Consider the following 288,358-nt stretch of genomic DNA (forward strand, 5'->3'; position numbering starts at 1 on the left):
AGATAATTAACAATATTAATATACACAATGTACAATTTGATACGTTATTGTATGAAATGTAAATATTATACTAAAGCAAACTGCTTGCTCTGTTTCAGATTCTTTATTCTGGTATATACCCCAGGTATAAAATGGTACAATATATGAGAAAAACACAAATTCAGAAAAAAGTAATTAACAGTCAAGGCAAGACAGAATTCATTACATGATTAATTTTAACAAAATGGTGGATCAACAGAACTCAACAATCTGATACATGTAGTATACAAAAATATGTTGAGTAATATATTACCTAATGTTAGTTGTTCCAAGCATGTAATTAAAAAAAAAAATACTCCATATGAAGAATAATTAGCTGTTTAAAAGAGTAAGTTAGATCTTAATTTACTTGATGGGTATCTGTTATTCATCATTAGCTAGAAAAAGTATGTCAGAGGGCAATTTTATTAAACATACATGCTCTGACTTTGTAATGTGTATACGTAAACACATATATACATACATATGTACGTACATACATATTATATAATACATATAAGCATGTAATTTAGTTCTGATTTGCTATATAAAATTAACTTTTCAAATTAAAAATTTAATTTCTAAATAAATCTAATATGTAGAAAGATGAAACATGTTGTAGTTTTAAATAGATGAGATGGTGATTTTTGTTGGCCTTCACATCCCTGCAGAGAATTTTTTTAATGGTCTCTAAGGAAAGATAATGATGCAGTACCCCTGAGTGAGTATCTCGAGAGAGCACAAGATTATAGTTTTTAAATGATAATGTGTTTGAATTGAATTGTGGACCAATAATGAGTTTACACCATTTCATTCTTTGTCCTTGCTTCAATCTCTGTTTTGAAAAGGAAGTATAAGACTGTTAACAGCTGATATTGTCAGAGCAAATAATGGTAATATAGACATCTTTTCGGAGGGATTTTGACAGAATGTGTACCATGGAAACAATCTCTCAGCAACAAAATCCAAATTGGGAAATAATCCCCAGGTCTACTTACCCTTTTTACGTATACTTTTGTGGTTTTCTTTAAGCTATTTTAATTTCCCCCATTAAAGAAACTCCAGGGATAAAAATCTATTACATTAATGCTGTATTCTATTTGAATTAGAAAATCAAACTGCAGAATCATGGCTTTGAATGTTCCCTTAGAAATAATCAAGAGTAGCACATTCATTTGAGTTACGAGGAAACAAGATCCAGGATGCCAGTGTGCATTTCCCAAGGCCAAGTAGCTAATGACTGGCAGAGCCTCCAGGGAAATACAACTCTCTATTCCTTTTCAGGGACTATTGTACTTAAACTGTAACATACAGAATATGAATTGAAGGAGTCATCCATATAATTAGGAATGAAGTATATTTTATACAACATGTATTATTTTTTTTAAAAAAGGCTTGAGTATACAGTATAAAATACTTCATTTATGAAACTTTCCCATTAATACTATGCTTAAAATTCATATTGATTAGAATTGTGATACTTAATTTAATAATTTTTAATGTGTATTGAGTTTTAAATATTACACTATATGTTATTTCTTGTAAAACACAACAGAATAATTATGTATAAGAAAAGCATTAGGTTGTCCTCAATTGTAAAAGAAACTTGCTTCAAATTAGACCAAGAAAATTTGAAAATTGAGTAATGATTTATGAACAATCATTGGAAGAATAAGTGTTTCCTCTATAGATAGATATATCATTAACCTAAATATATTTTGTTATTTGATTTTAATTTGCTTTATTTTTTTATATAGCATTTATATTCTTACATGAGCACCTGCCATCTGTTCAAACAAACAAAAAGTTTGCAGAATTCTCTTTTAGCTTGTGCAATTCTTAACAATTGATTTCAGAATTGCTTCTGGCACCTTGCTTCTGTAAAGAAGAAGAAAAAAAAAACAGCATGTTTTTGTTAGTTTAAAACCAGAATGTTTCTAATAAGTCTATAATGGCTCTGTCTTTGGGAAGTTATTATATATTCTCTGGAGCACTATTTCTCTACATAAGTGTGTCTGTATTTTTTTTAAATAAATTGATTTATTTTTATTTTATTTATTATATTTGTCTGTTGCGTCTTTCTTGCTGTGCATGGGCTTTCTCTGGTTGCGGTGAGTGGGGGCTACTATTCTCTGTGGTGCGCGGGCTTCTTATTGCAGTGGCTTCTCTTGTTGTGGAGCACAAGCTCTAGGTGCGCGGGCTTCTGTAGTTGTGGCTCTCGGGCTCTAGAGTGCAGACTCAGTAGTTGTAGTGCACGGGCTTAGTTGCTGCACGGCATGTGGGATCTTCCCGGACCAGGGCTCGAATCCCTGTTCCCTGCCTTGGCAGGCGGACTCTTAACCACTGCACCACCAGGGAAGCCCTGTGTATTTTTACTTAGCTATCCTCTCGGCAGTATTTAATAAGGACATTCTCTGAGCTCATTTTGAAGTGGACATTAGTGAAGTAATTGTGAGCAAAGCACACAGGCTCTGCTGAACCTTGTGGAGTCTCTAATGGGATAGACAGTAATCAAGCAAATAATCACAAAATATACAAATACATGTAAAATACCACAGCTCTGATGAAACAGTACATGTTGTAACATTGAATAAATATAAAATAAATAAATAACTTTGAAATGGTGTAAGAGGAGGAGTTGAATGTTTCCGATAGACCAGAGAAATCTTCTCTGGAGATGTGATTTTTAAGTCAAATTGGAAGGAAGAGTACAGTTTCGCAAAGTGGAATGATGTGTGAGGCAAAGTTAACAGTGTCCCAGGCAGTGGAGACAACAGCTGAAAGTGTCTTTGAACAGAAGCATGTCACATTTGCAGAAATGTAAAAAAAGGACAAAATGGCTGGTATTCAGAGAGAAGGGGGGGTGTATCTGAGGCAAAACTGGAGAGGCATATAGGAGCCAGACCTTCTGTGTCATGTTAAAGAGTTTGAGAACAATGGGAATGCTCTGATTTTTGTTTTTAGTTTTAATTTTAAGGATATGGAGGGAAATAAATAAGATGCAAACTTTGTAAAACTGTTCCTGAATACAGAATAAATAAAATGGTTTGAAAGAGGCCATGATATTTGGAGGCAAATTAAAAGGCTATTGCTGAAATCCTGGAGTGATCTGGCAGTATCTTGGAGAGACAAGGTAGTTTTGCATGTGGAAAGAAGTAGACACATTTAAACAGTGTATAGGAGAAGAAAAATTGACAGAAATGTGATGATGGATTAGATAAGGAAGACTGCAGGAGAGTGTTATATTGTGGTTTCTGGCTTGTATTACTGGGTGGAATCAGTTGTCATTTACTAAGATAGGGAATGCTGGAAGATAATCATTTTTGAGCATAGAAAGATCATGACTTCATTTTGATCTTGTTGAGTTTAACTTGCCTTTGAGTCAGCCAGGGAGTGATTCAAGAAGGCATGTGGACTGTAGGTCTACAGCTAAGAGTATTTTGTGATAGAGTTTTATATATGGAAGCAGACCTGGCTAGAAGTAATTTTTTTAAAGTAATTTTGGCTGACAATGTAGAACAGTTATTAAAACTGTGTTCATCCCAACCCAATTTAATGCAATCATACCCTAAAATCCACTCTCAAATATGACTGTTATGCAAATGAATAATATCTCCTCTATTTTTAAATTAGTGCTGATCTTTAAACTACTATTTAGGAACATTTAAATTTCAAGTAAATTTCAAGTAAAAATTACAATCTAATAGACACAAAACAAATAGTGGTATCTGAATGGAATACTCCTATATACTTACAGATTCAAGTGTAGGCCAAAATAAAGTCCCTCACCCAAGACAATGTGATTGGATTGATTTGCTTTACTAGTGAAGATTTAGGCTTCAGAAGCACCAAAGACATTTTAAGTACTCCAAGTAGATTACTGAAGGCACTTCTGCTGAAACCCTAGATTTCTGAGACTGTGTAAATAGTGCAATTTGGAATATTCCTTATTTATCATGCTGTGGGAATTGTCTGATATTTAAGCTTATGATGAGGGCTTCAAATTGTATCTCTTAATTAAGACTTCATCAGTGTATAAAGTATCATTTGTTCCTTCGATAAAACATATAGTAAGAGAATAGTATGTGAAGAGCACTGGGCATACCTTGAACTGTAAGATAAGAGTTCTTACCTTTGAGCCACTTAGTCTATCAGAGTGAGACCATGATAAACTAAAATGCCAGAGACTGTTACAGAAGGAGAACAAAATTCAGAGTCAAGTAGTAACCCAGAAGAAAGAGTAGTCAATTCTACCTGGGGTCAGTTCTACACTACTGCGGGTTGGAGTCTTAAAAGGGTAAAAGGGAGTAAGTGCTCTTATTCTGGATAGAATTTATTTAAGTACAATTGACAGTAGAGATGTACTCTCTTAGATACCTATGTCACACCTTCTCTTTCTCCTTTAAGAAGAAAGGAAAGGACTTCCTTTCCTTTCATTTAAGACTTCCTTTTCTTGCCTTGTTCTAAGATAAGTTTAGCTCTTTTCCACTGAGAAAATGGAAGAATTGAGAAGAAAATTTCTACCTGGATCTACAACCAAATCTATCAAATCTATCTGAATCTGTTCTTTGTCTTCTTCCTATCACAGTGGATCACTGTTTTGATTCTTTCCTAAGGCAAAAATATCCACTTGTGCTTTTTATCCCTTACCTTCTTTACCATCACTTCAGAAATTATCCCTGCTTTCTACTTCCTCTACCAGCATGTTTTTTTTTTTCTGTTGAATCATTTTCATCAACATATACCTGGCTTTAATATCTCCCAACTTCAAGACTCTCCTTTGACTCTGAACCCCTTCCAATTAGCATAAACTTTGTTGGCTTGTCACTTAGAGGAAATAATTTAAATTTGAATTTTTAAATCCTCTGGTCTAGTCCTCCCTTTCTCCTTCAAAAACAGTTCAGTCATGATTCATTTCCCATGACTCCATTGACATAGCTCTTCTTGGAATCACAAATAGACCCTGGATGGCAAATCCGATGGACAGTTTGAAAACATCTTTCTCAACCATCAGCGGCATTTGACAAACTGATCTTTATCTAGATAACCTTATTCAGTCTCTAAACTTTTTAAATGTTCTGTACATTGATGAGCTGCAAATTCATATCCCCAGCCCAGAGTCTACTCCTTAACTTCATAAAAGTATGTCCTAAGTTCTTGTACTTAGATGCCTAAAAAGTACTACAAACTTAATGTGTAAAAAATGGAACTCTTGGTAATTTCCCATTAAACCAACACCTTCTACAGTACTCCAGTCTAATGAAAATAGACCCTTTTTCTTCTGCTTGCCCAGGTTGAATCTGGGGAATCATCCTTGAGCTTTCTTCATCATATTTCATACCAACACATCAATATTGATTGTTCCACTGAAACGTACACCTTGTCTGACCACTTCTCACCACCTCCACTGCAGCCATCCTTGTCTATGACACCAAATTTGATCCTTTTAAAATATTTCACATCATATGGCTCAAAATTCTCCAGTGTTTCCCAATCCTACTCAGACTAAAATCTAAATTCCATATAATGACCCTCTTCTAGGACCATTACCTGAGCCATTGCTATGCCTATAATGTTATCTCTTACCTCTTTCCCTCTTTCTCAATTTCATTTTGACACATTGGATTTCTTGTTCCAAAGATCATGCCAAGCAAATTCCTGTCTTGATGACTTTGTGTTTTTTTCTCTCTGCCTGGGAAATATTCCTCTGGGAATATCGAGCACTTTTTTTCTCCCATTTTTGCCTAGTGTCTGTCTGCTCAAATATTACCACATCAGGGAGCATTTTACTAATACCCTTATATAAAATAATAAATACTTAACTAAAAAATACTTGTCTTGCTTAATCTACTTTATGTTCTTCATAGATTTAATCAGCTCTCTATTATACTGTTTAATGCCTATATATTTGTTTCTGTCTATTCTTCACTAAAATAGAAGTTGCATCCACTAGAATATGACTACAGTGAAGTTTTCTATTTTATTCACAGCTGTATTAATGATGCAGAAATCTGAGGGTAGCACATATTAATCCCACACTATTTTCTAAATAAACGATTGATTGAATAAACGAATGAATAAATGAAAGGAATAATGTGAATACATTTCAGAGGTTACAGAAAACCCAAGTGTGTCTAGACATATGCAAACATTAAAATATTTCAGAATATAATTAGAATTTGTGTAGGAAAAAATTAACATGGCTAATCATTGTTTTTCCAAATAAACAATAACTATTTTTCTATATTCATTTATAAAACCTTAGAACTCAGTTTTATTCAGGGTTTCCTGATATAAATAAATAGTTTTTAGTGTCTATCATGTGTTTGACATCACAGTAAGTAACTGGTATACAAAAATAAATGAAGAATAGATATCATTGACTAGGGAGAACAACCATCATACAGTTTCTACATAGGAAAATAAGTGCTATGATTGGAGAGAGTAGTTTTAAAGTACACTTAGCAGTCTTTTCACGTGGTCTTTATTGTAGGCTTTGAAGATTTAGCCATTAGATAAACTATTTAACACACTAGCTGGGCAGGTACACCAGTTAAAAAAATAAACTTATTAAAGTTTTTGATGCCTATAAAGACCTCCAAGAAGTTTTAAGACTGCCTCAATTGTCTTGTTTCTTCAAGTGGCACAGATCACAAATCTTTAAACACATTTTTCTAAGGATAAGCCTACATCTTTAATTTTATCACCATACACTCAGTACAAGAGCCTTTTGTTTAATGCTTGTGACTATATTTATCTAAAAACTGTGAAGAGCACCACTGAAGGCTGATGGGTAGAGACATCTGCTAATGCAGATCTAAAATTTTGCTGGATCATTTCAATCTACATGTGGTGGACCATAAAAAGTTAAATGTGAGAGCACTCATTCTGTTTCCTACTTTCCCTGACTCCAGTGTCTTCTTTGATCTTGCTCAGCAGCTATAATTGGGACACTTTAGAGTGACCTAACCAGGAGTTTCATTGGCAGGTGAGTAATTTTGTTTCCTGAGATTCTGATCATCCTTTTGGTATTTTTTTTTTTTTTTTTTTTGCGTTACTTGGGCCTCTCACTGTTGTGGCCTCTCCCGTTGCGGAGCACAGGCTCTGGACGCGTAGGCTCAGCGGCCATGTCTCACGGGCCCAGCCGCTCCGCGGCATGTGGGATCCTCCCGGACCGGGGCACGAACCCGTATCCCCTGCATCGGCAGGCGGACCCTCAAGCGCTGCGCCACCAGGGAAGCCCAGGATCATATTTTTTTAAATCCAAATATATTGAACGGATTCCTAAGAATACAAAATGTTCCTACTGTGCAAAGAGTGGTAAAGTAACCATCCTCCAAAATAGAGTTATAAAGGGATTATACTACACAATGGAATCTCTATTTTGCATTGATATTATTATTACATGAAGTGAGATGGAATGACAAGAAGAGAGTCACAATAAGTGACAGAAGCAAAATCTTCAAAGAGAAAAATAAAAGTGTGAAAAAGAAACAGCAAAGGACAGAGTTTATAAATTTTCTCAATAAGTAAAATGAAAGTTTAATGAAATTAATCCTTTTTACACATTGGATCATTTTAGAGAAATCTCTTGCTTACAGAGTACACTGAAACAGGTAAAAGTCAATAGAGGGAAAGAAGACAATTTGAATGAAGATGGCTCAGAAAGAAGTAAGAAATTTCTAAAAATCCATCCCAAAGTAGAGAGTTTTACAAACTACCTAGTGAATACCTTGACACAAAATTGAATACACTTTTGCTATGATAGGTGTTTTTTTATTTATGTGAAATATATAGTATTTAATGTAATGACTTAATAAATTTAAATATACATTTAATCATAAACTAAGTTCTTTGTGCCACATTCTATATTGGATAAATAATACAGTATGTTTTGATTGACTTAAAATGAGGACATGTCAGATGAGGTAAGCTGAGTAAATAACTTTGTATTATTTTTCTTCTTGTCCATAGTTGTCATGGAATAAACCCTTTATGATGAATAACAGCCTAGTTTAGTTTTGTACAATTTTTCAGCCCTGGAATTGTTGATTAATTAAATTAATATGCTTTTTTCCTATTTTTCTGTAATTGTGAGTTAGTATTTTTAAATAATTATTTTATGTTCACAGATTGTCAGGGAGCCATCTGGAAAGATCAAAGTGGAGTTTTATTGTAAACTTTATCCAAGTGTTTTATTGTAAACTTGATCCAAGATTACAGTGTTAGTTGATATATCATATAGTTCTAAGAATTCAGAAGAAGAAAATAAGAATTTCAGATGATAATATTAAGAGAAATATTACAGGTTCCCACATTCACTTCTGAGGAGGGTAATTGCCTTAAATGATATTATGAAAAATGTTTATGGGCTTATGCAAAAAGGCTAATTTTACATGAGGTTGGAAATAATTCTACTGAGTTGACCTATGCAGTAACTTCTGCATGCTTTGGGGAAGACTTTTCTTTCAGCAGACTTGAAGAATTCTTTTGTCTTCTTGAATGAATACACTGGAACTTTTACTTCAATGAATAGCCATAAAAATCCTGTGAACCTCAAAGAGTTATACTTTTGGCCCTCATTCTTTCACTCTGAAATGTAATGGGCCAATCATTTTACCATGGGCTTCCGATAAACTCACCACATGGGAAAAGGGTAAATTTATTCCAATCAGATCTAGGAAAAATACAACTATGTCTTTTAGTGTTCAGAAGTAAGCACATATCTCCTAGATGTTGGAAAACAATCTTGCCCTTACCATAACCTCTATATATTTTTTCTTCCTGCTGTATGGTCTGACAGCAAAGTTGAAATTGAGTCAATCCACAATCATCCGCGTAACCATTAAGCTTGATCATTTAAAATTGTTGTGTTTGATGGTATATGTCTAAAGAGAGAACAAATTGGATAAGCATAGTCTATTTTTTCTGTATCACTTTGAGAATGTTACAATAATTACTAGCACTTGAAAAAATGTATTAAGACTACTCTCTCATATGGCTTACATGAAATGCTATATTCAATGGTATTTAAATAGATATATTTAAAGAAAGTTATAGTTTTAAATTTCTTGGTGGATCACTGGATTAAATGTTGAATGACTCGTCCATTCTCAGCATCAAAATCTGGACCCTATAATACGCTAGTGTAGTGTGAGAATCTTCTTTGAATATGCAGGTAATGCTCCCTACATTTGACCACAGACTCTTTATTCATAGTGCATCTTGCAAGACAAATATTCCATGAAATATACTTTGAGATGTTCTAGAGTCAGCTATTTCAAAGCCTCTTCATTTTTTCCAAATTTCCCATTTCAAAACTTCTGTCTGTTACTCAGTAGAAAACAGAAGCCAATAATTAGAAACCCACTCAAGTTTCTATGAGAGATGCAGCAGAATTGCTTATATTTGCATCAATTTGTTTAATTTTCTCCTACCGGAAGAAACACTTCCAACTATTCTGAGTTCCATTGATTCTCATATTCTCAGAATTCTCTTCCATCTCACTTCTTTCCTATGTCTTCAACCTCTCCAGTTTTACTTACTTTTACTCTTGTTCTCTAAGTGTTTACTCTTCTCTAAGATGTTAAAGTGGAAATTCTATCAGAGACACAGTGATATGATTAATGCTGTGATATCAGTCCCCAATACAAATTGACAAATAGTCAAAATTGTTGCCCTAGACCCTAGCATGAGTCTGGAATCTCTTGGATAGAATCCTTATGCTAAACCTGAAGTAGTAAAATTACAAAGAAAAATTAATAGCAATGATTTTTCTGGAGACATTTGGGGTGCTTTGTCTAGAGGGAAGGACTTCAGTGGGACGAGTAGAAGAGACTGAGAGGTATCACTGAAGTTTGCAAGACACAGAAATCTGGTGTTTGTTCAGAGAACAGCTGTTATTTTGGCTACTGATTAATTAAAATAATTTATCTTTCTTCCTCGGACTATATATAGATGACGGTTGCCAACTTCCCTTACATGTGGCTGTATGTTTACATTCTGGGCACTGCAGTGTGGAAAGGAGTTAGATACAATACTTCCAAGCCTTCCCCCAAAGACCCTGCTCTCTCTCTCTCTCTCTCTCTCCTCTCCCTCCTCTCTCTCTCCTCTCTCTCCTCTCTCTCCTCTCTCTCCTCTCTCTCCTCTCTCTCCCCTCTCTCCCCTCTCTCCCCTCTCTCCCCTCTCTCCCCTCTCTCCCCTCTCTCCCCTCTCTCCCCTCTCTCCCCTCTCTCCCCTCTCTCCCCTCTCTCCCCTCTCTCCCCTCTCTCCCCTCTCTCCCCTCTCTCCCCTCTCTCCCCTCTCTCCCCTCTCTCCCCTCTCTCCCCTCTCTCCCCTCTCTCCCCTCTCTCCCCTCTCTCCCCTCTCTCCCCTCTCTCCCCTCTCTCCCCTCTCTCCCCTCTCTCCCCTCTCTCCCCTCTCCCCTCTCTCTCTCCAAATACAAAGGCTGATAGAATTGCAAAATGGAAGAGCCTAGTTTATTTCTTGAATGGCTGTGTGGAAAATCACCTTCAGTATAACCACTTTGAACTACTGGATGAGCATAAAACAAACGTCACTTATATTGAATTAAGCCATTGGGACATGAAGACTGTTTCTTCCTTATTGGTTAATAGAAGTAATTTTTGCCTAAGAAATTTGGAGGGCTTAAGATTTATACCAATGTGATACTTTGCAAGAGCTGTATTGGGGAAGCACACTGCTACATCTGGAAAACAAATAATTGTAGACAAAGTTCCAAGTATATGTGCATGTTTGTTTACGAGTACCAGATGTGGACCGCACAGAGAAAGAACTGAGCTATTTTATAGCAGCCTTCTTACCTCCCCTTCTTAATTTTTTGTGATCCAAACCTGGAAAGATCAGGAATATTAGCTACCCAGTGAGGGAGAAAATGTCAAGAGATATGATGGAACTAAACTCCAAAACAAAGAATTAATCCACAACCTTCTGGCTTGGCTAGGTAAGAGTATTTGACATTAAAATGAGTTCACAATTTTCGATAATTGTGAAGAGCTGAACATTCCAAAAACCTATAAACACCATATTTTCAACATTTAATAACTTTTGGCAATTTTTTGCAAGCTAGAAATGGATCTCTTTATCATATAAAAGTCTGAGCTAGTATTTTGGCTCTGCTTCATCTATTTCTTTCATCACTCTCCCTAGTAATTTACCCTTATACATGTATTTCCAACTTCCCTGCATTAAAGGCAGTGGAAGAGGCAAAGTTTACAACTACAGTGGTTGAACACATGAATCCTGCTCACATTTAGTATCAGTGATATGGCCATACTTGCTGCAAGGGACACTGAGGTATGATATTTATTGTGCATGACCATTTGCTAATGCGAAAGTATTACTACTTTGGAGGAAGACAGTAATAGATATTAGACAAAACCCAGCAATTTCTACCATATTTTACTAAATTAATTTTAAAGAAGCAATTGCATTTGTATTATATCCCATGGGGCACCTTTCTTTAATATACTAGTAACATGTACCAAAAAAAAAAAAAAAAGAAAACCTGAAAAGAAACCAACTAAATAAATAGAATAAAAGACCCCTCTTTTATCAATTCCCCAAAGTTTAGGTGGAATCTTCTGCCTTTGTCTTTTTTTCTTAATCTCTCATCCTTTAATTCACAGTAACATGGTTCTGCTGACACTATTTTACTGATAACACACTCATAAAAATAAAACAAAACAAAATCTCTTGTTTCCAGCTCTTGTTCCTTATAATCTTCCTGTGTTACAGCTGTTGTGTATAGCTGTCAAAGTGACAAAGATAAAATGAACATAAGCCAGCCACTTGTTGACTGGTTGGTGTGTGTGCGCACATGTGTGAGTATGTGACGAGTAGGATACTAAAGCTGGATTTCCAGATAGAATTTACTAAGTATGGGGCATTTCATATAAATGGCATGAGGATTCCAGTGCTGCTAAGGATAATATTTAGTAAATGTCTGAAAACCTAAAATGGCTCCTATTCTCTATTTGGAGGACAGCAAATAGATAAGCTAAATTAAATTTTTTCTTCCAAATACATGAGTTATTTGGTACTGTTAATTGTACCCTTTTCTAATGAGAAGACTTGAGTTAAATTATTTAATAATCATCTTTTTTTTGGTCATGGTAAAGTTAGGTTGTAACAGAGAGATACAACAAAAATTTAGTTACTTAAAAAGGATAGGAATTTCTTTCTCTTTCGTGTTATAAATCAAGGTCAGTGTTACAGTCAGCTGATAGCTGTGCTCCACACAGGCATGGCTCTGTTCTCTTATGATCTCCAGCTCACGAATTCTGGCTTATATTTGAGGCTTGTGTATCTTCCTATTGTAAACTATAATATTTAACTTATTCAAGAACTTTTTCCATCTTTAGACTCCATTATCCTTAAGGGAGCAGATTTTTGGGTTGACTAAAATAAGCAGTTTAGAAGCTATGATAGCCCTCTGATAAACTACTCCTGGATTATTATATAGTGGTTACATCTGCAGGATTTAGAGGCAGACTTACTGGGGAATATTTTGAACTTTGTTATTTATTAACTGTGAGAACTTAAGCGAATTATCTAATCTGTGTCTATTTACTTATATCAGAAATGCATGATTGGGATTGACATATATACACTCATGTGTAAAATAGATAACTAATAAGAACTTGCTGTATAAAAAAATAAATAAAATTCAAAAATAAAAAAACAGTCCTACCTCAATGATAGATTGAATCAATTAATAGATTTAAAAAGCTGAGAATAGCAAAACCATAGTCAATGTTCAATAAGTAATATTGAATACTGTCAACTAAAATAATAAGCAGTTTTAGGTAGGGTAAGGTGTTGTCTCTTTTGTTTACTATTTTGTCTCCAGTGTCCCAAAAGCCTGGTATGGAGTAAGCACTAAAATGTTTCTTGGGTTAATAAATTTTAAGGTATTTAACTAAAATATTTTACATCATTTATATATTTGTTAACACAAAGAATTCAAAACTCAAAATATGTTTTAATGTAATTGATATATTTATCCCAAATAGTTTCATTCGTGTAACCAACAAATATATGTAATCTAATTCCAGATTGTTGGCATGTGCTATGTGCTAAGGATAAGTGAATAAGTAGGATTTGATCTCTTATTCTGGAGCTGCCACACTGGTGCAGTAGATGGCCGTAGAAAAATAAAAGTGAGAAATGTAGCTAGTGCATTTAAAGCTTATATTAAAGGAATCTAATTTATTAAATTTTTAAAAACAAAGGGAAATATATACATCTCACCTGGGATATTAATTGGGTTAACTTTTGAACTTCATGAATGTCCCTTATTTTACTGTCAGTTACTATATTTTAAGACAGTCTGTTATCAAGAAATAGGAATTATTTATTTTAGATATATAAGATCATTCTCTTTTCTGCTGAAACAGTGCTAAGATGAGTAAAGTACAATAACCCACTAAATGAAAAGAATATTTTCTGAGAATTTTTTAACTTCAGACTTTAGGAATCCAGTAATCTTCACATCTTTGCAGATATATTAATATCAAGAAGTTATTGCTTTAACACTAAGATCTAATACTTCCAAATGACGTTTTTGATTTTGGTGTAGTTTTTTTTTGGAGTATGGAATAATTGCATAATCATAGTTTGACCTTTAGAGTGTTTTATAATAATAGATTTCTATACATGTAGGTTAATCAAAGCTATGATTAGTCAGAATGTTATTACCACTAATATAGAAGTTTGTAATGCCATCCCAGACATGTAGAATTGGATATAAATTAAATTGACAAATTTCTTATCAAAACTGAAATCATAAAATTAATATGGATTGACTATTCTGGTAATACTGTCTTTCAAAAATAATTTGAAGTCACTTACTCTTCAGATTATCATTTGATTTATAACTGATAACGACAGTTTCTTTTAAAGTCTCTGAAGCAAATCACAGTCCCGTAATATCATGTTCAGGTTGATAGGAGATACTGTCTGCCTTGGGTTATAAGTATACTCACCAGGGTTGGGGACTTTGGAAAGAGTTGACATGTACAGTTATTCATTCAGCTTGTTCAGAATCCCCTTAGGAGATTCGTAGGAGACAGGTTTAGGCCAATTGAGTGATCAGCTGACTGAACAGCTACTAGGTAAGTATTAAACAAGCTTTAGTACAAAGCACTATGCTAGAGTTTTCTTCCAGGTGTTAGGGGAGAATTGTTATGGAATCCCCAGGGGTGGAATGAGTGTGACTGTCTCTTCTAATTGGACTGAGCATGTTTATAGGGGTAGCTCCTGGCTGAGTCTGCTCAATGTTTGTGGGAAATGATAGGGATATAGTGCTTATACCTCTAGATATTCGGGTTCCTTTTGAAAAACCTGTTTTAACTTCTGCTAATTAATTTCAGTGGTGCTTTTTAGCTCTAGGTTTCCAGGGCTGTCAACATTACTTATTTAGCCAGTGAAGATACTATAAAATCTTTTGACAGCAATGCAGGGAAGTGCACAAAATCATATATTCTGGAGCCAGAGTGTCTTTTGTTTGAATCCTCAGTCTTCTTCCTTTTAGCTATGTGATTCTGGTAAAATATCTCTCTGTGCTTTGGTTTCCACAACTGAGGAATAGGGACAGTAATAATACAAATCTCATAGTTTTTTTCTTTTTCTTTTGTTTTTTTTTCGGTACGCGGGCCTCTCACTGTTGTGGCCTCTCCCGTTGCGGAGCACAGGCTCCGGACGCGCAGGCTCAGCGGCCATGGCTCACGGGCCCAGCCGCTCCGTGGCATGTGGGACCTTCCCGGACCGGGGCACGAACCCGTGTCCCCTGCATCGGCAGGCAGATTCTCAATCACTGCGCCACCAGGGAAGCCCTTCATAGTATTTTTAAGAGTAATAAGTGCATACATAGACATAAAGCACTTCACTTAGCAAAATGCCTGGCACATAAGTTCATTCGGGTAGCATTAGTTTTAGGTTTGTAATGTATGTTAGATGGGACTTACACTAAGATCTCATAATAGACATTTTTTATTGTCTCTCCAGATAAATTTTCCAAGCTTCTCTGATCTGCTGTGTTGACCTGCTCTGTGCTGCAGGATGCTAAAATCTAACAGTGTGTGACTACATCACTGGGCTTCCATGTCTTTTAGCTTCCTATAGCATTTAGCCAATGGAAAACACCAGAAGTAGCTAAGAAGAGAGAGATGTCAAAAGATTGATGCCCCTCTCCCCTTCCTTTGAGTGTGGTATTAGATAGATTTCTTGATACAGATCCTGATTAGGAACCTTATTCCAAATTTTATTCCTGTCACATTGCTTTTCTCCGTATTCTTTTTGGAATTGGTGGAAAGTCTTCTCATTGTCATGGGTCACTGGGTGCTTCACTCTTGTTGGTTCTCTTAATTCTGTTCACTCTTTCATATATAATCCCTTTCTTCAGTTAAACACATGGAACATGTTGGATATGACATCTTTCTTTTTTGATAAATATGAGGACAAAAATATGTCATTCAATACTTCTCTGAAGCTCACTAAGAGATTCCTGAAATGTCTTTGCTCTGCAATCACCAAGCACCTACTCTTCATCTAATTTTATGTGCTTAAGATTACAGGGAAGCAGAGGGATAACATGAGACGTCAGATTTACGAAGGATCTTGTTCATGGAAAACTGACATTTTAACTTGCCTCCTCAGTGTGCCGGGTAGGAAATGATTCTTCCTTAGTGCTTCTGCTATTTTTTTCTATATAATAAGCCTCCCTAAAACTTAGTGCTGTAAAACAAAAGCACTTTCATTTAGGTCACCATTCAATGGGTTGGCAATTTGGACTAGGCTCAGGTGTGTGGTCCTTCTCATATTGGCCTGGATATTATTTTCTGGACTTGATCACAATTCTGGGCATTATCTGGAATAGCTAGATGCTCTCTTCATATGAGTATGATCTCTTATCCTCCAGAAGGCTATCCAGGCTTGTTCAAGAGAGGGAGGAGTAGGTCTCAGGGAATGGGCAGAGCTGCAAGTCCTCCCTCTTGAGGTATAGGCTTGGAACTTGTACAAATCACTTCTCCCACATTCTGTTAGATTAAAACAAGTTGAAATGCCAGTCCAGATTCAAGGTATTGGGAAATAGATTACTGTTGTGGTTTGAGGAGTTGTAAAGAGAATCTATGTCCAGTTTTTCAGTCTACCATAGTCCTACCTCCCAAAGTCAGGTGAAGTGTTACTCCAAGAGAATCAAGCATAATTCACATAAGCAGATCAAGGATATCTGTTAAAAATAAAATCTGGCCTTTTCTTCTTAATTAGATGCTTTCTAAGCTCCTGAATAGGTGATTTGCTCTAGTGCTGTCATCAAAGCAGGATAGAGAAAATGGACCAGAATACCTTTTAGGGAAAATCCAACAAGTATCTCCTGATTTTGAATGGTGAGCAAAATTCTGGAGGCTCTTTTCACTACTGCTTATATTCTTAAAACTATGATACTGAAATAGCCCATGATGGTGGGGTGAGAACAAAGTAGGAATAACTGCCTGTGGAAAAGATGGAAACTGTCTCTCAATTTCTCAGTCCTGCCCCCTTCTCCACTTTCTCCATGACCCTTAAGAGTATCTTAGAACTTTTGAAATTCCATATGAAGGACTACAGAAAACACAGAGAATTTGCCTGAAGTAAAATGACTAATGATCCCTAGAAAACAAGAAAATTTAAATTTGGAAGTGGGAAGACAGCGGTCAAGTCAGTAAATAGTACTGTACAGAATTGCCTAATGGCAAGGAGGTAACTTTTTTACAGATACTGTTAGAATTTGATGGTAAAAATTTTTATGTTGTCTTGAGTTTTTTAATTCCTTTAGGTGTGCTATCAAAATTTTAATATTTAAAATTGTGTTATTAGCACAAAAATTTGACCATCATTGTCCTAATGGGAATATACTTTTGTATCAGACATTAAGCTACAGAGGTTCAAACCCTATTGTCATTTGTGCTCAATTTCTAGCACGGTGCCTGGGTCTAAAACACATGTATACAACAAAGTGATTAAATGTTGTGTCCATGCAAAAGTCTACAGCTTAGTATAGAACAGATTTTAGTGTAATGACCTTAACAATAATTTTTGTAATGCTTATGTTTGTAAGCATTTGTTTTTATTTTCCCTATGAAAATTGAAACTACCTATGAGACGCTAATCAGAATATAATAAAATGCATGTTCTGAGGTATATTGGTAAGTTTACACTTGATTCTTTTCCCATTTGAAATTTTATACTTTCTCCAAGGAAGTAAGTTTTCTAAGAATTTTTATCCAGATTTTGATTGCAGAATTTATTTTGCCCCTTTGTACTTGACAGAGTCATAATATACTCATATGCATGTTCCTATTCATTATAAACAGTTTCAGAGCTGAAGATTTCTCCTTTGACAATGTATATTACTGAGTAAGCTAAGGATGGTGGACACTTGACAAATCCTAAAATGGAAATGGTAAAAAACATAATTTAAATAAGATAAGCAAGATAAACCAGGGGAAGATTTATGGCCTTTCTTCTTATTTACTGTCTCCCTGGCCACTTATTTTTCTCCTGTCAATATACATTGATAGGCTTATATTAGTAAAGGACATTTGTCTAGAAAGATGATGAATGCTATAAGAGAACATGAAAACTTTCATATGAGCATATTATTGCTTAAATCATTGTCATCTTTGTTCTCAGTGGATTAGAACTTAACTCATTTTTCTATGATTGATTTTATTTTATTTGGGATTTAATTTTAAGTTAAAATTTAATGAGGTAATTTCCTTTCCCTCATAATTGAATAATAAGGATAAACTTTCTCCCCTTTTTCTCAGAACAGTATTCTCCTTTTAGAAAAATTCTGAAAATGCAACTACCTTTTGAGATTTGAACATGTTTTTTAGCTTGGGGTTTTTCTTTTTGTTCACTTATATTTCACTGCCTTTCCTCTTGGACCCTCATATGAATCTGTAAAAAGAGATTTTCCCTCAGAGATGAGTAGAATTTCCTCTTAATCTTAAATTCACATCTTTGATCCCAATTCACAAAGGTGTTTTTACTGCATATGCAGAAATGTATCAGCAGTAGATGCCCCAAATTGTTAAGTACACATTTGGTTTTCTTCTGAAATATTATTTTATTCATAGGCTTCTGTTGCCTGGTGGCATACATATTTATTCTTAAAAGGAAGGTGAATATAGTATTTAGAGAATAAATAGAACATTTTTTGTTAAGCTGCTGAAAATAACAAATCATGCTAATTAATTAATCTGTCATATATGAACTGACAGCAAGCAGTTTAACTCTATTAGTTTCAACTGAATTAAAGTCAGTTTTTAAATAAAAATTTTTAGGAATTCAGATCACTCTTCCACTTAACATCGATTTGCATTTAAATATCTTTTAACATTGTTTCTAAATTATTTGTCATTCAGTGAGCAAAACTGATGGTTATTGCATTAAAGTTTTAATGAATAAAGGTTGAGAATATTTAATATAGTTTCATGATAATATGTATGAGAGTAGATTATTAATGAAAAATGCAGAATATATCTTTCATTATAGCTGGAAGGTTAAGGAATTAATTTTACAGACCATGAAATAGAAATAACTTCCCCACTATTTTATTAACCAATGCTCAGATAAGTATAATCAACTCGCCTGTTCAGAGCATGTCTCTTCTCTTATTTCGTGACACTAGATCGATATTTCCATCAGTCCATTAGGTTAATATAATTCAATAAATAATACCCAAGTAAGAACCAGATCATATTACATGATTATTTCTTGATAGGATGCCTTATTTCATTAAGCAAACACATCAACAGTTGTGAAACTGGAACAAGTGTGAATCTGTTAGCTCCATTTTTTATAAGTTATGTAGTTTATTAGCATGATGGCATCAATACAGGAAAACAAGGGGATATTTAGAATACTCTAAGCTTCACAGATAGTTTTTCTCTATTGTTTGGATACTTGTAATTCAAAGTATGTTTTTTCCCTATAAATGTTAAAATCGAGTATAAAAACACACTCAGATAACATATGAACTGTCCTCTACATTTTCAAAATATTATATAGATGCCAACAATGACTAGGAATCAGCATATGAACCTGTTTAGCACAGTATTATTTTAGTTTTACCCTTGGCAATGTTTCAAATTTTTCATCATTGAAAAGTTGTCTCAGTGCTTCAGAAATATTTGGATTTAGACAAATTTAAGATCATGCTAGGGAATGGGTGTGTGTGAGGCAGACGGGAGGGCCATCAAAATGCTACCTTGGGGCTTCCCTGGTGGCGCAGTGGTTGAGAATCCGCCTGCCAATGCAGGGGACACGGTTTCGTGCCCCGGTCCGGGAAGATCCCACATGCCGCGGAGTGGCTGGGCCCGTGAGCCAGGCCGCTGAGCCTGCGCGTCCGGAGCCTGTGCTCCACAACGGGAGAGGCCACAACAGTGAGAGGCCCGCCTACCACCCACCCACACACACACACACACACACAAAAAAGCTACCTTGGCTTACCTGTGATTTGATTTAATTGAATACACATGGCAAATAAATAAATATATTTTATTCGGTGACCAGAGAAAGAGGTAATGGGACTACTGTCACCATTGCCCATTTCCCTTCTTTCATCCTTGTAAGAGATGCCCAAGTTCCAGATTGTCCTCTTTAGAACTAATATGGCTAATGACAGGTGTAATGTACAATAACCCTTGTTGGAATTAGATTTAATTGCTGCTAGGCCCCATATTCATTTGCTTGCTCCACAGACTAACTCAAAGAGGTCTTTCAAAAGTTTCAAAGTATCGTGTGGAAATTCAGAATGTAAGGTCTCACTTCTGACCTCAAATCCCTGCTCTTTCATTGTGCTTTCTCTGCCCAATCCTGTGCAAGGAAACCACAAGCTTCCCACTGTTACCCACCTTCAAGGTATGAATACCTATTGTTGTTAGTTTTAACAGAAGATTCAAAATAAACTCAACTCTATTTTAGCTTTTAAAGAAATATAGACATTGAATTCTATACAAATTTCCATATTACTTATTTTTCAAGGCAAAGTAATAATATACATAATTCTATGGGAATTTCTCCAATCACAGGTAATTTTCCCACCTAAGGAAAAATAGCCAACAGAAATATTGTTCATTTTGTTGCATCTTAGTTTTGCTGTCAGTGATATTGTTTGGACACTATCCTAACATTTTACTATGTTTAAATAATAAAAAATATGTATTGACTCAGATTCTTTTCTATAATTTCGAGATTATTATATGTGTTGTTATTTAATAGTAAGCATTTCAATGATGGAAGTTTCCATTGCTCCATCCAGCCTATACTTGATGTTCATGCCATTAAAGAATGGTAATGAAGCACTCAGTCCCTGGCTAACTATAAGACCACAATAAATCTTTGTTGTATGTGCTCCCCTGAACGGCTTGTTTTATACTATAGCAGAGTATACACTTTTTAATACTTTGTTTTAATATATTGTAGTTCTGTTAGACTTTGCTATTTATTATTAGATATTAGATGGCTTCAGTTTCAGATATTATTATGATCCAAAACTTATTTCTGTAATCAGACGCCTCATGTGTTGCAGGTAGAACTTTTCAAAACCTTTGAAAGACCACTTTGAATATATATGTGTATATATATATATATATATATATAAATATATATATTTACATATATATGCACGCATACATATAATGGAATATTACTCAACCATAAAAGGAATGAAATCTTGCCATTTGCAACAAATGAATGGACCTAGAGGGTACTAAGCTAAGTCCGCGGTCCGCAACCTTTTTGGCACCAGGGACCAGTTTCGTGGAAGAAAATTTTTCCCCAGACCAGTGGTGGGGTCGGGGGGCGGGTTCTGATGCAAGAGATGGGGAGAGATAGGGAGCGGCAGGTGAAGCTTGCCTGCCACTCACCTCCTGCTCTGCAGCCAGGTTCCTAACAGGCCGCGGACTGGTACCAGTCCACGGCCCGTGGGTTGGGGACCCACGGGCTAAGTGAAAGGTCAGCCAGAGAAAGACAAATACTGTATAATTTCACTTTTATCTGGAATCTAAGAAAACAAACGAATAACTATAACTTAACAGAAACAGATCACAGATACAGAGAACAAAGAGGTCATTGCTGGAGGGGAGGGGTTTGTGGGGGGAAGGAAAGACTTAGTGGAGGGAGATTGAGGTACAAATTTCCAGTTGCAAACTAAATGAGTCATGAGTATGAAATCTACAGTGTGGGGAGTATAGTCAATAATTATGTAATTTCTTTTTATGGGGATAGACAGTAACTAGACTTATCAAGGTGATCATTCTGAAATGTTAATCACTGTGTTGTGTTATAGGAACTAACATAGTGTTGCAGGTCAAGTTATACTTCAAAAACAAAGCAACAGATAAACTCATAGAAAAAGAGATCAGATTGGAGTCACCAGAGGCGGGAGGTAGGGGGATGGGGAATAGGATGAAGGTAGTCAAAAGGTACACACTTCCAGTTATAAGATAGAAAAGTACTAGTGATATAATATACAACATGATAAATATAATTAACACTGCTGTACATTATTCATGAAAGGTAAGAGAGTAAATTTTGAGTCCTCACCACAGGGAAAAATTTTTTTTTCTATTTCTTTAATTCTGTATATGAGATGACAGATGTTCACTAAATTTATTCTGGTAATCCTTTCATGATGTATGTAAGTCAAATCATTATTCTATACATCTTAAACTCATATAGTGCTATATATCAATTATATCAATAAAATTGGAAGAAAAAAATATAATGGACTATAATATTAGACACAAATAAGCAATGCCATCACTAGGTAGATATATAGACCAAATTATTTTAAATGTGATGGAGAGAAGGAGCAAGGAAAGCAAACTGACATGGCATATGGGAATCAGGACTTAACTCTGAAGGAGAGATCCAGGGAAAGCCCAGGTTCATCAGGGGAGGAGGTACCTGGATACACTTGGCATACAAGGTAATTAATGTCTCAGTTGAGTGGTTTAGTGACTGAAGGAAAGATTTCTTCAAGGAGTGAAATTGGTTCCCTACATTTTTGTGCTTCTAAATTTCTAGAGAGAAAATTTAGACAATTGACACAGAGTTTGGAGTTAAACCAGCAATAAGGACACACAGAAAATCAAGCCAAAAATAGCAGGGAAACCATAAACCATAGCATATATCATTTTGGTTACACTGAAATAAATTATAGTGAAAATACAAGCCACATATTTGTGAAAGATGCTTATAATATACATCACTTAAAAATTATTGCTATCAAAATTATATAATTATGTGTTTAGAAACAATAAGAAAATAAAAATATCTTAAAGAAAACTGTTCCAGACATGAATTGGCAATTTGTGAAATTAACTGAGTGACACATAAACATAAGAAAAAAATGCTTAATTTCACTAGTAAATTCTTCAAGAAAATCTAGAGGAAATAATTTATAAGTAAAATATCTTGAATTTAAAGTGCTGACAATAATATGGTGATTTTTATGCATGTTATTAACCCTAAGTTAGCTAACAATATCCCATCAAACAACAGCAACAGACTGCAAATCAGATAATGTTGATGCATTGCTATTTTGAATGTATAGATTTAAATAATGGGTGTTTCTATTTCATATAAATTATCGTCAAATAATATTTATTCTGTAAAAGTAAGCACATATTATTACTGAAATTTAAACATATTTAAGTAAGAAAATGTTTTCTTAGACTTGGTCAGTTACCTTCACCCTTACTCTACTATCCAAGTAACAGAAAATTGTGGGCTGAGAACAGTTTAATGATTAGAAGATTGTAAAAATAATTAAAACAGCAGAAGCAAAAGATTTATTTTATTCCTCCTTTGTGTTGGCTTCTATTTTGATTCTCACATTTGGAACTGATGGCCTGAAATCTAGTAAATCTCACTACTATATTCTTTGAGAAGCAAAGATCATTGAGTGTAATTTTAGTTCAGTGTGAAGCTTTAAATAAAAACTGGAAAAATTATTCATGCTTTTTTTGTAATTTTGAAAAGGTCTTTTCAAATAGTAACTTAATAATGATCAACCAAAATTCAATAAACAGTAGTTTGATTTAAAATCTAGGCTATGGGGACGGCTTAAAGATGGCGGAAGAGTAAGACGCGGAGATCTCCTTCCTCCTCACAGAGACATCAGAAATACATCTACACGTGGAGCTTCTCCTGTAGAGCACCCACCGAATGCTGGCAGAGGACCTCGGACCTCCAAAAAGGCAAGAAACTCCCCACATATCTGGGTAGGGCAAAAGAAAAAAGAATAAACAGGGACAAAAGAATAGGGACGGGACCTACGCCAGTGGGAGGGAGCCGAGAAGGAGGAAAGTCTCCCACACACTAGAGGCCCCTTCGCGGGCGGAGACTGCGGGCGCCGGAGGGGGAAGCTCCGGAGCCGCGGAGGACAGCTCAGCCACAGGGTGCGGAGGGCAAAGCGGAGAGATTCCCGCAGAGGATCGGTGCCGACCGGCGCTCACCAGCCCGAGAGGCTTGTCTGCTCGCCCGCCTGGGCGGGCGGGGCCGGGAGCTGAGGCTCGGGCTTCAGTCGGATCCCAGGGAAAGGTCTGGAGTTGGCAGAGTGAAGACAGCTTGAAGGGGGCTAGTGTGCCACGGCTGGCCGGGAGGGAGTTCGGGAGAAGTCTGGAGCTGCCGAAGAGGCAAGAGACCTTTTCCTCCCTCTTTGCTGCCTGGGCGCGAGGAGAGGGGATTAAGTGCGCCGCTTAAAGGAGCCCTAGAACCGGGCGCGGAGCTGCCGAAGAGACAAGAGACTTTTTCTTGCCTCTTTGCTTCCTCGGGTGTGAGGTGAGGGGATTAAGAGCACCGCGTAGAGGAGCTCCAGAAACGGGCGCGAGCCGCGGCTGTCGGCACGGACAGTAGAGACGGGTGTCGGACGCTAAGGTTGCTGCTGCCACCACCAAGAGGCCTGTGTGTGAGCACAGGTCACTCTCCACACCGGCCCTCCCGGGAGCCCGTGCAGTCCGCCACTGCCGGGGTCCTGGGATCCAGGGACAGCTTCCCCGGGAGAACGCACGGCGCGCCTTGGGCCTGTGCAGCGTCACGTTGGCCTCTGACGTCGCGGACTCGCCCCGCCCCCGTGCCACTCCCTCCCCCCAGCCTGAGTGAGCTGGAGCCCCCGAATCAACTGCTCCTTTAACATCGTCCTGTCTGAGCGAAGGGCAGTCGCCCTCGGACAACCTACACGCAGAGGCGGGACCAAGTCCAAAGCTGAACCCCAGGAGCTGTGCGAACAGAGAGGAGAGGGGGAGATCTCTCCCAACAGCCTCAGAAGCGGCGGATTAAAGCTCCACAATCAACTTGAAGTGCCCTGCATCTGTTGAAAACCTGAATAGACAACGAATCATCCCAAGTTGAGGAGGTGGACTTGGGGAGCAAGATATACTATTATTTTCCCCTTTTTTTTTTCTTTTTGTGGGTGTGTATGTGTGTGCTGCTGTGTGAGATTTTGTCTGTATAGCTTTGCTTGCACCATTTGTCCTAGGGTTAGACCGACCCATTTTTCTGTTTTTGTTTGTTTGTTTGTTTGTTTTTGTTTTTTTTGTTTTTTTTTTGTTTTTTAAAAGGAAATTTTTCTTCTTAATAATTATTTTTTATTTTAATAACTATACTTTATACTACTCTGTCTTCTCCCTTTCTTTCTTCCTTTCTTCCCTCCTTCCCTCCTTTCTTCCTTCCTTCCCCCTTCTTTCCTCCCTTCCTCTCTTCCTTCCTCCCTTTCTTCCTCTGCACCTTCCGTCCTTGCTTTCTTGCTTCCTTCCTTCATTTCTTCCTTCCTTTCTTCCTTCCTTCCCTCCCTCCCTCCTTCCTTCCTTTTCTTTCCTCTCTATTTATTCTACCTTTTATTTTGAGCCGTGTGGATTAAAGGTTCTTGGCGCCCCAGCCAGGCACCAGGGCGGTGTCCCTGAGGTGGGAGAACCAACCTCAAGACACTAGTCCACAAGAGACCTCCGAGCTCCACGTAATATCAGACGGCGAAAATCTCCCAGAGACCTCATACTCAACACCAAGACCCAGCTTCACTCAAGGACCAGCAAAGAACAGTGCTGGACACCCTATCCCCAACAAAGAGCAAGACAGGTCTACAGCCCCATCCATTAGCAGAGAGACTGCCTAAAATCATAATAAGGTTACCAACATCCCCAAACACACCACCAGACGAGGACCTGCCCACCAGAAGGACAAGATCCAGCCTCATCCACCAGAACAGAGGCACTAGTCCCCCCAACCAGGGAATCTACTCAACCCACTGAACCAACCTTAGCCACTGGGGACAGCCACCAAAAACAACAGGAACTACGAACCTGCAGCGTGCAAAAAGGAGACCTCAAACACAGTAAGATAAGCGAAATGAGAAGACAGAAAAACACACAACAGATGAAGGAGCAAGATAAAAACACACCAGACCTAACAGATGAAGAGGTAATAGCCAATCTACCTGAAAGAGAATTTAGAATAATGATGGTGAAGATGATGCAAAATCTTGGAAATAGAATAGACAATTTGCAAGAAACAGTTAACAGGGACCTAGAAGAAATAAAGAGGAAGCAAGCAACGATGAGCAACACAATAAATGAAATTAAAAATACTCTAGATGGGATCAATAGCAGAATAACTGAGGCAGAAGGACGGATAAGTGACCTGGAAGATAAAATAGTGGAAATAACTACTGCAGAGCAGAAGAAAGAAAAAAGAATGAAAAGAACTGAGGACAGTCTCAGAGACCTCTGGGACAACATTAAACGCACCAACATTCGAATTATAGGGGTCCCAGAAGAAGAAGAGAAAAAGAAAGGGACTGAGAAAATATTTGAAGAGATTATAGTTGAAAACTTCCCTAATATAGGAAAGGAAATAGTCAATCAAGTCCAGGAAGCACAGAGAGTTCCATACAGGATAAACCCAAAGAGAAACACGCCACGACACATAATAATCAAACTGTCAAAAATTAAATACAAAGAAAACATATTAAAAGCAGCAAGGGAAAAACAACAAATAACACACAAGGGAATCCCCATAAGATTAACATCTGATCTTTCAGCAGAAACTCTACAAGCCAGAAGGGAGTGGCAGGACATATTTAAAGTGATGAAGGAAAAAAACCTACAACCAAGATTACTCTACCCAGCAAGGATCTCATTCAGATTTGATGGAGAAATTAAAACCTTTACAGACAAGCAAAAACTGAGAGAGTTCAGCACCACCAAACCAGCTCTACAACAAATCCTAAAGGAACTTCTCTAGGCAAGAAACACAAGAGAAGGAAAAGACCTACAAGAACAACCCGAAACAAGTAAATGGTAATAGGAACATACATATCGATAATTACCTTAAATGTAAATGGATTAAATGCTCCCACCAAAAGACACAGACTGGCTGAATGGATACAAAAACAAGACCCATATATATGCTGTCTACAAGAGACCCACTTCAGACCTAGGGACACATACAGACTGAAAGTAAGGGGATGGAAAAAGATATTCCATGCAAATGGAAATCAGAAGAAAGCTGGAGTAGCAATTCTCATATCAGACAAAATAGACTTTAAAATAAAGACTATTACAAGAGACAAAGAAGGACACTACATAATGCTCAAGGGATCGATCCATGAAGAAGATATAACAATTGTAAATATTTATGCACCCAACATAGGAGCACCTCAATACATAAGGCAAATACTAACAGCCTTAAAAGGGGAAATCGACAGCAACACAATTATAATGGGGGACTTTAACACCCCACTTTCACCAATGGACAGATCATCCAAAATGAAAATAAATAAGGAAACACAAGCTTTAAATGATACATTACACAAGATGGACTTAATTGATATTTATAGGACATTCCATCCAAAAACAACAGAATACACATTTTTCTCAAGTGCTCATGGAACATTCTCCAGGATTGATCATATATTGGGTCACAAATCTAGCCTTGGCAAATTTAAGAAAATTGAAATCGTATCAAGTATCTTTTCCGACCACAACGCTATGAGACTAAATATCAATTATAGGAAAAGATCTGTAAAAAATACAAACACATGGAGGCTAAACAATACACTACTTAATAACGAAGTGATCACTGAAGAAATCAAAGAGGAAATCAAAAAATACTTAGAAACAAATGACAATGGAGACACAACGACCCAAAACCTATGGGATACAGCAAAAGCAGTTCTAAGAGGCAAGTTTATAGCAATACAATCATACCTTAAGAAACAGGAAACATCTCGAATAAACAACCTAACTTTGCACTTAAAGCAATTAGAGAAAGAAGAACAAAAAACCCCCAAATTTAGCAGAAGGAAAGAAATCATAAAGATCAGATCAGAAATAAATGAAAAAGAAGTGAAGGAAACAATAGCAAAGATCAATAAAACTAAAAGCTGGTTCTTTGAGAAGATAAATAAAATTGATAAACCATTAGCCAGACTCATCAAGAATAAAAGGGAGAAGACTCAAATCAATAGAATTAGAAATGAAAAAGGAGATATAACAACTGACACTGCAGAAATACAAAAGATTATTAGAGATTACTACAAGCAACTGTATGCCAATAAAATGGACAACCTGGAAGAAATGGACAAATTCTTAGAAATGCACAACCTGCCGAGACTGAACCAGGAAGAAATAGAAAATATGAACAGACCAATCACAAGCACTGAAATTGAAACTGTGATTAAAAATCTTCCAGCAAACAAAAGTCCAGGACCAGATGGCTTCACAGGCGAATTCTATCAAACGTTTAGAGAAGAGCTAACACCTATCCTTCTCAAACTCTTCCAACAGATAGCAGAGGGAGGAACACTCCCAAACTCATTCTATGAGGCCAACATCACCCTGATACCAAAACCAGACAAAGACGTCACAAAGAAAGAGAACTACAGGCCAATATCACTGATGAACATAGATGCAAAAATCCTCAACAAAATATTAGCAAACAGAATCCAACAGCACATTAAAAGGATCATACACCATGATCAAGTGGGGTTTATCCCAGGAATGCAAGGATTCTTCAATATACGCAAATCAATCAATGTGATACACCATATCAACAAACTGAAGGAGAAAAACCATATGATCATCTCAATAGATGCAGAGAAAGCTTTTGACAAAATTCAACACTCATTTATGATAAAAACCTTGCAGAAAGTGGGCATAGAGGGAACTTTCCTCAACATAATAAAGGCCATATATGACAAACCCACAGCTAGCATCGTTCTCAATGGTGAAAAACTGCAACCATTTCCACTAAGATCAGGAACAAGACAAGGTTGCCCACTCTCACCACTCTTATTCAACATAGTTTTGGAAGTTCTAGCCACAGCAATCAGAGAAGAAAAAGAAATAAAAGGAATCCAAATAGGAAAAGAAGAAGTAAAGCTGTCACTGTTTGCAGATGACATGATACTATACATAGAGAATCCTAAGGATGCCACCAGAAAACTACTAGAGCTAATCAATGAATTTGGTAAAGTTGCAGGATACAAAATTAATGCACAGAAATCTCTGGCATTCTTATACACTAATGATGAAAAATCTGAGAGTGAAATTAAGAAAACGCTCCCATTTACCATTGCAACAAAAAGAATAAAATATCTAGGAATAAATCTACCTAAGGAGACAAAAGACTTGTATGCAGAAAACTATAAGACACTGATGAAAGAAATTAAAGATGATACAAATAGGTGGAGAAATATACCATGTTCTTGGATTGGAAGAATCAACATTGTGAAAATGACTATACTACCCAAAGCAATCTACCGATTCAATGCAATCCCTATCAAATTACCATTGGCATTTTTTACAGAACTAGAACAAAAAATTTCACAATTTGTATGGAAACACAAAAGACCCCGAATAGCCAAAGCAATCTTGAGAACGAAAAATGGAGCTGGAGGAATTAGGCTCCCTGACTTCAGACTCTACTACAAGGCTACAGTAATCAAGACAATATGGTACTGGCACAAAAACAGAAATATAGATCAATGGAACAGGATAGAGAGCCCAGAGATAAACCCACACACATATGGTCACCTTATCTTTGACAAAGGAGGGAAGGATATACAGTGGAGAAAAGACAGCCTCTTCAATAAGTGGTGCTGGGAAAACTGGACAGCTACATGTAAAAGTATGAAATTAGAACACTCCCTAACACCACACACAAAAATAAACTCAAAATGGGTTAAAGACCTAAATGTAAGGCCAGACACTATCAAACTCTTAGAGGAAAACATAGGCAGAACACTATACGACATAAATCACAGCAAGATCCTTTTTGACCCATCTCCTAGAGAAATGGAAATAAAAACACAAATAAACAAATGGGACCTAATGAAACTTAAAAGCTTTTGCACAGCAAAGGATACCATAAACAAGACCAAAAGACAACCCTCAGAATGGGAGAAAATATTTGCAAATGAAGCAACTGACAAAGGATTAATTTCCAAAATTTATAAGCAACTCATGCAGCTCAATAACAAAAAAACAAACAACCCAATCCAAAAATGGGCAGAAGAACTAAATAGACATTTCTCCAAAGAAGATATACAGATTGCTAACAAACACATGAAAGAATGCTCAACCTCATTAATCATTAGAGAAATGCAAATCAAAACTACCATGAGATATCATCTCACACCGGTCAGATTGGCCATCATCAAAAACTCTAGAAACAATAAATGCTGGAGAGGGTGTGGAGAAAAGGGAACCCTCTTGCACTGCTGGTGGGAATGTAAATTGATACAGCCGCTATGGAGAACAGTATGGAGGTTCCTTAAAAAACTACAAATAGAACTACCATACGACCCAGCAATCCCACTACTGGGAATATACCCTGAGAAAACTATAATTCAGAAAGACTCATGTACCAAAATGTTCATTGCAGCTCTATTTACAATAGCCAGGACATGGAAGCAACCTAAGTGTCCATCAACAGATGAATGGATAAAGAAGATGTGGCACATATATACAATGGAATATTACTCAGCCATAAAAAGAAATGAAACTGAGTTATTTATAATGAGGTGGATGGACCTGGAGTCTGTCATACAGAGTGAAGTAAGTCAGAAGGAGAAAAACAAATACCGTATGCTAACACATATATATGGACTCTAAGGGAAAAAAATGTCATGAAGAGGTTAGTGGTAGGACGGGAATAAAACACAGACTTACTCGAGCATGGACTTGAGGATATGGGGAGGGGGAGGGGTGGGCTGTGACGAAGTGGGGGAGTGGCAGGGACATATATACACTATCAAATGTAAATTAGATAGCTGGTGGGAAGCTGCTGCATAGCACAGGGAGATCACCTCTGTGCTTTGTGACCGCCTGGGGGGGTGGGATAGGGAGGGTGGGAGAGAGGGTGATGCAAGAGGGAGGAGATGTGGGAGCATGTGTGTATGTATAACTGATTTAGTTTGTTGTAGAGGGAAAACTAACACACTATTGTAAAACAATTATACTCCAATAAAGATGTTTAAAAAATAAATAAAAAAAAAAAAAAAAAAAAAAAAAAAAAAAAAAAAAAAAAAAAATAAAATCTAGGCTATAATCAATATCATGTTGAAGGCATGCACACTTACAAATTTGAGTATAATTATTTTTGTTTACATTTGTTTTTTAATCTCCTATGTATTCATAATATTTTACCAAATTAATTATTATATCTAAATATTATGCATTCCATTCCCCAGTTGTAAAATATTTGCTGCTTTTCAACAAGGTATGAGGCACTAATGTAGACACATGGGATATTTTAGTTAATATAACGTATGAAGAGATTATAATATCTGAAAATTGTCAACCAAAGGTACCAGTCGTTGCTGGAGGAAGTTATCAAGAGGATGTGACTGCTGGTTAACCTGCACACTGGACCCGGGCAATTGGAGGCTCCGCACCCACTCTCCGCCCTTGGGAAGCACCTTCTGCCCACCATTCCCACACCAAGGAGTTGTTTTAAAGACACAGCCTCGAGAGAGTAAGGTAAGTTGAGACCATCTGGATTGAATATGTGACTGGACCCAGGTAAGGCTTCTGTATAAACCTTTAAGATTTTGGTGGGAGATTGCAGAGATCTACTTGTCTTAAGGCCACAAAGGCAGGTCTCACATGTAAGATTCCTTGGTTATTAAAACTGCCACATATTAATCTGGAGCAGCCTGCCTCTTTCTTTGTTCTCGCCTTGTCCTATGTGTACAGGGTCCAGTTTACGAACCAAAAAGAATTCTAGTAGAAGTGGGCAGACAACAATTAGATGACCAACAAATTGTGTATAATGTTGGATGGTGATATTTGCTGAGAAAATATTTATTTTAAAATAAATGTGGAAAGGAGAAATGGGTTTGGAGGACTGCCATTTTAAATAGATTGTTTAATATAGTCCTCATCTAGAACGTGGCATCTGACCCAGGACTTACAGAAAGTTACACAGTTAATTTCATGGATATCTGGGGAAAGATTGTTCCAAGGAGAATGATCAGTCAGTTCAAAGGGGAAAATGTTAGCATCTTTAAGGAACAACAAGAAACCCAGAATAACTGAAGTGACATGAGTTACGGATATAGAGGCAAATAAGATTAAAGGGATAATATGATTGGGATCTAGTAGATCATTTGGGAGGACTGACTCTCATTTTGAAGAACAGTTGATAAGTTTTGAGTCGAGAAATGAGACGCTCACCCTTATATAATTAAAACAAAATAAACAAAAGAAAAAAGAAATGCAACCCGCTCTGTATTTGGTGTTCAAATAGATGGTAGGGGCAAAGGCCAGTAAGAAAGAACACTTAGAAGCATATTGCAGTTATCCAGGTAATACTTTTAGACCAGGATTGTAGCAGGAGACAGGATGAAAAGTCATTGTATATCAGAAAAATTTGAAGGTACAGTCAACAGGATTTTCTAAAATATTGGATATGAATGAGAGGAATGAAGGATGCCTGTAAGGTTTTTGGCCTGGGCAAGTAAAGGATTGATTTGTCATCAACCTACATAAAACAGGTGGAGAATAGGATAAATTATGGATGAAAATTAAAAGTTAAAATCTGGACATACCCCACTTAATTAAACATGCAAGTGGAAATTTAGAATAGTCGTGTGTATGTTTGGATTTTAAGAAAGGGGTAAAGATGGGAGGTCTAAATTTCAAAATTTTCAGTTTATGTCTGTAATTATTGCTATATCTATATCAAGATACAGATATAGATATGTATAGTAACTGAAAGAATAAGTAAGATCATCAAGGGCCAGGATTTAAATGGAGAAAAAAACAGATTAGATCCTGGATTACTCCAAAATACAAAGTTAGGAAGAGGAAAAGGAACCAGGAAAGGAGACTGAGTAAAATAAAAGAAAAACCAAAAGAATGAAGAATCCTGGAAGCCAATTGTGGTGCTTTAGCCAGGGTAAAAGGAATAATCAACTGAGGTTAGTTCAACCACTGGCTAAGGCAAGATGTTGTTACTTTTTTTTTTTCTTATTTGTTGGCTTGTTTTTGTTGTTAATGCTGTTTAGTTTTCTTTACCAAGTTTGGTTTTTAAGTCTTTGGAATCTATTTCATATGTCTGAGAGCAGGATTGAATGTAACAACATTCAGATTGTGTGTTAAAGTTCTAATAATGTAGGTAGCTCCCTCTCAATGAAAAATATTCAGATATGAATATAGACAGGTATTATATTTTCTGAAAATTATTGAACATTCAAAATAAAACAATGATTGTTTTAATTATATTTGGAACAGTGGTTACTCAAATGGGTTTAATTTAATTCTATCTCAAGTGTAAGCAGTCAAAGCTCATTGTTATTTTGTTTAAAAAGTAAGCACACATTAAGTATTAATTTTCCTCAGATGTTACCAACTCCACAGTCCAAGAGAATCAAGTGATTGAAACTAACATTATCGAGTGTATTGTGTGCATTTAGTGAAATAAAATTAACCAAACCCAATAGGGTAAATATTTTCAAGTCTGTTTTTCTGGAGAAGTTAGGTAATTTTTTTACTTGCCAGTAAGGAAATGATAAAATCTCATCTGACTCTTAAATGCATTTTTCCACTGAAGCAATTTCAAGCATTACTGGAAAATTATGGGAAGTATCAGTATTACACAGATCTGGTAATTTATTTGATCAAATCTGACCCTCCGATTTATAGCAGAAACAATCATGTACCTGTTAAGTATGAAATCTGTTGACTCTGCCCTTATGAAGACTCCAGTAGTACATCATTGATTTCCAGATGAAGGAAGGGAGTAACTCTGAAAGTAAATTCAGTATTTAATTGCTAAAAAATGGTAGTCAAATTAACAATTCTTCATAATTGAGCTTAAAAACTTAATATGCGGGCTTCCCTGGTGGCGCAGTGGTTGAGAGTCCGCCTGCCGATGCAGGGGACACGGGTTCGTGCCCCGATCCAGGAAGATCCCACATGCCGCGGAGCGGCTGGGCCCGTGAGCCATGGCCGCTGAGCCTGCGTGTCCGGAGCCTGTGCTCCGCGATGTGAGAGGCCACAACAGTGAGAGGCCCGCGTACCACAAAAAAAAAAAAAAAAAAAAAAAAAAAAAAAAACTTAATATGCCTTATCTGGTATCAATATGATTTTCCCATAACAATTATAGGTCTACAACTGAAGCTTGGTTTGTTGTGGTGCTCTTAGTATTTATGGCATGGTGAACTCAGGCAGGCAATGCAACTACCAATTCCCCCATTTCTGGTTTGACATAATCTCTTCTTTTATAAATAGTTGTTACTCATATAGTAATTATGGGCCTTCTTAGAATGTGTTTACTTATTGTCACTTATCTCTCTGGTGATTATAGAACAAATGATTATGAGAGGCATTAATAGGCATCTAATTCATTTTTTCTTACTACCTTAAGCCATTCTATATAATCCTCCTCAAATATTTGATTAAGGCAGAAAGATTTCTAGCAGTGGAGAAACTAATTACTTCTTAAGGTAAAAACTAATACTTTCTGAGCTAAAACTAAAAATTTTCTGTTTTCTGGGCAATTCCAATGATAGGAAATTTTCATTTCTTTTTAAAATACCCAGTATGTTTTTGTTTTCTTAGCATTAAATTAAACCTTTAATATGTGTTAGCTACTGGTGGTGATGTTATTGAAATAGTCTTGGTCTTTAAATATTTTACAACATAGTAACAGAATGCATAAGTGCCTATTTATAAGTTAATAAATAGTTGCTATTTTAAAAGGCTTGCTAACAAGACTAGTCAAAGCCAAATTTCTATATAAATTCCACCTAGAAATTACCCTGGGCAAGATATTTGTTCCTCAAAGGAGCAGTAATACAGGAGAAAAAGAGGATAATTCATGACATAGAAAATGGATATCATGTAATCTCCCTGTGAAGTTTCTATGTTTCAGTTTAGGTTTTATTCTCCAGGCTAATCCAGGGCAAGTTTTCTACACTGCAGTCTTTCAAAATTTGCAAATGATTACTATGCACAATTATCCCTCTCTGTTCATATTTCCTATGTCTTAGGGTGTCTATATTCTGTTTTCTGGACAATCCCAATCATTAATAAAACTTTACATTCCTTAAGGTTCCTTATCTCCAGTCTACCTGCCACTAGTTTTTTCAAGATTTCTTCAAATACAGTGGCTTCCAACATCCTCAACAAAATTATCAATTAAAAAAACTCTACTAATTTGGTAATATACATTTTAAATGTTACCCATATTATATTCCATCAGTTATCTAATTATAAAGAAAAAGAAAAGTTGGAACTATCATTTCTCATTCTGAAACTATACTATTGATGAAGGAAGAGTGGTTTAGATTTTTTTCTTCATCTACACATTACTGACACATAGTTCATTTACACTCAATAAAATTTACTGGTTGATCCCATAGGAAAGAATTGTACAAAAAAATTAAAGTTAATTGTTCACAAGTATATTTATAATATTTTATATTGTAAATGTGTCTCACATCCTTATCGATGGGTAGACATCAGTGATTCAGTAAACACTTGTCCATAGTCGAGTGGTTGCAGAAGAAACTCACAACTTGTACCAAAGCTCACTATAGTCCTACCACATTCTATTTCCAAATTACATGCAATAATTTAGCTGCTTTTTCCCTGAGTAAATCATGTTTTACCCTTAAAGATGTTTAAAAAATGTTATAAGTGAGATCAGAACTGCTTCTAGGAATTAAATAAAGTGAAATTTATTTTTATAAATACTATTTTATTTCATAAAAATACAAAAATATAAATATACATTTATAAAAATATGAATGAATTAACAGAAAGACATTCTTCAACTAAATAAATATGGCAGTAATAGTCATTCCTATTTCTTTAGAGATATATTTTTTCATATTAATTTACAAAGCAGTTGCACAATGTTTCATTTAATAGTAAAGGTGACTGTAAGTCAGTTAAGAAAACATTATTTATAAAGTTCTTATATCTAAGCAAAGGCACAAAAAGCCTTTTATGTACTTTTTATTGATTATTGATGTGATATACTTTCCTTCAGAGATTGTTAGTCAAAGAGGGTGAACTGGTTATTATTACTTTTTAAAATCTATGTCATTCGTGTTCATTCACAGAAACTTACTGTTTAAGCAAACTCTTACTAAGACAACACCTAAGTATTGTTTGTAATTTTGACTTTTTAAAAATTTTCCTCCAAGGAAGAGAATGCAGGCCACTCCATCTAGTAACAAAGAGAGTACTTCCACTGTTGTCCATGAAGTCATAGCATACTCTTAATCTCGGTCACTGTCATCACCCCCATACATATCAGCAAGTTTTTTAAAACGAGGCCCCCAGTCGCTGAGGTAACCATAATCTTGGTTACAGTCTACTGTGGGAGATTCCAAAGAACTGAGTGATTCTGCTATGGAATCATTCCCTTCATAGGCGTACGTTGCCAGTGAATCATAAGGAGGTGCACTTGGGTCTGAGTCATTTTCTTTTAATCTTCGATGGATAAAATCTTGCACATCAATATTTTCCCACAGAGGTACAGTCCTCCTTATCTGAAAAATTGTTTCAGGCATTATATCCCTTCTAAATTTACTATCTTCTCTTGCTTCTGGATTCCTTAATGTGCCAATGTCAAAAGCTTGGGTATCTTCTTCCCCGCCGCCTTCGTCATTGTAGGTCACAATGTTGTCCCGGACATCGTCTTTTGAAATTATCAAAGGTTCCTTTTTTCTTTGCCTCTTCAATGCAGCAAACAGCACAACTAAAACTATTAACAAAAAAAAAAAAAACAAATACAACAACAACAAGAAGGAAAAAACAAAGAGAAAATTGTGAGATTTCTTGATTCTGGTTTAAATTAATATAGCGCACTTTTGTATTTGTGACCTTGGTGTGGTGTAAGTAGTGTTAAGTTCATTTGGATATAAAGAGTAACTATTCTACACAAATACAGGATGTTTTGGGCCAGTGACTGGATGTACTATATTGATAAAGAAACAGATATTACAGTGCCATTTATTTACTTTCAAGACTCAATCTCCTTTGGGGCTCTGGCATTGAAAATCTTCAGTTATGGCGAATGCATTTAGCCTACTATAAGTATGTAATACCTCATTCTTCCCCAATGCATGTTTGTTTCAAAATACTAAAATTCTAAAGCTACAATCATTATTATCCCAAGAGAAATTCAGTACCAATTTAATATTAAGGACTCAAGGGAATATAGGCAAAGTATTGCTCACATATATGCATATGTCATGTGTATATGCATGTATAATATATGTTATGTGTATATATATCATACATATGTACACACACACACACATATATATATATATGCTACTAATCTCATATGTTCCCATATGTCACATCTGTTTAGTTAATTTCTTTTATTGACCTGGTTTTGAAAGCCTGCTTAAAATCTGAAATATAACTCTATATAAGCTACAATATAAAATTAAAACTCAAACTCATCCTTACCTTGTTCTCATCTTACAGATATTACCTTGTTTCTGAGGACTTCCTTGATATATAGTTGCATTCAAACATTGGGGCTGAAATGTTAATTGTGCTCCCTGTATATGCTGTATTATTATTTACATGCTTATGTTATCAAGTTAACTATGAACTTCCCCACATATGACATACTTCCTTATTTCTTGTTATACTACTGGAATTTAAAATTTTATGCATATATTTGACAATGAACATTTGAAAGATAAATACATTTTGAAATTAAAAGTTACATTTAAAACATAAGAAAGATCACATGATTTCCAACAAAATATGTTTCCATAGAAAATGAACCAAGTACATAATTTTATACATAAGGAATTTAAGAATTAAATAAAGAATATTTTCCAAAAGCATACTTATACATTGCTGGGGAGAAACAAAAACCAGGTTTTCCTTACTTTATGGAAGTTAAATGTTTTGTCAATACTACTGATGTCTTACTGAAAAATAAAAACATGTTGCCTCAGAAACCTACTATTCATTTTCTCAGTCTTTGTTTTGAGATTATTACACAAACTCATTTCCATTGAGACTGCACTTCACTATGGCCCTTGAGGCCCCTGTAACTATACTTAAGGCCCATACAATGCTATTGTCATATTGGCCAATACACTTTCCTTAGCTCTTACTAATTGGTGAGAAGAAAACAAAAGATTCATTAGAAGTATCTTCACTAACCTCTACAGATCAGGCTTTGCGTACTGAGCTATATTCAGAATCATGTTGAAGACATTTTAAAAAACTTTTCATTAATAATGAGACATATCTATACTCTCTTCTGTTGAAGGATGATCATAAATTAAATCCAACATAGACCTGGAATCCACAAGTCTAGTGAATCATGCAGTAGAAAAACAGGGTTCTTTCTAAGTTTAATACTGAATGAATTAATTTATAAATTCTCTATGCATAGAAGAAAAGCCATATAGTCAAATAGTTTTAAGGGTTTCTTTTTTGTTGTTGTTTTTAAGGGTTTCTTAACTAATATAATGTTTACGAACTTTCACAAATGGTCCTCAGAATCTGCTCTGAGGGTTTTCTGCTTTGTCAGGCCAAAATTATCTGCTTCTTTTCCCTCGACTGAGGTTTTTAATCTGGTGTATGTGAATGAAATTCAAAGAGACTAAGGTAAGGAGTAGAAAAAAATGCTATATTCTGTAATATAGAAAGTTATATTTTCACTATAACTTGAATTGAACATTTTTTTCTATTATGGATATCAGCATAAACTGTAGTGATAGTAACAGTATGTGTGACTTTTGAACCAAAAGAAATCACAGATACTTTATATTATAGTTAGGATGTATTACAAATAATCATTAGACTTGTTCTAGAACAAAGCATATATGACAATAATTAAACACGTTTGCTTTTTTGTTTTTTTGTTTAATTTGGATCAATGTATTTCCTTTTGTGTTTCATGTCTTATTTTTATAAATTTAAATTATTATTCTAAATAGGTCCATAGCTTCATCTTCACTATGAAAGGTGTCCAAGGAACCAAAAAGATTAAAAAGCCCTGCCCTAGGTTTTACCCGCTACTTTGCTTTGCCTTGTAACATGGATATAAACTATGAATTACATTTCTTCAAACTGTAGCAGGATAGGTCTGAAATATTATTGTCCATGCTATATCACCATTTTGCAAAAAGCAGACTCTTCTAACTCAGAGGTATAGTAACTATGTCCAGCCATTAGTATAAAGATGTGAAATAACAGCAAGGATGCTTAAAGAACTTTTATAATGAAACCTCATGAGTTAGAACCCATTTTAACTAAAATAAGAGAAAATCATTCCACATTTAGTCAATAAATTGAGAAGGTAAAATACAAGAATTGTGTGCCTTCTATATTTCCCAGGGCAGAAAGATGGCAGACTTTTCAGAATAAAAGACACCTTCTAGGATTTCTGCGTAGATAAAAATATTATCCAATTTAGTTGGATAATATTATAATATCTAAACGTATTTTGGGGGGTGGATTATGTTCCCTCTTGTATGCATGCATGTCTTTATGTGTTAGTATGTGTTACATTAATATTGAAATTAAAAAATCAAATTTGAAATATACATATTTCCATATTGTCCTAAATTAGGAAAGTAGAACTATTTGAGCAAGTAAAGCAATATGATATCAGTAGCACTTAGCTAAAAGGAAAGCCAACATTTAATCTCCGTGAGGATACAAAAATATTTTATGGAGGAGTTGAACTTTCTAGCAGCAGGTAGAGATGTGGACTGCTGCTGCTGCTGATGGTAGTAGTATGTTAAGCTCTAAGCCGTCCTACAAAAATGTTTATCTAAATAGTTGGATCTTCATAACTGAGACAAATGTTTTCCCCCACTTGCATCAGTTCCTCACTGAAGTCCTGTAAGAATATCTGGCCAAAGGGATTTTATCCAGATAGCCTGAGAGGATTTGCAGTGAAAAGGAGCCAGCACATACGAGCATTGGGACATAAATTTGGCTAGCTCTCCTGCCCTGAGCATTCATTTTGGATGAATATTTGATGGAAACAAGTTTTGGGGGAATGTGTTACAGTGGAACAACTGTTTAATTGAATTAAATCATTGTCCTGTTAGGGCATGCTCAAAGAAAGCATTTGCACTGGAAACATGACTTTATTTAGAAAATATTGCTCTAGTAGGTATGACCCCAATGCCATCGTGATATCTTGAGAAATGAACTTAAAGTTTAATTTGGTATGTTGTGCCTACATTTAACAAATTTTATGGAAAAAAAAAGTTTATCTTACGGTGACAAGTTAAATGCACTGGCCAATTCCATTTATGATATACATAACTTAGTATTTGTTAGGAATATTATTTGTAAAGTAGTCTTTTGTTTTGAGGATAATGCTTAGAAAGGTGGATTCTGAAATAGAATAATCTGGGTTTTAATGCTAGTTAAAACACTTTCTGAAAGAGTGACCTTGTGTAAGTTATCTAACCTTTCTGTAGAAGAATAAAAGTATTTACCTTATAGGGTTGATATGAAAATTAAATCAATTATTAAATGAAATATCCTTAGAAATGGGACGATCTTAGTTAACACTAAACACTATAAATATAAAACATATTTTAAAATATACATATGTATCACTAGCTATTATATCCTTGTTTTCGGTCTCCTTAAAGCTAGAACTATCCACAGTCAAAAACTCAATTGTTTTTCAGTTGGAAGAACAATTTTAATAACAAGTTAAATTTTTCAGCCTTTAGCTCTAAAGAAGAGTGCTTTTCAGTGTGCAGTCACTGGGTAATGAGGGAGAGAATTCCTTGAGTTGAATGAGCATGTCTCAGGGGCATATCTTTCAGGGGCATAGTTTACCAAGTAGTATGACGACACAGAGAAGGATAGCGATGAGAGCTCCCGTGCTCAGGCCAGCAGAGAGGACCAAGGCCTCGGCATTGCAGGACTGCATGTTACCTTGATTATCACAGGCACACACACGAATGGTGAGTGTGCCAGTGCTGCTTTGGATTGGATAATCATTGTCAAAGATTAAAATTGGCAGCAGATACGTGCTCATTTTGTTGCGGCTATACCCATCTTTTCGAGTCATGATTCCTGCTGTATTATCTGAAAAAACAAAAAGACCAGTTTTAAAATTTTGCCTCTTGAGGTTTCATAATATCTGTCTTCAAAAATATTCTGTACCTTTATTATCTACAATGGTGAAGTTTGGATTGAGGGGAAATTCTGGCACTGGTTCAAAGAAGAATTTGTGGCCTCGGGGAGGATCATCTTTGTCCATGACACTGACAGTCTGAATCAACTAAAACCAAAGAAAAATTAATAGAGCACACAAAGCAACTCTTGTTATTACAGGACATTTTAAATCAGTGTTTGAGCTTTAAATATATCACTGAAATTAAATACTGAAATTTAACAAAAATTTCCATTTTCAGAACATTTTGCCAAGATTTTTTTTGTAGTTCTGTCTAATGTAACTTATTTAATGAAAAATGAAAAATGCCCATCAAGTATCAGTTTGCAGAGCACCTCTATGGATCATTATCTGATTCCTGGCCACTTTAGTATCCAAGAAAAGAAAAGAAAAATTTGATCACGCCAATCTTTTGTCTTTTAACATTGTTAATATATACTACCAGCCCATTTTATTATGAATTGGTTACCAAGTATGTTGCCTCCACGAGATAATGATTGTTTCAAAGGGAAAGGGCATAACAGATGTGTTTTTTTAAAAAAAAAAAAAAGTGCTTAGCACAACCACTCCTGGAGATTAAGGAAACTATAAATATAGTTTTGGGAATATGAGCAATATTCCATATAATAGCAGAAAGGAGAAGATTTTAAAGCTATGGGGCACCATAATTACAATCATATTGCATACTTTATTCAAATTGTTTGCTTTTTTTTTTTTTTTTTTTTTTTTTTTGCGATGCGCGGGCCTCTCACTGTTGCGGCCTCTCCCGTTGCGGAGCATAGGCTCCGGACGTGCAGGCTCAGCGGCCATGGCTCACGGGCCCAGCCGCTCCGCGGCACGTGGGATCTTCCCAGACCGGGGCACGAACCCGCGTCCCCTGAATTGGCAGGCGGACTCTAAACCACTGCGCCACCAGGGAAGCTCTCCTCCTCTTTTTAATGGTATTTGCAAAATTTGGAAGAATATACAAATAAATGCTTCTAACGTTTTTTAAAATCATTGCTGAACTTGAGAAATTATAGCACCTTTCAGCTGTGCTCCCTGTAGGTCAGAGGTGTACCATAGTGTGAAGATGGAGCAGCAAATGACAGGTTGGGCAGAAAAATTCCATTGAGCATTTTATTGTGGATAAAACACAAAGCTACACATCAGGGTGCCTGTTTTCCAGTCCTGGGTCTGCCATCTGTGTGATTTGTATTTACAGTCATTTAATTACCATTACTTTCAGACTTCTGTTCTACAAAAACAAATAGTGTCACCACTTCAAGGTATAATAGTCCAACATTCTGTGATGAAGAATTATTAGAATTTTACAGTAGTTTAATGTATCCATTGTTTTGTTATTGTGTACCTTCTATGGCCATACCAACCTGCATACTCACTAGTTAATACTTTTTCCTCTTTGATATTAACTATAATTTTGTTCATTTTATTGACAGTGACATATGTAACCATATGTTTCTTTATACAATACTTCTGAAAGTGCATAATTATTAATATAAACTTGATATGATTTTTCTCCTTATAAGATTGACACATGACATAGAAAAATTTATATAAGATCTAATATTTGTGCTCAAACTTCTGTTCCAGAATGGCAATAATGTAACTAATATTTAGTAATATTTTAATCATAAACATCATTGATCCTTTCATTGTATGACTGAGTTCTTGAAATGATTAGATGAGCCATTGTTTAAACATATTTTAAGAGAATATATCAGTAGCTTGACATCTATATTATGTTTTATTTTTAACCTTGTTAATATTAACAGGAAAATTGTTTTCCACCGATTATATAAACAATGACATAGACATGTTAATAGCAGTAGTATATATTAAAATAATTTTAATTAGTTAATGACAATTATACTTTATCATTTCAAGTATTAATTTTGTAATATGTAAATAACTCACATGAAACAATAAAAAAGCATGCTAATAGATAAATAAGTAAAGACTATCTACAGGCTCTTATCAGTTGACTTGTGTCCCTTCAAATTATATGTTTAAGACCTAATCCCCAGTACCTGTGTTGTGACTTTATTTGGAATAGGCTCTTTGCAGGTGTAATCAAGTTAAGATGAGGTCATACAGAATTAGTGTGGACCCTAATCCAGTGAATGGAGTTCTCACAAAAAGAGGGAAATATGGAGACAAATAGAGATACAGAAATAATATCATATAACAGTGGAGACAGAGATTGGAGTAATTTGCGTCCACAAACCAAGGAACGCTAAGAATCACCAGCAAACACAGAGGCTAGGAAGTGGCAAGGAAGGATCCTCCCCTAAAGCCTTCTGAGAGAGCATGAACCTGCTGACACATTGATTCTGGACTTCTAGCCTCCAGAACTGTGTCAAAGAATACATTTATGTTGTTTCAAGCGATCTAGTTTGTGTAAATTTGTCATGGTAGCTTTGGGAAACTAACATAGCTATCAAATGTTCAGCCTCAATAATTTTGGAGGAATCCATGTTAAAATTATTATGAGATTTTACATATTGGTAGATAGTATTTAAAATCTAGTGTTGCCCATTAAATGAGCAATTATCCATATTTGGTGGAAGTTATTACTAGGTATATAACATATTCTCAGCACTATTTGGAAGCACTGATGAGTATTTATAGATAAAATTTATTTCTTCTTTGAGGATTTCATCAAAGAAAAATGATTCCAGGTAGTATACAACTACACATGTATTATAATGCTCACTGTAGTGCTGCCTGCTAGAGTAACATTTTGTTGGTAAACAAAATTTCCATTAATAAATGGGTAGTTGAATAAGCTAACTAACGTGTAGCTATGCTCTGAAAAGTAAGCAGCAAATTAAAATCATTCATTGAACTGAAAATATGCCCATTACTTGTTATGAAGTGAAAAAAGGAAAACAATTTTTAATCCAAATAACTGTGTAATGATTATTTGCTGGTGAAAAGAAAATAAAAACTTCATTTGTATTTCTGCGTATGTAAGTGGAATGTGGTATGTACCTCTTTCTTAGTCTGCTTGAGCTGCCATAACAAAACACCATATACTGAATGGCTTAAATAGCAGAAATTTATTTTCTCACAATTCTGGAGGTTGGAAGTCTGAGATCAGGGTATCAGCATAGTGGGATTCTAGTGAGAGGTCTCTTCCTGGCTTTCAGACAGCTGCCTTCTTGCTACATCTTCACATGGCCTTTCCTTTGATCGTGTGTATGACAATAGAGGGTGATCTCTCTGGTGTCTCTTCTTTAACAGACACTAATACTGTCAGATCAGAGCCCCACTTTATGACCTCATTTAACCTTGATTCCTTCCTTAGAGACCCCATCTTCAGATGATACAGCCACCCTAGGGGATAGGGCTTCAACATATGAATTTTGAGGGGGCAGAAATATTCAATTCATTATAATCTCTACCGGAATAGAAGAGACTATATTTCACTTTATTTTCTTTATTAAAAGGACATGATAGAATTATATATGATTCTTACCATCTACCTACTCTTTCCTCAAGGAACTATCTAAATAACTCGTTAAAATTTCTTTCAATAACATTTATGCAGTTAGTATTTGTAAAATACAGTATTTGTATTTGTAAAATACTGTATTCGTGTAAAAAATGAACAATATTCTGCATTTTCTTTAAATTACTTTAGAGATACCTGAAATATTACTTTATATGAGGACTTTGTAACTCTTGTACACTCTTTTTGATCTCACTAATATTAAAGTCGAAAAATCACAAACAAAATATAACTCGTCTCAAACCAAAATGTCCTGATTGAGCAACTCAAAGTAGCAAAATGTAATTAACAAGACAATTATTATGATTTCCTTTATATTAACACAGCAATTTTATTTTCATACTTCATTTTATTTAATAATGTATGTTCATTCTATTTGTGATTATAGCTCAGTATCAGTATGATTATGAATCCAGGTAGGAAATTTTTATATATGTGATATTCATTATGTAACTAGTCTATAAATTAAAGCATATATTATAATTTTTCCTATTATATTATGGATTATAAAATATTTTAAAAATCATCTTTTTAAGATTATTGTGATTTTTTTGGTAAGGAGAGATAAACAAGTGACAAGGAAAGCTGACAACAGTTTGCATGAAAAAAAAATGCAAGTAAATTAATGCAGTGTCATCTGCCTTTGTGAAGAGAAAATATTTTTTAAGTTTATAATAACTTACCTGCCCAGGTTTTGCATTTTCACAGACAAATGTTTCATAGTACATGGCAAATTCTGGAGCATGGTCATTTATATCTAGAATTCTGATGAAAACAGGAATGCGGCTACTTTGTTTTGAGTTATCTGCAATGAGAACATGTGTAAGATTTCAGTCTCATTTACAGAGTAGTAGTGATATTGTTTGCCCCATTTGTAACTTAGCAACAGATCATTTCTGGGGTGTTCACTTCTTGATTGAATTGCTGATGGATATATCAGCTTTCTTACACGGTTCAGATGAAGAGCATGATAGAAAGAGGAGAATATAATTGAGAGTGAATATTATTTGTAAGAGATAATTTTCTTAGACTGATTAATTATTTTTATGAGGTTAGATTATATTTTTATCCTACAGTAAAATGTAAAAGAAAATCAAGTTTAAAATAAAATGAATATGATAATAATTAAAGTAATTTAAACATCCAACACACTCTAAATCATTTCTCTCAGCTCTTGCTGAGCGAATTCATTCAGCAAGAGTGGAAATTCATTCCACTCAAGTAAAAGAGTCTACTTAATGCTATTATTTTACTACTTTGGTGAAAAACGGTGTGTTCGGGTGGATGTATTTCCAACTTACTTATCTCTGTGGCTGTAATGGTGATGTTATGCCAAGGGGTTGACTCCCGGTCAAGAGGCTTCAAAGTGAAAATAGAACCATTTTCTGAGTGAATACTGAAAATCCGGTCCATATCCGAATGCCGATCAACAGAGTATCTAGCAGAAAAGAGACTCATAATTCCAGGCATTGTTTTAAAATTATTAATTCATCTACCATTTCTTAAAGTTATAGGCAGTTCACACGATGGACTGATAAATATGACAAGTAAAATACCGATAATTTTCTTGAATTTTCATTTAATGTAATTGTCATTTAGATAATTTGATGTAGTTGGCTGTTTTCATTATTACTATTCTATGATTATGTGTACTTCAGAGTCCTTAGTTATACTCATGAATCCTTGTGGCAGCTTTTAAGTGAGTTTTTAATTGTCACTTGATTAATTTATCCTATCATAGACCTATTGCAGTGCTTGAGACGTATTAAAGTCATATTAAAGTTGATAGAGTCAATTGCATTGGATAAACTGAAATTATGTTGAAAATAACACATAAAAACATGTGTCCACAGAGTCCTTATAAGTGAATATGCAGAGGCTGTTGTAAAATACATGGCTCTTGAATGGTTCTCTATTCAAAGGTCATTTCAGCTGACAGTCTCTCCCTTTAGCCTTTTCCAAATAAAAACTGAAATGACAAAGAACCACAGATGTACTAGCTTGCATTTTTGCATGTTTGAGATTTCTGCTGCTGAGTGTTTAATTGAGCCATGTAGGAATCTAAGTGTGTCTCAAACACACAAGATCCCCACATGGGGATCTTGGAAAAAAACAGATTCTGATTCAGTAAGTCTAGTGTGGGAACTGTTATTCTGCATTTCTAAAAAACTCTTAGGTGAATCCCATGTTGTAAAGTCCATAGATAAGTCTTTGTATAGCAAGGTTAAGACCATGGGATAAACTGGTTAGAATAAGGACAGCCAAAGGAGCAACAATGACAGAGAACTAACAGACTAATCAGCATCTGGTGGCATCCTCATTTTTCTAGGTCTCTATTAAAGACACTTAGCAAATGAACTCCCTTTTAATCTGGTGAATTAGGGAATTAACAACTCCCATTATAAATCCAAAATATATCCACGATCAGGCACCGACTTAGACAAAAAATAGACATTTAGGTTTCTAAACATTGTGAAACATTGGCAATTTTAAAAAATTAGATAAAAATACATTTATCTAAATTCGATGATTTCTTTGGGTTATTTTAATAAAGAACATGTGACTTAGTCCATTATTATAAGGACTGTGCTTAACTTAAGGGATCCATTAGTAAACTCACATTTCAAAAATGTTAACAATATAGTATATGATGAGCTTACCTAATTTACTTTCTGCTAAATTTTGTAAAATTATTGTTTCAAACTCACAAATACTGCTTCAAAGTGAGTATTTGGGCATGTGGAAAATATACATATTATATGTATATATATTAGATTTCATCTCAAAGATAAAATAGCTAAAATCTTGGCATAGTTGGTCTCAGATTCCCAAAATATGAAACCAGGACAGTCACCTTGTTATCCTTTGGAAGTGTTGTGCAGTGTACAATAGAGCTACATGGAAATGGTAGTATTCCCTTATTTTTGCAATAATTATGATTGTAAATTGGGGGATTTTTTTAAAAAAAACTCATGTGACATATGGTCACTGCCCAAGAGTAACTATCCTTCTGCAGTGGGAAATCCTAAGTAAATAGATAAAAATTTTAAACCTAAATGTAAAAATAATTATATAAAAATGCATAGTAGTGTATATATTTCCTAGAAGCAAAAGTTATGTTGAGTTTTGGTTTTTTTTTTTTTTTTTTTTTGCGGTACGCAGGCCTCTCACTGTGTGGCCTCTCCCGTTGCGGAGCACAGGCTCCGGACACGCAGGCTCAGCGGCCATGCCTCACGGGCCCAGCCGCTCCGCGGCATGTGGGATCTTCCCGGACCAGGGCACGAACCCGTGTCCCCTGCATCGGCAGGCGGACTCTCAACAACTGCGCCACCAGGGAAGCCCGTTATGTTGAGTTTTAACTAAGCATTCATTGTCAGACAAGGATCTGAGATAGTTATTTTTTTAAATACTCATTAATGTACTAAGACCAAGAATAAAAGTCATATGAAATATTCTCTTTTTAATTTTTATTGCTTAAATAGTGCTAAGACAAAAGATAATAGAGTGTTTCCTATGTCTAGGTTTCAGTCCTCCTACAGTTTAGTTCCTAATGTGGTCTGAGAAACATTGGAACATTTAAATATTAAACATTGAAACATTTAAAAAATGTTTTTTTTCCTAAAGTACTTACACCAAATTCTGCTTATGAATACAAATAATCCTAAAAGGAACACAAAGAAAGAAAATAAAAGAGCATAACCACATCTATGTGTTGAATGAATCTCAATTCATAATATTCACCTGTATATATTTATCTCCATTGTTGGAAAGGTCAATAGTTAACCATTATCTGTGTATCGCTGAATAGATTTTGGATTCCTTCCTATCACTTGCATCAAACATCAGAAGTAAAATAAAAATCGCTTTTTACCCATTTCTACATGCCCTAGAGATTAGCATGGAGATTTCTATGATTGAGTAATAGTTAACAATTCTAACATTATACAAATCTAGCTTTGACTCACATTCAGCTTATGTGGGATCAAAATAGGTCTTTGTTTCTGGCTGCCCTACTCTTAGGTTCAACCTTGAAAAGCAGTGTTTTCAAGTTAAGAATTCATGGAGGAGAGTCACTTCAATGATTTATAAATAGTTCACTTTAACATTAACACTGCAAACTTCCAGATCTGTATTTATAAATTTGCCCCACTGCAAATGATGTCTTGCAGTTTTTCAAAGCCTAGAGATAATTTTCATTTACTTAGCAGCCATTGCTCTATTTTCAACACAGGATAGGATGTTCTGGTTTACCTATTAATAATAAGTACACTGGATTACAACAAATGACCAAAAAAAGGCTGATAAACACATAACGCGAGACAAAACGGTCTCTGTGTCCCAGCAGATGGCTTATTAAAACAATGCTTTATTGATCTCGTTATATTTGAATTTAGAACAGTAAGTTTTTAAAAAGATGATTGGCATAATTTTTTGAATGAACACCTTTTGCAGAAACAGGAGCCAATCACATAGCAAAAATAACAAGGTAAAAAGATTACAAGTGAGCTGACACTTGGAAGCTGAACTCTGGTTCTAGTTTGTTTGTTTGTTTGTTTTTTAAGCTCTACTATTAAGAATCAAACACATAGAAGATCCCTATATTTTCACCTACTACAAAAAAACATGTAAATTAAATTAGACCAGAACAAATCAGTAATATGTAGGAATACATCAAAGATAGTATTCCTTTTCCTTTCCTGAATTCCAGGTACATCTTCCACTAAGTCAATAAAATGAGGATATGAGTTTGTTCATTCCTTTCCAGCTACTGCTTTCCAGAAATGTGTTTTCTAGCTACAAACTATGAAACCTTCCTTGAGAATGGCTATACTGCTTGAACAAATAGTTCAAAGTTTATTTTTTTCCAAATATTATTGACATATTAAAATCAAGCAAATATTAAAGAAGTACTGTTACATATGAAGGCACTTATTCCAGTTTATGGTGGAATCATGTACATTTTATGGTGACATAACTAAATTTCTCACCAGCAAGTTTGTTTTGTATTTACTTCTCTATTTGACTGCGGTAGAACTGATTTCTTCTAAAATTCGTTGAACCTTTAAATATGTTGAGCATAAAATTGGTGTGAAATGAGACAACATGTTCTTTCAGAACCTGTAAAGCTATAATCAACCCTATAACTTAGGAGATCCATGATTACTAATGAGGTGAAGCGGAGCTGACAACAGTTGCTAATTGTAACCATAATCTTATGTTGCAAGTGGCAGATGTATTTCAGAAAATATGTTTGATGAACAGATTTACTGGTGGGTGAGAATTACTTCCCAAACTTTCCCTGGAAAATGTTCCATCATGTTTATCATAGCCTATTTCTGCTCTGGGGATCAGTCATCCTTCTAAATGCTATCAGAGCAAACGGAAAGAGTTAAATATTATAATTTCTCTTTGTTGAATTATTGCTACTTTTTCACACTATAATTGAATATCTAAAGCTTTTTTTGCATACATTGTTATGCTAACAGGAATCAGCCTAATGTTATATTTTCAGGCATGGCCTTATATTTTGTCAGACTTGACAGTATAGTTTTAGGAACATAATTTCAGATTCATTTCTTCTCCAAATATTTTTCATCCCTTTGTCATAATTCTTGAGATTTTACAAGTAAAACTACTGCTCACTGTTTTTTTCAAGACTTGAGTACCCTATAAAAAGTAAATATTTCTGGAAGAGCTATGGACTTAAAATGGTATCAGCCACTTTTATATACCATAAAGCAAGGTTGCAAGTTTTGCTATCAGTCTCTGATCAAGAAATTTTTCTCCTAAAATTGTATCATGAGGAAATTATCAGATGCATATCTCCAAACAATCTAAATTTTCATCAGTGATGGATTACCTACATGATAGTATGTTATCTATACAATAGAAGTTTATCAAGAACTGTAATGACATTAGCACATATTCACAATTTGTAAAATACATAAACCCATATATATTATATAAGCTCTACTTAATTAAAAAATAGGAGATTGATAAACTGTTTAAAAGATGAAATATGTGGGGCTTCCCTGGTGGCGCAGTGGTTGAGTCCACCTGCCGATGCAGGGGACGTGGGTTCATGCCCCAGTCTGGGGGGGTGCCACATGCCACGGAGCAGCTGGGCCTGTGAGCCATGGCTGCTGAGCCTGTGCTTCCGGAGCCTGTGCTCCGCAACGGGAGAGGCCACAGCAGTGAGAGGCCCGCATACCGAAAAAAAAAAAAAAAAAGTTGAAATACTTGATGGAAGTAGAATAAATAGCACTGGAGTATCTACTGAGGAGAGAATTATAGATGTCTTATTTGCTACAAAATTACCTATGCAATCCATTTTTTCTAAAATGAATGGCTACAACTATATTATCAAAAACATGTTCAAAATGATATTTTGAATGTCCTCTTCAAATATAAAATGACAGGGGCTGGATTTACCACACACACACACACACACACACACACACACCCTGCCAAAACCCACTAAAATCCAAATAAAATATATGAAACAATTATTTTTGGAGCGTTAGATACCAGGAGACAGAGAGGGTAATTCCTGAGAAAAGAGGAAGAAATGATGTGATCCTCAAAACTGGCTGCTGCCTGGGAGGGTTTCTAAACAATAATGCAGGAAGTGGGAGCCCAGATGGAGCCTGTCAATCCCTTGAATTCAGGAGATAATGCTGAAAGTCCAGGGAGACCAAGGTGGGTAGAATTTGCTGGGCAGAGGACTTCATAGGATAGAGCTTCACAGAGAGAGAGCCACAGAAATATGAAGAGGATCCTGCTCAACTCTTCAGCTGAGTGCTAATCAGAACATGCATGAGAGCAGATAAAATGAAGCCATAGATGTAACCAATTATAAGGGCCAGAGGGAGCAAAATTGAACTGGCAAGTGTCTGGAAATAGTCTACTTCCCATCAGCCAAAGTAGAAAACTCATAACTCATGGGGCTTTGGTAGAATCTCAGAAATGTCTTACTTGATTTATGGGGCAAACTTAGATCTAGACAAAGAGCTGCTAAAGCAAGGGCCAAAAGATTTAAGCTGTTTCAAGTAACTTAGCCACACATCTGAACACAGCTCAATAATATTTATAGAAATGCAAAGCTATCACACAGTTAACACAGCATAAACACAGTATTTGTCATGCAGTCAAAAATCACAGGTAAGCAAAAATGGGAATTGTGACTGCAAAGAAAAATCTGTCAATTGAAACTAACCCAGAAATGACACAGTTGACAGAATTAGCTGACAGTGATATTTAAAAGGTTATTTAAAATGCATTCTATATATTTAACTAGAGCAAAGGTTAAGGAAATAATATAGATAGATAAATAGATATAGATATGTCTTTCATAGAACTTCTAGAGGAGAAACTACAGTCTGTGAGTTGAAAATTATACTCTGATGGAATTAAAGCAGGTTAGATATTACAGGAAACAAAATAGTAAACTTGTAAATGAAGATGAATGGGAAATATTTAAAATTATTAAGGTGGGGGGATTAAAAAATAGAGCACCAGTGAGCTGTGTTACACTTTCAAGACACCTAACATAATTAAAATTAAATGATCTGAAAGAGAGGAGGGTAGGGTAAAATTATTGAAGAAACAGTGGTTGAAGAGTTTTCCAAGTTTGAGAAAAGTCATAAACTCACAGATCCAAGAAGCTTAATAAACTTCAAGTACAAAATATATGAAGCATGTTATAGAAAATCACATCATAATCAAATTGCTTAAAACCAGTGACAAAATTTAAATGCATCCTAAGGAACAACTAAGTTACAAAGAGAAAAATAAACATAAAGGCAGTGAAAACTCTTTACTATAGAGCTAGAAAAGAAAAAAAAAAAAAACTACCCTCAATCTAAATTCTATACCCAGGGCTTCCCTGGTGGTGCAGTGGTTGAGAGTCCGCCTGCCGATGCAGGGGATATGGGTTCGTGCCCTGGTCCGGGAAGATCCCACATACTGAGGAACGGCTGGGCCCGTGAGCCATGGCTGCTGGGCCTCCGCATCCGGAGCCTGTGCTCCACAATGGGAGAGGCCACAACAGTGAGAGGTCGCGTACTGGAAAAAACCAAAACAAAACAACAACAACAACAACAACAACAAAATTTATACCCAGCAAAAAAAAAAAAAGAAAAAGAGTGATAACATAAAAAAAGGAAATAAAAAGGAATGCAAAATAAAATACAGTATTAATCCAAAGAAAGCAGAAAATAAGAAAGATGAAACAAAGGAAAGATTGAGCAATAAGAAAACAAATAGTAAGATGATAAATTAAACTTAATAATATTAGTAATCACATTAAATATACATGGTCTAAGCATCACAATTAAAAGGAACAGAATGTTACATTGTGCAATAAAGCAAAACAGCTATGTGATTCTATAAGGAACATATTTTAAATACAAAAGCAGAAATAGACTAACAGCATCATACTTAATAATGAAAAGCTAATTTCTTCATATGACAAGGAGGAAGGAAAGGACTTCTCTTCTTATCACTTCTATTTAGCATTGTCCTGGAGGTTCTTGCCAGAGCAATAAAGCAACAAAAAATATAAAATATGTTCTTGATATGTAGACATAAAACCACAAAACAATGGCTGAAGAAACCCTCCATGAGTGGAGAAATGCACATTGTATATGGATTAATATGTTCAATATCATTAAGTTATCAGTTCTGCCTACATTGATCAAAGGACTCAACACAATCCCAATGAAAATTTCAGGAGACTCTTTTACAGCACTTGATATATGAAAATGTAAAGGGCCTAGAATTACCAAGCAACTTCATGTAGAAAAAAAAAAGTTAAATGACGAATACTACCTAATTTAAAGACTTTTTTTATAAAGCTATACAACAGTGTGCCATTTTTGTCAACATAGATAAATATATAATTGGAATAGAAGAGAGAGACCAGAGTTAGTTTCATACTTATATAAACAGTTGAGTTTTGACAAATGTACAAAGTTTATTCAGTGAAAAGTATAATCTTTTCAACCAATGGTGCAGGAAACATTGCATTTCCAATGTAAACATCCATATACAAAAAGAAAAAAATCTTTGATCCATAACTCACACCATATAAAAATTAACTTAAAATGAATCATAGATATAAATATGACTAAAAGCAATAAATCTACATGAAAAAAAATAGAATGAGAATTTTGAGATTAGGCAGATGCTTCCTATATAAGACACTTAAAGCTTCATCCATAAATTTAAAAGTTAATAAACTGGATTTTATTAAAATTGAGAATTTTTGCTTTTTGAAAGTCACTTTAAGGGAATGGATACACAATCCACTGACTTGGGGAGAATATATTTGCAAATAATATATCTGATAAAGGACTTGTATCCAATGTGTGTGTGTGTGTGTGTGTATGTATGTATGTATGTGTGTGTGTCTTCAAATCAATAACAGAGATATAACCCAGTAAAATTTAGGCAAATTTTGAATAAACACTTCATCAAAAAACATATATTGGTGACATGTAAACATATGAAAAAAATGTTCAACATCATTAGCCATAAAGATAATGGAGATATTAATATACATCTATTAGAATGGCTAAAATTAAAATAGTTGACAGTGCCAAGCGTTGGTGAGGATGTAGAGAAATTGGAACCATCACACATGCTGATAAGAATGTAAAATTGTATAACCACTTTAAAAGTTAAACATATAACCACCACATGTTCCAATCATAATCCTCCTAGATATTTACTCTAGAAAAGTGAATGCATGTAACTATACAAATACTGATACACAAATATCTGTAGATGTACTTATATACAAATGTGTATAAATGTATTATAATATCCAAGTATTTGAAACAACTCAAAATATCAATGAATAAGTGAACAGATAAGTAAATTGTGGTATTTCCACACTTTGGAATACTATTCAGCAATTAGAAAATTAAACTATTAATGCACACAACGATATGGAAAATCTCAAGATAGTTATGCTAAATGAAAGAAGTTGGACAGAAGAGAATAAATACTGTCTGATTTCATTTGTATAAAGTCAAGAAAATCCAAACAGATTTGATCTATATTGCCATAAAGTAGTTCAGTGTTTGCCTGGGAACAGGGTTTTGTTCCAGGATGTTTGGGAGGGAAGTATTACAAAGGGGAATTAGGAAACTCTGGGGGAAGGTTTTGGGGATATTTTAATAGGTGTACTAATATGCTCCACCCACCAGTGGGCTGGCACTTGCCCTAGGGCCAGCCTCATCAACCAGTGGGCAGGCACAAGCCCCAGAACTCCCTGGGCCATCCCTACCCCCAGAAGGCTGGCACCAACTCTGGGGCCCCTGGTCCATGAAACCAGAGACTCCAAGACCCAGCTCTGCCACTAGTGCCCAGAACTAGCCACAGTACCCAACATGACCCACTCGTGGGCAGACACCAGTTCAGGGATCCCCCGGGACCTGGCCCTGTCCAACAACAGGCTGACATTAAATTCAGGACCCCTGGCCCCACAATCACCATGGTCACCAACTCTGCCCACCTGTGGACCAGTAATAGCCCTGGCATATCTGGGGCCCCAGAGTCAGCTACCATGTCAACCTGCCCCTTGAGACCCAGCAGCCTGCAGCCTCCACACAAGGCAGGGCCTGGTAACCAACTAGACCTGTGGCCAGCCACTCCTACCAGACCATCTGCAATACTCAATTTGCCTCAACAGAAGAACCATGCAGGCCACATGAGGGCATCCGTAGAGGATATAGCTCTGGTGACCAGAGGGGAGTGCACTGCTGGGGCACATGGGATATCTACTACAAAAGGTCACTTCCAGGGTCAGGAAATGTAACCAACCTACCAAATACATAGAAATAAAAACAGCAAATTAGACAAAATGAGGTGACAGACCAATACGTTCCAAATGAAGGAACAAGTTAATACCCCACAAAAAGGAGTCAGTGAAGTGGAGAGAAGCGATCAACACAATAAAGAGTTCAAGGTAATAATCATAAAAATGTTCAAAGAACTTGGGAGAAGATTGGACGAACAAAGTGACAAGTTAGAAGATTTTAACAGAGTTAAGAAAATATAAAGAAGAACCAAAATACATGAAGAATACAGTAACTGAAATAAAAAATAGACCAGAATGAATCAACAGATTAGATGATACGGAAGAACAGATCAGCAAGCTAGAGGAAGACAGAGTGGTGGAAATCACTGAAGCTGAACAGCAAAAAGTAAAAAAGTAAATAAAGGAGGACAATTTAAGAGACCTCTAGTACAACATTAAGCATACTAAGATTCACATTTTGGGGTCCAGAAGGAGGAGAGAAAGGGGCAGAGAACATATTTGAAGACATTGTAGCAGAAAACTTCCCTGAGAAAGGAAACAGGCATTCAGGCCAAGAAGCAGAGTCCAAAACAAGATCAACCCAAAGAGGACCACACCAAGATATATTGTAACTAAATTACAAAAGTTAAAGGGAGAATATTAAAAGCAGCAAGGGAAAAGCCACAAATTATGTACAAGGGAATTCCCATGAGGCTATCAGTCAGCTTTTCAGCAGTTACTACACAGGCCAGAAGGGAGTGACACAGTATATTTAAAGCGATGAAAAGGGAAAAACCTACAAGCAATAATACTCTCCCAGGCAAGGTTTCATTCAGATTTGATGGAGATATCAAAAGTTTTACAAGCAAAAACTAAAGAGTTCAGCACCACCAAACCAAATTTAAAGAAAAAGGATTTCTCTGAGTAAAAAAGAAAAGCAGAACTAGAAATAGAAAATTACAAAAGGAAAAATCTCATTTGTAAAGACACGTATACAGTAAAGATGGTAAATCACTGATGTATGAAACTAGTAGGAAGGTTAAAAGACCAAAGCAGTAAAATCATCTATATATACAATAAATAAGGGATACACAGAACAAAAAGATGTAAAATATGTCAAAACAGTAAATGTGGAGTGGGGCTGGGGAGTAAAAATGCAGGGTTGTTAAAATCTGTTTGAGTTTAAGAGATCTGAAACTTAAAATAATCATATGTATGTGGATGGCTATATATAAACCTCATGGTAACAACAGCCTCACGGTAACTCTCAACAAATGAAAGTTCAGGACCAGATGTCTTCACAGATGAATTCTACCAAACATTTATAGAAGAGTTGATACCTATCCTTCTCAAATTATTCAAAACATTTAAAGAAGAATGAATAATTCTGAACTCATACCAAGAGGCCAGCATCATCCTGATACCACTCAAACATCTATAGCAGATACATACATGCAAATGAGAAAGGAATCCAAGCAAAACACTAAAGGCAGCCATCAAATCAAAAGGGAGAAGAGAAAAAGAAGAAGGAACAAAAAAGAACTATAAAACTACCCCTAAACATTTAACGAAATGGCAATAGGTACTTACCTATCAACAATTACTTTAAATGTAAATGGACTAAGTGAAAAAAACATAATGACTCAAAACCTTTGGGATACAGCAAAAACAGGTCTAAGAGGGAAGTTTATAGCAACAAAAGCCTATCTCAGGAAACAAGAAAAACCTCAAAGAAACAACCTAACTTTACATATAAAGGAACTAGGAAAAGAAGAAAGAAAAAAATCGAAAGTTAGTAGAAGGAAAGCAGTTATAAAGATAAGAGCAGAAATAAATGAAATAGAGACCAAAAAAAAAAAAACAAAAAAAAAACAAACCAAAAAGCACAATAGGAAAGATTAATAAAACTAGGAGCTGATTCTTGGTAAAGATAAACAAAATTGTTAAACTTGTAGCCAGACTCATTAAGAAGAAAGAGAGAGGGCCCACATTAACAAAATCAGAAATGAAAAAAGAAGTTACAACCTACACCACAGAAATACAAAGGATCATAAAAGATTACTATGAACAATGATACACCAAGAAAATGGACAACCTAGAAGAAATGGACAAATTCTTAGAAATGTGCAACCTCCCAAGATTGAACCAGGAAGAAATAGAAAATTATTATTACCAGTAATAAAATTGAATCAGTAATTTTTTAAAAAATACCAACAAACAGAAATCCAGGACCAGATATTTTCCCAGATGAATGCTACCAAACATTTATAGAAGAGTTAACACCAATCCCTCAAACTATATTCCAAAAAATTAAAAAGGAATGAATGCTTCCAAACTCATACTAAGAGGTCAGCATCATCCTGATACTAAAACCAGATGAAGATAACACAAAAAAATTATAAGCCTATACCACTGATGAATGTAGATGCAAGAATCCATAACAAAATGTTAGCAAAATGAATTCGACAATACATTAAAAGATTCATACTCCATGATCAAATGGGGTTTATCCCAGGGAAGAAAGGATGGTTCAATATTTGCAAATCAATGTGATATACCACATTAACAAATTGAAGAATACAAATCATATGATCTTTTAATAGATGCAGAAAAAGCTTTTGACAAAATTCAGCATTCATTTATGTAAGATAAAAACTCTCCACAAAGTGGGTATAGATGGAATATACCTCAACATAATAAAGGCCATATATTACAAGCCCACAGCTAAAATCATACTCAGTGTTTAAAAGCTGAAAGAGTTTCTCTAAAATCAGTAACAAGACCTGGATACACACTTTCACCACTTTTATTCAACATGGTTTTGGAAGTCCTAGCCACCGCAGTCAGACAAGAAAAAGAAAAAGTCATCCAAATTAGAAAGAAAGAATAAAAACTGTCACTGTTTTCAGATGACATGATACTACACTTAGAAAATCCTAAAGATGCCACCAAAAACATACTAGAACTCATCAATAATTTGGTAAAGTTGGAAGATACAACATTATTGATAATATACAGAAATCTGTATTTCTAGACACTAAAAATGAACTATCAGAAAGAGAAATTAAGAAAACAATACCATTTACAATCACATCAAAAAGAATAAAATACATAGGAATAAATCTAACTAAAGAGGTTAAGGACCTGTACTTGCTAAACTATGCAACACTGATGAAAGAAATTGAAGAATACACAAACAGATGAAAAGATATACCATGTTCATGGATTATAAGAATCAGTTTTGTGTATAATGTATATAAAATATCCATATTCCCTAAGGTAACCTACAGAATCAGTGCAATCCCTATCAAAATACCAAAGTCATTTCTCACAGAACTAGAACAAATAATTCTAAAATTTGTATGAAACACAAAAGACCCTGAATAGCCAAAACATTCTTGAGAAAGAGGAACGAAGCTGGAGGTATCATGAGCTCTGATTTCAAACTCTACTACAAAGCTACAGTAATCAAAACATCATGGTACTCAAACAGCATGGTACTAAAACAGACACATAAATCATAGGACCAGAATAGAGAGCCTGGAAGTGAACCTGCACTTACATGGGCAATTAATCTACCACAAAGGAGGCAAGAATATACAATGGAGAAGAGACAGTCTCTTCAATGAGTGGTTGTGGGAAAACTGGACAGATACATGTAGGAGAATCAAACTGGACTACTTTTTCACACCATGCATAAAAATAAATTTAAAATGGATTAAAGACTTAAATGTAAGAACTGCAACCATAAAAGTTCTTAAAGAATGGGCAATAAGCTCTTTGACATTGGTCTTAGTAATATTTTTTGGATATATCTACTCAGGCAAGGGAAACAAAAGCAAAAATAAATAAATGGGACTTAATCAAACTAAAAAGTTTTTGCCCAGTGAAAGAAACAATCAACAAAATGAAATGTCTGCCTACTGAATGGGAGAAGATATTTTCAAATGATAGATCCAATAAGTGGTTAATAGCCAAAATAGATCCAATAAGTGGTTAATAGCCAAAATATACAAAAACCAAACAACCTGTTTAAAAAATGGGCAGAGGTTCTGAATAGACGTGTTTTCAAAAACATATAGATGGTGAACAGGCACTTGAAAAGATGCTCAACATCACTCATCATCAGAGAAATGCAAATCAAAACCACAATGAGATATCACCTCACAACTGTCATAATGCTATTATCAAAAGACAAACAAAAAAGGTTGACAGGATGTGCACAAAAGGGAACCCTCATGCACTGTTGGAACATAAATTGGTGCAGCCGATATGGAAAACAGTATGGAGATTCATCAAAACTATTAAAACCAAACTACCATATGATCCAGCAATTCCACCTGAGTATTTATCCAAAGAAAAAGAAAACACTCATTAGAAAAGATATATGCACCCCTATGTTTATTGCAGCATTATTTACAATATCCAAGATATGGAAGCAACCTAAGTGCCCAGTGATAAATGAATGGATAAAGAAGATGTGGTATATATGCATATATACACAATAGAATATTACTTAGCCATCAGAAGAATGAAATTATGCCATTTGTGAGAGCATGGATGGATCTAGAGTAAATAAGGCAGACAGAGAAAGACACATACTGTATGATTTTGCTTGTATGTGAAATCTAAAAAGCAAAACAAATGATCAAACATAAAACAGAAACAGTTATAGATAAAGAGAACAGATAATTTCCAGAGGGGAAGGTATAGGGGAGGAAAGAAATAGGTGAGGGAGATTAAGAGGTACAAACTTCTACTTGGCAAATAAATGAGCCATAGGTATGAAATGTATAGTGTGGGGAATACAGTTAATAACTATGTAATACTTTTGTAAAGTGGCAGATGGCAGCTAGACTTACCATGGTGATCATTTTGAAATGTATAGACATTTTGAATTACTGTGTTGCACAACAGGAAAAAACATAGTGTTGTAAGACAATTATACTTCAAAAACAAACTCATAAAGAAAGATCATATTTGTGGTTACCAGGGTAGGTGGAGGGAGAATTGGATGAAGGCAGCCAAAAGGTACAAATTTTCAGTTATATGTAAGTACTAGTGATATTGATATAATATACAACATGATAAATATAATTAACACTGCTGTATGTTATATATAGAAGTTGTTAAAGAGTAAATCCTAAGTGTTCTCTTCAGAAGGAAAAAAAAATTCTGTTTCTTTAACTTTGTATCTATATGAGATGATAGATTCTCACTAAACTTATTGTGGTAATCATTTCATGATGTATGCACATCAAATCATTATGCTGTATACCTTAAACTTTTACAATGCTATATGTCAATTATATCTCAATAAAACTGGAAGGAAAAAAAAGAAATTTCCTATTGTGGGAAATGGAAAAAATGAAAAACTAGACCAAATTCTGAGGGACGAAAGCCATATTTTGCTTTTTGTATAATTTTGTCCTTGAGGCTTTGCTTTGAACCACTGAGGTCAGTCAAAGCAGTTTATGAATGTGAAGCAATATTATCTCTAATTAATAATTAGGTCAGTAAGAAAGCATAATATATCTGCTAAAGAATTGACTGTGCATTCAGATCATCATTAGTTTGAACCTCAGTCTGCTAATTATTTGTTCAGTGTCCTTAATAAAGTTCCTTAAACTCTTTGCATCTCAATTTATGTTTTTTTAAAATGTAGGTGTACGTGTCAATTCCAAACTGCCAATCTATCCCTCCCCCTCCCCCTTCCGCCCTGTTTAACCATAAGTTCGTTCTCTAAGTCTGTGAGCCTGACTACTGTATTCAGATAATCAACTAGGACCTACTGTACAGCACAGGGAACTCGGCTGAGTGTTCTGTAATAACCAAAATGGGAAAATAATTTGAAAAAATAATAGATACATAAATATATCTAACTGAGTCACTTTGCTGTGCAACTGAAACTAACACAACATTGTTAATCAACTTTGCTCCAATATAAAATAAAAAATGTTTAAATGTAGGTGATAACAGTTGTACTCACCTTATAATGTTGTGATGAGATTTAAATGATCTAATAAATATAAAGCTCTTTGGATAGTTTCCAGCTCATAGCAAGGGCTCAATAAATGATAACAATTATTTTTTAGAGGAAAAGGATAGGCAAAATATTTGTCTCATGTCATGAATCTGGTGCCACAATTGAAGTCGAAAAGACATTGACTACTATTTTTTGAAAATTGCAAAATCTATCAAGAACAGATACTTACTGAGCATTTAAATCTATTGGTATGGACAGTCCCTTATCCATTTTTAATACAAGTGGTGATTTATTTCTATTTCAATATTGCAAAGAACACAGAAACACTTTAAACTTCTTTTTGTTACTTACAAAAATAAATGCACATATAAGAGATGCCAAAACCAATCAGCCACACTCAATTTCAGTAAAAAATAAATAAACATTTTGGATATAAAAATGTTGGAACATATGTGTAGACCACTGGAAAACTAGATTACTTATTCATTTCATTTTAGGAGTTTGTTTTATATAATATGAAAATTTTAAATTAATTTCATATATGCTGATACAGAAGTGTCAGTTAAATCTTTTATGCATTGGTATCATTATAAGTCATGTTTTAAAATTAATTAACAATATACAAAATATATAATTTGAGCCTGAACATTTATTTAAAAGAGAAAGTTAAGTGAATTCTATTCTAATTAACCTAAAACTAACCAAATATTTCAAGCTAAACTCTGAGTACTAACTACAGATTAAAATTTCACAAACTTTATTTTAAAAATATATTAATTGACCAACAAATTAAATATAAATTAGGGTATATTTAGTGCAACAAACGTTGCTTTGTAAATTAACATGAATAGTTACTACATCTTAAACTAAATTTAATACTTATATAATTACTTAGTATTGTGCTCACTGATTTTCTGTGTATGATGGTATGACATGAATTCCAGGAAATCTGGGCATTCCCAATAAATATTTAACCATTTATTTTCCTCAATTAAAAATTAAATTTGATAAAAAAATTTATTGAAATATAGTTTATTTACTACAATATTATGTTTTAGGTATACAGCAAAATGATTCAGTTATATATACACATAAATATATATATTCTTTTTTTTATATTCCCTTCCATTACAGGTTATTACAAGATATTTAGTACAGTTCCATGTGCTATACAGTCGGTCCTTGTTGGATAAAAAATTAAATTTTAAACAAAGCATAATTTTAGGCATTTTACTAGCCACACATTAACAGACAATATATTATTTGTCTGTCTCTTTTGTCTTCATCGACATACCTACCCATCTTCATCCACCCATCCTATTCATCCATTTATGTCACAACTATATTTATATTCTCCTTAAGCATAGTTTCTGGCATATTTGAAAATTTTTAAATGGTTAATACAATATTCAAATTTGGGGAAAGTATTACACTATTCTGTACTATACTGTACCAATTTTTAATGGTTTTACTGTTCTCAAATATCATTACTCATTTTACCAATTATCTGTCTTATTAATAGAATATAATTGATATTTTGCTTCTCAAAAATTTTGATGTAAAATGTGCCTAGGGACTATTTTCAAAAGACATTTTTCATCAATTTTCAAGGTATCTCTTAAGCTTTTCTAGAAGAACTTCTTTGCTAGTGTATTTGTTTAGGTATCTTATTATTCAAACTATGATTTATCTAAGAAGGGCAATGAGACAAGAATTACATCAATAACTAAGGGATTAGAATCATGGACACTGGAGCCAGACAGCCTGAACCTCAAACCCAGATTTGCCAATGACTAATTATTGGACAACTTATTTAAATGTTTGGTACCTTATCATCTACAGAAAAATATAATAATAGGAGCTACCTTGTAATATATGATAAGAGTCAAATGAAATAATATATCCAGAGCACTTAGAAGACAGCCCAGCTAAAAGTCTGTGCTGTGGAAGTGTTTGGTTGTATTACTGTACTTGATCATACATGGTACATTTTTTTTTCACACAGCTTATAAATAGTGAGGTTATCATTTTTCTTGAAACTTAAGTTTTCTCAGAATACTTACTTTATTAAATTGTTCATGGCATCTGGGTCATATGCTGTAACCTGTCCAATGATGCTGCCTTCCTTTACATCTTCATCTACTTCTATCAAGTAAAAAATTTTACTGAACACAGGAGGCTCATCCGTATCTTCCACAGATATTTTGACCACAGCTGTGTCTTTGAAAGGTCCCAGGTACAGGAATCGTGGATCAGGGTGAGTGTTACTTGCATCCACTTTTAAAGTGTACAGCATTTTATTTTCATAATCTAAATTCTGAAGTTAAACAAAATAAGAAAAATTAGTATAATATAGCAGACATAAAAATGGAAGACAATTTCAAAATTTAATAACCACCTCTCTTAATAGTCCCAGTAATTCTGGTTAAATAACTTTCCCAATTATTGCTTCATGGGTATAACAAATAAATTAGGAAATTTTTTTATTGCCTTATACATTTATAAGGAGTAATTCAATATAATAGTATACACATTAAGCTTGATTCACACTTAGTAATGCATTTTACATTTTGGTAGTAGGTAAATGAAGTATTATCTAGTAAATACATAGGCTATTTATTACTATATTATTACTATTAAAGTTATAAAAATTTAAAATCAGAAACATAAAATTGAGATTTAAGAAACCATTCACATAAATTGCTTCCTTAAGTCCTACAGTTCTAAAACTTTTAAAAAGAAAATAAATTATTAATCTGAACACTGTGGAAACAAAGACGTGAATGAAAGCAGGGAAATTAGGGTGATATAAAGTAATCAATATTTAGCTTGATTATTCAGTGTAATGCTTTATAATATTCTCCTCCACTGCTTTAAAAATCAAGCATCTTCAGGCTTCATCTATTTTAATAAACCATCACACTTAACAATTTAAATATTTTAAACAGTGAATGAAATAATACCATGGAGAAATAGAAAACAAAGACTTTTGAGAGTATCTAATCCTTGTTTGATTGTTGTCTACTATAAGCACAAGCTGTTGAGGTTTTATATCAGTTTTTAAGTTTCAGTGATAAAGATGCTTAACTTATTTGAAGTAAAATTGCAACTATTCCCACTTATATGAAGGATAGAAGCATGTAAAGGATGGGAAAAATAAATCCTAGGCTTTTCTTCCTTGAAAAGCAAAAATAAACTATAAAGCACTCAATGAGGAAATGAAGACAGCAAGAAGAAACCTGTTTGACAGTTATAATCCCTTCCTGTGTATCCTTGTCAGTGACGACATCAAACATGTCTGCTCCATCTCCTTCAGCAATGCTGTATTCCATCTCAGCATTTTCCCCCACATCAGGGTCATTGGCTTTTATCCTTCCAAGATGAGTTCCAAGAGGTACAGATTCAGGAGAATAAAATTGATACGTACCTGAAAATTAAATCAAAGCTGTTTCATCTTTAGATAACAAAAATCTTTCATTTCTTCTGCCTTTTTTACTTAAATAAATTAATTTCAATTTAGGAGAGTTTTTCATCATATTGAATTGTAAGCCGTCAAAAATTACAGATTTATTAAGTTATAAAAATAATTTATAAAGGCAGAGTACTCTCATTTTGTAAATGAGAAATATATGTTCCAGAAAGATTAAGTGAATGTCTCAAGGTTATTTAGATAAGAGATGGTAGTCCTGATATTAGAATCCAGAACTTTTGACTTAAGAGGGCAAGGAAAACAATTATTTACTACTTATCTGAAGCATTCAACATTGTCATGACACATTTTTACTTATACTAAATGATTTAGAACATGCATTTATTCTTATATTCTAAATCAGGGATAGAAAAAAATAAATCCATACACAGCAAGTTCTTTCTTTTTTTTTTTGCTTGTTAATGTCTTTAAGTGGGATATGAACATGTCTGTCTCCTGCAGTTTCAGCCATTACATTGTCCTGTTCATGAAAACATTTTAGTTTGTGAAGATTTATTTAAGAGATAATAGGAAAATCTCACAAAAAATGTTAATGAAAGTTAGAAATGTTTTTAAACATTTAATATGTGTTGAAATCTATATAAGGCCAAAGGCCCTCTGTGTTAATTTATTTAATCCTAACATGAATCCTTATAGAACAAAGGCAGGTGTATTATCCTCAGATAAGGCTCAAGGAAATCATCCTTTAAAGCTGGGAAAAGCAGAAGGCAAAACTAAGTCCCTGACTTCAAAGTCTGTTCTCTTTCCAGTTTGCTTGGTGGTTAAGAAGACGGACTTCTAAATCCAACTGCCCTGGATTTGAATTTTCATCACTAGGAAAGTTAGTTAAATTCTCTAACCCTTAATTTACACATCTATAAAGTAGAGATGATGATAGCTATTAACTCATAGGTTTGTTATGAAGATTCCATGAAATGACGTCTTTAACATGCTTAGCCCAGTTCTTAGTTCAAGAACATTTTTACTATTACTATTAGAGTTCCATACCTTCCGCTGAGATTATAATAGACCATAAAATGATAGAGTGGCAAGTCATTTGAGAATTCATCACATCATACTCTTTCAGTTTATGTTTAAGGAACCTGAATGCAAAGTTTAGATTTATGTTAATTAGTCATATTCTCAGCAAAGTTTATTTTTTAATATCATTTGTATATGTCCACCATCTAGAGCTGTATCATCAAGTATTTCAAATTTGATTAGCTTGAAAAACATGCTTTACTGTATTGGAATCAATGTTATACATTGAAATTTCAGGGCCCTTAACAGAACATTTCAAGATAGGACTTCTTATAATTTTGTTTGCTGCAACATAGAAATATTTTCAGCAGAGAATGAGTCTGTTTTTGTAGGACCTCATGGCTTACAACAAATCCATGGTTTAACATAGAAATCGTGACAACTGAAAGGCTATTAACTGATTTAATCTTCACAAGTAGGTAACAGATACCAGCAAACTCTAACATATCTCAGATGCCATCACAACCAAGGTTATTTCATGAGACTATGGGCCAATAAGAAAGAAAAATGTGGCCAATTAAACTAACTTGCATTGATTTTAATATAGTATCTGATTTCAGAGATGTTAAAACATCAACAAACCTGTGTTTTAGAATTGATTAAATAAGGGATTATAATTCTTACATACAAACAATAGAACTGAGGCAAGACAAGTGATAGACATGGGATTTGCAGCCTGGTGGTCAGACTTGAGGGTCCACGCTCATAACCAGGAAATAGATAAGAAAAAGAACTAGATGATCATAGGAAATGTTGGGAAAGGTAGTCCGGAAAATTTTATAACTCTTCAAGAGGTAGAAGAAGATAATTAAAGTTGCCAAAAATAACCTCATTTCCTTGTTTTCTCCATTACCTACTCAATGATGAAATGACCCCAGTCACTGTTAATTAATTTGTGGGAAATCATGATATTCAGTGGGAGGAGGGGTTGTGGATTCATCTTTATCCATAAACTAGTAGTGAAACTACTAGTAAAAGTATTAAACTGTTCATAGTGTGTTTGACAAACTTTCCACATGGTATCACTGAAACCTCTCTTACTCTGGGGAAATCGAGGAGGATTGTTGTTGACGTCTGTCAGAGTGATGTTCACTGTGGTGGTTCCAGAAAGGCCTCCCATCTGGCCACCCATGTCTTTGGCTTGTATAACCACTTGATACTGCTCTCTATTTTCTCTGCTCATGTCTGGTAATGCAGTTTTTATTACGCCTTTTGGAAAAAATAGACAAATATTGTGCAATTCAATCACTGTGTTTTAAAATTAAGCCATGCAAGATCCATTTTACAGACATTAATCAGAACAAACAGATGATAAGATGGCAGTGTACCTAGATAAGTCTTTCAGTCCATACATAATCAATTTAACATAATTCACAGAACAGAAGAAAATTCTTCCATGGGCTATTGTTCAGGAAAAAAATTTTTGCTAGATCAATTTAATTATCCTTTTGACTAGAAAAACTAACTTTAGTCAAAAGTCTCTAGGTGAATAAGCTTAATTTTGATGATTGTCACATTTTTTTTGGTTTTGAGTATTTCCTAAGACACGTAATGTGTTGAATCTCTGTGAAATTTTGTATTTAATGTTATAAATTTAAACTCAATAAATACCAGTCTAAAGGGCTAAGGATTCAAATCTTTTTAAATAATAGGAATTCTGCTGTATCCATGGAATAACTATCAATATAAGGAATAAATAAAAACATGATACTTAACAGATTTTTAAATATAGAAAAATCTATAAATGTGCATCTCGATGTATTGCGTAATGAGAAAGAGACCAAGTATTAGGTGTTGTTACCTGATTCTGGGTCCACTGAAAAATATGGCTGTCCTTGCAATATGCTATAGACCACTTTGGCACTGTTTCCGTAGTTGGCGTCATCTGCATCTGTTGCAGTCACTTGTATAACAGATGTACCTACATGCATCCACACCCAAACACAGACACTTAAGTACTTAGAAATTTGAAGCTATCTTTATGAAACCATATTACTGGGAATGTGGTGTGTTAGACCATGGTACATGTTTCAAGAAATTTGTTTAAATTATGCTGCTAAAAAAAAATCACTTTCATTTTTTTAAAATTTAAATATTCCTTAATAATATTGTTACTATTATTGAGCTATCTAAAAAAGTCAAAAGCAAAATTTATCATAAAGATTAATATGCACTAATTGGTTGAAAATACTGTGACAGAAAACAATTTTTCACTGAATACAGTGCACATACAATTTTCAATTAATACATTTATTGCTAACTGGAAATGTGAATTCAAAGATAAATCCAACATTGAAAGCACTCCTGCTGCTTTTTATTCTGATAAATTAACTAAATATTGTAAATTGAAAATAAAGAGGCCCTGTTTTTACCAAGACACAAAAGAAAAAATTGCCAAAATTTTTGGTATGCAAGATATATATGATTATTGTGTCTGTGCCTCTCTTTATAATGTTGTTAACATAGTCATATGTAATTATACCTATTGATATGCTATGTATTATTTGCTACACATATGTAAATCAGCAGATATACCCCTCCAGAATTAAGAAAGTGTATAATTGTCTCACATGCAATACTATAATTTACCAATACTCTCAGTTTAATTTTATTTTACAAAAATTAAATTATTTTCTCTTAACTTTGTCACATATAATTATGTTTTAAAAGATAAAAGAGCTTTAAAGGAGCTAGTTTTAGGAGCTAAAGGTAATGTAATATATTGATGGACCTTTCTTACATTTTCTAGAACTCTATAAAGATTCAAGGCATGATTCTAAAACTACCATAAACTAAAGCCTACCATGTATTCCTTGAGCAAAATGAGTTTGTAGGACATTTTCTAGTATATTACACACAATTTTTCAAAATGTTGACTCTGATACTTACATAGATTTTAAAATTCTTTAGAAAAAGTGAGTTCCACATTGGCTCTGTAACCTACTTTAATATCCAGCATACATTACACACGCATAGCTTGTCTAATTGAGTTGTAGTGAATGTTTCTCAAAATGTAAATATATTTGCTTATGCAGATTCTAGAAATTAATATATTGAACATTAAGATTAAACTAACAGCTTTATTTTCCATCAGTATATTTGAATATATGAATTTAGGAAGTATTTTTATGTTTTCTCAAAATTAATTAGCGTAAGATGAGAACTTGAGCTCTTCCTCTTGAAGCCTCTGTTTCCTCAGCTGCAATGGAATTGATATGTCCTGTGAGAGGACACAGTACAATTTACTCAGTCAGTCCCAGGTGTACTCTTTTAGCATTTCAAAAACATCCACTCATGTCCTAGTTAGACCAAGGCAGAAATCATAAAGAGATTTCCATCCCACAATAATGTTCAAATGTTCAACTAGAGTGGTTTTCAGATTTATATTTATTTTTATATAATCCTATGTGAACATATGTTAGATTAATAATTGTTTTCATACTTGAGGGTTATTTGAAATATAAATTATTAAGCATAACCAAGATGCTAAATGCAAGTAGTTAATTCATTGATTTCATGACATTTCTTTTGCTACCAGACTCATTTTTCTTTGGCTGTGGTTATCATTTCATAATGGGCACAGGTAAAAACACACCTTTATACTTTTTTGACACTTTTAATAATATTTTTGTTGTTAAATTTGGTTTTGATCATTTGCTTTTTATGATGGGTATATGATCTTCTGCCTGAAAATACTCGACCTAAAAATAATAAAGACATTAAAGAATGGAAATCAATCCTATAATGTGGCTAAAATGCTACAAACACCCATATAAAATACTGTTCCCCCTCTCAGAATCATGGTAATAATTAGAATGTTGTTAAACACTAATAAACACTGGTAGCGTATCACTGATCCGTTATTTATAATAGCAAAATGAGAAAAAGATATGTAGTGTGTTGAACTCTAGGGAATGGATAGATTTTTGTTTTCTTTTTCCATAAATATAAGGGCATTTTACAGTTCATACTATTTAGTAATAAAATTAGATAGAAAGTGGTTTATGTGTTTTGTAATATTTAATATTTATATTTTATTTAATATAAAATATAATTTTATAAATATTTGCTTATAAAGATAGAATAAAAGGAAATACACCGCTTTGGTATTTATATCCCTCTAAATTTTCTGAGCTATACTTTATTCTCAAATAATTTAAAATAAGTATTTACTTTTTTATTAAACAAATATTAAGTAAAGTATAGTGAAACCTGAATGACAAATTTATGTCATTTGTTATATGTAGGTTTTGTGTGATGTAAATTTTCCAAAGGAAAGGGCTATATCTGCTTTTGTTCAACATTTTATCTCTAAAGCCCAGCAGAGTTTCTAGTTCAGAGTCATAACAAGATCTAACATTTACAAATTGCTTAGCGTAGACTAGGCAGAGTTCTCAGCAGTTGATTTGTATGATTTTATCCTCATGATAAACATGGGATGCAGGCCTTGGAGCATATAGAGGTTGCTCATGATTACACAGCTAGTAGGTGATAGGATGGTATTCAATCTTGCCAGTATGAAGAAGCTTAATTCTAAATACTGTATTAAATGGCCTGCCTAGACATATGATTAAACACATATTTGAATCTACAGGCAGTGTACCTCTAAGAAGGGCCTAGTTTAGGACATGAAGCATTCGGTGATGAGTTACTTGTATGATCTGTGAAAAACTACAGATAGATTCCTTGTTGGGCGGACAGTGTGGGAGGGGAACTGGATCAGTTTTTGAGGGACCTAGCCAGTCAATGAGAATCCTCCAAAATTGCAGAATAGGAATTTGCCTTGAGGGAGATGGATGCATGCAAATATAGAAAAATAATAGATAATCTTTAATCAAAGTATAATGACCACAAAAAATGGAAAACATAAAACGTAGGAATCTGCTACAAATACCTAATTCAAAGTGTATCTCATTTTCTTTCACTATATATCCTCATGTATCATCCAGATTAAGTGTTCTGATCAGAATATGCTAATGTGTTTCACATTTAAAGAGTTAATTGGAGTCATTTGATTTTAACTGCCAGTAAAAGGGATGGGGAGGCACATGTCTGAACCAAAATGAAATATGGCATATTTGATAGAAAGAAGCAGAAGCAGAGGGAAAAAGCAAGGAGAGGATTTGGTGAGAGAGAAAAAGAAAAGACATATATATTAAGACAAAAATAATCATGTATGGGGGACAGTATAAAGGAGAACATTGGACTACAATGTTGGAAAGAGGGATAAAATGAGAATAAAGAATTTTTATATTTTATTCCATTAGACTTCATTTACCCTCCAAGTTAATAATAGTAGTTTTTCAAGTGTTTGATTTAAATTAAAATCACTAATATAATGAAAATAAGATTAGAATTCAATAATTGTGCATTACTTCATTTAGAGAGGAGGCATTCTTTATTATGTGATTATGCACAAGCTTTAGCTGTTAATATATGGGTTACACATAGCCTGACAAAGTTCCTAAGTATCACCCTTTACATTTCTCTGTAAATGGTTATTTATATCGGTAAAAGCAGAGAAAATTACATTTATAAAACTATAATAAGTTTATTTTCCTTTAAATCAGGTAGAGTTACAAAACAATAATACATTTTCAGGATATAAATACATATACTTTTTATTTAGACATATATTTTATGTGTATACATATATATATATACACACATGTATATAAAATCTTATTGTAAAATGCAGTTTCCTCTTTCCTTACACTTATTTGGATTTACTTTTATTGAGAAATTTGAATTAAAATAAGAAAAATTCTACACTCAAGGAGTCACTAAGAATCTAATAAAATTAGAAGTTTTCCAAACTACATTTTGCATAATAACCATAACTATTTTACAGTGGAGAAAAATAGTAAGGTATTAAAATTATCCAGCTATCTCTGCATTTTATTAACGTTTTTTCTTTTTAAATCTAGTATAGTAACAAGTCATCTCTGTATGGTTTTGAGCAAGCCAGTTTAACTCTTTGGGGCTCATTTTTACTTATTTATTAAAAGAGGTAATGAAACCAAGTATAGTATCTTCCACATATACATATAGTATTGGGTTGGCCAAAAAGTTCATTCCGTTTTAAGTAAAAATAAAAGACACATTTTTCATTTTCACTAAGAACTTTATTGAACAATGTATTCACTAACCAAATGAACTTTTTGGCCAACCCAGTATTTATAATATGTGCATTTCTGTTTAAAAATAGATATGCGTACAAAGTGTATGAGTGGGCTAAGGAGGGATCAATTAGTGCAGTAATGTCAATATTAGTAATAAAGAATAATAACTATCCTCTATATATAGGATCAAGATTTACCTGTAGTTCTTAAATATCTGTTTATTAGTACCAAAATCTGCAGCTGGAGCCATATAGCTGCCTCCTATATACTTTTCTTGGTTTTTTTGTAATTGTAGACATGCAGGAAATGTAATTGGTATTGACCCAAGTTCTCATATTTAAGGTCTACAGTAATCAGAAATGGTACTGCCCACAATTGAAAGCTTATATAAATGAAATACATATTGCCTTACATAAAGGGCTTTTTGGATAAGATAATCTGCAAGCCTTCTCCTATGTATAAACTTATATATTCTATATTTTAATATAGGTATTGAACAAGTAAAAGGTTTTTAAAAAATAAAATAGAAAAGTATTTAGTCCAGTTCTGATCTTATTACACACTTGATAAATATTAAAAGAATCTAGATTATATTAGTATTTCAGATAAATACTAATGTAATCAGATATAGTCAGAGAAAGACTATATTTGAATTAGGTAGATAAATTATAAGACTATACTGAGTGGAAGATAATATCCCATTAAACAACCCAAAATAATATAGGAGAAAATACAAGTTATTTGAGGTTAAATATAAACAGTCTCTGATAAATATTCTGTTCTTAAAAATGAGGTAATGCTTTGAAAATTTAAAAAGTTATTCAAATTTAAATCAATTATCCAAATTTATCATATTCAACTATCTCTGTCATCTTAATTATACTTTTTACTCTTACAGTATGTCAAATCTTTTTGGAGAAGGATAAGTGAAAGTTTGTGTACTATTAAGTGTTAAAATATCTAGCAAAATAACATACATACAAGAAAAAAAATATGTTTTACAATGATTAAAAGGTGTTAATTGGAAAACCAAACTATAGAATTCTCAAGAATAGGAAGCTGCAATGGAGAGCATAATTTTAGATGTATCTTTATCTCAAATATAAGCCCACAAAGAGATATGATGTATATCTACATTAGCCCACTGGTAGCCCACTGGTTGACCTATATGGACCAATCCAGTACTTTCCATGGAACTGTACCAGGCTAACACATATTTAAAAATATTAAAGAAAACCCAAGCACTCATATTTCATCCTAGGCTTTAAGATTTCATAGGAGTCTTGTCTAATTTGATAAGTGCTTTTCATATTATTGGAATGAATACCTGAAAAGGCAGAAGAACTGAACTTTTCTCAGACAGATGAGATTTCATCTGAGTTTAGGGGAAATAACTTCTTTACAAATTTTTGGTTATTCTAGAAAATAACCAAAAATAGCCATTCTAGCTAGATGGCACACATAGTTAAGAAATATTTAATATCAGTCAGTAAAGGTGGATATGTTTGTTTTTCTTCTTTAAGAAATTATTTTCGACTTACCCATGTATTACAATAATGTCAAAGTTATATACTTATAACTGATTTTGAAATAATATTCAACTAAATATCAATTTTTCAAAATCAGTTACATGTTTTGGATATTGTAGTAAGTTTATATCACTTATTTTTTTAGAAATATGATTTAAGCGTCAACTCTTATTATCTCATTAACAAATCTACACTTGATCTTAGCCAAAAGGCCGAGAAGCGATCTCATTAACAAATCTAAACCTTTCGTATAATTATAGCTAAATGTAGTTACATACACAGATAAAAACATTGCATGATAACAAATGACATTTAAAATTATGGGCAGCCTTAAAAAATGAAATGATTACTTTCAGTTTTCAGGATAAACCGTTGCTGGATGGAACATAGCTAAAATAACATTAAAAAGACTTGGAATATTGTTGTTATGCTACCAGGTTATTTGATCTTAATTCAGTTACTTAATCTTTCTGAATCCAGGGTTCCTAATTAACAGAATGGGGGTTTAAAGTTCTATTTCCGATGCCTACCACATCAAGTAGTTTCAATGATCAAATGAGGTGATCAAAAGAAATTTGTCAAATGCAAGCATTCATTGTTTTTATGCAAAATAATGCAAACAAAACTGTCTAAAACTACTGACACTGTTTGATATTCCTTTCATTTCAGGCCAAAATACATTAAATTTGACTGCCATTTGAATGGCATTTGAGTAAAGGTAAAGACGTTTGTTGAAATGCAAAGGAATAATCGTTCTCAGTAATCAGATGTCAGTTACAAAATAGCAGGAAACATTAAGAAACATAAAACCGAAAATCATTAGAAGTGAGATAGCTAACACTAAATAGTAGTTTCAGTTATAGTTCTTATCTTGAAAGAGATCACATCTCGTAACTGTATGTCCATAATAACTACCTTAGCAAAAAATAAAATAAAATAAAAAACTTAGTTTACATGGATTAACATATACCTACCGACTCCAGACATTTCAGGAACACTGGCAATGTACAAGTCTTTTGTGAATTTTGGTTCATTGTCATTGATATCATGGATTTTAATTATAAATTCAGATTCAGGCTCCACCTGCCGCCCGGTCTTTCTGTCTATAGCCTTGGCACGAAGAACGTACAGGGACTTTTCTTCTCTGTCTAATTTCTTTGCCGCATGAATATCTCCTGTGTTTTCATCGATTACGAACAGACTGCCAGCCCCATCTCCTGTTAATATGTATTTTAAATTTCCATCTCCTTTATCTTGGTCAGTGTGAAGCTTCAGAGAGGTAGAAAAGAAGAGTTCTATAAATACATGCATTGTTATTACAGGAAAAATAATTTTGGCAAATATTAATTTATCTCTACATGATATCACTGAAACAATGATTGCAATGGTTATCTTAATTTTCACTGTGGAGAGATTAAACATTTTAGTTTTATCATTCTCAAAAAATTTTAACACATATTTATATGAGACTACATTTAAAATAAAATAAAATATATATATATATATATATTTCTCAAAACACAGTGTTTACAAGACAGTTTTGAATAGAATGCTACCAAGATTTAAATGTCTAGTACATTAACAAGAAAAAAATCCATTGGTCTAATAAATCTTATGTGTAAAATACTAATGTACTCGATTATATCTAAAATCATTAAACTCAAAGAGGTGATGTGAGGAATTTCTGACCTTATGATGATAAGTTTAGGATATATACCATCATTTTAAATGATTTTACCTCCCTTCAGTACAATATCGCTTTCAGATGCACAGGCTCTGTCATCAGAGACCAACCAGAGACAGAATATTAATCTCATAGATTATTCTCTACATGACTTTGGGAGAGTACTCTTTCAACCAGGATGTTCGCACTTTTTGGAAATTGATTGATGTATTTTATAGACATTTGAAATTTCAAGTGATATAAAACACATAGGGCTTTTCCATTGGTCATATAAATAATTTGATGAAAATATTAGGATTTTTTTCATAAATTATCTTCCTGCTGTTCATTCCCATCTTAAAAGTAAACTTCTTAGTATAGAAGATTTTTCACTGAGTATTTAAAACAGACAAACGGATCATGTATTTACAGAAATTTTGAGTTGGAAAAAATCCTAATGTTTTTGCAAATCTAACACTATTCTGAAACTTTGAGTTTTTACTAGCCTATGCCTGCTCTGTTGTCTTCCATCATATACTTCACAATTTCCAATACATTCTCACTCCATCTATTTCTTTAGTGTCCCATTCCATCTTTGAACAGTTTGACTATTTGAATCTATTTTTTATGGTAGCCAAAATTACAGACTTGAGATTCATACTTTACTCCTCCTTTACCCAATGTTAAAATAACCATATGCAGCCTTTTCTTCTCTGAAATATATCCCCCACCCATCCATCCATCTCCATCTCTATGGCTGCCACCTGGGTTTTGTTCATCATATCTGTACCACTGCAACAATCTTCTAATTGATGCCTACCTCCCTCTTGTTCTACTCCAAACAATTTTCCATACTAAAGAAGCTGATATTTCTACATTACAAATCGAGTCATATTACTTCTCGGGTTAAAAATCTTCAACCAGGTACAGTGCATAAGAACCATGAATCTAAAGTCTTATAAACCAGGCTTGGTGTCATGCAAATTTCTGTTACATTGGGCAAATTGTGTGTGTGTGTGTGTGTGTGTGTGTGTGTTTAATCTAAGCCACTTCTATTAAAAGGGGATAATATTCTTTTTTAAAAGAATCATTACTTTTATTGTTATTCTATTTCCTTGGACTCTACAGCCTTATTTATGCATTATCCGTATCTTATTCTCATCTCCAGATGTGTTTTCTGTCACCTTCATCCACTTTGCTATACACTCTGTACATACCAATTGTTTTGTTTTGCCTGTTTTGTTTTCTTCATTTCTCAGAAGGCCTGTTCCAGATTTCATACCTGATGTTTACAGATGTTTCTCTCACCCTTTAACACCCTTTGTCTTCTCTGTATTTTCCCCTAACTAAATATTTATCAAATCTCATTAAAAATTTTTTTTCTTAAGGCTGCTTTCCCTAACCCTCTAGACTAGAATAAATATGCCTGCTCTGTAATTATAAAGCACATTTCACTTTCCTGTCATGATAACCCATTTGGTAAAATTGTTTGTTGTGTCCACTAAACTGTAAAATCCAAAAGAGAAAGACTGATATATATATATATATAAAATTTCTGTGGCCTCAACACATATTTCTTAAAAACTAAATATTTCCTCTTTTTTTAACAATATGTTTTTACATATATAAAACAGGTTTAGTTGTCAGTGATTATTAGAAAAATCAGATTATAAATAACATAAAACTTGCCTTTTTTAAACTAAAATTACATCTTAGAAATCTCTGTATGTAAATAAAATTATTTTAATGATTGCATTTTTCAAATAGTTTTTTCAAGCTACTTTATAATAAATATTTTTGTACATTTATCTTTGTATTGCTAGTACTTTTATTCTAAGAGGAGAAAAAGAAGATACTTTTAATGAAAGGAAATAATTAGGAAAAGATGAAAAAGATAGATGTATAGATAGATAATTTATTATTAGAAGCTTTATTTAATTTGGCAAAAAATGTTGAGACAACTAAAATGTTCACCTTATTAATGTGGTTAGAATGTGTACAATGCTATTATTTATAGTCATTAAATTTATGGTCTACATATATACTGTTGGATATAAATCATTTAAATGAGATATTATGTTAAATACAATCTATAGAGTATAATTTCAACTTTTTATATCTATTTTTCATAAAAATACTCTTAACATATACATAATATTGCAAGCAGTTGTATAATTTTAAAATGTTTCCCTTTGTTTTTAAGTTGTACATGTTTTATACATTTTTATGAATAAATAAATTTTATGCATTAATTTCTCCATAAAATAAAGGAAAACTAAATAAAACTAGTCTGGAGAAATATAGGAAATAAACCGTACTATGTCTCCCACAGCGTGTACTCTAGTGTTCTCACATTAATACACAGGAAAAGAAACATGAGAGATTAGTCAGTTATCAATATTGTCAAATATATTGTCAGACTGAAACAAAGATAATCCGGGGATAATGCTGCAATTTACTGAAAATTGTGGAATATTAAATGTGGTGGGGTAAGGACTGTGTATTGTCAGGGATCCCTAATCCATGCTTATATTATGGAAATTATTAATAAGTAGCCAAAATAAAAGGCAGGAACGATTTTATACTGTTATAGAATTTCTGTGGAAATTTACATATGTATACACAAATGAAAATTAGTTTTAAATTTTCTATATCCCTCCCCACTATCTTTCCATATACTTAACATAATAACACTATAATAAATATTGTTATATCTTTATTTTTTGCATTTAATAAAGATTTAACATTCTATTGTGATTATTAATATGTGCAGGAAACTGAATCTGTGTCTATCACACTAAATTATATATGATTCTACATGTTGGATTCAAACACCTATAGAAACAATTTACTTCTCAGAGATTTTCTACTCATTCAAAATATGTTGAAGTCTACAGAAGTATTTAGTCAAACATAATAATAATCTGAGTAACTGTACTTTCCTCTGAATGGTTTTATATTCAATATTTAAAATTTCAAGGAAAATTCAGTATAATATGGTGTTTGGACTGAGGATGATGTCCAAAGGGAAATTAAAATATTTATGGAATTACAAGACTTTCAGAATAAGTATGTTTTCTGAATATATTAAATTTTAGTTACTAAATAAATCTTTGCAACAAACAGTAATATTATTTTAGTCATTTATATATTGAAATCATTGTAATTTAGATTTATTATTCTATTTCTGTTTTAAACCCTGTCCCAGTATTTCGTATATATTCCTTATTCTGTTAGTTTAAAATGCCATTTTAAAAGTATTATTTTACACAAAATCAAGCACATTTTAAAGCATTGTCTTTAAATCACAATTTCATTTTAAGAACAAAAGCTCCCAATAGTTATTTTCTGGTGCAATATAACAAAAATGAAAGCTATTATCTTAAAGTACTAAATTTCTCTATTATGTACATTATTAATTTTGAATTATACATTTAGAATTGATAGAAATTGATAGTAAAACCTATTATACAATAACTTAAATATATAAACAAAAGTCTTAAAAATAAACCCCAAATTCAACATTTTGTAGGATCATAAAAAAATAGAAATCTTGAAAATATTGTTTATCTATTATAGAACAAAGCCCACGTAAAATCCCTTAATAAATAAGAGTACCAAAAAGTAATTATTTTCCTCAGACATCAATAAACCATATAGTCTTCGCTTCCTGGTCATAACTTAGTTTCCTCTTCTGAACTTGAATAAATACACTGAAAGCAAAATAAATCATGGATAAATATTTTAAATGCTAACTATTATTTTCCAACATTACATTTTTAGTTTTGCTCTGCTATAATTTTTTTGTTTTTAGAAATTTTGAAAAAGTAAATATGTACATGCAAAATAGGCTAAAAGTTTAAACTGTGATGGTTAATTTTATATGTCAATTTAACTGGACCACAGAATGTCCAAATATTTGGTTAAATGTTATTCTGAATGTGTCTATGGGGATACTTCTGGAAGAGATTCACAACTCAATTTGTAGACTGTGTAAAGTAGATTGTCCTTTCCTAAAGTGGGTGGGCCTCATCTAATCCTTTAAAGGCCAGAATACAAAAAGACTGAAAACGGGAGAATTCACTCTTTCTGCCTGCTGTCTGTGATTCAGACTGGAAGTTACACCACTGACTCTGCAGTTCGCAAGCATTTGGACTTGGACTTGAACTATTCCATCAGCATTCTGGGTCTCCAGCTTGCCAACTGCAGATCTTAGGACTTTCCAGGCTCCATAATCATGGGAGCCAATTCTTTACATATGTATGTTTGTATAATCATATAAATGTAAATTTGTATATAATAATGTAATGGATATGTATTTATATATTTTTCCAGAGAAACAATTAATTTTGTGTGTATTTATTATATACATAATGTATATATAAATAAATATATATATATTATAATTTATAAAAATAAAATCTGTATTATTCTGGGTTTTCCAGAGAAAGAAAACCAGTAGTCTTTAGGAAGATTGGAATGTTAGAGTAGCTTTGTCGTTTAAGATCTAATCACCCACACGGAGAGGGTCCAGAAGACATCTTTCACCACTATGGTGAGAAACAAATAGTGAGAGAGCCCAGGCATCCTTGAAGAGCTTTGTGATCACTCTTTTCTGTAGGCCAGATCTTATAGTGGGAACTGCTATCAATGAATTGGGAAACTTATATGCAATGGGAGTAATTGGATCCCAGAGTGACAGAGGCAAAGTTCAGCACTCACCTGCCAAAAGATAGGTGGCAGGATTATCATATTGTACAGCAGAGTCAAAGCAGCAGTCAGAATAGTCTGACTCACACAGACCTATGGCATTGGCTAATTGATTACAGTGTTCCTAGAAGTAGATAGGAAGGCTACTAAATTCATACTTAACCCATAAAAGCAGAAAAGTTCAAGGTCAAGAGAGCAAAACATCAACATAAATCATAAAAACAGAGTCAATCAGTTCACAGGCCTGAGCCAGTTTACAGACTCAGCATCTCTTGAATAAAGAGGATGCCAAGTCCTCTTGAGGAAGGACCCCAGTTACACACTGAAAATTTGTACTCTTAGTCTTTTTCCCAGCCTTCCCCAAAAAGCCTATGCCTTTTACCAGGATAACTGTGCAGTGAGGAAAAGAAAATAATTGTGGTATTGCTGGACACTGACTCTGAACTAATATTGATTCCAGGAGATCTAAAATAGCAATGTGATCTGCCTACTCAAGTAGAGGCATATGAAAGTCAGGTGATGGATGGAGTTTTACCTGAGGTTCATCTCATACTGGGCTCAATGGGTCCCTAAACCCATCCTGTGGTAAATAATAAATTGTCACTTCTGGCCCATCCTACAACCAAAAAGGAGGCACAATGGCTAGTGGGCCTCTTTGGACTTTGGAGGCAGCATACTCCTCATTTGGGTGTTTTATCCCTATCCATTTAACAAGTCACCTGAAAAGCTTCTGACTTTGAGTTGGACTCAGAACTTGAGAAGTCTCTGCAACAAGTCTGGACTGGTATGCGAGCTACTCTATCACTTTGACCATATAATCCAACAGATCCAGAGGTGCTTAAAGTGTCAGTGGCAGATATAGAGATGCTGGTTGGAGCCTGTGACAGGCTCCTATAGGTGAATTGCAGTGCAGACCCTCCTAATTTTGGGGCAAAGCCTTGATATCCTCTGTGAATAACTAATCTCCTTTTGAGAAATACCTCTTGGCCTACAAACTGATTGCTTAACCGTGGGTACCAAGTTACCATGCAACCCAAGATGCTCATCATGAACCGCATGTTATCTGACCTATCAAGCCATAAAGTTGAGTGTTCACGACAGCATTCCGCCATCAAATGGAACTGGTACTTACGTGATCAGGCCTGGACATGCCCTGAAAACACAAGTTAAGTTACAGGAAATAGTGGCACAAATGCCCATGGTCCCCACTCCTGCTACACTGCCCTCTCTCCCCAGTCTGCACCTGTAGCCTCATGAGGAGTTTCTTCTTCAGGAGACGGAAGAAGAAAAGTCTTGGGTCTGGTTTAAAAAGAGTTCTGCATGATTTTCAGGCATCACTCAAAACTGGACTACAATACTACCGTCCCTTTCTGGGACATCCTTGAAGGGCACTGCTGAAGAGAAATCCTCTCAGTGGACAGAACTTTTAAGCAGTGCATGTATATATACGTGTGTGTGTGTACATAAATATATAAATATGTTAACATATATATAACCTATTCAACATGTTATATGTGTTCTCTTTCTCTGAAGAACTCAGACTAAAGTTTGCAGAATCAAAGTAAATTCATCTCTAACCAATCTTCCTTTAAAAATTAGAAATAAGGGTCTTTTGTTTGCTTATTTGAATTTTTGTTTAAAGTTGTTAATTGCAAAAGTATGCCATATTGCCCAACTCTTATTATGAACAATCATGACACATCCTTAAAATTATATTTGGAATTTTCTAACATCTTGCTCAATTTTTAATGAGGAAGGCCATAGAGCTGTTGCTGACAGTTGCTAAAAATAACCATTAATAACAATTATAATATATTTCTGATGTTTTAGTAATGTTAAAATGCATTTCCAAAATATTTGGAAATATATTCTGTGTCAGTCTTAACAGTATATTTTGTTTGTTTCAGATAAAACAATTTATTATCTTTAAGTTTACTTATATTAGGTATGGGCTTCATGACTGCTATATTAATATCGAGTTTTATGATAAATAAAACCTAAATAGAAGGCCACTAATATGCAATATATTTACACCATAAACATTTCCAGTTTGGGCTAACCTGGGTTAGCTGGGCTTACCCTCTCATTGTAAGCAACTACAAATCTGGACAAAATATATGAAGCCAATGTTTTCAGGAACTGAACAGCAGAGGGGCAGCAACAAGATGAACTATAAATTCACTCTAGCCTAGCATTCTGCCTGTGAAGAGTTTTCCTGCAGGGAAGTGGAGCCCATACAGAGATTAGTGATTCTGCTGGGCAGAGAAAACAGAGATCGGAATTCAGGGTTGCTATTGTGGAATTAATTTGCTGGAGAGGGTACAAAAAGGAGAGAACCAGAGAACCACAGAGGAGCCCAATTAAGGTAGCTGTGTAAGATTTCTGCTAAAATTTACAGTAAAATCATGTACTGTATACATGTACAGGGAGGCAGGCCCAGCATAGGACACTTCTGGGGATCTAAGATTTTAACAGAATTTTAGCCATTGCAAAGAATGCGAAGAGGTAGGAGTTTTGAAACAACCAGAATAGTTCGTCTTAAGTGAATATCCTGGGTGTTAAGACTTGAGAAAAGCCACGCCTTAGGAAAAAAGGACTGTATTCTATGAGTAAAAACTACATCCTAAGAAAAAAGACTAACATAGACCCGTTCAAACAGTTTCCAGAATCAAGGCTTAACAGGACATTGTATCATCTACAATCCCCAGAATATATTAATATAAATTAATTACTAAAGTACCAGGAGAATAATATTATGTGTGTGTGTGGGGGGGTGGGTGTGTGTGTGTGAGAGAGAGAGAGAGAGAGAGAGAGAACCAATTAATATACATGTTGTTACAAAAGGGAAGAAAAAGTATTGCAGAGAATAATTTTTTAAAGAGATAATGGTGATCATTCTCCAAGTTAGTGAAGGGCATCAGGCCATATATCCAATTTCACTGAATTTCAATCAAAATAATTACAAAAAATGTAAATCTGGGCATATCATAGTCAAATCGATGAAAACTATGATTTAGAGAAAATATTCATATTTCTTAATTTTTTCTGATTTCCTCTGTCTAGAAGTGTACTAATAATTTTCAAAAATTTTAATGTTTTCTAGTTATTTTTTGATCAACTTTAAATCTGATTCTATTGTGAACAAGGAGATCTTTAAAGCATCCGAGGAATAAACATATTCAGGGAAAAAATATAAAAATGAAGACAGCAGAATTCACGTTAGAAGTAATAAAACCCAGAATTGTTCAGTAAAATAACCTTCAAAAATGAAGAAATAATAATATTTTGAGAAAAAAATGCAGAGAGAATCCACTGTAATAGGACTTTCATTTCAAAAAATACTAAATGAATATCTTTAGTCTGCATAGAAATAATCCTAGATTGAATCCTTGACATAAGGAAAGAAATGAGGAGCCATGGAAAGGGCAAAACAGTTGCTAAATATATGAGACTTAAAAAATATTCCTTAAAGACGATTGACTGTTTAAATCTAGGATAATATCAATATATTATGAGGTTTATACAACACAGTAAAAGTAAATTGTATAGCAATCATCGCCAAGTGTGTAAAAGGTAAATGGATTGTACTTTTTGCAAAGTTATAACATTTTGCAATTATGGCATCATATTCCAGTTGGACTTCAGTAAATTAAGGATGGATATTTATCTTTATCTTTATAATCCTTCCATAATCCTTAGCACAGCTGGTAAATATTACAAGAAGATAAAGCTGAAAAGATCATAGTAAAAGGAAAATGGAATACTAATTAGGGGAGACAGAAAGATGGGGAAATTGAAACACTGTTCCATAAAGAAAGGCAAGAAATAAAAAAAGGATTAAAAAAAGAATAAGTAGAACAAATGTAATACAAGTAAATAGTCCAGTACATATTAATGGACTAAAACCTCAAGTAATAAAAAGATTTTGAGAATACACTAAAAAATAATTGATTACAAGAGCCATGATTTAAATATAGCCAAGAACACAAATACATCTGAAGTAAAGAAATAAAAAACATAGGGAATAATAATTGTAAGGAAGCATGTGGGGCTATATTAATATCAGACAAAATAAACTTTGAGAAATGATAAAGAGGAATGTTTTATAAAGATAAAAGGGGCATTATGTCAGAAAGATATAACAATTATTGATATTATTGTGGATGGAACAATAATAATTTTTTAAAATACATGAAGCACATTTCATAAAACTAAAAGAAGTAGTAGCCAAGTCCAAATCACAGTTGAATTTTATTATGGAGATGATTAGCTTTTATTTCTTGTAAGAAACTAATACATTAGATATATAACTGAAATTATGAGATTTTAGAGTAGATTACAGTGAGTCATTATACTATCCACATGTGATTAAAACAGCAAATTAACAATTTAGGTACAAAAAACAGATAGGTTCACTTAATACTGTATGTGCATATTAATAATGTTTTTAGAATATTTTTGATTTACAGGAAATATACAAAGATACTACAGTTAGTTCCCACACACCTCACACCCAGTTTCTCTTTTATTAACCTCTTACGTTATTATAGCATATTTCCTACAATTAATGAGCCAATGTTGACAAATATTATTATTAAGTAAAGTCTATTTTATTTGGAGTCCTTTAATTTTAACCTAATATCTTTTATCTGTTCCACATTACGTTTAGTCCTCATATTCCTTAGGCTTGTCTATACTGTGATGGTTTCTCAGACTCTCTGTGTTTTTTATTACCTCCAAAGTTATGAGGTGTGCATGTCATGTATTTAGTAGTATGTCCTTCTAATAGGATTTATCTGATACTCTTTCTCAAGATTATACCAGGATTATGTGTTTTGGGAAGAAAGACCACAGGGGTAAAGTGCCATTTCATTACATCATATCAAGGGTATTTATTTTCAACATGATGTATTACTGTTGATGCTAACTTAGTTGATTTAGTGTTTGCCCAGTGTCTCCACTATAATGTTACTCTGTTTCCTCCCTTCCCTTAGTATATTCTTGTAAGGAAGTCACTGTGTTCTACCAACATTTAAGGAGTGAAGAGTTATGCTTCATCTCCTTGAAGGAGGAGTATCTTCCTAAATTATTTGGATTTGCTCTACGTGGAAGATTTGTTTATTCTCTTCCATTTACTTATTTATGATTATGTATTAATATCAGTATGGTCTCTTTGGATTTTTATTTTATTGCTCCAATGTTTCTATCTTTGCCCTTTGGGAACCCTCACAGTCAGTTCTTGTGTCCTTTTGACACACCCACATCTTCACTGTATTTGTGTGTGTGCATTTTCTCAATTTCTAGCAATACAAGATATTCCAGGACCATCTTGTATATTTCCTTTCCCAGTCCTAGAATCAGCCATTTCTTCAGGAAGCCGTGGTTCCTTTTACTGAAGAATGGCATTAGAAACCAAGATCTGGATGCTAGGTTGCTACAGGGAATTCCTACTGGAGTATTGCTTTTGGAACCACTCAGCAGTTCACTGATAGAACAATGAAATTATATGTGGGTGAATACTAATCCATGTATATACATATATCTATATGAAAGTAGCTGTATCAATATAAAGTTCATTCTATATTTATACTTGGATATTTTAATATACTAATTTTAATAATTATAGAACAAAAAGACAAAAACTAGTAAAGTTATAAAATATTTGGACAGTGCTATTAACCAAATCAATCCCAATAATATTTCTATAGCACGAAAACTAACATCTGCACAACACACATTTTTTTCAGTTACACATGAAACATTCACCACAATGTGCTCTGTACTAAATTGGGCTGGGATTGACCAAAAATCTGGCCCACAGCCTGTTTACCTGTGATCTGTATTACGTCTTTCCTCTCCCTTCCCCAAAATACATATTTAACATTTTATATCATATATCATATATGGAGTCAAAGGAAACTCTATCAAAATTCCAGGAAGTATTTTTTTTTTTTTTTTTTTTTTTTTTTTTTTTTTTGCGGTATGCGGGCCTCTCACTGTTGTGGCCTCTCCCGTTGCGGAGCACAGGCTCCGGACGCGCAGGCTCAGTCCAGGAAGTATTTTTAATAATACATTACAACCTAAAATTAAAATTAACATGAAAATACAAATGGCCTAGAGTAGCCTAGACAATCTCGAAGAAAAACAAAGTAAGAGAACTTATATTCTATATTCCAAAACTTATTGTATGCCTACAATAATGAAGCCAGTGAGGTATTAGAAACACAAACAAGGACAAACAGAAAATCTAGAAATAAACTCACAGGTAAACAGTCACTTGAGTTTAGAAAAAAGTGCCAATGCAATTTCGTTTTGAAAGAATTCTTAGTAAATCCTGCTGAAGCAACTTGGTATCAGTATTTCAAAAATGAAGAAACTTCATCCATACCTCACATCATTCACAAAAATTAATTTGAGATGTATTACCGACTTAAATGTGATAGCAGGAACAACAAAAAGCATTTTGGAAAGAAAATGACTTCATGATACAAAGATAGGCAAATATTTCTTATACAAAACCAGTAAGCACTAACAATAAAGAAAATGAAACAATATTTTTGATTTAATGAAAATTAAAATATACTCATCAAACGACAAGGAATTTTGATGTTATATGGTTTGGTGCATACACATTAAGTTCTGTTTTGCCTCTTTGGAGAACAGACCTTTTTATCATTATGTATTGTTCCTATTTATTCCTGATAAGTGTTCTTGATCTGATATTGGCTGTGACTGAAATTAATGTAGATCCTTCAACATTCGATTACTCCTAGCTTGGAATATCTTTATCTCTTCACTTTTAATCTTCCTGTATCTTTATATTTAAAGTGAGTCCATTTTAGACAACATCTAGTGAAGTTTTGTATTATTTATCCATTCTCTATCTATCATTGGTGTATTTAAACCATTCACACTTAAAGGCTTTATTGATATACTTGGTTTTATAGCTACCATATTTGTAATTATTTTTATTCATCTCCCTGGTTCTTTGTTTCTTTTCTTATTTGTTTAATCTTTTTCTGCCTTTTCTGGTTTTATTAAACATTTTCTAGATTACATTTTCTCTCTACTCTTGGCAAATAAATTATAATTCTTTAAAAATGAGACATAAAAGAAATTTAAATTCATATTACTAAGTGAAAGAAGCTAGTCTGAAAAGACTACACACTGTATGATTTAAATATATTCTATATTCTGGAAAAGGCAAAACTTTAGAGATAAAAATACATCAATGATGCCAGGGCCTTGGGGGGAGTAAAGGAAAGATGAATAGAGGGAGCACATGGGATTTTTAGGGCCCACTATTCTGTATGACACAGTAATGGTGGATCCAATACATTATCCACTTCATTATCCACTTTTCAAAACCCATAGGACTGTATGACACAAAGAGTAAACTCTAATGTAAACTATGAACTTTAGTTAATTACAATGTTACAATATTACATCAATTTTAACAAATGTATGGCACTATTGCATGTTGTTAATAATAGGGAAAGCTATATGAAGCTATATGGAGTCAGTAATAGAGGAAGCTATATGGAGAGGGAACTCTTCTTTTGGATCCATTTTGTGGTAAATATAAAACTGCTTTAAAAAATAAAGGCTGTTAATTAAAAACAAAACAAAAAAGGCAAAATCACAGAAAAGTCAACATAAAGAAAGTGAAAATCAAGCCATAGACTGGAATAAAATATTTGCAGAGTACACATATTAGGACAGGCCTCATCTCTATAAATATGAAAATATGACAAATCAATAAACAAAAGAAAAAGAATCCAACCAATACAAGATGGGTAAAAGAACAACAGGCATTTCCTAGAAGTAGATACTTGAATAGTCAATAAACATAAAAATGTTCTCAACAATGCTATTCTTTATCAAAATGCTTCAACCTTGAAAGCTCAATGGGAAATACTACACATCTTCCAGAATACCTGAAATTGAAAACTAAATTGACAAAGATAGGCTGTGCAAAACACTGTCCAGTTTGAAAGGTAACTTATTTTACAGATCTGATACACTATTTTGCAGTTTTTAATAAAATCAATTATGTACTGCTTGTCCGAAGACCAACTATAAGCACTCCTTAGTATGTACCCATATCTGACAATGCACAAACACCTGTTTAAAAATTTTATATTGTATTATTCATATTAATTTTTATTGTATCAAATTGTTCATATAAATTTTATATAAAATAATTAATAGAATTGATAAACAAATTATGTATACCCATACAATTAAACACTACTCAGCATTATAAAACAAAATGCTGATGCATTCAGCAACATGTATGCATTTCAAATACAGTACAGTGACTTAAAAAAATCAAACATACAAATGACCATCCTGTATGATTTTATTTATGTAAAGGTCAAAAACAAGCAAAACTTTTAAGAGGATAATAAATCACAATATCAGTATATCGATTGGAAAGGTCAAAATGGCACTTTCAGAAATGATGGAGACTCTGTACCTTGTTTTGAGAAGTGGTCACAAATGTGTGTGTATGTGTGTGTGTGAGCACATACAAACATATATGACATCATCAAGCTCTTAAGAATAGTTGAATAGTTTATTGTTGTATGTAAATTGTGACTTATAGTCACTATAAAATGATGTTCTTTGAACAACATTAAAAACAGATGACAGCTCAGAAAGGCAATGGAATGCTAGGGCAGTGCCCTAGTTAGATTTATAGAGCTAGCTATTTGGGTTAATGAAATGAAAGGACATGTTGGGGCTCAGCCAATCACTGATGGGTTGAGAGATAACAAATTCTCCTAGCACCCTGCAAAATATTTTATGTGTCCAGAAGTTCATCCAATATCAACAGAAAAGGAATTGCTTGAAAATGGCTGTGGCTAAAGTTCCTAAGAACTAGGACGTGACATAGCTCATAACACATGACCTCTACTGGTAGCCCTAAGGATTACAAATATGTGTCATCCAGGCCTGACACCAATTCTTATTTCAGTTTTGCTAATCACGTAGTAGATGTACACCAAAAAATACTTGGAGAGGTTTAGAACGGCAATTTTCTGTCAGTGTGGCCTACATGGGTATAATTCTTCTATTCAAGTTACACATTTTTTTACACTGTTATTACCATACTGAAAGAATCAGGGAAACAAATTTTATGAACATATCACAACACATTACATGTAGAGAACTGCTCTATTCAATAGACAATAGAAACACTTGTTATTAAAAATGTGTGGCTAAAAAGACTGGTTTGTCTTAATCATTTAAATGAATATGTCCTAAGTTTGAGTATGAGAGGAAGTAATGTGAGATCCTCAGTGGAATTGTTTATAGAATCTAGAGGTAGGAATTGAGGAGTGGAGGAATGCAATTATGAAACACTCCATCTTTCCATCTAAGAACATTTTTCTTCAATTATTCCTTCTCCAGTGATGCCAGACCCATTTAAAAATGTTGTATATCTAAAGAATGCCTAAGGCTTGATTTAGATGTCATTAAATTTACTTGTGCGTATTTCTAAAGGTATTTGGGGATGAGTCATAATATCAATCCTTGTGGCCTAATTATGCCTACCTATAAATGTGGTTCCATTACCAAGCAGCAGGGCTTGTCCTATATTCTCTCCCTTTCAAATCCCTCATCTGCCTAGAGATATGGGTGGGAGAAGTCGAGTATTAATAAGGCTGCTTTTATTACCAGCTCTATGTGTACATAAACCTGCTAAGCTTAAAAGTCGTTCTTGGGTGGGAAAAAAAGTCATAAATAGAAATGGGAGACATAACAAATGAAAAAGATAATCATAAAAGGATTTAAATACTAGGGAGGGTGCAACTATGCAACTATTGCAACTATGCAATTTCCAAATGAGCATTTCAGCACAAGAGAGTAATACTCTTAGTTATTCCCCTCATATCTAATGATGACCGATGGCAAGTAAAGGGAGAAACCAGGACTTGTTATCCCCACAGAAGAAATATTGAACTCCTGCTCATTATTCCATGGCAACAACATATGTGGTGGCTTGATAAGCACCAGCCCCATTGTTTCAAATATACTGTGGGTATGTTAGGAGCTTGTCTGGAGATTCTCAGTAGGATTGAAATAATATTCCTAGAATGTTGTCAAGATGATGAAAAAGTCTTTACACAAATAAAGACGTTAGAAAAGCTATTTTCCAGGAGACTAGGAATGGCTGGAAATCGGTCTTACAAGAAAACAAAGCTCTAATTATATGGATTAACTTAATAATAACTTTAGCAGAGCTGTCAACAATGGTGACAGAGGGCTCATTCATTACAAGCATAGGGAATCAGATATAATCCCTGATGGCTTTAAAGGTCAGTAACTCTGTGTCTTAGAGAGCCAAGCAAAGGAAGTTCAATTGCATGAATACCATATTAAACTTAAAGGAATAGTGGATCATTGCAAAGAAGTGTGGCTTTTATCATTGTTTTCTAATGGACTGAATATCATAAATTTAAAAATTACAACGATTCAATTCATTGGGTTTGAATAAATAGAGGAGCAAAACTGTGTCATCCCTACTGGGTATATATAGATGGACTGTGTAACACACTAACACCTGGTCTCCAGTGTCCTAAACATTTTTCTATTATCACTGGAATATTTTATGTTCACAAACCAAGTGAAACCCAGAATTCACAGTATAATGTTCTTCAGTTACCATCTCAGTCAGTCAAAAAGTATGGTACATAGGGATATTACTACATTAATCTCTCTGACAAAGCTACACAATGAACAGATGCTTTGAAAATTGATTTATAGAATTAAATTAAAACCAGACTTCTGTAAATGATAATTCATCAGGATGAGAAAATATTTTATGATCTGAATTGAAGCCACCACTTGATGAAAGCCCTCTGAAAACTGTCCAGAAAATGAAGTAAAATTGGCCTTATGAAAATTAAACATTCAGTAAATGCTTACATTAACACATATAAAAAGTTCACATGATTTTGGTCACTGAAGGAATAAGAGAAATTGCACTGACAAAAGAATACTAAAACAACTCTGAAGACATATCATCATGTACAACAAGCTTTGCAAAGGAAATTCCTATTAGTTTATGACTAAAAAGTCCAGTTCATTGTCATCATGTTAGTAAGATTAAACTTTGTAGAAAATATAACACAAAATATAAGACAGAAAATGAAAATGTGTCTATGAAGCATACAATATGGAATACTGACTGAGGACAGAGGATAAAGTAGGAAATAGTTCACCTATAAAATGTTTTCTTCGCATTACTGAAGAGACACTCCTTAGGTTGAAAGAAGACAGGTGAACATGATCTAATCTCATTGCAAATATGCTAAGAATAGCTGTCCTAAAAAAAAACTAATGGTATTTAGTAGAAGGAGAATACTTACCTTCAAAATGCTTTAGTAGACTATATATACCTTGTTTAGGGTTGCCTTTGGTAATTAAATCAAGAATATGTGATTAATGAGGCATGCTCTCTGGAAAATATCATGTAAGTTATGAGTATAAAATGGAGATGCTTCATAACCTAAATACACCGTGTTTTATAAAGTGACTGCCCTTCTTACTTAGACCTATTCTTTAGATGTGGGCTTGAGATGCACCAAGTAGGGATCTGGGAAGCTACACTAAATACCCTGCACCTCTCCCTCCGTCCTATTTTTCCATAGATTGTATGTGTCCTTGAAACCATTAGTAAAGCTTACTGCTGGGCAATAATCTCTGATCTATGTGAGTCTGATCTGACAATTCTCTATCATTTGTCTTAGCTCGGAAGGAAAGGACAATCATTTTTCATTTCTTAATCAGTGACACCACAATGCTATTCTCACAGATTCCACTTTTATTGATTCAAATGTGCCTACAAAACTTCCATCTTCAACACATAGGTCCAGTACAAAAAAAAAAAAAACACACACAAGAAAACAATTCTCCTTAGGAATTTTCTGTGCTAAAACTAATGTTCATGGAATTAATCCAAAGTGTTTCCTTTCCTTAAGGAACAAACAGTTTAAGAAAGAATAGTCAAAGTTGAACAGTGAGGCTGTTTTCAAAACAGTAAAGGAAACTAAAATAAATATGTAATTAGGAAGCATGTTATATAATTAATATTCTATGTGCTATCAGCATAAAACAGACTGCCTGCGGTGGATTCTTCACACCAACTTCAGTGTAACGTCAGTGTTTATAGAAGCTACACATTTCCTCATTTTTATTGGAAAACAAAGTTCATATTTAGTAATATATCATTCTTCCTTTAAAAACCTAATGAGACAGTAATTTGACATACACAGACATTACATAACTGATTAAATTATTACAGAGTGAAATTGAAATTTTGACTATCATTCTATTAAATTTTTCTCTATTATACTTCAAGAATATTTTTTAAAATAAAACTTATGCACTAGTGCACTGCAAGTGTGCTCATAAAGCATTTTCTCCTAGACTTTTCCATGGATACTGCCTTAAAGAATTTATTATTATACAATAAGAAGAGCCCTTATCCCTGTCTTCTATTTATACTTTCTCTCTAAGTAGTTCACCTATTCAGATGTCTACATACACATTTTTTGTGAATGATATCACATGTGACATCTCCATGCTAATTTTTCCACTGTCTTTTCAAATCTAACATTTAAATGCCTGCCTTTCATACCCATCAGTGTGTCAAATAAGCCATTTAAAACTTTATATAGTCCCCAAAGAATTCTCTGTTTCTAAGTCATCCACTCCTCATCCCCTCACCTTGCCTTTTCCAGTAGACTCCATTGTGGTCAGTAGTGCTACCCATTGTCCAACTGATCACATCAAAAGTATTTCCTCTCTGTTTCTCATCCCCTTTATCCAGTCTATCTGCAAGTAGTCCTATCATCACATTTTTTCTGTTAACATCTTAGTTCCAGCCACCACTATTGATCGCCTATAAGTAATCAGTGGACTCCTAATCAGTCTCCTTGAATCTGTCACTTTTAGAAACCATGTTCCACACAACAACGAGACTGATTCTTTCCAAAATAGGATCAATTTATGTAAAAGTCTCTTGGTTAAAACACATCCATGGCTTTTCATCTTTTCATTGTGCTAAAACACACACACACACACACACACACACACACACACACACACACACACACAAAGGCAAAAGCTTACCATGGCTTCCAAGAATCCACATGGCCTTGACTCTTTCTACCTCTCCAGATTTATCTAGGCATTATTTTCCTCCTTGCTCACTAAACTAAAACTGTATTAGCTTGCTGTATTCACCATGGATCTCAATATAATTGAGCACAATCCCTTCCATTGAGAGTGACAGATGAATTACTGTGTCCAAGGTCATGCTAGCATTTTATTGCAGAAATGTATTTAAATCAAGATTTCCTGACTCCTCATCATTGTTCACGCCTTTTTATAAATATGTAAATTCCAATTAACAACAACACTTTCCACAGCTTCCTTCATTTCTGATTAATTATCAATGAACATTAATTCTCTACCTAACTAGATTTCTAGAAATTTAGAGCGTTTTCTTTTTGGTAACCACCCAATTTTTCCCATTCTTGAAAAACTAAATCACCACTCTTTGCATCTTAAAAACCCACCTCCTGAGGTGAAGGTAGAAAAATACAATGATAATTTAGAAAAAAATGACAATTTTCAAATTATAATAACTTTGACAAAGCTTCATAAAATCAAATGCTGACTGTGTTATGTATGTCATTATAAACTTCAATTTAAATAACAACTTAAAATGGACTGTTAGAATATTATCATAACAAGCTGTTAAACAGTCACTGTAAACTAAGACCAAACATCACTAGCCTATCATTCCACAATTATTCTGTTCCTTTTTAGCTGTTGGCTCTCTTTACACACATTAGCTTCCACTCTCTGGAATGTCTTCTCCCCACTTCCTTGAAGCATTAACTTCTGACTGTTCTTCAAGGCTCAGGTTAAATGTTACACTATTGAGAAGCCCATAGTTATACCCTGTATTAGTTTCTGTTGCTGCTGTAACAATTTATCACAATCTTAAATTAATGGCCTAAAGTGACACAAATTAACTATCTTCCAGTCCTTACAGTTCTCTAGGTCAGAAGTCTGACAGGTCTAACTAGGCTAAAATCAAGATTTCATCAGGGGTGCTTTCCTTTCTGGAAGCTCTAAGGGAGAATCCACTTTCTTGCCTTTTTAAGTTTCTAAGGACTGCCTGATTCCTTAGCTCATAAACCTCTTCCTCCACCTTCAAAACCAGCAATAGCAAGTCAAATGATTTTCACATGGTATCTCTCTGAACTTTCTTTTGTGGTTGCATCTCTCTCTCTCTCTCTCTCTCTCTCTCTCTCTCTCTCTCTCTCTCTCTCTCTCTCTTTCTCTCCCTCTGGCCATAAGAGGGATTAGCTGATTAGCACCCTCAATTTTCTTTTGTCATATAATGTACCAAAGTCACAGATTCTGGGTATTAGAATATAGGTGTATTTGGGACCATCATTCTGCTTATCAGATACTTTCAGGTACAGTTTCTTACACTAATTGTTCTACAGTTAGCAGATATGCTAGTTATATACCATACACTAAGCTAAACTGAGCATCAGTATAATGTAGTGGTTTAAAGTATGTTTCTTAGAGGCAGACTGACTGGATCCAAATCCTAGGTCTGCAAATTGGTATTACGTGACCTGAGCAAGTGATTTAACCTTTTTGTATCTCCATAAAATCATCCTAATAATAGCAATCATTGTTAGAATTGAGGAATAAATTCGTTAAAATATATAAAAAACTTAGAAAAATTCCTAGACCATGGTTAGTGCTCAGTGAACATTAGACATAATCATTAGCATAATTCAATGAAGTTGTCCTTTCATGTGCTTTTTTCACTTATCTGAAGATATTTAATTACCTTTCTATCCTTAGTACTTAGCTTTTAATATTTCCTTAAAATATTATAGTGGGATTAATTGAATAATTTCTGTACATCTGATTTTTTAATTTCATTAACTTGTTCCTTCAAATATGTCCATTTATTTAGTTGAATTTTAATATTGCATTATTTATATTTAGTGGATTTTAATATCACATATCAAATATTAAATAAACGTCTCTTTGAAATTTGTAATCAGGTTTGGTGGTGGCAAATTTGATGCACAACAGTAGGCATGCTGCAGATTCCATGCTATACAACTTTATACTTTCTTTAAATTAATGAATACATTCTGACACTTCTCTTATTTTAAATAAATTACCCTTATTTTATATGTGAATTCTATTTAAAGCTTACCTCAAAGTCATTGAGACTTCTAATTTAAAAAGACAGGTTAAGGAAACAAATTTAGTTTTCTGTTCTTTCTCACAAGCCAAATGAAATATGAAAAAAAATACTCAAGTGAATGAATTTAGAATAATGTTGAGAACAAAGATGAATACACTAATTCTAGCCAATTCCTGGAGTGGAGCAAATAGGTGGGATTTACTAACACATGATTCTGAGAAAAGAGACACAAAACTCAGAGAGCAACAACAAAGAATACTCTAGAGAGGAATGGAGAAGTTTGTTTATTTTTTACATACTAAATCCTGAGATTAACAGAAAAGGAAAGTGAAAATGAGAGGAAAGATGAACATTGAAGAAGTTAATCCAAGAATGGTTTAAGCAATCGCATCATTGGTTGATTGATTTTTGTTACCCTTTTCCCCTAACCAACATGGGGGAAAGAGGCAGTTTACCTTCAGATTGAAACAAGAGATCTAAACAAGAGATTGAAACAAGGCTCTCTAAAAAATCAGAAATCTTTCTTACACTAGTCTCTCTTGTTTATCTAAGGAAAGAATGTCCTCCTTGTTTGCCTGCATGATTCCCATATGTGCCTACTGAGATAAAGTCTGTTATTCTGTAGAGATCTCTCGTATGCATGAAGGGAAAGGTCACCTACAAATTATGGAATAGGGGGTATAATAATAGACATAGATATGAACAGACAAAAATGCTTATGATTCATTTGAAGAAAACTGGTGATTTGAAGGTAAGTAAATTAAAATTAAAAAACTGCACCCAGAAGATAACATATCAGTACAGCAAAGACAAATTTACTTTAAAAAAATTCTAAATTGTATGTTTATTATATCCAGGAAGAACTTACATTCACCCTAGTAAAATATTTCACTCTAAAAGAAGGGCAATTAGAAATCCAGAAGGAATCTATGTAATAAGAACCTATGCAAAAATATTAATAAGAGTGACTGGTCAAAAGTAAGGATAAAAATAACATGGTGTTAAAAATTAAGATAGATCAATGACCTAAGTTTAAGAGCTAAAAAATACAAAAATATAAAAGAAAACATAAAGGTAAATCTCCATGACCTTGGATTTGTCAGTGGATTCTTACATATGACACCAAACTTACAAGCAACAAAAGAAGACTTAGATAAATTGGATGTCATAGAAATAACAAAAACAAACAAAAACTGTTGTGTATCAAAAGACATTATCAGGAAAGTAAAAAAGTAACCTACATAATGGGAGGAAATATTTTCAAAACATATATCTGATAAGTGTCCAGTATCTAGAATACATAAAGAATTCTTACAACTTAACACCAAAAGACAATACAATTAAAAAAATGGTTAAAGTGGGGCTTCCCTGGTGGCGCAGTGGTTTAGAATCCACCTGCCGATGCAGGGGACGCGGGTTCGTGCCCCGGTCCGGGAAGATCCCACATGCCGCGGAGCGGCTGGGCCCGTGAGCCATGGCCGCTGCGCCTACGCGTCCGGAGCCTGTGCCCCGCAACGGGAGAGGCCACAATGGTGAGAGGCCCGTGTACCACAAAAAAAAAAAAAAAAAAAAAAAAAAAAATGGTTAAAGGACTTGAATAGTTTTTTCCCAAAGATGATATACAAAAGATCAACAAAACATGAAAAGGTTTTTGTGACATCATAAGTGAAAAATATAATTATCATATGCCCCAGCATTTTCACTCCTAATTGTATACCCTCCAAAATTGAAAACATGTATTGAAACAAATACTTGTACCTGAATGTTCATAGCAGCACTATTAACAGTAGCAAAAAAGTGGAATCAGAGATCCATTACTGGATGAATGGATAAACAAAATGTGGTATATTCATATAATGAATATTACTCAACTATAAAAAAACAAAGGATAGATATGTGCTACAGTGTGTATGAACATCAGAAATATTATGCTGTTAAAAAAGCTAGAAATAAAAGATGATATTGTATAGATTCCATTTATATGAAATATCCAAAATAGGTAAATACTTAAAGATAGAAAAAAGGTTAGTAGTTGACAGGGCTGGAGGTAGGGGGACTGGGTAATGATTGCTTAGTGAATATAGGGTTTATATGAGGGATGATAAAATGTTTTGGAACTAGGAGTGATGGTTGCACACTGAAAATGTATGAAATTCCATTGAATTATATACTTCAAAATGATTAATTTTATATTAGTAATATTTCCAAAAAAGTTTAAAAAATGATAAAGTGATGAAACATAAGAATTTGGATTCTTTTACTTTTGGATTTCTTTCTCTCCTGTTATCATGAAGTTTTACAACACTACATAAAGAGAAGGCGTCCTAGATGCTTCCAATGAGGAGATCAGCAGCCCAGGAATATTCTCATGAACAGCTTTGGACATTAAAAGACAAAGAAATGATCAATGCTACTTATGTTCATGTTGAAGTAATTTTGAAAATTAATTCTATACTCAGTAAAGTTATTAGTTAAACGTGAGAATGAAATCAAGACAATTCATTCATGGACACAGAGTTTACCTTCCATATGCCATTATCAAACAACTGAAGAGTTTAGACATCACTTTAGAATTTCCAATTAATAATATTTTTATGGCACTGGAGGCTTTCTGTTGAGAATAGTATTCATACATTTTTTCAACGTAAAAAGACAATCGGTTACCTCAAAAAAAAATTCTCTGTAAAATATCAATAGTTCATTTAAGAAACAAACAAAGGAGTAGCATGATTTTAATGACTAGTAGATATCGAGGAGAAAATTCATATGATCTTGAAGCTTTGCGTATTTTCATTTGTCATTTAAGTGACATTAATTTTCAAACATACATTATAGCTCCCAGTTGTAAACTGGGGTATCATTTGGCATATTCTGACCTTTTGAAATTTTAGATAGAACTGCACTAACCCCTTTTAATGTCCTACTAAAATGCAGAGTCCTCTCCATTTAGCTGAACAATGATCAAGGATGCCTATATTCTATCACTTTGACTCTTCTTCTCCTGTTTTTTTCCAGATCATCCCTTTTATATTTTTTAAGTAAAGAAAATGAGAAAAAAAAATTAATCGACTTAATTTCTATCCAGGCCAATCAGTCAACCAACCAACATAACTACTAATGGATCCATACATAATTTTAATTTTGTTGTAGATTTTATTTATTATATGAAAACCCTAGCACAGCATCACCTTGACCACTATACAGAAGTTTAGCACTATCTGTTCATTATCTTAGAGCCCTTTCTTCTATCAAATGCGTGGTGTTATTACTAACTTTTATTGACCTTTCATCAAAGCAGTTAGCCTTCTGTCACCAGTAGTCTCCTTACCTCTGTCCTCTTCCGTTGTACTACCCACCAGTAGGAGCAAAAAGCCCTAGACTTTCTCATTTTACTATTTTCTGTGTTGGGTTTGATTTTGCTCTAAAGATCTCACTGTCTATCTAATCTGTTTAGCAATTTTTTTCTAAATAAGAATTATTTTCTTAATATAAATAACCCTCCTAAAAACTAAGACAATATATTTTCCTACAAAAAAAAAATCTATCCTCTTTCAACAAGTTAATCTGCAGTGATTTCATGAGGATATAAAAGTTAAAAAACTACCCATGTTACTATTATTTACAAATACAGTTACTATGATATATATGAGTACTGAATAATAATTGATCAGAACTCACTAAATCATATTAAAATTGATCATTTAGAACTACTGGTAATGATATAATCTTCAATCTACAGCATTTAGACTTTTGTCCTTTTAAAGGAATAGTGTTTCTTTTGTCTAGAGGAAAATGTAGAGCATAAAACAGTATCCAAATAATTTACATTCCTTTGTAGTATAGCAGATAATCGAGCTTCTGGCTCCAGTCCACTTTGGGGTGCTCCCTCCTAGACTGCTTTTAAATCTATTTTGGATAAGCCATTTAGGCCTTAGACTCTCTCAAAATATATAGAGAAAATAAGGCTAAGTACAAAGAATGTCAATTCTATCTTTCCTTGTTTGTGGTGACAGCAACTGTTTATTGCTGACATTTGAGCCCAACAAGAGCATTACAGATTAATACTTTATAGCTTGCTACAAAGATGTGAAATGAGCACCAAAACAATCATCAGTCAATCAATCAATAGCCACCATTAGCCTTCTTCTAAAAGTTCCTGGAATAGAAAAACCCAGGAGCTTTTACTTCATTATTATAGATACTATTCTAGAGTGATGGGCACAAATGCAAGTTGGCCTTAACCATATATCATATGAACATTAGTGCAGATTGGTAATTATTCCTTTTAAAACTAATACAGTATTTCACTGGACACTGTGAAGTGTTCCCCAGAGATCACTGGAATACATACATACATATATATATATATATTTATATATATTTCAGGCACTTTTTTAGGCGTTAGGAATATAACAATGAAATACATGAGTGAAAATGCCTGCTGAATGGAGTTTACATTCTGTAGAGAGAAATGGTGAAACAGTGAAAGGTACTCACACTATCTTTTTGAAATTACACCCAGCCGTTTAAACCTCTATTGTTATTTCTTATAGTCTTCTTTTACTTTTTCATTAGATGCAAATTATAGACCCTACTGTGTACAGCAACTATGCAATACATTATATCTGCAGAGGTAAAAAACATAAACATTAACTTAATGGATTTACATTTTAGTGGAATGTGAAACATCCAAACAAAGGAAATAAAAAATGGTGTTATTAAAGTATATATAGAAATATGTTCAGAGAAGAGGAAACCCAGAGAAGATTTGAGGGTAACTTTTCTGGAATTGGTGATATATGAGGTAAATTTTGAAAGATGAATAGGTGTTATATCCAGTTGATGGCAAACAAAAGAGGTGAGAGATGGTTCAGGACACTTTAAAAAGAACAAACCATTTATAAAATGCTGGAGGTATAAGAAGCATAATCCGATCTAAAGACAATAATGATTTTGGTATGGTTAGGCAGTCTAACCTTTGGTAGGGGAAGAGCCTAGAATTTAAAGAGAATGATGGGGCCAAGTCTAAACAGGATCTCATGCCAGGCAAAGTTGAATTTAAGTGTTAGTACTTTTCCTTACTATGAGAGCAATATGTGACAATGATAAAGAATTAAGATATCCTACAAACATATAAAGCAAAGTGTATATAAAGATCCCATCTGTCTTACCTCATTGACCTGAAATACAGTCCAATATATCAGAGGTATAAATATGCAATATTAACTGGTGTTGTCTGTCCTAAAATTTGGTGTCCTGTACTTTTCTTTTTCTTTCCTTTTTTCTTTTTCTTTTTTTTTTACTAAATAATTTTCCTCAGAGAGCTTCTCATATCATTTTAAGTAGTTTCCTATACTCATTTTTCTCTGTGAAGGTATTGTTCATTCTTATTTAAGCAATTTTCAGTGAATGGATGTTTAAATCATTTTTGTTGTTGTTATTGGTTATAATATACAGTGATATATTGAATAATAAATACTCACGTACATATATCTTCAGATATTTCTGAACTTGTATCTAATGGGTACATTTCTAGTGGGAGAGTCACAGTATCAACTATTAATTTATTTTATCTTTTGTCATTTTTGTATACTTATAGCTAAAATAAATACACTTCAAAATCCCTTGCTAAGTCTCAGACTTTTTCATTTTTACAAGGCTCACTGAAAAAGAACTACATTTAATAATTGTTTGGATATTATTTTTGTTATTGTGAGTGGAGAATCTGTTCTTATGTTAATTGGCCAGAAAAAAGATTTTCAGGATGATTATCATTTTAAATTTTGGAAATAACATTGTGATAAATAAGAGCATGGAAGTAAGCAAAAGCAGAGATTCCAATCAAGTGGGTTGTTAAAAAAAAAATTTAGCTTTTTCTCTTGGGTGTATGCTCCTGATCCCCATGCCACTGGGCTATAAGATTTTTCTAAACATTCATTGTAAACCTTAGATGTCATATAGCATAGTGCCTAGAACTAACAATACATAGTTGTAGCATTTAATTATACTGTATTAATACTTTAAAATTCAGAATTTCCTTTGCCTGATATATATGCTTATTATTTCTTTTAATTCCCTTTTTCTTGTTTTATTGCTAACTGACATCAACAATTCTAGATTTTTTTATTTTTCTTCTACTGATGGGTGGGTTAAAAATTTATATATCTATGTGAAGTTATATATATATCTTTTTCAAAGTAAGTCATGGGTCTAAAACTTTCTTCATAACAAAACCAATTTTAAGTTCTTGAGCATTTTTTTTTTTTTTTTTTTTTTTTTTGTGGTACGTGGGCCTCTCACTGTTGTGGTCTCTCCCGTTGCGGAGCACAGGCTCCGGACACGCAGGCCTAGTGGCCATGGCTCACGGGCTTAGTTGCTCCGCGGCATGTGGGATCTTCCCGGACCAGGGCACGAACCCGTGTCTCCTGCATTGGCAGGCGGACTCTCAACCACTGCGCCACCAGGGAAGCCCTTGAGCATTTTTAATGACACTTTGAATTTTTAAATTAAAATGAATGTTTAAAATATAGTAGTAAATCCAGAATTCTAATATTTTGAGAGATGTCAGGTTTTTGTTTTCATGGAAATGTCACAAAATTAAATAGTCATTGACTTTTTCTTTATACATATAATTGAAATTATATAGTTACTGACCTTAAGTTACTCTTCTGTGTAATCAATTAAACTTTTTCAGGTAGCCAGGTGAGTGACTATAAAGCACATTATTTTACTGTGAAGAATAATTTTTATAGATTTATTTAAAGTTTTTCTAACAAATTACCTAACCTTAAAAATATATGAGAAAAAACAAACTCACTACATCAATATATATACATATACATGATGTACTTGGTTCCACATGTCATATAAATGATCTTCCCAATATTGTGTTGCTTGGATATTTATGACTAAGCTTCACTTTTCAAGTTATGTCATATTTACTTGGCTAGTTAGCTAAAATAAATGTAGAAAATAACTAAATCATTACAATCCAAAGTAGTATGACAGAATAATTGAGTATACCTTGTAGGTTTTTCATTAGTAATCTTCATTTCTCTGCCTTCACTGAATTTTTCCATATATTTACATAGACTAGATCTTATTTATTTGAGAAAGAACTCACTTTGCAAATTTGACCTTGTCTTGTATACTAGTATACTTATAAATAAGATATTTCTCATAAATGTTGCAAGTCCTACAGTAATTCAAATGTCTACTGTGAATACAGTAAGAACAATCCTGGGATCTTCACATATAATTCAAACTGAATACCAACATAAACTTTCATTTCCTCTAACTTTTCTAATCCATAGTGAGGAAAAGAATGTTAGCAGTAAAAAGCTCAAAAAGGCTTCTGACACAGAAGAGGCCATTCGTATCACAATTCACACATTTCAGCTACCTTTTATTCTATGAAATTCCTTGTAACATAAATGCAAACTCTGCTTCTTTTCAGCTTTATGCAAAGCTAAAAAAGGGAGCCTCTATTTCTAGCTTTGACCAAAAGTCAGAAAAGACAGTGTGTACTGTATGATTCCAGCATTGTTCACCATTAAAATGGTCAAGATGAAGCACATATTACCAGGAGTGAAATGACATGAGAGAAAATTAGGATTCCTTCATCAGTCATATTGTATCTCATAGAATACAAAAGAAGGTTATAGCCTTGAACACATCATTTTAAAAAGTCAATTTTTATACTCTGGGGAGTGCTAACTACGGCAATGTATTATCACTCTCACTATTTTATTCCAACTTTAGAGAAATAACTGTTTAGTAGGAACAACTTTACATAGTATTATCCATTGTGATCTCAATGCACAAAATTCATTAAATATAAAAACCTGCAAGTCAAAAAGAAGGGAGTTTAGAGTGAATCATTATCATGCATCATATTATTTGTATATGTTGCTAAAATCAACTACATGGTTGAAATGTACTTTAACAACAGTATTTGTCTTAGAATATTTGCTTGCAAAGTTTAATCTCCTTACAAAGAAAGCAATCAATTCTTATTGCTCTGATGTGTGTGTGTACGTATGCCTGCACTGTACTAGGGGCATTGAATTTGAAAATGACTTTGTTTTTGTTTTAATTCACAGCATGCATACAACTGCATACACACACACACACAGATACAACTGTGTGATAAAAACATTTAAACACCCTATAAAATATATAGTAACATCACAGAGAAAACAGCAACTGCTGCCTGGCAGATGAGTAAATGAATCATAAAGAGTGATATTAAATGTAGACTTTTTAAATTGAACAAGATTTAATAGAGAATTGATTGGAGAGGATAAATAAACTGTGGAGAGATGGGGGTCAAATGGCACTTTAAATATAGTGTGATTATGCTGTGAATAATAGTGAATATTCAACTGTTAACAGGTTTAAAAGAATTGTAATCTCAACATTTGAACATTTTCCCTAAGCAAGAGCCATTTAAAATGTTTGGAGTGGATAACACTGTGATACATAATTTAGAAAAAGTACTCTGATAGGGTACAGAAAAGTAATTTGTAAGCAGAAAAAAAAATCAAGGGTAATATAGCTAGTTAGGAATTCAATACTATGAGAAAGCTGACAAGAGACATTGAGAAACTGATGACAGACAGAAGCAACAGATATGTCACCACACTTATGAATTTGGAAGATAAATCAATAGAACAAGATAAATCAATAGAACAAGATCAGTCACAGAAGAGGAATAAAAAGAGATGACATCAAAGATAAACTCAGGACATTGCTGTTTCTCCAAACTATTTTGTATACCTTTTCTACTGGATGCTTTTCAGCATCCATGTAAGGAAAAATATCAAAAAAAAATTCTTATGAGGACTCGCAGAATATGGCCAAACATTTTAAAATGTCTTCTGGGACTGTGCTTCAGATGCAGGTTGCAGGTAGGAGGAAAAAACTGAGGAGTGAGAACACTGAATCTTATTCTTAGGATTGCTAACTGCAGCAACATAATAGTAAGTTTATATTTTTATGCTGAACAGTCATCAAAAGGAAGACACTGGGACTCACCAAAAAAGATACCCCACAGAAAAAGACAAAGGAGAAATTGCAGTGAGACTGTAGGAGGGGCACAGTCACAATAAAATCAAATCGTATAACCACTGGGTGGGTGACTCACAAACTGGAGAACAATTATACCACAGAAGTCCACCCACTGGAGTGAAGGTTCTGAGCCCCACATCAGGCTTCCCAACCTGGCGGGTCCAGCAACAGTAGGAGGAATTCTCAGAGAATCAGACTTTGAAGGCTAGGAGGATTTGATTGCAGGACTTCCACAGGACTGGGGGAAACAGAGACTCCACTCATGGAGGGCACACAAAAGAGTGTGCACATCAGGACCCAGAGGGAAGGAGCAGTAACCCCACTGGAAACTGAACCAGACCTACCTGCTAGTGTTGGAAGGTCTCCTGCAGAGGCATGGGGTGGCCGTGGCTCACCGTGGGAACAAGGAGACTGGCAGCAGCAGATCTGGGAAGTACTCCATGGCGTTAGCCCTCCCGGAGTCCGCCATTAGCCCTACCAAAGGGCCTGAAGGCTCCAGTAAGGGGTTGCCTCAAGGGAAACAACCAACAGGGAGGGAACTCAACCCCACCCATCAGCAGACAAGCAGATTAAAATTTTACTGAGCTCTTCCCAGCAGAGCAACACCCAGCTCTACCCACAACCAGTCTCTCCCATCAGGAAGCTTGAGCAAGCCTCTAAGATAGTCTCATCCACCAGAGGGTAGAGAGGTGAAGCAAGAAGAACTACAGTCCTGCAGCCTATGGAAGAAAAACCACATTCACAAAAAGACAGACAAAATTAAAAGGAAGAGGACAATGTACCAGATGAAGGAACAAGATAAAACCCCAGAAAAACAACTAAGCCAAGTTGAGATAGGCAACCATCCACAAAAAGAATTCAGAATAATGATTGTGAAGATGACCCGGGACCTCAGAAAAAGAATGTAGGCAAAGATCAAGAGGATGCAAGAAATGTTTAAAAAAGAACTAGAAGAATTAAAGAACAAAAAAACACAGATGAACAATACAATAACTGACATGAAAAATACACTAGAAGGAATCAATAGCAGAACAACTGAGGCAGAAGAACAGATAAGTGACCTGCAAGATAGTATGGTGGACTTCACTGCTGCAGAACAGAATAAAGAAAAAAGAATGAAAAGAAATGAAGACAGCATAAGAGACCTTTGGGACAACATTAAACACACCAACATTCACATTATAGGTGTCCCAGAAGGAGAAGATAGAAAGGACCCAAGATATGCTAGAAGAGAGTACAGTTGAATACTTCCCTAACATGGGAGAGGAAATAGCCACCCAACTCCAGGAAGAGCAGAGTCCAATGCAGGATAAACCCAAGGAGAAACATGCCGAGACATAGTAATCAAATTGACAAAAATGAAAGATGAAGAAAAATTATTAAAAGCAACAAGGGAAAAATGACAAGGGAACTCCCATAAGGTTAACAGCTGATTTCTCAGCAGAAACTCTACAAGCCAGAAGGGAGTGGAACGATACCTAAAGTGATGAAAGGGAAGAATCTACAACCAAGATTACTCTACCTGGCAATGATCTCGTTCAGATTTGACAGAGATATCAAAGCTTTACAGACAAGCAAAAGCTAAAAGAATTCAGCCCCAACAAACGAGCTGTACAACAAATGCTAAAGCAACTTTTCTAGGTAGGATACACAAGAGAAGGAAAAGATCTACAAAAACAAACCCAAAACAGCTAAGAAAATGGTAACAGTAACATACATATCAATAATTACCTTAAATGTGAATGGATTAAATGTTCCAACCAAAAGACAGAGGTTCACTAAATGGATACAAAAACAAGACCCATATATATGCTGTCTACAATAGACCCACTTCAGACCTAGGGACACACACAGACTGAAGGTGAGGGAATGGAAAAAAATATTCCATGTAAATGGAAATCAAAAGAAAGCTGGGATAGCAATACTCAATCAGATAAAATAGACTTTAAATAAAGAATGTTACAAGGGACAAGGAAGGACACTACGTAATGATCTAGGGATCAATCCAAGAAGAAGATATAACAATTATAAATATATATGCACCCAACATAGGAACACCTCAATACATAAGGCAAATGCTAACAGCTATAAAAGGAAGTCAACAGTAACACAGTAACAGTGGGGGACTTTAACACCTCATTTACACCAATGGACAGATCATCCAGACAGAAAATTAATAAGGAAACACAAGCTTTAAATGACACAGTAGAACAGATAGATTGAATTGATATTTATAGGACAGTCCATCTGAAAACAGCAGATTACACTTCGTTTACAAGTGCACACAGAATATTCTGCAGGGTAGATCACATATTGGGTCACATATTAAGCCTCTGTAAATTTAAGAAAATTGAAATCATATCGAGCATCTTTTCCAATCAAAATCCTATGAGATTAGAAATCAATTACAAGGAAAAAAATGTAAAAACCACAAACACCTGGAGGCTAAAGAGTACATTAATAAATAATCAAGACATCACTTAAGAAATCAAAAAATAAGTAGAGACAAATGACAATGAAAACATGATGATACAAAACCTATGGGATGCAGAAAAAGCAGTTCTAAGAGTGAAGTTTATAGCAATACAATCCTACCTCAAGAAACAGGAAACATCTCAAATAAACAATCTAACCTTACACCGAAAGGAACTAGAGAAAGAAGAAAAAACAAAACCCAAAGTTGGTAGAAGAAAAGAAATCATAAAGATCAGAGCAGAAATAAATGAAATAGAAACAAACAATAGCAAAGATCAATAAAACTAAAAGCTGCTTCCTTGAGAAGATAAAAAAGATTGATAAACCTTTAGTCAGACTCATCTAGAAAAAGAGGGAGAGGACTCAAATCAATAAAATTAGAAATGAAAAATGAAAAGTTACAATGGACACTGCAGAAATACAAAGCGTCATAAGAGACTAGTACAAGCAACTCTATGCCAATAAATTGGACAACCTGGAAGAAATGGACAAACTCTTAGAAAGGTATAACTTTCCAAGACTGAACCAGGAAGAAAGAAAATATGAACAGAGAAATCACAAGTAATGAAATTGAAACTGTGATTAAAAATCTTCCAGCAGGGCTTCCCTGGTGGCGCAGCGGTTGAGAGTCCACTTGCCAATGTGGGGGACATGGGTTTGTGCCCTGGTCCAGAAAGATCCCACATGCTGCGGAGCGGCTAGGCCCATGAGCCATGGCCGCTGGGCCTGCGCATCTGAAGCCTGTGCTCTGCAACGGGAGAGGCCACAACAGTGAGAGGCCCACATACTGAAAAAAAAAAAAAAAAGTTTCCAGCAAACAGAAGTCCAGGACCTGATGGGTTCACAGGTGAATTCTATCAAACATTTAGAGAAGAGCTAACACCCATCCTTCTTAAACTCTTCCAAAACATTGAAGGGGAAGGAAAACTCCCAAACTCATTCCACGAGGCCACCATCACCCTGATACCAAAACCGGACATAGATATTACAAAAAAATTACAGACCAATATCACTGAAAAACATAGATGCAAAAATTCTGAACAAAATACTAACAAACAGAATCCAACAACACATTAAAAGGATCATACACCATGATCAAGTGGGATTTATCCCAGGGATGCAAGCATTCTTCAACATATGCAAATCAATCAATGTGATACACCATATTAACAGACTGAAGAATAAAAACCATATGATCATCTTAATAGATGCAGAAAAAGCCTTTGAAAAAATTTAGCACCCATTTATGATAAAAACTCTCCAGAAAGTGGGCATAGAGGGACCATACCTCAACATATGAAAGGCCATGTACTACAAATGCACAGCAAACATCATTCTCAATGGTGAAAAACTGAAAGCATTCCTCTAAGATCAGGAATAAGACAAAGATGTCCACTCTCGCCACTATTTTTCAACATAGTTTTGGAAATCCTAGCCACAACAGAGTAGAAAAATAAATAAAATGAGTACAAATTGGAAAAGAAGTAAAACTGTCACTGCAGATTACATGGTGCTATACATACATAATCCTAAAGATGCCACCAGAAAACTACTAGAGCTAATCAGTGAATTTGGTAAAGTTGCAGGATACAAAATTAATGCACAGAAATCTCTTGCATTCCTATACACTAACAAGAAAATATCAGAAAGAGAAATTAAGGAAACAATCCCATTCACAACTGCAAAAAAAGAATAAAATACCTAGGAATAAAACTACCTAAGGAGGTAAAAGACCTGTACTCCGAAAACTATAAGACACTGATGAAAGAAATCAAAAGTAACACAGCAGATGGAGGGATATACCAAGTTCTTGGATTAGAAGACTCAATACTATCAAAATGACTATACTATCCAAAGCAATCTACAGATTAAATGCAATCCCTATCAAATTACCAGTAACATTTTTTACAGAAGTAGTACAAAAAATCTTATAATTTGTATGAGACACAAAAGACCCCAAATAGCCAAAGCAAAATTGAGGGAAAAAAACAGAGCTGGAAGAATCAGACTCCCTGACTTCAGACTATAGTACAAAGCTACAGTAATCAAGACAATATGGTACTGGCACTAACACAGAAATATAGATCAATGGAACAGTATAGAAAGTCCAGAGATAAACCCACTCACCTATTGTCAACTAATCTATGGCAAAGGAGGCAAGGATATACAATGGAGAAAAGACAGTCTCTTCAGTAAGTGGTGCTGGGAAAACTGGACAGCTATATGTAAAAAATGACATTAGAACACTCCCTAACACTGTATACAAATATAAACTCAAAATGGATTAACCTAAATGTAAGACTGGACACTGTAAAACTCTTAGAGGAAAACATAGGAAGAACACTCTTTGTCATAAATCACAGTAAGATCCTTTTTGACCCACCTCCTAGAGAAATGGAAATAAAAACAAAAATAAACAAATGGGACCTAATGAAACTTAAAAGCTTTTGCACAGTAAAGGAAGCCATAAAAAAGACGAAAAGACAACCCTCAGAATGGGAGAAAATATTTGCAAACTAAGCAACTGACAAAGGGTTAATCTCCAAAATATACAAGCAGCTCATGCAGCTCAATATCAAAAAACAAACAACCCAATCCAAAAATGGGCCAAAGACCTAAATAGGCATTTCTCCATGAAGATATACAGGTTGCCAACAAACACATGATAGGATGCTCAACATCACTAATCATTAGAGAAAGGCAAATCAAAACTACAATAAGGTATCACCTCACACCAGTCAGAATGGCCATCATCAAAAAATCTACAAACAGTAAATGCTGGAGGAGGTGTGGAGAAAAGGGAACTGTCTTGCACTGTTAGTGGGAAAGTAAATTGATACAGCCACCATGGAGAACAGTATGGAGACTCCTTAAAAAACTAAAAATAGGGCTTCCCTGGTGGCGCAGTGGTTGAGAATCCGCCTGCCGATGCAGGAGACACGGGTTCGTGCCCTGGTCCGGGAAGATCCCACATGCCGCGGAGCAACTAAGCCCGTGAGCCATGGCCGCTGAGCCTGTGCGTCCGGAGCCTGTGCTCCGCAACGGGAGAGGCCACAACAGTGAGAGGCCCGCATGCTGCAAAAAAAAAAAAAAAAAAAAAAACTAAAAATAGAACTACCATATTACCCAGCAATCCCACTACTGGCCATATACCTTGAGAAAACCATAATTCAAAAAGAGTCAAGTCACACAATGTTCATTGCAGCTCTATTTACAATAGCCAGGACATGGAAGCAACCTAGGTGTGTCCATCGACAGATGAATGGATGAAGCAGATGTGGCACATATATACAGTGGAATATTACTTAGCCATAAAAAGAAATGAAATTGAGTTATTTGTAGTTGGGTGGATGGACCTAGAGTATGTCATACAGAGTGAAGTAAGTCAGAAAGAGAAAAACAAATACCGTCTGCTAGCACATATATATGGAATCTTAAAAAAAAAAAAAAAAAGTTTCTGATGTACCTAGTGGCAGAACAGGAATAAAGACACTGATGTAGAGAATGGTCTTGAGGACACAGGGAGGGGGAAAGGTAAGCTGGGATGAAGTGAGAGAGTAATTTTGACATATATACACTACCAAATGTAAAATAGATAGCTAGTAGAAAGCAGCTACATAGCACAGGGAGATCAGCTCCGTGCTTTGTGACCACCTAGAGGGGTGGGATAGGGAGGGTGAGAGGGAGATGCAAGAGGGAGGGGTTATGGGGATATACGTATACATACATATAGCTGATTCACTTTGTTATACAGCAGAAGCTAATGCAACATTGTAAAGCACTTATACTACAATAAAGATGTTAAAAATTTTTTTAAAAATATTTTTAATTAAAAAACAGTTTATATTTTTATCTATCATTGAAGTGATACCTAATAATGAGATGGGGCTTTAAGATTACTTACTCGATGTGCTTTCCATATTAGTTCTATACTATGACTTCAGTTAATGGCCTAAGAAATTGGAAAACCTAAGTTACTAAGTTCAGTGTAGCCTGTGGAAAGTCCTGCTAGATATCTGTTTACATAATTACATCACTTGCTTTTGTAGTTTAGCTTGCAGTCATTTTTATGGCCTCTGTTTTAGTTTGTATTCTTTACTTCAAAGTTTCCTTGAAGATTAGCAGTGCAAATCATATTAACTATTGATATACATTTGAGACTGAGTTTAAATTTATCACAAACGTGTAACTGTAAAACAATATCCAATTTCAATTCCTTCCACGACCAAGGCTTTTCAAGAAATTCTAACAACACCAACAGCAAGAAGTTTCACTGATTTGAGTGTGTGTCTCTCTACTGTAATATATCCTCAGAAACGTGTTAATAAATATTTCTTTGTATGGACTTTCATTTTTGTACTGTTATTTCATTTTCTGCTTTAATATCATGAATGAATTTAAGGTTAAAACAGTGTTTATAATGCATCTTTACTTTTTAAAAATCTCATTAAAAATTAACAGTAACATATTGTTTATAATATTTAATGTGGCTCAATTTTCCCAACTTATTTTGCATAATATATTTTAAGACAATTTTTCCATTTTCTGCTCCATTTTGTTAAAATCACGTCTTGATGTTTAAAAAAGCCATCTTTAATGAGCAAAATAATGATTTTTGTACTTAAGAAAATGAATAAGTAAAACATCATATGTGATATTTCTTTCCTTTTTCAAAACTCCATTAAAGCAGTTCAGTGAGTTTGGAAGCCATCCGCCTGTTCATTTTCAGATCTATCTTGTGCTTAATCAGTGCAGTGATTATAATAGTGATGATAACATCACACTCCTGTGCTCAAAAACCTAGATTACTTTCAACATTGAATTGAGTGCTAATAAATGCCAGACACTGAACTAGGGGGGAAAATCTATATTTTCAAAGAATAAGCCAGTCTGAATGGATATAATGGAAATATTTTTACAAAATGCTCTTTATGTTTATTTTATATAACCCTGTTATGTACATAGTAGAAGAGTAGATAGTTCAAAAGAGGCAGGCTAATTAGCGACACCTGACTTCTGCCCTCATACTCTCACTGATGTACTGGTGGGTTGAGTGGTGGTGTTCAAACTGCTGCCCTGGAAAGAAGGGACATCTATCATTGTTCTCAGTGGACATTTGAGATAGGAATGGAAAAGCAGAAATGTGACTCTAAAATAGGCTTGCTGGTCCAGACAAGAAGTGAATAGAAAACATTTACAAATGGCCACAGCAAATTTCCATTTGAAGGTCTGAGTTCTTTGCCAGGAAGAAAACAGTGTGCTATCATGTTTCTTAACATGCCAGAGAACCTTAAAATAACAAGGATCATGTTGTTTAGAGTAACATATCACAGTAAGGACTAATTCACACTACCACTTATGATATAAAATACTCTGAAAGTCCTACCTAATATAATAAACCATGAAACAGAAATAATAAGTATACCTTGGGGGAAAAATAGAACTTATTTTGACTTAGCACATTTGAAACATTTTTAAATCTTACAATATTATAATAAGCCTTACTGGTTCATGAAATGTGCATAGTCACATCATGATGTGTTTTCTCCAAAGCAATCTTGATATTTAGGTTTTTATCCTCACAGGTAATTTCACTGGACAAATATATCCACTGAGAATAATTATGAAAGCATGACCCAAACAAAGGATATACAGACAGACAAAACTGCTTGATGACACAAAACACCAGTCAAAAGTGGTGGTGTTGCGAAGCCTACGAGCTTGAGTTAAATTTTTTTGGCCTGATATCATTACCAGACTTGTCCTCTAAGGGTACTTTCCAGACACAGTTAGGAACATATAATTAGAGCCCAAGCTGGAATAAGCTGTATTACTGGGCTGAGGAGACACTGATTGGAGTTTGGGTTTGCCAGGGTAGATAGAAACTGGAGAGCACAATCTTAGGGAGGAGAGGGTCACAGAGAATGGAACCCTCAAGTCTCCGTTAACATCTCCAAGTTGATGTCTAAACTTCACATGCACAATATCCGACTCCAAGAAACTTAGTAGAACATGTCAGCAAGAAGGCTAAGGAGTTGTGGATTTCATCAGCAGGAAACAGAAATTAGAGTTCAATCTTGCCAAGTTATTGTGGGTTTGCAACTACTCCTGTAGAGCTCAGAAAGAGACAAGTCCTAGAAGTAATGACAAAACTGAAATGGTTCAGCCACAATATAAAATCTGTATAAAGAAAAAAGTGATAAAACAAAATGGGTGAGATGTTGATAATTAGTAAATCTTGCTGAATGCTGTATAGTTCTTTGTACAATTTGAACAACCCTCAGAATGTTTGAAATTAATTCAAAATAAAGTTAAAAGAAATATACGGGGATATTGATTATGATGACATTTAATCTTTAGATTATTTTTTAATCTTCTAATCCCTAAGCATATTTCTCCATTTTGGTCTCCTTTAACGTTTCTAGCATTCATAGTTCAACTTGAACTCATGAGAGTTCCAGCTTGTTCATATCACATTCACTTGGGATTTTCTGTCTTTTTACTCTTGGTCATTCTGGTGTTTGAGTGGTTTAAATCTACATGTCCATGCTGTTTATTAATTTTGTAGAACTAGCCACAAAAATAAAATGATTGTACATTTTAAAATTTGGTGCAAAAAGATCTGCTGGTCTAAGAAGGCCAGTGAATACCAAGCAGGATTAGTAGAACACATTTAGGTATCAAAGTAAGATACTTGCTAAGACAAACTGTTGAGAGCCAATGATATAGGCAGAACTTTAAAAGCAACCAGAGACAAATACTAATTATATACAGAGCAACAATGGTAAGAATAATGACTGACTTATTAAAAGTAATAGAATCCACAATGCAATGTAACAAAAATTTAAAGTGCTGAAAGGAAAAAAAAAATGTCAAATCAGTATATATTTCTATAACCAATTAAAATATTTTTCAAAATTAAAAGTCAAATAGTGATATTTTCAGATTAAAAAGAGCTAAGAAAATTTGCTTCCAGCAAACTCACACTACAGGTAATGCTAAAGGAAGTCTTCAGTTTGAAGGGAAATGATAGCATACGAAATTAAGATCTACATGAAAGAATGAAAAGCATGACTGGAAGTGGTAATCATGTAATATAACATAATATTTTTTTTAAATTTTTTGCTTTTAAATAAATAATAAAATGCCTAAATAATAAACATTAGCAATGTATGATGCACTTTATAATATATATAGAAGGAAAATATATGACAAAAATAGAATGAAGTCTTACAGGCAAGAGAAATTATATTGTTGAAAGATTATTGTAACAATTGTAAACATGTTATAAACAATTATAAAATATATAATGTTAATTCAGTTCACAGTATAATAGGTTAAGGATGAATTATAAAGGACATAAATTCAGATATTTAAAAATATGCAATTAACAAAAAAGATGGTAGGGAAGCAGAAACAAAGGTATGAAAATAAATGGGGCAAAATAAAATAAGAAAATGGCAGACTCGAATCCAAGTATATCAATAATTGCATTTTATATTAATGGACTTAACATTCCAATTAAATGTTAAAGATTATCAGACTGCATAAAAAAGCATAAACCAACTCTGAGCTGTTTACAAGAGCTGCATTTTTACTGTAATTACACAGAAAGACAAAACAAAAGGATGGAAAAAGATAAACAACACAAACATACGTGAGTTGGCATGGATAAATTTGGATCAGGCAAAGTAAACTTCAAGCAAGTAGTATTATCAAAGATAAAGGTGATGTTTCGGGATTCTCTGGTGGCGCAGTGGTTGGGAGTCTGCCTCCCGATGCAGAGGACACGGGTTCGTGCCCCGCTCCGGGAGGATCCCACAAGCTGCGGAGCGGCTGGGCCCGTGAGCCATGGCAGCTGAGCCTGCGCGTCCGGAGCCTGTGCTCCGCAACGGGAGAGGCCACAACAGTGAGAGGCCCGCATACCGTAAAAAAAAAAAAAAAAGTGATGTTTCATAATAATGAAACATCAATTAATCAGAAACATAAAAGATAATTGGCCATGCACCTAATACTTGCATAGAAATAAATGAAAAAATTGACAAACGTAAGAAGAGAACTTTTTAAATGGAACTGTTTAATATTCTTCTAACAGTAAGAATTGGAAAAAGGTGATACACAAATTGTAATGACAGAGAACTGAACAATACCATCATCATTTTTACCTGTAACTAAGCAATACACATTTTTTTCAAGTATTAAGGCACATTTACAAAAATAGTTTTTAAAATGAAATTTTTTTCTAAAACCAATAACACACAATAGCAACAAATCTTGATTGTATTCATAGAGGAAAAATGGAATATACACTGGGGGAGAATGTAATTTTAATTTTTTTTTAAAACTTTTGTTGTTAGAAGGTACTGAGGGAGTTGAAACTTTCACAAAATAACAACACACAAACATATCACTTCCGACTGTAGGAGACGGCCTCTTTCCCCTTAGATTTGCCAAGTTACTTATTCATTAAGCTTGAACCCTTGTTTTTGCCTCTAATTTTTAATGTATAGTTCTAACTATGATGATTTATAGCAATCACATCACTAGGAAATTCTGGCTGAGAAATAGAATATTTACTGAGGAAATTCCACTAACTATAAATTTAATAGCATATCTAGAGTGACCACAATTACTTTATGATTTAAATCAGTGTAAAGAAGGCTGGACAATTTTTAGAATAGCTTTCTAACACCTTTCTCATGAACACCACCATCATAGCTATAAGACCCTTAATGTGAGTTATTAGGATTTATTGTGGACAAATTACAAAATGTTTGCACGAGGGAAGTTTGAATAGTTGTGATTATCTGGTAAAAATGTCTGTGTTCACTGGAATAGAGAAATATGGCAGTTCCTAAATTAACGAATAAACAAACATTATTAATTTAGAGAAGGATTCCAGTTTAGGTGAAAGTTTAGGTATTAGGAATTCAGTCCAGTGGATAAGAAAAACAATGTGTCATCTTTCCCCTAAATTGAAACTTCTATTGGGTCTTTCTCCTAGCAGGCCAGCAATAATAGCATTTTGCTTATTGTAGATAGAGAATTTCCTATCTACAATAAGCTATTTCCATCTATTTCAAAGATAAGGACCAGTTCATCTTATTGACTTCTATTTTTAGGGCTCAGCATAGTGTCCCACATTGTAGGTGTTCAGTTTTTCAAGCTAATTCAACAGTAATGCACAGGGTTAACATCCACATTAAAATACAGTGATAAATTTACAAATAAATATTCAACATACAAATATCCTATGTTGTTGAAAGAGAAATTGTATAAATTTTCTGAAATGCAATTGACTAATATACATCCAGAACCTTAAACTCATTCATATCTTTGATTCTGAAAAATTCACTTTCAATAATTTATCCTAAATAAAGATAATTTTTTTGAATTTTTAAATTCCATTTTATTTATTTTTTTATACAGCAGGTTCTTATTAGTTATCCATTTTATACATATTAGTGTATATATGTCAATCCCAATCTCCCAATTCATCCTAAAGATAATTTAAAACACACTAAAAATTATCAGGTACAAAATTTTTATCACAGAGAGATGTGAGTCTGTGTGTGTGTGAGTCTGTGTGTGTGTGTGTGTGTGTGTGTGTGCATGCACACATGCACATATAAAACCAGACAGTCTAAATGGAACATTTGGAAATTTTTTAAATGATTATGATTATGTATATGACATAATATGATATGGCTAATATTGACATTTTAACAATATCCAAAAGCACAACACTGAATGAGAAAGGCAAAATAAAATATTCATAAACAATAGGAAATCAAGAATATTAAGAAAATATAACTAGTAAATAAGTAGAAATATGTAAACAATTTACCTTGTGGTGGTATGCTTATAATTATCTTTGATTTTTAAAATTAATTTTTAATTTTCTAGACCTGTTTTTTTGTAGGTAGCACAAATTCCTTTTATTATAATGATAATGATAATTATTACTACTAATAATAATTAAAGATGCTTGTGCTTAAATACTTTCCCCTATCGCTCTCCCTGTCCCCGCCTGAAGAATCTACTACTTCTGTTTCTTTCTTTTTTTCTTTTGTTTTCTTCTTTTTTTAACACTGATGAGTATGTAAGGGTGCATTTGATCCTCTGAAAGTTTGGAAGTAGAGGAAGAGAATGTTGGAGTATTAGAAACAGTTCAAAAGCAGCGAAATCGGTGGAAGATATCAGGAAAAATCACACATATAATTGGCAATCATACTAATAAACATTTTCTACCACATTCTAATATTTTTTGAATTTTTTTAACTTATATTCCAGAAAACATATGCTCACTAATATATTTTAAATGAAAAATTTTCAAGAAGTAGTTGTAATTCCTAATTCCATCAGAACTTATTTAACTTTTAATTCTAAATACCTGTGGTAGTTAATTTTGGAGTGAAATGATTCTAAACTGTATGTGCTGTTTTGAGGTCCTAGAGCAAAATGGGAGCGGCTTGGTTACAATTAGGGCCCTCGAGTATAACAGAAATATAGAAAGTGTATCAACTTTGGTGTAACATGTGTCAGGAACAGGAAATATATTTCTTTAAATTTTGCTCTTTCTGTGCTTTATAGTGTCGATCTCTCAGGACCCAGATTAATAAATACTCAGTAAAGATCTATTGAGATATCAACTGAATATTAATTTTGAGTAAATATATCAAATATTTTGAGAAAGTAAGAAAAAAACCCTTAAATCTAACACTAATTCAAATCCCAAATGTCACAGATTCTAGGAGATAAATTACTAGACCAAGATAATTAAAATTGTGCCATAAATAAGGTTTTGATCGATGATTTCATAACTTTGACAGGAAATTCTAGCTGGGGAGAATGAAGATGGGCTTTATGTAGGAGGATGTACTTGATGTAGGACTTAAAGCAAAGAGAAGAGATGAAATTATGGAAAAGGATGTTAGATACTCTGTGGAAAAGGGCCTGTGAGCATGATCAGATAGAGGTCAAGTATTTGGAAAAGGAAAGCTTTCACTTTTTTAGGAGCCAAGGCTACCTAATTACGGGAACATAGAACATAGGCAGGAATACACAATGATACTGAACACTGAAATCTACCTAAGTAAATTTAGGTTATTTTTCTATATACATTTTGTTCAAGAGATTGATATCATTCAAGAAACAGTGCATAATATATTTTTGAGAATTAAAAATTAAATAAAGTCAAGCAAAAAGACTATATTTAGTGTTTTGATGCAATGGTGCAGAGATGTGGTATTACAGTACTGGCCGTGAGGGGATCAGCAGTAAGAATGAAATGATAGCACTCTATTGTAAAAGTAGATTTTGTAGAATTCAGTATGAAATAAGCTTTTGTAGACTGTCCTGAGCACCTAGCCTTAATGCTTAATATTTTTCTCATATGTTCTTAGTTTTAAACAATGAAACTGTAAAGAGCCTTTTGGGATACAATGTGCCCATAAATCAGCAGCGGCTGGTACATGTACTGCACCATAAGTAATGACATTCTAAAACCTTTATAAAGATCATTTATTTAGATTTTGAAAAACACTATAATGTGCTATAAAAATTTATTAAATATCCTTCAGGAAATTTCAGACTTTATTTCTGTCTCTGTAAAATTAAACTGCCGTACTCTAAAAGCCTAAGAGAAAATCGCCTATCCAAGAACATCATTTTATATATGCTTGGGGAAAATATCCATATTTAGTGCACACATTAACATATGAAAATGCAAGAGAGAGAGTCATCCCACTGTTTGATACTCAATCAAATATAAACCAGACTCCTAACGATTTGGCAGCTGGTGTTTCTGTTTCTCATCATTTTAGTTAACACCTACACCAGTACTATCCAGTTGTAACCAAGAGTTTCATGAATGTTAGAATTCTCTTCCAGTTCAGAATTCTATGATTATACTTTGGATAATTTCATCTATGGAATAGTAAACGTTTTGGAATTATAACTATGAAAAGAGAGCTAATTCTGTAAAAAAGATACCTTGTTGAATTTAGATGGTGACTATTTGTAGGCAGTTCAACAATTGCACTTAGCAAATCAAGTACAAATACATATCTCTGGGACCTCCCTCACGGTCCAGTGGTTAAGATTCTGTGCTTCCAAAGCAGGGGGCGTGGGTTTGATCCCTGGTCAGGGAACTAAGATCCCACATGCCGCGTGGAATGGCCAAATAATTTTTTTAAAAAATACATATCTTTTAACTAAAATGTATTGGTCAATTAAGTTGATATTTCAGAATTATTGTGTGAATACTGTTTCCTTTAGAAATAATAAATACTATCTCTGTAAATTTATCTCTTCATGCAATAAATATGTTTTAACAACCAGATATTAAAATACTTAAATCTGCTCAGTTCTCAATAATTATAGACATGTGAGCAATTGATTATTAATCCATGATAGCTATGGATTGTTCAAGATCTAGATCTAATGTGTAAAAAAATTAATTGCATATGAAGTTTCTCTAACAATAGTAGGAGACTTTGCTATGCTTCTTGTTAAATTTAATTCTTCTCTTGAGCAGTGTTACTATTCTGCCCAAGTAATTCAGTCACATGTGTCTGTTCAAATTACTGTGAAACTACATGGCAATTGTTATTACTTTGTAATCTCCCTGAGTAAGAACCGAGGGTGTCCCTTATTATAGAAACAGAATTTGTAAACTTCAGTTTGCATTATTGTGAAAACAAAAGTTGCTCTTAATTTCAACACTTCTGACTTTTCTCTCTTATATTGAAACATCTGAAATGACATAAAATATTCTACAGTATTTCCTTATAAAAAATCCTCATAATTCATCCTCTTGGTCCTTTGGTGCACCCTGACACTGAAAGCAAATTGATCATCCCAGATTTGTGCTCCACCCACAGTGAATGTGTACAAGAGAGTTTAACACAGATTCACATCCCATGCTGTGTGTAAAGACATCTCAGCATGTTTGGGCATTTCATAGTAGTGGTCTAACTTCATCCCATTAGACTAACGTTTGTGTAGATGTGTGCCTGTGTGTGCACATGTGTATTTGTGTTTCTTTTATCTTGTCATATGCAATCCCACCACTTTGGATTTATCCACGTGCAATTTTTAATTTTGTTACTATCACTTCCTACCTACACCTACAGACCCAGCTCCCTCCACAATCATAGAAAATATCAGAAATTTGGAGTTAAGAAATCTTAATGACATTTTATTTTAACTTTTTTGATTAATTATTCATCAGCAGAGACCAATACATTTTAGTAACTTTTGGTATATTGCGGTTGCATTTTGCTTTGATTCATATAACACACTGAGTTATTATTTACCCATAACTTTAAATTTTAAAGAAAGTTTTTTTAATCGTTTAGATGCACACGCATAATATTAAATCATACCGAGCTGATTAATAAGGAATTAAGTCCACGAATTAGTTATTTTACTTTGAGGCTTACTATGGATACTGACCTAAACTAACTACCTGAATAAATCACATTCCCCACACTATCCTACCGAAAGAATTTACAACATGATGCCTTCTGCACATCGCCATTTGTCAAATATTTTAAAATAATCATTAGTGATGTGGAAAGCTGCTGTAAAAAATAACTATCACTTTCAGCTTCTAGACTTATATAAAAATTCTTACCTTGCCTACATATTGTGTGTCTGTACCTGTGTACTCTTCCAACAAGAAGAATTGATTCCACATCCAGCCACGCTTGGTGCGATGTAGCGTTTTACCATCATCTTGTGTCAGACCCACTATTCTTTCACTTGGTAAATCACTGTCAGCTTTTTCTTGAAATGGGATAGCATCAATTGTATGAAACATATAGGTCCAGATGAATAGTGGTAGGCAATGATAAGTCCTCATTATCTGTGGCTTCAGCAGGAAATCAAATTCAGTGTACTGTCTGTTTCCCCTGAAAAGCAGCAGGAGAAAAATGGTTTATTAGGTTGTGTTTCATTTTCACATAACCTGTAAACTATAAAACTTTTCTGAATATTATTTAAATGTTATAAATAATATATCATTAATACATTATTTTTCCATGTTACATCAGTGAACTGTCATTAAAAACTCATATCATACAGATAAATAGGGAGACATATATAATACAAATAAATAGAAATTTAACAGCTGATTTTACTACCACTGTATTACAGCATGTAAATACATTAGTAATTTAAATATTCATTATTTTGAAAAGATAAGCTCCATAATACACCAAAGAATATCAAGTGTTCCTAAAGTCCTCAAGACTAATAAAAGTAGAATATTTATTAATATGTACATATACATGAATAAGAACACTGTTTTCTGTTCACAATCTACCAACTTTTGCAAGCTGTTCTCCTCCACCTCTTCCTCTTCTTCTCCTCCTTATTCTGATGTTGCCTTGAGGTGTTGAGATGTTGAGATGTTGCCTCAAGGCAAATTGAATGATACCAAATATACTTTGGATTGTGTCTAGCATTACCTAGCACTGTACCATGTTGATCCTTTACAATCAATAACATTTTTTCCCAAAAGTCAGTTGAGTAAGTCACTCAAATTTATTTGACACTGAGGATAACATGCTCTCCTCATGTTCAGGAACATTTTACCTGATAATTAAAAACAACATCACATATATTTCCTAAAATAATTTTTTAAAAAAGAGCACACAAAATTGGTATTGCAAAATTAGATATGAGGTCTTACCTATGGGATAATTGATCCAGAATTTTGAAATAAACAATGTTTTTCTATTGAGATAGTAAGTTGATTCTTCTTGAAGTAAAAATAATTCATTTGGTATTTCAAAATTTTTATTAGTAAATTTGTTTAATTAGTAAGGGATTTAATCTAGAAGATGTGAGATATTGCTGCTAATGATAATGATTTGATAAGCAATAAAAACCCATCTCCAACTAGTGTAGGCAAAAAAAAAAGAAAGAATTCATTGGATTATAATATCAGGTTGTGGAAAGGAAAGAATGAAAGGAGTAAAGAAGCAACTGGGCATTTCCTGCTTATGAAAACTAGAATTAGAGGCTTGTGTTCTTGAGCTCTCTCTCTCTCTTTTCTCGCTGGCTTTGACCTAATCCTTCTCAACCTGATGAAATATACAAATATATGAAGTTCAGATTTAACATCATCTGATCCAGAAAGCAACTGATAGTCTTTTCTATCTTGAGTTTTAAAAATTCTGGAAATGGACTCTAATTTACATGGCTTAGGCCAGATTTCCAATGCTGGACCATATATCTGTGTATTCAGTTGCAGTTATCAAGTCATAAAGGTCAAATATAAGCATCTAGCTTGGCTTTATCCCTTATTATCTGAGGCTTTTGGAGATTTACCCACATCACTATGTTTCAACTACTTCTTGTATAAAAAGAGAATAATCAGTACCTGATTCACAAGGCATTGTTATTCATTTTACTTGAACTTTTATCACAAAGTCATAGTTATTTGTAATACAAAATTTTATTTAATTTTTACAGCAGCATATACCTATGAGAAAACTGAGGTGTGAGGAATTTAAGTAATTTGACAAAGATCATACAGATAGTAAGTGTTGGAGCTAGTTTTTAGATCCACAGCTTTAAACAATATTTTTTACATAAGATAATACGTGTAGCTTATAGTAAGTTAGCATAGTGCTAGCATACAAATTCTCAACATGTTAGTGTTTTCATTAGCAACATCATCATTGCCATTATCAGCCATGTTTGCTTCCAATATAGTCATATATATGTATTAATCTATCACCAACATAGCAGAGTAAAGAATGGATGCTTGCTATTGGTACAGAGCTATTAGCTTGTCCAGCTATATGTACCCTAGTTTCCATACCTATTATTTAAAAAAATGTTCTTACTTAACAAAATACACATATGTGGCCACAAATCTCTCATTCAGAATGAGAGAAATCAAAGTCACGTTAATGTATTTTACTCTGAAATCTTGGGCAATGACAATTATTCTTGATGGGGGAAATTTTCACATATTGAGGTATGAGCAAGTTATTCTGGCTTATACATTGTTTAACTTGAACTTTATGCTAACTAAAAGAGCATATCCATGGCTTATTGAGCATTCACTGTACATCTCCTTTAACCATTTAAGAAAAGAGTGCATTTAAAAACCAAAATGGAGTAATTGTTGTTCAGTCATCCAAAATGGAGATGGGTGGCCATTGAGGACATGGTTTTAGACACTCTCCTGCATCACTGAGAACTTGAATTTCCTAAACTGTATCAGACTCAAGGACACCACCCGCATTCTCGAAATAACATCTAGCAGCTGCAACATTATGATCTCAAGGTCTCCCCTTGAAATTATGCAACCATTTTGGACCCCCACCAATCCTTGCTTAACAAGGATTGTTCTTCTTCCTAGCTCCAATCCTAATTCTTGATAAACAGCTTATGTAACTTTTTAATGTATAAAGGTTTTTGCCCTTGTAAGCCTCCTTTATTTCGTAGTCTGGCGGAACACGATTCAAGTTCTTGAATCTATGTCTTTCGGGCTAAAGTCCTCAGCTTGGGCCAAATAAAACTTTTTTTTTATTCTTACTATAGATTGTTTATTGATTTTTCCATCAACATCCTTATTTTAGATTGTTTATTGATTATTTCCATCAACTTTATGTGGCTATTACCAATCCTGTAAACTACTGGAAACTGGTAAATTTAACCACAACCTGTAAAACTCTGAAATAAATGTCAGAACACTACAATGTCAAATAATGCTTACAAAAAGTGTAATGGAAAAGTAATATCTAATGCCCAGTAGATTAGAATATGCCTGCATTTTATTGATCAGGGATGGTGCAGTAGAAAATGAGCAGCCAGAGAATCTCAAGAATAGCTGTTAATTCACTTTGGTGAAATACAACAAATTCCTTAGTTGACTACACTGGGTAACCTGGTTTCTTCCACTGGGAAATTTCCTTTGGCCATCATCCTAGCTGATGACACTGGCAAGAGAAATTGAAGAGCATTCTTCATTTCCTGTGGCCTGTTCTATGATGCCCACTTTGGGTAGAATGTAAGCCTTTAAGCAGAAAAGTTCAGCTGTATATTAGAGGGAACCAGAGACTTAGGCAGAAGCCAGGATCCCATAGGCCACTATAAGCTATAGTAAGAAATTTGTTTTCATTTCCAGTGCAAGCAATGGAAGACTTTAACATGCCATGTTTAGAAAAGATCAATCTGGCTACAGATTAGAAAACAGGTTAGAGGATAGGAAAAGCTTTGGTTAAGGGGGAGACAGTGAAAGTCATTACTCTAGGGGAGAAAGAGATGATGATGGCTCATAGAGAAGTTTGAAGTGGACACTGTTACTCTACTCAGGTTTCCTTTGATTCTTTAATATGGGCAACACACACACACACGCACACACACACACTGCATGCACTACAATTTTTGTATGCTTTGTTTCTAATGGCCTGCACCTGCAACTCTTTGAAGGACTTCCCTTGGCTACTGGAGCCACTTTGCTCACAGGCACAGGGAGCCTAAATGCCTGCAAGTTTACAGTTGTCTCCCATGGAATCCCTGAGCCATTGTCTAACAGGTACAGAAGTATTAAAACCAACATGTTATTTGCATCCCAGAGCTCCCCTAAAGAATCATGGTGGCCTTCCCTGGTGGCGCAGTGATTGAGAATCCTCCTGCCAATGCAGGGAACATGGGTTCGATCCCTGGTTTGGGAAGATCCCACATGCTGTGGAGCAACTAAGCCCGTGCGCCACAACTACTGAGCCTGCGCTCTAGAGCCCACGAGCCACAACTACTGAAGCCCACACACCTAGAGCCCATGCTCCTCAACAAGAGAAGCCACCACAATGAGAAGCCCGTGCACGTCTACGAAGAGTAGCCCCTGCTCTCCGCAACTAGAGAAAGCCCGCATGCAGCAACGAAGACTCAATGCAGCCAAAAATAAAATAAATAAGTAAATAAATTTATAAAAAATAAAGAAAAAAGAATCATGCTGAGGCTGGAACTGACTGAAATTATACTCTAACTTGGATTCTTCTTCCTGTCTTGCTTTCCCACTCTCCCTCACTTCCTGACCTAGAAGCAATCTGTTAACCTATCACTTGCACCCATATCCTTGCCTCAAGGTCTGTTTCTGAGGAACCAGACCTAAGACCAGAGTAAGATCTTCATAGTCAGTATTCAGAAAAGAAAATATACTTTCTCATGTATTGATTATAAAGGATTAAATAAAGGAGAGATAAAATATAACTCCTAGATTATTAGTTTGTGAACTAGGTAGATGATTGAGTTATTTTTGAGTGTCATTTATATCAGGAGAAAAGAAGATCTATTAGAAAAATAAAGAATCATTTTTCTTCTTGTTTTTGGTCAAAATGAAGTCATTTTTATACTGCCACTACTAACATTTCAGATAATTAATAATAGAAAGCAAAGTGATCCAATGGTCTCCTGATTTTATGTAATTTAATTTATATATTTATGGTAACCTTTTAAAATAGATCATTTTATAATCCCTCATATCCCTCATATTATTATAAGGAAACGGAGGCACAGAGAGGTTAAATGACTGCATAAGTTCATATAAATAACAAAAGAAAGATTGAAAATTAAATCTAGGCACTCCCTTGCACTTGGACTCTACTGCTCTAGAAATAGCCTACTAACATCTGTGATGCTGGCAACCAACATTTATTCTAACTTGCCTTCTGTGTTGTAGGCACTGTGCTAAGTCTTTTTTCAGACACCGTTTCTTTAACACTCCTTGTAACAATATTATAAGGAACATATGACCATATTAGAAAGAGGGGTAAACTGGGGTTAAAGTAACGTGCTAAAATCACAGAATGGCAGGCACCTGTGGGAAAGTGGGAGGCATCCAGGATTTGAATTCTGTCAGACTGATGTCAATGCTCCTGATATTAATTGTACTGCTGTTAAGTAATATTGCTCCATATTCAGCGACCTGGAAGCCTCCTTCAGGAGCTTTACGCGCTTGCCCAAGGTTTTTGCCTTACTTATACTCTGACCTTGAACAATCAATCTTACCTGGCTCATCCATAGTCAACTCCTTCTCATTATTTTCAGTTTCTGTATCCTATTTTGCTTTCTTGCAAAGTCTTCCATAACAACATTTTCAAAAAGAGCTTACCCAGCTTCAGTGTCTACTGTTCTTTCATACCATCCATTTATTTCCTTCATATAATTTACAATGATTTTAATTATACCTTTCATTTAGTGGATTATGTTTGTTGACTGTTTCCTTTAGTTATAATGTAACTTATATGGTGGTGAGATATTTTGTAAATCACTGTGTCCTACATGAAACAATTATAGACGTGCCATAGGTAATTAACAACGTATTTGTAAAATTAATTGATTAGTTGATTCATGCCTAAAATGGATAATCCTAATTTGAGCCTGGGATCACATATGAGATTGACAATATTCAATTGCAAAAGCAAGCTGTTAGAGATATGGAAAGAGTTTAACTGGGAGGAAATGTGCCTTTTAAAAGAGTTCTCGTGTTTTTTCTAACAAATGAAATACAGTCTTCAGTGAAGTAAGAGTAATAATCATAAAAGTTCGCATAACATGGGATTAAGTATGAACTTCACAAAGTGATTGGTATAAATTATAGAGTGTTTGAAGAGTGAAGCCCTTTTATTAAATACCTTCATTTTCCTCATAATTCTAGGCATAATTCTTTCACCTTTAGGAAAAATTAGTGTACCCCTCCCAGGCCAATTTAACACCTATACATTCCTCAGCTCTTAGACAAAAGTGCACATTATAAAGCATTTTTGTTGCATTTGTTTTTAAAGTTAGCAAGCTCTTATCCCATAGGGTTTATTACAAATTCTTCATATCCTTTATTTTTTCAATAACAACAAGCTGATTACTAAATTTTTCTATGGTTAGTTATCTCTATCAGCCTTAAATGCTCTGCATTTTAATCACATTTTTTGTTGATAAATAAATACCATCAGATGTATTATGAAGTATAATATTTTAAGTTTGGTTTAATTTTGATTTTGTAATCAGGGAATTCACTTGAATCTTGTTAACTTTAAAAACTGAAAATTATTTTATTATTATTCCCTTGTTCTCTTAATTATATTTCAATTGCATTTGTGAAAAATGGCTGTTGGCTATTTGTGAACCAAGAAAAAAAATGTAAATTATTGTAATTAAATAGGATGTTCAGCATATAAAATCCACATCCAAAATTGAATTATATCATTATTTCTTATCGCTCTAGTTTAAACTCAGGTAAAGTATTTTCATTATCCCAATCATGTTTTTCAGGCAAAGTTTCTCAGATAAAATGTACATACAAAACAAGTGTATGTGATTGATTTTAGTATATTATCATTTTAAGATTTGTAGTCAACAAAGTACTTCCACATACATTAACGTATTTATCAAAAAAAAAAAAACAAACTTCTGGGCTGTAGGCATATTTTCTGAATCCTTTTCCAGATGAAATATATAAGGTTTGAAGAGATAAAGAAAACTCTTTGTGATCACACAGTTATTTTGTGGATTTGGCAAAAGGCATACATATGTTGTTTGATCTTTCCAACACACTATTGTATTTTTTTATACTATTTGGTGAGCTAAGTCTGAAATTTCAGCTAGTTAAATGACACATATACAAATAATCAATTCTGTGAATATGAACAGACACTAAAATTACAAGTCTTTTAAGTCTTGTCATCAAGGAACTATTTAGGGATATATGTTTTAACATATCTATTTTTCATAGTAATTGATAATTCTTACATTTATTATATAAATATATGTGTATATATATGAAGTTGATCATTTTTGTTACATTTATTTAATTTATATATGTTTGCTAAGATAATTTACTGATTTTTTTGGAAGAATTTCATGTCCAATTATTGCCACATTATAATTTGGGATTTTTATCTTTATCTAACTAAATGTGATAAAACTATTTCAAGAAAAATAGGCATTAATGGAATAAATATGAGCTGCCAGCTTTCTATAGGCATGCTTAATAGTTTCCACCACTAAACTAAACTTTAAAAATTTATCTTAAGGTCTTCTCTAGAAATCTGAGAGTATAAACTGGTATCAGAAGAAAAGCTCTACAACAGGTTTTTCCAATATCCTACCAAAATAACAGTAATAACATTATGCGTAACAGAATATAAATATATACATATAAGATTATAGAATATAAAGACATGTAAACAACTTACTGCCAGCATCTGAGAAAAATAAACACTGTAAGAAAAGTGGAGCTAGATTAAACAGTAAATAGTGGTGGATGATTCTCTATGATTTATGGAAAACATATCACTTTCAAACAAAAGGAGATAGGCAAGCAGGTTTTTTCCCAGTATCAGGCCCCTGAATGGGAATCAAGGGGTCAAAACTTACATATGACCCTCTATTCCAAAGATGTCCCCTTTGTAGTTGGCCACGATACTACTATATCTATTGAATTAAGGTACCCCCTATAATACAACAGGACAAATAAAAAATGGGACACATTGGGGGTATTATTTTGGACATATTTTAATTTGGAGATATGCCTTATAAGTGAATCACCTTAGTTAGGGTCAGCAATGGAAAAACTTTTAGGAGAGAGCTATGTTCACAATTTCTTTAAGAAGGTTGTCTATCAAGGCATTATTGATGTAGAGAACAAGTGGAATTTAATATTATCACAAATGGGGATATTTTTAGTCTGTGTGTTCTTAAACCCTGGAAACTGGACAAAAAGTTTTTCAAGTTGGTGTGGCAAAATGACATAATATGCAGCATGAAATTGGGCTATAATAAAACTAAGGGGACTGCACACCGTTTTATTAGCATAAGCACATGCAATAACACTTTCATCTGAGGGAAAAAACAAAAAACAAAGCACAACAGAGAGTCTATGAAGATGTAGGAAATCAGATAAAGAGAAGGCTTTCCACAGGAAAAAATAAGCTAGTATAGAAGTTAAAATTTCCCAGTCTCAACACTTCTTTCAGTCTGTGAGCCACTTCTTTTTCTCTTCCTGCGCCTTAAATTTCTGCTCTTACTTTTTAAATTCACCAATAAAGAGTGAGAAACCCTAGGCCCCCACTCTCGACCCCAATAAAAATAGAACCCCAGACCCATGCACCTAGCTATCGCTCGCTAGCTCTATCTCTCACTCTCTCTCTCTCTCTGTCTCCAGCTCCTCCTCCCCAAGACCTACATGTGTGCTTCTAGGTGTGCCATGTGCTTTCCAGGAGTTGTGAGTAATAAACCTTCGGGGTTTTTTTCCCAAGACTTTTCTGATGGTTATTGCTGAGGGTGTTTTGCAATCATAAGAAACACAAGGGCTCGTCTAGCCACGACATTGCTTATCAGTAGGCTCATACTAGCACAAAATGTAGGTCAATGGGTAAACAAATTGTGGTATACCTATATAATATTATTCAGCGATAAAAAGAAATGAGCTATCAAGTCACACACACAAAAAAACAAGGAAGCTAAAATGCATAGTGCTAAGTGAAAAACTAAAATGCATATTTCAAGTTTGATAAAGCTAGATACTGAATGATTCAAACACTGACAATCTGGAAAAGGCAAAAGTATAGAGACAATAGAAAGATCAGTGGTTGCAGTGGTTTGAGAGGAAGATAGTAGGGGTGGATAGGTGAACAAAGGTGAACTTTAAAGCAGTGAATTCTGTATGGTACAGGCATATGTCCTGGTTACAGGACATTACACATTTGCCAAAACCGATAGAGCGTTACAGTACAGAATAAACTTTAATATATGCACATTAAAAGAAAAAATCATTTAGGAATTGGGGACTGGAGAGATGAGGTCCAAGAAGGAATGCAGACTACTACAAGATAATCTAACTTTAAAATTGTATGACACAACCTGAGTGAGAGGAGTGGGGGGGAAAGGTACTGCCCTAAATAACTCTGGAAATGTGTCAAGTTTCTAAGACTGAATGGAAAGAAATTACATATATGCACTGCATTCTAGTTAATAAAGTTGTTTCTTCTGAGGGTATAGGTTAACAATTATGCTGTTCTACATTTATACTGAAATTGAATAATTAAGTAAATGGATGGCAGATATTGGGAGTTACATTTCTTACTGTTGTTGTGAGAATTTACAGATAAGGAAGGGGAGGAAGACAGCCTGATCCATGTGGCAATGGATTAGAGTTGGAGAAATCAATGAAAACTCATGTACTTTAATATAATTACAGATGGCTATATATTGAAATATTTATAGATATGTGTATACGTACAAGGTAGTCTACACACGTGTATTCCTTGCTCTATTAGCTGAGATGGCCTAGCCGCAATGCCAACCAGTACCAGTGAACTCACCTAGCATCCAGATCTTTGTTTCTAATACCATTTTCTAATTAAAGGAACCAGGGCTCCTTGGAGAAATGTCTGATTCTAAGACTAGAGCAGGAAATATACAAGATGAGGCAGTAGCATCTTATAGTGCCGGAAGCAGTGAAGCAGTGCTTAACACACACACACACAGACTCCTAAAACACTACACCATCCCTTTAACCCTGCCCACACTCTCCATTAAGTCCTTCCCAATCATTCAGTATGTCATCTGTTTCCTGAAAATATCCTGACAGAAACACTGGGGAAAAGGTAAAAATGAACTAAATGTCTAAGACTAGGAAAAAGGTAAATAAATCATGCAATTTACATGTCATATGAGGACATATCATGAAGTCAACAAAAAAATCCATGTAGGAATTCTTTCACCAGATATATATAAAGTGCCTACTCTTTTTCTAGACATTTTTCTAGGTGAACAGAATAGCAGTTTCTTTAAGGAGTTTATATTCTAGGAATATGTTCTACATGTATAATAAGAGAGTGTTTATGCCACATCCCTGAATAGGTTACTGACATTATAAGTCATTTATTGAAAAATATTTAATCTATCAGGAAAATGAAAGAAAAATTTATATTTCAAATTTTTAATCAGTGGAGAAAGGTGTAAATGGATTTTCTACCTGTGGTTTCATGTCAGCTTTCAGTGTCAAAAATGAGCATCAGAGCCTGTCAGATGCAAGTTGATGAATGTCCCACATGCATCAGCCTACACTGTTTCTTGTTTAACAGAGAGCACATAGTGCTAAAAATTGTCCATATTTAAAACTGTATTTGATTTGACATAGCTTTTTTCCTGAGTTAGCTCTAGAAAGCAGTAGTTCAGACCAAACTGTTGGCCAGCTTATGTCTTAGGGTGGAGCAGGAAAGAATGGGAACAAGTGGGTGGGTTGTAGGATGTTCTTGGCAGTACCAAGGGGAGGAGAGTAAATTGAATAGCTATGAAAGATCAAATTACAAAACAAATATGCAAGCATTTATAATAATTACCACAGTACAGATGACAAGTTAATATTATTATCAAAAATCAAGAGAGTATTATGGATTTTAAACAAGAATTTTAACTTTTGTTTCATGAACCTGTCAGTCTGATGACAGAATAATATTTTTAATGCATGAACTAAGAAATAAGATTTAAAAAAATAAGATGTATAGTATTAAAAAGGAAATCAATTTTATTAAAATGTAGCTATCAAATTATTTTTAGAAACTGGTTGTTATAAAATAATACCTATGCTTCTTAAGTAAAGCAATAAATAACAAGACCTAGTAGCAGATCTGATTAGTTCCAAAATTGCGAAGAAAAACTGAGCAAACAAGATATTTAGTATGATATTTTATTTCTGCTAATGATAAAGTCACAGATAGCTCTAATACTTCTGTAGATGGATACCCATAAACATAAGTTGGGGATATGTTAAACTTCAATTAGAGATTAGTACAGATATTAATGTAATGTTTCTCAGTTCAAATTTATGGACTCCATGTTTCAACATAAAAGGGACTTAAAATTTGAAAAAAAAATATGTATTGACATTGTAGATGTAGGCAGAGGAGTGGAATGGACGGTAAATATGGAGAGAGGGATAGGGGTTAATATCCTGACTGTGTCACTGTTTTAATGAGCTTAGGTTAGTTTATTAACTAGACTTTATTTTCATCATATCTAGAATGGGAATTATAAGCTTACCTTAACAGAAGATATAATAATTAAATAAAATCATGTGCATAAAAAGAATTTGAAATATAGTAGATCCATGACACATAATTAAAGTCTTCCTTTCCTTCAAACTAACCTATTGATTAGGTCATTATATAATTATATTCTATTAATGTGCAATAAAACATTATGCATTTGCCTAGAAAACTATAATGAGTTTTGAGAGGGTTGTAAACTATTACATTAACCATTTTACAGGCATAAACACAGCCATGGTTTACCCAAGTGCTAATCTGGAATCTGTAGTAGTAGTAGACTCTATTGTGTTCCACGCTGATCTCATTTACCATGTCAATCTACTTACCAGCCAGCTGCTCTGAGGTTTGCCTGCTAAGTGCCTATAGCCTCTCCCTTCTTCTGAGAATTTTTCTGGACTGATGAGAAGCACTAAACTAGGGAGTTTTCTTCCTCTTTCTCTCTCCTGATTCATTCCCTATTTACAGTTTCCTCCTGAGAAGCACGTTTTCAATCAATCACCTGTACTCAAATCCAAGTCTCAGACTGATTCTAGGGAACTACCTAAGATTATCTATATGGTCCAAATGAGCATTTGGTCTGTTAGAAGGGAGCCATTCACCTATTCTTCAAATATTTGTCTGATGCCTACTATTGCCAGGCATATAGCACACTTTAGGTGCTTGGGATACAACAAAACATGCAGAAAGAGAAACACTATCCAATAAATACAATAAATATGAAAAACATATAGTAGAAAGTATTCAGTGCTATTGGAAAAAAAACTTAAAGCAATACAGTGAGATATGAATATAGGGGCTGGGTAGGGGAAGGGAAGTGAAATCCCAGGTTTATCTCACTGAGAAAGCGTTGAGTAAATACTTGAAGAAAGGGGAGCCATCCAATTAGATATGTGGGGGATGTTCTTTCAGTCATAGTAAAAGCTAGATCAAGGGTCCTACAGCAATAGAGTGCCTGGTTTGTTTCAGCTGTGTCTATCTGATAGAAGTAAGTGAGGGAGAGAGTATAGGAGAAGCAGGACAAAGCAACTGAAGGAGTGGCGGGTAGAGAGGGTTCTTGTAGCCCAGAGAGGAAAGTGTATGAAGGATGAGGTAGTGACATCAAGCCAAGTGATCAAAACTATGGGGACTGGAAGTTGACTATTGGATTGAAACCATAACCTTCACTATGTAATTAATATACTGCAATGCTTTTATGAACAAATATAGACTGTCTTTTACCTGGATTATTCAAGTGGTCTGTAAATGTTCAGAAAATCAATTGGTCTAGCTTTTAATTCCTGGAAGATGCCACAATCTCTCTTAGTGATGAATACATTTGCAAATGTTCTAATATCTGTCATGATTTCATTTTTCTGTAGAGTCAGCCTTGAAAACTGTTCAAATATTAAGATTTGGATTCTTATAGGTCACTGTTTGAGGCATGATCTCTGGCTCCCAGATGCCTGGTTTCAAGTCCTAGCTAGGTGACCCTGAACGTGTTATTTAATCATTGGTTCCCTGGTTGCCTTGATGTGCCTGTTGTATTATTGTTGCTTTTTTTAGTGTTTTGAGTTAAACTGGTTGATACACATAAACTAAATGGAATAGTGCCTGACTATACTAGTTTGAATGGGTTAGTTAATACAATGATAACATTATATTAAAACAATAATGTATATTTCTCACACACACAGCAAGTTTATCATAGGTCAGCTAGTGAAGGTTGTTCTACCTCATCCTTATCAGAATTTCAGGCTGAGGGAGACATGCTCCAATCTCTGCTTCTACCTTTGCCAAGGCAGGAAAAAAAATAACTTTGACATTTGGTCAATTCCATTAACTTTTCATTGACCAAATCAGGTTGCTTTGTCTAACTTCAAAGGTATTGGTGAAGTACCTTCCTACAAAACACTCAGAAATATTCGATAAATAACAAGGATGATCATTATAATTAAAGCCCTAACTACCAAATATAAGGCTGATTCTTCCTCCTGGATAAAAATATACCAAAATAGGGCTTCCCTGGTGGCGCAGTGGTTGAGAGTCCGCCTGCCGATGCAGGGGACACGGGTTCGTGCCCCGGTCTGGGAAGATCCCACATACCGCAGAGCGGCTGGGCCCGTGAGCCATGGCCGCTGAGCCTGTGCATCCCGAGCCTGCGCTCTGCAAAGGGAGAGGCCACAACAGTGAGAGGCCCGTGTACCACAAAAAAAAAAAAAAAAAAACCAAAATACAACTCACAGGTCACATGCAGACGTCATCAAGTTCAAATTGAGGGACTGTACAAGGGGGATAGCATGCAGTAGTCTGTACATCAAGTCCAGATGAAGCTTCACATGACCTGAGACTTATGAACTAAAATAGTATATCCCACACATGCAACAAATAGGTTGAGACAGGGGCAATATAAACATAATGCTTTTCTTCTGAAATCCATGGCAATTTTGAAATCATGTTTGCATATCCTACTATCCTGGCAGTGGAGAATTAGGACATAATTAGACCTTATTCTTCAAGACTGGTTCCTGAGAGGGTCTCCCTTGCCCACTGTTCTTTGTAGCTCTTCACCTTCTGGAATTCTTTCATATTCATTGATCTCACTGACCACAGCTGAAGAAGGCAGTGTGACTCCTTGACAGTTGAAAAAAAATCTTAGCCAGTTTACTGGCCATGGAAATTGATAGCCCAACGATCATTTTAACAATGAGACCCAAGTTTTTTGGTCTGGGCTCGTGGTTTTTTGGCAATACTATTAAAAACCAAATCCTCTTTTTCTGTTTGGCTCTTTTCAGTTTCATGTGTCAAGAGACACTCACTCCATAGAATATTTTCTACTTATACATACTTAGATTTTCTATACTTATTTATTTTCTTACCACTGCTCCACAGGTCTTGCTATGTTAACTTGATTTTAGGTTCCTTAGTCTTATCGGGCTTTACAGGACAAACCACAGCCTTAGTGTCTTTAACATGAGAAATTTGTCCAAGTAAAAGGATTTATTGGGAACACTTAACTGGGTCCTGAATTATTTGCTGTAGGGTCAGACCGCACAAGATGCCTGTTCACTTGCTCTCTGTACGTCCCTTGCTAGACCAGTGCCTGCTTCACCTATATCATACTCACATTACTGAACTTCATACATATTAGCTCCAGGCCCCAGCTAATGATTGTTCTAGCTTTAGATCATAACATCTCTACTTTGATAGCTTGTCAAAGGGGCAGTGAGGGGCATCCCTCTCTGCTGGTTTCCCTGGTAACCCATGAGCCAACCTGCCCTCAATTCCCCCTGTAACTGGCAATCTCCCCTTCCCACCCTGGAGCAAAGACTGCCACCAGGTCCTTCCCGCCTTCTGCAACATGTGGTGAGGTGTCCTCCAGGAACTTGCTTCAGACATGTAAGATCCCTCATCCATTAAACCATTGATGTCTCTGTTGCTGACTCTGGGCTCTTTCTTTGGTGTTGAAGCTGGGCATGTACAGGTCTTGTAGGCCTGCAGGGTGCAGCCCAACACTTGCTGATATAATCCATTCAGAAGTTTAAAAATAGAAGTGATGGCCTTTCTCTTGATTTGCTTTTTGCTAAAGTTTTAATCAGGCATTTTCACACCAAATATTGTTTCTCTTTTATGAAAAAGCATCAAAAAAGTTGCCTCTTCCTCTCACCCTGCTGGTACCCCATTCATGCCATCTCCTTTTCCTTATATTCCTGCTAACAAACTGGCAATAGCTCTCTGAATTTCTCTTTTTTTTTTATAGTACTTCGATGACACAGCCATAGTGACAAGTACACCCTACTGCTAGTCTGTTTTTCCACATTTTCCCCTATAGCTACAAGCTCATTGGTCCCAGAATCTGCCTTCCAAGTTATCACAGGTGAGAGTTTTACCAAATATTATACCCCTGTATGAAATGAATTTCCATCTTTTGAGATTCTGACAAGGCTTTCTTGACTGCTGGATGGCCAGGCCTTAAGTCAATGCTACAAATTTTATGGATTTTGTTGTTGTTGTTAGGGCAGCATATGACTTCTAGTAGATATTTATGCACCAGTCACATTGTTCTATGGTAACATAAAACTCTCAAATTCTCAGTGGCTTTGGAAACAAATGCTTATTCTTGCTCAGGGTATATAATCACTGTGGTTTTCCTGGGAGGCTGTGATAAATCTTATCACCTGGAACCCAAGGCAAGTTAAGTCCCATCTCTGTTCTCCCAGAATTGCCAAGAGAAGACAGAAGGAACATGGAGCACCTCAGGCTGGCCCTTACGCTATCCACAAAGAAGAGACATACTCATTTGCACTCATATTTCAATGTGCAAAGCACATCCCATGGTTATGTCTAAATTCAGATGTTGGGAAGAAGGATAAACAGTCTTATGATATATTTGGAAGAAAGAAATCCAGAAATATTCAGTCAACAGTTTGGATGATTGCTTAATTAGTATATGAGAGTACTTGTTACGTGTTGAATTGTGTCCCCCAAAAGATATATTGAACTCCTCACCCCTGGTACATGTGAATGTGAGTTTATTTGGAAATAGGGTCTGTGAAGATGTAATCAGGTTAAGATGAAGTCATTCTGAATTAGTGTGGGCCTTAATCTGATATTACTGGGTTATAAGAAGAAAAGAAACAAATGTAGAGTGAAGACAGCCATGTGAAGGCGGGTGTCCAGACTGGAGTTATGCTGCCACAAATTAACCTCCCAGAAGCTGGAAGAGTCTATGGAGAGAGTAGCAACCTGCCAACACCTTGATTTCAGACAGCTAGCCTCCATAACTGTAAGATAATAAATTTCAGTTGTTTTATGCCACCCAGTTTACTATACTTTGTTATAGCAGCCCTAGGAAACTAATACAGTGTTAATTAAATATCAATATTTATTACCAATTTGTAATATTTTCTTGACTGTACCTGGTAAACGTAAGAGATTCTTTTTCATGCTTCAGCATCATTGACTACATAATATTTAGGTCAGGGAGTTAACATGAAGCATTTTATTTTATTTATTTATTTATTTTTTGTGGTACACGGGCTTCTCACTGTTGTGGCCTCTCCCATTGCGGAGCAAAGGCTCAGCGGCCATGGCTCACGGGCCCAGCCGCTCCGCGGCATGTGGGATCTTCCCGGACTGGGACACGAACCCGTGTCCCCCGCACTGGCAGGCGGACTCTCAACCACTGCGCCACCAGGGAAGCCCAACATGAAGCATTTTTAAGACCACAAACTTGGAAATGTTTCAGAAAACTGTGCTCTCTACTAGTTGTATAACTTTGGGCAAGACATTAATCTCTCTCTATTTCTTAGTTTCTTAATTTGTAAAACTTACAATAATAATAATACTCATGAGCTTGTTGCTAATTCTCATAAAAGGCTTAGAAAAATGCTCAATTAAGGTTAGCTAACTTTAAATTACTTATGACTCTCTCTTTTCCAGACTATTATTCAAAATCAGAATAAGCGCTTTTTTTGTCTTTATATTAAATCATCTTGCACAGAGCAGATTAGAAATATGTGTTGGGCTTCCCTGGTGGCGCAGTGGTTGAGAATCCGCCTGCCGATGCAGGGGACACGGGTTCGTGCCCCGGTCCGGGAGGATCCCACATGCCGCGGAGCGGCTGGGCCCGTGAGCCATGGCCGCTGAGCCTGCGCGTCCGGAGCCTGTGCTCCGCAACGGGAGAGGCCACAACAGTGAGAGGCCCACATATCAAAAAAAAAAAAAAAAAAAAAAAAAAAAGAAATATGTGTTGAGGGACTAAATAACTTAATAGACTTAAATACTTAATATTTAGTATATTGAATTACATAGTATATATCTTAATTTCTTTTAGAATTCAAGCTGAAAATATAATGTGATATGGAAGAAAACTGCATGAGGTACTCTGATATCATTAAAATATAAAATCATATATAAAGCATGAACATTTGCATTTAATGAATTTTTATTAAAAATCTATTATTACTTTAAAACATATATACTTGCTCCTTTTTGCAGTCTATACAGATGAAAATACCAGCAAAATTTCATTTGTATTCTTGAAATTTACTGTGAAATAAATCTCTATCAGATCAATAATAAAGATTTCTTGGCGCTGATGCCAATTTAAATGTTACTATAGCAATCACCATGGTAATGCTTTCAATTAGTGTTCACAGTCACAGCATAATGTGAGTCTAGTGTACCATTTGGCAATTTCATAATGGATCTACAGATTATTTAATTTTACCAGTCAAATAAAATCTAAACTGGCCCAAAACATGAAAAAAGCATCAACCATGAACTATCCTTAGTTTTAAATTTCAAATAATCTCTATCTAAACTTTACAAATAGTCTAGTATAAGAATATATTAGCATGGTTACCTTTGCAAATCACCTATTCAAACACAACACAATTACAAAGAAATTGCTTCATATCTCATTAACAGATATTAAAAATCTAGTGTTTATTTCATCTAGAAAGTTCATCTGCAAATAAGCTCACATATGATAGATAAGTCATTATTATTAAATCTTATGGAGGGAAGGAAAATGGAGATGATAATGTCATTTATTATTGTTATATCTAGCATTTAGGAAGCACATCTTACAGACCAAGCACTGTTCTAAGTGTCTTGCAGTTTTGGTAATCATCTGTTCTGTTCACAAACAGCACCCCTCTTCCAGCCCACTGGAATTGTGCTTCACTGCCGTCTTGAAGTTCCCTATAGCAATTTAGCCCTTGAAGTTTTGAGTGGATGTGATCTGTGTTCTTTGGGGGAAGAAGATTTACAAACTGCTAAATAATCCTGCCACTATCTTTTTTTCCCTTTGCCATACCAAGTATCAAGTCTTCCCAAAGACCCAAAATGAACAGCACAAGAAGCTCACTGATACCCCCACTAGGCTCCCGTAATGAATATATAGGGGGAGAGGAAATTAAACTTTTTGTTTGTTTTAAGCTCCCTGAACACCCTAGTCCTTTAGGACTGATGTATCTACCTTAAATCACATAACAGTGTCAACATCCTCTTGATGAAGTGCTATATTATTCCCATTTTATATACAAAAAAATGAAATTTTAGAGTGCTTAAATAAATTGCCCAAGATAAACATCCATTAGGTGATAAAGGAAAAAATAAAAATCAGTTCTGAGAGCTGACAGCTGGTACCTGGCCTGGCAACTAAGAGCTATGTTATTGTTTCTTCTGCTGAGCACAAACAACTTAACAGAATATCGTCATTAGACGAGCTCCTTCTATGAGTGAACAAGGCAAAAATCATGGCCACTAGGCCAAAGTGACCAAATATCTTCCTCTGTTACTATGTCTTTATCAAAGACAACTTCAAACTGTTTTTCCAGCTTCCATATAGAAATTAACATACCTGTACAGAATTGCCCCAATTTCCTGATATTACCCAATCAAGTGCTGATTCCTGCTTTTAGAAGCACTTCCCAAATGCTCCAGCATATTCCCAAACTCTATAATAAACCTATCTTAACTCCCTCCAACCAAAATATCTCCAATTTCCCCATGATGGGCAGTATGCCTTGTTGCAGGAAGTTAATACACCTAACTTTGACTAAAACTGTGATCTTGGTCATCTTTTGGGCATTGGGCTTTTTCAGTGATAATACAACCACTATGCTGTAATCCAAATAAAGCAGTGTGAATTTTGAGAATTAATAAGATTAGTTAACATAAATTAGTTCCTTTCTTAAAGTAATTCCGTGATAGACAGTTTTTACTGAACAAAACAAGGAATATGATTTAAACAATATGTCAAAGAACTGTAGTAAAATTGGCAGTGATATGACTTACTGGGGTGTGTGTGAGTGTGTGTGTCTGTGTGTGAACACACACTTATGAATCTATAAGGACATATGTTAAGGAATAGACTCAGTTCCCACCCCACTGCCCAACCTCATGTGCAGAGTGTTGAATCAATTATACTCCCAGCTCATGGGCTGTAATAATTGTTGGGTCATACAAGGACCTTCTCTTGTTTCTTGATTTATTTTTATTTTATCCCCATCTGCCACTCTCAGGTCTCCCAGTTTTCCTAAGGATTATTCAATAAATAAGAACCTGTGAATCAAAAGTGTTTTACAATAAAATTAATTATCTGCATCATGTACCCAGAGGTTAGTATAGAATTATGGTCTGATTTGGAGGAGGACTAATGGGCCAAGAGATCAAAGGACTCAATACACTGTCTGTGCATTAAAAGATGGGATGTAATGGAACACCTAAGTGTAGCAGACAGTTTCAAAAATTTGAACATGTTATCTTTCACTTTACACATATTGCACATAATCGGATCTCTTTTTTAAGGCACTGTAACATTAAAAATGCTTAAAATTTAGTTAGAAATACTGCACAGCCAACGAGATTAATAAAGGTTTGAAATATCTCTATTAACCCACTGAATTCCAAAGGGAGAGTATTTACTATTTTCATTTTAAATTATCATGCTGTCACTATTAATCTTCATTAGGATATCTCTCCTTTGCTATAAGAGGAAATCTAAGAAGTAAAAATGCATCATAATTAACCTTCTAAAATCAGGCCTTATTGAGGTTCCTTACACCTCTTGCTATGGATCCTTCTCTGTAGGAAACTCTTTTAATTCTGCAACAGGATAAGATCAGTTAATTTTAATTTTTTTCTCTATATATTTGCCAAGGGAACAGATGATTGCTGCTTAAATAGCATCTTTAAGCATCAGAGATACAAAATACTAAATGTAATGTATTAAAGCCAAAAAACCCTCAAATGTTTGCTTCTTAGGAAGATACCTATTACACATATAAATTCTAGAATATATGCTCTGGTTTCCTGAACATTAATAGTGATTCCCAGAATTCTTTAATTCATGTTTCCATTGCATAATATTATAACCGTATACCATGCCAAACACTTGACACAGATGTCTTTTCTAAAAGGATTCTGCTCATTAAGCATATAAGGGTCACCTGTGTCAACACTGCAACTCAGAACATCCAGTATGTCATTATCTCCTAATAATAACTTAGTCAACAACTATTTCTAGTTCATGATTTTGTCATCCTGATCTAACAAGACATCATCATCATCAGAACTAATGTAGGTAAATAGAGGGACTGAATAGATAAAGACAAATGCAATGTGTACTGACATTTTATATAATTTTTATTAGTGAGATAATCTATCTTTTAACATTTCTATGTATCTTACTGGTTTTGAACAGTTTAACTTTTCCTTAATTATAACCATCCTCAGAAATTGATACTGTAACATTTCAATATATCTCTAACAGACAGTACTGGCATATGAGTACCCATTATTTACAAACTTTATCTTGGATTTGCAGAACACTGATGGAATATCAGGTATGAGTTTTGGCCACGCATTCACAAGTCATTTCTACAATGCAGTGCTGAAATCAATAGACTGTACTAGGCTGAGGAGAGGGATGCAGGTGAGAAAGATTGTTGTGCGATGAAAAAATACAGTACTCATTACAAAATGCCACTATGTGAACACAAACAATTAGAGGATTTGTACACAAAATGTATAATCACTGTGCATTTTTGAGTCTGCCATCAATTCAGCAAGGGAATTCATTTGGCCAGGAGACTTAAAACCTATATGCTATTTACCTTATAAGAATGCTTATCTAAGGTTTAGCTATTTATGAACTTTGAATTTTTCAGTGGTTGCATTAAAAAATCTGAGGATTTGGTTCTATCCATTTTGGGAGAAAGTTTATGTGTCATGATTGGCCACATAATTTTCTCCTGAGTAGTAGTTTTAAATCCAAGAGTAAATTAAGTCCAATGTGGAAATTACTCATGAAATAAAATTCTGTTTTCTTCAAACGACTGTTAAAAATGCTTTTAAGAGTATAAAACTTAAGATATGATAACTTTTATTTATGAAATTTTTGGTGAAATTGAGAGAAAATTAAAGAAGCAGAAAGTTACAAAGAACACATCATTCCTTAATCCACAGAGAGAAAAGACATATTTTTATTCATTTAAATTAATCCCTGATAGTTTTTGAAAGGGTTGCATTAAGATCATTTGGAGTTTCAGTACCAGGGTGTTATCAAGTTCTTTCATTACTTTTTTTTTCTTTGTCTCCTCTTCTTCAACATGAGAAGCTTCAAGCTTAATAAATACAGGAACTCATTACCTCAAAACTGTTCATGTCTTCTTTCTATTCTTCCTTTTTTCTTTGATTTCTGACATACATATGTCAAAGTACTTTTCTTAAAATATTTTTCTGCCTAATATTTCTTTTATCATAATAGACACTTGTTAGGTATATTTCACTGAGCCTCACGAATGAACATATATGAAAAATTAGTATGGGTCTCTTATTAGAGAAATAAATTAGGGCTCAGAAGGATCAAATCACTCCTCTAGGACTGGAGTTAAAACATGACTAGGTTGGATTATGAAACCATATGATCTCATTTCAGAGCACATTTTTGTAAATTTTCATTTACTTGCTAGACTAGCCTCTGGTGCTGCCACCTACATCAGGTTCAAATTCCTCTGCTTACTTTGCAGAATGCCATTATCTAACCCATGCTGCCATTTCAACCTCGGGATCCACTATTTCTTAACACATATGCTCTTTTCCAATTATGACATGCATGTGAGAGAGATCATATTATCTTTGGTTTTCATAATAAAGGTTGACATTGGTTCTAATAAGGCTGAAAGACATTAATTTTAATTTTTATTCATTTTTTAAAAGAAACAGTTTAAGGCCCATTATCTTTCTCAAAATTATTTGAATCAGTTCCTATGCTACAAATGGAATATTTCATAAACAGGGGTAACCGAAAAAAAAGGGAAGCCATTCAGACTGGTTTGGGCTTTTGTTTATTTACAGGAAGAGCAAAAGAAATTTGGTTTTCACATATTATATTATTACATAGAAAATTTATCAGATATGTATCACCTTCACTTAACTACATATTAAACATAAAAAAAGTTAAGTATCTTTATATCCATGCAAAATTAGAAGAGAAAGTATAAAACATATCTGACCCATGGGTAATTATTAGTGACAAAATATTATTAACAAAATTAATAGAATTATATTTTAGATTCTATAATTAGAAGGTGTGATTTGTCCTCATGAAAAGTGCTTTCTGTTCTCAGGGGGCCCCATAAATCATGTAGATATAGGTTAAGTAATGGTCTTACGATTTCTAGTGGAAAAATCCAAGTGCTCATGTGTCATGCAGGTATATTAAGCTTCCTCTTTAATAATGTAAATTTTTAAAAATGTTGGCATCTCTGGGATAATGTTATCAGAGTAAGTTATTTTACTTTTTGTTAATCTCTTCCTATAGTCTGAGAAAAATTGAGCATTCTGGGCTCCCAAATAACAATTAGTGTCAAGGTAACACCTGTTGGTTAGAGACAAGCCCTGCAGCTTCATGGCAGCAAGCTGAGAGCAAAGGATGGAGCTATCTGAGTCAAGTCCGCTATCTGAGAGTCAAGTCCTGGGAAACTGCCTGGACTATTTAGATTTAGCAGTGAAATACTGTATTGTAAATTTCTTTCCTGATGTCTCCGGTTCCCTAACATCATTTTAATTCTTGTATCCTTCTGTAAAGGGTGTTCAGTGTTATTATTATTATTAATTGCTCTTCTGTCCTAGAATTAGTAGGGCTCGGGGAAGCAAGCAGGAACCTATTAAGGTTGAGCGCTGAGATCAATTTAGAAACTTGCAGAGGAATCCTAAGCAAGTAGTAACAGGTGAAACCCAGAATTTTGGAAACACTCCTAGAAATTTTAGCGAAATATTTGGAGGGGTGGACTCAGTTTGTTTTACCATGCAAACTGGAACTAGGATTAAGTATTTGGTTATGAAAGGAAAGAACAAATTTGAAGACTGGAAAAATTAGGCTGGAAAAATCTGCTACTACAGTTGAGAATATAGATTTAGAGGTACAGATATTGATAGAGTGTGAGAAACAGATATGTGTGACATATATGCTCATACTTTATTTGGAGAAATCATATTTGAAAATCCTCATAAAATTCAGTAAATACTAATTTATTTTAAATAATATGTAGTAAAACTGTGTCAAAATACATCTTTAACTTTAAAATAAAGTGTTCAATAATTTAGCATTCAACTGGTAAAAAAAGTCCAGATGTAGATTTGACTTATTTTTATTAGAAAAGTGATTATGATGATTAATTTTATGCAGTAATAATGAAATAAATATTGTCTCAAATATCATAAAATGCCAGTAGAAATGAAAGCATGTTAGGGCATTTCCTTGTATTTTCATATTACAATCTGGGCCAACCAAAAGAGGGAGCTAAAGTATTGTGCTAGGTAGCTTGATTTCATAAATGGATCGATTTCACATATGAATTGCACAATGTGTTAAGATGTAAATTTAACTGTGCCTGATATTGACTTATTAACATTGACATATTATGGGCAATACTTAACTTATGGTCTTAAAACTGTATGTTCCCCCAAAAGAAAATTATTTTTTCAGGCATCATAAAACTATAAAACTAAAGTAGAAAAGACAGAAGGAATATTAAGTAAAATCTCTTAAAATTGAGTCTTACAAAGGAAGGAAGGAGAGGAATCACATAAGCCTCGAGTAACTTGAATCACATGATTTTTCTCTACACTTGTATAAATAGGGCTAATAATATTGAGGCTGTTTCCATGTGCTTAAATACAATTAAAAGTAATATGAAATATGACACATTTATAAAATACACACCAAGAATGTATATTTTACATAACCAGCAATATCATTGGCAAAGAGATCCTATGTGATAATTATGTGTGGTTTATCCAGCACAGCTGCTACCCATTTTCCACATAGACTAGGGCAAGATACCATTATAAATAAAGGTTGATTGCCAAAGAAAACTAGAATCTGTAGTTCCTTATTACAAAATGTTATTCTACAATGAGATTAATTCAATTAGTGAATAGTTTAATTTCCTTCTTCAAAACATCATAAGGAAATCTGTAACTCCAGTAGGAAATCTAAAGGAGAGGAGATAATTTACCTATAAATAATTAATTTTCACATACATAGATTGTGAAAACAAAATGTTTAATTGACTATCGGATACTTGTATTATGTTTCCTCAAGACATTACATTGAAACAGAGGGTACTGCTCTTTTGTGATCTGGGAGAACTTATCCTACACACTCATACATTTATTACTCTCATAACACTATAGAAAAAACATGGTTAGGGATAGTAATTTCTTCTAGGTTTAACTGAGGGGGTCTAACACCTGAAGTACCTGAGAGATTATTTTTTGACATAAACCAATGACATGATATCCGGGACAGAATTATTGAAAGATACCAATATATAAATGTCTCAAAGAAATAACTAACCTATATTCCTTTTTAAAAAAAAAAATCTAGTCTACTACAAAGTGAGTGTTTTTTAGGAATTCATTTGATATTAGAATTATGCATTCTTCAAATGAATCCAGTTGTTGTCTTTGAAACTGGCAAACTGACATACTTTTTTTCCCAAAGACTGAGCAGTTGTATTAGCAAATTGTTCCATTTCATGCAATCTTTGCTATAATATAGAAATAATTTATACACATAAATAGTGTTAAAGAACACAGTTTTATAACTGCAGATATATATATATATATATATATAAATTCAATCAAATGAGATTACACTATTTGAATTATCTGAACAAAAACCGATTTAAGATAAATCATTTCTTTAGAAAACTGTATTTCTTTTAAGTGGTTGATGTTTAAATGTGTTATAATTGTTGTGAATATGCCAACAGAATGCATGAAACAGCACAGAATGCTTGTACAATGGAGTACAATACAGTACTCCATTTATCATGTAAACATGATAAATTAATATATTTCTGAATATTTATGACAATAATAAAATTCAAACTCATATTTTTTAATGCACAGAAATTCTGATATCAATGCAGGAAATTTAGGCAATATGGAGAAGGTCAATTGAACAGATGCAGTTGATCTAATACTAGAGTGGACATCAACACACAGGAATCCACATCTCAGAAAAGGTCTTCAAAAAGACCAGGTATAAGAGCATAATCCAGGTCTTTGGATACTTCCAAATTGTTTTATTTCCATTTTTCTGTTTTTTCCTCACAAGATGGAAGCTTGTTAGGGGAACAATAGTTTAATTTAACTATTTTCACAAACTTAATTGACTTCAGAACTGAAAAAGCCCTTGGATGTCTGCTTATATCCCTCCATCATTTTTTAAATGAAGAAATGAAATCCCAGAGTGGTAAATGAATACAAAGCCCCTATCTCTAGTCTTTTTAGTCCCATCCCTTGTTCTCTTTACTAAACCAGATTGGAATGTAATTCCACCATGTAAATTTTTGGAAATAATTAGTTAACTCCACTTTTGTTCTTGCAGATAGCATAGACAATTGACATAAAGCTCTTTTTCCTTCTTTACATGCAGAGTTGAGTTGGTTCATCCTATTCTTTCTGTAAGGATTGTAGAGAAAGCCAGGCCCAATCACAGTGGTGAATTAAATGGCAGTCACTTTTTGCCTCTGGCTATTCATGCTTACTATGATGCCATTTTTTACATGCAAAGGTGTGAATCAAAACCGATTTTAAAAAATATAATTATTTACATTGGTAAGGCATTCTTAATCACATAACTTATTCCTGGAGACCTAGATTCTACTCTTGGTTTTCTACTCTAGGATCAGTTTAAGCAAATTTTTCAGGATCTTGGTATCCCTACCTGTAAAAAATCAGTCAATTAAATGAAATGTCAGTTAGGTTCCTTCTTGCTGTAATAATCCCTGATTGCATTGAATCATCCTTTTCTTAATTTAAAATCTTCCATCCAAGAGAGAGATCACATTTTAAAGGTAAACTTTTTCATTTAAAAATAGCATTAGAAATCATTATGACAACTTGGCCCTATTTTTATTAATAATGAAAACTGGGCAAATGTTTTTCCAAGACCAATGTATTTTTCATAAATTTTCAAACATATTTTTCATCCTCTGATAATTGGGAGCTTTTTTAGTGCTCTGTGCCTTTTCAAAGTGTGATTGTTTACATAATTTTAAACAACATTTCTTTAACGTTACCAATATATTCTTATTGTTACTCCTACTCTCTGCATTCATGATTGATCATATGGTATTTTTAAAAGCCAGTGAAGATTTCTTTGGAGAAAATATGTTGCCTAATCAAGTAAAATCCTAGCATTGAGCTCTTTTTCAATCAATTATTTGGAAGTATAATTATATTTCATTTTCTGCTTTCTTTTAAAAACTTAGACAGGGTACTTCCCTGGTGGTGCAGTGGTTAAGAATCTGCTTGCCAATGCAGGGAACATGGGTTCAAGCCCTGGTCCGGGAGGATCCCACATTCCGCGGAGCAAGTAAGCCCGTGAGCCACAACTACTGAGCCCGTGTGTCACAACTACTGAAGCCTGTGCACCTAGAGTACATGCTCTGCAACAAGAGAAGCCACCACAATGAGAAGCCTGCTCACTGCAACGAAGAGTAGCCCCCGCTCACCGCAACTAGAGAAAGCCCACCCACAGCAACAAAGACCAAAACACAGCCAAAAATACATTAATAATGAGTTTTTTTAAAAAGTTTAGACAAAGAAAAGTCCTGAAACATGTACAGAATATTATATAACTACTTTTTCCCAAATACACTGGTAAAACTCCCTAAAAACAGTATTAGAAACTGACAGTTTGAGTACATTCTGAATATAATAAGAATAGTTGCAAAATTAATATTAAATGGCTATTATAATAAGCACTTTGGTATATGTATTATCATAATCAATCTTGCAACAACCCTAATATTACAATTATCCACATTTTCACCTGAGGAACTTGAAATTTAGGAAGATGAAATAAATTCATTGGGACCACACTGGAGGCAAGAGATAAAGCTGGTGTTTCTGGCTCAAGAATCCAAGCTTTTAACCATTACAGTTAGTATTTAAGTAAACATGATTTCTTCCCTTCTCTGTAGCTCAAAAGAATGGCAGGCAGATTTAACACTGGGAAGGGGAGAAGGAGGGAGTTAGGAGATACAGAGTTAGCATCAGATCAAAAGTTTTAAACACCACACCTTCCAATGTGGTGTATGAATCAGTTTCATAATTAAGCAGTGTAGAACTTACTGAAAGAATTATTTACCAAAGCATGATTCACCCAAAACACTTAGACCATTGTGTTTCCTTATTGAAAATATCCAATAACTGTTTATGATATAATCTTAAAACTCCAAATTGGGCATATTTTCATTTTTGTTTTATAACTGTAAATTACATTTTAGCCAAAATGAACACAATTTGGAAGGATAAGAAGCATATTATCTACATGTTACTTGGGGTGAGAATATTGTCATTATAATTGTTTATTTTGCACAAATGGAGTAGTCCTATCAATGTACATTGAGTACTGTGCTGACAGGTGCTTTTAAAGAAGGATGTCCAGTCAGTCCTTGTGAAGTCAAAGGTCACTTTTCCAGCAAATACATTGTATATAAGGACCTAAGAGAATATTACTAGGGTCACCTAATTCAGATATGGTAAGGAAAATATTGAACACCAACAAAAAGACCGTCTACAGTCCTGGGACAAAGAGATAACAGACTAATACAAATGTCTCTGAAAGTTTAACCAAAGATCATCAAAAAGAGGAAATCAGTAAAAAAGAAGGAGAAGCTGAAAAGGTGCCAGAAGATAAAGGTAGGCATAACATAACAGACAAAATAATGAAAGTGGAACTTGTAGGACAGCAGATCCTCAGAAGTAGAGAAGAACTGCAATCACATAATTAGACTCCTTCTTTTGGAAACTATTAAAAAGTATGAAAATTATGTTCAAAATATAATCACACAGATAGGAAGGAATCAACATTTGGAGACATTAGAGACAATTCTAGAACAGATCCTGCTGTGCCTAGTGCCTTCAAGAAGGATAGAACCACCCTCGACTTTCAGGATAAAGGAGGAATTCTTTTTCATTTTTTTCCTTTGGAGAGTTGTAAGTCTAACTGTCCCTTATCATTATAGATAATGATACAGAAATATACAGAGATATATACAGGTATATATGTCCTCCTTACAGTAAGATACTCTTTCCTGCCTTAGCTTCAGTGAGTCTTCAACTTATAACCAGGAGAAACTAGAAAACTAAAAATCTTGGATGCTAAGAGTTAATATCTAAATATTCTATAGTAGCTATCTGAAATTCCCACCATTATATAAACAGTAACATTTAATAAAAGGCTAACTTTATATATGTACAAAGATGAATATTATATTAGAACCACTTGTTTCATGAAGCAAGAAAAAATGCAAGAATGCATGTTGTTGTTAACATTAAGGTGAGAAATGGAAAGTGTCCAGTTCACATTTTTATTAATAAGTTTATAAGTAAGCATAATATAACAATCTAATTTTTACAAATTACTTTTAATTAGAATATTATATAGAAAAAGAGCAAAATTTCTTAACATGCCAGAGCTTTTGAACTTGCCATTTCTTCTACCTAAAATGATGCTTTTCATGATATTTCCTTCTCTCCATTCAGAACCAATTTAAATATCACCTTCTTAAAAAACCCCTCCTAACTAACTTGATAAAGTTCCACCCACCCCTTCAGAAACTCTCCACCCCACCACCTATTTTCTCAGCATTCATCAGTACCATATTTACCTTATTTGTTATTTGTATTACTCCCCAGGAAAGTATCTTCTGGTGATTATAAACACTTTGTATCATGTTCACTGCTATAACCTCAGCACCCAGAAAAATGCTATATGCATAGTAAATATTTATTAAATATAACTTAAATAGTTTCTATATTTTATGAATACTACATTTTACAAAGATTAGGAATAAACAATCAAATCATTAACATTTACCACAAATATAACTTCCAAGTTAATTTTAGTGAATGTTACAAGCATGCAATCATTATTACCATTTTTGTTTGAACTACAATTTTCAAACCACAGTAAAATTCTTGTACAAATAAACCATATAGCTCTATTCACTTTAAGTTCAAGAATATCATTCACTTTAGTTATTAATGTAATTCAAAAAATACAAGGGAGAAAACCATAAAAATGATAGAAAAGGAAAGTTAAATACCCAGCATTAAAATATGTGATGATATGAGATACTATGAAATTTTATTACCATTGATTTAAAAGACTTTCATAATTCATTCATATCTCCAAGATCCATGTGTAATGTACTCATTCTAACTTAAAGCAATGAACTTTATAGTATTCTATTTATGATTGTAAATATTCTATATTAATTTCAATATGGTATAAATTTACACCACAAAATTTTTCAAAATATAAAATATTTTCATTGTATGCTATGTCAACTTAAGAAACCACACGATGTGTATGAATATTTATATTCATAATGTTGTAACTGACTTCCATAGTTACCTTATCTAATTTCAAGAACAATGAAGTAGTCATCAAATTAAGCTCAGTGTCTCTTATGCTACATGAAAAGTTTCAGTGCACTTTACCTAGTTTTAATGAACCTGAGCAATACCATTCTTAATAATAATAATAAGAGCAGTTATTATAGGATCAGAAGTGTCTCTTCATAATACACTATAATGTAGATATTGTTCATATATTTTCTCAGGAAGCTTCAAGAGCTCTGAAGCATTAAAAGACTTTCTCAAAGTCATACATGAAGTAGATAGTAAAACTGGCTTTTCTACTTTGAATGTATGACTCCAGGACTTTGCTTGTCCTTACAACCATAAAATATTACTTATCTAAACTTCCTATTCATTGCATTTTATTATACATGAGACAATTTGCACCCAGAAATTAAGATAAACTACTAATAAGACAACTAGTAAATAGAGCTGGGAAGAGATTGTATGTCTACTGACACCACCAGCCAAGTACATTTTTGCTATTATTTTGATAAGCTTGTTAAGTACAAATATTTTAACTTATAAACTGTTAAGCAGTCCATACTTTTTCAGGATGATATGAAAACTCCATAAATATCATGAAAGCTTTGGCCTTTCTTCCAGGAAACTTACACTAAATCATAACTAAAATATTTTTATAAAGACTTCAGGATAGTTTTTACAGGCCAATATCACTGATGAACATAGATGCAAAAATTCTCAACAAAATATAGCAAACAGAAACAAACAGCATATTAAAAGGATCATACACCATGATGAAGTGGGGTTTATCTAAGGAATGCAAGGATTCTTCAATATATGCAAATCAATCAATGTGATACACCATATTAACAAATTGAAGAATAAAAACCATATGGTATCTCAATAGATGCAGAAAAGCTTTCGACAAAATTCAACCCCCATTTATGATAAAAACCCACCAGAAAGTAGGCATAGAGGGAACTTACCTCAACATAATAAAGGGCATATATGATGAACCTATAGCCAACATTGTCCTCAATGGTGAAAAACTGAAACCATTTCCACTAAGACCAGGAACAAGGGCAAGGTTGCCCACTCTCACCATTATTATTCAACATTGTTTTGGAAGTTTTAGCCACAGAAGTCAGAGAAGAAAAAGAAATAAAAGGAATCCAAATCAGAAAAGAAGAAGTAAAGCTGTCACTGTTTGCAGATGACATGATACTATACATAGAGAATCCTAAAGATGCTACCAGAAAAATACTAGAGCTAATCAATGAATTTGGTAAAGTAGCAGGATACAAAATTATTGCACAGAAATCTCTTGCATTCCTACACACTAATGATGAGAAAAATCTAAAAGTGAAATTAAGGAAACACTCCCATTTACCACTGCAACAAAAAGAATAAAATACCTAGGAATAAACCTACCTAAGAAGACAAAGGACCTGTATGCTAGAAAACTATAAGACACTGATTAAAGAAATTAAAGATGATTCAAACAGATGGAGAGATATATATACCATGTTCTTGGATTGGAAGAATCAACATTGTGAAAATGACTCTACTACCCAAAGCAAACAACAGATTCAATGCAATCCCTATCAAACTACCAATAGCATTTTTCACAGAAGTAGAAAAAAATTTTTCACAATGTGGATGGCAACACAAAAGACCCCGAATAGCCAAAGCAATCTTGAGAAAGAATAATGGAGCTGGAGGAATCAGGCTCCCAGACTTCAGGCTATACTACAAAGCTACAGTAATCAAGACAGTATGGTACTGGCACAAAAACAGAAATATAGATCAATGGAACAGGATAGAAAGCCCAGAGATAAACCCACGCACATATGGTCACCTTATGTTTGATAAAGGAAGCAAGGATATACAATGGAGAAAAAACAGCCTCTTCAATAAGTGGTGCTGGGAAAACTGGACAGCTACAAGTAAAAGAATGAAATTAGAACACTCCCTAACACCATAAACAGAAATACTCAAAATGGATTAAAGACCTAAATGTAAGGCCAGACACTATCAAACTCTTAGAGGAAAACATAAGCAGAACATTCTATGACATAAATCACAGCAAAATCCTTTGTGACCCACCTCCTAGAAAAATGGAAAGAAAAACAAAAATCAACAAATGGGACCTAATGAAACTTAAAAGCTTTTGCACAGCAAAGGAAACCATAAACATGACAAAAAGACAGCCCTCAGAATGGGAGAAAGCATTTGCAAATGAAGCAACTGACAAAGGATTAATCTCCAGAATTTACAAGCAGCTCATGCAGCTCAATATGAAAAAAAAAAAAAAACCAATCCAAAAATGGGCAGAAGAACTAAATAGACATTTCTCCAAAGAAGATATACAGATTGCCAACAAACATATGAAAGAATGCTCAACATCATTAATCATTAGAGAAATGCAAATCAGAACTACAATGAGATATCATCTCACAGCAGTCAGAATGGCCATCATCAAAAAAATCTACAAACAATAAATGCTGGAGAGGGTGAGGAGAAAAGGGAACCCTTTTGCACTCTTGGTGGGAATGTAAATTGATACGGCCACTATGGGGAACAGTATGGAGCTTCTTAAAAAACTAAAAATAGAACTACCATATGACCCAGCAATCCCACTACTGGGCATATACCCTGAGAAAACCATAATTCAAAAAGGGTCATGTACCACAATGTTCACTGCAGCTCTATTTACAATAGCCAGGACATGGAAGCAATCTGAGTGTTCATCAACAGATGAATGGATAAAGAAGGCACATATATACAATGGAATATTACTCAGCCATAAAAAGAAATGAAATTGAGTTTTTTGTAGTGATGTGGATGGACCTAAAGTCTGTCATACAGAGTGAAGTAAGTCAGAAAGAGAAAGACAAATACCGTAGGCTAACACATATATATGGAATCTAAAGAAAAAATGGTTCTGAAGAACCTATGGGCAGGACAGGAATAGAGACGCAGACCTACTAGAGAATGGACTTGAGGACATCAGGAGGGCAAAGAGTAAGCTGGGAGAAAGTGAGAGAGTGGCATGGACATATATACACACTACCAAATGTAAAACCGATAGCTAGTGGAAAGTAGCTGCATAGCACAGGGAGATCAGTTCGGTGCTTTGTGACCGCCTAGAGAGTTGGGATAGGGAGGGTGAGAGGGAGACACAAGAGGGAGGAGATGTGGGGTTATATGTATATGTATAGCTGATTCACTTTGTTGAAAAGCAGAAACTAACACACCATTGTAAAGCAATTATACTCCAATAAAGATGTTTAAAAAAAGATTTCAGGATAGTTTTGATCATGAAATGTATACTTTGGGCACTTTAAGTATGTGGTCATATATTTATGATTCATAATTTAAAAGGAAAACATTAAAATAGAAGATAAAAACCAATGACTGAAGAGTTGGATCCAATGCTGAGATGTACTGATGTATTTCTAGATGTGATGGGTTGGAGATAAGGGAGAAAGTGTTATTGAGGTGTTTTTTTGTTTGTTTGTTTGTTTTTTTGTTTTGTTTTGTTTTGTTTTGCGGCACACGGGGCCTCTCACTGTTGTGGCCTCTCCCGTTGCGGAGCACAGGCTCCGGACGCGCAGGCTCAGCGGCCATGGCTCATGGGCCCAGCCTCTCCGCGGCATGCGGGATCCTCCTGGACCGGGGCACGAACCTGCGTCCCCTGCATCGGCAGGCGGACTCTCAACCACTGCGCCACAAGGGAAGCCCGAGGTGTATTCTTAATTTATAAAATTATACTTTGTGGAATGTATTATTAATTAAATATACTGTTGGCTAGGTGAGCAACTAAAAGGTTATTATAACAATACAGCAAAGAGATATGAAGGTTTTTATAAGAAGAGTGGTTGAAGGACTAGATAGTAAACTACCAATGTAATATGTGACTAGTGTTAGTTATATCTGTCAGGATTTGGCATTTTAACTTATAAGACAGAATTACAAATTATAAAGACGTTTTTTTCTATGTATGTCTTTTGGAAGCAGTGAAGAGGAATAGAAAAATGGTCTTGGATTAATTTGAAAAGTAGCTTTTAAAAGGGAGTTATAGTCCTACTGATTGTGTGCTCCCTGTTTCATATTAGGATTATTGATTTCAACAAGAGTTCAATTCACACAGGGCAACTAGAATGCTAGAGCAGTCTGTAGAATGTTACTTATTTTAAAATTGAAGTAATGAGGGTTGTTCATACTGAAGAAAAAATAGAGGCTGGACAAAGTTTTCTTTGAATGCTTTTCTTTTAATACTATTACATAGGGGTGAAATAAAGATTAGTACCAAGCAAAACTAAGACAAAATAAAGAGAGAATTTACAAACAGATAAATGCTGTCACTTATGGCAAAAGGAGAATCTCTAACAACTGAAGCTGTTTGGAAATAAGAGTGGTTTCCATGTGAAGGTCTTCTCAGCACATGTTCCACAACAGCATAGAGCCTAGGACGTGTAGCAGGTGTTCAATAATGAGTAAATTCAAAGGTAAGAACATGAAATTATCAGCCAACGGATAAATTAATTAACTACTACAAATAATCCGAAGATCTTTTTCCTGATAGTGAGCTTAAAAGAAAATACAAAGAGTGCATATAGGATTCTGAACAGACTTCTCAATAAACCTGCACACATTTAGGACACTACATTATGCTACTGATGTTATGAGAAGCACTGCTTCTACCAACACCTGCAAACTGTAAGATGGACTGTCGTTTCTACTACATGAAAATGGAACACAAAATCAGCTTCTTAATGTAAAAAGTTTGTATGCATCCATTTTGGGATTCCTGAGGCCAAGCAGTCAATATCAAAACACTCTGCCAACTTATACCCTCACACACACACCTTATGAGTATTAACATACAAGGATAAAGGGATAGCCTTAGATTTTCAAGTCCCGATTTTTCTTAACGATTCTCCAAAATCCTCCTGCAGCTGTATACATGGCAGGGCTCCATTCCTGGACCTGCAGTCAAATCCACTTGTCAGTAGTACCACGTCTCCTTGTTCTACTTATCTCTTCTTCATGAATTGTGACCTTGGTAATATTCAACTCCCTATAAGGCCCATTTTCAGTCAATTAGAAAGTAAAAGTTGGGAGAGGTGGAACAGAGGAGAAGAGTTTCTAAAATTGCCCACGAATATATTGACCAATTTTTATTAGCGCCTCATCTAAGGAGTTTCTCATGTTAGAAAAGCTACTTTTCTATTACAGTTCACTGAATCATCTCCCCAAAGTGCAAGCCAAATTAAGGAGGAAAAGCACTTGTAGTTAAATATATTCTGTCTTGGATGTAGAGGAGGAGTGGGGGTAGGGAAAACTGATAAGGAGTTAGAAGCAAAGCCATAAGTATGGAAACAGAAGTAGCAGCAAAGCTAAAGCTGCAGTGAAGGTAAGAAAGCACAAGTAGTTAAAAGTAGCAAGAGAAATAAATTATCACAGTTCATTGCATGGAAAAAAAAATCTGCTTTCAGTGAATCACTATAGATTTACATTCAATTTGGTAGAAGTCAGTGGGCAACGTATAACTTAAGTCTATTTTAGCCACCAAACAATTCAGAATTCAAGCAGAAGGGAAAGGATAAAAGAAGACGGATGTGGATAATTTTTTTCCTCATAGATTATAGTTATAATTAAAGGAGAAAATAACATTTAACACTTTCAGCACAATACATGTCAACTAGCATATTAGAAATAGTAACTTATTAATGAATTATATACAGTTATATACTTATTAGTATATCATTTGATATATTTTATCAGTATATTTGTTACTGAGAACTTCTTAATCACATGTTAAAGACTAAAAATTCCTTCCATAATCTTACTGTGTGCTTACTTTCTTATATATTAAAATTGGTTAAAAAGCTACTTTTAGCAAATTGACTATTTAATACTTAAAAATTTTTCTCACCATGGAGATAAAGATTAGTTTCAAATGGGTTCCTGTTGACATACATAAAAATACTGGATGAAAGGTATTAAAAACATCAAATAATTACATTTAGAAAAATGATATAAAACTGTAATTTTAATAAAATGTATATCCCTGATAGTTTATAAAACATCTCTTATTTGTAGAAAGCCACTGTAATGTATGACTATATATAGAATTCTATAATGATTAGTTATTTTCTAAAATCTGCTTTCAGTTCCATATTTTATATAACAAAATGTTATTTATAAATACTTAAGGATACATTTGTCCAAACCCACAATCTAAATTTCATTCTGGGGTAGAATTTCCTCAACGCTCTTTCCATAGGGGCTGTTTACCTACATTTTCTTGTAATTTTAGAAGAGTGCCATTTAAAAATATGGTCATTGAAATATAATGCAAGACATATACAAGTGACATATTGATCCTGAAATAAAATTTTATTCCTCCCTGAATATGTTTAAAGCTCAATATCAATGTAAGACTTCAATAAACACAGTTTAGTCGGGTAAAATGGAGGGCAATCTCCATGCTTGTGTTTAAATAAAGGGTTGCATCGATCCCAAAGCAATGCTTCATTTGTCAGAAACAAACCACAAGAAGCATAGATCTGGGGAGACACCAGACATCCATGATAGCATTATTATTAAATTATTGTGTGACTCTGCTACTGAGTCTGCAATTGAATATCACTACTTTCTTAGTCTCCGTTCTGTCATTTGGTCTCTGTCAGTTTCACTATTCATCTTTGGTTATAAGGAATTATAAACTCAAGCAGTTTCCTGATATATATATATATATATATTTTAATTCTATTAGAACAATTATCCTCTTAAGTTTCTAAAATCACAAAAAAATTTCCAAAATTGGAAGTTTCTTTCTTATTTAAATAAAAGTCTTCCCTATTTATCTATTGAAAGCAAAATTTAACACAGGTCTCAATTCCAAAGTAGTGAGCTTGAGACACCTCATACATATATATGTGTGTATATATATATATATATATCTGTCTATCTGTAATAGATATAGAGAGATAAATATATAGATACAGACAGCACTGTTTAAAAAGACTTCATTGTAATGAACTAAAATAACTGCAATATTTAAAACTGTAAGCTTATTATTGGTATTCACTATTTGTATTTCAATAGAACTCCCTATTCTAAACTGACCAAAGTTAATTTTAATTATAAAGAAAAATATATTTATTCCCAGTATGATAATAACTTATTTCACTGTTAATGATTGTATCAGGGACCTCAATTCTAAGCTAAACATAAAAGACAGACACATATAATTTGCATATAAAACCATATATATTACTATAATAGTGTATTAATTATTTAATCCTTGGAAGAGTAATATTGTCAGAAATACAAATCTGAATCTTATTTAATGCTCCTGTACCAAAAAGCATAACTGAATTGAAACTATATATAAAATGTCACATCATCTAGTTAAACTGGCACCATTAGGGGGAGAAGAAAAAATATTATTTCTCTTCTAGTAGTTAAACCTATTTCAATCCCTGCTCAGTACATGCATAGTTAATTTATAATGTACTAATAAGTTATAACTTTACCTGGTGAGTGGAAGTAATACAAATATTTATCCTTGACTGTTTTATTAAATTACTTTATATATGTTATTAGACATAAAGCAATGCTATTTAATCTTAGTATATTTTTAATATAAAGAAAATTTGGAATTAAGCAAATAATTAACTTACCCAATAATACAAGAAATATAAAATGCCTATTGACTGACCCTCGGCTATGGAAAATGACTAAATAAATAAAATTCCATCATGTAATGTGCTCTCTCTGTATTTTATATAACAAATAAAAAATAGTAAAAATCTTATTTTCTGATAATAATAATCTAATTTTTACCTAATATGGTTTGAGATAGCATTATGATTCCTACTTTACTTTCCCACCCACCATAAGAGTGGGTAAAGAGATTATAATTTTATGAGGTCAAGACTTTTAGACATTCAATGGAGAATGATTATTTCTAGTTACAGTTTTAAAAAATGCAAGTCTAATTCTCCCTATTCAAAAAATTATCCAAATCAGCCATAACACACGAACTTTGAGTTTAAATTTTTCCAAAATTTAAAAATAGTTTTAATTGCTATTTTATCATTTGTTCATAATATAATATCCATAACTGCCTGACAAAATAGATTCTTAGTGTCAAATGTTACACCACTGTAACAATTTAAAGGCTATAATTAATTTATACATTGAAATAATTGATTGTGTTATTCCTTTCTATTTTCCATATATATTTTTTGGGTACATACACACACATACAGATCTACCTGTAGATACAGATACACAGAAATACATATGGATGCAGATATATAAATAAATACCTGAAGATATAGATATGTAGATGTTACTTTGTAATTTGACCTGTAAGTTTTCTCCAATGTTTCATCTGTGGCTTAATTACCATTACAGTGAAAAAGAGATTTGAGTTTCTTAGATTTCTGATATATTCTTTGCATTGTGAAGTATTTATAATACATAAATGTGAATATTTTAAAAACTATTTTGTGCAATTACATTAAATTATTTAAGTAACCTGTTCGGTAGAAAAAAATAGATGATAAAGAAGTTACTTGTCTGGGGGAAAACCCCCTTTGAAAACTTTTAGGATTGATGGCCTAGTTTATAAAAGCAATATGATTTAAATGATGTCTTTTATCATAGGAAGTGAACTATTGGTGTTTATTTGCTTAGATTACACATTGTTACGCTATACATTGTTGTCATCCTTATTTTACTTCCTTCCTATAAATATTGTCCCTTGTTTTTTATGACTTTCCTAACATCCTGTTTCAAGTAAATATGAAGGAAAAGTCCATTATGCGTTGGATACTCTATTAATAATACATAAACTGTAGTGAGTTTAGCATATTCCAATATAAATTTTGTCGGGTATATCTATTTCTTACAGTACATTTAGGAACACGTTCATCTTTAACCTCAAAAGTCAAATAATAACTATTAGCCACTGCTATCTCCATTCTTTGCGATTGTAGGATTAATCTCAAAGAGTGATATGTAGAGCAGGCTTTTTAATTCACCCTTACAAAACAGTCATATGCTGTGGTGTTTCATTGATTAATTAGAAAGACCAAGAATTATCTTGCTCATGAAGAGAAATAGAGACTATGAGACCACTCATTCCCCCTGCAGTTGATTTATAATTTAGCAAAGTAATTGAATAAGAAAAGAAAAAAAAAAAAAAGGAAAACCTTGAATATCACTTTAAGAAAATATTCAGGTCTTCTCCTTTTCCCCATCTTTTCTCTTAAAAATAAATAAATATGTATTACACACACACACACACACACACACACACACACACACACACCACAGCAACAACAATACCTCGTGAGGTTTCCATTTTCTCTTCATAAGCAGTAAAGATCCATTATTAGGACTTCTTTGTTTTGGGAGGTGTTTCTCAGTAGTTCTAATATAAAATGTCTTGGTTAGACTCCAGAGATCCTGCTTTTATGCAGACACTTTGCATCTTAATGAGGCTATAAGACAATCTCTTAGTAGTGCTAAATTTAGGGATAAGTGCATTAACATATTAGGACTGCTATGAAAATATTTAAGAGTGCTATAAAGACACTCCTCACTCTGCATTCCTTACAATATTTTAATGATGAGGATAATGGTGGTTCCAGGCAGAGGAATTTGAAGTGAATCCTAGGAGAAAAAACTTTTTCAGGATGTTTAAAACTATCTAGTAGTCAGTGTTTTCAACTCATCACTGTGTGCGCGTGCGTGCGTGTGTGCAAATGTGTGTGTACATTCCTAATATGATTCTCATGACTCAACTTTCACATAATGTTTCCACATGATATATTTTCACACAATGTTGACAATTTTTCATATATAACTTGACAGCCTTGGTTATGTAATCTGATTTTTCTAAAACTCAGTTTTCCTGTGCAACATCAAAGTTGGAGGTGGTTAAAACCCCATTTCTAAAGTTCTAGAATTTTATGTTAACACCTAACTAAGATAATGCCAAAACCTAATAAACACCTAAATAAGATAATAAGAAGTCTTGGGGGATATATTGTAAGATACAACTCATTTTTGAAAGCAGATATGCAAGATACAAAGAAAGAAATTGCTTTACCTTAGGAAACGTCTCATGTTCTACAATAAAAATAATCGTATGTATAAATTTACATCAGGTAAAAACAAAGCTAATTAAAACCAATGTCCTTTGGTCCCATTTAGCATGTTTTCTTCTAGAAAACTTCATTAAATAGAAAAATTAAGTAAAATGCCTAAGAACCTAAGTAGAGTTTTTGTAATAAAATACCTCACCATAAACCAAACTTACTCTAATACTACTATTTGATATTACATAAAATAGGATCATATATTATATATACAATTATATATATATATATATCCTTGAAGTCAGAAGTATAAATATTTAAAATATCACATTGGACATTTTAAAAGTATCACACTCTGTTTTTTCAAAATGTTAAATTTATTTATATTTTAAATTTACCTTTGAGGGAACAAAATTAGTCTTAAAGAGTATAGCAAACTAATGAAGCATTTGTATTATTGCAGCATTTGTATTAACACTAAGTAATTATCCATCCAGGCTCTTCACTTTCATAGAGAACAAGTTACAGCCAATGTTTATTTGTGACACACTCACATGTATTTTTTAAATTAACTCTCACCTTAATTTATACTTTCTTGCATACAATATATTGCCATATTACTCACATATTTTGTTATGTAATTTTAAGCACTGTCCAAAGCATTCTGATGAGCTGCACCTATACATTGTGTAAATATTGTACGGAATGTGTGTCTGCCTCAAATCACTAAAAAGAGGTAACCCAGCAGAAAAAAAAATCTCCGATTATTTTTTTTTATTCCCATTTGGTGTATGTACCAAAGAATGGACATTAAACTGGCTAAACTTTGCATGTATGAGGGGCACAGTAAAATACCAAGTGAAATCTTTTCATGCAAGTTAACATTCAGAAGAGCTTCTGATCTAACATACAATTTATCAAGTCAAGCAACATATCACTTAAAAATGTAATTTCAAAGCCAACTTTGATATTGTGATCTTTTACACGTAGGCAGTGGTACAAGACATTTTTATTTCAATTATGCAAAGGATACAATAATGGTGACATAATTATGTGAACCATTTCAAAATTGTTTTTTAAGCTATCAAATAGTGTAATAAAGGGAAAACTTACTTTTCCGTCCTAGAAAATAATATTATCTTATATGACTTGCTTTATTAGTCCTACCAGATCTTTCTGACTTAAAGTTAGAAAAACTGACACTACCTGCTTCCTCTGAAGCATTTTTCTATTCATTATTTCCAGAATTAGATTTGCTCATATTATGAGCTTTATCTTACATTTTCTCATTTTTCAAAGCAAATACAGAGATGACAGTATTTCAACATCTCAGCATATATCTATTAAGTGCATACAATTATTTTGTACTCTTCCTTTGTGAAAACTTCAGTTGAATCCATAATATGCTTGATGACAAGACGGCAAATGCATGTTGTTCATGTTATGTCCAAGTTCTTTGCTGCTATGTGCTGGAATAGCATGTTATTTCATTTTCTTTATTTTTCAAAAAAATCTACCATTCAAACCTGTATTAACCGGTTTTGTAGTTCTACACTTGACACAGCATTGTCTAGGTAATGAAGCAGTGTCTGAATCTGAAAATAGGATTTATCCTGTCTTGAATGTTAGAGGTTTTTAAATCATACTTTTTTTCCAAGTTAAGAATACTGAATGATCAAGTTCATTCTTAGCTATGGCTGAAAATAGACAGCACTGCTAATTTTACAAATAAATAAAGAGAGCCAAATGAAGATTTCCTCCTTTCATGAAAAAGTTACCACCTTTTGCTTTTACAAAAATCACTTATTTTTTCATGCTACATAGATTTCAAAGACCTTGTGAAAAAATCTCGATTATTAATCTCATAGATATATAACACAATATTAAATTACAACAAATCTCCAGAAAAGACCTCCAATTTCTCCTCAAATCTATAGTCCATTACATTCTCATCTAAAGTTAATAATACAAATAAATGTGAACTCATCTACTACAGGTGATCACTTTTCTTATATGCACTTTTGTTATTTAAAATAGATTCTGAGAACATACACTGTTAACAGTATCTAAATGTAAATGCTGTAGAATATTGATAACCTTTTAGTTAAAATTCGACATGACTTCTTAGAGATTAGTGTGCTTGAATATACAATTGATGCAAATGGTTATTTTGAGTATTCAAAGTAAAAAAAAAAAAGCTCCATCAAGTCATTACATTTTCCATATCACTTCAAATAATACACAATTTTGCCTTTGAAACTCTCTCCTTCCTGTGGTTTTCATCCACAGTCTTTATTACATTAAGATACATTTGCCTGCAATAATGGAGAGCAATTATAGCCAACAGATGTACACATTCAGAATATCGAACTGAGTGAGAACTGCAAATATGTGAAGAAACCTCCTTCACCAGGTAAAGTGATCACCATAATCCTGACATCCTATGTCCATCTATATATGTGTTATTTTTACTGTTTATGTATCATTTCATTTTAATATTAAAAATAAATCATTTCTTATTAAGACATGAAAAAGAGGTCTTTATTTTTGACAGTTCTGACTCAAATTATGTAAACAAAAGTTATGAGAAAACCAGGAGTCCATTTAAAATTGATATAATAGTTTACACAAACACAATTAATATGTGAGTAATTCAAAGCCACCAGAATCAACACAATGTGAAGTTTAGTTTTATTTTTGTAATAATGGTCCATATGCAAATTTGAGTACTATAAAAAGAGCTTTGGTAGGTATCAGTTTTGTAAAAGTAAAATAAGAAGCAAACATTGCAAGCTTTTTCACTGAGCATTTTAATATCTTATTCAAATACTATAAAATGTTTTCTTACCTGTTTTTAAATGTTGAGAGAGGGGGAAAGAGCAAAATATAGCAACTAGGAGAAAAGCAATATTTGTATTACTACATCACAGGAAAGCAAAAATTAAAGGCTTATATTGTCAAGCAAAGTAAATAACATTTACCTTGTTTAGCAATGGAATCGAGTTTAGCCCTCCTCAGCGCTGACAATTCCGGTGTTGCTTCTCTCTCATTCCCTCTCTCCTCTTTTTATAGTATCTTCACAGCTGAATCTTCATGAATCTCAGTGTGCCTCCCTCTTCCAGCGAGCATCACTTTTAACTCAGACAGGCAGGAAGCTGAAGCCAAAGGAACTCTCTATCTGATTGGTTTCCATTCAGCGTTTCTGTTTAATAAGAGACGTCCCTCACATAGGAAGACATTGCCACTGATGGCGCTGCAGGGCTCCAGGTTTGGGCTGGGGGAGGAAAGACTCTTTAGGCACAGTGATTTGCAAGCGAATAAAGTAGGAGGGCTCAGAGAAGAGGGCTTTGTCAAAGACCACTATAAGAGAAAATAACCCAGTGGTTTTTGTCTCCGTTAATCAGCTCTGCTTAATATGTTTGCAATTGGGAGAGAAAGGTCACAGCCTGTCTGTAACCTGTAAATCATCTGTAGAAAATATATATCACATGGAGAGTGCTGTTACTCAAAAGGAATTTTGTGTATAGTCCCTGAAGAATTCACAACTACCTACTTCAATTTCAATATCAAAATTACAAGTTTAAGGAAAAGAAAGAATCCAGATTATATTTATCAATGATCATGAATTTGTATCTGTCTCTGAGTTTCTCGACTAAATAATCTTTCAAAAACAGTAATTTAAAAACATCTAATCACTGATGTCTTAGCATGATCTTTTTCAGTGAAGAGAATGATTTCAAGCATAATTTCAAATTGCTACAACACTTTGCTTTTTGCTTGATAATGCAATTGAGGGATTTTCACCTTCCTTGGAAATGTACAAATATAATTGGGACCATAGCAACATCACAAGAACTAGATGGTCCACCTGTTAGATTTGCTGTTGTACATTGTACAACTATTAGAGAGGGTAAACGATAACAGAATCAAATCCTGTTACAGAAGAGAAATCTCTTTAGTACTTCTGGAAATGGCACAATAATAAAAATATCGACTAGAAGATAAATCCTTCTGAAAAGAACTTCTAGTAATAGTTGTATGAAATGCACGGTGGGAATATGGCTCACTTTATAACAGTTTGTTAAGTCACAGTAAGTAAATAGCTTAAGTGCCAAAAAAAAAAAAAATATATCCTATTTGATGCCTCAGAGGAAAACTTGACAATAGAAAATACAAATAAAATTGCACTTGTGCCCCCCCACCCCCAATGGTGAAGCTTATCCATGAAGTGTAGATAATAGAGCTGCCTATCTGAGGCATTATTATTATGTGCATTATGGAATTCATTTCTTAAAAGGGAAAACAAATACTTGAAATATACAGTTTTACATGTCCCCAAATAAAATGTGACACAGCTAATACATGATAATATAACTTGTAGTACACAGTTTTTAAATACTTGAGAATTTGAAGTGTAGGAAATAGACCACCACCACCCCAAAAGGGAGTTCACTTTGTTCATCTACAAATGAAGGAAGAGAAAGAAGAAATAAAGCAAATTGTTCAGAGCTGGTTAGATCCAAGTGGTTAAGAACAGCTTAGTGAATTCTTCATGGAGGCTAAGAGTCTTTTCTTGAAGCAAAGACACTTAATATAAAATTCACATTCTCCTTTATATTCATTTCTTCCAGTTCTACTTGTTCCTTTAAATAAACATATTATAGAAGTCTCTCTGTTAATGCTGAGATAAAGTAATGTATGTAAAGTGGGAAAAAGGAACCAAGCAAAATATTTTATCATAGTTTAAGGTAAATATTCACAAAGAAAAGCTTTGAATCCCTAAAGTTGCATGCATTTCATTTCCCACTGAAACCCAACTGTAGGGAAAGGCTGTTTTATGCGAAATGCACAATCCAGCCAAACATTCTATTGCCTGATTTGAAGTTATTTTCACTACTTCTAGATAAAGGGGGAATGGGGATTTTCCAACTAAAAAGTGGTTACTGTCTTACTATCTCAGGAGTCCTCTGCCTTTCTCTCCTTTGTCACAGTGATTATGGAGCATTTGAAAACAAGGGGCCTAAACCTTGGAATTAGTGAAAATTATTTTCTATCGCGTATAGCTACTTGTAAGTTTTCAAATGTAAATAGCATTCTATATCCTATAAAACAGTTTTTGATACTTAGAATGATGTTTATAAATATTTAGCAAACGGGTATGCATAAAACTATTAATCATCATTATTTACAGTAGTAGGAGTATATTTCCTTTTCTAATGTATTTAGACATGAAAATTAATTTACAGTAAATGTAAAATATTATTTGAATTATTCTTTTCAAGGTTACTTTAGCTTGAATTAACTTTTCTTAATCATTTGGTACTTTAAAAGTACTACCTTATGGCAAAAACATGTCATGAAATTTTTTTTTTCTTCTTCTTTGAATATAATGTGTCCCCATACCTGAGGACTCCATCTATATAATACTGCTCAAAACAGAAGACTTATTCCTGTGTGATATTGTGATTTATAATAAGAAATATTTATATATATTTACTCTTCATCCCAGTTTCTAGCACAGAGCTCCTAAACCCATTGGGATTTCCTAAGAGATACAATCCATAAAGGTATCTTTTCTTAAGTCAGTGAGGTGACTATTGGACTGCACCTAAGGATGGGGGCTGAATGCCGGGAGAACTGATGCTGAAAGCTCAGCCTCTGTACACCAGTGCCTAATTGAACCTCGGAGACAGAGTTTTGGGTGAAGTAGAAAAGAATAGCTCTATTGCTTTGCCAGGCAAAGTGGGACACAGCGGGCTTCTGCCCTAGAAAACTGTGTGTTCCAACCCAGGGGAGTTTGGTGAGGAGTTTTATGGTGATGGTTCAAGGGTAGGGTTGCTGATAAGATTAGGGTGTGTGAAAGGCCTCCACTCCTCTAATCTGGTCTCAGGTAATCTTCTTGATGAGCTTCTCTGGTTCCTTTAATGTAGCCTCAGGTGGTCTTTCTCTGGTATGAAGAATGCTGACCTCTTAAAAGAATTTAAAGACATTGTTATATGTATCCCTTGAGGTCAACCAGGACCCTGCCCCAACGCTGCACTCTTGTTTCCTGGCTGCACTTCCCTTGTCTTTGCATCCCTTCCCTTCCGGGATTAGCAGCTACTGTTTGAATCTGCCCTTTGGAACTCAGAGAAGATCATGGAGGCTGGCGTCAAGGAATGGGACAGAAAGACTTCCGTGCTTAAGAGCCCCACAGGGTCCTGCTCAGGTTCAGAACCGACCAAGTGATTAGAGGTTTGGAGCTTTCAGTCCCACTCCCCTGATTTGGGAAGGAGAGAGTGTTGGAGGTTGAGTGAGTGGCCAGTGGCCAATGATTTAATCAATTATACCTATGTAATGAAAACTCCACAAAAAAACCAAAAAGACAGGGTTTGGAGGGCGTCCAGTTGGTGTACCACTGGAGATTTGTGGAGAGTGGTGCCCTTGGGTAGAGCATAGAAGCTCCAAGTCTTTTCTCCATACCATGTCCTATGCATCTCTTTCATCTGGTTATTCCTGTTACATCCTTTCATAGTGAACCAGTGATATCGTAAGTAAAATGTTTCTCTGTGAGTTCTGTGAGCCACTCTAGTAAATTAATCAAATCCAAAGTGGAGGTCATGGGAATTTCTGATTTATAGCCAGTTGGGCAGAAGTACAGTAGCATATGTATAGCTGATTCACTTTGTTATAAAGCAGAATCTAACACACCATTGTAAAGCAATTATACTCCAATAAAAATGTTTAAAAAAAAAAAGAAAAATACAGAAGCAACCTAATCTTGAAGCTGAGAAGGCAGTCTTGTAGGACTGAACTCTTTAACCTGTGGAATCTGATGCTATTTCCAGGGAGATAGTGTCAGAATTGAGTTAAATTATAGGACACTCATCTGGTGTCTTGAGACTTCTTTGTTGGTTGAGAACCCACCCACACACATTTAAACTGGTATCAGAACCTATTTACCATGCCACATAGAAGACTCCAATATTTTTTTCATTTTATTATTAAAATACTATTCTATTATACAGTAATTATTTTACAAATTGTTGAGAAAGACATTGAAAAGTTAGTCACAAGGCTAGTTTATCTTGCACTGAAGTGGAAAATTTTTGTAGAAAAAGATGAATTTATGAATAAAATAAACTTTATACTCAAGTTAATTTGTAAGCATACAATTTGTCCTGTAGTGTTTAAGGAGGACCATGGATGTTGCACTGGGACAACTGTGAGACAGAAGCTTCGTATGCTGTGACACCACACATGGGACTACCTTGGAATTTAAGGCCACTAGCTGGGAAAGAATCGCTTACTCTTTCCCAGATAAAACGGAAATGCTTTGCACAAGAGCTTTTGCATACCACTGTCATGAATATCCCCTACCAGACCTCAGCACCAAGGATTTCCTCCTGCAATGAAGATTAAACTATACTTAGGAATGGAGCAAAATTATAAATTATTCTTTTTCCTCTATAGTAATCCCATTATTGCTCACATTCCTACTTACATCAGGCCCTCTCCAGAGTTGAAGCTTCTCCAATCATCTATCATCACCTTGATTCTTAATCACTCTATAACTTGAGGTATCCCCAAATCTCATCAGAATTCCCTCATTCCAAATATGCCCACTGGCAAATCTGTTTAACATTAGGAAATCCTTTGTATCCTCAGCCTTTTCTTTGATCGTTCCCTTCAGTTCCCTGCTTTAACTCAAGGCTGGCTACTGTCTGAAGATTCTTTTCCATTTCATGTTTCTCACTTGAGAGATGGTGTTATTCCCATAGCCTGGAGTACCATAGGGCTGGAATTAGGATAAATGATCTCCTTGCTTGTCTTTGCTAGGCCATTTTTCCTCACTTCTTTATCCATGCTTGACATAGATTTTATCATACCTATGGTCAGTTAATCCATGACAAAGGAGGCAAGAATTTACAATGGAGAGAAGACCGTCTTTTCAACAATTGTCATCATTTTTAATAAATTCAGCAACCACTTAGTTGATCTACGTAACACACTGACTCCTCCTTGCTTTGATTTTCCTATTCTGACTTCTCCTTTCAAGTCATTCTCTCTGGGATCTTATGCCAGCAATTCTATCTCCACTTCAGGACCTCTCCCCCATTGACCTCACATCTTCTTTCAATGTTTGTCACGCCTCTGTGATTCTAACTTCCCAGCTCACTCAGGTTTGATCCCAGGGCCCATTATCAAAACCACTCCCTTGCATACTCTCTTGTTCTACTCTTGATTCACAACTGCACACACATTGCTTCCTCTAGAGAGCAATACTTTTCTAAAGAATGGTGAAAAAAAGATATAAAAGAGAAGGGGCTTTATATCATGTTTGTGGCAATGAAATATGAACCATGGACAGACTGTGGGATCATGAAATGATCCATACAGAAAATAATGAAGCAGAAGTAGAATTTTGGAGTCAATATTCTTAGTTGCTCTTTGTTTTTTCATCATAGTTCAAAGAACTTCAACATTTTCCAGTCTTTATATAGATGATGAAAATTTAGGAAGTTCTCAGAATCCTTGAAATCTTTCTTTGGATATTCATAAACCATGCAGAAGATGGATGGCTTATACAAGTCCTCTGTTCTTTTTTAAAATTCTGCTTATAGTTATAATTGTCACCTGAACACCACTGTTACTATTATTGCAACTGCTACTGCTATCAATAGTAATAATAATACAACTAATTATAATAATAGCAATGACTTTAACTTATTGTATATTTGCATAAATAACTACAAGCATTTTACATACGTCTCTACAAGATGGATTTTGTTTTCACTTGATACAGTATAAGGATACTGACGATCAGTGAAGTTGTTTGTCAAAATTTACTTAGCTAGGCAGTTGATAGAACCAGGAGTAGAAACCAGTCCTATTTAAATTTCATGCCCATTCTTTTAAGCACTATACAGCCTCTTCAACTGCCTATTGGCAACAAAGCACATCACAACTCCAGGCATTGCTGGCCAAAGGTAGCTGGAATATTGTGTATACCCTGGAGCGATTTCTCAACCACAAAGTTTCCATAAAGTAAAGAATTATACCTAACATGTTTATTCTTACTAAAGAGATTTTTTTATATGATATAGAACATAGGAAATGTGTATCTAGATTTAGAATAAGTTCTAGTAATGAATTAGGTTAGAAGGACATACCAATTTATAAATGATTGGTAAGTATTAAACATGTTAAAGCTTTTTCTTTCTGGCTCATGAGTAAATCTTTGGAAGTACTTACAAATGCTTGTCCAGATTATGTTAGTCAGATACGTATTCTAAAAATAATATAACAAAAATTCCACTGACACCTACATTAAAGATATATTTTAAAAACCCCTAGAGTTTTACTCATCTTTGTATCCTTTTAGCACAAGAAAGAAAACCAGAGTAGTTAGCCAGTAAATGGTATTTTATGCACTTTATATGTTTCAAACAAGAAAATTTAATAAAAACGGTGTCATTTATTTTCTTTTTTAATTAAAATGATGTTGTTATGTGCTGGTACATAAACACTATCTGCTTATCCTAAAAGTCAAACAGAGAGTAAAATCACTTGATAGCACTCAAATATAAGAAAATTTCTATTGCTGTTATTTACCATGTAAATTAAATCACTCACACAATTAATTTTAAATAAATGGGATTATATCCTGTATATTATTTTTATCAGGGAAACTTTAAAACTTTTAACACTTCTTCTTTTTCCCTTATTTTTCCTCCTTTCTGTCCCTTTTTTCTTTTACTACCCCTTCTTTCAGTGTAGGTACTGACATTAACAGCCTCTTACACAATTTTTTGTACCTTATGTAATCAAATTTAAAAATCTATTCATCTTTTAATCTGTGTATCTTTGTATCTGTGCATCTATGTCTCTGTGTCTCTGTCACCTATGTATATCTATTGATCTCTCTACCTATATTGTTTATATGTACCCTTAGTGTTTTAATTAAAAATAAACAGCATATTTCATTACCTTCTCTGAATCCTGCTTTTCTATCTAATATATTGTGAACATCTCAACAAGCCAATTGATAAACATATTGTTTCAAAGGCTGCTAAACATGTTATTTTATGTAATATTTATGGACATTTTCTTTTTTAAAGTTTGTATCAGCTTTTTCAAATGAAATTTTAGGATTTGCTTTTCTCGGTAAAACAATGCAGTCATCTGTTTTTAAGCTTTTTTTTTTTTTTTGGCCTCTCTGCACGGCATGCAGGATCTTATATCCCAGACCAAGGATAGAACCCATGCTCCCTGCAGTGGAGGTTCAGAGTCCTAACCACTGGCCTGCCAGGGAATACCTTGTTTTCAAGCTTCTGAAGCTTACTGACAACATTCTCCTTTTATGCTATTTTCTTCCTTGGGATATGGTTCATTTGGATATCAGGAAGGAGGGAAATTACATATCTGTGTTCAGTTTTCAGAGTTATACAGATTCTATGTTTAGGTTTTAGTTTATGAATTAACAGAAGAACAAAAAATAATGGCATTTGCTCCACCAAACTTGAAAACATAATTGAGAAAGTTTGATATTAAAAAGACTGGTATTAACAATTTAGATTCTAAAAACATGGATTCTTAAATCAAACAGCTTTGTAATTAACAGTATCTCAGAGCTTCAAAAGAGGAGCCTACCCATACAAATAGCAGAAATCATAGACAATTGAAAGAAGAAAAACTTTTCCCAAAAAGTAACCTAATACATATCTTTATGTGTGTGTCATGTTTTGATTTATTTAATAGCAATTTCTAATAGGTGCCTTTAATATAAATGTCTTGCAAATCTTTCAGCTAATGATGTCCTTTTTGATTTTTTCCCAAGTCTTTTAAAGAAAAATAACTTGTATGGTCAGTCTTTTTTTTTTAGAATTAAAAAAATATTTTAAATATTGTTAAATTTATTTATTTAACCTTTGCAAATTTTTATATTGTGTTTTACAGTGTGTGTAATATATCAGCATATATTGTAACATTGTACAATCATAGTAAATTTATTAGAAATTGTACAAAAATTATAGTTAACATATTACAAGATGATATTCATACATCTTAAGTGCACAGCCAAAAAAAGATTGAAAGCTCTGAGCTAAACAGTGACTTTAACATCATCTCCATAAATAAGCAAACCTTTAAAGAATATCTTCACACACAGTACTTTGCTAGAAGCACTGAAACACCACAGTAGAAAGTCTGAGTTTCTTCTCTTAAGACACCATAGGGATAATTTATACCCTGCAAAGCGAAAGTGACCTTGAGAAGTTTTCTTTTTAAACCAACAAAAAGGAAAGACTTTTGACTCTTATCTACTGTCTGTTAGCATCTAACCCTGGTTGGAGTAACTAGGTCAGTGGCTCTTGGCCCTGGTGACAGACGAGAATCACCTGAGCCTAGATTTCTCATCCTGAGATTCTGACTCAGTTGTTCTAGGGTGTATAAAGCCCAGACCCTGGCAATTCCCTTGGCTTCCCTGGTGATTCCAATGAGCAGATGGGTCAGATAACAACCACAGGCTTGGGAGCTGAGCTGAGAATGAGCTTGCACATTCACCCTGTGGTTAAGTTCAGGAGAGGGTCAAAGCATTTGATGTCAGAGGGCTCCAAAGACTCCAGGTTCCAGTGCCTCCAATCCCGATATGCAGTGCTCTAGGTGAATGGAATTTTTCATATTTCCTTGAATGTAATCCTTTTTGTTTGTTTGTTTTGCATTCTTCACACACACTGTTCCTTCTGCTAGGGAACTCTTACTGCTTTCCGTACCTTTTTTTTTTTAATCCTTCAAGACAGTGTAAGGGCCATCTCCCCTGTGAGGGTATCCCTCATGCAAGGGTAATGATTTACCACTCTTCTTCAGATATCACTAATGGTCATTCACTTCTTTCTGTCTCTTGGAGGGAGGCAGGCCATCTCCCTCCATCAGAGAGTAAATTCCTTGGAAGCTAAAATCTTGTCTTATTTACACATTGTGATCTTACCAGCACATACATTATGACATGCCTGGCGTATAATAGGTTCATAAAAGGGACCCCCTAATTTTGAAATTGAATATATATAAGACCTACATTTTTTCTCTAAAAGAGCCATCTGCAATTATCACATTATCTGTAAAATATAGCTAACCTTATCTACACAGCAGCATATTTTAACAGGCAGAACTAGAATAAGTTATTACAAATACATCTTAAAAGGAAATGTACTATTATTCAAACTTTGGTTTTATAGTATCAGCTATTGTGTATAAAGATTAATATCTTAGTACCTATATATTAACTTCCGGTCTTAAAATGAAAAATGCAGACAGAAGAACAAAACTGTACCTGCAGTTTGTTTGTTTTGCTTTAAGTATAATTGATGTTATTTTTGAACAATAGTTTGAAAACTAGCCATGATGGTATTGCACTAGGTACCTCCTACATTTACCTCATTGTATCTTCTCAATAATATTTTTTAAAAAGGCATGCATGCATTTTCTTACCTTACAAATAAAGAATATTAGGCTTAGAAATGGTCAAATGTAACAGCCAAATCACGCAGCTCACAGGTGGCACAGCTGTGATTGAACCCAGGTCTGTTTTACTCTGACACCTTTGTTATTTTTAGTGCGCTATACACAAGAACATCAGATTACATGTTCTGAGTACACTTATTGGATTTCTTTTCATAGTCGACCCTTCAAGAGAATGGGTTTGATAATTTAGATAATAATTCTGTGTTTTCCTGTGTGAATCTAAGCAAGTTACCCAACCTCTTACAGCCTCGGTTTTCACACAACAAAGGAGGAAATAATCATAGGATCTCTGTGAAGGCCAAATGAGGCAATGGCATTGCTGTAGGGAACTAAGTTTTAAGTGACTGGTGTCAAATTTGGAATTTTTGCTTTTAAAACAGACAGAAGTACACCTACAGGGACAAGGCCCCTGTCTAGTTCAAGCATTCTTCTGGTCCCAGTGGCCTACTTATATCATCCTATTTGACACTGGCTATTTCTGCAGTTTGGCTACTGAGTATAGAGAAAAGCTAAAGGAGGAAATACAGATTATATTTACTGAACGTCTGCAGTGTGCAGCATGAGAGCACATCTCCTGACTAATGGGGAGAAAAGCACAGTAGTAAAAAAAAAATTGTGGTAGTAGTGTCATCAGTGTTAGATTTGTGCTTTATTATGTAATACACATTTTTATAGTAGCGCATGACTCTACTGGGTGTGTCAGCTTCATATATAATTAATTACGTTTAATGTGTGTATGTGTTTAAAATAGTTTGAGTTATCTTTTAAAAAATCCTGTGTGGCAATCTTTATGTTTTAAAGTGAATGTTTATATAATTCACATATAATAGCTAATATAGTTGAGTTCAAATCTACCATATTGCTCTTTGTTGTCTGCTTGTCATTTTCTCCTTTATTCTACCTTTCCTGCCACTCTTTATATTAGGTACTTTTTAAAAATTTCATTTATTTCCTTTTCCATTTTCTACTAGCTGTTTTGTTATACCGTTTGTTACTATCTCCCACTGGTTCTCTTGGAAGCTGAAAATGCAGCTTTAACATATGAGACAACGATATATATTTTTATTTTCAGAGGCAACAAATTAGTATTTTTAAAGCACATAAAACAATGGAAAATATAATGATAATGGAATAACCTCATTTGCTGTTTTTACATTTTATACAATTATTGTTATATATTCCACATATTTTTATAAAACACAAGACATAGTGTTTAATATTGTTTCACACAGTGAATAGAATTTTATATTTAGTCATATATTTACCATTTCCAATATTATTTACTCCTTCTTAGATTTATGTGCTTCCATTTGAGTTATAGCATTTCCCATAGTGAAGGTATACTTGAAAACAAATCTCTTATTAGCCTTTGTTTTTCTGAGACTATGTTTATTTCATCTTCACTTTGAAGGGTATTTTTGCTTTATGTAGAATTCTTTGTTAACCATTCTATTTTCTTTCATTACTTAACATATCTTTGCCTTCTGCTGAGATAGAGTTTCTGTTGAGAAGTTGGTTTTCTTTCTTATTATTGATCATGAAAGATAATATTTCTTTATCTCTGGCTGATTTTAAATTGACTCTTTATACTTCTTCTTTGAGGTTCGGTTATGTTTGTCCTACGTGTAGTTTTCTCTGTGTTTCTTCGTATGGTTTATGTATTTACTTTCTTGAACATGTGGTTTGATATCCTTTTTATATTTGGAAAATTATTTTTCATTTTCCTTTTAAAAAATTGCTTCTGTTCCATTCTCCCACTCTCTACTTCTTCTAGGACCTCAATCACATGCTTGTTAGTTTTTTATCATATGCTACATTGCTCCTATACTCACTCTCTTTTCCATTTTTTTTTTCCTCTGTTTTTCAGAAAGGATATTTTCCCTTGAACAGTCTTCAAGTTTTCTAGTCCTATTTTTTTGTTTGCTAACACCATCCTGGTGTTAACTTATTAAACCATTTTGTCAACTATTTTCTCTATTTAAAAAATTAATCCTCACTATTTTGATTCTTGTGCTTACTTCAACATCTGCATTATTTTCAAGTATAGTTCTGTTGCCAGTTTCACCTCCTGAATACCACTTGACTGTTTTATCTCCTAACATGTCAAGTTATTTTTATGATGTACTGGACATTGTGGGTAATATGTCCTGAGAATTGGGGTTATGCTGTCTTCTTCTGAAGGCTACTGATAGTTGTTCCGATAAGCAGTCCAAACCTCATGGAGCACCTTGATCCTGTTGAAACTTGGTTTTAGGCCCATTAGGGCAAATTCATTTCTGCTTGATCTTTCAGAGTCTCAACTGAATACTCAGAATCTTCACTGTTATCTCTATTCTGGCTGGGTTCATACACCAGTATACTTCAGCACTGTGATAACTCTGACATTTCCATTTGGCTCTAAGTCTGCCAGCATTTGTTCTATCCTAGGTATCCCAAAGTTTTCCATTGAATATCTATAGCCATGGACCCAGGGAAATTTTTATATAGATTTTGGAGAATGCTTGTATGTAGTTTTCACCGGTCTCATATCTTTTCTTCAAAACTTAGTTGCCCTGACTACCTTGGTGTCCAGTCTCTGTTTCATCCATGCTACTTTCTTTTTGTACTCCAATTTCCTATACACCTTTGGAAAACATACCCAGGAAAAAAGCTAAGATAAATGTGGAGATCACTTCTTATGCTTTCCTTATCTCAAGTAGCATAGCATTGAATTGGCTATTGTCCTAGAGAAAAATTGGTGTCTCAATTAAATTAATCTTTAGTAGGTAAGAGATAACTCACAGATCTGCTACTGTTATCTTTTTTTTTTTCACAGATGCCTTATGTGAATCTTTATGGTATAAAATCTCATCTCTTGCACACATGCCTGAATGTAAGCCATGTGCTCTTATTTTCAGGTAGCTGAATATGGCAGTTTATTTTTTACTCCCATATGTTGGTCCCTCTGCCTAGAAAGTTTCCAGTTCAATTTAGTCTCTCCCTCCCTGCCCATTTTACCTTCAAACTCAATCTACCTAAAGAACACATACTCAGTTCTCAAGACATAGTTCAAATATCACCTTTTCTTTTAACTCTTCTCCTCCATGTTCAAGTAGAATTAAGAGTTTCTTGCTTTATTTTTTAGAAATGACTGAACATAATATATTATATTAGCTTTTTGTGTGTGTGTGTGGTACGCGGCCCTCTCACTGTTGTGGCCTCTCCCGTTGCGGAGCACAGGCTCAGTGGCCATGGCTCACAGGCCCAGCCGCTCTGTGGCATGTGGGATCTTCCCGGACCGGGGCACGAACCCGTGTCCCCTGCATCAGCAGGCGGATTCTCAATCACTGCGCCACCAGGGAAGCCCCTATATTAGCACTTTTATGTTTAATATATCACATACTGGACTATATGCTTTTGAAACAGAACATACTTTTCCCTATTATTTGTATTTCTCTCTCTTCCACTGTAACAGGTACATAGAGGTGAGGGTGATTAACACTTGTTAGGTAAAGAATAAATGACCATCTGAATAAACTGTGTAATAATACATTTGATTTCTTAAGCAATACTGGTATGATATATTTAGTGCATTATGTAAAATATCTCTGATTATTCTAACCACATCCCAATTAAGGTTAAACAAACAACAACTGAGGAAGAGGAAGTTTCCATAATAGGTAGTCATGAATCTAATAACAGGAGCCTGTTTTTCTAAGACTCTAGAATCCATATGCTTTCCACTAACCAAAACTATGTAATTCTTCATTTGAATGGAGGTTTCAGAAAAAATTATTATTTTAAATTATGCAGATGACATACTATGGCAATAAGAAATAAGAGAAAAGCTTTTAATTCTGTGTTATTATCCAGTTTAATAGAATAGAATCATTAAAATGAATTCAGTATAATCTCTTAATACACATATACACACATATATATAAGTTTTAGAAAAGATATACTACTAATTTCTTAAAATATAACTCATAACCTCAAGAAAGAAACATAACACTCTGAAAAAGTAAATAATATATTCAGAATTTCCCAGAATTAGGAAGTACATATGTAAAATGTGTTTGTATAATTTGAAGTAGTAAGCATGTGACTAATTTAACTTTTACCACTAAAAATTTATAAAACTGTAAACTATACAAGCAAATGATGTCTTATAAATCTTTATAAATATGTACACATAATTTTAATCAAAATTTTCTCTAAAAGTTAAGTGTGAATGGTTTATATATACAGATATAAAGTAATTATTCCATTTGAATAACAATTTATACCATCTAAGTAAAATCATTCTTTTGTTAATCACTAAATACTAATTTGTATTTAATTATGACTGTACAGTGAGACAGATTTAGGCAGAATTATACATCTCTATTTTTCTACTATGAAAGTGGAATTAGGCTACTCGCTGATGTTGGATTTGACGATTGACTTAGGTCTTCTGTTTCAAACAGATTTTATCAACCATACAGTTAATAAATCAGTTTCCGATTTCAGCACCCTGAGACGTTTCTCCTGCCATTATATAATACTACTGATTAAACCAAAAATGCAGAAATGTATTTTACAAGTGATTACCTAAACTCAAACTACCAAACACACTGAGACTGAACTTACTATTACATTTATTTTTCAAGTAATTGACACAGTTTCAAATTTCTTCATGCAGAAGTGTCATTGTCCTTCTCTCTCTCTCTTTTATTTCCTTCTATTTTTCCCCCTCTTCTTCACTTGGATTGATTTCTAGTTTGGGACACATTATTGGCAAATAGCAACTAACCATGAAATCATTGTATATATGTTGGCAGTTTAATTTTGATGTTCAAATAAAAGAGTTTTTCCCAGTTCCTTAGGTATACCAATTTTTGTACTAAGGTATAAAGTGTCACAAAATTAGATTACATTATCAACTACTTGGGAACTAGGAAACTAAAAAACTAGAAAAAATAAAATTTATTTCTTACCTTTTCAATATCTTACTGAAAGGCCACAGTCTATGTAGAATTCCGTAGAAACAGCTTCTAGGATACAGATAAAGAATGAAAATACAATGAAAATTAGCAGACATGAAAAGATGAGGTTGTATTAGTTCTGGTTAGTTCCTGAAATAGCAAAATACCAAAGGGAAATATCTGCACATCTGCCTAGCTGTGGTTCTCTTGCCCCCGAGCAAACAGGGAAGCCTTTTATTCTATATTGTATTCACTTATTTCTTTCCAAAATTGTATCTTACTGACCATTAAATCAGATCAATTTATGTATGACTATTGCTTTCCATTGTTTTAAAATCAGTAGGCATTGAACAGTGTGAGCTATCAAAAAGAAAACAAGTTTTTACTTTGAGTTTCCTTGTAGCAGAAATGAATAATGAACATCAGGATGCTAAGAGCCTGTCAGCAATTGCATTATACACCTAACTTTGTAAAGACTATTAAAATTCAATTGAAAAATAGTTGAAATTTAACTTTATAAGGCTGTAAATTGAAAGTGAATTAGACAACCTAGGAAATGTTTCTCTTATTCTAGATCAAGTAAATTTTCAAAGTGGAATTTAAACACAAGTTTAGCTTTGAGTATGAACTTCTACTTTTATTGAAATCCCTAGCTTTCCCAAGATTTTTTAAACAATGGTATTGAATGATCTGGTAACCATTTAAGTACTAAAGGAAAAAAAGGTGATTTTTTAATTTCATTGTTAAAATACATTTTATAAAATGGTTTCACAAAAGGTTTTGAGTTCACAAAGACCTATTTTTTTGAATATGTAATTGCTGTCTACCCAAGGAATTTAGGAGGAATACATTACCAAAGCTCTCTTTATTAATTTATTAAAGTGAATAATATATTCTATGTGGATAATAAAAAGGTCCCCCAAAACAAGGATTGATGGATTTTCAGGGGTTGAACATGTTAAATACTGACTATGTTTATAATTATATGTTTGAGTGAGAGAGGAAGAAGCTTGTTTGCTTCCCTTATTCAAATTCTATATTTAAATGAGGGTTCTTAATACCTTCATTAAGAAATCCATGTGTATGTTCTACTTACACTCCTGTTTTGCTTGTCTGTTTGTAGATTTTTTAAAGTATGATTATGGTATTGATTTTTAAAAAGAGTCTTCTGTCAGCCTCTCATCTTGACCCTGAGGCTACCAGTTTGGGTGCTTTAGTAGCTATCTCTTTTTTTCCTTTGATATTTTTTTCAATTGTCTCTCTCCTCACCTCTCCTCCCCTTCCACCTCTTCCCCACTCCTCTCATGCCTTCCCTCTCCATTCATGTATGTACTTGTGCAACCTGCTTTTATATTTAGCTATGATGGCTTGACATGAATGTGTGGCATTACAATTCCATTGAATGGGTATAGAAAAGGTCAACTATTCCTCATTGATGGACATTTAATTTCTTTCTCATGTTCTCCCACTACAGTTTAACAAGGTATATGCATAGTGTTATCATGTATGTTAGAATTCTAAAATCAGGTTTAATGTGTAAAGGTAATGCACATGGTTTGATGTGTAAAGGTAATTTACACTATCAGATATTTTCTTAAAAGTTTATCACAATTTATATTCCCACCATGCACAACTGAATTGCTTTCCAACACCACTGCTGCTACTAGAAGTTATCATTTGTGTGTATGTGTGTGTGCATATGTGTGTGTGTGTGCATATCTGATCAGCAGTTCTGATCTGCCTCCTAAAATTAGGAGGCAAGCTTCATGCATGCTTAAGCAAATTTAAATCAGAAAGGTCAGGGGCTTCCCTGGTGGGGCAGTGGTTGAGAATCCCCCTGCTTATGCAGGGGACGTGGGTTCGTGCCCCGGTCCGGGAAGATCCCACGTGCCGCGGAGCAGCTGGGCCCGTGAGCCATGGCCGCTGAGCCTGCGCGTCCGGAGCCTGTGCTCCGCAAGGAGAGAGGCCACGACAGTGAGAGGCCCGCGTACCACAAAAAAAAAGAAAGGTCAGAAGTTCGGACCTTAAAACTGGACATACCTCACTTGCCTTAACCCTAAGCAAAATTTAGAATTTGGATACTGTATTCAAAGGGCTGTTTTTATTTAGCTGTAGCTAATAGAAAGGAACAAATTGAAGCCTTAATTACCCATCTCATTGTAACAGAGAAAAGTAGATTTCATTTTTTAAGAACTGTAGATTTATTTCTTTACTTATTTCCTTGATCTACTGCTTATAATTAGTAAACCAATTTTCCTATGACGTGTATTATCAAGATATTAAGCTAATTTAGTTAAAAATAGATTTTTTTCAGATTTTTGAGTTACAGAACTTTATGAAATATAGATATTTTTTCTTTATCACATTATGTCACCTGGCCCTCTGTATCTGCATGTTCCCAATGTGCAGATACAGATACAGAGTGCCGACTTTACCAAGTCATTTTATATAAGGGATTTGAACATCCGCAGATTTTGGTGTTGGGGAAGGTGTCCTGGAACCAGTATTGCAGATACCAAGTGACAACTGTATACTGAAAATGTGTTGTTATCTGTCAGGTTACCACTGTGAGTACTTGGCACCTAATCCCACTGGGGAAGTCCAGGAGGCAGAATGAAACATGTACATAGGAATTATCCTGCTGAAAGGCAGTGAGCTACAGTATGCCTACCCTGTCTTCCTTCAGTCTTTCGTTGAGGTCTGCTCCTGAGGAATGAGTGTCAATTCCACAATATTTTCAGGCTGTTGAATGTAGCCAAGCGTTCTCAGAGAAAGCATTCAGGCTAGCAGTAAAAAATTAGATATGCAAGGAAGATGTGGCAATGTTGATTGGACCTGGTGACTGAGAATTAGTAAATACCTTACATGGCTTATTTAGAAACAAGTATGAAAACGAGTGAGAAATATGACCCACGAATCAGAAACCAGTAATGTTTCTATGCTTTCAATGGCCTGGGGTGAGTTTCAGATTCTGTACTCTTCTACTTTTTCAAATCTAATTTTCAATACTAAATGATAACTCCTTATTTGTCACTTAAAAAACGGGCATCACCTGCCAAATGAATATACTCAGTAAGCATTATTAGACTTTTCCACTCTATTAAATTAGTATTTCATTTCTTTATTCAAAAAAAATTTAATGAACTCATATTTTATGCTTGGAACTGAGCTAAAATCTGAAGATACAAAAATGAATAAGACATCCCTTGTCCTCAAGAAGATCACATTCTACTAAACAAATCAGGGAGAAGACAAAGCTAACACCATGGGCTTTGTGCAAGACCAATGATAAGCAGAGATAATTGTCATTTGACACAAAGGTACTGCCACTGCATTCATTAACAAAACAACAAATTAATCATTTAATAGAGAGAATCAAATCAGATAATTCATCTGACTAAAATAATTTGTTGCCTATTCCTGGCATATAAATTCTCCACCTAAGCCTGCAGGAAATTGCATAATCTGCCTCCTTCTGCTTCTAATTTTTATCTAGTATTCTTAACTTACACTAGTTTCTTCTCAGTTCCTAGAGCCTACCAAACTCTTTTTTCCATTGCATGACTTTCCATTTGTTTTTTTCATATGGTTAGAGTTTTTTTTCTTTGATCTAGCTATGCCTGGTTTATCTACATAATTTAGTCCTCATATTAAATGTCACTATCAAAGAAATAATTTTCTAACCACTCAACTCAATAATAGCTGTAAATGTACCGGAGTTGTCTGTTTATTACTAAGGTACATTGACACTTTCCAAGGGGACAATAGAAATTGAAGGTAGTTATCAACCAGTAAAAATGATTTTTGAAAGAGAGGGGAACATTTTCTAGATTATTTCTCATAGTAGCCCTTATCTTTTGTAGTAGGAGGACACCACTGATGACATATTCAGAATTTAATAGTTATAATTTCAGACTTTCAAAGATTGATTTGTCAGCTGAGACAAGCCTGTTGTGTAAAGTCAGAGCCATGGTAGAGAAAACCTGGGGCTCTTAAATATCAGGTGGAAACATCTGGATGGATCCCAGTGTGATTGTGGCTCCAGTGATTCCTCTGAACCCTCAGGCTCAAGAGGAAGTTCAACTCTTGATAATAAGAAGTAGCACTTACCCCATGTGGAAATACACTGCAAAGAGAGAACTCTTGTGCACAAGGCAAAGCTGCTCTTACCTTCCATCCTAGCTTCCAGGCCAATAACTAATATTAAAACAAAGATATGCAAGCTGGCCATATTCTGGGCCTAATAATGTAAAAAAAGAGATTATACATCAAAGTGGCTAGCAAGTACCAGCAAGGATGTGGGTAGCACCAGTGGGATTGAATTTTGAGAATGCTTGATCAATGGATTTAGTACATAAAACTAAATGGGCAAGAGTTAATTTACTTGGGAACACTCTTTTGCAATAGATGATTTACCTTCCTAGCAGGGACCCCAGCAAATAGGGTAAACTCACCTCTAGAGAGGCTCTAAGAAGTCTGGAGAAAGTAATGGCCTATACTGAAAGAATTTGAAACGCTTAAGTTCTCATCTCAGATGGAGGAGAAAATGGCCCAGGGATACAGGCATGCAGGAGTGGATATATTATATAGGTTCAGAAGAAACACCAGAAGAATTTGTTCTGCAGGAAGGCTCAGAGGATATGTCATTAAATAAGGCCATGAGGATTATGCTGGTGGGAGGACACCAGCTTCACTAAGAAGTTCGGTTTTGGGTCTCTGCTGCTGCCCAGGGTTGAGGTTGGGAGATATAGTTTCTTGGCTCATTAATAGCAGTGGGGACTTTTGAGTTCTGAAGTAATTGAGGCTAGATTGGAGGCTGCCAGAAGTCAGAGGGCTTCAGTTACTTTAACCACGTTGGAGGGACAGCCAAATGGTTTCAGAAGTCCAGCTCCAGATCATAACTTTCTGTGTGATCAATCAGCCTGACTACAGACAATTACAGAGGCTTTACCTTGAAAGTCTCACAGGGGAAGATGCCCTTCCCATAGCAGACTTGGTGCGCAGCTGATGCACTTCAGTCTCTGAGGAGAATTACAGTCAGAGTCATGGGCCGTTCCACAGAGTGGTAGAGATTAGCACCAACATTAGTCTAAAGAACGCAAGGCTGATGATCTCCATCATATGTGTATTTAACCTACCAGCCTGGTTACAATGGCAACCAGATGAATCCTGGAGACTAGAACGAGCCAAAACAGTTAGTAGTCATGATTACAGCTCCATGCTGAATGTGGCATCATTGCTAATGTAAATTAAAAGGGCTTCAGGTATGTGATATATGGCTATTGATTTGGCAAATATTTTCGTTTCTATTCCAACCTGCAGAAAGGATCAAATATAGTTTGCATTCATAGAGTAGTCAACAATGTTCCTTTACTGTTTTGCCCTATAGCTATGTAACTCTCCCGCTTTCAATTCAAAGTGATCTGGGTGTCTGGACATCCAAAAGAATATCACATTGCTGAATTACATCAATAATATTAGGATTATAAGACAGGATGAGCAAGAGGTGTCTAACCTGCTAGAAGCATTGGTGAAAAATGTGTGCATCAGAGATGAGAGATAAATCTGACAAAGTTTCACAAGCCTACCACTTCTATAAAGTTCTGGAGGGCATGCTAAGATAGTCCCTTCAAAGTAAAAGACAAATAGGTCCTTGCATCTTGCATCCTCTAATACAAAGAAGGAAGCACGACAGTTACTGGGCGTCTTGGTTTCTAAAGCCAGCATTTCACACCTAGTAATACTGCTCTGACCCACAGTCTATGTGACATGAAAAGATCTGAGTAAGACCAAAAGACAGTAGGTTCAGGCTATGACCCAAGCAGCCCTGCTGTTTGGAACATGCAACCTGGCAGAGCCTATTGGGTTGTCAGTAAGAGGAAATATTTCAATGTGGGGTTTATTAAAAAAAACTCTGTGGGAGAATCACAACAAAGGTTCTTGACAATCTGGAGCAAGGCCTTGGTACCTCCATCAGAGAATTATGTTTTTTGAGAAAGTTCCTGGGTGCTACTGTAGGTAGCATGGACTCCTACTTAGCAAAACTGAGCTAGCTATTGCCACAGATATGTGACAAATTTACCAGCCAAACAGACTAATGCCAGGCTCCTAGTTGGCACCATTCCTGGAAGAAACCAATTTGGCCACATGGTTGCAAGTCAAATACATCAAGTTCCTTCTATCCTGTATGAGCCAGAGGTTCATTCTGACAAGAATAGAGAAATATTCCAGGTGTGGATTTACCTTTCTGACATGAAGAGCCTCAGACAGCACCACCATCCAGAGGCATATGGGATATCTGACCCATAGACATGGGATTCCACACAATATAGCACTTAAACAGCAGACATATTTCACAGAAAAGGAAATGCCACACTATCCGGAAGTAGGTGGCCCCAGAATGGTCTACTGAAGGAGCTGATGAGGCACAAGCATGGAGGCAGTGCTCTGTGAGGGTGCGATGTAATATACTCACAGAATCAGAAACATTTGAATGGAGCAGTGTTCCCAACTGGAAGAATAAATGAAGCTGAGAACAAACGGATGGAAACAAGAGTAACCCCACTTATCATTACTCTCAAAGACCCATTGGAATCTTTTTGCTTCCTGTTGCCACAATTGTGTGTTCTGTAGGGTCAGAGGTCTGGGTCACAAAGGGCGTGTACTCTTACCAGGGGACACAGCAAGAGCCCTATTTAACAAAAAGTTATAGTTGCCTGCTATATAAATGATACAACAATGGATCCTGTATATTGGCCCCTAAATTATTTATTTATTCACAGGCAGTTGAGACACATCAGCTCAAAAACCACCTGCACCAAATAGATATTTTTAAAATCTAATTTTTAAAAATGGCCCAATTTGTTAGTTATGTAGAGTATGATGCTTGCTTTGCCTGTTCCACTAAATTACACCCAGCATCTGCTGGTCATTGACAAGGAAGAGTCTGGGATTTTAAGACTAAACTACTACTGCCCTTCAGAGCTCTTTGACCCAGAGACTCCTTGCTCTGCTGCTGTGACATCACCTAGACATGTAAGCCCTCTCTGATTCTCTTCTTCTTTCGTATGCTCTCATGCTGTGAGAGACGTTCCCTCCCATGCAACCATCTGTCCAAACACTGCCCAGTAAAACTTGTTGTACATTCCTACCTCTTGTGGTTATATCTGTTTCACCGGTCAGCCCCCAAATCCTTGAACTTCCTATACTCTCTACAGTGCACTTTGGACTCCCGTGTCACATGACCAGCTGATGAGAAAAGGATCCCTGTTGTGGCAAAGTTCACTGACTCTCATCAGCAGGACAAGCAAAGCTGCTGTTTTACAATGAGGACAAGGAGGAAAATATGTAGAATTCAGAATCAACCAGGGCTTTCTTGATACTCATTTGTCAAATTTTGATTGTGAATGGAAAGTTTGACAACACTAGCCTGAGAAGGTTATGGTTACTACAGGCTCAGATTCCTTAGACATGAGGGTTTGTGTCACATCCCCAGAAAAGCTGCCAAGATCTGTTAAGGTGATAGTTGAGGGTGATGTGAATTTAGAATGGGTAGTAGGTGTGAGAAGATGAGTACCAGTTAAAGCCCAAAGGCCTTGCAGGATAAGGTCTGCAGTTCTTTCCACTAACCTACCTCTTCTGAGTTTGCCCTTGGTAAAAGAGACCCATGGGAACCTTGGAGGAGCTGCACCCCAAACATGTATATCGAATACGGTCTGCAGAGCAAAAGGGGTTATTCTGGCAGCATGGAGAGATACAGCTCAGATCCCACATAAGAGAATTTATAGTAAGGAAGCCAGTGATCTTCCAGCTGTCTCAAAATCCACTGTAGCCTAAGAGCTAGGTCTACTTTCTCCCCAGGTAATTCCCTGGCACCTGAATCTGTTGGGAGTACTAATTTCTGCCCAAAACAGGACTCCTCTGAAGAGTCATCTTTGCTCTTGAATTTTCCATTAGGTTGGCTCAGATTTTCTCAGAACTTTACTGCAGCCTGAGTTCTTTCTACCCATTCTCCCTCTCCTATCACATGTTTTTCAGCTGCATCACAGCGTGTAGGATTTTCCAATCTACTCTTACTCCCTCTCCTCTAAAGGAGTAAACCAGGTGTTACTCCCAATAAATCTTTGCACTTCCTGTAGAACCCCAAATCACATACCTTCACACACACACACACACACACACACACACACACACACACACACACCATAAAGTAAACAGTAGTAAGAGGAATAAAATAATATTCAAGTTGTTGTGGTAGCATAGACTAGGTAAGAGACTATTATCATCACTTACTAGAATGCAATACAGAAAGTTTTAATTTAAATTAATTAATGTTAGACAAAACCCAAAATTCATTTCCTCCATCTCACCAGCCACATTTCAATAGTTACAAGTGACTGACTACTGTATTACAGCAGAAAGTTCTACAGGACTGTGCTGTTTTAGAAGTGTTGAAATGACCAATCAATGTAGGAAAATCATTTCAAAAAACATAATCAAAATACTAAAAATTATAAAAATTCTTACATAGTAGATAAACAGTTATATTAACTAAATCAAAGAAAATCACAATGAATTCAAATTGGTCAATTAAAAAAATGTTAACGAAGAGAAAAATGTCCTATACTCATCACTATTTAATAGCATTAATATTTAATATTACCAGTATTTGATAACATTGCTCGGTTGGCATATTCAGTGCCTCACTGTCTTTCCCTCTACTCTCTCAATTGTATATTCTGTCTCTCTCATAGATATCCCTTCCTCCTTTTTCTCCCTAATAAATACCTGCTACTTTTTTTTCAATAGCCTTTTACAGTCCCATCAGCAATGCAATTTTGAGTAAGTTGACAAAGCCCTCTAAGCCTCAGTTCCTATATCAATAAAGTGTAGTTAATATTAACCCTTGTGATATTTGGGGGATTAAAATCAAATTAGTATTATTTTTCACTGGATATATTATTTATGCAGAACTGCAGTCTAGACCCCCACAGAATATGTCAGTGCAGATCATAGGGAAGGTTAAATTTTTGAGGCACCTATAATTGTTGTTTGGACTTGCCCTGAAGGAAAACTTAACCTTTCTAGCCTTACTTATTAGGAGATAGGAATGCTGAGAGAAAGGAAAATTATTACGTCAATTTTTAAACCTGTTCTTTCTGTCCTTCGATACTTCTGTAGCTTCCCATCATGTTCTGTTCTCCCAGCAGGCCTCATTGTGTGCAGAAAGTGGTGGGGGTTGTGCTGTGTCCCCCCCCTCCTGCTTCCAGTGAGTGTTGTGAGAATGTCACTGCTCCTGAGTCTTTTTGACCCAAAGGCTTATGGCAGGTAGACACATAGAGTTGGATCACTTTTTTCTTTCTGGTGAAATAAATGGTTTTTCAACTTTAAAAAAACAAAAATCAAAAACAGGGAAATGGGCAGGAGAGAGGAAAGAAGAGGTGGTCTGAACTTAACAAGGTAAATTAAAGTCCACGGTTCCTGGGGGACTGAACACACAGAGCTGAGAATGTCCCGGAGATGGGGTACCACGAAGGGTGTATTCTCATGCACAACCGCAGCTCGCAGATGGGAATTTCGGTCCCCACACATCCCACCTCAAGCTGCAAAAGGCTGAATACCATGCCCCAGTACATGCACTTTGAGGCAAAGGCAGCACGTGCAAATGGAAATAGCCTATAAATTGCTTGAGAGATAGGAAACTAGGACTCATATATAATAAGGTCAGGGCCAGAAAGTTGGATGGAGTGCCACAGTAGTAAACATCGGGCAGTTGTAACTTGCGGTTGTGCATCATTAAGAAACTTTTTGTTAAAACATAATTAAAATATAGTATAACAGACTATATTAGATCTTTGTTTTTACCCTTTAACATTTCTGGCTATTGTTCATTAGCAATGTAAGGTATAAATAAAGGCTTTATTTACCATACGTCTAAATATGCTACTATGGAAACAAATTCAGAAAACATAATGGTTAACATTAGACAAGTCCAATTAGCTTACAGTACTTGAGGAATTTACCTAAAGTAGTGGATCCCCGTTGACATTAATGAAATCCATTAAGATATTTGCTTGCATATTCAATGGCCATTGCAGAGACTTTGGCCCAAGAATTTTTACCATCAGTCATTTGTATTGCTTTCTCATGGGCAAAAATGACACCAATAACTATGGTAATTTTATAATCCACAGAGAAGATATTGTATAAATTTTTAGATACTCTTGGGGCTCCTGCAAGCTCCATGATTATTCTCATATTCAATAATATAAGAATTAAAGATTTTACAATGTAAATTTTAATCATAAAGTGAAACTTGGTATGCTAAGAAAAATTTCCATTTTCTAACTGAGACATAATATATTAAAATTAATTTTATTAAAAGTAAAACTCCCACGTGATTTTTATAAACTGGTATTTTTCCTATGTATCTATGTTAATAAATAAAATTATAATCCATAAATGTAACTTTTCCTGAGTAAAAACAAAACTCTTCTAGATAATTTCCTATTTCTGATTATCTATACCAGTATGCCTCTCGGATCCCACAAGAACAAAATCCTCCTTTCAGATTGCACTCTCAACGTGCTAAACATTTTTTTCCCATGTGATTTGTTAATGGGATGTTAGCAGTGAATAATAACAAAGGTTTGCATATTCTGATTAGAATAAAGAATATCAGCAGGCTAGAATGAAATATGAATATTAATACTGCGATTGACTACTAAAATACGCTGTAATTTACAGAAATAAATGTGCTTCTAAATAACTATGCAGACATTTTGAAATACTAAATTAAAATATGAAATAAACTTAGTTTTCAGAAGAAACCTCTCACTTATACAACAAAATTTACTGAAAAATGTCGACATTGTATCTTATGTTTGGCTGAGAGTATCTACTTCAGAAGCATGAGAAACTTGTTTATATAATATGTATTTTAGCTAAATGTATTTTTCCATTACACATCTTACATAGAGTCATCGATATTAAACGTAGAAATTAAGGTTATCTAATGGGAATAGTATCAATTTTTTTCTTCTTATGTTATAGACCCATCAAACTGTACAAACTAATACCAGTAGTTGTGGATGACTGTATATATTATTCACAGAGTAATATGCAATAATACTCTTCTCACTGAGGGATATACATTAATCATTAGCTTCTTATAACCAGAATCTATTTAATGAAATTTAAGCTTTGCTGAAGATAGGATCTACACTACTAAATTATAAGTAAAATATCATTTTTAAGAACTAAAATATTAATAAATGTTTCCAATGAAAAAATATTCTTTTATTTATCTCTTCACCATACACTTATTAAGTCCACACTATGTGCCAAGAACTTTGTTTGGTACCAGTTACAAGGTAGTAAACAAAACACATATGGTCCCTTTCCCACAGATGTTCCTGCTGGTGAGGAAGTCATAGTCTAAAACAGGGATTCAGCAAACTGTGGCCCTTGGACCAAATCTGGCCCAGCACCTACCTGGTTTTTCAATCAAAATTTATTGTAACAGCCAATCTATAATTCATTTATATTTTATTGAAGGTGCTTTCACTTGAAAAAGCAGAGTTAAATAACTGAGGAAGAGAACATATTGTTCACAAGCCTATAATATATACTGTCTGACTCTTTAGTAAAAAAGTTTGCCAATTCTTGCTCTAGAATATAAAATATGCCGGAAAAACAATTCTCAGTCTATATTTTATTAAATTAAAAAAAGAAAACCTTTCCCAACAGAATATTAAAGGAGAAGAAAAAAGTCAAAAACCTGACACCACCCAACTTCAAAACTTACATAAAGCTACAGTAATCAGGACACTGTGGTATTAGCAAAAGAATAGGAAAATAGATCAATGGATCACAATAGAGAGCCCAGAAATAGACCCACATAAATATAGTTAACTGATCTTTGAAAAAGAAGAAAATACAGTACAATGGTAAAAAGATAGTCTTTTCAATAAATGGTGCTGGGACAACTGGACATCCACATGCACAAAAGTTAATCTAGACACAGACTTTACATCCTTCACAAAAATTAACTCAAAATGGGTCACAGACCTAAATGTGAAATAGAAAATGATAATAATATTAAAAGATAATATAGGCTAAAATCTAGGTAACTTGCAAATGATGATGACTTTTTAGATACACACAAAAGGCATATAGTCCATGAAAGAAAAAATTAATAAGCTGGACATCATTAAAATTCAAAAATTTTACTCTGTAAAAGACATTGTCCAAAGAATAAGACAACAAGCTGCAGACTAGAAAAATTATTTGCAAAAGACATATCTGATAAAGGACTGTTAACCAAAACAAACGAAGAACTCTTAAAACTAAACAATAAGAAAATGAACAATCCAATCAAAATATGGGCAAGAAACTCAGATACCTTCCCAAAGAGGTATACAGATGGCAAATAAGCATATGAAAAGATACTCAAGATCATAAGTCATTAAGGAATTGCATATTAAAACAATAATGAAGGGCTTCCCTGCGGGCGCAGTGGTTGAGAATCCGCCTGCCAATGCAGGGGACACAGGTTCGTGCCCCGGTCCGGGAAGATCCCACATGCCGCAGAGCGGCTAGGCCCATGAGCCATGGCCGCTGAGCCTGCGCATCCGGAGGAAAAAAAAAAAAACAAACCAATAATGAAATAACACTACATACCTATAAGGATGACAAAAATCCCAAACACTGGGTAGTACCAAATTTTGGCAAGGATATACAGTAACAAAAACTCTCATTTATTGTTGGTGAGAATACAAAATGGTATAGCCGTTTAGAAAGACAGTTTGGCATTTTCTTACTTAACTAAATGTATTCTTACCATATGATCCATCAATTGTACATCTTGGTATTTACCCATAAAAGTTGAAAATTTATGTCCATACAAAAACCTCCACATGTGCATTTATTGCAACTTTATTCATAATTTCCAAAGCTTGGAAGCAAACGAGATGTCATTAAATGATGAATGAATTAACTTTGGTACATGCTGATAATGGAATATTATTCTGTGCTAAAAATAAATATGATAGCAAAGCATGAGAAGACATGGAAGAATCTTAAATGCATATCACGAAGTGAAAGAAGTCAATCTGAAAAGGCTAAGTATTGTACAATTCCAACTATATGACAGTCTGGTTAAAGCAAAACAATGGGGATAGTAAAAAGATCACTGATTGCCAGGGTGTGTGGGGGAGGGAGGGATGAGTAGGCAGAATACAGAGGATTATATGATACTATAATGGTGGGTACACGTCATTAGACAGTTGCCAAAACCTACGGAATGTACAATACCAAGAGTGAACTCTGATGTAAATCATTGGTTTTGAGTAATAAATTTTTTTTAATTGGAGAAAGAAAGTAGACTTGGTAAGAATCCCCATGTAACAATAATTACATTATAGGAAAAGAGAATTTCTTTGATTTCAGTTGAATTATTAATAGTATACTACAGATACACTTGTAAAAATAAATAGTTTTTTCTCTGCATTCATTTGACAACTGACAGCTGCCATCTAAGCAAGATCCACCTATCACAAAGTACATTAGACTTCCCAAAAGCCCCTAACAAAAAAAAAAAACAAAACAAAGCACAGGAAAAAAAAAATCATGATGTCAAAGGACACTTTTCAATAGAAACTATTAACATGCCTATCTTCGTTTTGTTAATATGGCGTATTTTATTTTTCTATGTATTTATCTTTTGGGGGGCTGATATTCATGTAGTTTCTAATAGTTCTCACTTATGGGCAGTTCATACTCGACATGTATTTTGATTTGATCATGCCCAATATCTTACCAGTCACAAAATTTTTAGTTTCACCCTATTTCATGGTGATTCATTAGTTATTAATTATCATAAAAACTAACTTAATATTGGAAGTAAAAATATCTTCTCCAATTGAAGAAATAACTATAATTGGGTGAAAAGCAAACACCCCTCTGATAAATTCTTCATGATTGAGAATTAGAAAGAGATTTCTCTGGACTAGTCAGTTATAATTTCATTAAATCTAGAAAATTATCTCATACAGTCATCATAACAGTTTCACTATGTCATTATGATATCATTATCCCACTTTTAATGATCAAGAAACAAAATAGAGGGGCTAGATTACTTGGAAAAACTTATTTGCTGGTGCTTGATAGGTAGAACTAAAGACACTAGTCCAAGTCTCTGTAGCTCAGTTGTGGCCTCTCCTTTTGCGGAGCACAGGCTCTGGACGTGCAGGCTCAGCGGCCATGGCTCATGGGCCCAGCAGCTCCGCGGCCTGTGGGATCTTCCCGGACCGGGGCACGAACCCGTGTCCTCTGCATCGGCAGGTGGACTCTCAACCACTGCGCCACCAGGGAAACCCAGAAATCTATGTTCTTAACCACACTGTTAATATTCTTTTACATCAGTTGGAAATTATTTTAACTATCCAATCATTGGAGAGCTATTATTCTTGCTATATATTTTTTTGTAATCCACATAACAAATTTCTAAGAATACACTATTATCTTGTCCTCATTTGGTTATTACCTGAGAATTACAATATCTGTCTAATAGAGATCTCAAATAAACATAATTTGCAGATGGATATAATAGTCTGTGATGTGAATATTTCAGAAGGACTATGATTAATTGCTCATTTCATTAAATTTGTTTGAATTTTTGTATTATATCTTAGGATAATAGGAATAAGAGGTAGTTTTATAGGACTATATCTAAAAATCTAACAATTCAAAAAAACATAATCATATAAAATGTGTTCATTGAAACAGTCTTCTTAGTTTAAATGTGGCAGATTTCTCTTCTTGGAGTCTTTTGAACTATCATGTAAAGTCCCTAAATCTTCATATCAACTTTTGTCTAAAAGTAGCAGAATGAGAAGAATAATAATGTGACCTCAGGAGGCTTGTCACCATCACTACATTCTACTGTTTACACTTCTAACTGAAAATAGAATAACTTCAATTTTCCAACTTTCAGAATGACAAAGCTATATTCTCTTTTAAAGAGACGACCAGTTTATGCAATGGAAAGTCATTTTATTGTTTTTCTAAAGGAACTCATTAGAGATCCTTGAATAATATTACTATATGGAAAATGACTAGTCGCACTGTTTACATGTCACCACTTTCAGCTTCACATTCCTAGTTCTGATGACGTTAACAGTTAGCTCTCCACTTCAGCAACCGGGGGATGGGGTTTACTGTGTTCATCCAGCAGAGAAAATCCTGAAACCAGTGTGTAATTGTTCACTGAAAAGGTGAATCCAAACAAATAAAATGAATAAAAATGACTATCAGAAAGATTTCCACCCTGGAAAATTACTTTGATACACAAACCCAAATAGAATCTATATCCATAATTTCTTAAGAAGTGGAGTATAAAAATATACTACTATATTAAAAGAAATCTCTTCATATTCTTTATATTTTCATTGTACAACACCCATGAAAACTATATCCTTCCCCCTGTGTTTGGGTAAAAGTTTTATAATTAATATTATTAGTTTCTCAAATGTTAAGACTCTATCTTTTTATTGCTATTGTTTCTAAAACATGATAGCAAGTGATCTCATTTGATTGACACAGGAAAGCTATCTAGAAGGATAATTCTACTAAAAAGAAAAACACAGGGCTTCCCTGGTGGCGCAGTGGTTAAGAATCCACCTGCCGACGCAGGGGACACGGGTTCGTGCCCCGGTCCGGGAAGATCCCACGTGCCGCGGAGCGGCTGGGCCCGTGAGCCATGGCCGCTGAGCCTGCGCGTCCGGAGCCTGTGCTCCGCAACGCGAGAGGCCACAACAGTGAGAGGCTCGCGTACCACAAAAAAAAAGAAAGAAAGAAAAGAAAAACACAAAGAATAAATGATTATTTTCAAAATGGTTTAGAAATGAAAACCATCAAGATACTTAATTTTTAAAGTATTTTAAAGAAAGACTGCTGCTTAATTTCTAAAACACTAACAATTTTGTATTACATATATTTGGAGTCACTCAAAAACAAGGAAGTAGGTACACTTAATTTAGCTATAGGTTTCATTAAATGAGCTAAGAAGGATCCTTTAGTGCTTACGATGTCTTAAGTACTTGTATAAACACATTAGATTATCACATCAGCCATATTAGATATGGGCTATTATTGTCTTCCATTTCTAGATGAAAAATTTTTACACAGAGGTTAGCATCTTTCCCAAGATCATACAACTTATAAGTGGCAGAGCAGGGATTTGAACCCAGGCAGCCTATCCCCATAATAAACCTATTTCACCACTATAAATTACTGCCTCTTTCCAAATACAGCAAAAACCATTGTTGAAGAGATATACCACATATTTCCAAACCAAAAGCTTAAAATACACTTCTCAAAGCCAGCAGGGAAAAAATATTATTTAGTATCTCATTACCAAACATTTATTAATTACTATGTGGTAGGAAACATAATAAGTTCCAAGGACATAGCAGTGAACAAGGTGATGCTTCCGTCCTTAGAGATCCTAGGTTTATGAGATGCATCCTCTGTCTTTATGTTTATCCCCACCACTGTCCAGATTGAACTATTCCAATTCTAATTTTATCTGCCATCACCAGGGAAAGAGAGAAAAAAAGCCTGACACAGTGGTATTTTTTACAAATCACCATCTACAGTGACAGGGTCACAGTCATGACAAAATTTACAAACTAATCAATAGGCATGGCTTGAATATAAAAGATAAATAACAATCCAAGGTTACATATAAATTCAAATATTGTTTGGCATTCTTTGCATAGATGGAAATAATTTCTCATTTTGTTTAATTATATTTGACTCCATCAGAATTCTTTGCTGTAGGAAAAAAATAACAAGAAGAAACTGAACATCAAGGATAATAAAACTCTGCTTCAACTGAAGGTTTATTCCCCCTGTGAGGAAATTTTTGAAAATTAAAGAAAAACTTCTTTTATTCATGATATTTTTGTTTAATTTTTAAGTTTCTAAGACCTGCTTCTTTCTTTATAAATGCACACAACACAATGGGTACATTAGATGTTTTTAAAAACTATATAGAATAAATATGCATAGAGTAAATCTAAAGAATTGATTAAATTGTACTTTACAATGTATAACAAGTCAGTTATAATTATGGTTGGTCAAAAATGATCACTCTCACTCATCTTAGTTTTAGCAAAGTAGTTGGAGAAATTTGTACTGTTCTGTATTTCAAATAAGTTTATTATTTATTTTTTAGTTTGTTTAATTTACCTTTCAAATGTTAAGTTTTAGGCAACTATTCTATTTTGTGCTTTCTGTTCACAGTTGGGAAAACCTAGAAGCACCATAGTACAGATGGGTCACATTCCTCAATTCCCTGGGTCCTAGACACAACCATGTAACTAAAATCTGGCCAATGGAATGAGAGCAAGTTGGTGTACACCACTCCCAGTCCCAGTCATTAAATCATCTCACACTGGGCCAAAGCAAACCCTAACAGCCTCACATTCAGAGGCTTTGGATTTGGTAAATTTATGCATTGCTTGTGCAATATGATTCTGTGTAATAATAATACTGATCATAATATACAAATAAAATGATGTAGAATGATAATCACCAAACCCAACACAAGAAGACTGAGATTATGATTGCTCTCTATGTTCTTTTGTTGCATCCGTATTTTCTGATTTTCTTGTAATGAGTTTGCCTTACTTTCTCAATAAGAGGAAACTATGAAGTTAGAAGCAAAGGAAAGAATAAAACAGTCTATAAGTTTTTGTTCTGTGATGATTTGTTTGATGGGATCTTTAAGGTTTTTGGCAATGATTTCATGATTGTTTTTAACTCTGCAAATTAGTAAAAAGTACATCATCATAGTTATCAATTTTTATAATCTTTGCTTTTAGTATATATACACTGTTTTTTTAACCAATCTTATTTCCTCAGCAATTTTCCTATTGTAGGAGGTATAATTGTTTCTAACTATTAACTATTATGAGTGGATTTTTTAACAGAACTACTGAACTAAAAATACATTAGACACAATTTTTAGAATTTCAAAAAGTCACAACCAAGAGTGAGAGGGTCAATGTCTGATGAATAGATATAAATGCATTGAAACGCCAATTTTTAATGCCATATCATAACCCAAGATGTGAGTGATACAAATGAAATTGAGCTATTTGAATAAATCTCTGCATAGGAATGGATCAAAATAAGTATAAATCTGATTTTTTAAGTGAAAATTAATGTAACTTTATATGGAGGATCTCTCAAGAAAGGAAAATGATAACACAAGATATGCAGCAAAATCTCTCTGAAAGTCCCCCTGCTGGATGTTGTTCTACATCAAGTTAGCTCTTCCATTCATATCTCATTTATTTATATTTCCCAAACCCCTCTCTCAGCCACTTATTAGGTTGTTTCTTTCCCTTTGCTCTCGCTATTTCCTGATTCTTGTCTCTCTCTGTCTTTTCTTCTCACCAAATACTAATCTATGCAAAGTTGCTACCTTTTATTTTTTAATTTCTTCAAATCTGTAGCTCCCTATCAAGTACAACAACAGATTGTCATCTATAGTAGTACAAAAAAAGAGGAGAGGAATGGGAGGAAGAATTTTGATAGAGGTCATACACACAGACATTAATATTTTTAATGTCATCCCAGGTAAAATCTCCTAATTGGAGATATTTATTATTGACCAAATCAAAAGCACAACCAATTTTCTGTGATTGTTTTTGCTCCATATTTTTTAGCCAAATCGCTGTTATAAGAAGTGTCACATACCACAACATGTGGTAATCCTTGAGACTCCAATAGCTTAAAAAGCGGACAAAAGTAACACAACTAATTTAACCACAGGTCAAAGAATTCTGACTTAAGTTTATAAATACAGTTTATATAAATAATTTTATAAATAATTTTGCTGTAAATACATAGGATAATCAAAGACCCAAAGTAAAATATTTACCTGAAAAAAACTTATTTGTTCTTGCATATGAATCACTACTGGTATTAAGGTTTTGATCCCCTTGTCTAGAGCTTTACAAAGATGGTAATTATATAGAATATTTCTATTTTTGCATCTGACTTCTGATTAGCATAGCGTTTTATGTGAATCAGTAGTTTATTCCATTTTTTTGCTGAAGAATATCTCAGAATGTAAAAATTTTCTGCAACTCCATATTATAGTGTGCATGTTTGTGTACTGCATATTCTTTATGGAGGTAAATGGTGTGAATTGTATTAGACATGGGTAAAGATTTCTGTTTTTATCACATGGCATATAGTTCAATATTCTTCATTTTTTTTTCTCTCTTGTAAAGAATCTGTCCCTAACTGAGTTACACTGGCACCTTTAGAGAGTATTGAATGATTATGTATGTGAATGTTTTGTGGGTCATCTATTTCTTCTAACTATTCTATTTTTATATCTACCTTTATATTGATGCTACATTCTCTTGATTACTTTGGCTTTACAGTAATTCTTGAAATCAGGTGGATTAGGTCCTCCAACTTTGTTCTTAATTTTCAAAATATATTTTTTTAATTCTAGGTTCTTTTTCTTTAACATCTTTATTGGAGTATAATTGCTTTACAATGGTGTGTTAGTTTCTGCTTTATAACAAAGTGAATCAGCTATACATATACATATATCCCCATATCTCTTCCCTCTTGTGTCTCCCTCCCACCCTCCCTATCCCACCCCTCTAAGTGGTCACAAAGCACTGAGCTGATCTCCCTGTGCTATGCAGCTGCTTCCCACTAGCTATTTTACATTTGGTAGTGTATATAAGTCCATGCCACTCTCTCACTTCGTCCCAGCTTGCCCTTCCCCCCTCCCCGTGTCCTCAAGTCCATTCTCTACATCTGCGTCTTTATTCCTGTCCTGCCCATAGTTTCTTCAGAACCATTTTTGGTTTCTTTTTAGATTCCATATATATGTGTTAGCATATGGTATTTATTTTTTTCTTTATGACTTACTTCACTCTGTATGACAGTCTCTAGGTCCATTCACCTCACTACAGATAACTCAATTTTGTTTCTTTTTATGGCTGAGTAATATTCCATTGTATATATGTGCCACATCTTTATCTATACACCTGTCGATGGACACTTAGGTTGCTTCCAAGTCCTGGTTACTGTAAATACAGCTGCAGTGAACATTGTGGTGCTTGTCTCTTTTTGAATTATAGTTTTCTCAGGGTATATGCCCAGTAGTGGGATTGCTGGGTCATATGATAGTTCTATTTTTAGTTTTTTAAGGAACCTCCATACTGTTTTCCATAGTGGTTGTATCAATTTACATTCCCACCAAAGAGTGTAGGAGGGTTTCCTTTTCACCACACCCTTTCCAGCATTTATTGTTTCTAGCTTTTTTGATACTGGGCATTCTGACCGCCATGAGGTGATACCTCATTGTAATTTTGATTTGCATTTCTCTAATAACTGGTGATGTTGAGCATCTTTTCATGTGCCTCTTGGCCATCTGTATGTCTTCCTTGGTGAAATGTCTATTTAGGTCTTCCACCCATTTTTTAACTGGATTGTTTGTTTTTTTGATATTGAGCTCCATTAGCTGTTTGTATATTTTGGAGATTAATCCTTTGTCTGTTATTTCATTTGCAAGTAATTTCTCCCATTCTGAGAGTTGTCTTTCTGTCTTGTTTATGGTTTCCTTTGCTGTGCAAAAGGTTTTAAGTTTAATTAAGTCCCATTTGTTTTTATTTCTGTTACTCTAGGAGTGGGTCAAAAACGATCTTGCTGTGGTTTATGTCAGAGAGTGTTTTTCTATGTTTTTCTCTAAAATTTTATAGTGTATGGTCTTACATTTAAGGCTTTAATCCATTTGGAGTTTATTTTTGTGTATGGTGTTAGGTAGTGTTCTAATTTCATTCTTTTACATGTACCTGTCCAGTTTTCCCAGCACCACTTATTGAAGAGGCTGTCTTTTCTCCACTGTATGTTCTTGCCTCCTTTGTTGTAAATTAGGTGCCCATATGTGCATGGGTTTATCTCTGGCCATTGTATCCTGTTGCATTGATCTATATTTCTGTTTTTGTGCCAGTACAATACTGTCTTGATTACTGTAGATTTGTGGTATAGTTTGAAGTCGGGGAGCCTGATTCCTCCAACTCTGTTTTTCTTTCTCAAGATTGCTTTGGCTATTCATGGTCTTTTGTGTTTCCATATGAATTATAAGATTTTTTGTTCTAATTGTGTGAAAAATGCCATTGGTAATTTGATAGGAATTGCATTGAATCTACAGATTGCTTTGGGCAGTATAGCCATTTTCACAATATTGATTCTTCCAGTCCAAGAACATGGTATATTTCTCTATCTGTTAATGTCATCTTTGATTTTTTTCATCAGTGTTTTATAGTTTTGTGAGTACAAGTCTTTCGCCTCCTTAGGCAAGTTTATTCCTAGGTATTTTATTCTTTTTGTTGCAATGGTAAATGGGAGTATTCCCTTAATTTCTCTTTCTGATTTTTCATTGTTGGTGTATAGGAATGCCAGAGATTTCTGTGTATTAATTGTGTATCCTGCAACCTTACCAAATTCATTGATTAGTTCTAGTAGTGTTCTGGTGGCATCTTTAGGATTCTCTATGTACATTATCATGTCATCGGCAAATAGTGACAGTTTTACTTCTTCTTTTCCAATTTGTATTCCTTTTATTTCTTTGTCTTCTCTGATTGTCATGTCTAGGACTTCCAAAACTATGTTGAATAAGAGTGGTGAGAGTGGACATCCTTGTCTTGTTCCTGAACCTAGTGGAAATGCTTTCAGTTTTTCACCATTGAGTATGATGCTTGCTGTGGCTTTGTCATATATGGCTTTTATTCTGTTGAGGTAGGTTCTCCCTCTGTGCCCATTTTCTGAATAGTTATTATCATAAATGGGTGTTGAATTTTGTCAAAAGCTTTTTCTACATCTGTTGAGACGATCATATGTTTTTTATTCCTTAATTTATTAATGTGGTATATCACATTGATTGATTTGCATATATTGAAGAATCCTTGCATCCCTGGGATAAATCCTGCTTGATCATGGTGTATGATCCTTTTAATGTGCTGCTGGATTCTGTTTGCTAGTATTTCATTGAGAATTTTTGTATCTATGTTCATCAGTGATATTGGTCTATAATTTTCTTTTTTGTGATATCTTTTTCTGGTTTTGGTATCATGATGATGGTGGCTTCATAGAATGAATTTGGGAGTGTTTCTCCCTCTGCAATTTTTTGGAAGAGTTCAAGAAGGATAGGTGTTAGCTCTTCTCTAAATGTTTGATAGAATTCACCTGTGAAGGTATCTGGTCCTGGACTTTTGTTTGTTGGAAGATTTTAAATTACAGTTTCAATTTCATTACTTGTGATAGGTCTGTTTAGATTTTCTAATTCTTCCTGGTTCAATCTTGGAAATTTGTACCTTTCCAAGAATTTATCCATTTCTTCGTGGTTGTCCATTTTATTGGCATGCAGTTGTTGGTAGTAATCTCCTACAATCCTTTGTATTTCTGCATTGTCTGTTGTGATTTCTCCTTTTCCTTTTCTAATTTTATTGATTTGCATCCTTTCCCTATTCTTCTTGATGAATTTGGCTAAGGGTTTATCAATTTTGTTTATCTTCTCAAGGAACCAGCTTTTAGTTTTATTGATCTTTGCTATTTTCTTCATTTCTATTTCATTTATTTATGCTCTGATCTTTATGATTTCTTTCCTTCTACTGACTGGGTTTTCTTTATTCGTCTTTCTCTAGTTGTTTTACGTGTAGGGTTAGATTGTTTATTTGAGATTTTTCTTGTTTCTTGAGGTGAGATTGAATTGCTATAATCTTCCTTCTTAGAACTGCTTTTGCTGTGTCCCGTAGGTTTTATGCCATCGTGTTTTCATCATCATTTGTTTCTATGTATTTTTTAATTTCTTCTTTGATTTCTTCAGTGATCTCTTGGTTATTTAGTAGTGCACTGTTTAACCTCCATGTATTTGTATTTTTTACAGCTTTTTTCCTGTAAGTGATTTCCAATCTCATAGCATTGTGGTGAGAAACGATGACTGATACAATTTCAATTTTCTTAGATTTTCCAAAGCTTGATTTGTGACCCAAGATGTGACCTTTCCTGGAGAGTGTTCCATGTGCACGTGACAAGAAAGTGTATTCTGCCACTTTGGGGTGGAAAGTTCTATAAAGATCAATTAGATCTATCTGGTCTATTGTGTCATTTAAAGCTTCTGTTTCCTTTTTTATTTTCTGTTTGGATGATATGTCCATTGGTGTAAGTGGGATGTTAAACTCCCCTACTATTATTGTGTTACTGTCAATTTCTCCTTTCATAGTTGTTAGCATTTGCCTTATGTATTGAGGTGCTCCTATGTTGGGTGCATAAACATTTATAATTTTATATCTTCTTCTTGGATTGATCCTTTGATCATTATGTAGTGTCCCTCCTTATCTCTTGTAAGAGTCTTTATTTTAAAGTCTATTTCATCTGATAAGAGAATTGCTACTCCAGCTTCCTTTGGATTTCCATTTGCATGAAATATCTTTTTCCATCCCTTCACTTTCAGTCTGTATGTGTCCCTAGGTCTGAAGTGGGTCTCTTGTAGACAGCATATATATGGGTCTTATTTTTATATCCTTCAGCCAGTCTGTGTCTTTTGGTTGAGGCATTTAATCCATTTGCATTCAAGGTTATTATCAATATGTATGTTCCTAGTACCATTTTCTTAATTGTTTTGTTTTTGTGGGTCTTTTTCTTTTCTTGTGTTTCCCACTTAGAAAAGTTTCTTTAGCATTTGTTGTAAAGCTGGTTTGATGGTGTTGAATTCTCTTCACCTTTGTTTGTCTGAAAAATTTTTGATTTTTCCATCAAATCTGAATGAGATCCTTGCTGGGTAGAGTAATCTTGGTTGTAGGTTTTTCTCTTTCATCACTTTAAGTATATACTGCCATTCCCTTCTGTCCTGCAGAGTTTCCACTGAAAAATCAACTGATAACCTTATGGGGATTCCTTTGTATGCTATTTTTTGTTTTTCTCTTGCTGCTTTTAATATTTTTTTTTTGTTAGTTTGATTATTATGTGTCTTGGTGTGTTTTTCCTAGGGTTTATCCTGTATGAGACTCTCTGTGTTTCCTGGACTTCACTGACTATTTCCTTTCCCATGTTAGGGAAGTTTTACACTATAATCTCTTCAAAGATTTTCTCAGACCCTTTCTTTTTCCCTTCTTCTTCTGGGACCCCTATAATTCGAATGTTGGTGCATTTAGTGTTTTCCCAGAGGTCTCTGAGATTGCCTTCAATTCTTTTCATTCTTTTTCCTTTATTCTGCTCCTCAGCAGTTATTTCCACCATTTTGTCTTCCAGCTCACTTATTCATTCTTCTGCCTCCTTTATTCTGTGACTGATTCCTTCTAGTGTATTTTTCATTTCAGTTATTGCATTGTTCATCTCTGTTTGTTTGTTCTTTAGTTCTTCTAGATCTTTGTTAAACATTTCTTGTATTTCCTCAATCTGTACTTCCATTCTGTTTCTGAGATTCTGGATCATCTTTACTATTATTACTCTGAATTCATTTTTTTTTTTTTTTTTTTTATGAGTGGGATTGTGGTAATGTTTTACTGGTTGTTTGGACTGAGGCTTCCAAAAATGGAGTTTGTAGGCTGTTGGGTATAGCTGGCTTTTGGTGTTGAGATGAGGAACTCCATGAGACCTCACTCTTATGAATATTCCCTGGGTCTGAAGTTCTCTGTAGTCCAGTGGCTTGGACTCGGAGCTCCCACTGTAGGAGCTTGCATCCAACCCTGGGCTTGCAAATCGAGATCCCACATGCTGCGTGAGGCAGCAAATTAAAAAGAGAGAACAGAAACAAAGTAAAAAATCAAAGTAGACTGGGAAACTAACAGATATGTTAGAAAGAATGTAAAAATAAAAACATAAATGAATCAAGAACCAGAAGGTACATCAGTACCACAGTAGTAAGAAAGAGGAGGAGGAAAAAGCAAAAGCAAAAAAAAAAAAAAAGGGTGGTGGTTGGGGGGGGAAGGCCTTGGCTGTGGAGAGTGAGGCCTAAGCAAAGGTGAGGTTTGGGTGTTGGGCAGGGTCAATGCTCAGGACCCACAGGGCTGGAAAAGGTCCTGGGGGCTGTGGGGTTGGGGCTTAGGCTCAAGGAACAGAAGGGGCCCAGGCATGCTCCCTACCCCTGGTCTCAAAGGGCAGGGGACCTCACCTGGGAGCCCAGCAGGCTTCCTGGGCTCAAGTGGGTGGGGTAAACACCCTCATCTCCTCTCCTTCTCTCATCTGGGGTCTGGGAGGGCCCCTCCTTCCTGCCTCTCCTGATCTTCCGGGCCTCCCTTCTATGCCCCCAGGACCAATGCTGCTAGGGGGTGGGAGCCTTGGAGGGGAGGGGACTGGCCTGGGAGCTTAGCAGGCTTCTTGTGCCTGATTGGGCAGGGCAATCGCCCTCTGGCTGCTCTCTTGCTCCTCCTGCAGGGCCCCTCTCGCCTGCCTCTCCTGATCTCCCTGGCCACCCTGCTATGCCCACAAGGACCCACGCAGCCTGCAGGGGGCTTTGGAGGGCAGGGGACTGGCCTGGGAGCTCAGCAAGCTCCCCATGTCTGAGTGGGCGAGACAATTGCCCTCTGCTCCATTCCCACTCTTCCTGGATGGCCCCTCTCACCTGCCACTCCTGATCTCTCCAGTCTGCCTCCTATGTCCCCAGAACCTACGTAGGCTGGGGGTGGGGCTTTGGAGTGGGGGAACTGGCTTGGGGGCTCAGCAAGCTCCCCAGCCTGAGTGGGCCAGGAAATCCCCTTCTGCTCCTCTCTCGCTTTTCCCGGAGAGTCCCTCCCACCTGCCTCTCCTGATCTCCCCAGCCTCAGGGCACTGATCTTGTCTGGCTTCCACTTCCCCCCCCCTCAGTCCCCCCTACATCCTACTGGTTCACTCTGGGGTTCCTCCCATCTTCTTGAGGGTCAGAGTCCCCTACAAGTGGCCAGCAGGCACCCTAGTTGTGGGGAGAAACTAACTCTGGTCTTCCCACACCACCATATTGACTCCTTCCTTGACCTCTGACTTTTAATTGTATCATAGAGTAGCAAATATAGATGTGTTATGGGTAGAAAATAAACGTGAAGGAAAGATATTTCCGTTAAACATACAAAATTCCCTGTCCTTTACATGTTTGTGTATTCAAGATGAACTATATGGCCTTTTATTTTCAACCAAGTGGTAAATTTAATATTTCAAGTGAAAATGCTTATAAAATGTACTAAGTTCATAAAATAATTGAGGTGCAATATCAGTTTAAGAATTTTTTCAGTCCAGAATTCTGTTTCTCACTTAGTATAAAAATACAAGTTGCAGAGTAATTTGAAAGTATTCAAAATGTCAATCTCAAATAATTCAGCTTTATAAAATCAATATTTCTTACTTCCCATAATTAAATGTTCTTATTATTTACTAAAACTCATTCCTAAAATATAAATATAGTTTTGGCTATACAGTATAATATTTTATAATTTATTAATTACTTATAAAATATTCTTTCCAATTGTCCTAAACTGATATTTGAGCATTGCAAGTAGAAAAGTTAATGGAAATATAAGTACAGTTTTGTGTCTAGTTACAGAAAAAAGATAAATTACTTTTTAGTGTAGTAGTTTTTGAACTCAATGCACCTTTAAAAAGAGCTTAGTAATGTTGCCTTTGAATAATTTGTATAAACTAATTATTGAACCACATTTCACAATTGCTACTGTTTTCTGACTTATAAAATCTGTCTAACAGTAATTCATAAATAACTGAAACATATGAAGAGTCTTAGTGTCTGTAATGATAATGCACAATTATCATTAGTAAAAGGGGAATGCCTATGTTTTTCTTAGCAACTAGAGGCCTGATGAAATAAGTTTATTTGAGCAAAAATGTATCGCTTGTAGACTTTTATCCACATTCAGTCAGTATGTAGATAGCCAGCACTTTCTATTTGTAATAAGGAAATCCATGTATTCTTTCTAAGTCTTTCTTATGAACATCTAATTATGTCTCTTACTAACAATATATGCCCTTTTTCTAATTTTTTTTTTAAATTTGAGGTACAAGTATAGCTATTTAAATGGCTTTATTATATCCCTTAATCCTGATAAACAAACATGCTATTTTTATGTGGAAAGTCCTTCATATATTTTTTAATAAAATTAATCTTAAATTAATTTAACAAAATAGATTCATGTTTTTATTTGCAATATCCTTTAATTTGATATTTTCACGTTAATTACAAGCAGCTAAAAAGTAGTAAGCAAACCACTCAGATAAGAAAACTAGATGTATTTATCAGTGATAGAAAGGACTATAAATTTGAGAATTTGGGACAATCTAGAGTATTTTCCCCACTTTGAGTCATATCTTTTTCTTGTAGATCTATCATGGCTTTTGAATAACTATATTTAAGGACCAGTTATATTAGTTTAACTCCCTATGTGCTTAAATACTTTCTTGATGCTAGCAGTATGAGAATAAATAGTGAAGATACATTTACAGTTAAAAGTTTGAGGTGTAAACTTTGATAAGCACTAATACTTTAGCTATTGAGAAAACAAAGCTATAATCTCCCTCAGAGCATTGCAGAATTAACATGTGATATTCCCAAGGCCACCTCTGATTAGAAGTCTAGGAAATCGTCACATCCTTACTGTGTGCAAGAACTGCTGGCCTCATGGCATGTCATTGGCTGGACTCTGGTGTCCTAAGGGCTGTTTGGCTTTTGCAGGATTTTCTGAGTTGGCAGGAGTTTAATTCTAATGGATAATAGGAGTCAACTTTAGGGTGAGGACTATTATTTTAATTTCATAAACATCTCTTTTTTTAATCAAATACATGATTTCCTACAAATCTCTACTTCAAAGTATAATAATGTGATACCCAGTGATATTTTCAGTGTCAAATTCATGATAAATTGTCTGGAAACTTGATACCAACTACCAAATTCCCCTGTGGTTAAAACTGTTAGCAATTACCGGTCTGAATTCCTCATGTTTCTTATATTCATATTCAGAGTCAAATACAGTTTATAATATAGAATGAGAGAAAAAGGCAAAGTTAAATAAAATACCTTTCTTTTGCATAATACAGAAATACCAATTTTATTTTCAAATAGAAACCTATTCACAAATACCTAGAAATACTATGAAAGACTTAGAGAGGATTGAAGAAAAAATGTGAGTATTCATTACCTAAAGGTAGAATATTATGAAAGACTTAGAGAGGATTGAAGAAAACATGAGTATTCATTACCTAAAGGTAGAATATTTTGTATCCTAAGAAGCATTTTACTAAGCATCAGAGAAATTAATCCTAGTTTCATGACATGCATTTTCATCTAACCTAAAAATGTTTCTTTGTTGTATAGGACGCTTCAACAGTAAACCTTATTTTCTTTAAAATATGTAAATTAGTACAAATTCCAGATCCAGAGCTTGAAAAACACTTCTGAATCTGGCCCCCAAAATGTTAGGTAATCAGCAAGTAATTATTTAAAAGAAAAGAAAAACTCCAACTCATTGCCCTTGTATTGAACTCTTCTAAAGACTGCTTTGTGAGTGCATAAAAGGCTTCTGTTAATATTTGTCTTTGATTTTAACGAAATCATCATTGATGCTCAAAGCATCCTTATGGGGTGGGCCAACCAAGGTGTATTATCCACACTTACAGATGGAAGAGAGACCCAGAATGGGTAATGTTTTGTTGAAGGTCATACTGTAAAGGGCAGAATCTGGACTATCTGCTGCACATTACTGAAAATGGCCAAACAAGAATTTCTATGTTTGTGAATGATGGACTTTCTCTTCAATAATGGTGAAAATGCAGAAGAGAAGATAAAAACTAAAGGATAGCTAATATAAAGATTTACCAATGGGGGAAGGACGTTTTAGGGTGAAGTGATATATGAAAGCTTTTTAGGGCTCATCTTTGTTTCTTGTTAAAGAGACAACAACAAACCTTATAATCAACAATAATTGCTAACTAGAAAATATGCTTACTTGAAATATTGTATTCTGCAATGTTAGAAAAGTTGATCCAATACAAATTAAGCTCCCACTTCTAATGCAATACCGTGAATGAGCTGAAAGAACCAAGTTCAGGACCTTGTTTAAGTACAAGAGAAGGAAAAAAAAATAAAACATGGTCACCATCAAGGACTGTGATATTTGGAATATTTGTCATTTTTTTCTGACAATGTCTTAAGAATTAACTTGGTTCCATAACATTTTCCCAATTCAAATATTTTTTCTAGGTCTAGCTATTGTTATGAACACAAAGAATCACAAGCAGCCAATCTATTCTCCACATGTATCTGGTGGGAGAGTATCCTGCCTGTAATCAAAACTAGGCATTTAGTCCAGGCAAGTAGTTGATTCTGCTGCAAATATTTCCTTCTTGGTTTACTAAAACCCTAACAAATTGTACTCCACCTAATTACCTGTCTACTGATAATAGTATTAGTTACATAAGATCCTGTACCTATACTGAGATTAGAACTAATCTTGATGGGTGACAAACCAATCTTAAGAATTGACACAGTGACATGGTTTCCCTAATACTCTTTTAAAAAGCCTATGTCATAGGCAATGCAATCTCATTGGCCTGTAAGAGATAAGTTAATAAAAAGTAGTGAAGTAGAACAGTATGAAGGTTAAATGGATCCTTAAACTGGAGAATACCCTCCAAATGCAAAGTTTATTCCTGCATTCCCCCAAGCATCTATGTGAGGATAAGGCAGAAATTCTGACTGCTAAATAAATTCTCCCCGATTTTAATTATCATTACCTTTTTAAACACTGAACAGGCCAAACAAAACACTTGTTAGAAATGTGGAACTTCTTTCCTAAGTCTTAGGGACTCTGAGCCAGTTAACTAAAACATCTAGAACAATGAGTCAAGTTGACTCAATTAAGAACAAAATAAAAATAAATTTCCATGGAAATAGAGAGCTGCATTCACACAAATGCCAAAATAATGTCTTATGAATAACATTATTACAGTGAATACAAATGAAATCATGATTTGCCATTTACTTAATTTGTGCTATTTAATGCTAGAGAAGAATGTCAGAACTGGTTTTAAAAATGCTCATTAAAATGATTTATTATAATGATGAGGTAAAATTAGTATTAAAGGATTAATATGAATCAGGCATGTAATGGGGAAGAATTACAAGGGAATATTGTAAGGAAAAAAGAGAAAATATGACCCCAAAATAGAGATCATGAATATACTTTTCTGAGAATGTCATAGGGTAACTATACATAATTTAAGAGTATAAGGTTATTGATAAAAATAAATCATATAACATTCTTTCCTATAAATGTGTATCTAACCAAGGAATAAATACCGATAAGTAGTTTCATATTTTCAAGATTTAAACTTTAGATTATAGTAATGTAACTATAGAAAATGTATATTGCTATATGAGCAATTTATATTATTTTTTTGAAACTATTATTGGCTGGTTTTTTTATGCTTTAACAATGTAATGACATTTATCTTTGCAGTATTTTTTTAAAGTATTTTATATTAAAGCCATATAAACACTTTATTTATAATCATATTTTTAATTTGTGATATTCAATGTCCATTACCCTTGAATATTATGAGGAAAGTTTTTAGTCTAAATTATTCTAGTCTCTAAAATTGAAGAGTTTTTACTTTCAGGAGGCATGTTCATGAGGAAAGTTAAAAAGAGAGAAGTAAAAAATTATCTGCTGAATTTGGCTTATGTGTTTTGAAAAGCATTTTATGCAAGCCAATTCAAAATTCTTCTGTCATCTGCTGGAATAACAAGCATGTTTTCACACATGGAATGTTTTACTCCTATTTGTCAGGTTGTTAGTTTGTGTTTCCAAATCTCTGATTTAAACTGGCCCACAGAATCTCTGGTTAACTAAAGTGTAGAAAAAGGAAATGAGTCTCTGTCACCAGGCTGTTAAAAGGTCAACAAGAGTGACAGCTTCACCATCTCAATTGCAGATTTGCAGCTAAAAGCCAACTGATGTCAAGATTAAGTCAAAGCTGAGACCTCATCGTAATAAACAGATTGTCAAAACAACAAACTGCACAGCTTAAAACTGGAAGCGTCTTTGTGTCAATTTGAGGGTATGACAGAGAGTAGGATGCCTATCAAAAACCCAACCTACTGCCTTTGTGTCAATTTGAGGGTATGACAGAGAGTAGGATGGCTATCAAAAACCCAACCTACTGCTTTGTCATTCGAACACTACTATTTTGATCTTGAAAGTTTGTTGGTCTTCCATACATAATTCCAGAGAGAGACATTGGACAGGAAAGACTATATGTTTATATGTCTCTTGTTTTCAATTACTATATTAATTTTGATATCTCTGTTAATATAGAAGTAGTAGAAACAAGTAGTAGAAATTTGACAATAGGTAATAACAGTATCAACAAATGGAAATTAAACTGATGGTGGACATGAAAACTGAGAATGAAATAAGTTTATCTGACATTATTCTTAATTAAAACTATACCTTGGAAGTTAGATCTCCAGGACAGAGACATAAATTTAGAAGAAAATTTTTAAAAGATTTTAAATGAATGGGAGACATTTTTGGGAATTGGCTTGTGGATCAGTTTGCAGTTATATCAATATCTTAAAATCATACAATTACAAATGGAATCTTGAAGTTATATACTATAAACTTGAGGATACTGTGCAATGAGACATCTTGGGTTGTCCCATATATACACAATAAAGTGCAAATAATATATACTGAGGTCTTATTATGCACCAGGCTCTCTTCTAGGCATTTGAAATAAATTAGATCTTAAAAGACAGAAATTCCCAACTTTATGGTATTTACATTCTCATAGTTAGCTGGGAAGTGGTAAGAGTTATATAAAAATATAGATGTTGTAATAGGAATTTGGATGCCTTGTTGTGGGGGAGGTTGGGAAAGTTGAAATTTTAAATAGAACAGAGTATTCAAGGCAGAATTGATTGAGAAAATATTTCTGCAAAGATTTGCACAGCTATCATAAAAATCTTGACTAATAATTTTAAAATAATAACATGATTAACTTTAAAATAGATAAAAAAAGAAGCATAGATGGAAACGGGCTGGATAGATGGGCAGATATATGTTAAACATATTAAAATATTAATGTAAAATATTATAGTAAAATATTAATGGTAGGTGATGGGTACTCAGTGTAAATTTCTTTCACCTTTACAGAATGTTCGAACATCTTAAATAAAATATTGGAGAAAATATAGAAGAATTTTCTCTGTACACATATATTCTGTTTTATACATTTATTCCTTTTCTTCCTTTCTTAGTCCTCAGGCCCATACCTCTAAAAATTATATATGAGAAGTTACTTTAAACTTTATTCTGTGTTCTGTTTTGACAACTACTAAGTTCCAGAAGTCATTTAGTTTTTTTCATGTGACTTTGTTTAGAACTTCACATCTAAACATTCATTAACATTTTATGTAACTTTTTTTGCTAAATTTTAGAATATGGATAAACCAGAGGGGAAGCCTCAGATAAAGTCATACTGGAAGTTACATTAGAATTAAGTTTATATATCAAAAAGACAAGAACATGGACTCTAGAAATGCACTGTGCCTTTTTGAAAGATGTACAGTAATATCTGCCTAAACACTACCAAATTATTAGCTAATTCCATAAAACAGAGTGACTTCAATAAGTCAAAGATAGATTTTTCAAATTCTAAACTCATAATTCCTTCTCACAGCTTATTGAATGATATCCCTAAAGTTACATGCATATATTATTATCAATTATCATGTGAGTTTTTTTAAAAGAAAACAACAAAACTCCCTTTTTGTTGAAGCTCCCTTTTTAAAAAAGAGAACAATTTTTTCTTTTTTCTATACCAATGCATTTCTTAAAAAGACTCTAATGAAAGAGAGGAATTCCTAATTTCCAAAATTTGGCTCCCATGAGTGCAAGATACTTTACGTGTCTGTTCCTAGGGCATAATAGGTGCTCACTCTTGTTGAACTACTTAACTAATTACAGCTCAATATATGGGGTATAGAAATCTATCAAGTCAGTGCATATTCATGTGTTTCTCTTTCATTACCATATATATGTTACACTATTATAGTGTGCAATGGCAGTGTCTCATCTTTATGTCTTCTTTTCATGATTTTTTTTCTCTCCACCCATTCTTCCTGTTAGCACAATGGATTTCACTGATTTTAATGATGGAAGCTTCTCAAGTGTATATGGGGCATGATCGTACTTTCATATTTTTTGCTAAATGGCAAATTTCTTAATCCTCTTTAAACCTCAGTTTACTTATCTGTAAAAAGTAGATAATTACATTGACCCTGTGAAAGACTGGCAAGAAGATATAAGGAGCCCTTCTAGGAATTCTGAAGGGTGGATGGTTTTACTGAATTCTATTATGTTATCACATTGCTAAACACCAATGTGGCATTTTTATGTAAGTTTATTGGGTGATTTAAATTATAGTTGTTTTTTTATTTTTAAAATTTACCTAGTACATTTTTCATAATAAGATATATTCAGAAATTTCAAATACTATATTTTCTCTAAGACTTTTAAAATATTTTTTTCCATATTAATATGTATTTACCTACTGGTTAAACATGTGTTCAAACTTCAACAAAATATTTAGGTGCTTTCTTACCAAAAATTGACCTGTAATGTTTTTTGACAAATCTCAATATCCCCAAATGTAACAATACACATATTTATATGATATCAGTATCATTAGCAGCATAGAAAAGTTAATGAATAGCATTCTTATTAATTAAAATGGATGAAAACGTTCTGATCTCTTCTAATATTTAAGGTAATATTATACACTGTTAATGATGAAAACAGTGCTAAATTTTAAATAATAGGCTGAAGTTTTGAGTAGTGTTGGTAAATGAAAGCTGAGACCCTCACTGGGAATTGCTTTTAGAGGAAGAAAGTCACCTTGCCCAAGGCTGTCTTGTTCTCAGAGCAGCCCATATCCAGTGAGTAATTCTGCTGAGGTTTTAAGTCCTGGCCTCCTTGCTTAAAGATCCATCCTAGCTCCAAAGCTGACCTTTAGACCAGATGAGTCCTTTGTTGCCACAATGTTCAAGTCCCACTCTCCACCCTGTCCAAGCCTACTTCCCCTCAATACAGACCTTTCTGAGAACAGGTCTCAACAGATTACCTTCCCATTGATCTCAAGTCCTTAGATCCTATTTTTCCGGGAAACTCAAGATGAGATATTCTGAGAAAAAACAAAAATATGATATTTCTAAGGATTTTTAAAATTACCATTATGCTTTATATAACAAGTAATAACTACAGTGAATTTCTGTTTTATCCACAATATCCAGGGTAGTGCTTTGGTTGTAATTTCAGCTCAGCTAGTGTCAGGAGTGTGGCCTTCTGTGTTACCATAATTTCTCTAATTTCCTTATATGCATAATGTATTATTCATAGAACAAACTCATGATATAATGAACTAAATAATGTAAGAAAGCACATTTAATGGCTTTTCTAACTTAGGTTAAACATTCTGAGTTAGGGCATGTTTTAGTAGATAAACACAGGATACATGTTCATCTTTTAATAGCAGCTAGTATTCACAGATGGAATTCCACAAATTGTTTGCATTTGAATATCAATCTCAATTTCAAGACCAAGATAAGATACAGAGAAAAAAAATGAGCTCCATATTTATACTCTTCAAATCAACTGAGCGATCTCTCTAACCAGTAGGTAGCTTAAGAAAAAACAATGCTGTTTACTTTTGACATGCCAGAACTTAAAGTGCATTTACGAATTTCTATTTTTAATACTTGTAAGAATAACTTAGTAAGAAAACCTCATTGTTACGCTGTCAACATTCAGTTGTAAGCTGTAATGTCAAAGACCACATAGTTTTTTACAGTGCTAGGGAAAGCAACACGAAACTAATAAGTGATGGGAACATCAAAAACGTAATAAATACTATAATCTGATTGTTTGCAAAATCTAGTTTTTCTCAGAAGAAGAAACAAAAATTACAGGTGAGCTATTACAGTATTAACTCCTTAACAAAAACCTTACTAAATAATAGCTTCTGGAAAACTTGTGATTTTACATTTTTCCTTTCACACTATATGATTCTGTGCTCTATTTCACAGAACAATGCTCCGCTGAATGCTGTCACTCTCGCAAATGGTATGGTAGCTGTCAGTGATTTTCAAAGAAAGCTGAATAATATGTACATATCGTATTTTAATGTGTTCAAAACACATGGGCCTTTTTGGTGTTAGGAAAGAGTAAAGAATGTGACCATAAGGTGAAGCATGGCTCATACTGCGGGGCCAAGCAGCGTGAAACCTCATACTTCATTAATGATTCTCCTCATAGCAGCTGGCCAATGGATCATGAAAATGAATCAGGAATATTAGGGATATTTTTCTTATTCTCACTTTCTGCATTCACAAACAATTATGAGCAGTTGGAGTCCACCTTTACGTGAGCAGTATTTCAAATCTCAGCTTTTAACTCTATAGGTTTCTGTTGTAAAATCATATGCCCTAACTCATGCATTTGTTACAGATAACAAACCCATTTGAAGATCTTTAAGTTGAGCATCTTCCAGTAAAAAATGGATGTTAAAAAATAGGCTATTCTTTTAAGTGGAAAAAGTCCCTCAGTTGTTTTGAAGTAAGTCAAACCACTCTTACTAAAAAATAAAAATGAGCACGGGCACCGTGTGTCTTTCTCAAGAGAACAAAGCAAGACTATAAATCAGAGTAATACTTAACCTCATTTTTGAGAGCTATACTGCAATTGTCTCCCCAGACCCTGTAGAAGCAAAAAAAGCAGGAATTCAAATTAATTAATTTGATGTTCCTAAGAATCTTTTACATCATATCATTCATTGCTGGGAATTCTGGGGTTGGATGTACATTGTTTCCAAATGAGCATACATTTAATATGTTATTCTCTAATATGCAAAACAAGAGTGCCTATTGTGAAAGGGGGAAAAAGCCTCACTGCATCAACAATATAAATTACTCATTAAAATTAGCACCTACAATTTGTTATAGTTCCATTTCAAGGTAAGCTTGAATTGTTACCAATTGCCATTTTCTTTTTGTTTGTAGTGGTTTAATATTACCTACCCCAGCCAACAGTGTTAACCAAATGAATTAGTTAACACTGTATTTAATTGCGGAATAAAGTTCCAGTCCTGTTTAATCTTTGAGGGTACATTTTAGACTCTGATTACAGTTGATGCAATTTGTATTCTAAAATCACCATAATGATTTTAACAATTGAAATAAAACTATATTAAAGACAGAAAAAATAACTAACCAATCAACTAAATAACTGACTGGTGAAGCTTCAACTGCAGGGAAAGTAACTTATTTAAAGAATATCTGGAATTGTTAAAAAATAATGACTATCGTACAGTCTATTTTTCTTCTAGAGTGACTTAATCCTTGGAAATGCCTGTCTAAACATTGATAAATTTCAAGAAGAAAAATAAATTTTAAAAGCAATATATTTTTTAAAGGGATTGAAAAATAAAATAGAAATGAAGCAAGATTGTTACCTATTATTCTAAAGTACTGCATAATTTTACATATCATGTAATCCACCGTGTGATGTTCTCTCTAACCAGCCAGCTCACTTCATACATCATTTTTTGAGGTAATCATTTTACACAGTGAAGCAGTACTATTTATTTCACTTGAATAGTTATGATTTAACTTTCATTTATGTCAGTGTTAACCTTTTTGCCTAGATGAATTTCTCAGGTTAATTATATAGGGCCAGATTTTCCTTATTGAAAATGCCATTGAAATTTCTCAAATAATGAAAGTTAGTACAAGCCAGATGAAACCTATTATCAATCTTTCTCAAACTTTTTTCCTTCTAATTGTTTCAGTTCTTTCCTTTTTTTTTTTACTAGCATCATGTATAATTTCAAATAATGTTCCTCCATTCTTTATTATAAAACTGTTCTTGTCATAGTTGTCAATAATATGCAATATGACAAATCTGCAAGACATAACACTTTTAAAAAAAATCTTATGTGACCTATCCATGGCATTTAATGGAGCTGACTACAGTTTCCCTCTTGAAACACATATACTTCCTGTCTTCTGTGACACCATAGCATTGTATTTTTCTTACTCTCACAGGACATTTCTTCTCAGTTGCAACTCCTACCTTCCATTCATTGTGCTAGAGATACCCAGAGCTTGATTTTATACTGTCACTGTTTTTCCTTAGTCTCACTAAAGGGAAACTTCTTAAAGCACATGACTCAAAATAACATCTATAAGCAGATGCCTTCACATTTATCCCCTTACCAAGAAGAGTGCCTTGAACTCCAGACTCATATATCCAATGACCTACTTGACATCACTATCTTGTTGTCCCATACATTTCTTAAATGCAACATGTCCAAATTTGAATTCCCAATTCTTACTGTACCACAGCCCTGTTCCTTAAGGATGCCACAGCCCACCCAGTTGCTCGGGCCCAAAACTTGGAATTCACTCAATTAGCCTTGTCTCTCACATCTCATGTTGTATTTATGTTGAAGATTTGTTAGGTCTAGCCACAAATTATAAAGGTAGGTATCCAATGATACCCCCTTTTTAACTGCTGGAACTTTAGTCAAAGTAGTTTTTAATATTTTCTGAATTAAAGCAATAACCTTATAATGGATTTCTCTGATTCCACTATTGCCCCTCTATAAATCAATCTATTCACATCAGCCAAATCTCATAGCTGCTTTGATGAAAATATGCCAATGTCTTTTTATATCTTGGTCATCTCAAGTTCATTCTGTCTTTTTAAATTTGAGAGTCTGAAGCCTCTCTGCCTGAAATGCTTAATCAATTTCTTCATGAGGCAGACCCCTTGTTATTCAAGACCCAGCTCAAATATCACCTTATCAGGTGCTATTGATACTGACGAGGGTTCTTGGCTTTCCCCAATCAATAGAAATTGACTAGAGGCCAGATAAGAAATTCAGGCAAGGCTTCACTGGGGCCCCTGCTGTAGCAGGGGAGAGCGGAGAACAAACAAGTTTCCTTGCTCACTTGCTCCCTCAGGGGGGCCAAGCTTGTTCCCTATGTGGGGTGAGGGCAGGGGTGTGTCCAGGGGTTGGGCCGAATGGGTGGCTTAGGTGTTTTGCCCACCCCTTTGGTTGGGTTGAGTGCAGGGTCATGCTCAGTACCCTGCTTTTGCTCCTGACGCCATGTTTTTGCTCTCAAGTGGCAATTGGGATTTTTTTTCTTTTTTTTGGTCTCTTTGTAGCTTGTTCATAATTTGCCCCAGCTGTGCATGCATGCAGTTATTTTTTAGTCCCTTATAGTTTCTTTGTAATTTGTTGCTTGAGGAGACGTTTGTCCACGTGCAAGCACTGCAGCAAAAGGTCCCAGGTTGCAGGTCCCAGCCTGTCTCATTATCACAGTCACTCATTTTATTCTGTGTATTATCATTTGATAATAAAACATTTATTATTTTTCATCCCTTTTTTATTACCTGTCTGCCCAATTAGAATCTAAACTATATCCTAACAGGGAACATGCCTCGTTCTCAACACTATCCTCAGTCCTCGGAAAATATCTGATTAATACAACATGTCCAATAAATATTTATTTTTCAACTAGATAAATGAAGTGCATTATTATTTTTTTCTTTATACAAACTAAAAATCACCAAGCAAGGGCTAGCAGTCCTATATGTTAATCCCTGTTCTAATAATGACTGGCTTTTCTCTCATAAATGTGTGCAATTAACTTCACTTCTCTGTGCCCCAATTTTTCTGAGGGATTTGGTTAAATCATATCTAAGCTCATTTCCAGTGTTTCTATCTCAGTAACTGAAGGAGTCTATAAACTATAATATTATATGTATTTTATATTTTATTTCATTTCTCTCCCTTAGATTTGAGGCACAGCAAGGAATTTCATCACTGGAAAATATGAGGAAGTATACACCTACCACTTGCTGCCATTCCATCCCACTTTCTTATACTTTAGGATATATACTGACCTGAAATGATCCTGTGCAATGATATTTTTATTCCTTTATTGTATGCTTCCCCTGATTTCATTAAACCCTGTGAGAGAAGCAGCCTGGCTTCTCTTATCTATTGATGAATCCCTGGTGCTTAGAGTTCTGCTTGACTAATTGAAGATGCTCAATAAGATTTTTTTCAATTAATGAATTAAATATTGCTAGTGTTCACTATCCACTTTCTGTCTATAGGAACAAAGTTTCTACAAGTTAAGAAGCTTTTTTTATATTGTAAATGTGATCATTCTTTTAATTTTGTTCTTTTTTATCTGACATTTCATAAAGCTTCACATTTTTATATTAGTTACCTTGAATGTATATTCTATATCTCTTCTTTGCTTCTTACCTGTGGTTTCCATTATTTTAAAAAGTATATGTGCTTTATTTTGAGAAATATTTCTCAAAGTATCAATTCAATGTCCAGTAATGATGACTCTTTCCTCAATTGCTCTATTAATATTTTTAAAGTTTGATATAGGAATATGTACCTTTTGTTGGGTCTGAAGCTCATATAATTCGAGACCCTTCTTCAAGAAAAAGAGTATGAATTTATAAAAACAGATTCCTTGGGCCCTTCAGAAATCATATTGCCTCAGAAATACCCTTCAGTTCTGTATTCATGTATGTTTATGAGTTTCTAATCTGATTCTATGAATATTTCTTCTTTTTCTCATTAGATGTTTCTCCATAGTTGCCTTCTCCTTCTGCTTTTTCAGCTTATCTGATTTTTTTTTTTCTAAGTAGAGACCTCTTCTTGCTAAGGATGGTGTGTTAAAAATACCCTTAACATATTTTCAACTTCTTCCTCAGTCAGAGACCTGTTGTAAAGGAGTGACATGTACACTTGAATAGATGTTTTTCTGGTAGAGATACATGGATTTTTTCAAGATGTTCTATGAATTATGGAATTGGCAATGTCCCATGCATGGCAGGAACAACAGTTCTCTCAGGTGATATGGCTTGTAAAAACTGACTCTTTTTTGACTAGAATGTCTCCTATTCAACTCTGCTCAGTGTGGAATCTTCCAGGACTGGTCACTGAATATTTTTTTTTAATTTTTATTTATTTAATTTTTTTGGCTGCATTGGGTCTTCATTGCTGTGCGTGGGTTTTATCTTGTTGCAGCAAGCGGGAGCTACTCTTTGTTGTGGTGCATGGGCTTCTCATTGCGGTGGCTTCTCTTGTTGCTGAGCATGGGCTCTAGCCACGCGGGCTTCAATAGTTGCAGCACACAAGCTCTAAAGTGCACGGGATTCAGCAGTTGCAGCATGTGGGCTCAGTAGTTGCGGCGCAACTAGGGCACGTGGGCTTCAGTAGTTGTGGCTTGCAGGCTCTAGACTGCAGGCTCAGTTGTTGTGGCACACAGGCTTAGTTGCTCTACAGTATGTGGGACCTTCCTGGACCCGGGATAAAACCCGTGTCCCCTACATTGGTAGGCAGATTCTTAACCACTCTGCCACCAGGGAAATCCCTGAATATTTTTAATACAATATTTTTTTAAAAATAAATAAATAAATAAAACCATATAACAATATGTCTGGAATGAAGTGTTACACCAACTTTAATATTCCATTTTTCTAGCTATAGAACCTGTCAGTGATTGTTATACCATAATGGGCTCAGAAAAACAAAATATTATATATCCACAAATAGTTACACAGCCAGTTTTAGAGAAGAAAAGATTTTAACACACAGGGAGCACCTCCTATTATTCATTTGGCATTCAAATGTATATGGAAAGCCTTCCCATTACATTTTCTATTTAAACACTCAGAAATATTGTCTGATTTCCAGTTAATCCTAGAAACAGTGTATAATTAATATGATCATGATTTTTCACATGATGGTAGAATAATAAATGTGCTTTGGAGTTTCAAACACCTCAGTCGGAATCTCCTGCTTAACAATTAGAATCTTTGCAGAAAGATAAACTATCAAATTCTTTTCTAGTATATTGTGATAGGTATAATGTTAGGCATTTTATATATCTTATCATATAACAGGTTTATAATAAAATTCAGAAGCATATATGTAGTATTGTAACCTTCAAGAGATTATCACCTATTTTTAAATAGCTTGGATGTTACCATGGCATTTAGGATATGGATAAGAATATTAATGTTTTGAGATACACATGTTGAAGTAATTAGGGACAAGGTATCATTTCATGCTAAGTGCAACTTATTTTCAATGGATTCAGAAAAGAAAAAAAGAATGAGAAAGAAAGGTGAAACAAGTATGGCAAAATATCAAAAAATAATGAATTTTAGTGAAGATTATGCTGGTGTTCATTGTATTCTTTCAAAATATATTTAAGGTTAAATCTTTCACAATAATCAGTTGGAAAATAGATGGTGTTTCTGGCTTGATATTTCCACATAATTAGGTAATGTTGTAGGATAAAATGGAAACATTAACTTTAGCGTGAAACATGACTTCATTCCTTTAACATATTTATTTATTATATAAATTGTCCTGGGCACTGCACTAGACCCATAGGACATAACAATGAGAAAAATCAGACATGTTCATTTTCCTCATAAAGTATATTTGCACACAAAGTAGGGAAGACATTGAATAATCACATGAGTAAATATTCAATTATAAATGAAAATGTTACAAAACAATCTTTTTGTTGTACAACAGAGTAAATAGAGGTTGTATTAATCTGAAACTCAGTGAATGCTATTTTAAGGAAATGGTATTTGGACTAAAAGAAGGATTAATAGATGTAGACAAGGGCTAAGTAAGTTTCTGGTGGCAAACACCTTTCCAAGTAGAAAGACAGCAATGCAAAGGCACTGTAGCAGGAGTTAATGGGGTTCATTTGAGAAACTTAAAGAAATCTACAGTGGCTGAACTATCAAAAGGAAGAAAAAAAGTGTTATAGAATGAAAGGAATTTGGTATGCCAGGCTTTAAATCATTTGACTGTATTGTGAAGAAATGAATGAAGGGAGAGAAGATGATGTCTATGGAGAGCTATTGGGAAGTCACTGCAGTACCTGTATGAGAGAGAGGAGGAAAGAGTTCTGTAGTAATCAATGATGTCAGTGGTGACAAACAAATGTGAACAGATATAAGAAATACCTGTCAATCAAAGATGACAGAACAGAGTAATAGACTGGATGTAGTAAACAAGGAAAGAGTTGTGAAATGTGAAGGCTAGATTCTAGGCTTATGAACTTGGTTGCATGGTGGCATTATTCATTGAAATAAGTAAAAATTGAAGGCTGACTTTTAGCAACTTGGGGTAAAAATGTGTTTGTACCATCCAAATGGGTGTGTTGAGAAGCCACATCTGGTAAGTGGGCGTGATCCTTAGGACATAAGTCTGGACTAGAGATAATCCTTTGGGATACGTGAGCATTGAAGCTTGGATGTAAATTGTGTTGACTTCCAATTTGAATTCTGATTGTGAGACTTAGTGACTGTGTGAAGTTAGAAGAGTCAATTATCCTCTCTGATCCAAAGAATATTCATCTCTAAAACATAGAGCTAAACCTGCTCAATTTTAACCATTGCTGTATGTAAGACAGAGCATAAATTGATAAAGTAAGCAGAATGACACTTAGGTTTTTGGGGCCTTTTGTTTGGTTTGGTTTGGTTTTCTGGATACAGTAGCATTCAATGATCAGAGAAGAGTGAATGGTTTTTAGAGTTAATCTCTTGAAGAAATTATTAGACTCTGATATCTGTGTGGCTGTCAACTCTGTCTAAGGGCAAGGTGCTAGTCTCTCTCTCCAACCCACACCAATGGAAACAGTGAGACATACAAAAGCAAACATGAATGTCAACACTCCGTTTTTCTTTCTAGGCCAAAGAGGAAAAAACAAAACAAACAGAGCAAATAAATTTGTTTAAATCTTTGTTTATAGTTCATGAACTTTATCAGTTGTCTTCTTAAATGTTAACTCTTGGTCTATTTATACTTGGTTCAATATAATTCTGACACTTGGTTTTCCTATCTGTTTGCATAAATTTAAAAGAAAAGAGTAATTGTTACATTTACAGAAGAAAAGGATATGAAGCACTGGTAAAGCATATACTATGTGCTGAGTATTTTACAGAAGAAACAGACAGGAAAACATATTCTAGGACATAGTCCCTCTCTATATATATCAGTTTGGAGACAGCTGGTGAAAGTATAATAGCCATATGTGACTTATTGTGCTTAGAATATCACTCTATAAAATAAGTCCAACACATGGTCCAACCAGTAACACAACATACTCTTATGTGGCGAGTAAAAAAAAAAAGAGTATTTCCTAGGAAAAAAATTATATTTGATTTCCTGTTTTCATTCTTGTCAAGCACTACATTTCCTTTCACATTTTACACTTAGGCAAACCAGGTAATTAACATCACATACTTATTCTTACTTCATTAGTGACATTTACACCTGCACTATTAAAAAATGTGCTAATGTTTTATTTATGATTTTTATAGCCTTACTTATTGCCATTCACGTCATTCACATTTAACAAAGACAGAAACTAATAAAAGCCAGGTATATTATTTATCCTTGTCCGTGGCTTCATAACAGCTTTAATGAAAAAAGGAATAAAAACTTAGATGGTAGTAATTACTCGAATCACATTTACCTCACAATGCAGATGGAGCATAATGCAGTCAGTTTTTATGCTGTGTCCTTCATGTATTCACATCACAGTGAAAAATACACAGAGCTGTCACTAAGCATAAGTCAAGCTGAACAAATGGATTTTTAATTTGCACTAGAAAATACAGTCAACCCACTGTACCTGATCTTACATGGAAGGACATTACAAAGACATATGAGAGGTTAAAGCATTTAAAATAGTGGACTCAAGGAGATTTGGTGGGGGGAAAAATAGATACTTAAAGTGAAGCAATATAATAACACACCTACACATCAATCACCAAGAATACTTTGCTATGAAAATCCATGCTGAAAAGGGGCATGACAAAGAGGTACAAATTGAATGCAGATCAATATGCCTAAAAAGAGGTAATAATAAGTCCTAAAGAGATTAATGATTTAGATTAAGGAACAAGCCTGAAATAATAGAAGAGTTAAGACCATGTAGTTGAAAATCAAGATGGCTGATTATTAAAATCATTAATCTGTTGAATCTGATTGAGGGCAGCCACAAAAAAATGGCAAGTGCTTTTAGCATATGGGCCTATCCTGTTTGTGACAACTGTCTATAAGTCAATGATGCATGAAAAAAGAGAATTATGGAGGACTAAATAGAACTAAATTATTTAAACTGGACTTGTTTAAAAATGCTATCATAATTTTAGGACACATTTAATATATAATGCTCAAATATATTCTTCACCAAAAATGTGTTGCTTTTACAAGGCAAAGTGAAGATACATTATTTAAATTTTAGCATTTTCTATCATGTTATTTCCTTAATCTCAGGATGTATGAAAACACATGATGGCATTGATACAAAATGCATCTTCAATAAATGAATTGCTAATACAAATAAGGCAATATGGCAGGTATTCTCTATATGTTATCATATAACAATTATCTTGAGATGGTTATTATTTCCATATGCAGATGACAAACGGGTTCAGAGATTGAGTTGCTTATTAAATGTCATAAAACTATTTTAATCTAGATTTGCTGACTTCAACTTTAATGCTCTTTGACTTAATCCACAATTACCTTTAGAATATGCTGAATTATGGGCTGAATTGTGTCCCTGCAAATTCATAGGTTGAAGACCTAAACCCCAATACCTCAGAATGTGACTGTATTTCTAGATAGGGCTTTTAAAGAGGTAGTTAAGTTAAAGTGAGGCTGGAAGAGATGGGTTCAAGACGACAGAGTAGAAAGATGTGCATTCACTCCACTTGCAAGAGCACCGGAATCACAACTAACTGCTGAACAATCATCAACAGGAAGACACTGGCACTCACCAAAAAAGATGCCCCACAGAAAAAGACAAAGGAGAAGCCACAATGAGACTGTAGGAGGGGCTCAATCACAATAAGATCAAATCCTATAACCGCTTGGTGGGTGACTCACAAAATGGAGAACACTTATACCACAGAAGTCCACCCACTGGAATGAAGGTTCTGAGCCCCACATCAGGCTTCCCAACCTGGGGGTCCGGCAATGAGAGTAGGAATTCACAGAGAACCAGACTTTGAAGGCTAGCAGGATTTGATTGTAGGACTTCAACAAGACTGGGGGAAACAGAGACTCCACTCTTGGAGGGCACACACAAAGTAGTGTGTGCATCAGGACACAGGGGAAGGAGCAGTGACCCTCTAGGAGACTGAACCAGACCTACCTGACTACCTGCTAGTGTTGGAGGGTCTCCTGCAGAGGTGACAGGTGGCTATGGCTCCCCATTGGGACAAGGACGCTGGCAGCAGAAGTTCTGGGAAGTACTTCTTGGTGGGAGACCTCCCTGAGTCAGCCATTAGCCCAACCAAAGAGACTGAAGGCTCCAGTACTGGGTTGCCTCAAGTCAAACAACCAGCAGGGATGGAACTCAGCCCCACCCCATCAGCAGACAAGCAGATAAAAGTTTTATTGAGCTCTGCCTACCAGAGCAACACCCAGCTCTACCCACCACCAGTCCCTCCCATCAGGAAGCTTGCACAAGCCTCTCAGATAGCCTCATCCACCAGAGGGCAGACAGCAGAAGCCAAAAGAACTACAATCCTGCAGCCTGTGGAACAAAAACCACATTCAAAGAAAGATAGACAAAATGAAAAGGCACAGGACTATGCACCAGATGAAGGAATAAGATTAAACCCCAGAAAAACAACTAAATGAAGTGGAAATAGGCAACATTCAAGACAAAGAATTTAGAATATGATAGTGAAGATGATCCAGAACCTCAGAAAAAGAATGGAGACACAGATTGGGAAGATACAAGAAATGTTTAACAAAGATCTAGAAGAATTAAAGAACAAACAACTAGAACAATTAAAGAACAAACAAACAGAGATGAACCATACAATAACTGAAATGAAAAATACACCAGAAGGAATAAATAGCAGAATAACGGAGGCAGAAGAATGGATAAGTGACCTGGAAGATAGAAAGATGGAATTCACTGCCATGGAACAGAATAAAGAAAAAAGAATGAAAAGAAATGAAGACAGCTTAAAAGACTTCTGGGACAACATTGAATGCACCAACATTCGCATTATAGGGGACCCAGAAGGAGAAGAGAGAGAGAGAAAGGACCCAAGAAAATATTTGAAGAGATTATAGTTGAAAACTTTCCTATATGGGAAAGGAAATAGCCACTCAAGTCCAGGAAGTACAGAGAGTCCCAGGAAGGATAAAGCCAAGGAGAAACATGCCAAGAAACATAGTAATCAAATTGACAAAAATTAAAGAGAGAGGAATTATTAAAAACAATAAGGGAAAAATGACAAATAATATACAAGGGAACTCCCATAAGGTCACCGGCTGATTTCTCAGCAAAAACTCTACAAGCTAGAAGGGAGTGGAATGATATGCTTAAAGTAATGAAAGGGAAGAATCTACAAGCAGGATTACTCTAACCAGCAAGAACCTCATTCAGATTCAACAGAAAAATCAAAAGCTTTACAGACAAGGAAAAGCTAAGAGAACTCAGCACCACCAAACCAGCTGTACAGCAAATGCTAAAAGAACTTCTCTAACTGGGAAACACAAGAAAAGAAAAGGACCTACAAAAACAAACCAAAACAATTAAGAAAAATAGAAACATACATATCAGTAATTTCCTTAAATGTGAATGTATTAAATGTTCCAACCAAAAGACACAGGTTCACTGAATGGATACAGAAACAAGATGCATATATATGCTGTCTCCAATAGACCCACTTGAGACCTAGGGACACATACAGACTGAAAGTGAGCAGATGGAAAAAGATATTCCATGCAAATGGAATCAAAATAAAGCTGGAGTAATAATACTCATATCAGATAAAGTAGACTTTAAAATAAAGCATGTTACAAGAGACAAGGAGGGACACTACATAGTGATCAAAGGATCAATCCAAGAAGAAGATAAAACAATTATAAATATATATGCACCCAACATAGGAGCACCTCAATACAGAAGGCAAAAGCTAACAGCTATAAAAAAGGAAATTGACAGTAACATGGTATTCGTGGGGGACTTTAATACCTCACTTACACCAAAGGACAGATCATCAAGACAGAAAATTAATAAGGAAACACAAGCTTTAAATGACACAGTAGACCAGATAGATCTAATTGATATTTTTAAGACATTCCATCTGAAAACAGCAGATTACACTTTGTTCTCCAGGACAGATCACATCTTCAGTCACAGATCAAGACTCAGTAAATTTAAGAAAATTGAAATCACATCAAGCATCTTTTCTGACCACAACACTATGAGATTAGAAATCAATTACAAGAAAAAAACGTAAAAAACACAAACACATGGAGGCTAAACAATATGTTACTAAATAACCAAGAGATCACTGAAGAAATCAAAGAGGAAATCAAAACACACCTGGAGACAGATGACAACAAAAACATGATGATCTGAAACCTATGAGATGGAGCAAAAGCAGTTCTAAGAGGGAAGTTTATAGCAATACAATCTTACCTCAGGAAACAAGAAAAATCTCAAATAAACAATCTAACCTTACACCTAAAGGAACTAGATAAAGAAGAACAAACAAAACCCAAAGTTAGTAGTAGGAAAGAAATCATAAAGATCAGAGCAGCAATAAATAGAAACTAAGAAAACAATAGCAAAGTTCAATAAAACTAAAAGCTGGTTCTTTGAGAAGATAAACAAGACTGATAAAACTTTAGCCAGAATCCTCAGGAGAAAGAGGGAGGGGACTCAAATAAATAAAATTAGAAATGGAATAGAAGTTACAATGGACACTGCAGAAATACAAAGCTTCTTAAGAGACTACTACAAGCAACACTATGCAAATAAATGGACAATTTGGAAGAAATGGACAAGTTCTTAGAAAGGTAAAACCTTCCAAGACTGAACCAGGAAGAAATAGAAAATATGAACAGACCAATCACAAGAAATGAAATTGAAACTGTGATTTAAAATATTCCTACAAACAAAAGTCCAGGACCAGATGGCTTCACAGGTGAATCCTATCAAACATTTAGAGAGGAGCTAACACCCATCCTTATTAAACTCTTCCAAAAAAATTGCAGGTGGGGCTTCCCTGGTGGCACAGTGGTTGAGAGTCCGCCTGCTGATGCAGGGGTCACGGGTTCATGCCCCGGTTTGGGAAGATCCCACATGCCGCGGAGCGGCTAGGCCCGTGAGCCATGGCCACTGAGCCTGTGTGTCCATAGCCTGTGCTCCGCAATTGGAGAGGCCACAACAGTGAGAGGCCCGCGTACCACCAAAAAAAAAAAAAAAAAAAAAAAAAAATTGCAGGGGAAGGAACACTCCCAAACTCATTCCACAAGGCCACTATCACCCTGATACCAAAACTAGACAAAGATACTACAAACAAAGAAAATTACAGAACAGTATCACTGATGAACATAGATGCAAAAATCCTCAACAAAATACTAGCAAACAGAATCCAACAACACATTAAAAGTATCATACACCATGATCAAGTGGCATTTATCCCAGGGATGAAAGTTTTCTTCAATATACACAAATCAATCCATATGATACACCATATTAACAAATTGAAGGAGAAAAAACATATGATCATCTCAGTAGATGCAGAAAAAAGCTTTTGACAAAATTGAACAGTCATTTATGATAAAAGACTCTCCTCATAGTGGGCATAGAGGGAGCCCACCTCAACAAAATAAAGGCCATACACGACAAACCCACAGCAGACATCATTCTCAATGGTGAAAAACTGAAAGCATTTCCTCTAAGATCAGGAAGAAGACACGATGTCCACTCTTGCCACTATTATTCAACTTAGTTTTGGAAGTCCTAGCCACAGCAATCAGAGAAGAAAAAGAAATAAAAAGGAATACAAATTGGAATAGAAGAAGTAAAACTATTACTGTTTGCAGATGACATGATACTATACATAGAGAATCCTAAAGATGCCACCAGAAAACTACTAGAGCTAATCAATGAATCTGATAAAGTTGCAGGATACAAAATTAGTGCACAAAAATCTCTTGCATTCCTATACACTAACAACGAAAGATGAAAAGAGAAATTAAGGAAACAATCCCATTAACCATTGCAACAAAAAGAATAAAATACCTAGGAATAAACCTAAGGAGGTAAAAGACCTGTACTCAGAAAACTATAATACACTGATGAAAGAAATCAAAGATGACACAAACAGATGGAGAGATGTATCATGTTCTTGGTAGAAGAATCAATATTGTGAAAATGAGTATACTACCCAAAGCAATCTGCAGATTCAATGAATCACTGTCAAATTACCAATGGCTTTTTTTTTTTTTTTTTTTTTTTTTTTTTGTGGTACATGGACCTCTCACTGTTGTGGCCTCTTCCGTTGTGGAGCACAGGCTCCGCACGCACAGGCTCAGTGGCCATGGCTCATGGGCCCAGCCTATAAGGCGTTGCTTTTACCATTAAAAAGAAAAAATAGGTATTACATGTGCAGGGCTGTGGTTTGCATGTATATACACAGTTGTCCCTTGCAGCATATGGATTTGAGCTGCCCCGATCCACTTACACATGGGTTTTTTTTCAGTAAATACTGCAGTACTACGTGATTCATGATCAGTTGAATCCACAGATGTGGAACTGTAGATATGTATATCCAGCGGACTACATAAGTTATATGTGGGTTTTCGACTGTGTGGTGGGTCAGTGTCCCTCACCCTACACTGTTCAAGTCAGCTGTGTGTACTTGTGTGTATATGTAAGCACAGTTCCATGAACATAACTGACATAATCTATGTTCATTGTCTTCTTCCCCTGGGTATGTGATTCTACCAGCAAATCTTCAGTCAGACAATGAAATATGACATCACGATTACAGGAAAGGGATTGGGAATGATTTCAACTCAATTTTCAGGATGAGAAGCTGGAGTATAGACCTTATTCTTATCTTACCCTATTAGGAGGTTATATGCAGATTCCATTTCATATATCTATATATCTAGCCCAAGCCACCAGAACAAGTCTTAGGATCCAAAAGTGTGTTGTCTTTTTCTTACTTACTTGTCCCACCTTATGGATTCTGGCTCAGGTGAGCTGGATCCTAGCCTCTGGCCCAAAAACAACATATCAGCAAGTGAAGCTGGCACATTTCCTTTTCCAGAAATTACCCCTGTCCCACCCATGTCCTCACCCTAGTGGTGTGAATGTCCTTGCTCTCCTGCATTATTTTACTCTCTATGAAGGAGAGTTTTCTCTGTCATAGTGTAAAAATATTAAATAAGACTCCTGAGATGTTGTTTATTACCAGTTCATCTGTGACAATTTATTTCTCATGATATTAGGTGTGACTTTTGAGATATAAATAACCTGGAATTCCAATAATTGAAATCCAATGATTCTCTTCTATAGAAAATTCTGTGGGGAATGCGGGGTGGTGGGGGAAGAGCAACTACAGCAACCAATACGAAAGCTTTCTTTAAAAACAGTCTCCTAGTAAAAAAAAAAGAAAAGACAAATGAAATAGAGTAAGCCCAATAATGAATTCAGAAAAGGAATCATCTGCTTCAGTTTATCTCCCCCTAAAAAAAAAAAAAAAGCACAGAATTAACACAGATGAGCTTCCTGAAAGAACTCAATTATTTGATTCAAGTCAACCCTGAGATAATGCAATGTTATAGTTCACAAAACAAAGTACACAAAATGACTTATGAACACTGAAATCCATTAAAAAGGTATTGAAAACCAGAATACAATTTTAAACACCAGCTACTCAGGATAAGAATAATAGTAGTTTCCATGCAACTTTTGAGATTCTAACATGATCGTTTTCCTTTAGAAACTTTGAACTTATAAGTATTTACAGTCTTTGGAACTCAGAGAGGAGGTTGAAGTAGCTATAAGTCAGTTATCTGACTTATAGCTAAAGATAAGTCAGTTATCTTTTTAATCAAAATTGTACAGATATTTCTGTGGAAATTTAGTTGGCATTTAGTAATTAAATGTTATTCAGGCAATGTACATTTTAAAAAATAAAGAACTAAATTCAAAGAAAAAAGTGATGATTGTCCTTGTAGTAGTATTCCTGGAAAAGTTTAGGTTTATAAATTCCTGTATATATTCCACAAAAGGGAAGAATTATGTAAAATATTATTGAAGATTCCTTGAATAAAGCTAAAGACTATGGGAGTTAATTTTTATACACTAAATATTCTAAATATAGAAAAGACATAAGTACATGTTTGTAAATCATTTTTCAAACAATAAATAAAAAACACTCTCCTTTAATTATAAGAAAAACAAATACTACAAAGGATGAAATATCTCTAGAATAACTTACAAGGTAGTTAAAGCTAGATAACTGACCAAATGAAGCAGGATTATAGAGATTATAGTGATATCAAGATTATAGAGAACAATTTCACAATTTGATTTTATGATAGGTAAATTAAGATAAAGCCATGCTTTTTATGTATGCTTTTAAACTCTTGGCTCATTTAAGTGCTGACATAATAAAGTTTTCCAATTAAAGTGTCATCATATTAATAATAAATTAAAAATACTCATAAAACATGCAACGTCATCACACTGTTTTTAATGAGGAAAACTGAGGAAAAAATTATTGTTCTAAGATTTAATAATTCTGGAAATTTAAAAAAAGTTATAGTATGTAAAATAGAGTTGATATCATGGCACTCTAAAACAAAAGAAAGCTCAGTGGTGTGGTGAAAGGAAACCTAGAGTGGGAGTGAAGTCCTAGGATCTAGTTCTAGTTCTACCATCAGTTAAGTGACAAGGAAATGTTGTTTGACAGCCACAGTCTTGTCATCAGTAACAGTAACAGATAATTAAGGTCCATTACAACCCAGGCCTGTAGCCCATTCCCACTTCAGTAGAATGTATTACCTATAAAGTTATCTCCACTTTTAATATACAAACTTATGGTTCTAAATTGATTATTTAACCTTCTGAATTTCAGCAGAATTCAAAATTATTTTATGTACATGATAAAGCAAAATATACTTCTTATAATATATTCTCCAGTTGAACTGAAAACTAGGCATCACCAATGAGAGATTATATTTACACAAGAGGAATATATCTTTATAAGGAATATGTAGCCCTTGTATGTGTTTGACTACAGTAATACTTAATCTTTTAAGAGCTTTGAAATATACAATATATATAAGGTTATGTTTTATAAATATTAAAAATTAAAATTTTATACTGATTTGTTAGTGAATATAGCTTTTAAGTAGAAATGTTTTATTATCATTGTTTCTAGCAGGTTTTTGTGTTTTTGGCAAAATTTTAAAAACTCTCTTTCTTTATATGTTGGTTGTGTATATAATTAGTTTTCATCCTGTGCCTGAAAAAAATATTATAAATTTTAGTTGTCTAAATAGATACTACAGTATTTACTTGTGGGTTTCATGACCGATTTTACTTTTTGGAATCCAATTTATTTTTCCCTACATATCCTTACCTTGTGTTCAGAGGGAAGCAGAGTTTCAGGGCACCTTTGCATCTTACTTGAACTCTTGCAGAAATCCTTTTAATGGTCTCTTTGTGTTTTTTTACAACACCCCATTTCCAAACTCTGTTACATTTTACTGACAGAGCTATTTCCCTTACATTTTACTGACAAAGATGTTTAATAAACCATGTCATTTTTCTGCTCACAAATCGCCAATGATTTTTTGATGCCTACATCAGAGTCCAAACTCTATCCTATGCCTGTGATCTGACCCCAGCACATCACTCTTAGGCTCTGGTTTTTTCCTTCTTCTACCTCACAAATGGCCTCCTATTCCATCCAAAATAACATAAAAAAATTAATAGAGTGATATTTAAAGCTCTGCTCCACAAGCACGCACACACGCTCACACACACACACACATACACACACACACACACACACACAGCCAGTGACATGGCAATAGTCAATCTCACCTTCTTTATTTCTCATGATACTCTTTCTTTCATCCTTTGTTAAGACCACAGTGAACTTCCTGCCAATGCCCGAATGTGCCCTACAGATGTTTTTCTGTCTCTACGTATTTGACATTTTTACCCTTGTACCCTTACTCATCCATCTCTGTGGCTCAAAATTCCACACATACTTCAAAACAGAGCCTATGTGCAACCCTTTCAATGACATTTGCTCTAATTATTCCTGCCAGAGCTGTGCTCCCATGAGACTTTATTTTTTATAAACAACTATGATATCTACCACTTATTATTTTTGATATCTTATTGATAAATTCAATTGTCTCCATAATAGATTGTAAACATTGTGAAAGCAGAAATTATTCCATTCATTTTTTTCTCTTCTACCATTTAATAATTCAAATGTTTAATGAATGAAAAGGAAGTACACATATTCTTTATCTCAGACAGTTACAGAATCCATATGATTTTAATATAATCTATTTCAGGTACCTTTTGGAAATAAATAAAATTGAAAACAATTACGGAAACTATATGTATTTCAAAAGAATTTCTTTTATTTGGAGGTGTCACTTTGACATCAAGATGAATTAAATTCACTAGAAGACTGAAGAATGTAGCAAAATCTAGTCTTGGTCCTCATTTATTCACATAAATATTATCACCATTAACTTTTAACTGTCTCTTCAGATCTAGAGATACCCAGAAGGCAAATTGTCGGGTACCTCAAAGCCAGATCAAATGTTCTGAAAAACTGCTTTGCACCTCCATCTCCTGAATCAACTGTCATAACTTTCCTCCTCCTAAATCATACAATTCCACTAAAGCCCTGGCCTTCAAATCTCTGATAAGCCAGTCTGTATGTCTCCAAATTTATCACTCACTACTTCCCTAGGTGAATTCTTTACTTTTGAAAATAGATTTAATTTTCCCCATAAAATGTGCTGCAAATCCCTGCCCCTGTTCCGTTGTTTACTTCATTCCTGCCACCTGGAATGTCCTTGCCTTTTCCCTCCTCTCATTAAAGTCGAACTCTCCATGGAAATTTCACTTAACTGGAGTAATCCACAGTGATGTTTCTCTTCCTTGAACTCTTACAGAATTTATTACCTGAACTACTAATTAGTCAAATAAACTATGAGTACTATATTGAAATTCAACCCTTTTTCCCATCGAAATGCTTTATCTGCTCAAATTAATTTTTAGCAATAATCTTTATACTTTGTCTACAACTTTTTCAAGATGGTTCTTAACACATAGCTTTAAATATATATTTGGAGAATTGTAAATATTTGCTTTAAAACATCTGAGAATATGATTATTTCTTTTTAATTTACTTTCTGCTATTTTTCATAGGTAGCTACTGAAATGATAAGATATGGACTCTGTAACATGAGAGTTTATTGTCTAACAGTAAGAACAAATAAATAAATTGAAATTAAGTAATGAAAGTCATCTACATACAAGCTGTACTAAGGCTAATTTGAGTAAAGTTCATAAGTTTGGGAAGGAGGAAATGCTTGTGAAATTTTTGGGTGAGTTTGCAAATAGTTCATCCAGGGGAGAGTATATAGAGAAAAGATGTTCATGATTATCTAGATTTTAGGAGTTCTTGAATAAATTGCTAAGAAGCAGTCAAAGTAATAGGTAGAAATAGAGAGGCAATGATTTCATGCAAGAGAAGATGGTGCTTCAAGGCTGAAGTCCTCAACAGAGTAAGTAGTTGTAATTTTATTAGAAGCTGGAATGAAATTTAAAATGGAAAAGTTTTAGAGGGCTTTGATAACATAATAGTGATTGCAGTGAAGTTGTAGGAACAGAAAACTGAATGCCGTGGATGAGCCTATCTATAGGTAGAATGTTCTTTGAAGTAACTTGCTTGTAAAAATAGAGAGTAAAACAGGAAATTGTCCAGATTGGTAATAGAAAAATAAATAAAGAATGGAAGTATAACCTCCGAAGCAGCAATCAGGCCATAACGTATCCTCTAAAACATAATACATGTATAGTAAATCCTGATTGGATGTCATTTTCAAAAACATGACTGTTTCTTGCTAGTTCATCAACTACTAAACTTTTACAATGGATAAAGTACTATGTTGACAATATCTTTATATTACTTATTCTGTTAATATATTATGTTATTGCAATGAAGTTAATATTCTTTTTGGCTGCTCAAAATCTGAACCTCCTTGCTATGTGTGGAGATCCCTTCATCTTAGTTGAAGGCAGAGTCTCCTTAAAGACTAGGGTACAGACATTAGACCCAGACTCAGTGCATTGCCTGAGCAGGCCATGAAATTTCAGTCAAGACACAAAAAAGAAGGCACAGCAGAAACACCTATTTGTGGCTAGCAGCTGTGGCAACAAGTTCAAGTTTCCAGGGATAGCACTGGGATGGATGTGTGTTACAGCATTCAATGTCCGATAGCAGCTATGCTGGCAGCAGGAAGAACAGTATTTGTACTTGTGGATGCTGCAATAATTCTGCATTATAATTTCCAGTATAGTTTTAAGTTACCTCAAAACGTATTTTTCCTGAACTCTTATTTCTCTGAAATCCCTATTTTATTTCTGTTAAATTAGCTAAACTTGGCTTAACTTACTTGAACCTAAGAAGCTTAACTAATCCATTTATTTTTCTTTTTCAAGTTAATAAACTATTACTTGAGCAGTTTTAGGTTTATGAAAGCATTGAGCAGAAAGTATAGAGTCCTCATATCCTCCTCACCTCCACCATTCCCACCCCAGTCCACTCCTGTAATTAACATGCTGAATTAGTGTTACACCTGTTACAGTTAAGGAGCCAATATTGATACATTGTTATTCACTAAAGCTCATATTTTAAATTAGGGTTCACTCTTTGTGTGTTGTCAATTCTGTGGGTTTTGACACGTATTCAACATTACAGTGTCGTACAGTATAGTTTCAATGCCCTAAAAATCATCTGTGCTCCATATATTTATCCTTCTCTCCCTTCCCGTGAACCCCTACCAACCACCGAACTTTTTACTGTCTCTATAGCTGTATATTTTCCAGAATGTTAGCTAGTTGGAATCATATATAACATGTAGCATGTTCAGATGAAATTATAGCAATATGTATTTAAGATTCCTCCATGCCCTTTTATGGCTTGACAGCTCATTTCTTTATATTGCTGAGTATGTACCACAGCTTGCTTATCCATTTACTATTGAGGGGCATCTTGGTTGCTTCCAAGCTTTGGCAGTTATAAATAAAGCTGCTATAAACATTCATATGCAGGTTTTTGTGTGGATGTAAATTTTCAACTTATTTAAGTCAATACCAAGGAGTGCAGTTGATGGAACTTATCCATTTTTTATACCAGGTAATAAATTAATATATTTCTACAAATAAAAAATGACCAAGGTAGGGAAATATAGTTGATTCTCATTAGTCACGATAATTATATTCTATAAAGTATGGGAGAATATAGAATTAGCAAATACTGAACAATTGCTTTTAAAGGAAATATAGGGTTAGGTCCTCTGGTGACATTTTTGTCAGCCAATAAGTACATAACCTTTTGTTATATATATTTGTGTTTTTGTGTATAGACACATATATACATAGAATTATATATACATATATAATTTATATATACATATATATTATATAAGTATATATATATATATATATATACATACACCAAAATACACACACATACACACATATAGTTGATTCATTAACAATGAACTCATGTTCCAACTTAATTTATAATTCATGTCTAAATTAAGACCATCTAATGCACCTAGTTTCTCCAGAAGGCAAATTGTAGTTTACTTGTACTTAGTTACTAGACAATACCTCAGCACTATGCTTGAGGGGACATTTTAAACAATGAAATCACTAACAAAAACCACAAAAGTGCTAAAAATGCATCTGTGCCCTAAATGTGGGACTAAAAAGACTATGAGAAGGACACTTGCTTAAAACATGAGAGCTGAAACAAAATAGGCAGAGCATCACCTTATTCATCCTCAGCTGTGAATGTTAAGCATTGGGCAACTCAAGTTTTTCAGTTCTGTGCGTGTCTGCAAATGATCACAAAAGTGCAGCAGGTATTGATTTGGGGGGTACAAACTCGTTTTAATAAGTTAGCAAATTCACAATACAGACTCCATGAACAATGAGGATCAACTTTATGAATGCCTGGAAAAGTTCACCTATTTATAACACATATTGTTCATCATATACACTTTCAGTGTGGACCTTCTCTAGGAAAAATTTTCTTATCCGTATGGCAACTGCAAGGAGAATGCTGCAATATTTCTTTTAAATTGGGTAGAAAGAGAAATTGAGCTGCTTCATCAATATTAGGAATATTTATTTGTTTTGTTTTGAAGATTTATAGTCAACATTTTTGTAAGTGTATATATTACCAATGACTTTGTAATGGTGCAACCCGTGAATATAATTTCACTTGTATAAAGTGGTGTGATTTTTATAACTGGAATTTTGTGAACAGTGAGTCATTAGAAATTGAACATTTAGTTAGTCATGAGGTGCTATAGGAAAGTTCCATCATGACATGCTCATATAGGTTTGGTCCACAGGTTACCAAATAATTTCTCCAACATATTTTCCAATGCAACCATATTATTGATTTATTCTTTTCAAAGAACCTTCAAATTTCTCACAAGTATATCAAATATTGAAATATTTGGTAAAGTCAGAATGATATAAGCTATTTATAGGATTTCTAAATGTTATTATAGATTATATAAATTCATTTACATTACTAAATTCAATTACATCATTGAATTCTCATAACAAATTTGATGAGGAAATTATGACTCAAATATATTAATTAACTTCCTAAAAATCAGTTGGTTAAATAATTGAAAACCAAAAGTTTTACTTTGTTGTTCAAGTTTTTATATGCTGTATTATGTCTCTAGTACAAGGCCCATATCTTTAGGCCTTTGAAATTGTATTGAATTGGAATTCTTTAACTAGTACCACTTAGAGTTCATGTCTGTCAAAGCCATTTTTGTAAGTCTAGTAGGGAACTGAAGATCAAGACATCACAAATTGTTCATTATTGGAACAATGTCTACAGATTAAATCTGCATTATGTATTCTTAACCTGAATAAATATTCTGAATTTTAAAATTAAGGAATCTCGGGCTTCCCTGGTGGTGCAGTGGTTGAGAATCCGCCTGCCGATGCAGGGGACACGGGTTCATGCTCTGGTCTGGGAAGATCCCACATGCCGCAGAGCGTGAGCCATGGCCGCTGAGCCTGCGCGTCCGGAGCCTGTGCTCCGCAACAGGAGAGGTCACAGCAGTGAGAGGCCCACGTACCACACACACACACACAAAAAAAAAAAAAAAAAAAAAAAAAAAAAAAAATTAAGGAATCTCAGAATCAGCAAGGGTGATCATAGAGCTAAATAAATTTAGATATCAAAAATTTCTAAGAAATAATGCTGCACTTGGCATTATTTAATTACAGTACTTAAATTTTTAAAAATTGTGGGGCTTCCCTGGTGGTGCAGTGGTTGAGAATCTGCCTGCTAATGCAGGGGACACGGGTTCGAGCCCTGGTCTGGGAGGATCCCATATGCCACGGAGCAGCTAGGCCTGTGAGCCACTACTGAGCCTGCGCATCTGGAGCCTGTGCTCTGCAACAAGAGAGGCCGTGATAGTGAGAGGTCCACGCACCGCGATGAAGAGTGGCCCCCGCTTGCCACAACTAGAGAAAGCCCTCGCACCGAAACGAAGACCCAACACAGCAAAAATAAATTAATTAAAAAACTCCTACCCCCCCAAAAAAATTGTGAAATAAGATTTATTTTTAAACAATATATTAGTATTTAACCTATTTGATTTAAAATGTGTAAGTGTACTTTAGAAGAATTTGATGGAGGATTAAATGGAAAACCCTAACTTTTTTAGTATCTAATATTTAAAGATGCTATGGTTATTCTTAAAATGACAACCTCTTCAGTCACATTTGCACTTAAAATGTGATTTTTTTCTTTAATTATTTGCTTCAGATCTTGTACTTCAAGAGAAATTAATCCTATAAAGGGTAGAGATATTCTAAACCTTTGACAGTTCTGCTGAACTTGTTGTTTCTCCCCCTAGAGTTTTATAGTAATACACTCAATTAGCTTCTTTGTCCCAGATTTCATGCAATAAGTGCTAGAACTTTATCTAGTGCTTATGAGTCAGAAGTGTTTATTCTTCAGAGAATGTTTTCTGAACATTTTAATACTTTCTATGCAAAGTAAAAAAATTTTTAAATCAAAGCCCAGCCTATAGTTCCAATTTTTGAATTACTGCTTCACATTTAAATTAATGTATAAAATGCACAAGATTTTCTTATAATAATGTCCCTATTCATATCCTGTTAGCACAATTTCACTAGCAATTTTCTCCATTATCTATGACTAACATATGTTGATCACAATCACTTGTGATTTTTTTTTGTTTATAAACAATGGAAATTTATTTCTTACGGAGCTGGAGACTAGAAGTCTGAGACTAGGGTGACAGCATGGATGAGTTTAAGGCCTTCTTCCAGCTTTTTGCTGTGTCCTTACATGGGAGAAGGGGCTAGGGAGTGCTCTCTCTCTCTGACCTCTTTTTTTTTTTTCTTTTTCAAAATTTTTATTGGAGCATAGTTGATTTACAATGTTGTGTTAGTTTCAGGTGTACAGCAAAGTGAATGTTATACGTATACATATATCCACTCTTTTTCAGAATCTTTTCCCATATAGGCAGTTACAGAGTATTGAGTAGAGTTCCCTGTGCTAAACAGTAGGCCATTATTAGTTACCTATTTTATATATTGCAGTGTGTGTATGTCAACCCCAATCTTCCAGTTTATCACTTGTGATTTTTTTAAGGCTGATTTTATTATTTTCAGAGACACAGTTTTATTAATAAATATTATTCATGTTCATTTGAAACACCAGGTATTTTGTAAATTGAATTTCAGTGAAAAAAAAGAGGTCTTGATGAAACACTTCAATGGATATATACATATATTAACGTCTAATTCTATTTGCATTTGTCATTCGAGAAGAAACAACAGCTAGTTGATATTTAGTAACCCTCTATAAATAAAGATTGGTTTTCAAAGCCTCAGTAAACATTCTACTCTTTTAGTAGGCAGGATACCAATTTTATAAGCCATAAAGTTAATAGAAGTTTTACTTATTAATAAATAAGAAGGGTTGAGGGACCACAATATGGCTAAGCGAGGATAAAAAATACTATCCTGTATAAAGGAAGATTTGTCATTTACAAAAACAGTCTTATTAAGACTTTTTTTTTCCATTTCAAAGAGCTAGACAAAAGAGATAAAGGAGTGTAAAAACTCATCTCTTTCACTGGTGGAAAAAATTATACTAACTTGTAAAGGAAGGATATTTTAAACTTTTATAATTAACATCCATTTTTAATTAGTATCACTGTTGCTGGTAGGAAAAATGAAGACCTAGAGAGAGTTCAAAAAGAGATGAACTATCCCACTGTAATTACCACAACTCCCAGCAGGGTCTTCTCTCATCTGATTAACACCGCAGCAGGAGAATTATTCCAACACACAGCTAACTGCCATAATCATGAGGAAAATAACAGGGGTGAGAAGACTCAAAGAATTTCCCTGACATTTAAAATCAAGAATCCAAACTTCTTTATGTTGATATTCATTAACTCATAATTCCAAACATTTCTAGAAAACCCAAACCAACAATAAAGTCAAACAATATTAAACACATTTAAAAGACCTAAAGTTGACTCTTTCAATGACATAAAACAGGCTGTGTAAAAATGTTTTATTCCTCGCATATCAAGGAGCTATTTTAACTACCAGTTCACAATTCTGTTGCAGTTCATTGGCACCTCCAATCAAGATAATGATTGAACTAATTTTTTCAATAGTTGATAATCGTGGATATTACAAACTACCTTATAGGGGATTTGAGTTTTTCTGCTGGTGTACATTTATGATTTCACAGATATTTAAATGTATATTAAAAAATAAAAGTGGCATTTTCAATAGTTATAGTCACACTGCAGTTAATGTTTTGCTCCAGGTTAGTCTGATGTTACTTGAAAGTCCACTCTAGAAGGTTGTTTTTTTAAGTTATTGGGGTTTATTTTTTGTTTTTGTAAATTTCACCTTTTCTTGAATATTTTGTTGTCGTGTAACTAGCATAGTTCTTTAATTTTAAAGGTGACAATTTTAATGATGTGTTCTAGGAGTGCTAGCAGAAATATTTAATGACAAGTGTGAAATAAGCATTAGCCAATTAGAAAAGATGCTCAACAAAACATAATGGGCAATGCCTAGTCTACTATATTGCTATGTATTAGCTGAGTTTTCAATATTCATGCTTAGGGAAGTAAAGCTATGCATATTATATTACTAAAACCTTTTTTATGATATTCTCAAAACAAAAGCAGAAAGCAAAATAGGATAAGCTGCAATACAAATGGGTTTTGAGGGGTCTATAGCCCCAAAACTCAGAGCAAGATGTGACCCAAACTAGATGAAATGTTATCATTAACTTGTGTTTTCTAGGGCACCTGTAACAAAGTACCACAAACTGTGAAGCTGAAAAAAAAATTTATGCGCTCACAGCTCTGGAGGCTAAAAGTCCAAAATCATGTTGTTGACAAGGCAGTGTTCTCTCTGAAATCTCAAGGGGACAATCTGTCATTTGCTCTTAGTTTCTGATGGACAATCCTTGGCATTGCTTGGCTTGCAGCTATGTAACTCCAATCTCAGCCTCCATCATCACATGGGATCTTCCCTGTGTGTCTTTCTATCTCTGTATTTCTCTTCTCATAAGGACACCAGTCATATTGGATTAAGGGCCCAGCTGAATTTAGAATGACCTTATCTTAGCTAATCACATCTGAAACAACCCTAGTTCCAAATAAGATCACATTCTGAGGTGGGGGTTAGGAGTTCATTATATCATTTGAGAGACACAATTAAAGCCATAACAACTGGCTTACCAATAAAACGTTGCAAAATTTATAGCTTTTAGCTATCATAGGCATCTTCAGAAGATTAACAATTCAACATGGGGAATTTATTTTTTTCTTTTTTAAATTTTTAAATTTAATTTAATTTAAATTTTTATACAACAGGTTCTTACTAGTTATCCATTTTTTTACATATTAGCATATAAATGTCAGTTCCAGTCTCCCAGTTCATCCTACCACCACCACCCCAATCCCACTTTCTCCCCCTTGGTGTCCATACTTTTGTTCTCTACATCTGTGTCTCTATTTATGCCCTGCAAACCAATTCATCTGTACCATTTTTCTAGGTTCCACATATATGCATTAATATACAATATTTGTTTTTCTCTTTCTGACTTACTTCACTCTGTATGACGGTCTCTCAATCCATCCACGTCTCTACAGATGACCCAATTTCGTTCCTTTTTATGGCTGAGTAACATTCCATTGTATATAAAAACGTGGAATTTTTAATTTAATATATCATTAAGAAGACAATGCATTAGTAATGATATGAAATTGCATGATGGGTAGCATAAGACATGAATTACTCTTAAGAATAGTTTCTTTACCATACTGTAAAGTACCCTGTACAGGTGTTCAACCTTTCCATATCCACCCAGCCTTTTCTGAATACTCCTTTTACACAACATTATAACTAACTTTTTGAATTGCTTGTCAACATAGAAGGCTCATGGTAGGCCTTATATGTTTCATGTTTATAAATGAATGGAAGAGAAAATCTTTCTTAAAAGAGCAACTAGATCTTATGTGGTATGAGATGGTGGATGAAAAGTAATATTATTCTGAGTCACTATAAGGGAAGGCCATCTATAAATGACAATATTATCAATAAGGAGAATTCTCATGAGAAAGAAAATAAGCAATAAAGACAGATTTTAATATCATAAGCCATAAAAAGTATTGTTCCAGGGGAAAATATATACTTTTTAAAGTTGCAGAAGTTACTGAGGATGCTGAGTCTAAATAAATAAAAATAGAAGAACATAGAAAGAAGAATCATTAAGGGAATAAAAAAAAGCTAAAATGTTACATTAAAATGAACTTGAAGACAGGTGGAAAAGAACTATTTTTTAAGAAAAGGAGATCTTCGTTTTAAAGATGCTAAATTTTACCTAATTACTTTCTAAGAAAGACTAGATGCCATACTTGTTCCAAGCTATGTGACTAAGTTTTGTGATTATATGGTACACATCAACTGCAATCAGCCATGAAAACTTTAATGAGAACCTTAGCTCAGAAACAAGTAGTTTTTCAGAGGATGATGCAAATTCAAATAGAAGAAGTGCAAACTACACAAAGCAATCATCTTAGAAACGAAGAATTTTGCAAAACATCAACAGGTGCAAATCATGCGTGATGATATGGAATCACATTGAAAAAATAAATTATCTTCTGGAGAAGAAAAATAACGATTTCTGTAATAATAAATTTTTCATATGTTTTGTTTTGAAACAGATTTTAATTGAAACATTTTCATAATTATGTACAGATTTCATTTCAATAAAGGAGGTCTTCAGCCATAGCCCTGAACTTGGGAACCTTTTAAAAATAATTTCTAGGCTTTGCCCAGAGGCATTCTGATGTAGTAGGCCAGAGTTCATCAATTTTGGAGTTTGATACTTATTTTACAATTTATTGTTTACATATATTTTTTCACAAAACATAGCTTGTTTCTTTATTTTTTAATAAGAATAATTGTATCAGACAGAATAGGTTCAGTTATGCTGCCACAGGAACCAGCAAAATTTCAGTGGTATGGTAAAACAGTGTTTAGTTCTCACTCCTTCAAATTTCAAAATGTGTCCAAACTTCTCTTCAACTCTCCTTCATGTAGTGGCTTGTTATTTTAAGAGGCATTGATATGTTTGCACTTATATCTTAATATGAGGTTTCAGGATCATCAGGGAAGGAGAAAAAGTCATAGAAAATTATAAAAATATTAACTTATTTGTTCCCAAAGTCTCCCAAAATACTTCCATGCACAGTCCGTTGGTCAGAAGAAGTAGCATGGTGCTACCCAAATATAACAATCAGACGGTATATATCAAGTCTACCTTTACTTCTGGAAATATTTCTAGATTATAGATTGAAATATTAGTTCTGGTCCATTATTTTGATTTTTTTTTCAGGGACACCAGTAATACAAATATTCACCCTTGCTTGTCTTCCATCTCAAACACTTTGGCTCTGTTCCTTTATACTTGTCTTTATGAATCTCAGATTTACTATCTTGATTAATTTCCTGCCTTGATTCAATATTCTTTATTAAGGGTTCACTAAGATCTATTCTATCTTGAGTACTCTGTAATTTTGTCTTCATTTTTTATATGATTTTGTCTTTTACATATACTTCTTTCCTGATCTGAATCAACTTTCCTTTTATTTTCTTTAATCCTTGTATATATATATGTACACATACATATTCTTAGGTTTTGTATTTCTTATTCAAGCCAACATTTCATATTTGTAATATAATTTTTTAGGATATTTAGTTTAACTTTCAGTGTCCTGTGAGTTTTCTTCAGCTTTATTTATTGTTGAGATTTTCTACCAATAGAAAAATCTGTATTTTGCAGCATCTGAATTTCTGCATTTTTATATTGAAGTTTTCTATTTTTTCTTCTTATTTAGAAAAAATAAACTAGAAACCAGCAGGGTTCCTAGTTGCTATTCCTTCTTCTGTCAGTTCTGCCCAATTCTGTGAATTTATGATTGTGAGGAGAGAAAGGGAAAAAAAAATGGTGCTGTCTTTTCTCTTCTATTTATGAAGGATATTTAATTTCCCCCTCTATTTCCTTCATTTTCTTCACTATATCTTCTCCAAGGTATGCCATCTCTTTTCTGGTTCTTCCCCAGAAACACAGCATCTCCAAAGTTGGCACTATGGTTCCACACATTTTCAATCGCTTAGTCCGTAACTAAATAAAATAAACTAAGTCATTAGTCTATGAATACTATGAACTAACAATTCCCATTCTGTGTTCAGTATGTTTATATTTATTATTTCACTTTCTCTTTCTGAGAATGATTTTGTGTGTTTCCTCTTCTCCTGTCTGTTCTTTGTCATGCAGTCCTTCCAGCATCCCCTTTCTTGCTCACCGTACGCACAGGCTGAGAACAGACATGGAGTGGTGGTTGATGTTCAGATAGGATTATTTTTCCATTTCCTTCTATGTAAAGATTACCTAGGGTTGTGGTGTTATCTGTCTTCTAGCAATGTTGAAAACATGTGCTGCTCTTGTTAATTTTATCATTGTTTCAGAAGGGTAAGAAAGAGATTCTGAATCAGGCTATTGCACTTGCTCTCCAAGCCCAGGTATCCTTTAATAGGAAAATATCATTTTAATGGATGATTGAAACTGGAAGAAAATTATAATATTAACATTTAAGCACTAGGGTCACACATGGTTTTTACTTTATTTTTTTTTTACATCTTTATTGGTGTATAATTGCTTTACACATGGTTGCTAATGTTTAACACCAAATCTGTTCCTGAGGTTCTTGCAATAGAAAATTTAATCAATTAAATGATTTTTATTGTTTATCAGGAAAAATAATGCATTTCATACCTCAGGATAAAAAATGCAGCTTTCCCAGCACCTAAATCTGAAAGTAATTTCTTACAGAATTTTTGTATAGGTTATATTGAATAACAGTGAATAATAATCTCTAGATCAACTCTTTTTCATATTATCTATGACATAGGACTTATTTACAGGACCCATTGAGTTGGTATTTTTAAATTATACAGCAGAAAGTTAATACATTGAAACACTTATAACGTATTGCTTATAATTATCAGTTATTTACTTTTAAAATAATTATATACTTTACTCTCTCATATCCCCTGCCACCTATAGACTCGTAATGGGTCACATCCAGACCTTCAGTAATGAGTCATCTTATAATAGCCCATTGCATATTTCTAGCTGCATCACCACAGTGATAGATTCCCTATTGAGTAGGTAAACCAAGTGAGCAAGTGTTGACCTATACTTTCTTCAAGTTTTAGGTGGGAGGTTTTTGTTTCTTCTAGATTTGGATGATTTATCTTGTGTCCCTGAAATTTAAACAATCATTGTATAACCACAAAGATCCAGTTTGGAGCTGAAGGCAAGACAGAAAAAAGTGAAGATAACAAGTCTTTAAAGTTAATGCTACCTCAAAATGACTATGAATTCCTCTCTAAAATACTAACTTAACTCAATAAATTCCCACGCTAATTATGCCATTTTGAGCCAGGTTTTGTGTTTACTTGCATGTAAAATCATCCTGAATGAAACAATAAGAACTGTATGTCTCTATTTTAGATATAATTTATGGGCATAACAAAATATAGCTCATGTAAAACAATTACTTTAAGGGACAAATAAATAAATTTCAAATATTTGGGGTTTTATGATGACAATCAAAATTCAAAGTTATATTCCAAAGAGTATTTCTGAGTATAGTCTTTTCTACAACATTTACTAATTTTGAATAAGCACACACTTGCAAACAAGTACATATGATACATGAAACATACAAAAGAAGAAACATACAAAGAAAAAAGAAAACATCTGAAGAAGAAAGTAAAAAAATACTCATGAGCCAGAACAAAAATCAAAAGATATAATGTGGTGCACAAGGTCTGGAGATTTAGTCTCTTAAAAAGATGTATACCAATGGAGAATTAGATATATAATTTTACTTGTGTTGTGTTGCCATATACTAACTTCCACCTGTTTCCTAATAAATGGATTCTTTATTAATCTGTAAGAATACATCCAACTAGAATGCATTAAGGATTTTGGATAACTAGAGGCCTAGGGCTATTAATTCTGCTACTCATGGTGCTAAGACTGGATCTGGCATCAGCCTGGAGCTGGCTGCTACTGTTCAGTTGCTAAGTGAATAAGGGGTATCAGAAGGAGAAATTATTCTGAAAAATAGATAAAACACTTACACAGCCTGATGCTAAGATGCCAGAAGAATAAGGATGACACAAAGAACTGAACTTAAGGGCAAAACTGAAATCAAATGTCTTTTATCTTCATTTCAGAATCACATGTGACATATGTGATATTTGGATGCATCGTAAACTTTGAAAAATACTGATTTCTTATCCTGGAGAAAACATTTCAATAGAAAAGAAATTTTATAATAGCCTTGTTTTTTTACATTGATACACTGATGTCTAGAAAATTATAGTAGTTTTAAATTAAGATCTGTTATTTCACATTTACTGTACAAATTATTTTAATAAATGATTGAAAAAAAATATATATATACTTTACATACACAGATTATTTTACTTTAAGTGAAATTAATTTAAATAATAGAGTGATTTTAGTAGTTTGAACTTTAGAAGACTATTTTCAAATAGGAATTTATAAGAAGAAAATATATTTGGAGGGTGTTAAAATTAATCATATCATGAATATGTACTATGAATAGCAACGTCTATTTTTTATCTAAATTTTTTAAAATAAGTATTTATAGAACTCTAAATTAAATAGATCTTATTTATGTAGCAAACCTTCACATTTGAGTCACTATATTTATGAGCCAAAAAAAATATTTAGCCAAAATTTTCGGTCTGTTCTCTAAAAATCCTTTAAACAAACTCATTGATACCTATGCTTTTATTTTAGTGTCAGTCATATTGTGTTAAGGGGAACCATGTTAAAACACTGGTGTGGGGCTTCCCTGGTGGCACAGTGGTTGAGAATCCGCCTGCCGATGCAGGGGACACGGGTTCATGCCCCGGTCCGGGAAGATCCCACATGCCGCGGAGAGGCTGGGCCCGTGAGCCACGGCCACTGAGCCTGTACATCCGGAGCCTGTGCTCCGCAACGGGAGAGGCCCCAGCAGTGAGAGGCCCACGTACCACAAAAACAAACAAAAACTGGTGTGTTTGTGTATTTATTTATATATTTTTTTATTTTCTTGTCTAAATTTGTTTAGATAGAAGCAGTGAGGATCAAATTATTCCAGATCCCAACTATGCACTAACAGTGTGCTGTACTTAGAGCAATTATAAAGAACTGCTCTCTTCCTCTGTACTGTCATCCCACACATTGACAAGCCTTTGAAATAAAAGGATAAAACTCCTCACACATAATCAGCCAGTACAAACAGATGAAAGAATTAAACAAAATGTGTTCTGCTTAAAGACATGATCATCAATCTGTAATCCACTCCATCACTACTGATTTGTAAATGTAATGAATTAGTCAAATCATCCCATCCTCCCACACCACTCTTAAGGAGCAAAGATGAGGGTCTCAAAGTCATATGAATCTTTTAAAATATATTACTTGAGCTTAATTAGTTCAGTCACAAAAGAATGCAAAGAAGAAAAGTGTTTATAAGGCTTCAATGGAATTTATTAAAAATAAACTTTTAAACCAAATTTCATATCTAGTGACTTTCTACAACAAAGTTTTAATGTCTGAACAAAGGTCAATAATTTATCATTGGTTAAAGTTGAATTTGTAAGAGATAACTTTTAATAATGGAGTGGTTATGACTATTGATTAGTTGGGGGTAATGCCTACTGTATTCTGAACACAATCCAACCGAAGGAAAAAATCCTTCTTTAATTAGAGAGCCAACCAAAGCTGTTAAGTGTGGTAAACATTGTCCTTTTGATGTGACTTTAAGTAACTAGCCATGCTAATATAATGTATTATATATACCCCCATTCTCACTCTCTGTATATTCCTATGCATTGATTTTATAAATATATGTGTGTATATCCCTATATCAATAGATCTCTACATCTATATCTATCTACTGTATCTATCATCTATCTATCTTTCTACCTAGTAGAGATTTAAGTTATACTATTTTTCATAAGAAATTATATGCAACAAACCACCCAAAAAATAGCTGCTTAAAGAAAGTAAAATTTATTGTTATGAGCCTGTAGATTGGCTGACTGTTGACTGTTGGATTTAGCTGGGAGGTCTACTGATCTTAAGTAGGCTTGCTCACCCTACTGGCATGGGGTCAGATTTTGTTTAACATGTCTCTCATCTGCTTTTTTGGGGGGATCAAGTAGATTAGCTCTGACACTTTTTATATAGAAACAACAGCAGCATAAGAGAGAAAATGGTAAAAGATGAGACCAACAGCCAGAATGGCCTGTCACAATTTCTGCCTTATTCTTTGACCAAATTAGGTTACAGGGTTGAACCCAAAGTCAAGAGGAAGGAAAAGCTACTTCATAAATTAGTGTGTGATACCATGAGGTCAAAAGATAATAGTTTCAAGTGGATAGAGAATTGATATGTAATGCAATCTGATTGATTTCAAATAACTGGTTCCCAGTGCTCTGATAAATAGACATAAAAATCCAAGTTGCTTTTATCCTCTGCTTCCTCAGTTTTCTTAGCATTTACTGTATCAGTCTGTGTTCAATTGTGATTTCCTCAAAATTCATAATAGAGATTAAAATTAATTCTGTTTTTAAGACTGAGAGAGTGAAATGCACTTGCTTGGGAGAAAGTGACTCTGACATCTTAACTTTCACAATAATAATGGTTAATAGTGAACACTCTAGTGCCAAGAAAGCCTACAAGTGCATTATTTTATTTACTTCATCAAATGTAGGTATTATTACTCCATTACCCAATTCTCCTACTGGGAACTAAGGCTCAGAGAGGAGGCTAAACAATGTTGACTAGGTTACAGAGTTAAGAATCATAAGACTTGTTCCAAAACCAAGAACTCTTTGACATCAAAGCACATGCTTTAACTGCCAGCAGGCACCTGCTCCCATAAACAAAGAAACAGGCACCATCAGATGCACACCTTCAGTGAACTTCAGTGGGTTTGGAGTCAGCCCACCTATATTTAAACATCAGGTTGAATTATTAATAACAGGAGTACCTTTGGAAAATACCTGGATTTCCTTATGTGCTAACAGAATAATAACAGTATCTATACCTTAAGGATTCTTTAGGATCCCATGAGAGGCTTATAAAATGTTTGCAGAGTTCATACACATAGTGAGATAAAATAATTACTATTATTATTGTAATTAGTATTATCCTAGATTTCAAGAAGAATATTTCAAATCTGTCTAAGCAGTTTGATGAGAACAACTAATAAAATTTACTGTTGTATGATGGTTATTTATCCTTTTCTCTCCTATTTTCTTTTAAATTTTCCAAAATGTAATGCCTATGTCATGAAACTTCTCTTTACCTCATAACTAAAGTCATATTTTCTGAGTGACCTTCTTCTTGCCGGCATTCAGGATATGACTATCTGAGTCCTTCCTAGGCTTTTTTACACAGATTCTAGGGGAAGAAAACATGCATATCTGGCACTGAAGTTAGGAGGAAAAAAATATCTCAGAACTGGGTGAAAAAAAGATGCAGTGAGACAGTAAGCTAACCAACAGAGACCAGAAAAAGAAAGAGAGAAAGACAGGGAGAGTAATAATGTCTTTGGATTAGGATCTAGTCTCTCATTGTGCCCAGCTGTACTTCTGTCCTTCCCATGTTTAAAAAAGTGAGATAATAAATTTATCTTTACCAAAGATAGAATTGAGTTTCAATACCTTGAAGACCACCAGTTCTAACTGAAATATAGGTTGTTGCCTATATTGTAGGCAAGGTTATTGTAGAGCCCAAGGAAATCCATACATTAAAAATGTGGGAAGAAAATAATGACCCAGCAAAGGAGACTGAGAAATATCAACCAGAGCATTGGAGGAAAAGCAAAAATGTGACAGAGCTAGAAGTTAAGTAAACAAAAAGAAGGGAATATGATATAAATGAACTAATTTACAAAACAGAAGCAGACTCACAAATTTCAAAATCAAACCTGGGATTACCATAGGGGAAATGTGGTGGGAGAAGGGATAAATTGGGAGCTTGGGATTGACATATACACACTACTATATATAAAATAGATAACAAACAAGGACCTACTGTATAGTACAGGAAACTCTACTCAATATTCTGTAGTAACCTATATGGGAAAAAGAATGAATACATGTATATGTATAACTGAATCACTATGCTGTACACCTGAAACTAACACAACATTGTAAATCAACTATACTCCAATAAATTTTTTTTTTTAAAGTAGAAGAAGAAAGGAGTGATAAACCATGTTAACTACAGCTGACAGAGCAGGTAAGAGGTATAGTAAGAACCGATCACTAGATATAATATCATAGCAGTTGTTAGTGACCTGGACAAGTATTATCTTTTGCTGTAAAACAATATTAACCCAGACTTAGCAGCTTAAAACAACACACTTTTTTTTTAATCTCACAGATTCTGTGGGTCGGGAATCTATGTACGACTTTTCTAGGTTCTCTGCTGCAGGATATTATCTGAAAGACACAATCAGGGTGACAGCTGGGTCCCATCTCAACTGTGAAAGGATCTTTTCCAAGTTCATGTGGTTGTTGTCAGAAGTCAATTCCTCATGGGCTGTTAGACTGAGAGCCTAAATTTTTTGCTGTTGGCCAGAGGCTGCTCTCAGTTTTTGTTAGTTGGAAGTAGTCCCCCAGTTCCATGACAAGTGAGCGTCTTTAACATGGTCACTTGCTTCATCACAGCCATCAGGGGAGAGAGAATCACAGCAAAAGGCTTCCCTGAGATTGTTACATATTCACTTGAACATGATCACGTACAACCCATCACCTTTGCCATATTGTAATGGTTAAAAGACAGTCACATTTCCCACCTATAGAAGGGAGAGGGATTACACAAGGACATAAATATTAAAAGGCAAGGATTATGAGGATTTATTTATGTTCTGTGCAATAGAATGAGTGTAGTTGTAATACAACAGTAGGTAAGAAAGCCTGATCTGAGCAAATTTAAAAGGAAATAGGAGTGGAACTGGAAACAATGGGAATTGTCAATAATATCAAGGAGATTTGCTGAAAAGGCAAGCAAAGAAATAGTGTTGTATCTGATATGGAAAGTGAGATAAAATATTATCTCTTATTGATGAAAGACTGTAACAATGAAAATATTACAGTAGAGAGGGAATATTTTATTATGTAGAAATGACTCAGGAGAATTGCTGAAGTGACACCCTTGAAGAGATGAGGGGAATGAAGGGATTTATTTTAAATAGCAGCAAAGATATTCCATCTATGACATTCAGCAATAATGCAGATATGTTTATGCAGATGTTGTTGGGTGAGTGTATTTTATAGAAAGAGCCTCTAGAAGGCATCTTTTGATATTTTCTGATGCCTCTAATATTCTTAGAGTAGTAGGAAGCGGAATCATCATCTCACTGAAGTCATCATCAGGCTGAGAATGGAGTATGTGTTACTGGTGGTGAGAAGAGGCGGGTATTGTGAGATGGGAGAATAAGCAGGTGAACATCTTAAGAGTCTGCATTAGTTTTCGAGGGATGCCATAGCAAAGTATCCCAGGCTGGGTGGCTTAAACAACAGAAATTTATCGTCTCACAGTTCTGGATTGCTAGAAGTCGAAAATTGAGGTGTCTGCCTCATTCATTCCATTTAGGGCTATGAGTGAAAAATCTGTTCCCTGCCTCTCTTCTTGGTTTGTAGATGGCTGTCTTTTCCCTGTGTTCTTCATATGGCATCTTCCATCTCTGTGTCTCTCTGTCCAAATGTTCCCTCTTTATAAGGACATCAATCGTATTGGATTAAGACCCACTCTAATGACCCCATTTTAACTTATTTATCTATGTAAAAATCCTGTCTTCAGATAAGGTCACATTCTTAGGTACTACGGTTTATGACTCCAACATTATGAATTTGGGGGGATGACAAATTCAACTCATAAGAGAGACCTATTGTTTCATTTCTTGGTATTATTAGTAACCCATCTGATATTTATAGTCACCCATTTGGTGACCAGTTCATGAGTTGGTATATTTTTTCCCTTGAGTCATGTCCAGCAGTGTGGGTGCAGATGAGAGTAACCAGAGACAATTGGAATTAGCTAAGGCTACAGTTTTGCCAAGTAAGTTTGACTCTCGAGAAAGGACAAAAGTCTGTCAGACCCCTTCTCATGGTCCTCATCCTTAGGTATCTTATACTTTCAATCTTGGCCACATTATTATTTGGGCCAATAAAAAAAATTAATGGTAGGATCTTTTAGGGCTGTAGCATCAATGTGCCATATTTCCTTTCTCCACCATGATAGACAAGTTCAAGATATAAACTGATGCTCCTTGGATAGAGGAGAACCTAAGGTAACTCACAATTTACATAAAATATAGGTAATATTTAAAGCTTTGTTTTGGGGAGTCACTAATATTTGGGAGTCATTTGTTATCACAGCATAATTTAGCCCAAACTGATTGATACACTAGGATATATGCAAGAGAATGACTATAATTTAAGATTCATGAAGACAGAGGTCTTTTCATCTTTGTTTACTAATATATACAGAGCACTTAAAATTGTGCCTAGCTCTTAGTGGATATCTGTTGAGTTAATTAATGGGCATGGAATTAAACCTGAGAAATGAGAATATAAGACATCAAGTGAAAGAGGTACCATGAAAAGTTGGTATCAATGGAATGGAGGTTTTAATAGATTTGAAGTGTGTTCAGGGAAAGATGATAGAGTGAATTAGAGAGAAGAGGTGGTGATCAAATAATAGGATACAAGAAACTCAGATCATGGAGATGTTGCATTCATTGGTAATCACAAGATCTAGACTATATATAAAGCCATGAAAGATTATAGCTAAGATGAAGACAAGAATTTGGAGAAATGAAGTTCAAGGAATTGTGTCAGGGGTTGGTTGAAATGATCATCAGAGAATGAAGGCAGGAGTAGTATTGAAACCAGTGCTAAAATTTTTGAGCTATGAGGGGAAATAAGGGGAAATGAACCAGGAGGTTGTAGATGTTAGCAAGAGTGGGGGTTAGTGGGTCAAGAATCTTATAATATGCATGAGCATCAAAGCCAGAAGTCTTTAAGGGGGAAGAGAGAAATAAAGATATGGAACTAGGAATAAATTCTGAAGAAAATATTTAGGCTCACTCGTATGAGAGCTTTAGGAGCAAAAACAGGTATCAGTTGAGAAGCCAGCAGTGGAAGCTATGTCCTCAGAGGGGACCCACGTTTTATCAGAAAAATAATCTGAAGGGATTGCTCAGAGAAGAATTTAATCTCAGAATGTAAAATAATTCCACATGCACAGTGTAAGGTTGTCAGGAACTCAAATAATAGAATAAGGGGGAAAAAGGAATTACAGAGCTTTAAAGGAGATTGGATTTGGGGAGATGAGGATGACTGAGTCTTAGGTTCCTTATGGTTACTACAAACAAGAATGAAGGATATAATTAGACTGATCCTAACGGATTTAGGGCAGACTGTGTTGGAGAGGGCCTGGATTGGGGAGTGATTATCTGGGGACCCACCCCCTAACTCACCAGGGTGGGAACATTAGTGCTAAATTAGCCGGACCTTTTTCTCAGTGACCTCTTTCACTTCAGAACTCTGCTAGCAGGAGGCCATATTATACTGAGCCACTCTTCATGCTGCTGATGAGAGCAGACTGCATTGAGCTTGGAATGCAAGAATGAGTATGCTTTATTCCCTTGTACAGCCCTTTTCCCACCTGTACTTTTTCCTCTTCAAGAAAAATGAAATTGATAGAAAACAAGATTGAGGAATTTTTTTTTTCTTTTGGTTGGTTGGTTTTTTCCATTTGGGAAGAAAGGATCGATATTAGCGCCAGCCTCAGAGGTATGTATAAATGAATGAAGTTGGTGGCAATATGATGTGTTCCCTCATTACTTATCACTACAGGGATTAGAAAACCTGGCTGAAGATATTTTTTGTCTTTTCCAACTATTTGTCTTTACACACCGTCATAATGGTTATCTTCTGCCACCCATAATTGAGCACATTGGAGCAATAAATAGCCTCCATCCATAAGCAACAGAATTGTCAAACTTGTTCACTCTTTGGGTAGAACATTCTCTTTTTTATGATTGGGCATGGAGTAAAATTGATTGTAAAAATAAGGTACAGGATCATTAGATATTGAGAAGTCATCATAAAGAAATGCATTTCCATTTTTGTAACAAGCTTAGAGACTAACATAGGAAGGGATGGAGTGGTATTTTATATATATAATATTAAATATGGTTATATGTAATATTATAAAATATATTTATATATTTTTATTTATAAAATATTCAATTTATATATACATATTTGTCATATTTCAAATATGAGGTGTGTAACTTGTGTTATATTTTGGATACTGAGTCTTTACAGAGGTGAGCTTGTGTGAAAATAGGATACAGGACTCGCATCAACAAATGCCTTTTTCTCAAATGCTGCAGAAGCTGTAAAAGGATTTCACTAGTTTGTCGCAGACTCATCAAAAGGGATGTACATCATTCATGCTGAGCATAGAATGACCCAGAGGAAGTAGTTTAGCTATTTTATCATGATATGTGTGTATCTAGAACTAAGACTATAATAAATATTTAATCTGTGATATTCATACTGGCTATGGTATATATTTATATCTTTGTTGCCTTATAGAAACATACACCACTAAAATGCATTCACGTGTGAACACATGCACACACATATAACTACAGTATATATATCCTCTTAACTAGAAAGTATTTGAACTATCTCTAGACCTGTTCATGTATCAGTCAAGCGCTTTTATTTGCAATGCACAAAGAAGGAAACGAGACATGGACAACTTAAATCTCTGCCTCTGAATTTCTTGCTATGAATAAGAAGCTCTCACTTTACCCAGGTTAAATACACATAGTATTATGTGGTCAATCCTTTCTTTGAAACAATACTTTAAAATTCAGTTTTATTTGTGTTTGAATTAGTAGGCTTTATTTTTTAAAACAATTTTAGATTTACAGAAAATTAAGTATAGTTTCCCATACTATTAACATCTTGTATTAATGTGATACACTTGTTACAATTAATAAATCAATATTAAGCTGTTATTAACTAAAGTACATAGTTTACATCAAGGCTTACTCTTTGTGTTATACTTATTTATGAATTTGGACAAATGCATAATGCCATGTATCCAACATTAGGTTATAATACAGAATAGTTTTGCTACCCCCCCCCAAATCCCTTGTGCTTCACCTATTTATCCTTCTGCCTTCTTTTCCCTACCATCCTGGCAAACATTGATGATTTTACTCTCTCTACAGTTTTTCCATTAGCAGAGTGTATATAGTTAGCATACAATATACAGACTTTTCAAACTGTTTCTTTCACTTAGCGATATGCAATTCAGTTTCCTCCATATCTTTTTACAGCTTGATAGCTCGTTTCTTTTTATCACAGAAAAACATTCCATTATACAGATACACCACACTTTGGTTCTAGTTGCATTCAGCTATTGCACCTCTTGGTTGCTTCCCATTTTTTATAATTATAAATAAAGATGCTATGAACATTCACGTACAGGTTTTTGCGTGAAACTTAAAGCAAATTTAAGGAATTAAGACTGTCACATATGCACTAACTTCTCCTGATCTTCCTATCTTGCTTCTAACTATGCATACTTTTCTCAATAATGTCCTCTAACAAAATAATCTTATGTAGCCTGAAGATTATAGGCACTTTTGTCTGCAAACTTATATCCCTAATCCAGTTTATGCATTCACTTGGCTTTTTAAATATTGACTATTTCCTGAAAGCCATGCTCTGAAAGATTCATTGGACTTTCCAAGTTGATGAAATTTGATTAATTCCTAGATATAGTTCTCATTCAATCACAGTAAGTAGTTTAAGTCATCATCCTTTCTTTAATATATACTGCTAACAAAATATCCTAAAATAATCATCTGTATGGGCAAACATGTATATTCAATGAGCTTTACTATTTCATTTTTCCTTAATAAGAGAAATAGGCATAAATACTAGTAATAGGCTCTCAGCTAATATCAAATTATCACTAGATTCAGTTGTCACCTTCAGTGACTTCTGCTGGCTGTGTCAAACATTTCTTTTCTGAATGAGTGGTATCGAAAGAAACGAGACATATTGGTTAATGAATCTTGGACAGAGATGAACTGATGTAATAATAGCATGTACAAAACTCAACATACATTTAATACCACAATCCAGAAATCTCCAATGACAATACTCAGTCAGAGAACCCTAGAATAAATGCATTAGATTCATTGGTCAATTTGAAGGAATTACTATAATTATGCATCTATGCTACCACAATAACCTAAAAACTGGTTTCTCTCAAGTGACTTTGTTCCTCCTCAAACTATTGCCCTTCTATAGATGGAACGATCTTTCAAAAAATATGTATTTTTTCATGTTACACCAACTACCACATAAAACTCAAAGTTTTCTTATTGTACTTAAAATATATAAGATCTTTAACATGGCCTATAAAATTTAAATATTTGTTTATAGTCAACATTGTTTCCTATTATACTCCTTTATTTCCTAGGTACAATGGGCTCCAAGTTGATTCACTAAAAACATTTTAACCAATTTGTTGGATTTGTCATTGTTATTGTTGTTTTCTGATCATGCATATCTTAAAAATATCTTTATTTTGCTTTTTTTATTTTTTTATTTTTTTATTGAGATATAGTTGATATACAATATTATATGTTACAGGTGTACAACATAGTGATAAACATGTTTATAATATATAAACATGTTTATATATTATAAATAACATTTATTAATAACATTTTTAAAGGTTATACTCCATTTATAGTTATAAAATATTGGCTATATTCCCTGTGTTGTAAAATATATTCTTGTAGTTTATTTATAGTGTACATAGTAGTTAGTAACTTTTAATCCTTTACCCCTAACTTGTCACTCCCTCCTCCCCTCTCCCTACTAGTAACCCCTAGTGTGTTTTCTATATCTGTGAGTTTGTTTCTGTTTTGTTATATACATTCGTTTCATTTTTTTGGCTTCCATATATAAGAGAGCAGATATGGTTTTATTTTAAGTTTTTATGTTAGATAGAGCCTGTCCTCAATTCTTCCTGCTCCTCATTTTCTCTATTTTTCTCCTCCATTCCGTCTCCAATTCTTCCCTTTTATTTTTTCAACATTTTATTGGATATGCTTAAATCTTTACTCTTCCACATAAATGTTAGAGCCATCTTAAATATCCCTAATAATGATTTTAATTAAATTTTTTTGGATTCATGGATTTATCAGAGGTGAATTAATATCTTGATATGATTGAACTTTCCCATATATATACAGAATATATTTGGGGGTTATTATTATTATTGCATTTTTATTAAAGATTTTACACAGAAAATCTATTAAAAATACTAATTTTCTACTATATGTCAAGATATTATTACTTTTAATAATTTCTAGATATTATTATTTTTAATAATTTAAAAAACCCCTGCCATATGTAAAATGGAAAATTTTAAATTTCAATAGCTAGAGATAAAAAATTGTTTGTTATCTCATTTGAGGAATTTTGTTTATAATTTGCTTAAAATACTTTATAAGTACCAGTAATGTTAATTTACATTCCTTACCTTCTAAATTTTAATATGAAAATGCACCTATGAATTCAGTAATTTTGTGAAATAACTCTTCTTTCAAGGTACAAAACTTTGCCCATTAAAAAATATATTTTCAAGAGCATGCAGAAAATAATTTACTGAAATTTTGTATTAAAAAATTCAGAATGCTACTTTGGAGTCTACCTCAAAGAACAGGATTATTAAGTTAAAATTATAATAAAATGAGAAAAATATGAAATCACCCAGTGGGAAGCACAAAAATAAAACTAACTGGAATGTGTTAAACTAAAATATGGAAAAGATACAATGCCGTTGTAAATTTTCTCATTGCAATAATATCCAGCAGTCCTTATCAATATTAAATGACTTCAAATATTTTAAGTTAAACTTCTGATGTATTTTTATTTAAAATTTGAAATAAAATGGCTTACTAATTTTGTTTATTAAAATATAAATAAAGAAAATTCTCTGTTATTAAGAAATTTCTTATGGTTAGAAATAGTTCCCACCTACAATTTTCCTAATATACCATATGGTTAAACTGTCTTTTCGTAAATTTAAAATGAGAGTCTCTTCTTTTTCTGATAGAATATATATTTACTAGAAAATAAATCTGGATTATATTATCCAGTATATAAGTTAAATTATTCAAATAAAATATACATATTTATTAAGTTATTCAGTTTAATCAATTTGGTAGTTTAATTCATGTGATAACCAAAATAGTGGTCCATGCCTTATTCCACAGAATCTATGAATATGATGTTATATAGCAAAAAAGAAAAAAAAAGACTTTGCAAATGGAAGTAAGCTTACAGATCTTTTAAATAAGGAGGATAATTTGTTGGACCAATATGATTATATAGGTCCTTAAAACTAGAAGAACAAAGAAGGGTAAGAGAAAAAAGATGAAGAAAAGACTGAAGAGATACAAAGGGTAACAAGGAAACAAACCAGTGTTCTGATTTTGAAGATAGGATAGGGGGCTGTCAGTTGACAGATAGCAAGGAAATGAGGACCTCATTCCTACAACTACAAACAATTGAATTCTTCAAAAACCTTAAATATAAAACAGATTTTTCTCCATTGTCCAGAAAGATGCAGTCCAGCTGGTATCTTTTTATTTTTGCTCTTTTTTTAAAATTAAAGAATGGTTGATTTACATTGTGTTAATTTCTGCTGTACAGCAAGGTGATTCAGTTATATATATGTATATAGATTCTTTTTTTATATTCTTTTCCATTATGATTTCTCATAGGATATTGAATATAGTTCCTTTTGCTATACAGTAGGACCTTGTTGTTTATCCATTCTACATATAATAGCTTACATCTAGTAACTCCAACAAACAAACAACCCAATTGAAAAATGGGCAGAAGACCTAAATAGACATTTCTCCAAAGAACACATACAGATGCCCAATAGGCACATGAAAAGATGCTCAACATCTCTAATTATTAGAAAAATGCAAATCAAAACTGCAATGAGATACCACCTCACACCGGTCATAGTGGCCATCACTAAAAAGTCTACAAGTAACAAATGTTGGAGAGGGTGTGGAGAAAAGGTGGGAATATAAGTTGTGCAGCCACTTGGAAAACAGTATGGAGGTTCCCAAGAAAACTAAACATAGAATTACCATATGATCCAGCAATCCCATTCCTGTGCATATACCCAGACAAAACTATAATTCAAAAAGATACCTGCACCCCTATGTTCATAGCAGCACTATTCACAACAGCCAAGACATGGAAGCAATCAGCTGATATCTTGATTTTAGCTGGGTGAGGCCCACATTGGAGTTCTAACCCACAAAATATGAAGATGGCAGATTTGGGTAGTTTTAGGCCACTAAATTAGTGGTAACTTTTTACAACAGCATTAGAAAACTAGTACAATATTTAGGCAATATTGATAAACTGTGCATTGCAAAATAGAAAATAACGATATAAACTCTTCCTCTTGCAAATGAGTAAGTCAAGTTTACATGATCGCTCTGGACCACACTTTCCATGTCTCCTGCAGTGAATATGAAAACATGTGCCCAACAGACTCAATAAAACACAGGCCCCATTTTAGATTTTCAATAAAGCTCATTTATATTAATATTAAATGCTTACTAATAGTTTTCCAAATGCCTGACATTATACTAGGTGCTGTCAATATAAAGAAAATGACTCTTCTCAAAAAGTCAGCCATCTAATATATTTTTAGTAAAGTCCAGAACTAAATTTTCAAACTAATAAATATATGAAAAAATGAATAGTAATTCATGTTCACAGATTCTAATCTAGAACACTGCTATGTCTCCAGTGAATTCAGATATTAAAATCATAAGAAGTTGTTTCAACAGTGTTAGAATTTATGAACTATTACCTGAGAGCATGTGTCCTGTATAACATTATTTGATTCATATACTAAACTGAAAATTTTATTTTTTTTGTAGCTGTGTTTACAATTGAGATTGATCTGTAGAGTTCACCCTTGTTTATTCCTTCTCAAATTTGCAGTGTTGTAATATAATGAATTAGCATACTTTTTCTTAATCTTCTTTACCCCTGTGGGTAAAGAAGAATCTTGTCACTAAGATTCTTCAATAATTGAAGAATTCTCCAAAAATGTCAAGGTCCAAAAATGAGTGAATTTTGCATTTTCTAGAATACTAAACAGTTTATTTATGTTTTCAAATTTGATATAATTACAAGGAGATGGATTTTACCCCTCATGCAAGCTAGCGAGCCAGCATGTCACGATTCCATGGATGCTGACAAAGACATGGAATTTCTTAGTCAGAGACAATTATGTTGTTCACAGCACAGCCAGTACTAGGAATGGCAGAAACTTGTGCAAGTTTCCTTTGCCCCCAAGTCTCAGGAGGTTACACAGAGGGTCAGATAAAACCTGCCTCGGCAGTATGTTGCACACTAAGGGACTTTTCCACACAGGGTGATCTTGAGCTTAAGGAATCTTTCAACTCTGCTTTTTGTCCAGAGAGAGACACTTCTCAGTTTTCAAGATTTCTGGTTGCACAAACATTCAGAGAAAAAAGTGACCTGGATGAAAGAGTTGTCAGAGCTTTGTAATCTCAACACACTCAGATATGTAGTATAAGACACTCTTGGCAAATTGCCTCCCAACTATAGTTTATTAAATCAATATAAATACACATATATTTAAAAATGCACTTGTGTCTTCTTTCTTGGTTTTACAACTACTGTATTGTCTATATTTTTCATGATCAAATTTTCTAATAAGTGTCCCAATTTAATAATCTTTGCAAGAGGGTGATTTGGGGTTTCAATTACTAAAACTAATATTTTGTTTAGTATGATTACTATTATAATTTTCAATTTTGTTATTCTTTATCTTAATAATTCTGCCTCTATCTTACTTAAAATCTTTCTTATTGCCTTTATTGTAAAGTCAATTTAAGTTGTTATTACTTAAATTTTTCTCCCAGAACTTCTCACTTAATTATCTCTTATTCTATGGCATCTCTCTTTTCTAAATACCTTGTAAATTCTTGCAATTCTGAATTACAAGTCCCTGAAAGTGTCACTCTCTAATTTTCTTTTTCCCATGTTTATTCTACTTCTTGAAAGTATCCGTCTTTTGTTTACCCCTTCTTTCATGTAGATCAACCTAAAGTTCTCCCTAAGTTCAAGATCATGTTGTCTTTCTCTCGACTACACCTATAGGTTCTTTAAGTATTTTGTAATTTCTTATGTTCATCCTGTATTTTATGTTCCATAACATGGCAAATCTAATTTTTTAAAAAGCAATCAATACTAACCATTTTATTATTAAGTTCTTTTTCCCCTCCAGCTTTATTGAGGTATATTTTACATTAAAATTGTATATATTTAAGGTGTACAACACTCTCTTTTGACATATGTATACATACATCATGAAATGATTACCATATTCAAGTTAAATAAAAACAGAAACATAGATCAATGGATCAGAATAGAGAGACCAGATCTTCAACAAGGGTGCCAAGAACACCCTTGGAAAGATAGTCTGCTCAATAAATGATGCTGGGAAAACTGAATATACACATGCAGAAAAATGAAATTGGACCATCATGACACACCATATACAAAAATCAACTCAAAATGGATTAAAGAGTTAAATGGAACACCAAAACCTGTAAAACTTTGGAATAAAACAGGGGAAAGCTTCCTGGAGATAAGACCAAAAGCAAAGGCAACAAAAGTAAAAATGGGCAAGTGAGATTGCATCAAACTAAAAAGCAGTGCATTGCAAAGTAAATAAATCATTTTTGCCATCATTGTATCTCCAATGCATGCTTCAATAGCAGAGAAACAGGGCTTCCCTGATGGCGCAGTGGTTGAGAATCCGCCTGCCGATGCAGGGGACACGGGTTCGTGCCCCGGTCTGGGAAGATCCCACATTCTGTGTAGCAGCTGGGCCCGTGAGCCATGGCCGCTGAGCCTGTGCGTCCAGAGCCTGTGCTCTGCAACGGGAGAGGCCACAACAGTGAGAGGCCCGCGTACCACACACACACACACACACACAAAAAAAAAAGTAGCAGAGAAACGAAGTCCAACAAGTAGTGAATGAAATAATTAAAGACTTTTACTTCCACTATGAAGATGTTAAAAATATATACAGTTGACCAAAATTACATTGCCAGTATGAATTTGAAAAAAGTCTGGAGTTCAGGTGTGTTCTTATTCCTACTCCCATTTATATTCACTTTTTTCTGATTTTTGAATTTTTGTATATATGATTTTTTAAGACAAATATTGAAATATTATCTTACTGGCTGAATCCTAAAAGATGCACCAGAATAGGGAAGATAAAAATGAACATGTTGAATGATAAAATGTAATATTCTTAGAGGAAAAATAAAGATTTTTTTTTCTTTTGCTATGGCTCTACCAGCCCTTTTGTTTTCTAATTTCTGAGTTTCACTCTTACTTTTTTATTGAAAATTAGGAAAATACTTGCTTGTGGTACTATGCTGGTTCAATATATAGCCCTACTTTTTGTCTGTATAACTACCAATATATGTATTTTGTTTTATTATCAGAGAAGGATGAAACAAAGAGAATGGAATGCAGCCAAATCTCTTGAGAGGGAAAATCAGTATCTTACATGCATTAATTTGAGAAAGAAATAAAGAAACATTAAAGAACAACTATCTAACTGAAAAAAAGTACAGAAAAGAACCAATTAAGATTTTTAAATAGGAGAAAGAAAGCATTACTATGACAAATGAGAATAAAATGAAATTGGAATTAAACAAACAAAAAGAGAATTCTTGCTTATTTTCTTCAGTTTATGCAAAAATAAATTCGAATTCCAATATTCAGATTTAAAGTTCCATACTAGCCACATCATGTGAAGACAAGATTCAAGAGAAATTCAAAAGCATTTCCACAAATAAAATAATGACAAAACATTGATACACGAAAAGGAACAAACACAAAGATATCCAAGAGTAACTACAGTTACTAATCAGTGGTCATAAAGTTTCAGTTAAACAAGATGAATTAGATACAGAGATCTGTTCTGCAACGTTGTACCTACAGTCAGCAGTTCTACATTGTACAATTAAAAGTTTTATTAAGATGGAAGACCTCATGTTAAGTGTTTTTGCCACAATAAAATTTTAAAAATTAAAGAATTACATTTAAGTAATTTTCTCAATAGGAACAATCATGCTAGAATATACTCAAACAATTACTTCAGTGGTTTGAAACAAAGAGAAAAAGTTATTTTGTACTTAGAAGTCTTTGCCCCAGTGTCACCTAAGACAAGGGTAAATAATGATGGTCTAAGACTTTTAACTATATAGACAACATTTACTATGGATCTCCTCAAAATAAATTAAGGAAGGTGGACAGTAAAAAATAGAAAGGAGGAGGGTGAGAATCTCAATGGAAGGATTTAAATAGTGCTAAGCAAGGAAACTGAAAATACATACAGTTAAGTCTACATGGTAAGAGAATGTACTCTGAAGCCAGTCAGGTTGGATTTGAATCCTGCTACTAGTAGCTGTTTAGTATTTAGTGAATCATTCAACTTATCTGTAAATTGGTAATAAAGCAATAAAAGCTAACTATTATTATGAAAATGAAAGGAGTTAATACCTTTAAGGAACTTAGAATAGCACTTGGACTATAGAAAGTGCTGTGTGTTTATACAATAAATATGCATATTGCTACATAAATAAAATATGTTTTAATATCTAATTTATAACAATCAGGATCCTAAATCTCTAAATAATCTCAAATGAAATTTGGAGAGGTAGAGGGAGAAATGAAAGATAGTAAAGAATGGCATATTTTTGAAGAGAAGAGAGAGAGAATTTTTCACTATATATGTGTGTGTGTGTGTGTGTGTGTGTGTGTGTGTGTGTGTGTGTGTGTGTGTGTGTGTGTGTGTGTGTGTGGTACTTGGGCCTCTCCCGTTGTGGAGCACGGGCTCCAGACACACAGGCTCAGCGGCCATGGCTCACGGGCCCAGCCATTCCGTGGCATGTGGGATCTTCCCGGACCGAGGCACGAACCCGTGTCCCCTGCATCAGCAGGCGGACTCTCAACCACTGCACCACCAGGGAAGCCCTTCACTATATATTTTTGAAGCAAATGTTTAAATTATGCTTAAACATTAAAATTTAAAGCACTAAAGTATTAAAATTTAAAGGTAAATGCTAAAATACAAATAGGATATTGAGGTTAACAAACTATGGCCTATAAGCTAACAATAATTTTAAAGGTTTATAAAGCAAAACTGTGTGACACAGGCAAAATGTGGTGCAAAAAGTCTAGAATATTTACTATGGGGCCCTTTAAGTAAAAGCTTTATCACCCCTGTATGAGAGGAGAAAAAGAAATAAACAAAACAAATATAAAGAAAACCAATCCAAATAAGACAGAAATGTTACAGAAAGGAGATTATAGTAAACAAATAGAAGTATACTATACATATATCCAGATATATCATTAATCACAATTAATATGAATGAAATTCCCTGATTAAAAAACAGATAATCCTAGAAATAAAATGACACATTAAAAAGAATGAACAGGAGAAAAGCAAAAATTAAAAAGAAATGCTATAACTAGCATATTCTAAATTACAGACATAATACAGATTGAAAACCATTTAATACAATTTGAAAATAACAATAAAATATAGTTAACCAATGTTCTTTTCATTTAGAGGGTAAAAGTAGAATTTGAATAACTCACAGTTTAGAAATTTAAATTATAAATTAGTCAGACATAAATTAAAATAACATATCTGCATATCAAAACTCAGGGGATACAGTAAAGTCATTTTAAGAGCAGATTACATAGGATCAAAATTTTATTAGAATAAAACTTGAAAGTGATTCTACTAAGTTTTTAACATAGGAGTAATAAGGAGTATACAAAAATAACTCCAAAATATAAAATTACAAAGATAAAACAGAATACTAAGACTAAAGAAAAATCAGTTTCTGGTTTTACATAATAAATACATAAAAGCTGTTTAAAATTAGTAAAACATCATCAAGCTAAATAAGGAAACAAAAAGATAGAAAACATGACTATACACCAGAAATAATAAAAACAATTCTATATACTGATCAGTTTTAAGCATTTAAGAGATTTTAATATCATTTGTATGATTATATTTGAAAACTATAATGATCAGTTTTCAAGGAAAACATAAATGCCAAACTTTGTTTAAGACCAAGTAGAAAACGTTAAATTTAAATGGTAATGAAAAAAAAACTATCCCCAGGTTGATCATAGTTCCACCACACACCTAAGAAAGATATTATATTCTTTAAACATTTAAAACTAATATAGTAGCTGAAATATTCTCAATTAATTCAACTAGACTAGTGTAATCCTGATAACAAATCTTACCAAGGAAATCAGTTACACCAAAGTTAAATAATACGGCAAATTCCGCTACACGTTTTTTTGTTTGTTTGTTTGCGGTACGCGGGCCTCTCACTGTTGTGGCCTGTGGGATCTTCCCGGAACGGGGCACGAACCCATGTCCCCTGCATCGGCAGGCGGATTCTAAACCACTGTGCCACTAGGGAAGCCCCCACTACACATTTTTATAAAAGCTTATATTAAATATTGAGACAAAGCAAATTTAACAGAATATTAATCAAATGTCCAAGCAAATTTTATCTTAAGATTTTGTGAAATTTTCAACATTATTATGTTTATTAAGGTATTACTATGTTACATTAAAAGATTAAAGTAGAAAAGACAAGTAATTGATACCATAAATTAACCACTCCCCCAAAATACAAACATACACCTATAAACACACCTTAAAAAACTGTTGATACTAAAGATGATTGCATTTTGCCATTATCTACACTATAATGCATTGCATTTTGCATTAGAACTGACTACACATATACCTACTTCTCTTTCTGTAGTGTTTCAAAATGCATGCACATGTTCACCAAATGTCAACTGCATAAATGTTCATCATTACCTTGAGCCCTGAACAAGGCTGAAAACTCTTCTTCCTATTTCTACTGGGAAGTTCAGTAATAAAAGCAATGAAAAAAGTCATCTTATTTTGCTTCAAAGAGATCTTCTTCTCCCCTCTGTGCACAAATGGAGATAGTAACTCCTAATTTTCCTGAATTATACCCCACAGATTCTTGGGAGTTCTAACACCTTTCTTCTAGATATTCATAGTAACATATGTGACCTACAGTATTAATTTATACTATGTTTTGGTATTCTATGATGAAAGTCTGTGAAAATGTCATATGTGGAGTTGTTTTTTAATTATTTAGGGGAAATGGTCTGCATTAATCACTACTGCAGTTTAGTTACTGAATTCTGATAGCGCTCTCAAATAAATCAGCTTAACAAATGATCAAGGTGTAGCTAAATAATTAAGGAATAATTAAGAAACATATTAACATGTTAAACATGTTGACTAAATCACATAAGGTATTGGTGATAGAAATGAGGATATCAGTCTTATGGTTGCTATTTATGATTTTAAATTATGCATGATATACCAGTGTAAGAATTTTTACATGGATAATCTCATTTAATTGTTGCAACAGTCCTGTAAGAAAGGCTTTATTATTATTGTCATTTTATAGATGGGGATGCTGAAACTTTAGTTACTTCAGTGTTTTCTCAAAGTTTTACCTGCTGGTTACTGATTAGGACAGACTTGACACCAAGAAATCCAACAACATTTTGCTATCATCAGCTGTTCTTATTTTGAGCCAATTCATTTCATCAATGAGTTTTAGTAAATTCTTAGTGAGTTCATTCTTTCAGCCTGACAATTTGTTAAAAATAACTGTGCAGTATTATAATATTTCTGAAAATGTTTCTACATACAATTTTCTTAATTATTTCAAGACAACTCCAACGCATGATAAATAAAATAGTGTACATGTAGGAACACAATTATGGAGAGGTGTGGTTGCAGAACTTTACTTCCTGCAATTCATCTTTGGGATGCACCTAACTAAGATCACTTAAAGTCATTCTGAGAATCAGTTGGGAGCAATTCTAGAAATGTCAACAGAAACAGCACTTGTCTGTTTTTTTCTATCAAAACCCCAATCTTGCTGCATGTAGTGTGACTAAGATAGGATGACATTTCCACGAGTATCATTTTGACTCTATGAACTTCTTATGCATAGAGAGGAAAGACATTCACATGGAAGGCTAATGGCTTGAATTCCTTAATTCTCTTTGGAGCTGACAGCCACATCCTACCTCATCCTGCCCTGGGATGTATCTTTTTTTTATAGTCAGAAAACATATCAGGATGCGTTAAGTAAGCAACAAAAATCGTGTAATAGAAAGTAAATTAATGCAGAATTAGGCAGATTTCCATATATAAGTGGGAAATAGCAAAGGGGAAAAGTAGCATCACTATCAAATGAAGTCAAGATGTTCAAAGAACACGTTTGCAAGCAGCACTGTTAAGGGAGATGATGTTATATAAGACACCAAACTCTCTGCCAGCACACAGAGCACTCAGATCCTTCTTTTTCACATTCCATGTATTAGTAAGTTAATTTAAGATATTTATTTGTTAAGCCCATTTCTTTAAGTACTTTTTTTCCCTTATGTAGACTTTCATTTATTCTATTTGAGATTCATAAACCTACACTTTAGGCATGTCCTAATTCAGACTGATCTTTTTTCTAACTAATGCAAATAAGTGGGGTTCATTTTATGAATTACATGTTATATGCTCACTTCTTAATATATGTACCTTTTAAAAGGAAACAGTTCTAGCCAGAGAGTTACCTTAACCTTCTGGCAATCAAAAGATGATTATTTCCAGTGTCATTTGCCATTTCACAGAGGCAAATAATGCACATTATGGAAGTTAATACACTTGTTCTTGCTGATTTAGGAGGGGGAAAAAAAAGCTCTAATAGGAAATAAAACCCCTAAGTATCTTATTCATATTTAATTTTTCTAAGTACTTGTAAGTATTCAAGATTTGAATATCAAGTACAATGCCTAGTTTGGAGGATCAAAATTTATACATTTCTGTAATTAGCACACTCTTTCCGTTGTTTGTGATATTAACGTAATGGATTACTAATATTAACACTAAATATTTAGCTACACTGCTTGCTCTGAAAATACCATATGAGGATGTGAGATTTTGTCATGAGTAGTTGGTTCTGAGAGATATTACAGATGTGTGTTTCCTAAAGCAATCCAATATATGAATTCATTGCAAAAAAGCAATGGTGTGTTTTACCCAGATTATTTATCAGGATATCTGTGACACCTGCTTGTAACACGATGTATGTAGTAGACATTATATGATACTTATTGATCACATGAAGGAAAGGAGTTAGGAGAAGGGAGATTTGACATAGGGAGCTGTAATATTTATCTTACAGAAGATTACAGTCGCATGAATGGTTTAATGAAGGCCTATTGGAAGGAATGTCCGAGCTGATATTTAGGCACTTGCATTATCTCCTAGAAAAATGATTAAAATTTAATTGTATTTTATTTTTATGAGTCAATCCTATATTTGTCTTGGCTATGAAAAGACATGCTATAAATTTCTATGCTAGCTAGATTGATGATGTACATAGAAGAAATAATATATAAATATGTAGTAAGAGTCTGTTTCTTCAGCTAAATCCTGGATAACATGTGTGAGAGAACTTTTTTTTTTGTAATAATGGCCATAATTTGAGTGAATAATAGCAAGGACTCTGGGACACACAAAAAGTCAGCTTTTGGTCACATAGTCATATATAAAATGAATAATTTTTGGAGGCAAGAAACAGTTCTCCAATCCTAGATTTGTCTCTTGATTGCTGTGCATGTGATCTGGGCACTTAGGACTTCAGTGCCTCCTTTTACTTATCACAAAATTACTGAAATTTATTTATTTATTTATTTATTTATTTATTTGATATTTACAATGTAATGGTGCATCAGAAACTATTTGAAAATTATCTTTTGTCACTAACATATTGATAATTACCTTACATAAATATTGTATGTTATTTTGGTTGCTTTCATTTCCCTCACTGTCAATTGTCTTTTATTAAGAAAGACCAGAGAATGCATGATATGTATTGAGCAAACCCAGCTATTTTTCATATCAGAGTATGGTATTAATGAACTATCAGGAAGAACTGTATTAGCACTGCCACTAACCTTCTGATATATGAAAAATACCATAATCTTAAGTAAGTGTGAGTACTGAGTTCAGGAAGATCAACTAAATCAAATAAGAGCAGATGCAAATAATCTGAAGACTGGGACACTGGGCTTGACGAAAGCTACACTAAACTGCAGCAGGTCCTAGGCAAAGGCCTTTAACTTTTCTTTCTTCCTTTTCTTTCTTCCTCCCTTTCCTTCTTTCCTCCCTTTCTTTTTTCTTTTATTTATTCTTTAGCCTGAATAATGGGTACAGGGTTCCTAATTCTGTGTATAGAAGGATATTTTTAAAAAGAAAAAAGTCAGCAGTTTAGGCCAAACAGTGAACTTCTTGAGGATAAGTATTATACCTCTTTACCTTCGTTTGTTCAGTGTATAGTCCAATATACAATATGTTAGAAAATGACCTGAACTGATTTACCTATTCAGAAAATGTTAAGTGGTAAGGAAAGAAAATCTTAGATCCAAATTCTGCCCCAAAGTGGAAATATTTATTTTACATAAACAGGCACAGAAACAATCACACAAATTCTTCTGTTTCAAGAAGACCCATTCTGTGCCCTGGACAACCTTGCCTTCACCATGATGACATTAAGTAGGCAGGTATAACCATATTTTGATACTTTAGGCAGCAGCGTCCTCTCTAAAGTCCTCTCTAAAGTAGCAGAACCGATGATGCTATCAATCTTGATTGCTATCCCAATGGTACAAACTACTGAGTTTATCTGCTGTTATATATCTCATTCACTAAAGAATAGTGGGACCTGAATAATCTTCTTAAATAAGCTTCTATTTTGAGCCCCACTCATTTCACCAATGACAAGATATCTCTAAGGTCAATTATGTGACTTAACAAAGTTTCATTTAGTTGCTTTCTAATAGAATTTCAAATATTAAGCAATCACTTTCTAGAATGTTCAGATATTATAGAGATACTTCAAATGCTAATTAACTCAACACAATGTATAGATAAGAGGTAATTTCTACAGCCATAGAGATGTTTCCCTATTTGTATTCATTTTAATTTTTTTAATAGTAAATTACACCACCTTTTGAATAATGTTACAAACCACAATCACCTATTCACTTCAACAGTTTTCTCCTTTCTACCTCAGTTGGCTGTAAAGTAGATGCTTTCTCCTGAGGTCCCCAGTCCCTTAGGAAAACTACAAAAGCCTTTCCCTTTTTAGTGTTTAACTCCAAGACATTAGGGAAAATAAACGAACAAAGTTAAAACTAACATATATAGGAACATACAGTTTTAAATAGATTTAGAACATATCAAGGTCCCTTTCTGCAGTATCTGACTTCCTACTGAGATGTTTCCTGAAAGATTCATTGGAGTTTGCCCACCATGTTGATATCTGAGGAGGAGGCTTACAAAACCTGTACCCTCCAGAAATTATCTCTTTTCCCCTCCCTCTTAATGAAGACCATGCCTCTGTATCTGCCACCTACTCCCCAAATGGTTTAAATAAAAGTATTGTCCTGGAAACTGTCATGGAAATCTCTATCTCCAGTTCATATGATACCAGTTTTAATGGTCTTTTGTCTGGCTTAGTAAGAAATCCATTTGGAGCATTTTAAAATACCAGTCTGAAGAAGGAATGAGTTTTATATATAGATACATTTTTCTTTCTTATTTCTACATTGGCAAAATGGTGCTTGAGTAGAAAGTGAAAATTCAGTTACCTAACATTGCCTACCAAAATGGACACAAACTTTTAAAAATGAATTTTTACTACCCATATGCAAACTCAAAACCTTTTATCATCCTGTATACTTAGTTATTAATGATAAGTACTTAAATCAAAATTGACATATTTTAGTCTAATTTTTAAGCCAAATTATGAATTCTATTTTTTAATAGAGAATATTGGTAAAGAAACGTAAGTTTGAATTGGCTCCTGTATATAACATGTTAGACTGATAATAATTTGATGGATTCTAAAACCTCTATACTATGACAAAGGAAAGACAAACTGCTTTAGTTTTATAATTCATCCTTTACTGACTTTAATCCCAACACAATGAAACATACCACCATTTATGATTTTCTCCAGACTATCAATCCGTCAATCAATGTGAGCCAAATTATGATGAAATCAGATAATTTAAAGATTGGCTTCAAAATCCATGATTTTGCACTGTTCCAACACATTTTTACAGTGATGACAGCAGATGATTATGTAAAATTCTATCAGTAGAATCATAGATATTAACTTTTAATTAGTCATTGAAATTTGAGCTTGTTTTCCTAAAGGATTTAATGAAATTTCAAATTTATATACAAGTATAAGATAAAGGTAATACAAATTATAAGTGTACTTAAACTAAAATAATGTGAGTCATATTTAGTAAGAAAATTTAGTAAGGAAGTAATAAATTTGAAGATGTTTTATAATTTCAAAATATTTTTACTATTCTTTGCTATTTATTTCCAATTTTACCAAATCAACTTTTATATGCTTTTGTAAACTGATATTTTACAGATATTTTATACCATGTTTTTATTACACCTTCCTAAAACTATCATAAGAAGCTTAGTTACTTGGTACCAAAATGGGACTTTTTAATGTTTACCAGATATTGTCGACTTATGTGTACCAAATTATCTGGAGTTAAATTCCTTAGTACATCATCAAAGGAATATCTTCATGGCTAATTTTATGGTTTGTTAGATTCTGAAACTATGACCTTAATATTTTTAATAAACTCCCAAAATATGCAACACAAATATAGACCAGAACAAAAAACATAAATAAAGAGCTCAATACAATTTTCAGAAAGTAAAAATATATCCATGTTACCAACAGCCAGATCAGTAAATAATAATTGTTTTTATTATGTCAACTTTATTTAAATTTAGCTTTTTTAGTTGATTTATTAGTAAACCAGATCACAATTAATACTTTAATTTGTGAAAGTATAAAAAAATTTTAAGGAAAAACCCTTAATTATCAGGCCTTCAACACTTGGCGTCTGTTGCCTAAACAATGTTCAAGCTAAGAACCTTGCAAATAATTTGGGAAAATAAAAAAAAAATTTGAAGACAGATTTATTTACTTATGAGTTAGGTGAGCTAGCCAAGCCAATTAACCTTATTGAATTTTGATTTCCTTATTTAATGATGATTAAATGGGACATTTCTTTGCATATAATTTATAAACTCCTAGTGATACAAAATAGCTCCTTTCAATAGAAATATAATGAGTGTGATGTATATAATTTTAACTTTCTAGTGGCTACATTAAAAAATAAAAAAGGTGAAAATAATTTTATTTAACCCCAAAATATCTCAAACATTATAATTTCCACGTATCATCAATATCAAAAGATATTCCTGAGATATTTTACATACTTTTTTTTCATATTTAGTTTTTGCCATCCAGTATGTATTTTACACTTACAGTGCATTTCAGTTATAACTAGTCATATATCAAGTGTTCAATAGCCACATGGTGCTTGTGGCTATGATGTTGAACAGGTACAAACATTGAGTTTTACTGAAAGTTGTTTGATTAATATTATTTTCTATTTACAACAATGGAAGCTATCAGGTAATATAAAATAGGACAAAGAGATGTCATTACAGATAAGCAACTTCAAGTGAAGTAAATTTAATTCTACATAAAATAAATATACATTAAATACACATAAAATAAGAAAAACTTCTTGACTCCATATATAAATTGAAATGTATTATGGTATATTCTGTTCCTGGTTTGTGCGTAGTAAGCAAGTAAAAGTCATGGGTTTGCCACTTAAGATAATGCCCAACACTTGGAGGAGAAAGAACTCAAATAGATTCCTTCCTAAAGATAGCTTTTCTAATAAATCTGCTAGTGAATTAGAAGATTTCTGTAGTACTTCTAGCTGTATTTTCTGAGGGGTATTCTTTTGCAAAATATTAAAATGAGTCATGCAATATTCATAAAACAAGGAAAGATTATTTGTATAGCATAGAAACTATGTTCTAGAGGATTGTTTGCTTACTCTACAAGTCCCACTAGGTTAGTAATTGTAAAGTTAACTTTTTTCCCCATCCCTGCATATGGATTATGTTTACCTATATTGTAGATTTGATAATTTACCTGAAAGCTAGTTATGCTGGTTCAAACAATTCAATTATTTTGTGCATGTAAGCATAGTCTCTAAGACACATTATCTGTAGGGAAAAAAAAAGTTAGGTCTTTTTTTTCTATCATAAATGATAAATGCCAGTAGCAATTTGTTTTGAATAAAGAAAGGTGCTTATAAATAGGGGGAAAAATCTGATCTGAAATATTTGAATAAATGCCTGATAGCTATAAAAATTGATTCATTGCAGGGAAATAATAATCCCATTGGTAGCTTACAGAAAAGAAGAATCACAATGACTGTATTAGGAATCATAACAGACTACTTAAATTACAACTGACTCTGAATAAAGAGTCAGTTTATATCAGTCAGTTTTATATCAGTTTATTTCAAGGCTACTGATTCTTCTTACCTCATATATACATATGTAGCTACAGAGAAGCCATTATTTATACAGATGAATCTAAAATAAATATTTGGTAAAGGAAACATCATCTTTGGCAATAAATAAACCACACTTTTGGATGTAAATGCATAACATCCTTTTTAGGTAAATACACCACATTCCTTTTCAATTCATATTATTATAAATAAACTACACATATTGGCTTTTTATTTACAACTATCAGCAGCTTTTTATTCCATTAATAGGGAGATGCTTGCAATTTACAATGTTTAATATTAATATTCTAGGTCAGATGTATAAATCTAATTACTAAGTACTTTGGATAATATGAAATCAAATATATGTGTGTCCATGAATATTAGTTTAGTTGAGAGGTCCCTATTATAATAAAACATTTATTTACAAAATTATTTGAAAGTAATATTACCAAATATGTTAATCCATTGGACATAGAAAAACAGAAGGACTACTAAATAGATGCATATTTTATTTACAGGTTGACTTTCATCTGAACAACAAAATTGGCTTTTTCCAAAATTGAGTAAACATAAGAATGGCAATGAAATTATCCCCCAGGTTTAGGAGACTTTCTAAAGGTAATCAGTAGCATATAGGCTTAAATAAAGGTATCTTTGAGTAGAAAAGTATAAGAAATGAAATTGTTGCTATCAGTATTCTTTTTTAGATTTTTCACTAGTAATTTTAAGGCAAAAGTGAAGAGCTTTTAAATTTGTAGATTTTAAATGACATTCATTTATTTGAGGATAAAGAAAAGTGATGGAAATAAACTAAAGAAACAAAAATGAGGTTGTATTAATGTTAAGAGAAGTGGCAGAATATCTTTAAAATGTGTGGTCTGTGGACTACCTGTTGTAGAGTCTGCAATGAGATAAGGAGTTTGTGACACAAGATAAATCATCTATGCTATGTCCTTAAGTGAACGGTATACATAAAAAGTACAAAAGTCAGAACACAGTATTACAGGGCTATCGAGAAACAAGTTGCCAGCAGGGCCTCACTCCCTTTGGAGGTTCTAGGGGAGAATCTGTCCCTTGTTTATTTCAACTTCAGGTGGCTGCCAGAATTCTTTTATTTTGTGGCTGCAACACTCAAATTTCTCCCTCCCTGATCACACTGCTTTCTACTCTTTTATGTGAAATATCCTTTTGCCTCCTTCTTAGAAGGACACTGGTGATTACATATGGGACGCACCAAATAATCCAGTATAATCTCCTCATATCAAGATTCTTAATATAACATCTGCAAAGTCTTTGCCATCTAAGGGAACATTCACTGGTTCTAGAGATTAGTATATGGACATCTTATATGGTCCTGTTATTCAGCCTTCTATAACAATGAAGAACTTGATCAAGAGTTTAATGGTAAAGAAGTAAAAAATTTAAAAAGTTTACATTAATTTTTTTTAAGTTTGAAGAATATAGTGGTAGAGCACTTTTTTTGTATTTTTATGCATTTTCGACCCTTAGTAATACTCAATTTTTTACAAAATTAAATTTTCATAATAAATTTTATAAGAAACTTCTCATTGTTGAGTTTAACTCTTTGCTAAGTATGTTTTATGAATTTAATTATATTTTATATTGCCAAATGATAGCCTTTATGTGAAAGATTTTGCATTTATGTAATAATGCATGATCCTTAATTGTATACATGCATGCATATATGATATTAAATTCATAATTTAAAATGTTTTAATTTAAAATGTTTTAAAATGCATTCTGGAATTTTGAGAAAATGTCAGGCACTTGAGTGTGTCAAACAAAATTCAAGAGAGTAAATTAGAAGAACTAATTGGCTTTAATAGATGATTCATGAGTTGGGCAGTACCTCATCTAGTAACTAGAAGGGCTTTCCAAGAGGTTATACAGAATAGAAGGTTTTAATGGGAAGAAGGATGGGGCAAGAGAGCTATTAGCAAAAGAAAAAGAATGGATTATTTTTAGGACAGAACACCTTCTTTTGCTGGGGAAGGGAACAGCAGAACACCATGGGTTTTATCATGAAGATAGCTTCTTCTTTCTTTGGAGTGGTATAGAGAGGGCTCATGTGACAGATAACCTCATTGATCAGAAAATTCCAAATGGTTGATTAAGATTATATTTCTGGAGAAGATCAAAACCACAATTAGGTTAGGTATTAAGTCTAGGTTTGGTGGGCCTGTGATGTTTCTTAACAATTCTCCCCTTTTGATCAAAATTCATAGCCTAACTGAGAGGTATAATCAAAATTTGACGTATTAGCTTCACTCTCAGTACAGCTCTACAGCTTGTTGATCCTTGGTGTGGCATGACATTTCTGCTTAATCCCTGTGACATTCACAGGTCATGGTTCTAGGTTCATAAACCTTAAATCGGTCATTCTCTTTGCTTCCATCCTGATGTTCCAGTGTTAGGGAGATTGGTGGTTAGCCACCGCGAACATCCTGACAGAATACAATGTGCCAGTGGAATTACTATGATTATAATAAACAGAGTAATTCCCAGTATTTGGAGTGTACTTTGAAGTTATGGTCCCCAAGACCCAAGCCAATCAAAGAAACTCCCTGTTGAGTCATCTAAGCCAAATGGCTTGCTTAATGATTTTACTTAACTAAGTTTCAACTTCCCCAGAAATGTCAATCTAGGCGCAGCAGGTGGTGTTGGCCACAGAAAAAATAATTTCTTTTTCAGCGGAAAGATAATGAAGGGCTATCCTATATTCAAGAACAACTTTGGCCAGAGAGTTTAAGGATCTTTGCTGGGCAGCTAATGTCTTAGCAACAGAATCTGCAATGTCTTCAAGAGTTAAGGAGGGGTTTCTGATTATACTCTCATTTGTATCCACTCTTAACCAAGGAATGGATTTATTCACAGGGATTACTGTGTTTACCCATTCAACCCAGGGGTCAGTCAGGTTTTTAGCACATGTAGGAAGAGAATCTCCTGGCCTGAAATAAAAGTGTCATCCTAAATGCCTTGCAAAGATGGGTGCTGCTCATGAGATTTCTTAGAGAGTGGAGGCAAATGTGATCTAGGTAATCATAGGTAGGTCAGAATCTATGACAAATCCAGCAGTCTGAAAAGTTAGCCCACTTCACAATGGTCTGAGGGATACAGACAACAGTCGTATCTTTCCAGGCCAATGCCAGAGTAAAGGAAAGAAAGAAAAGAAAGGGAGACTTTCCTGTTTAGGTAAAGTAGTAAGTCTTGATCCAGCATCTTGGGCAGAAGCAGTTTACCTGGATGTCAGCTACTTCTCTTCTTTGTCAATTTGAGGTCTCCAGCATTTGTACAGAATCAGGTGTCAGGTGGAGTCTTCCTTAGCTATGAGATGTGTACCCAAGGCTCAATACATTCTAGTTCCTCAACAGTGTCAGTGGTCAGTAGCACTTGGTAAGGTCCCTTTACAGTAGCACTTGGAAGGCTGCCTTCATTCTTAGTGATCCCAAACAGAAGGGTAGGAGAAAACTGGAATTGTTATTTTAGTGAGTCATTTGAGGAAAGTAGAAGAATTTATGACCCAGTTCAGTTTACAGGTATATAACAAAATCTCAAAGACAATTAACAGGGCTAGAATCTTATGCCTACAAAGGTGAAAACATAATTTTTCTCTCTACAATTACCCCCATGTTTTACTAAAGATAATCAGATAAAACTAATATATTTATATTAAACTTGGCCTGAATATTTATATAAATGCAGCAAGAATGGTAATTGAGCATAAATTATTTTTAAAGACTGCTTTGCCAAAACCTAGTAAGCAAGTTCCTGGGTTTATTTTTTCCAAGCAGTTCCTTGAAGCTGTCTGGGCATATATGAGTCTATGCATATCTTTCTCAAATATGACATTCCAGTCAGAACTTTGGTAATATAACCAATGTTTCTAATTATGCCCTGTTACAAAGAGAATAGATTCTTACTGATCTTATGCAAACAAATATATTGTCATGAAAATAAGAATATTGAGAGTGTCTGAATTCTGGAGGAATCAAGTGGGGATAAAAAAATGTTCCACCTTTGTTCACAAAGGTGTAATTTACCAAATTACTGTAAGTCATAGATAGCTTAAGAGAAAAAGTCTCCTTAAGTCTAGAAAAAAAAATAATAATTAGAGTATCCTTCTCAGTTCATGTAGTCCCATGTAATTGATAATTATTCTGTTTGAATCCATTTTTTTCCATAGGTTCTCTTGACTTTGCCTGATGGTTGAAGGTAACAGAAGCAGTAGTAATTTGAAGAAGTTTGCAAGATTTTCATTAAGACTTGTATGATTAGCCCAGTGAAATGGGTGCCTTAATCACTGGAGATTATGGAAGGTATACCTCAAGTGGGAAACACATTTTCTAAGTTTCTTTGCCACAATGAGGGCCTCAGAATTGTGGAAGGGAAAGGCTTCCACCCATCCAGAAAACATAGATACAATAACAGGAACATACTGATAACTCATACTAAGTGGTAGTTGAATTAATTCCAACTGCAGGTGTTCAAAGAGTCCAGAGGGAGGAGATCTGAGGCCTCTAGGAAGAAAGGTAGTTTTTTTGTTTTGTTTTGTTTTAATGCACTGTGGTAAGTGAAGAAATGCAAAAACTGAAAAATGGGGTTTTGCAAGGGAGCAGGAAGAACCAAGTGGTTGTCTTTGGTTGCCCATCGCTCCAACTGTTCATTTAATGTATGGCCATTGTTTACCCATCTTAATTCATTTGATTCAGAATCAGACTTTTGCACTGTTGCAAGGACCAAGATGGCAAAATCTGACAGTAAGGGGGTCATTTTTTGCAGAAGCAGAATTAATGCCTTTCCTGCCAAAATCTTTAGAGATTCTGTTGCTGCTGCTTTTCCATGAAAGTCAGCCAGGTTGTTTCCCTGATACTCGGGCCCAGTCCTTTTAGTGTGAGCCTCAATTTTAATGACAGCAATTTCAGAAGGTAAGAGAATAGCAGGAAGAAGGTCATTTACATTTTGTCCATTTCTAATTGGGTTCCCAGAGGATGACATACAACTTTTTAAAATAATAACTAGAATTACAGGTGATAACATTGTACTAGAACATATCATATTTCTAGGAATCTCACACAATTTCTAGAACACATACATTTATACAAAAACAACATAAAGGAGGCTTAGTGTTACTTAGTCTTATTTAGCAATGCTTCCCATGTGATTTAACATGTCATAACCTTAATTAATCTAACAAATAAAATATTTGAAATGTTACAGAAGCCCTCTGGAAAACTTTGACCTCAAAGTTAATTTGTGGTCAAGACTTCATCTAGAATTTGATTTTTGGGAAGAGTATCAAAAATGTCAAAAGCTTTGGCTACTTGACTAAATGGGATCACAGATCAATATGAAACAATATTTCTCTATTCAACAGATAAAAGAAAATTAAGTTGTACTTTTACCTAAGTCCACTATTCATATTAAAGCTTAATTTTTAAAATCTTTATAATAACAGTTAAATTTTAGCCAGCTTAATTACACAAGGTAAAGTTCTCTCTCTCTTCAACATTTTGTATACCTTTAGTTTGTTCTTTATACCCAGAAGTTCTAGTTAGGCAAAGTTGCTCTCATTCCCTTAACAAAAATGCATCTTTATCCCTCATACTTTTCTTAGCCAGAAACACATTCTAGTTTCTTGCATATGAAGATGTTTCCTTTTTTGTTTTTCAGTAGCTTTAATTACATTAGAATCCTTAAACCTTAGAAACTTTAATTTCTAGTGACAATTTAGGAAGTAAATAATTGTGGACTATTTCTTACACTAGCATTCTTTAGATTGACAAAATTATAAATACTTTTTATAATTTCTAGAAACATGTGCTTTCTCATAGAAGATCTTTTCAGCTCGACAACAAACATGTTTACTAATAGCCCCAAATTTTATCTTTAGTTTTTTCCACTAAGAAGTCAAAAGTAGACGAACCTATGTTCAGTAATGAATGTTGTACTACTTTGTCTTACTTGGAAATGATCTAGATCTTCAATAAATTTCCATCATTTAACTTGATCTTAACAAAACTTTAAGGTTTCTGGTTACTGAAAAGATTTGGGGAACTTATTTAAAGAGTTCACTTCAGATAACTTTTCATCCTACTTTCATTAATTGCTCTTAACAATTATGTTTAGATTAGTTATGAAAATTTTATCATACTGAGTTATTTTTCTTGCTGACACATTTGTAAACATAGATAGAATAAAAATATTATATTTCATGTCGATAACTCTAAAGACATGTCTATTTTAATTAAACCAACAAACTTAAACTAGCTTTTATTTACAAAAGAATATCTTAGAGCAATTAAACTTGAAAAACATTTGGGTTAGTTTCTGTTATATTTTTGAAAACTTTGGAATGCCCAATTCTTACAAACCTGTCTTCAACGAAATAGAGCCCTTTTACAAATTAATCTTGGCATTACCATCTGAAGGTAGAAAAATACCATATTTCTACAACCATTTCTACAACTAATACCATATTTCTCTATAAATATATATAGATCCACATAAGCAGATGGAAACAGAGACCTTAGAAGATGATTAAGGTTTTTCATTCCCTAAATTTCAAATGAACTTTTTCCTCCTTTTTGTTTTCCTTCTGATAAGAATCACCCGCCCTGAAGTTTGTACTTTAACGAGATTTCCTAGATAGAAGTTAATATTTACAGCTCAAAGACACAAGAACAAGACTTTTGAGATAAATAAGGGAGGTTTGGGATGGTAAAATGGATTGGTAAGCTTTGAATGTTTCTGGAGCCACACTCCTGGCCCTATAAAGACTACAGTTGTAAAACAAGGACAGGTGTTTTCAATAACTCAAATAATTGCATTGCCTGCCTAAAGGATGTTAGAGGACTGACACACCCATTCACATATGGACAGCTATTTGCCAGCTTAGTTGGGCTCCAGGCAGAATCTACCTGCTCAAGTTAACCTGCTCTACAAAGTAAAGCCAATTAGATTAGGAGCTCCAAAACAAAAAAGAGTTCACATCTTAGAGATATGATGAAAGGTACTCCCACTTTTAAAAGGTATTTGCATTTTGGAATGTTGAAATTGATGGAACAAGGTCCTGATTTGATAGACAAGTATGATTATGAAGAAATTTTTTTTAAACATGAATTTTGAAATTCTAAATATATTTCTTTTGATTGTTGTTATTTTGGTTAAGTTCTACTACAATAGTTGTTATTCTTGGTATCTTTTTCATTGTTTTGAAAAACTCATTTTTTAAAATTTAACAAAGAGTTTGCTTAAAGATTTATTTTTTTATAAAACTCGAATCTATAATTACTATTAACACATGCCTAAAATATTCCAGGCCCTCACTTTCACTTATATTTTCTAATTTAATTCTCACAATATCCCATCCAGAGATGTATGTTAAGGAGGGAGAAAATTTTCTCTATCCTTCTAAGTTCTTCTGGCAAATCTAAGAATTAAACTGACATGACACAGATTAACAGGAGAAAATCAAACAAAAGTTTAATGATGTTAATGAACAGAACTTGGATCCACTTGCCTGCTATGCAGCAGAGACCATTTACTGACACTGAGTTTGGGGAAGGAAAGTACAGCATTTATTGCAGGTGCCAAAAAGAAATATAGGAAGCTCATGCTCAAAAGTCCCAAACTCCCTAGTGGATTTCAGGGGAGGATTTTTAAAGTGTCTACAAAAAACTAATCAGTTGATCTAAGAAAGAACAAGAAATTTTATGTGAGCCAAATTTGAGGATTATAACTCAGTAAGAGCATCACAGTAAGCTCTGAGAACTCTTCCACCAGTTACAAATCAAGACACAGTTATATAAGTTTTTTGAGATGGAGGGCTGTATATCAAATGATGTATTATTGACAGTTTACATAATCCAGATCTAAGAAGCATCCTGGTGGGTCATGCGACCTCTTACAAGATCAAGAAAGAATGTTATCTTTAAGGAGTTATCTTGCTGATGCTAGGAGAAAGTTGCTTTTTATGGTTGAGATCCTGCTGATGGGGAAGGTTTTGTTATGCATAATGCAGATACACAATGCACAGTGGGAGGAGAGAGGAAGCCAAAGGGCAGAGAAGAATATTTTTATCTTTAAATTTTTCTTTTTTTCTTTTTTTTTAACATCTTTATTGGAGTATAATTGCTTTACAATGGTGTGTTAGTTTCTGCTTTATAACAAAGTGAATCAGTTATACATATACATATATCCCCATATCTCTTCCCTCTTGTGTCTCCCTCCCTCCCACCCTCCCTATCCCACCCCTCTAGGTGGTCACTTGTCTTGCCATAAAATATGAATTTTATTTCACAAAAAGCAACATTTGGGGGTAAGGGCAGCAGGATGCATGACTTTCCTCTGATTGGTTGGTGGTGAGGTAATAGGGTGGTGTTTCAGGAACCTTAATCATCAACCTTCTGTTTCCAACCAGTTCTGGGGTCTGTGTGCCTGTGCTCAGCGTGTAGTCACCGTCCTCCACCTGGTGGGCTTGGAGGAGGGCGGTATCTTAGCTCCTGAGGAACAACTCAATGATATCCCTCATGTTATTATGTATACCCTTTGAGGAGGAACTAGGACTCTGTTTTATTGCTGAACTACTTTTATCATTACTTTTATTGTTTAACTGCTTTTCCTTTGTTTCTGCCTTTCCTCACTTCCAGAATTAGTAACTATGCCTGCTCTTTGGAGCTCAGAGAAAGCCTAGGAGACTAAAACCTTTTTCTATAAACAAGAAGCAGGGGACTTGGAGGAGCTTTTGTACCAAGGAGAGTCCCTCAGGATCCTGCTTGGTTTCAATATCATGTATACATGGGAGAGACCCAGGAAAACTGAGTAACTTTCCAAAATGGATGAAACTCTCATTTTTAATGTCATCTTCAGCTAAAGATAAAAGAGGATGTTGGGGATAGTGATTTGGGTCTTCAAAGGAGAGAAAGGTAATTCACATGGAGATGAAATGTTTGATAAACAGATGTTTGCTGAGCCATACAGAACAATTGGACACAAAGAGGAATTTTAATAAATTTTGCTAGAGTACTCCCTGTCTACCACATCTAGCTCATATTATGGTTATCTGTGGTGATAGCATCCTTCCTGGAACAGCTTCTCTAATCTACACTCTTTTACGTACTTAGGTGGAAGGTGTAAGATTTTTCCTGAGTCTTTTGGGCCTGAAAAATAATCAGCTTAATCTTCATGCCAAAGAGACAAATTTCAGGGTGACAAATTTTGCTCCTCTACATATGATATCTGCAAATGTAATGGAATATCAGCTTGAGACTCAAATAGTTAAGTCTCATACCATAACTACCCAGTGAAGATACCTCAGAGTTGGAATTGAAATCCAGGTCTGACTGCCACAAAAGACCTTATTTCTGATTTAACATCATCTCATTAAGATTCACTCACAGGCAATTTATCACTATTTTAATCTTAAGACAGCTTAGCTAGCAAAGTATTTCAGTTTCCATGTATTCTTTTTTTTTTTTTTTTTCTTTCGGTACGCGGGCCTCTCACTGTTGTGGCCTCTCACATTGCGGAGCACAGGCTCCGGACACGCAGGCTCAGCGGCCATGGCTCACGGGCCCAGCCGCTCTGCGGCACGTGGGATCTTCCCGGACCGGGGCACAAACCCGTGTCCCCTGCATCGGCAGGCGGACTCGCAACCACTGCGCCACCAGGGAAGCCCTCCATGTATTCCTTAGCTATATTTTCTCCTCTTCAGGAACAATTTACTAAAGAGAGAGGAAAAATAGATATATATTCTTTTAATCTAACCTATTATAAAGGAAAAAGACCAGTAAATTCATTTTCTAATTCCAGACCTAGGTTATAGTGTTTCCTATAACTGTTTAATTAAATAATCCGATCTTAATTTTCATTTCGGATATTCTGTGTTAATAATCTCAGAGACAAACCTGGGGCAAGAGTCATAATGTGAGACAGTAAACATTTCCAACATGTCACACAGAGATCTAGGCTTATGACACACATCATAACTGTCATTTTACCTCTTATAGGCAGTCTGATTATAATGCTTTAGTTAAAAAAACACATTTTATGACCTTTATCAAGTCCCATTAAGTATTATTGGAGACTTCTGCTATTATGACTTCAATTTACATGTTTGAAATGCATCTTTTAGGATTTTTTCCCCTAAGTTTCAAAATTAAATACATACTTCAATAGTCTCTAACAGTTTTAAAATGTTAAAGATTTATACTGTAAATGTGCTTTTACTTTTTAATATATATAGAATATAATGTTTCTTTAAAATGCATAATATTGATAGTTTTTTCCAAAGATATCTTAAAAAAATTTTTTTCCCCTTAATGAGTATACAAAACCAAAGATTACAGCACTTTGTATCCATGTGAAGATAAAAAACAACTTAAGCTCTTAAAGAAGTTAAACCCCAAGAAATACATTTTTGAACAGTTTATTAAAGATATAAAAAGCAGAAATAAAGTGGCAAATGAAATCTCCACCTTTATAGCATAAGGGAGGTTTTTTTAGCAAGCAGGGTGTGACTGGTTCTAAGTATTTTGAGCTAAAAAGAAATTTCTTCCAGCTCCAAGGAAAAAAATGAAAAAGAAATACACAATGATACATGTTGAAATGATGAATAAATGAAGTGTAAAAAAGACAAAAAATGGGAACACCTTTTAATGCAAAAGACATTTTTGGCTTGCAATAAACATGTTAAGGAAGAAAACAGTTATGGACATTAAGACATCTAGTTCTGCTTCCTAACTTACAGCTCTCTGATTTAGCAAACTATGTTTTATTACATGCATTCTTTTATAAAGTTGATAAGATGTTTTCTTCTTCCAGAAACTCTATTTTCCAGGCAGGCCTAAATTTGAGAGCTTTACCTGAAGATGTATTACTCATCTGTCATTAAAGCACCGTCACCACAATGATGTATAGTTCCAATACATCATCAGATTGCCATCACCCCTGTGATGTATTACTTACATTGAAATAGCTGTCAGGAACAGGTGGTGGAAATTCAGCAACTTTTAATATATTCTTTTGAAAAAGATAAACATTTCTTTCCATGAAAAACTCCATGGTGAATGTTGTTTGATTCAAAATAGAATTTTATCTATACATTCTAGAACATAATGCATTTTTTCTTAATTTTGGATTACCCATAATTAAGAGCTGAAAATGGGTAATACCAAAGCCTCTGAGACTGCATATAAAAAAAGATCTTTAGACCAATAAGTTTTGTTTGGATTAAAAAGCATTCCAAAATATGCGAATGAGTTATTCTCACTTTGAGAAATCTGTAGTTATTTAATAATAAAGCCATTTCTCAAAATATGTTGCAACTCTTCTTTCTGCTTAGAAATTTTTAAAAGAATCATTGAAATACTTCATAATCTAACTTTTTAAATTCATCTTAATGATAGCAGTTTTCAAGATATTGTACCTGTAAGTATAAGGGATCCCTTTATCTATAACCTCAAACGTTATTTGGACCATAAGCAGTTTGATTACAGATTTTTCTTCAGCAAACTTTGTTTCACATTATTTGCAGCTGTTTTCAGGAAACAAAATATTTTTCGTTCTATTCAATAAACTTTTAATTTCAAGGAAAACATAAAGTGGCTCAAGAGAGAGTTTCTAGAATTTGAAAATCAGTATCCTATCCTAGGAATTCCTAATTCCCCAGGGAGCTACTTCCTTTCTCATGTACATCTGCTCTATTCCCTTCCTTCACTTGGTAAAAAAGACCAGCTGTCCTCTATTATTCCCATGAGTAATTTCACCTCTGATTTTACATACTTTTAAACTTACAATTCAGGTGGTCATTATTATCCATTTCTCAGCAGTTTCCTGAATCAGAATTCCAGCAGAAGGGACTTAGATTGATTTACTTAGGTTAAGTGTCCAGGTTAATCAAATCAAATCCAGTTGTGCCAAGAGGCATTTATTGTTAAGTAGGCAGTGTGAATGAGAAGTGGTATCCACCAAAAAAGAAATGTCTACTATAAATCCAAAGAGAGATTTTTCTGAATTTTCAGAATATCCAGAATAAAGTATCACAGCTCTGAAGACATTTCAAGAAAATACCTTGCAAAATTATTTTAAGTATTACAGCTTTGTTCAGATGAATAAAAGGCCTCTGAAAGTTTATAATTAGTCATAATAAGGACTCAGCAATTTATTGGGTGCAGTTTTGAAAAATAACGTATGTCCCAAAATCTATAGCTTATGCCAGAAAGAACCTTTTGTTCATCCATACATCCCTAACGTAGTACTTGCCATGGGGTGAGTATTGAATACACATCTAATAAACAGAGGAGTAAATGGTGGAAAAATGTCTCTTTAAAATTGATATCACTGTGAGATAAACTTAGCATTGCATTTTAAGTGTAAGAACTGATACTGGCATAGTAACAACCTTTTTCATAATTCACTCAACAGCTGCTTTAATTGAATAAGGCAATGAGCAGCTGAATTTATTTAACGTTAACCATATAAAATGTCTCACTCAAAAGTACACACACAAACACACACACACACACGCTATTTATGGCTAACAATAGTACGATGAGATCTGACTCTTGGGATTAGGAAAAAGAAACTCAATTTTATCACTCAACTGTAAGCAACATTTCTCCCAGAGAAAGCTTTAACCTTAAACTATGTTCCATTGATTTATGACAACCAGTTTTACCTAAGATAATTTTGTAGGAGTTTAAGACAGGTAAATCCAATATTGAATAATGTACATTTTAACCTCTACAGCAAAGCTAACTATGGCATATTTGGGAAAACTACAGTCAATAGAAGGAGATTGATTCAAGATTGTGGAGTACAAGGAAGTGTGCTCACTCCCTCTTGCGAGAGCACCAGAATCACAACTAACTGCTCAACAGTCATTGACAGGAAGACACTGAAACTCACCAAAAAAGATGCCCCACATCCAAAGACAAAGGAGAAGCTGCAATGAGATGGTAGGAGGGGCACAATCACAAAATCAAATCCCATAACCCTGGGTGGGTGACCCATAAACTGGAGAACAATTATACCACAGAATTCCACCCACCGAGTGAAGGTTCTGAGCCCCACATCAGGCTTCCCAACCTGGGAGTCCAGCAAAAGGAGGAGGAATTCCCAGAGAATCAGACTTTGAAGGCTAGTGGGATTTGATTGAAGAACTTTGACATGACTAGGGGAAACAGTGACTCCAATCTTGGTGGGCACACACAATGTAGTATGCGCATCAGGACCCAGGGGAAGGAGCAGTGACCCCATAGGAGACTGAACCAGACCTACCTGCTGGTGTTGGAGGGTCTCCTGCAGAGGTGGGGGGTGGCTGTGGCTCACCATGGGGACAAGTACACTGGCAGCAGAAGTTTTGGGAAGTACTCCTTGGCGGGAGCCTTCCTGGACTCCGCCATTAGCCCCACCAAAGGGCCTGTAGCCTCCAGTACTGGGTTGCCTCAGACCAAATGACCAATAGGGAGGGAACTCAGCCCTACCCATCAGCAGACAAGCAGATTAAAGTTTCACTGATCTCTGCCCACCAGAGCAACACTCCACTCTACCCACCACCAGTCCCTCCCATCAGGAATCTTGCACAAGCCTCTTAAATAGCCCTGTCCACCAGAGGGCAGACAGCAGAAGCAAAAAGAACTACAATCCTGCAGTTTGTTTGTGGAACAAAAACCACATTCACAGAAAGACAGACAAAATGAAAAGTCATAGGACTATATACCAGATGAAGGAACAAGATAAAACCCCAGAAAAACAATTAAATGAAGTGGAGATAGGCAACTTCCCAGAAAAAGAATTCTAAATAATGATAGTGAAGATGATCCAGGATCTTGGAAAAAGAATTGAGGCAAAGATCAAGAAGATGCAAGAAATGTTTAACAAAGACCTAGAACAATTAAAGAACAAAAATGAACAATACAATAACTGATATGAAAAATACACTAAAAGGAATCAAAAGCAGAATAACTGAGACAGAAGAACGGGTAAGTGACCTGAAAGACAGAAAGGTAGCAATCACGCTGCAGAACAGAATAAAGAAAAAAGAGTGAAAAGAACTGAAGACAGCCTAAGAGACCTCTGGGACAACATTAAACACACCAACAATTACATTATAGGGGTTGCAGAGGGAGAAGAGAGAGAGAAAGGACCCAAGAAAATATTTGAAGAGATTATAGTCAAAACTTCCCTAACATAGGAAAAGAAATAGCCACCCAAGTCCAGGAAGTGCAAATAGGCCTAGGCAGGATAAACACAAGGAGAAAGAAGCCAAGACATATAGTAATCAAACTGACAAAGATTAAAGACAAAGAAAAATTATTAAAAGCAACAAGGGAAAAACAACAAATAACATAAAAGGGAACTCCCGTAAGGTTAAGAGCTGATTTCTCAACAGACACTCTACAAGCCAGAAGGGAGTGGCACGATACACAAAGTGATGAAAGGGAAGACTCTACAATCAAGATTAACCCGTCAAGGATCTCATTCAGATTTGATGGAGTAATCAAAAGCTTTACAGACAAGGAAAAGCAAAGAGAATTCAGCACCACCAAACCAGCTTTACAACAAATGCTAAAGGAACTTCTCTAAGTGCGAAACACAAGAGAAGAAAAGGACCTACAAAAACAAACCCAAAACAATTCAGAAAATGGTAATAAGAACCTACATATTGATAATTTCCATAAATTTGAATGGATTAAATGGTCCAAACAAAAGACATAGGCTTGCTAAATGGATACAAAAACAACACCTGTATATATGCTGTATACAAGAGACAAACTTCAGACCTAGGGACACATACAGACTGAAAGTGAGGGGATGGAAAAAGATATTCCAAGCAAATGGAAATCAAAATAAAGCTGGTGTAGCAATACTCATATCAGATAACATGGACATTAAAAAAAAGAATGTTACAAGAGACAAGGAAGGGCACTACATAATGATCAAAGGATCAATCTAAGAAGAAGATGTAACAATTATAAATATATATAAAACCAATATAGGAGCACCTCAATACATAAGGCAAAAGCTAACAGCTATAAAAGAGGAAATCGACAGTAACACAATAATAGTAGGGGATTTTAACACCTCACTTACACCAATGGACAGATCATCCAAACAGAAAATTAATAAGGCAAGCTTTAAATGACACAATAGACCAGATAGATCTAATTGATATTTATAAGACATTCCATCTGAAAACAGCAGATTACACTTTGTTCTCAAGTGCACATGGAACATTCTCCAGGATAGATCACATCTTGGGTCACAAATCAAGCCTCGGTAAGTTTAAGAAAATTGAAATCACATCAAGCATCTTTTCTGACCACAACACTATGAGAATAGAAATCAATTACAAGAAAAAAACATAAAAAACACAAACACATGGAGGCTAAACAATACGTTGCTAAATAACCAAGAGATCTGTGAAGAAATCAAAGAGGAAATCAAAACACACCTGGAGACAGATGACAACAAAAACAAGATGATCTGAAACCTATGGGATGGAGCAAAAGCAGTTCTAAGAGGGAAGTTTATAGCAATACAATCTTACCTCAAGAAACAAGAAAAATCTCAAACAATGTAACCTTACACCTAAAGGAACTACATAGAGAAGAACAAACAAAACCCAAAGTTAGTAGTAGGAAAGAAATCATAAAGATAAGAGCAGAAATAAATGAAATAGAATCAAAGAAAACAATAGCAAGGATTAATAAAGCTAAAAGCTCATTCTTTGAGAAGATAAACAAAATTGATAAACCTTTAGCCAGACTCCTCAAGAAAGAGAGGGAGAGGACTCAAATCAATAAAATTAGAAATGAAAAACGAGAAGTTACTATGCACACTGAAAAAATACAAAGCATCCTAAAAGACTACTGCAAGCAACTCTATGCCAATAAAATGGACAACCTGGAAGAAATGGACAGATACTTAGAAAGGTATAACCATCCAAGACTGAACTAGGAAGAAATAGAAAATATGAACAGACCAATCACAAGCACTGAGATTGAAACTGTGTTTAAAAATCTTCCAACAAACAAAAGTCCAGGACCCGATGGCTTTACAGGTGAATTCTATCAAACATTTAGAGAAGAGCTAACACCCATCCTTCTCGAACTCTTATTGTAGAGGAAGGAACACTCCCAAACACATTCTATGAGGCCACCATCACTCTTATACCAAAACCAGACCAAGATACTACAAAAAAAAAA

The 288,358-nt window shown here is 34.1% G+C and overlaps 1 protein-coding gene across 1 annotated transcript; it reads right to left on the bottom strand.

Annotated features, from left to right (window-relative positions):
- Window positions 1-35,283: 35,283 nt before the first annotated feature.
- CDH9 (cadherin 9) lies at window positions 35,284-163,169 on the bottom strand. The gene is made up of 12 exons (XM_059061040.2): window positions 162,947-163,169; window positions 120,009-120,285; window positions 74,168-74,462; window positions 67,344-67,463; window positions 66,584-66,751; window positions 64,272-64,459; window positions 63,096-63,349; window positions 45,544-45,680; window positions 44,926-45,047; window positions 40,719-40,836; window positions 40,389-40,640; window positions 35,284-36,309 (listed from the first exon to the last, which is right to left on the bottom strand). Exons 2-12 carry the CDS (start codon window positions 120,234-120,236, stop codon window positions 35,822-35,824), a joined length of 2,370 nt encoding a protein of 789 aa, XP_058917023.1. The 5' UTR covers window positions 120,237-120,285; window positions 162,947-163,169; the 3' UTR covers window positions 35,284-35,821.
- Window positions 163,170-288,358: the final 125,189 nt, after the last annotated feature.

The sequence above is a fragment of the Kogia breviceps genome, chromosome 4 (genome assembly GCF_026419965.1).
Source record: "Kogia breviceps isolate mKogBre1 chromosome 4, mKogBre1 haplotype 1, whole genome shotgun sequence".
Lineage (NCBI taxonomy): Eukaryota > Metazoa > Chordata > Mammalia > Artiodactyla > Physeteridae > Kogia > Kogia breviceps.

Bases quoted from the DNA above. Each gene is read 5' to 3' on its own strand.
- CDH9 (XM_059061040.2), bottom strand. From the start codon at position 120,236: ATGAGGACTTATCATTGCCTACCACTATTCATCTGGACCTATATGTTT. The intron at 63,350-64,271 runs GTTTCTTCTTGC...GTTTAACTTCAG, and splicing joins GGATTATAACTGTCAAACAG to AATTTAGATTATGAAAATAA. The intron at 40,837-44,925 runs GTAAGTTATTAT...CTTTGGTTTTAG, and splicing joins AAAATGCAAAACCTGGGCAG to TTGATTCAGACTGTCAGTGT.